The sequence below is a fragment of the Rhinolophus sinicus genome, chromosome 1, assembly GCF_057876585.1.
Source record: "Rhinolophus sinicus isolate RSI-liver-muscle chromosome 1, RSI-T2T, whole genome shotgun sequence".
NCBI classification, from domain to species: domain Eukaryota; kingdom Metazoa; phylum Chordata; class Mammalia; order Chiroptera; family Rhinolophidae; genus Rhinolophus; species Rhinolophus sinicus.
In genome coordinates, this window is record NC_142501.1 from 85611619 (window position 1) to 85899976 (window position 288358).

A 288358-nucleotide genomic window follows, 5' to 3' on the forward strand; every position below is an offset into this window, starting at 1 on the left:
AATATGGAGTCACAACCCTTTCTATGTAATATCCCACCTCTATCCTAGTAGAATTAGATCTGAGACTTTCCTGTTTAACCTCTTCATCCACAATATCATTTAAACATTTCCCCTCAAACTTAAGGTCCCCAAATCTATTTCCTATAATATTCTCTTTTACCACCCCCGATAAAACAAGAATATTTCCTCCCCAAAATTTTATTCAGTATGGCTTTTCTGTTAACTGGACAGTACTGCCAAACACTCAGAAATAGAAAATGATGGAACCAAGAGACACGTTCTTGGCAGAATGCTCTTTTAAGTTCTTTCACTTTCTCGCTAGAAGAGTTAACAAGACCTGCTCTCTTCCCTGTCTGCTCTGAGACAGGGGGTGTTGTCCCTGCTGTGTTCATATGTTCAAGTGTTACTGTCCATAGTGGCTGTGCTTTTCCCTGGTGTATCCCTTAGGGGTGGGTCAGGAGAATCAATCTGTGAAGGAGTAGAGACACATATTTTCTGTATATTTTGGTCTGGCCTTGAAGAAATGACTACAGATGGGGCTTCTTTCACTTTAAGCTCTATTATCACTCAAAATATCTTCTGTTCTTTAGTGAGGCCAGCTTTGCTTCCTCCTTTTAATTAGCCATATGTTTTTACTGGGTTTTGCTTTGTTTCCACCACAGACAGTCCCCCCTCCTTCCAAAAGACTGAAGAATTTTTCCCCTGACAGCTTTATTTAGCTTACTTCATCTCCCAATATGATCTCCCTTGTTCAATATTTCTTTTCTTTACTGCAGCGCTCAGAAGCAAAGAAAGAAAGTGAACTTTGAAGTCAGACTGATTTGGGTTCTAATCAGAGTTCTGTCACCTACTATCTGTCTGACTTTGAGCAGGTGTTTGTACTTCTGACCCTGAGTGTCTTTCCTTGTAAAAGATGTATAACACAGAACCACAGAATTTTTGTAAAGACTGCAGAATGTACAGGGTAAATGCTCAGAAAGTGACTGTCTTTATCTCTCTGTTAGTAGCTATATTTTAGTTTAACATGTAGTCAGTTATGCTTCAGACTACTTGTCCATTGTGGCTAAATCCACTTTTTTCAGCCAACTCTGCTCCCTTTCTCGGTTTCACACTCACTCTGCCTACCCCTTGATTAGTTTTCAATTAATGCCCTTGGCCTCTTATATAATGTCTTAGACATATTGTAAGAGTCCTTTATTGCTGATTAATGACAAACATTTAATACTTCATACAGCTTCTTAGGGTCAGGGAGCCAGGAGCACGTAAGTTGGGCAGTTCTGGCCCAGGGTCTCTCACAGGTTGCATTCAAACAGTTGGCTGGGGCTGCAGGATATCTCAAGGCCCTATAGAGGCTGGAGCACATGAAACACAGTATCTACCATAAAACCCATCTCAGCAATCAAGCAAACTCTGTAACCCCCAATCGTAGTCATCTTAACACATATTGGTTTACTCGTCGTGGGTTTACAATCTGTTCTTTCCACCTAGACAAGAAATCCCTAGGTTTGGGTCAAATTGTTCTTCCAATTTGGAGACTTCATGGTTTGAAGTTCACAAACCCTAACAGTATTTTTGCCTGGTGAAAGTTTACCCTGTATCTACACAGAAATGACCTGCAGGCAAACGAGGATTTCCCTCCTAGAGCCACTTCGCATGCGTTCCAACTGCTGACAATGTGCCTAGTGGGTCCAGAGGTCTCCACCAAGCAGTTGAGCAGAGATAGTCTAGGCTGGCAACACATTAGAAGTCAGTTTTCACAGTTCCCTCATCGGCTGTGGGAAATACCTCAACAGCTGCGATGCTGGCTGCCTTGTGTTTACACTTCCAAATCCACTCTTGGGTATCCTGTGTCTCAAGTACTGACCTGCATGGACTTCAGCAGCAGGCTCCCTTGACCTCAGGCTTCTCAGCCAGAGTCTGGTCAATTGGAAGCAGTAGGAGGGGTTGAAAGAGCAGTAAGAGAGTGAGGTTGGATAGTTATCCCCCAGCTCCTTCCTGGCCAGATCCCAGCCTGAACTGTGCCTCCATTCCACAGATCGAAGCCCCTGCCAGGAGGTCCTCTCTGCTATACCCTCTCCCCACCCCTTAGGGCTTACAAATGGTAACTGTTCTCCCACATTTCCTGACGTCAGCTGCTTCGTTATCATTTTTCCCCTCAACCATGCCCACAACTTTGTAAACAGTCCTTTATTAAACTCTTCTCTATACCCAGTTTGCCAATGTGTCACCTACTTCCTGCTAGGACCCTAACTGATAGTTACTGCCATGTGGCTGGTTTTAACAGCTTGGCCTCCCAGGCTTCCTGCAAATGTGTATTAACCATAAAGTATCGTCAGGACTCATTACAAATATCTGACTATTGAATTACCTAGTTATCTGAATGAAACTTAGTGGCTGGCAGCACTTTTCATTTCTAGAATATCTATGTGAACAATTATTCATCGCCAAAAACTGTAAGAGCTAAATATTAATGAATTAAAGGGCATCCATTTTAAACCCAGCAAAACGCTTTATGATTTAAAATCATAGGTAACTTGTATTAAGTGCTGTGTGGCAAGCATTGCATTAAATAATTTACATTTTTTTAATTCTTACAAATTTATTTTTACAATTTTAAATTCTTTAAGTCTTCTCAATTATTCTCTGTGGCATATTGTTTTTGCCATTTGACAGGCATGGAAATTAAGGCTTAGGGAGAAGTACTCTGCCCAACATTACTGCTGGAGCTGATATTCAAACCCTGCACATGCTAGTCAATTTCCTCCTTAGTTAATGGGGAAGTAACTAAGAAAAATGGTCAAGGTATGTCTTTGGTTAAATGGAAACACTTGCTAATTTCTGTATGGTATGAATAAACTCTTTAGAATTATAAATTTTACCACTACTTGCAAGACTTACTTATTCCAAGCTTGTTAGTTGATTTTGTGTAATAAACGGAGCCAAAGCTTTTGTGAATTTCAAGTGTGGCCCACAGCCACATATAATTCTGAGTTCACCAACACCCCCCCCCCCGCCCCCCCCCCACACACACACAAACACAAACACACACACTGGAGTCTAAGTCTCCTAACTCTAGTGCTTAGCAGTTCCTCAACTGGGAAGCAGTTAGTCCTGGGTCTTCTTATAAATCTCCTTATAAATAACGGTTGTGTGTACACAACCTGGAAATACTGGATTTTTTCCCTGAATGAGTCTTTGTTTTGGTATAATGTAAACAGAGCTAGTGTTAAGGAAGAGGGTTTCTTTTTCTAGCGAAGCTCTGAACATTTAAACAGCTGCTTAGTTTCACTCCAGAAGTGTTTGCATTTCATTGACAGATGGAGTAATTTCCAAATGGTTTTTAATCAATAGGTACCAGACAAGTGGTTGAGAATTTTCTCTTAAGAGGAGAGGAGCAAGAAAAAAAAAAAAAATGCAGTTCAACGATGGTGTTATTATTTTGTTTTTTTAGCATCTGTTATTAGATAACTACCACAAAAACCACATGTTGGGTTGTAAAATGCTATGCGCTCCATATTTAAAGCTGTTTATTTTCATGCCATTTGTTAGTTTTTGTTTGTATGGTTCTGCAATTGTATTCTCTTAAAGAAGCAGCACTGTGTCTAAAGCATAGTTCTGCCCAAATTTATACCAGGTTACTCTTGACTTTGGGTTTTCTAGGAGGTGTGAAATTTTTAAGTGTTATATATAATTCATATATTAGCAATATCTCTAGGGATTTTTAAATAAAATCCACACGACATTATTATTGCCTTTTTACATAGGCAATGTTCACTTAGATTTACACACATAGTAACCATATTCCTTGTTCTTCATTTCTTCTTGCATTCATCTCAGACCATTTTCTTTTTGCCTGAAATATATCCTTTAGAATTAATTTCCTTAGTGAGAGGTTGCTGGGGAGAAATTTTCTCTGTCTTCTTTTTTTTCCTGTTTGGTTTTTTTTTTGCCTGAAATTATTTTTATTTTGTACTCATTCATAAAGTGTATTGGTTGGATATAGAACAGTAGTTTGGCAATCACTTTCTCAGCACATTTCTGGTATTATCCCACTGTCTCTGGCATCCACTGTGGTTGTTGATGAGTTAACCATCAGCCTCACTGCTTTGAGTCACCAGGAATTCTGTTCTGTGCTGTCAGGATCCCTTTTGAGGACTGACGCGATTTTACCCGCAGATGCTGAGTGGTGCTACCAGCTACAGCTATGGCTGTCATCCTTACTGGAAATTGCTTTCAACTGAAAAGACCCATCTCAGTCAAATTCATGTCTCTTTTCTGCAGGCTGCCAGTATCTGAGTATTGTTCTAGCCCACAAACCAGGTGACAAAAGCAGCTGCTGGCTTTGCGTAAGGGCCAGAGGAGAAAATGGCCATGGTACAAGTGGTCTTGCCATTTGACTCAGCAGACCGTAAGTTATGAGATGTATCAAAGGGGGAAAATGGTGCAGTGTGCAGCTTAAGCCGAGCCGCAATACAAGAATCACCTTTAGAATTCTGAAACAATATCATGCCATCTGCAGCAGAAAATTGTATACCTGTTCAAAAACTGCTTAAGTGTCCTACTTGGCCCTGATAAAAACTAAATGCCTGACCCTGGAGCACAAAGTTCCCATGTGTATGAGTTCCAAAGAGCTGGGTTTTGCCAGATACGCCGAACTGTGCAGGCCCAGAAGCAATAGATCATGGCTGGAAGTGAAATGTTGGGATCAAAGCCAAGGCATCGCCAGAGGTACAAATGTGAGGCATAGGGAGGTGGACCCACGTCACCTTATCATGATCCTATGAGTGCCTCTTTCAATGGCAAGCTGATGAAGGAGAAAGAAAGGCAAGCTTGGTTCATGGATGTGTTATCTCATACCTTTTTGCATAATAGCTAAAAATAGACTTTGTCCACACTGCATCCCCATTCAGTGATGGCCTTGAAGGTGAGGTCTGTGACGTGAGATTTCCCCAGTGGATAGATCTTTAGACAACATATCCAATTATTTTTTAAATGTGGAAAGACATACAATCAATACATGGACTCAACAAATAACTTAGCTGGTTATTCAGAAGCCAGAAAGAAGAAATACAGAAAATCAGGGACAAGGTGTGGAATAGAGGCATGTGGACAGACCTATAGTTTTGCAGAAAGAAGATATTTTACATTGGCCTTGGATTGTTACTACCACCATAGAGTATCCCTCAGGGAAGAGGCATTAAAAACCAAGTAGGGAGAATGATTTGGTCAGCAGGCATCAGTCAGCCTCTGTCATCAGCTATCCCAGTGCTGGCACAACGGGTCTGTAAATGTAGAACCATAGTGGCAGGGAGAAGGGCTATGAATGGGCCCACAATCATGGGTTTCTACTCACCAAGTCTGATGGCAAATGTCCAGCCTGTCAAAATTGACTAAAACTGATCCCCTATACACAAACATCCCTCAAGTATACCAAGAGTCCGCTTAGTGGTATAAGCAGCCTCCACTGGATCCCTTCTGTCATGGAAGGAACAAAGATTCATTTTGACTTGCCAACACATATTCTATGTGTGACTTCTTATCCATAGGGCCTCAACTAGCATCACTACTTTAGGACTTACAAAGTTCAACCCACCCAAATGGGATTCCCACATGACATTGCATCAGATCAATGAACCCATTTAATAACAACTAATATGATATTATGGGCAAATCTACTGGATTCATAACACATCACCCACAGGCTGCAGACCCGAATGATATGCTGAGTGGTACATGGCATAGGAAGTGGCCTAAGGTCTGAGAAAAGAAGGTTCAAGGAGTCCATATCTTATTACTACAGGGCACAAGTAAAACTGCATATCAGTAGAAAATTCTGGCACATTCCCACAGGAATGGCTAGTGCAGTTCAGACTGATATAGCAAGGACAAGATTTATACGGAGACCAAGTAGAAATAGTGGGAACCTGAGAAGAGTGTGTGGACCAATCACACATCTCCCAGAGTCACGATGTTTGTAATTTCCTGGGATGGAGAAAAGCAGTGGGGACAGCCATATCCAGAACAGCCCAAATAGACAGTTTGACCCTTGAATTAATGAGTTTAAATCCTCAGTGGAATTAACAAATTTTAATTACTTGTTACTGTTTAAACCAGAAGAGACCATATTACTTTTCAGTAGCAGGAATAGGAGATTTTTAACATCAGTACAATGGGGACACCAGAGCAAAGGCAAGCTCAGTAACTGAAAAGGTAAAGTTACATTTCTGCACAGTTAAGCTATGAGTATTTCAAAACACTACACATGTAATCTTCTTACATATTGGTACCCTGACAAGCAGTTGTCAGAATTTCCTGGGATTTGACTCAAAATTAGCCATCCTGGTCCATTCTCATCGCTGGGGGATGGAGAATAAGGGGGAGAAGACAAGTTCATCTCTTTTTAAAAACATAAATCAATTTTCTTTTGCCAATATGCAAATATCTTTTAATGATTCATTATAGACACAGACACCTGTACAAACACTCTTAAAATTCTCCAAAACTCCAAACAGCCCCTATACAATACTGATGGAATTGTAAAATTGTTCAGCCACTGAAGAAGATGGTTTAGCATTTCTTTAAGAAGTTAAACTTCTAAAAATAGAATTCTAAGAATTTTTAGAATTCTAAAAATAGAATTACCATGTGACTCAGAATTACCATCATTTTACTCCTAGTTATATAACCAAAATAATTGAAAATAGGTGCACCAACAAAAATTTGCATACGATAGCAGCACTATTCACAATAGCCTAAAGATGGAAATAACCCAAATGTCCATCAAAAGAAGAATGCACAAATAAAATGTAGCATATAACCATATAAGGGAATATTGTTCAGTCATAACAAGGAATGTAGTACTCATAGGTACTACAACACAGATGAAGCTTGAAACCATGCTAAGTGAAAGAAGCCGGACACAAAAGGCCATATATCATGATTCCATTTATTTGAACTATCCAGAGTAGGCAAATCCATGAACACTAAAAGCTGATGTGTGGCTTCCAGGGACTGTGGGAATGGGGGAATGAAGAGTGACTCCTAATGCGTATAGCGTTTCATTTAGGGGGATGAAAATGTTCTGGAATTAGATAGTGGTGGTAGTCTCACAACATTGCGGATATACTTAATGTCACTAAATTGTCGAGTGAAACATGATTAGAATGGTAAATTTTATGCAATATGTACTTCAGCATAATAAAATGTTCTCCAAAACTCAAGTAACAGGGACCTTCCTTGTCCTCCTGAGCCATTTCAGTTCTCAAGGAAAGTTTCCTACAGTACCACCTAAAACGGGTCACCAATTTTTCCTTGTGGGAGGCAACACAAGACTGACTACACTGAGGAAAGTTGGTCAGCTGTTTCACAAGGAAAACACCTGGCACCTAAGTCCTGGGCTCTTTAAAGAACTGCTAGCTAAGCCTATTCCCCGGGGTAAATTCAGGGAGAAACGCCATGAGTCTGAGCTTGCCAGGTTTGTCTGGGCCACACCCCGCAGTTAATAAGTTGTTCCAAACTCTACATGCCCCATCTTAATAACTAGTTCGCTTCCCAGTTTGTAGGTTCCCATAATCATGTGGCTACTCAAATGAGAACAGCGAAAACCACTAACAATTTGGAGACGAGACAGAATCCAGAAAAGGAAGAAAAGTCATGAAAATATAAATTTAGCTCGAGGTGTTCCATGAACACAGGGCCGAGACCTAGAATTAGGACTTGTTCTAAATTTCAAAACTGACAAAACAGTGGCTTCTCTGAAAGCAGAGTCATTTGGGTAAGGAAATCTCTCAAGTTGGCATCTTCATGAGTGTGAGGGAATTGATCAAAGAATGCAAAATTGTCGGAATTCAAAACGAAATTTTGACTCTTTGGTCCATCCGGTAACAACTGGTCAGAACAATTAGCCGTAACATAAACCTGAGAAAACTGACCTGCACGTAGTAAAGAAAACTATAGCTTTGTCTGCCCCAAAGTGATAGTTATGAGTACTAACTTTTAAGTTAGAACCAGCCAGCAGTCCACAGAGAAAAAAAATAAACAAACAAAAAAATCCCTAGTATAGAGAGGTAGGCAGGAGCCGTATAATTTAACACCTCGAAGTCTGGAATTTCTTCTAAGTCTGATTAAAATACATTACAGAGTTCGAAGGAAGAAAGTTGACATCATCTAATTTACATTAATAAAAGATCTCTTTCTGGGTGCAGTATGGAGAATGGACAGATTGTAGGAACCTGAGAGCAGAAGCAAGAGTAGTTCCCAGGACAAAAGCTGCATGGTGGTGGCTTGGACCAAAGGAGTGACACTGGAGATCTAGAGAAGTAGAGGGATTCAGAATGTATTTAGAATGTGTGGAAGGGGAGCAGAAAGAGAAGAGTCAAGAATGACTTGTAGATCAAGAGGAAGGCTGTAGCACCCAGACTTTTCGTTGTAATAGACAAAGCCAGGGTCCACTCTGTAGAAAAATCTGGTATGCCTTTACCCCTTCATTTTTGTAAGTTTGTGCTATAGGAGATGAAAATGATATCTCATTATATATTTGCTTAAATTAATAGTGAGATAAAACACTGGTTCATGCATTTGTTGGCCATTTGTGTTTCCTATGTTTATTAATTGTATTCTTTTCTTACTGGTGTGTGAGATCTGACCACCAATCCTGCAGAAGCCCTTTATCTCCCTTAGTTTTCTTGGTACTGTCCTCCTCTTACCTCCCTGACAATTCCTGCTCAATCTCTTTTCTTGCCTCTGTTTCCTCAATACTCTGCCCAGCCCCATTCCCACCTTGTCAAGCCTCTACTCTCAGCCCTCTTTCCTTCTTTCTATAAGTGTCTCCAGATGATCTCATCTATTCACATAATTCAGCTATTTTCTCTACATTAATCATCCTATAATCTCTATATCCACCCATGACCTCTCTCCAGATGTTCAAACCAAAAGCTCCAACTGTCTACTTGGCGTTTTCACCTCTACATCCAGCTGACACTTTTGTTAAAACATGTCTAAAATAAAATCTTACCCACTTCTGCAGCCAACTTCTTATTTCCTATTTCCATCAATAGTACCAAACTTATCTTAATTTCTCAGACCATAACTTCCTTCATTTGTTTGCTCACTTTTTCAGCAAATATTTATAGAGTATCTGCTGTCTGCCAGGCACTGTGCTGGGCTGTAAAGTGTTACTCCCTCATCTCCTTTGCTATATTCACCCTATTACTAAATCTTCTGAATTTTTCCTTTGTGATAATCTCTCAAATGTATTACTTTCTTTTCATTCTGGTTTCTACCATCATAATTCCTACTCTCTCTAGCAGGTCTTTTATATCTCATCCATAACCTCATCACATTCCTTACTCCTCACACCTGAGCAAAGTGAATCACTCTGGAGCATAGCTCTGATCATTTACTTCATTTCTTAAAACCCATCTTTGACAGCACATTTACAAAGAAAGAAAAATCCAACTCTTCACTAACATCGATGGCCCTCAGACCATATTTCTCACTAATCTTTGCTCTCCATCCAAATCTCCGTGAACACACTTAAATATTTGGTTTTCCTCCTTCTTTTTGTATCTTATTATTTCATTTACTGTATCTTTTTTTATGAAGGCATATATTAAAATGAAGAGTTTAAGTATGCAGTTCAATGACTTTGACAAATGTATACACTGATGAAAGTCATACTCAAATCAGGATACAGAATCTTTGCAGTACCTAAAAAGTTACCTAGTGCTCCTTTCCAATCAGCCCCACCCCCAGCCACAGGCAAATGCTGTTCTGATTTCTATCAACATAGATTAGTTTTGCTTCTTCTTAAATACCATATAAACAGAATCATGTATAATGTACTCTTTCTTGTCTGGCTTTTGTCTTGTTTCTTTTGCTAAACATAATGTCTGTAGAATGTGTGAGTGTTTTTTTTATGTGTCACTGGTTTGTTCCTTTTGTATTGCTGAGTAGTATGCCATCGTGTGAACACATCATGATTTGTTTATTCAATTTCCTGTTGATGAACATTTGGAATGTTTCCAGTTTGAGGCTATTATAAATAAAGGTGTTTGAATATTCGCATGCAAGTCTTTTTGTGGTCACATGTTCTCATTTCTTTTGGATAAGTACTTAGGAACAGGATTTGGGGGATCTATGGCATGTATATGTTTAACTTTGTAAGAGGTTTTATACAGTGTTCCAAAATGATTTTCCATTTTACTCTTCCTCACTCAAAACATGAGAGTTCAACCCGTTCCACATTCTCACTAATATTTGCTGTTGTAAATCTTTTAGTTTTAGCCATTCTAATTGGTGTGAAGGAGTAAGTCAGTGTGGTTTAATGTGCATTTCACTGATGACTAATGATGTTGGCGACCTTTCATATGCTTATTGTCAATTTGTGTATCTTAATTTGTGAAATGACCCTTCAAATATTTTCTTCAATTTTGACTTGGTTTCTATCTTATTATCGATTTGTAGTGAGTCTTTATGTATCTGGGAATAAATCCTTTATCAGATACATGTATTATAAACATTATTTCTGCCTGAATCTTACTTTTCCACTTTTAACATGCCTTGTGATTAGCAGAAGTTTTTCATTTAGACAAAGTTTAATTTATCATATTTTTTTCCTTTAATGTTAGTGTTTTATGGAGTCTTTCGAGAAATCTTTGCCTACCTAAGTAGGTAAACCTTCTCATGTTTTTTCTAATAGAAAGCAACAGGCTGATTCTAAAAGTTATATGAAAATGGAAAGGATTTAGAATATCCAGAAATGATCTTATAAATGAAAAGCAAATTTGGAGAAAAGAAGATACCTAATTTAAAAAACAAAAGAGAGAGAGAGAGAGAGAGAGAGAGAGAGTATCAAATTTCAAGATTTTTTACCAAATAACAGTAATTAAGACAGTGGTGTGGCATTTGTGTAAGAATAGACCAGTACATCAATGGAACAGAATGGGGTCCTGAAATAGACCCGCACTTATATGGTCAGTTGATTTTTGACAAGAGAATCAAGATAATTCAATGGATACAGGAAAGGCTATTCAACAAGTTGTTCTAGAATGGTTAGATAAATGTATGGAAAAAATAAACATTAACTTTTAGTTTATACTATACACAAAGATTTATCTGTGATGGACCATACCAATAAAGACGAAAACTGAAACCATAAAGGTAGGGAAAAAAATGTATTATTTTCACTTAAATTTTTCTCTTCCTTATCTTTTCCTTTTAACAGATTATCTCTATTTGAAGGCTGAGCTCAGATATAATCTTCTTTATGAAGCCTTTCATGACCACTCCTATCAGAAATAAGTACTACTTTATCCTATCAGAAATAAGTAGTTTTATCTAACTCTTAAAGCAGTCTCTTTATCCCATGCTAAGCACTGTTGCGGTCAAGTGTGTACATGTGTGTATATGTGTGCACATCATAACCATCCTTCTAAATGATGTCTGCCTTGACGAGATCCTGTTCCTCACTGAATCCCCTGAACCATGAAGCAGAGTATGTATCCATAGTAAAACATCAATAAACAATTCATCTCAAAAATGTAATTCCATACCAAAGTATTAAAGGAAAAAAAGGAAAGGAGGGAACAAAAAGAAGGGTTTGCTGTTTGCTTATAGGATGGGGAGGGGGCGATAGGACAGAGTAGAGATAGATCAAATGCAAATGAATTTCAATAAATGTATCAATATATACTTACACAACTATTAATAACTCTCTAGCAAGAACATATCGGCAAAATTGGACAGGAGCTTTGCATGAACAACTACAAAGCCGCTACCAAAAAGTAATGTAAGCCTTAGAAATTTTTCTTTTGATACAAGCTAAGAATATTCATCAGTAACACTCTCTGGAGAAAGCAATTCAAAATAAATGTGCTCATCCCCTAAATAATTTCCTGTATACTTCTATTTACAGCAGACGCCTATGAGGTCAGGATTGTGAATAATTTTATTATCATTACCACTGTTCAATATTTTACTTGGAAGACTATAATATATATGTAACTTCCAGATTCACTAAAAACAATTTCATTATCTCAAAGTTCAGTCAAGAATGTATTCAGCTTCATGTATCACCCTAACTCAGATGGAAGAGTTCTAGTGAGCAATATGAAACGGGGAGAAAATAATGATAGGAGATTTAAAGAATGGTTGAGATTTTTAATTTCAGTTGAACAATATAATGAAGCCCATTAAAATCTCAACTTATTTGTGAGACACATTTTATACCTGTTTCAATAAAGCCCCATTTATTCTCCAAAATCATACCTTTGTTTCAAAGACTGAATCATTCCAGTTACTTAGAATTGTCTTTCTTTTCATATAAAACTATATTTGTGTTTTTAGGTAAGATATTTTTCAATAATAAGTAAAAATCTAAGAACAGTTGCTGCTATCTTGCCATGGAACATTTATTTTAAACTACGTATGGTCTATAAAATACTTAAAAGAATGAAGCGATTACTATCCTGTTATTATTGTTACCAACACTGCTGTTAATAGATTCTGTAGAAATACTGGAATAAAGGGAAGGCCATCATTACTACTCTACCTTGGCGTTACTAGCACGGTGCTCTAACCAACTGAGCTAACCAGCCACCCCTTCACCATTAATACTCTTGATGTGATTTCACAGCCTTGGAGCATCTGCCTGGTCCCTCAATCTTCCTCCCCGAAACCTGGTTTCTCCTTAGTTTGCAGCACATCCAGATGTCAGAAGGAAGAGGAAGGCGGAGTAACACCACCATTCAGGAGCTGGTCTGTGTAACCCAATCTATGCTTTGCCAGGGAAGCCTTTAAATATTTGAGACATTTCTCTCCTCTCTCCTCTCTCCTCTCTCCTCCCTCTCCTCTCTCCTCTCTCCTCTCTCCTCTGTCCTCTCTCCTCTCTCCTCTCTCTCTCATCCTCTCTTTCCCAGGACAAAATTCCCTCTTCCTTTAGTTCTCATCAGACAAATTTTTTAGAAATCTTGGCTTCTCATTTATATACAATGTAACTTAACTTTTAAATAAAAATTTACCTTGCCTTTTATTTACTTTCCATGTTGTACATTAATGTATATCCTTCCTATAAAAATTAATTTAATTTTCATAATTATTATTTCAAGAACCAAATAGGTTGAACATTTCTCCCCCCCAAAATCCTTTCTTTATTCTTCATATTTTTATATAGAGTTTTCATCTATGTTTTGTTCTATTCCTAGTAAATAATAAAGAATAATTATAAATAATAGAGACAATTCAAAAAATTAGGATAGAATACATTTCCAAGAATATCACTTTAAAATAAAGAACATTTACATAATGTTTACAATCGAATTCCTTTTTTATATAAATGTACCCCTGTTGTGTTATCTGAGATATTCCCATAATTTATACTTTTATTATAAAAAGCAAACCCTCCTCTGTGCTGCTGTTAATTGAAAAAAAAAACATTTTTTTTTTCTCAAACCAAAGTAATTCTGACTTTTGAGTGGAACAGCTCTGTAAATAAGCTGCTGTGCCTTTAGGTATTTATTTGTTCAAAGTAACTTTAAATGATTGAAGATGTATACTCTGAATATGTAGACATATTCCTTCAATGGAAATAAATATATTTCTTACATTGTTTCATATCTGTTGTGGCAAGTGAGTAGAGATGTTTGGAGGCTGGGTGGGTGAGGAAGGATGGAGGTGTACATGAAAATTGCATAAGTATTTCTTATTAACATGAATATGGAAAAGGGTTTAGAATCTTCATCTGTTAAAATTCATATGATTTTAAAGCACAAACCTGGATCTAATGTCAGTTTCAATGCTTATCAAATGTTTTATACATGTCATATCACGAGTTACAACAGAGTATGCTTTGAAAAAGTCATTTAGAGCATGAACTCACATGACTGAAATAGCTAATGATTTAATTATTAGTCTCATTGTTTTATATATAATATTCAATTATTATTTTCTCTGAACAGCAAAGGGGGAAATCTCCCAGGAGCAGAATGAATCAGGCCAAAATTGGGGACATAAGGATTTACTCACCTATCCCTAATACAATATTCAGTTCATTATTTCAATTCAGCTATAATGAGAATCTTAGTCCAGGCTGAATATTTCATATGACCAGATACTAGATATGCACTCAATTATAAGACATTGTTTTTTAGTCTATTTAATATATTTCCACCCTTGTTTAACGTTACAGTTCCCAAGACCTCAGTGTGTCCTATTTCTGAATGCTGAAAATATCTTTAGTTAAATCATGTATTTTTGCCTGAGTCAGATAATTTATTGCTAAGCATGACATGCTTCCTCAAGCTGCAAAGGAAAACATTTTCAAAAATAGGTATAGCAAAAAAGACCAAAAAACACCCCACACATCTACAATAAGTCAAGGCAATGAATCTACCAAATGATAAACGAGCTATCTGCTTGGGCATGCTAGGATCTAATTTTTATCACTCATCAGGTAATTAGCCATGTTCAACGACTTTCAGTACTATGTCAGACTACATGTCATGACAAGGATAGTTTAAAATGTATTAAAGTTTGCTTCTAGAGAACAGCATACGTTTTAAGCAAAAAAGAATGATTTTATACAATAATAATGAAAGCCAGAAATGGGAGGGGAACCCTTCTAGTCCCACAGTAACCAAAACATGGCCTTTTGTCCTAAGGAGGTTACAGTCCAGTGGTGGAATGGGAATGGATATAAATCATTATAATACAAAGCCTGGTCTACGTGTCAAAAGCAATGTGTAAATATTGATTAATGTTGATGGGGTGGGGGTTGAGAAAAGCCTCCCAGAAGAAAGTAACATTCAGTTTAGCCTCAGAGGATCAATTAAACAGAGAGACGAGAAAAACCCTGAAGGATTGGTCATTACAACAAAGATACAGAGTCAGGAAAAATGTAAGACATATTTAGGGAGTAAAATTATGGGTAAAATGCATGGTGATTTGGAGACCATAAGGCCAGACATTATAATAAAAAGGAGGCTAAAATGAGAGGTTGAAGAGCCTTGAGGAACAGACAGAAGAATGTCAGCTCTCTTCTATAATCAATGCTCTCGGCAGGGAAATAGCACAATCAGTTTGGCTTCGGCTAAGACAGTTCTAGTGGCAGTGTCTACGAGCAATTAGAAAGAAGATAGATCAGAAGCAGGCAACCCAGTGAGAAGTCAGTTTCAATTGCATGGGAAAGAGGAAACAAGGTAAAGTGGGCTTGAATTGAGGAAGTGGCAGTGAGAACAGCCAAGAGTAAATTATTCAAGAGACTAAAAGTATTACCAATAAAATTTGGAGACAGATGTCATAGGAGTAAGGGAGAGGAGTCAAAAACAATCTGCAAGGGTGCTTGCCCCACTAATTTGGTGGATGAAAATCAGACACTTTGACAGACACAACTGTGATTTTGTAAAGCCCTTCATTCATTCTGAACTATCCATTTCTTATTTACCTCCAGTCCTTCTTCAAAGCTTGGGTCACATTCCACTTCGTGCATAGCAGCTTCAGATTCCCTGACCTATACTTCACCCACACCCAGAATTCATCACTTCTATACTTGTGCAAAATATTATCTTTACTTCTGCTTTCTGTCGTAAATGATTACTTACATGTCTGTTTCCCCAGGAGTATGTAAGAAGCTTGAGAATCATATATCACTCATCTTTGTATTTTTCATAATATCCAGTATGGTGATGTTTAACAAATCAACCTCTATGCCTATTTCACTTGTGACATTTCTGGATACTGTCCATGATTAAGGTGGTCCAAAGGAGGCAACACTGAGCAATGACTTTCAAAGTGTGGTACATGTGTTACTGGGAAACTATGGAAAATAATTTAAAGTATGGAAAGATTTTAATAGTTTCTATTCTATGTTTGTGAAATGGAATAATACCCAGAAATAAAAAAATAGAATGGACTAGTGATATATGTAAACAATGTAGAAGAATCTGAAAAATAGCATGTTGAAGAAATAAGCCAAACATAAAAGAATACATATGATTTTATTTCTATGAAATTCACCAAGAGGAAAAGTTAATTTACGTTGATGAGAATCCGAACACTGGTTGCCTAGAAAAATGGGATTCATTACCTTGTATACCCTAAAGAAATGTATACAACATAAGTTTCTAGGGTGATGGAAATATTCTGTATTTTTGATAAGGGTATTGATTTTACAGGTATGTATACCATTTTTTTAAATAATTAGAGTGTTTCATTCCAAGTAAACTTTATCTCAATTAAGGAAAAAACCATTTAAATAAATTTGAATGTCATCTTGGTACTTGTTGATACTGAGGAATTATTTGTACTAATTTTATTAGCATTTGATGATAGCATTATGCAAGAACATGTCCATCAAATTTAGAGATACATACTGAAGTATACCTGGGTGAAATTTTATAATGTCTAGATGGCTTTAAAATAACTCATCACTTAAAAATGATTCAAAAGGAGATAATTAAAGCAAATGTGTCAAAATATTGATAGTGTGGAATCTAGGTAAGGGTTATGTAGGAGTTCATTTTACTATTCAGTTTGTATATATTTAAATTTTAAAAATAAAAATAAATTTTATTAAGAACTACTTTATGAATAAACTACCACATGGATAATATCAAATCCCCTATTCAATCCAACAGCAAATTGTGTTGCCTCTAGCTTGAAAATACGAGGTGTGATCAAACAATACAGTGAATATTTAAATTAAAAAAAATTATTACAGTAGAAGACACATTGCTATTAATCCCCCTCAAAATACTCCCCCTCGCTTCAAACACACTTATCTTTTCATTCTTGCCACTTTCTGAAGCAGTTCTGGAAGTTCTCTTTGGTGAACATCTTCAGTTGTGCTGTTGTGGCAGCCTTGATGCCCTGAATCATTTTGACTTTGGGGAAGAGCCAGACACAAAGTACCAGATCCGGTGAATAAAGTGGATGAGGACACACAGTAATATTTTTATTTGACAGAAATTACTATATACCAGAAGCAATGTGTGACATGGAGCATTGTCATGACACAGGGTAATTTATAGCACATTTTAAACATACCTTCTCTCAACCGTAGCTCACACCCGACTCACTGCACCCAAAGTTGAAAGTTGCCACACACTGTTAAGATTTGATGCACCACTTTCCATATTGAAGATCCATGTTTTTCCACTGGATGGCACTCGGCAGCAGCATTCACTGTATATTTTGATCACAATGGAAAGGCTCTGTGTCACACATGACTTCTGGTACAGCCATTTCTGTCAAATAAAAACATTACAGTCTGTCGTCATCCACCTTATTCAATGAATCTGGCACCATGCAATTTCTGGCTCTTCCCCACAGTCAAAATGACCATGAAAGGTAAACATTTTTAATCCATTCAGGACATCAAGGCAGCAACAACAGCGCAACCAAAGAGACTCATGAAAGAGGACTTCCAGAACTGCTACAGAAAGTGCCAAGAATGATGGGATAAGTGTGTTCGAAGCAAGGGGGAGTATTTTGAGGGGATTAATGGCAATGTATCTTTTACTGTAATAATTTTTTTTTAATTTAAACATTCAGTGTATTTTCTGGTCACACCTTGTACATCCAGGACACAGCAAGTCTTACCACCTCCACTGCTAACTCCCCGAATTAGGCTATATTCATCTCTCAACTGTACGATTACACTTGCCACTTTCCACCTAACCGCTTTCCCTATGTCCATAGTTTCTCCAGAGAGTCTCTATTTCATATGAAATTCAGAACCATCTTTTTAAAGCACAAGTCAGTTCATATTATTCTACTGCTCAAAATCCTCTGATTTCCCATCCGTCACAAAGGAAAATTCAAATTCTTTACCTTGGCTTTTGAGGATTGAAATGAACTATTTCCTACATCCTCTCTAAACTTATCGCCTATATTTTCCCATTTCCTTTACTCTGCTTAAGCCACACTGTTCTCCCTGTATTTCTTAAAAAAAAAAAAAAAAAAAAAATGTCAACAAGCATGCCTCAAAGCCTTTGAGCATGTTTTTCCCTCTACATAGAAAATACTTACATTGGGTAGCCACACATTTCATTTCCTCACTCTGCTGAAATGTCACATGATCACAGAGGTTTTCCTTGACCACTCCATATGAAATAGCAACATCCCCCTCACACTGTATACCCTCTCTTCTCCTTCACTGACTTTATTTTTTTCCTATCCTTCATCACTATCTGACATTTTATATTATTTTTTGTTTCTCTGTCTCCTCTGATTAGAACAGAAGTTTTTTGTCAGCAAGGTCACTGCCAGTTTTCTTCACTGTGGAATTCCCAGCACCTAGAGTATATATTATATGGCACATAGCAGGTACTCAATAAATATTCATCACTGAAAGAGGAGTCAAATGGGTCATAGTACCACCATTACTTTGGGGTTTAGAATTTCAGCTTAGAACCTTGAACAAAAGGAATTCTACATTCCTCTAACCCTAAAATAGTGTTACCCACCCAGAGACAGCATGTAGAAACCATGGCTAATAAATTCACCTTCTGAATAGCAACAAGATTAGGGCACAAAACAGACAAGATCTCAAACTAAAGAAGGGCAGGTCCCATGGGACTCTCCATTGAGTTCAGCCATCCTCGAGGCATATGATTCACCCCTCCCCAGGGAAGAAGGAGTGAAGCTGGGTGTAGGTGGTAGTGAAGGTAAATACCCATATTATCTTCCTAATACAATCAAGACAGCCAAGTACTTATTTGTGGACCAAGAGGGATACTAAAAAAGGGATAGAACACTTCCTATCACAATGAAGATAATGATGATGACTGTAATAAAGAAGATAATGATAGGCCTTTTTTCATCCCCAATTCCTTTCTAAGCCTATCAGAAACAAATTAGATTACAAGATGGGCAGAGATCATAATTTTTTTCTTCTCCACCCACCAGAAATTCCATCATTTGTACTCTTAAGCCCAGGATATCTGCCCATCCATCCAAAGATACACACAGAAAGAGATTTGGGTGTATTAGAATGAAAGGTATGATGATCCTTTTTAAGAAGGATATGACCATATGTTAGGATAGGACAGTAGTTAGAATTTGTGGCAATGAGTGTATACTTGAGAATTTTCTAGAAGCCAGTAAGCCTTACAACTTATAACTGTTTAACCCTATACAAGTTATTTGACCTGTCTGTGATTCAGAGTCTTATCTGTAAACCAGATAAATAATAATATTTCCTTCATAGAGTTGTTCTGAAGAAAAAATATATTAATTTATATACATATATGTTATATAATATATATATATATATATATATATATATATATATATATATATCACCTAGAAAAACAGCTGGCACATGTATGGATTCAGTTAATGTTAATTATTAATGGTTAGTTTTCTACAGTCAACTTTAAATCATGTATTATGAGATTCCAGAAGATGCGATTATATATTTCTTCACTACAAATAATGGAATACTTTTTCTTGGAGCAATGTCAAATAGAAATTTTGCTTTGTAATTATTAATGCAGGGGTTCTGGTGTAACCAATGGAAAGTAACAATGTTTTTATATTTCTCATTAAAAAATAAAATGTATTTAACCCACTTAACCTCTGAATTATTTGTTGGATGTTCAATGATGAAAGTATCAGACTAATAGTTAACAAAAGTTTCCATAAAAGATTACTTCACATTGCTTTCAATGAAGAAATTATGTAAAACATTTGTGAGGGAGAAGATGTAAGACAGTAGATGGAATCTTATACTTAAATTTTATCTGCAACTGAGCTATTTGGCGAACATGGCTTTATTTTGGTGTTTTATGAAAAAAAAAAAAAAAACAAAAAAAACCAGGATAAAGATGGTACTTCCCATCAAGATGGCAGAGTAGGTAAATGCTGTGCTCACCTCCTCCCATGACCACAACAACATCACAACAAACTTATAGAACAATCACCCTTGAGAACTACCTGAAGACTAGCTGAACAGTACTCCTATAAGTAAGAATATAAAGAGGAAGCCACATTGAGACTAGTAGGAGGGGTAGAGACCCAAAATGGGCTGTTCTCACACCCACGTGTAGCAGTTAAGAAACTGGAGGGATATCTCAGCTGCAGAGGTTCCCACTGAGAAGTGAGGAATCCCAGCCCCGCAGGGCTCCCTAGCCCAGAGCACCAGTGCCAGGAAGAGGAGTCCCCACAACAGCTAGCTGTGAAAATCAGTGGAGATTGCATGCAGTGAGACAGAGGACTGCTGGAACCCCAGGGGGATCTCTCAAAGGGACAACACACAGACTTACTCACCAACAAATTCAAGCACTCTGAGCTCCAGAGAAGGGAAAACAACACAAAAAGCACCAGAGACCTATGGGAAGGAACCGAATTGTCTGGCGTCAGTGTGAGGGCTGGGAGGGCAGTTCTCTCTGGTGCCAGGGGAACCATTGTTCCCTCGTTGAGTCCTTCATCCACACAGCCTGCAGGTACAGGCAGGCACCAAATCTGAGTGTCCCCATCCTGGTGATTCTCTGACATCCTGCCCCACCCAATTTGCACCCAGCTGAAACCTCTTTCAGAGGCTAATCCACACAAGCCATCCTGGGCCCACACTGCAGACTTGCAAAAAAACTATCAAAGATTCACAAACCCCAAACAAGCAGTGGCAGGCCTGACATGCCCTGTACGTCTTTCTAAGCAACCCCCAGCCCTAGTGATAGCTGACCTCGGTTCACAGCATAGCCTCTCCTAGGTACTTCCAACCTCAGCACAGGTAGCTACCAAAAATAGATCACCTTGCATCTCCTACCAGGTGGCCTTGGGCCAGATATCAGCAGTGGCTGACCTTGGCTTGCACCAGAGCCCCTCCCCATAGGCCCCCAAACCAACACACCTGGTGGCCAGCTTCAGACCACAACAGAACACTACCCAATTATCTCCACAAATGACACACCCAAAGGATGGACTCAGCAAGCATTAGAACCCTGCTAAAGCATATACTGCCCCATGCGATCAGCCCCCACGCAATAGCACGTCCACTATAGTCACAGCCAGACAGCATGAAGGTCAATCACACCCATTAATGTGCCAACAGCCATCAAGGCTCAACTACAACAAGAAAGCATAGACAACTCGTAAAACGAACAACTCCAGAGCACCCAGCAAAAAGGGAGACTCAGCCACTGGGCCCTATGAGATACCTACTACATAAGGCCACTCTGCCAAGACTGGAGATGTAGTACATCTACCTGATATATAGAAACAAACACAGGGAAGCAGTCAAAATGAAGAGACAAAGAAACATGTCCTAAATTAAAGGAGAAAACTCCAGAAAAAAACTAAACAAAATGGAGACAAGCAATCTGCCTGACAGAGACTTAAAAATACTGTATAAGGATGTTCAATGAACTTAGAGGAAGAATAGATGATCTCAGGGAGAACTTCAACAAAAATATGAAATGCATTAAAAAAAGGAGATAGAAAATATTAAAAAGAACCAGTCAGAAATTAAGAATACATTGTATGGAAGCAATAGCAGATTAGATGACATAAAGGCTTGAATCAGCAATTTGGAAGACAAAGAAGCCAAAAACACCCAATAAGGACAGGAAAAAAACTCAAAAAAAAAAAAAAAAATGAGGACAGTTTAAGGGACTTCTGGGACAATATCAAGTGTAACAACATTTGCATCATTTGGTATACTAAAAGGCAAAGAGAAAGAGCAAGTAATTGAAAAACTACTTGAAGAAATAATGACTGAAAACTTTCCTGACCTGGCAAAGGAAATGAATATACAAGTCCAGGAAGTGCAGAGAGTCCCAAACAAATTGAGCCCCAAAAGTCTCACACCATTACACAATATAATTAAAATGCCAAAGGTTAGAGAAAAAGAGAGAATCTCAAAAGCAGCAAATGAAAAACAGTTAGTTACTTACAAGGGAGCTCCCCGAAGATTATCAGCTGAATTCTCAACAGAAAATTTACAGGCCAGAAGTGATTGGCATGAAATATTCAAAGTGATGAAAAGCAAGACCTACAACCAAGATTACTCTACCCAGCAAAGCTATCATTTAGACTCAAAGGACAGATAAAGAGCTTCCCAGACAAGAAAAAGCTAAAGGAGTTTATCACTACCTAACCAGTGTTACAAGAAACGTTAAAGGAATTTCTTTAAGGATGAAAAGAAGAAAAAACTGAAAATATGAATAAAGAAACATAACAAAGAAAAAAAAATCTTACTAACAAAGGCAAACACATAATAAGAGCCATGGATCGAAGAACACTAAAGCTAGTACTAAGATTAGAAGACAAAAATAGGAAGACCATATGTAATTACAACAGTAAATTAAGGGATACACACAAATACATACACACAAAGGAAGTAAAACATGAAAAAGACATAAACATGGAAGGAGTAAGTAAAAACGGTAGTGATTTTAGAATGTGTTCAAACTTAAGCAACCATCAACTTAAATTAGACTGTTATAAACATAGTTTGGTATACATGAAGCCCATCGTAACCAAAAACCAAAAATCTGCAGGAGATATATATAAGAAATAAAGAAAAAGGAATCCAAACATAACACTACAGAAAGTCATCAATATACAAGAGAAGACAGCAAGACAATAAGAAAGGAACAGAGAACTACAAAAACAATCAGGAAAAAAAAACAAAGTGGAATAATTACATACCAATCAATAATTACTTTAAATATAAATGTATTAAATGCTCCAATCAGAAGATAAATGTATAAAGAAGTGGTATATATATATATATGACATAGAATATCACTTGGTCATGAAAAGAATGAATCTTACCATTTGCAACAATATGGATGGACCTAGAAGGTATTATGCTAAGTGAAATAGGTCAAACAGAGAAAGACAAACACCATATGATTTTACTTATATGTGGAGTCTAAAAAGCAAAATAAACAAATAATACACAAACAAACTCGTAAATACAGAGAATACACTAATGGTTTCCAGATGGGAGGGGGTTGGGGGTTTGGGGTCTGGGTGAAAAAGGTGAAAGAATTAACACGTTGCATACGGCGGGGTTTAAATCCCTCGTGAAGATTCTCGTGATCCGTATGCAACGTGTTAAGAAACACAAATTGGCAGTTACAAAATAGTCATGGAAATGTAAAGCACAGCTTAAAGAATATAGTCAATAATATTGTAATAACTATATGTGGGGTCAGGTGGGTACTAGATTTATTGGGAGATCACTTTGTAAGTTATCTAAATGTCTAACCACTATGCTGTACACCTGAAACTAATATAATATTGAATGTCAACTATAACTGAAAATTTTAAACGAGAATAACAAGACATTAGGTGCTAGGATACTACTGACCAGCTCTAGAATTCTAACATAGGATCCATCATATTCAACATTTTCTGTTAATTATTTGAATAGAGACTAAAGTGGCATGAATATTGAATCTCCCAGTACCATAAAGAATGGCAAGATAATGAATAGCATTGATGGTCAGATGGAGAATTCATAAGAGCAGGACAGCCTGGAATGTTGCACTAAACAAGCCAGCTATAATATAAGATAAATGTAGAATGATATTTATAAAAATGTAGAATGATGTAAATAGCAAATGTCCCATAATTATTCACCTAGATCTATTGCTAGGAGACACAAAAAACTAAAATATTTAGTTTTACAAGAAAACTAAAATATTTCATCCCAATTCTTCACAATATTCAGCCTAACTGAGGAGAACTAAAAAAATAAATAAATAAATAAGTGCTATGATAGGCGTAGTCATCCAAGTTCAGAGAAGTAACCAATGCTTTAGAGTTTGCCAATTATCTCATCTAATCCTTACCATAACTCTGTGGCAGAGACCTTATTATGCCAATTTTTCATGAGAGAAAGAAACGTAATAAAGAACTTTAACACCCAAGCTCTTACAGCTTTTAACCAGCAAAACTAAGGCAGGATTTTAGTTCTTATATTGCCAAACTCCATCTTTCCTCTTTACCCCTTAGCTGTCTGATGTACAGTCAATGACCTATATCTAGCAGAACCCAGTAAAAATAAACAGTTAATGGCATATTTGCTTAATAACAACACAGCTAACAAAAAAAAAAAAAAAAAAAAAAAGGTTGTTAATACTCTTTAAAGACAAAGGCTGTTATATTTTTACACTGTCAAGAGTGGGACTCAAAACTAAGTGCTTACTTGTTTTGTGAGCTTGTATATCAGAATGCAAATGCTACAAGCTTAAAGAGAGCAGTGGAACAGCTGCATTACTAGACTAATTAAATTTCTGGTCAAGATTGTCAAGTAGCAAAACTCTGTGCTTACCTCCTCTCAGGACCACATCAATTATAATACAATTAAACCACAGAATGACCATTATTGAGAATCTCCTGAAGTCTAGCTACTCCAAAGCCCTACAACTATAGACAAACAGAAGAATCCACCTTGAGACTAGTAGGAGCAGCTGAGATACAAAACAGGCTGGTCCCACACCCTCGTGTTACGATTAAAAATTGAGAGGGATATCTCAGCAGTGGAGGTTCCCCCCTGAGGAGCAAGGGGTCCCAGTCCCTCTCCAGGCCAGCGTTTCAGTGCTAGGAAAGAAGTCCCCATAATTTCTGACTATAAAAGCCAGCAGAGATTGTGACTGAGTGATAGGGACGGACAGTTGCACTTTCAGGTGCTCCTATTAAAGGGCCTGTGTATGGACTTACTCAGCACTCACTCTGAGCTCCAGCACTGGGGCAATAGCTCAAAAGGTGCCAGAGAGGAGCCATAGGGAGGAGCTGAATTGTCTAGCTTCAGAGTGAGGACTAGAGGGGCAGCTTCCCCTCAGACAGAGGAGCTGGTGAAGCCATTGTTTCTTTGTTGAGCCCTGTCCCTCCCTGCGTGCAGACACAGGCAGACCCATACCTGAGTCTCCATCAAACTGGCTATCAGCTTTCATCTGCCCTGCCCTAGTGATTTCAAGACCCCACCCCACCCAACTTTCAGGCATACCCAGGCTGCTTCCAATGGCTTTTCTGTATAAACAGTCTGCTTTGGCTCATGCTATAGACTTTCCTAAAATCTCTCAAAGGTTCACAAAACCCAAAAAGCAGCATTTGACTTTGGCATGTCCCCTACCTCTGGCTGAACAGCCCTAAGCCCAGCACTAGCTATAGTTGGCTATGGTTCACAGCTTGGCCTCTCAAGACACTTCCAAGCATGGGTGGTGGTCATCTGTGGATTGCTTTGTGGCTCATGCCAGGTAGCCCCGGTAAAGCACAGACTGTAGCTGATCTTGGACTGCAGGTCCCCTTCCAGGAAGTGCTGGGGCTTGCAGTCCTAGTGACCAGCTCTGGACTGAGCTGGAGCATCACCCAGCTACCTCTAAGAATAGCATCATCCCCAATGGGCAGACTGCGTAGCCACCAACACTCCACTAAAGCAAACTCTGCTATGGAGAGTCAGCCCCTACACCACAACTCTTCCACTGTAGTTACAGCCAGTCCTCATAAAAAATCAGCCTGAAGGTCAACCCCTCCCACTGATGTGCAGGTAGCAATCAAGTCTCAAATACAAATAGGAGGGCACGTGTAATCCACACAAGGGACATGCCTGGAGCACCTGCTCTGGTGATCAAGGAGACTGCATGACTGGGTCACACAGGAAATCTATTATATAAGGTCATTCTACTAAGACCGAAAGACATAGCAGCCTTACCTAATACATAGGGAGATGGCCAAAATGGGGAGACAAAGAAATAAGTCCCAATTAAAAGAACTGAGCAAAGCTCCAGAAAAAGAACTAAACAAAATGGGGACAAGCAATCTACCAGATGCAGAGTTCCAAACATTAGTTATAAGGATGCTCAAAGATCTCAGGGAGAACTTCAACAAAGAGATAGAAAACATTAAAATGGAGATAGAAAACATAAAAAAGAACCAATCAAAAATAAAGAATACAATAACTGAAATGAAAAATGATTAGAGGGAATCCACAGTAGATTAGAGGAAGTAGAGGATCAAATCAGAGATTTATAAGATAAGATAGCAGAAAACACCCAATGAGAACAGCAAAAATAATTTTTAAAAAAATGAGGATAGTTTAAGGGGCCTCTGGGACAACATCAAGTGTACCAACATTCACATCACAGAGGTGACAGAAGGAGAAAAGAAACAGCAAGGAATTGAAAACCTATTTGAAGAAATAATGATGGAAATCTTCCCTTACCTGATGAAAGAAATAGACATACAAACCCAGAAAGCACAAAGAGTCCCAAACAAGATGAACCCAAAGAGGCCTACACCAAGATATATCATAATTAAAATGTCAAAAGTTATAAGACAAAGATAGAATCTTAAAAGCAGCAAGAGTACACAGTTAGTAACCTACAAGGGAGCTCCCATAAGACTATAAGCTGATTTCTCAACATAAACTTTGCAGGCCAAAAGGGTTTGGCTGAAAATATTCAAAGGTATGAAAAGCAAGGACCTACAACCAAGATAACTCTACCCAGTAAAGCTATCATTTAGAATCAAAGGATAGATAAAGAGCTTCCCAGAGAAGAAAAAGCTTAAGAAATTCCTCACCATGAAACCACTATTACAAGTAATCTTAGAGGGACTTCTTTAAGAAAATAAATAAATAAATAAATAAATAAATAAATAAATAAATAAATAAATAAATAAAAAGGGCAATAACTACATATCTATCAACAATTACTTTAAATATACATAGATTAAATGTTCCAATCAAAAGACAGGGTCACCGAATGGATAGACAACAAGACCCTTACATATGCTACCTACAAGAAACTCACCTCACATCCAAAGACACACAGACTGAAAGTCAAGGGATGGGGAAAAGATATTTTATGAAAATGGAAACAAACAAGAGCTGTGGTAGAAATACTTATGCCAGACAAAATAGACTTTAAAACAAAGGCTATAACAAGTGACAAAGAAGGACCCAATAATCCCACTTCTGGGTAATTATCCAAAGAAACCCAAAACATTATTTTTAGGGGACGTATGCATCCATATGTTCATTACATCATTGTTTACAGTGGTCAAGATGTGAAGGCAGCCTGGGTGTCCATTGATGGATGAATGGATAAAGAGGAGGTGGTACACATACAAAATGGAATATTGCTTGGCCATGGAAGGGAATGGGTTGTTGCCATCTACAGCAGCACAACACCTGGAGGGTATTGTGCTGAGTGAAGTATGTCAGATAGTGAAAGACAGATGCAATGTGATTTTGCTTATATGTGGAATCTAAATAGCAAAATAAACAAAACAGAAAGAGTTCATAGATACCAAGAACACATTGATGGTTGCCAGACAGGAGGGGGATTGGGAATGGGTGAAAAGGGGGAAGGGATTAAGAAGTACAAATTCGTTGTTACAAAGTAGTCATGGGGATGTAGGGTATAGCATAAGGAATGTCATCAATAATATTGTAATAACTATGTGTGCTGTTAAATGGATACTAGATTTATTGGGGTGATAGATGGGAGGGGGTTGGGGAATAGGGTGGAAAAGATGAAAGCATTAAAAAGTACAAATTGTTAATTACAAAATAGTCATGGGATGTGAAGTAAAGCATAGGGAATATAGTCAATAATATTGTAATAACTATGTATAGTGCCAGGTGAGTACTAGACTAGTTAGGGGGATTACTTCCTAAATTATACAAATATCTAACCACAATGCTATATATTTAAAACTAATACAAAACAATATTGAATGTCAACTGTAATTGAGAATTTTAAAAAGGGGTGGAAAGGTGAAGGGGAATGAGGTTTATACTGTGTTTCCCCGAAAATAAGACCTAGCCAGACCATCAGCTCTAATGCGTCTTTTGGAGCAAAAACTAATATAAGACCAATCTTATTTTACTATAAGACCTGGTATAATATAGCACAATACAATGCAATGCAATGCAATGCAATGCAATGCAATGCAATGCAATGCAATGCAATGCAATGCAATGCAATACAATACAATACCCGGTCTTATATTAATTTTTGCTCCAAAAGACACATTAGAGCTGATGGTCTGGCTAGGTCTTATTTTTGGGGAAACATGGTATATCTATCCAGGTATAAAACAAACAAGTTGTGGGGATGTAATGTACAGCATAGGGAATATAGTTAATAATATTGTGATAGCATAGTACAGTGTCAGATGGTTGCTGAACTTATGGTAATCACTTCTTTAGGTATATAAATGTTGAATAACTATGGTATACACCTGAAACTAATATAATATTGTATGCTAGATACATTTTAATGAAAATCTTTAAAACAATAAACTAGTTAAATTTTCTGTAGTTATACTGGCTTTTTTCTTTTCAGCTACTTTTTACCTATGCCCTGTACTAGCAGCCATAATTATATTGAAACATTATCAAGGTTACCCTCAATAAAAATAAGTTTCTGTGTTTAATTTCCCTTTGCAAAACTATCTTGTTCCTTTATAAGTTTCAGCAGACGATTATTAAAAATGTTGAAGATGTTCAGGTTATTTTGCCAGACTATTTATTTTCAAACTTAAGATCAGGCTTGATTTTAAGTAATTTGTATAAAACAATGCTACACATTTGAATTATAGAAAACTTCATGGTTCTGAAAACTTGTAAATTGTTTTTAAAGGGATGGGAATGGGTAAGAAGAAGAGAACAGAAAGGTCTGTAAACTTTAATTTGTAGTGTCGTTTTCAGCTTCGATATTTTTTTAATTTGAAAATAATTTAATAAAAGATATAATTGTTATCAAGAAGCTTTTATATAAACAAACACAATTTTTTAAGGACACATAGAATGTAAGTAAACATAAGAAACAACTAAACCCAGTAAATTCTAAGGGGTTTTGGCCTATAAAAGTTATGTTGATGAAGCCTAATTCTGTAAACTTTCATTCAACAAGCATTTGTTTGGTACCTATTTTGTGCAAGGCACCATACAGCATTGATTCCAGTACACCATACCAATCAAGTTTCCTCAAGGCAAGCAGGAATAGGGTCCATCCAAGGCCATCAAGAAAAAGATAGTACACCAACCAACTCTGCATCCTTGAGCTTATATCACCCATAGGACCCGATTTCCTACATTACCAAAGAATATGGAAATTCCAAGCCCAGAACTTGAGCAAACACTGGTCTGAGTCTGTTGTCTTCCCTAGGGTTCCCAAAAGGCACTTATACATCACTCCTGCTGAAATTCAACACAACTTAGGGCACACATAGGATACCCATGTAGCATCATCCAAGCCAAAATGTGCTCACACACAAAACCTATCATGCCAAAAGGGAACCAAATGAAAGAAAATCCAAAGAAACACACAAGAGAAATTACACCAAAGGAATTTCAGAGTACAGTAAACAGAATATAGTCTTAAAATGAGTATGTTTAATTCTCCAAGGAGATAAAGAAAGGAATAGAAAATAAGATTTAAAAAAATAATAAAATATTATTTTTAAAAGGAAAATGGTAGGCAAATTAAAAAAGACAAGTAGAAATTCTAGAAAAAAAATTAAATTAGGTACAGCTAGCTTAAAAATACATCTGAAAAATATTACCCAGAATGCAGGTGAAATATTTAAATGAAAAATTAAGTGATGGAAACACATTGTTGAGAAGTTAAGAGAATGAAGTATAGAATAAGTTCTAACATTATACTTAATAGGAGTTCCAGAAGAAGATAATAAAAGAAATGGTGGGAAAGAATATTTTACGTGATATTAACTTCCATGTACAAGTATATATGAGTTTTTGACTCAAAGTGGTTGCCTAATATCAAACGTAAATGTAAGTCCCTACATCAGGGCATAATAATGAAAGTACAAAGCAGCAAGAATAAAGAAAGGATCTACCAGAGAGAAAAGACAGATGGCAGACTAAGAAATGACAATTAGTGGACATTGTCACTGGCAACAATCAGTCTCCCCTGCAGCTAAACCCTCATTTAGGAATGAAGGCAAAATTGTTTCTCAGATGCAAAAAAATATAAACAACTTTACTACTCAGAGGCCCTCATGAAATAACTACTGAAAGATGTACATTGTCAAGAAAGAAAATGAACCCTATGAATAACAAGGTAACAAGAAGTGATTATAAGCAAACAAATCAATCTAAAGAAAGCTTGCTGACTTTTAACATTATACAGGTGTTTACTATATATAGTATTATGGCAGTTTCAATACATTTCTGTAAAGTCTTTACTGTTTTTCTTTTCAAAAGCAATAATAATAGCAACAGCTAACATTTATAGATACTTGTCATGTTCTAAGCACTAGACAACTTTTTGTGGATTATCTCACTTATTCCTCACAACAATCTTTCTTTTTTTTTTTAATTAAAGTTTACTGGGGTGACAATTGTTAGCAAAGTTACATAGATTTCAGGTGTACAATTCTGCATTACATCATCTAAAAATCACATTTTGTGTTCACCACCCAGAGTCAGTTCTCCTTCCACCACCATATATTTGATCCCCTTTACCCTCATCTATCACCCACAACAATCTTTCAATACGTATCTACTTGCTATTCCCATTTGACAGGTATCAAAACTGAGTTATAGAGTAGTAATTTTTCCAAGGTCATATTGATAGTGAACAATGGAAATGAATTTGTGTGACCCAGGGAACGTCGTTTAATGTTAAAGTGTGAAAAAAAAACAAAAACAATTTCCTCATCTGTAAAATGAAGATACAGCTATTTGCTCTGATCAAATTACAAGATTATGTGAAGATGAAGTGATACTACTCTGTGTTGAAGTGCCTTAGAAACTGTAAAGTATTACACAATTTGAAATGATAATAAAATAGAATATTTTATAGATAATAAAATAGAATATAGAATTTAGAAATTTTAAAAAGGGAATTTGGCCACATAATTAATAGATAATAGCATTTTTAAATTATCCATTCAAAACATATTTTTAATATGGCTTCCGTAAGTAAATATAATTTAGAAATAATGAAGTATGAATGTTTCACTTATTTGTTTGCTTGCTTTTTTCTAATCCACTTTGTTCCAGAAAAGGTTCTCAGGTAGCTAACAAAGATATAATAAAAACAAATTAATTAATAATAATAATAAAGAATTCTTTTTTTTTTTTTTTTTAAATATACCTTAGATTTAATTTCTAAATATACACATACTTTGCAAAAGCACTTGTGGTTAATTTAAAATATAACTCCACTTCACATATCTTAGTGCCACCCCCACTCCAACACACATAAAACAAATTTAAGCAGCAGAAGAAGTTAATATTGTCTCTTTTAAAAAATGAAAATTGCTAATTTTCATACTGCTTTGGCATGGTTCATGTTAATGAGGAGCCAATGTGATATTAAAGTAGTAACTCCTGCAGTTATAACAGCCGAATCGGGCGGCTGACATCACAACAATATTACTAAAGTGTTGGATTTTACTTGATTTCCATAAGTAAATGGAATCTGAGACTCATTGCATGTTAATCACTGCAGTTTAGTAGGTCCCTTATTTATTTTGGATGAGCCTTTTATTTGCAAATATAGAATTAAGTTAGAAAATGAGCCAGAATTCGATAGAGACGTGGTTAGTAGCCATTTCTTTTGGCTCCCATAATAAGTAGAAAATTCTTAAACCTATAGAAAATGAGACCAGATGTGGATAATGACACAATTTGTTATTTATGAATGCAAGCTTTTTCTGAAGATTTAGGAATTAGCATGAGAACTATTCATTGAACTTCAAAAAAATCAATAAATATTAATACCAGAACACAAATGTTTGCACTATAATTTGAAACATGAGGAATATTTATCCATTATGCCTTTGAAAACTCCAGGATGCCCTGAATACTTATGAACTGTGTGTCATCAGATGACTCAGAGAGCTTCTCTGAATTACTTACAATTCTCAAGCAGAACAGTTAAGAACACACTCTCAATTAAAAAAAGAAGAAGAAAGAAAAAAAAAAAAAGATTGTGCATTGTTCTGCCTGAACTTTTACTGGCTTTTAAAATGGCTTAGTATAAAGAGGACTGGATACGAAATCAAGAAATCTGGGCTCAAATATTGGCCTTGCCACTTAGCCAATGTGACTTCAGATAAGTCCCTTAAAGATAAGTTATACTTTCCACAACTATAAAATGACAATAATGACCTGTCCCACAAAGAGATATTTAAAGATAAAATGAGAACAGAGTCTAGTATACAGTTAATTAAATCTGATTTAGAAATGAGGATATTCCACAAAACTTTAATTAACCTTATTCACTTTGGGAATTCTATTTTGACCTGTTGAAGTTGATGACACGTTTCTGATGGAAATGAAGTGCTGGAGTACATGTCAAACTGTTACGGTATATTGATTCCATCTTCAATATAAATGAGTTCTGTGCAATGGATTGGGTCACTAAATTTATTTAATCATTGAAATGGATTTGTCCATCTATTACTACTGCTACAAAGACTGCTGTTTGGGTTTATTCTGAGAGAGACAAAATAAACAATTGGTTTAATAGAAAATCATCTAGCTGATACACTGCACAAACATCAATAGAGCAGAAAGACTTGTCCCAAAGAATCTTGGCAATTATCTATCGCTATGCTCTGCTGAGTCCAAGACTTCCTAGGAGGTGCCTCCACCTGGGAGGCGGTGAGAGGGGAGTTTGAAGGGTTGGCTCCTGCTTCACTCCCTTAGTTCAACCCCACCAGCTCTGTTTTTATCACTTTTAAACACTAACCTTTTGTCTAAGATTTCATTTACACAAAGGGTTGGGTTGCTATAAAATTGTTTAAATAGCTGATCTAGTCCAACTTCCTCATTTTAGAGATAAAGGAAATTGAAGTCCAGAAAGGTGGCACAAATCACCTAAGATCCCTTAGAAGTCAGTCCTCCAATCAGAACCCGAAAAAAGTTGCCTAGACTGCCAATCCAAGTTATTTCCACCATATTGTTCTCTTGATAAGATTAACCCCCATCATGTACTGAATGTTGAGCATCATGCTAGTTGTTCTACCTGTAATTACTAACGATTCTAGCAAATTGTCTAAATATCTTCCTCATTTGAAGATGAGGTTCGAGAATGTTAAGCACCTTGCACAAGCCTACATTCAAATTCAGTCTAACTCCAAATCCTGTATATGTATTTGGCGAGGTTAGATAAAGTGGAATATTTCCTGTCAGCCATCAAAACAATAGACTATCAAACATGACCCAGAGGAACAAGTAAGTAAATGTTGGATATTTAGTTGCCAAATTTTGACTCTACTCTTTATGTGTATTTTATGAAAATTGAGGCACAATAAATATGTATGTATAAAAGCCAAATGAAAACCTTATTTGAGAATTGCTCTCATTTCTTTCTGGGCTGGAATTCTTAATAATCACTTCTTATTTTATGTTGGTTCTATATTTTATTACAATAAACATCTGGCTTTTCCATGGATGTATCACAGATCATGCGTTTGACTATATTAACCCTATATTAATTTCTTCCCTTGTTCTACAGGTCTGCTACTGCCTATATTGCAAAACAAATTGCACATGTGCTCATAGGAGGGAAATATTGCAAAAATATTTTCCCACTGGCATTGTCATTATCAAGTTTCATGTTTAAGATAGTTTCTTTGCCTCACATATCCTCTAACACAAATAAGTAATGTATTTTTTCAATATACTCGTGACATAGCTCTGTTTTTATCTTATTTTTCTTCAAATGTAAATCTGCATTTCATTTGTACAGAATGCCAAGGTAATGTCAAGGTACAAAGTCCTTAAAAATCTCTATAATATAAAACTATTGTGGACAGATCTTCAAAGAGAGTATAAAAGGAAAAGTGATCTAAAATGAAAATCAAATAAAAAAGCAGAATGACAAAAATTCTATACTGAATACAGTAAGGTGACCACAAAGAGAATATGTCTAACCTAATTGTTATTTAAGTTTTGATAAACTGTATTTGGAATTATTGTAGATTTACTGAGTGTTGAAAACATAGTACAGAGAGCTCCGTATAGTTTTCCATCAACTTCCTTTTATTTAACATCTTACATAACCATATAGTTATTTATCAAAACTAATAAATTAGCATTAGTATGATCATATTAACTAAACTACAGGCTTTATCAAGATGTCATCAGTTTTTTTCACTAATATTCCAGAAGCCCACATTGCATTAATTATCACATCTCTTCAGTCTCCTACTATCTACAACTGTTTCTCAGTATTCCATTCTTTTTTTTTTTTGTATTTCACATCTCCATGTCTAGTTTGTGACTACCAGTTTGTACTTTCTAATCCCTTCATCTTTCCCTCCATCCCCAAACCTCCTCCTTCCCTCTAGCAACCATCAGTTTTTTTCCCTGTATCTACACATCTATTTAGTCATCCAGTCTTTTCTTTTTCATGACTTTGACACTTTTGAAGAATATTAGTCAGAAATTTTGTAGTACATTACTGAATTTGGATGTCTTTTCATGATTAGATTAAAGTTATTATTATTTTATTATTATTATTATTATTATTTTTGGCATCAGGGGTATACGATGTCCACACATATTACTGGTGGGTTCTTTTATTAGAGTTGACATACAATATGAGTTTCAGGTGTACAACATAGTTATTCAACATTTACATGCCTTACAAAGTGATCACTGACATATCTTCTAACCATCTGTCACCATACAAAATTATTACAATACTATCGACTATACTCCCTATACTGTACATTATGTCCCCATGACTTACTTATTTTATAACTGGATATTTGTACCACTTACTCCCTTCATGTTTTTACCCATTCCCATACCTTCCTGCCATCTGACAACCATCAGTTTGTTCTTTTATTTCATTCATTCAATAGCATTTATTGAACACCTATTTACTGAATGCTCGATCACATATTAAGTACAATACAGCATTAAAACAAGGTATTTTATGCCAATATATAATTTATCAAAAGTTTTCCCTTCTAATATGTACATTTGTGTTGTGATTGGCTTAGGAAAGTGTCCAAATGAAAGACTTGATTAAATGGCTTAAGAATTATGATTAATCTCAAATTATCATAAGGTATTACCTTACTACTTTGAATGTTTTCCCCACTTTTTAAATTTTTTTCAGTTACAGTTGACATTCAATATTATTTTATATTAATTTCAGGTATGTAGCACAGTTATTAAACATTTATATAATTTATGCATCTGATTAGTCTAGTACCTACGTGGCACTATTGTAACTACCAATTTTTATTTCTTAATCCTTCACCTTTTTCACTCAGATCCTCAGCCCACCTTTCTTCTGGCAACCATCAGTTTGTTCTCTGTATCTGAGTCTGTTTCTGTAGAAAGACTGTAATTCCCCTTTGTTTTTGAAGGATATTTTGCTGGATAACGAATTCTGTATTGACTTGTTCTTTTCCCCAATGCTTAAAATGTATTACTTCACTGTCTTCTGACTTACATAGTTTCTGATGACACTGATGACCTGCTACACTTCTTACTCTTCAAGTTTTTGTTTCTTCCACATTTTCTCCCTTTCTCCTAGATTTCTATTGCACATGTGTTAGACAATCTGATATGGCACCAGAGCTTTTAGATGTTATATTTGTTTCTTTTTTAAATTTTATTTTTTACTTGCCTCTATTTGTATTTCACTTTGGGTAATATATACTGACCTATCTTCAAGCTCACTAATTCTTTCCTTGTCTATGTCTAGTCTTCTGATAACCCTGTCAATGGCAATCATCATCTCTGTTACCTATGACATTAATTTGATTATTTCTTATAGTTTTCACTTCTCTAGTGAAATTTCCCACTGGTATATGATTTTTATTTGCCTTTTTCACCAGAGCCTTTAACATAATAATCATAGTAATTCTAAATACCCCATCTGATATTTACAACATCTGGGTCATATTTGAGTTTTGTAGCTACTTTGCCTCTTGTCAATGTGTGCTTTTTTTTTTTTTTTTTTTTTAAATTTTTTTTTGTGTGTCATAATTCCTAGCTAAAAATGGGACATTGTGTATAGGACAGGAGTAATACAGGTAAATATTATTTATACCTGCAAATGGGCAAAGATTTTGTTTTGTACATGGATGTTCACAGAATCTTTATTCATAATTGCCAAAACTTGGAAGCAACCAAGAGGCCCTTCAGTAGATGAATGGATAAATATAAATATTCCAAGCAATGGAATACCATTCAACAATAAAAAGAAATCATCTATCAAGCTATGAAAAAATATGGAAGAAACTTAAAGGCTTATTACTAGTAAAAGTAAAAGAAGCCAGTCTTAAAAGGTTGCATACTGTGTGATTCCAACTATATGACATCCTGGAAAAGGCAAAACCATGGAGACAGTAAAAAGATCCAGGGTTGCAAGAGGTCATGGGAGAGGGAAGAATGAATAAACAGATCACAGAGGATTTTTAGGGTGGTGGAACTATCTGTATAATACTATAATGGTAGATACACATACCATTACATATATGTCCAAACCCACAAAATGTTCAACACCACGAGTGAACACTAATGTAAACTATGAACTTTGGGTAATAATGATATATCAGTGTAGGTTTATCAATTGTAACAAATGTACCACTCTGATTCAGGATGTTGTTACTAGGAAAGGCTGGGGGGGGGGGGGTGTGGAGTAAGGGCTATATGGGAGCTCTCTGTACTTTATACTCAATTTTGCTGTGAACCTAAAAGTGCCCTAAAAAAATAAAGTCTATTCAAAAGGGGAGAAAAATGCAACACCCAGGAACAAAAATGTAGATAAACTTTATGACAACTCCTATATCTTCTAAAATATATTATAAATATGTTATAATATATTCCTAAAATATATTATTGGAAAACCAAATTTGAGAAAACTGGTAATTATCCAAATAAAACCATGCAGCTAGAAAAATGTAAATATGCTTGGAAAGTGTTAAGTAGGTAGTAAGTGGGAATGTCTCACCATCCAGGAATGTTGCAAGCAATGCCACAAAGGCAGGCAAATTAGATCATGTGTATGGAGCCACTAATGAGATGTGGGAATATGTAATATCGGCTAAGGAGCTCAAATTTAGAGGCCATTAAAAACAATAAATAAATAAAAATGCTGTGCAGGAGAGTGATCTGAAGAAGGTGGTCTTTAAAAAAAAATGTCTGGTGACCTGTTTGAGACAGATTGAAGGTAAGAGAAGGAAACGAGAAATCATTATAATAGTCTAGGACTAAGGCAGTAAGGCCTAAATTAAGATGCTAGCAATGCAAATGGGAAAAAAAAAAAATGGGAATAATTTTAGAGACATTGTACAGAAAAAATTTATAAGACTGGTTGACTGAGTTGATAAGTGTGATAAAGGGAAAGGAGAAATCAAATATTCAAGGCTTCATGCTGGGATAATAGTGGCACAATTTTCTCACCAGTATCCTTCCCTTTCCAAGAGTTTCTCCTCTCTGCTTTTAAACTTGCTCATGCTTGAATTAGCATAAATGTTTGGAAAAGGTAAAAAGAATTTATCCTCAAAATGTTCTTGAGGTAAACCATTTCTGAAATACAAACCTGTTTGCCAGCCAAAACTCAATTTGTATTCAAACTGTGGTTTAAACACTCTGTCCAAACATGACAGATGTTGGAATCAATTGGTTTTCAAGTCTTGTTTCTTTTTGTCAGCTTCAATAAACAAAATCTTCTTAAATTATCTTCTCTCACATACATTTATCAAATTCTTGCAATGCATATAGTCCTTTATAAAGTTAATTGAAAATCAAAATCAGCCTTTAGGAGCCAAAAAAAAAAGAGGAAAAAAAGTTAAATTTTTAAAAACCCTGCACATGCAAGATTTTTTTCTCATTGCAACTTCTCTAAAATTTTTGCCCTATATTTTTGCCTAAGGTTCCAAATAAATTTTAAGGCTCTAATCCTAAAATTCTATAGGATTGTTTATTAGATTCTATAAATTACATAGAAAACTTGACATTTTTATGATATTTTATTATAATTCAATAATTTGAAATATCTTTATTTGTTTGTATTATCTCTAATACGCTAGAGTCTGCTAAAGATAATACTATATAAGTGAAATGAGTCTGAAACTGTTCCTATATACTATCATAAATAATAAATTTTTATTGACTGTCTCTTTGATAAAAATGAGAATAACAACAGGCCAAATTTGATGAATACAAAAGAATTGAGACATAAAACTTAGCCCCAGGGCCACTTGGCCTCTCTCTACCTATTTACTCATCTATAAACTAGGCCTCGTAATAGGACATGGTCTATAAGATTATGGGGATTAAATGAAATAATATATGCAAAGTACATAGCATGGTGTCTAGTGTATAGTAAACGTTCAATAAATAGTATCTAATAGTATTATACTATCATATCTTTTTAATTTATTATCTAGTTATATTTATTTTTTATACATATCTCTTTACTCCCTATTAGAATCTTAACATTTTAATTCAGGTTTAGTATGTTCTTTCTGTATTAGAATATTAATCCTTGTTATATTTACTGCAAATAAATTCCCTTTTATTTTTTTGGTTTTTCAACATGTTTTTGTTTTTTGGTTTTTTGTTTGTTTGTTTGTTCTTTTGCTGTTGATAGAATTATAATATTTTTCTTAATCTTTTCTTTTGATATTTACCACTGGTTTTAAAATGTAGAAAATGTTCCTTGTTCAAAAATACATAGTAACATATGTTTATTTCAGCTTTTATTTCCTTTCTTTTCTTTTGTGGTAACAGCTGGACATTTTACATTTAACTCTTTAGTAAGGCTGGAATTGAGGGAGGGAGTTGAAGTGGGGACTGAAATTTAACTTTTCATCAAACATTGCTAATAACACAAGCCCCACATGTTGAATAATCTTTTCCTTCATTATTGATTTCTATTGTATGTTTAGCACAGCTCACTGGCCTTAAAAGATCCAGCTGCTCAGACCTCAGCTACAAAAATGTAGGTTCTGCCTCCCACTCTCCATTCTGAACCTGTTCCCTTGGGTCTGAGCACTTGGTCTGGCCCACTGTTCACTGTTAGATTTCCTCTTCTATCCTCACAACAATCACTCTGATGCTGACAGGCTGCAGTCTAGGTCTCCGACTTCATTTGGCTCCTACTTACCCATCTGCCCAACATCATGTATAGTGGTGACCAGATCTGGTGCCTGAGGAGAAGGACCAAACACTACATGTACTATGGATTTGACAAGAGTAAACTCTGAACTCTTACTTCCTCTCCCCTTTGTACTGAGCCCTTCAAGCCCACAGCCATATTTGACAGCTTAATTTAAACTACATTGGCAAATGTCCTCAGGGCCAAAGCAGTGATCTGCTCATCTCTCCAAATCCTAGCTCTTAAATAATTCCTTACTATTTCAGGTTAGATCTTCAATGCTTTTATGAAAGTATTTTGTATTTTAGCTAGTAATTTTAGTAGTTCTTAGACTTCCCTTAAAATAGACTTGTTTTGCATTACAATTTATCTTTCCAATGACATGCATGTGTGTTGATTCCCTACCTAAATTATGTTTCTTCAATGCAAAGTCATTCTAGTTACCTAAAGCAGTACTTATTTAACCCATGGTAGACACTCAAGCAATATTTGATAATAATTATGAATACAATAATGACAATATCTGTCAGTCAGAAAGCTTCAGATTCCAAAAGTAGCCAAAAAACTATAAAAACTCTGAAACATGGAGAAAATGTCGTATGTATACACAATGGAATACTATCCCGCCATAAGAAAAGATGAAATGGTACCATTCGTGACAATGAAGGATCTTGAGATTATAATGCTCAGCGAAATGTCAGACAGAAAAAGTCAAGAACCATATGGTTTAACTGATATGTGGTATATAAAACTGAAAACAACTAAAGAACAGGACAAACAAATGAAGAAACAAAAACTCATAGACACAGACAATAGTTTAGTGGTTACCAGAGGGTAAGGAGGGAGGAGGGTAGTAGATGAGGGTAAAGGGGGTCAAATATATGGTGATGGAAGGAGAACTGACTCTGGGTGTTGAACACACAATGTGATATATAGATGATGTATTACAGAATTGTACAACTGAAGCCTATGTAACTTTACTAAAGATTGTCACCCCAATAAACTTTAATTAAAAAAAAAAAAGATATTTCTTACCATAGAATACTTTGAAACAATTATGATAGTAACATGGTTGGAAAAAAAGAGAAAATCTAGATCCTATCTATAATATGCCTCTGTTGTTCCAATTCCAAAATAGTTACGAAGTAAATGCAAAAGAAGTAAGTACAAATATGAAGGACAGGGAGTGAGAAGAGGCACCATCATAAATATGGTTTTTCTATTCTCCAGCAAGAGTTTAGGAATAAATTGCTTTACATCCTTGATTTTATTAAATGCATGGAGGACTCCTTGTTCCTCCATATGCTCCAAATGTTTGTGAAGATATGTAATTATATTTGTATTTACTACATGTCTATATTCTTTGCTAGATGGTAAGTCCACAAGGAAAGGGATGGTTGATTTGTTCATGACTCTATTCACAGTACTGTGCTCATTGCTTAGTACATAGGAGGAGCTAGATAACTTTTTATTAAATGAGTAAGTGGATTTGGTATGTCCAGAGGCATAAGACATGGCTCTGCCTCGGGGAATTTAAAATCTGCATAAGGTGAAAAGGATGAGGGACTACCATTTGTTTAGCATTTACCCCATGCTTATTTTCATACATTATATCATTTATTGCTTGCAAAAACCTCATATGGCAGCTACTATTACCAAAATTTGTGAGCACAACTACGTGCTTTTTAAAAATGAGGAAAGTGGAACCTACAGAGGATATGGAATTTGCCCATAGTCACATTGTTTTCAGTGGTAAAGCCAGTAGTTGTCTGAAGTAAGTGCTCATACTTTTTCTTGTATGCTACAATGCTTCTCTAAAAGTAAAACTCAAGTGATAAACTACAACATACAATTTATTTTTAAAATGTACAGGGGTGACTATAAATGATCTAAAAATTCAAAGAATAAGAAGAGTGAAAATAAAGTAGTCAGAATAGAGGCTCACGTGAGAGTGAGGATTTGAGTTAACTCCTCAAGTCTCTAGACAGAGTTAGAGCAGAGGTTTCTTCAAGAAAAGCAATTTCAGAACTCCCATCAGTAAGCTGGATTCTTTAAAGTCAGTAAATGTTTTTAATGGTATTGGTTGATTAGCACTGGCAATAATAGGGAGGTGAGAAATGGTTTACTCACAAGCCACATAACATAGCATAGATGTTACAAGGGCATATGAAGAGGGAGATTGATACAGTCTTGGCTTTTGCCCGATGAGACTATACTGAAAAATAATTGAATGGGAAATGCTTATGATATTCACACAATACTTCACTAAGATAAATGAGAGTGCTCAATATCTGAGTCCTTGTTATGCCTAATGATGACTGCACAGAAAGCATGAAGAGCCAGTAATATATTCTGATTCCCGCAAAGAGCTAACATGGTAATTTCATCACTTGATGAGAAGGAGGATGCTAACTGTCCAGTGCAAAATTGACAATGACCTCTATGATGCTTTGAAATGACTGGGTTCAGATGAAATGTAGACAAGATATCTTATTAGTTAAGCATTTTTTTCAAAACCATACTTATTGGCATTATGCTGATTCGAGAAACCCCATTCTGACTGGTAATGAAAACTTAATGGAGCTGCCGTAAGTAAGATTATCTTAAATCTGCCTCACTCTCTAAATTTATTTATTTATTTATTTATTTATTTATTATTATTATTATTATTATTATTATTATTATTTTGGTGGTGTTGCTGCCTTCTGGAAAGTTTCTGGGTCATTAAACACTGATGTGAAGCCAGGGTGTGAAAGAAAAACTGGTAAATAAAAAAAAAGTAAAAAAAAAGAAGATTGAGAACATGGAGGTCCGGAACACGGCCAGGCAGACTTCAGGGTTGCATAAAAGATGAAGATGTAGGAACCAAGAAACCAGAGTAAGAACTAGGAAATTGAGAATTTAGAAGTGATCAGGGCTACAGACACAAGTTTTCTTCTTAACTCTAATATTTAATAGCATGTTTACTTGGGGAAGTTACTTAATTTTCTGTTTCTTTGTCACAAAGACAGATTGTAAAAATAGTACTTACTGCAAATGTTTATTATGAGGATTAAATGAAAAAAAAATTCAGGTAAAACACTTACTGTTATGCCAGACACATAGTTTCTCAAAAAAAAAAAAAAAAGGTAGCTTTCTCTCGTTATCACCATCATCATCAACAACACTAATAGGAACAAGATAAATATATAGAAATTAAGATGTGCAAAAGAAAAAAGTGAATAACAAAGTCTAGCACCTCAAGACAGTCAGGGATCAGAATAACAACGTCTAGCACCTCAAGACAGTCAGGGATCAGAAGAGTCCCAAAATGTTGGAAGGGAGTTTAGAAATCATCTAGTCAAACAACTTTGTTTTGTAAATGAGCAACCCAACAGCAAGAAACGTCTGATGGTACAACCACTTTTGAAAACATTTTGGCAGTTGTATGTTAAGCTCAGCATAGATTTACCATGTTTACATGGACAACCTAATAATTCCATTCCTAAGTATTTATCAAAGAGAAATAAAAATTATGTCCACACAAAGACTTGCACATAGATGTTCACACAGTTTCATTTATAACAGCTGAGACTGGAAACAATTAAATACCCATCAACAGGAGAATCGACAAATAAATTTCATACAATTCAACAATAAAAATGAATTACTTGTACACACAACAACACGGATGAATCTCAAAAAACATTATGCTGAGAAGAAGAAACAGTACAAAATAGCACATACTGCCTGATTCTATTTACGTGAAGTTCTAGGGCATACAAACTAATCTATAGAGATCCAAAGCATATCAGTAGTTGTTGGGTGCTTGGGGATGGGAGTCGGGGGGGGGGGGGGTGAAGGTTTGACTATGGAAGGATACAAGGGAACTTCTCTGGGTGACAGAATATTTTATATCTTGATTGTGCTGGTGGTTACACAGTGTGTTAATTTGTCAAAACTCATTAAAACTGTACACTTAAAATGGGTATATTTTATTATATATTGACTATACCTAAGTAAAGGTAATTTTAAAAGAGAGAGAGAGAGAGATGCCTTGATGCCTTATTCTTTTCAGGGGCAGAACTAGAATTCAAAGCAGGTCTTTGTTAGCTAGTTAACTAAATTAGTGCTTAGTTAGTGATCATTAGGCTGAGCGCTCCTCAGTAATTTGTGTAACATCTTGCCACACTTGCTCTTATTCTGAGAGCTGGACTGGTGACATGGCATAGCCTTGGCCTTAGACTCACAAGGATGTAATTTGGTGTCATGGCTCCCCTCTTACTAGCTGTGTGGGCTTGGCCAGGCTGTTAGACCTCCCCGATCTACATTTTACTCATCTCTCTAATGGGGATAAAGCTCCTGTCATAAAATTCCTATAAAGATAAAATTATATGACATAAAATGTGACCAGAAAATGGCAGGCACTGAATGTGTTGTAGCTACGGCTACTACTAATTTCTTCCAAATTAGTAGTACCTCAAGTACACAGCTCCACGCCAGACCTGGAGCTGTGCCATAGATAATGCTCGTCTTGTGAGGTTGGGAGATAATGCCTCCAGGCTACATTTATTCATTCATTCAACAGACACTAGCTAGAGCCTATGATGTGCCAGGCAGTGTTCTAGACTCTTAGAATTCAGCAAAGAACAAAAGAGTTATACTCTAGTAGTGGGAGGCAGAAAATGGATAAGCCATTTCCTGTATAGTAAGTCAGGGGGCAATCCATGCCAAGAAGAAAAATAAACTGAGTAAGAGGGAAAGACATGGATTAAGGATGACAAGAAAATGCCATTTTATATAAGGTGCTTAGAAGCAGCTGATCTGCTGACATAATATTTGAACAGAAACCTGTAAACAGAGAAAGAGGAAGTTATACAGAAAAATGGCTGGATAGAAAGTATCCAGATAGAACGAAGAGCACAGAGTAGGTCCTGATGCAAAAACAATCTGCTTGGCACACTTTGAGATCAGCAAGAGACCTGGCAAAGCTGGTTATTTGTGCTGTGTGTGATGATGACATACGCAATTTACTGACCATTCAGGACGTTGAACTTTACCTCTCCTTTATTTGTACTTGGGTTACCCACATAGACATAAATCTTTGTATCAAATTTCTATTGCTACTGTCATGTTTAGCTAATGGCTTTGGTGCCAGAAGGAAGTAGTTACTTATCTATGTACTTTTTATAAATAGGAAACATTTGTTAAAATTAAACAAAAATCAGTAGCTACTGGTCCTCTTTGCCTGAGAGAGATGTAAGTCCACGCACTTAGTGTAAGGTGTAACAGCTGAACTCTAAGGTGCCATTTTTCACCAACATGAGAAATAATGTTTTCCATTCCCACCATGGACTTGGGAGCAGGAAAGAAGCTGAAAGGGGGGAGGGGTGTCTGTGGAAGAAGATCGCACAGCTCTACCCTTTCTCTCCTCATTCTGATATTCCCATGTCTAAAAAGCACAGTGAAAAGCACAACAGCCAAAAAACACTCTGAAATAGTGCTTAAGTTAGCTAAGGCCTTCTCTGTTAATCTAGGTTCACAGAGGGGGGTGCAGTGAAACAAGCCCAGTATTGGTACTGGAAGAGCAGGAGGTGAATTCAAGGTGAGCCGTGGACATTGACCTTCTTTAATAAGTGACATTGAGGCTTGAACACAGTGCCTTCTCTTACGCTGGCAGGTCATCCAGGGTTTCCTTCCAAGAGAAATGTGCAGGGAAAGACAAAGACTGGCACAGCTTCCTTATCTTCTGGTACCAGCACAATCCATCTGAACGCTGTGATACTCTCTGGCCACACACGGGGACACAGTGGAATGCCACCCCAAGAATGCTCAGGGGTAATTCCTGGGGAGCACCAGTCAAAAGCCAATCAAACAATCGTGGTTAAGACATACAGGCAGGGAGTCAGCAGGAAAACCATAAAAAACACAAGAAAAAAAATGTTGGCATCAGGACAGTAAATTCAGGACCCCTCAGCAAAATAATGTAGACACAGGTGAATTTTTCCAGAAAGCAGTCCTCCCCAGTGCTAAGGAAAAAGAGTTTTGTGAGGATCCTTTTAAAGGACCGAGGAAGGTCCTTCTCAGTTCTGTTGCTTTGCAACTAAGCTCTGTTTTCATTAGCACACTGAAAGCTAGTTGTGTTAAAAATACTTTAAAGAAAAAATAATTGAGAAAGAGTACAATGAGGGACTCAGTTTTCCTGTGGGAAGATCTTGAGTGTTTGTTTAGTCAATTCAGCCCACTAGCATAAAATAAACATTGAATAAACTGATTGCAATGCATTTGGCTATTGTTAAATCACAAAAGCACCAAGTTGAAATCCCAACTTAATTGGAGACACGCATGAGGACATGACACTGCTCAGTTTCCTGAAGTTCATTGACTGTCGCCTATAACTATCCCGCCCATCCCAACAAACGATGACCACAGTGTTTTACACATCTGGGGGTAAAGGTCCAATAGCAGCTGCTGCTGAATCTACATTGATTTATATGTAAAGTCATCAAAAGCCAGAAAATTCAGAAGAAATCGAAATACGATAAAGCATTACCTACGTTCAATGACACTGCTTCTATAAGAAACTCAATACATAGAACACTCTGTATTTTAGAACTTTAACTCAAAGTTGAAAATGAATGGTCATAATAATATTGATGTATAGCAATAGATATTGACCATGTGTTTTACATTTTTATAAGTACTCCACATACCATTTATCAAAATAGCCTACGTTTGTCAGTACATTACAGTTTAAAGTGTTGTGAGAGTTCACTCATTTAAACCTCATAAAAACCCTGAAAGATAAGTATTATTACCATGCAGCCATTTTCCTGAAGAAACCAAGACTTTGACATGGTAAATTATTTCCCCAAATTTCTACATGCAAGCACCAATGGCACACCAAGACTCACACAAAAGGCCTCTTTGATCCCAAAATCCTTTTCAGCTTTCCCATTCTGCCTTTTTCAGTAAAACCTCAAAACAATTTGACACAAATAAAGCTGATGAGTGAAGACTCTCCACATATGCAGGTTACAATTCATGGTCATAAGTACTAATATGATTGTTTTATTTATGTGTGTACTTGAGAGAGAAAAAGAAAAAGAGAGAGGGAGAAAAGCAGTGAGAGAGAAGGGGCCTACAGGGGAGGTAAGAAGTGTTTTATTTAGACCCTCATGCTTTTCTCTGTATTCCCTCCAACTCTTCCTGTTTTTAACCACTTTTGTGTCTTGGAGCTAACCGTTGCCCTTGCTCAACTCCAAAGCTGGTTAGTTTGCATTTTCTGAAATGTATTAAATAGTAGCTCTCAACATTAAAAAGTTTTTGCTGATAACTATTCTAATACATAGGTTTTTGGTGTGAACAAAATACTATATTTTAAGACTGGTTCACCCAAGCAGTCAATGGCAATTATTCAGTCTTATTTAATGAGGCAAACTTAGTGTTTTTATTAATTTTAAACATATTGTTTTCTAGGGTATATCATACACAAAGGACAATATGTAAGAATCTTCATATATATATATATACATATATATATATATACATATATATATCTATAGATAGATATAGATATAGATATAGATGATATAGATATAGATATAGATATAGATATAGATATAGATATAGATATAGATATAGATATAGATATAGATATAGATATAGATATAAAGGCAAAACATAATGTCATGTTTATGGTATGTTATTGTATGTTAAAATAAAACATAATGTCATGTAATCTCCATATATATTTTTACATATATATATATATGTCTATATATATGTATACATACACACACACACATAAAGGTGAAACATAACGTCATATATTGCAAAGATGGTGAGGAGGCTTCAATTACAATCCTACTCCAAAAAATTGGCAGTTGCCCCCTGGAGCACTGTTTTGTAAGTTATTCTGAAGTCCAGAGCAGAACCAAAGACAGGGAATACAGAAATTGATAAATAATGTCTGCCATGGCTTCTGGAATGAGAACTAACGCTTCTCATCCTGAAGGTATTATATCTTGCCAGACTAAGAAATAAAATATTAAAATGTCTTTCATTAAAAGGCAAATTCATAATTTACATGTCAGTCTATAAAGAGAACCACGTACTTATTTTGAACTCCCTGAGGTAGACTTCTGGATGGGCTCCGAGTGATGGTTTTAATCAATGGCACATTAGGTAATTTTAGAGCCTGAGATAGCCCTAGTCTGGCATCTGACTGGGTGTGTTTCAGCATGTGGGGCAGTAAAGCAGAGATGTTGAAAAAGAGAAAAAGGAAGGGAAAATATTGACTTCAAGACTCATCGAGATATTTAGAAGTATACTACCTAACTATTGCCAACATCTTACATGAATACTGCCACCCCAGAGTTCAATACATCTGGCCAGTCCAAGTGCTTTGCATGTCACTCCATTCCTACCTTCATCCCCTGCCTTGTGCCCCTCGACTCTCTCTCTCCAATTTGCTTGTGACCCTGTTAGAATCTACACAGTTTCAGCAGGAAGCGCGTACAAAATATGTAAATGCAAGAGTTTAATTAAATGAAAATTGCAAATAACTCTCTTATTTTTTTTTTCCGTGTGTCATTCCATTAGGTCTGTCCAAACACAGTTTACCTTCCTGAAACTGCCTACCTTCGCAGAGGTAGACTTTAGCTTTTTTATTAGTTTGGACAGACAGAGTTGCTTATTTGTTTGTAACATCTTAATACCTAGGAGACAAAGAATATAAGTGAAAAGCTCAATGAATGTCCAAGTCCTCCATTACCTTCTAATTACAAAGAATATGCAAGAGCCTCTGTTTCTCCCTTATTTGGCATTTGGGAATAAAAGAAAATTATTTTTAGGAGTTGGTGTGAGGTAATGAAATCATTAAGGTATACTTGACTTAAGTCTCAAATGTACTACCTTGACAAGTACAGTTTCGGAATACAATCCCCTTTTGATCACTTCAGCTTTCAAGACCTTTGGTGTTGTAGGTAATTACAGGAATATTCAGTAGACAGGTACAATTATTCCTGTCTGAAAGTTTCTGTGAGAAAAGAAACCGGACCAAGTCTCCCTACTGTGGCTTGAGAATTGAAATATATTTAGCCAATGAAAATGCATGCCACAGAAAATAGTGGGGAGAAGGGATAGCATGAATTTCTTGGTCAGAAAGTCATTGGGCCTTGAAATGCAAGGAGTTAAGAGAAACATTTGCTCATTGCAGTCTCCTCCAATTAAACCCCCAGGAAAATACTCTCATTAATCACTTGCTACTTCAGGCATGACTTTCTAGCTCGTTGTTTGGTGTTCACAATCATATTTCTCTTTTCATCACACAATCATCTTTTGGGTACTATAAATCTGGAAGCATGTTGGGGAGACATAAATAAACCAAGTCCTGTCTTTAAAAAAGAGATCACATGTTTCATGGTGCAGAAAATAATGTCATTTATTCAGGTTTCTGCCCATATATACCCTCCTCAGATCAGCCTTCCATTACTCTGCCACTTAAAATATCAACTCTATTCTCTTCTTTTTTGTATTATTTTTCTGCACTGTACTTACAACTTCCTGGAATTGCATTATATATTTATACATGCATTTACTGTCAGTCTCCCCTAACAGAATACAAACTCCATGAAGGTAGAGATTTCACCTGTTTTGTTCACTTTGTACTCTCGGGGCTAAGAGTTTCCTTGTGTATAGGAAGCTCTCAATGATTATTTGAAAGATGGATGAATGAATGCAGACAGCTTAAATACTGGTTAAAGTGGGTTCTACAGTCAGATGTCTGAGTTTGAACTTTGCTTATGCAGATTACCTTGGGAGAATGAAAACTTAGCTCAAGTCTCAGTTTTTAATCTGTTATACAAAGATAATAATACTTAACTCATAAATTGATTGTGCTTAATGTATAATTAGCATTCAATATTATTATTTCAATAGAGGCATACACACACACAAGGAAGCACAAAGTCAGAGCACAATGTTCCAGTGGTGTCTTAAAGAGAGGGAAGGGTAAAAGAGGTAGAGGGGACAGCATAGACAAAAGTACGTGGACATAAAACAATTCAACACTTTCTAAGGGTGGTTAATACAGAACCTGAGGCAACAGCACAGAGTGCCCAATCGTGCAGAGCTGCCCAAGAGCAATACAAAAACCCTGACAGTATCAGAGCCTAATTACATACTTTCATCAATCACAAAAAGAAAAGTCTCTCTTTTCTCTTTGACAATAGGACTCAGCAATATGTAACAGATTGGGAAGCCCTAGGAAAGTCTTTTCTAGACATAAACACCATACCTGCACTTAAGACTTAAAATGATGAGGTGATGGAGGGTGAAAAAAAGTAAAGAATCTGTGCCTGTCCCATGAGCCACGGGCCCTTTAAGTTTGCTTGAGCCTCCCACTGCATGCACCACACAGAACAATGATAATTGAGAGAGTCATCTAGAACTCCCTCTCACCCATTCTTGACCTGCATGCCCTCTGAACAGTCCTCAGCTAACTTTGAGTTCTCCCTATGTAATTCAGTCTCAATCCCTACCTCTTGCTTCTCTGATCCTATAAGCCACCACTGAGGTTTGAGCCTCCTCTGTTTTGAGAGGAACATGGCTTAGTCCTTTGCCTCCCAGGATCCTTTACTATGTTGAACAGAAGCATTAGGCCTCAGACTCCAGGTCCTACATCCATCCATGCAGTCTACTCCCAAACAACTGGCCCCAGCCATCATCTTTCAACCTCACCCACAATGAGAAATGTAGAGCGAGGAGACACAGGTTCAGTTCCAGTTATACCTTTAATAATTATATTCCAAGACTGAAATGGGCTTTCCCTAGTTAAGGACCACCCAAAAGGCAATACCAGGGAGACTGAGACCCATGGCCATGCCCTACCTTGTAATGTGGCAGGGGCAGGCACTGAGGCAGAAGAAGGGGCACCCTAGTTGCCTGTGTTTGAAGGAAGTCCATTCAGACAGGTAGTATATTATACTCTGGGGAACTGCAGCAGGGAGCAGGTAAAGGCTAGTGCAGCAGCTGCTATCAGGGGACTTCAACACTGAGCCAGAAGGGCCCTGGCAGGTTGGGTAGGCTGGGATGAAGAGGACGTGGGACACAGGACTGCTTAGATCATGGGAGAAGAAAGCTGAAGAAACAGAAACATGGATCAGTAAGTAACAGAGCTCCAGCTTCCTGGTGACATGAAAGATCTGTCTTTCCCTTGTGGGATTGGAAGAGCATTGCAGGGCACTCGTTTAAGGAACCATGACAGCAAGGAAAGGATTCTAGCGCAGGAGGCAGTGTTGGTTCACTTGCAGGACTGGAACACGCAGGTGATTCACAGAGATGATAATCTTGATTCCTGCAGGTCACCTGCTCCACCTCTTGGCTGTGGTTTCTAACCTCTCTGTCTCCATTTCCTTATCTATAAAATAGACTCAAAATATTTTCCATCCTACTGAGTTTTGAAAGGTTTACATGACATTTGTGTAAAAGGGTTATAACAGTGCCTGGATTATATAACTACTCAATAAATTTTCACTCTGATTATTAGTTTGTAAGCAATGTTTATAAGCTACGTGTCATTAGTTAAAATTAATTAGCCATTGCTTTTTGCGAGACATCCTTCCAAGTGGTTTATACGAATTACTTCACTAAATCCTTAAACAACCCTACGAAAGCTGTACTATTACCACCTCCATCATGTAGATAAATGTGTATCCAGTGAAAGCAACCAGTCCCAGACCACAATGTTAGCAAAATGCAAACTAGGATGCAGACCTAGGCAACCTAATTTCAGAGCCTTTGCTCTGAACACTTCGCTTACTCTGCTGCCTCTCTAAATAAGGAACATAGAATTACCCTCTGAGAGTTAAGCTATAAAATCAGCACAGAGACATGCAGAATCTCTCCAAGGAGTCAGAATGGCCATCTGGCTAGAGTGGCCTTCCCTGTAAAGTCATTAGTTATTAATGTGATGATCTAAAAAGGGGAGTTGGTCAACCATGGAACATAGGAAAATGAGAGTCCCAGAGACAAAGACGATAATTTGTGTACAGCCCTACCCAGGCTGAGGGGCCTTTGGTCTCCAGACAGAAACATTAAAGCAGGTAGGTGGTAGTCCTACAGAAAAGAAAAGGGCTCCCAGCAATAGTAGTTGAGGTATGTTTCTTAAGCTCACCCAACTCCCTTTGCTCTGATGTTATGCTCAACAAGCAAATACTTGATTAGTTTAGTTAGAGGGAGAAAATGTGTTACTCTGAGGTTTCTAGTATTTGGGGTAACTATAAAAAGTAGAATTCTAGTGATACATTAGTCGTTTCTGTGTTTATTAAGGGTATTCTTCCCCTGAAAGCCTTCTCTACTCATAAACAACACAAAATCAAGTCTTTGAAGTGGGAGGCCAGACACATCCAGTAACACAGAGAATCCACTAAGGTAAAGACCATCTCCCAAGGGTTCTTACATCCAGATGGGCACCCTTCCCTGATGAAATGCCTTCATCCCGTCAGCCATCTTTGCAGCCTCATCATGGCTCAAGGCAGGGCCAGGCCAGCCACAGAATCATTAATGGTGAATCCTGCCATTAGCCTAGGACATCGTGAGTCCCTAAAACAGTCTGTCCTAAGATTAGGGCTGGTGAGACTAAGCCTACACATGGGTGCTGTGGCATCAAAATTAGCTGTGGCTGCAAATAAGGAGCTGGAAATTGAAAATAAGGAGGGCCAGGTTCCTACTAACTGAGTGGCCCTGGGGAAGTAACATAATTGCTCTGAGCTTCATACTTCTCCTAGAGAACATTTTAGATGAACTATCGATTTCACTCACCTACAAGCCCTCTATGAGAATCAAAGTCCATGTGAAATGATTTTGTGAATTATATGTATCTACATAAAGTTAAACATTGCTAACTTATTAACTTATTTCATGCTCACGATTACTCTGTAGTAAAGTCTGTGATGTGTCACCTGCAAACTGCCCGAAGCATTGACAGGCAGCCAAGATACTCATTCTGCAGCTACCAAGAGAGTGTTGCAACTGTCTGCCCAGAGACAAGTTGCTCTCAACAAACTGCTTTCAGTCAAAGGAAGTGTCTCACCAAAGGTTATGATCCCTCACTGGGAGGTAGCGCACTTCCAATAACTAGTTTTGCAGTGAGAGGGAAAAAAGGCTCAGCCCCCTTGCTCTAATATGAGACTACTCTGGAAGGCCATCCAGCTCCACAGTCCCCATGAGAAGAGCTGAAGCACCGGTTGAGTCACAGGGCAACTTCTCTCTGCCCCATCCTGCCCCTCTCACTCCCTTACTGTGCTATTCCTGAGAGCCTTCCCAAGGCATCATCTGTATTCAAATGTCTGCCTCAAAGTCTGTTTGAGGTGGGCACCACACTTAAGACAAGCATAATGGAGTATTATTATTATTATTATTATTATTATTATTATCATTAAAGAACTAAAGTAACTCGTTTAAGTTCACACACCAAGTAAGTAGCAGAGCCAAGATTTGAAACCAGGCCATCTAGAAAATGTTCTTACTATGACATTTGGCACAAGAATTTCTCCAAGTGAATGGGCTGTTTGTGGGTGACATGTACCTTGATGAATGGTTGAGCTAGAAACTGAACCCCAGGACCGATGTTGGTTCTTGCCATAACTGCAGAGAAAGGGAAAAGCTACTCTGAAAAAAAACAAGTGAGACAAATTTGAAGCTATGTATTTAGAGATTAACCAGAATGGAAGAGATGAGAAGGAGAAAAAGTAAAGGGCAAGATGGAGCAAGTTAAGTGCGAGGATGCTGTGGGCTGTGTGTGGTGATCCATTCCTGTGATAGGCCTACCTCCAATATCTCCTGTAAAATGTAACCAATTCAGGAAATGTTTGGGGGTGTGTTCTTTCTCTAAGGCTGCTATAACAAAGTACCACAAACCAAATGGCTAAAAAATAGAAATGTATGGTCATAGCTTTGGAAGTTAGATATCCAAGATCAAGGTGTTAGCAGGATTGGTTTCTTCTGAGGGCAGTGAGGAAAGGATCTGTTCCATGCCTGTTCCCTAACTTCTGGAGGTTTGCTGACAATCATTGGTGTTCCTTGGTGTGTAGAAGCATCACCCTGATCTCTGCTTTCATCTTCACAAAGTGTTTTCTCTGTGTCTGTGTCCAAATTTCTTCTTTGTATAAGAACATCAATCATATTGGATTAGGAACCCACCCATTCCTGCATGACCTCATCTTAACTGAACTGCATTTACAACTCTACTTACAAATAAGCTCTCATTCTGAGGCATTGGGAGTTAGGATAGCACATATACATTTTTACAGTGCATAATTCAACCCATAACTGATATAGACTGGCTTCCTAGTGGAAACCTGTGAAAGCTTTGACTTCTAGATCTGGGCTGACATAGAAGTACATGGAAACTACGAGATATGGACAATAGGACTGTGAGAAGAAATTTGGGGCTTAGTGCTTCTCATTTTGAAGCACTGAGGTCAGAGGCAAACCTGCTGCCTATGTTTCAAGGACTAGCAGACCCAGTTAAAAGTTGGATGGCAGTGTCTTGAAATGAAGTAATTTCAAGAACTACTATCTATCGCCTTCCAACTATGGCCTTCAGACCTTATAGAACCAACTCTATCCTCCCAACCCACCAACAACATCACTTACTTCTATAAATCTTCATGTCCATTAAAAGGGAGTATTTCTTCTACTTATTTTACATCTTCAACATGTCCAGCACACAGGGAAACCTCCTACTAGAGACTGATTACTAGAAAATTTCTGCAAGGGAATTCATATTACCTAGACTGCTTGTAAACATATACAATTTTTGATGATGTAGCATTCTGTGGCTAGACTGATACATGTCATTTTTCTTGGTGTCTGACTTAAAGAAAAGTTTATAGTACAAGAAATATAATTTTGTATAGTATAGGAATTTTCTACTCAAATGGTTTGAGCTAAAAATCCAGCCCTGTCACTTACTGGCTGTTTGACTTTGGGCAATTTACTTAATCTTTCTGTGCTTCCGTTCCCTTGTCTGTAAAGTGGGGATAATAACAGATCTCATCTCAATGGGCTTTCGTGAAGATTAAATGAGTTAAACCAAGTAAAACACTTAAAATGTTGGCTCTCACATAGTAAGCTCTCAATAAATGGAAGCTGTTATAATGTCACAATAGCAACAGTCTTTCATACTATAAAAATGTGATAGAACTGGAACAGTTATAAGATATGGTCAAAATAAGTATAGCACTTAAAATTAAGTAGAACACGAAATTTTCTGCTTTGTAAGACTCATTGTAAGTGTTGGGTGAAGCTTTAATCATTGGTCAGGGGCCACGCAGTGTTCACTAGATACTTGGGCTATCATACACATTTCAGAGACAAACTTTCTGAGCCCAGTACCTACATTATCAGCCAAGGCAAGTAAATAGTCAAAAATAAGAATCCATGGCTCAACCTCTGATGATAATAATTTAATTATATGTTTAACCTCTTAACATCATTAAATAGACAATCTGATGGCTTAAAAATATAAATACTAGGTGAAAATGCAATTTCATTTTAACCATTCTCTTTTTCTCATTTCAAAAATGTCTTGGAGGCAAATAAGAATGACACCTCATAGAAAAGAGCTGCTATGAAAAAAATTGTAATTCTAGGTGAGGTTTCTATTAGATAATAAAAGACAAAGATCTGATTTATTTACCAGCTTGACTCTTTCAAACAAAAATCTCCAAGGCAGTGGCCACCCCAGCAGGCTGGACCACGGTACCTGTGCTGGGGGTTCAGTGATGGCCTCCAATGACTCGAGCATCTGTGGACTTCCCTAAAAGCTGTCTACCATTGGCTAGACTTTTTGAAAAATCAATTTAAGAACAATAAGGCAACTGAGGCTTAGAAAAATAACCCGTCAAAGGTAAGCTTCCAGCCAGGATCAAACACAAGTACCAAAACGAATAGAAAAACCAACTGTAGAAAAAGGAGAACAAATAATTAGGAAGGATTATGGGGTGATGGCAGCAGTGACATAATTTTTTAATCTTTCCAAATTCCCACATAAGATCAAATAGAAACATTAGTCAGCAAAACAAAACAAAACAAAATTTACAATAAAACTAAGTGACAAGGTATCTCCAGAACACCCAAAATACAAGTAAATGAGAACTAGCCACCAAAATACACAAGACCTGCTACTTGAGTGAGAAAAAGCAGAGCAAAGCAATAGAGCCTCTAATGAACATGAGAACAGAATAGAAAAAATAGCCAACAGGATCAGGAGATCCAAGACGGAGGATTAGATAAACCCTGTGCTTGCCTCATCCCATGAACACATTAAATTTAAAACTAAATTTTAGAAAAATCAACCTGGCGAACCATCTGAAGTCTAGTTGAACGGACGTTTTATAACTAAGAATATAAAGAAGCCATGTTGAGACTAGTAGGAGGGACAGATGCGAATAGGCCAGCCCTAAACGTCTATGTGGTGGATGAAAATTAAAAGGAATATCTTGGCTACAGAAGTTCCCCATGGAGGAGCAAGTGACCACAGCCTCCCCAGCCCAGAGTACTGGTGCCAGGAGGAGGAGCCCCACAACATCTGGCTGTGAAAAAATCGGGATTCTGATGGTCCAGGTGGGACAGAAGGCTGCAGGCAAACCAGACATCCTCTTAAACAACCCGCACACAGACTTACTCGCTCGCAGGCACTCACCTTGGGCCCCAGCAGAGGGACGGTGACTCTGGGAGCGTCGGAGACAAGTGGAAAGAGACTGAGTTATGTAACTTTGAGGCGCAGACTGAAGAGACAGTCCTCATTTTCCTGGTGTGAGACGGTTCTCAGTGCGGCCAGAAGATGGGCGCCATCTTTCCTGTGTTGAGCCCACCCCCACAGGCCAAATGTGAATCTTATTGATCTCACATGTTGGCCTGGTGAGCTCTGCTGCTCCATCCTGCGGACTCACTGAGTCCCTGCCTCACCAAACTTGTGTTACCACAGGAGGCTTAATCAGCGGCTGAAACTTATGGGAGCCAGTAGTGGCAGCAGGCCTCTGAGTGTCCAGACTTTTTGCGAAGGTACCTCAGGCCTGGTACTGGTGGTAGCCATCCTCAGTTCCCAGCGTGGCCTCTCCCACAGGCCTCCAAATATAGCATAGGTAGCAACCAACCATGGATTCCTTTGTATTAATACCATGTTTCCCCAAAAATAAGGCCTAGCTGGACCATTAGCTCTAATGCATCTTTTGGAGCAAAAAATTAATATAAGACCTGGTATATTATATTATATTATATTATATTATATTATATTATATTATATTATATTATATTATATTATAGACCCGGTCTTATATTATAGTAAAATAAGACCAGGTATTATATTATATTATATTATATTATATTATATTATATTATACTATACTATATTATACCCAGTCTTATATTATAGTAAAATAAGACCGGGTCTTATATTAATTTTTGCTCCAAAAGACACATTAGACTTGATGGTACGGCTAGGTCTTATATTTGGGGAAACACGGTAGCTTCTACCAGGTATACCCTAGCCAGTCACAGGCAGTGGATGAACTGAGCTTGCACCAGAGCCCCTCCCAAGAGACCCCAGAACCAAGAGACCCCCAACATACTTGGAGGTTAATTTCAGACTACAGCAGAGCACCACCCAATTATCCTCACAAGTGGCAACACAAAAGGCAGTCTCAGCAGGCATCAGAGCTCACAGGGGCACATCCTGCTCCAAAAGGTAAGCCCCCTGCACAGCAACCCATAAGCTTGAATGTGGCCAAACCACACAGCCACTTAGACTAAGAGTCAGTACCACCCACTGACAGGCTAACAGCAATCAAGACTCAACTATAACAGGAGGGAACACACAGCCCACATAAGGGACACTCCTGGATAACTCGGAGCAGGTGAACAGGGAGACTGTGCCTCTGGGCCCCACAGGAGCCCTATTACATATGGCCACCCATCAAGACTGGGAGACATAATAGCCCTACCTAATACATAAAAATAAACACAGAGAGGCAGCCAAAATGGCGGGACAAAGAAACATGTCCCAAACGAGCGAACAGGAGAAAACTGCAGAAAAAGAACTAAACAAAATGGAGGCAAACAACTTACCAGATACAGAGTTCAAAAAAATAGTTATAAGATTGCTCAAGTAACTTAGTGAGAACTTCAACAATGATATACTAAGCATAAAAAATCACATAGAAAAAATAAAAAAAAGAACTAGTCAGAAGTAAAGAATATAATAACTGAAATGAAGAATGCACTGGAAGGAATCATCAGCAGACTAGATGAAGCAGAATATTGAATCAGTGATTTGGATGACAAGGATGTAGAAAACACCCAATCAGAATAGCAAAAAGGATAGAGAATCAAAAAATAAATAAATAAAAATGAGGATATATTAAGGGACCTCTGGGAAACTTCAAGCGTAACAACATTCACATCATAGAGGTTGCAGAAGGAGGAGAGAAAGCAAGGGATTGAGAACATATTTGAAGAAATAATGACTGAAAATTTTCCTAACCTGGTGAAGGAAATAGACATACAAACCCAGAAAGAACAGAAAGTCCGAAACAAGATGAACCCAAACAGGCCCACACCAAGACTCATTATAATTAAAATGGCAGAAGTTAAGACAAAGAGAGAATCCTAAAAGCAGCAAAGGAAAGGCAGCTAGTAATTTATAAGGGGGCTCCCATAAGACTGTCAGCTGATTTCTCAACAGAAATTTTGCAGGCCACAGGGATTGGCATGAAATATTCAAAGTGATGAAAAAACAAGGACCTACAGCCAAGTATACTGTACACAGCAAGACTATCATTTAAAATCAAAGGACAGATAAGGAGCTTCCCAGACAAAAAAAAAATAAAAAAAGAAGCTAAGGGAGTTCATCACCACCAAAACAGTATTACAAGGAATGTTAGAGGGACTTCTTTAAGATGGAAAAAAAATAAAAAATATGAATAATAAAATGGCAATAACTACTATCAATAATTGCTTTCAATGTAAGTGGACTAAATTCTCCAATCAAAAACATAGGGTGGATGAATGGATAAGAAAACAAAACCCTTACATATGCTGCCTACAATAGACTCACTTCAGATTGAAAGACACAGAGAGACTGAAAGTAAAGGGATGGAAAAAGTTATTTCGCGAAAATAGAAACAAACAAACAAACAAACAAACAAACAAAAAAGCTGGGTAGCAATACTTATTCCAGACAAGATAGGTTTTGAAACAAAGGCTATAACAAGAGACAAAGAAAGACCCAGTAATCCCACTTCTTGGTATTTATATGAAGAAACCCAAAACGCTACTTCAAGAGGATGTGTGCATCGGTATGTTCATTGCAGCATTGTTTACAATGGCCAAGATGTTGGAGGCAGCCTGGATGTCCATCAACAGAATGGATAAAGAGTACGTGATACACACGAGGTGTGAAAAAAAAAATACAGTGAATGTTTAAGTTAAAAAAAAAAAAAACTATTACAGTAAAAGACACATTGCCATTAACCCCCCCCTAAAAATACTCCCCTCGCTTTGAACACACTTATCCCATCATTCTTGCCACTTTCTGAAGCAGTTCTGGAAGTCCTCTTTCATGAGTGTCTTTAGTTGCGCTGTGTGGCTGCCTCAATGTCCTGAATCATTTTGACTTTGGGGAAGAGCCAGAAGTGACATGCTGCCAGATCTGGTGAAAAAGGTGGATGAGAACACACCATAATGTTTTTATTTGACAGAAATTGCCATACTGGAAGCAATGTGTGACACGAAACATTGTCATGATACAGGATGAAGTAAAGACCCTCATGACAGGGGACTTCCAGAACTGCTTCAGAAAGTGGCAAGAGCGATGGAAGTGAGGGGGATTAATGGTTATGTGTCTTCTACTGTAATAATTTCTTTTAACTTAAACATTCACTGTATCTTTTGATCACACCTCTGTCTGTACAATGGAATACTGCTTGACCAGAAAAGGAAATGGGTTCTTGCCATCTGTGGTGGCATGGATGGATTGGAGGGTATTGTGCTGAATGGAGTATGTCAGACAGTGAAAGACAGATGCACTATGATTTTGCTTATATGTGAAATCTAAAGAACAAAATAAACAAACAGAACAGAAACAGACTCATAGATACAGGGAACATATTGATGATTGCTAGGAGGGAGAGGGTCGGGGTGGGTCATGGGTGAAAAATCGGAAAAAATTAAGTACAAATTTGTTGTTACAAAGTAGTCATGGGAATGCAAAATAAAACACAGGGAATATAATCAACAATATGGTAATGACTATATACAGTGCCAAGTGAGTACTAGACAGACAAGGTATCATTTCTTAAGTTATATAAATGTCTATCCACTATGTTGTACACCTGAAATTAATATAAAATAATACTGAATGTCAACTGCAAATGAAAAATTAAAAAGAGGGGGAAGGTGAAGGGTAATAAGTGGTCCAAATTTCCAGGTGTAAAACAAGTCATGGGGATGTAATGTCCAAGGTCTGACAATTAAGTTTGAGACCTTGTTGCAATGATATTGCTAACTTTTTCTGATATCAGAGGGATTATTTATTATGAATCTGTATCAACTGAACAAACAGTTAACCAAGTTTACTATTTGGAAGTGCTGAAAAGGCTGCGTGAAAAGTTAGATGAAAATGACCTGCACTTTTTGCCAAGAATCATGGCTCTTGCATCACAACAATGCACCAGCTCACATGGCACTGTCTGTGAGGGAGTTTTTAGTCAGTAAACAAATAACTGTATTGGAACACCCTCCCTAATCATCTTATCGGGCCCCCAATGACTTCTTCCTTTACCCAAAGATAAAGAAACTATTAAAAGGAAGACTTTTTGATGACATTCAGGACATCAAGGGTAATATAACAAAAGCTCTGATGATAAAAGAGTTCCAAAATTGCTCTGAAGGGTGGACTCGGCACTGGCTTCGGTACATAGCTTCCCAAGGGGAGTACTTGGAAGGTGACCATAGTGATATTCAGCAATGAGGTATGTAGAACGTTTTCTAGGATTAGTTCACAAACTTAAGTGTCAATAATATTGTGATAGCATGGTATGGTGTCAGATGGTTGCTGAATTTATCATGGTGATCACTTCTTTAAATATAAATGTTGAATAACTATTGTGTACACCTGAAACTAATATAATATTGTATGTCAACCATATTTTTAATGAAAATATTTAAAAATGAAAATAGCCAACAGATATTTACTCAAAAGTGCAAAAGCCCAATCTGAGAATAGCAATTGAAACTGACAGGCGTTTCTCCCACTCTAATAAAAAATGAATGCAAGAAGCCTACAGTGAGAACAGAAGGGACTAGAAATAGTTCGGTCCCAATACATTTATGAAACTGACCGTCCAGTTTTCCCTTCCAGAATAGAACTTGGCCCAGACTCCTGAGAGTGGATTCAGAATTGATTAGGATAAGGACAATAGAGACAAAGGAAAGAGAAATCCAGAGCCAGGAAAAGTCAGAAAGCAAACATTTAATTTTTTAACACTTCATGGAAACAAAAGAGGGAGCTCTGTCAAGGTATCAATGCTACCCTGAACCATGCCTCCTAAATATTCAGAAACTTGTTTCACATAAAAATGAGTAACAAATCAGTTACTGTATGACAAAAAAAACAGAAAAGAAAAAAGAGTAGAATGACATCACTTCAGACAATGAAAGCACATCAGAAACATGTTCACAGAATACACCAAGATTATAGTCTTTAATTTCAAAATAATTTAAAAGGTGTTAAGGGAAAGAATCTGAAAGATATTAAAACATTTTTAAAAATAAAATTTTATTTTAATTTTAGAAATGAGAAGACAGAATTCAGAGCATTAAAAATACAAGAAAAATATTTCAGAAATTAAGTCTTTATTAGAAAGAACACAAGATAATAAATGTACAAATAATATCTTAAGAGAAATAGATAGATGTTGCAAAGAATAAGAATTTTTAAAATGAAAAGGAAGTTAAAAGAGCTAGAAACAATTCAAGAAAACGAACAAATTGAAGGCAGAGGAGATCCAACACATAGATAACAGCAAGTCTTCATAATGAAATCAAAGTGAGGGAAGAAAACATACTAAAAATCATAATTGAAGGAAATTTTTCTGAAATTAAAAGAAAAAAAAGAATTTAAATTACATATTGAAACAGTACACCATGTATCTGAGAATATTCATCCAGAACAACCAACACCAAGACATAATTTAGTAAAATTAATGGAGTTTTAAAAATGTTGGGGGGGGGGGTAAAAATCCTTTAGGCATCTAGGCAAAAGTAATATGCAATTTATATAACAAACACAGTTAGGTTATCATCAGACTTTATAACACTTTATGCCAGACAAAATTGGAATAACATATATAAGGCATTCAAAGAAAATAAATGTGAACCAAGGATTTTATATTCAGCAAAACTGACCTTTAAGTATAAAAAGCACAGACAAATGACTACCAGCATTCAAGAATTCAGGAAATATTTATCTCGTTTTCTCTCTGAGGAGTCTACTAGAGAACAAGCTTTAGACAAACAAGATGACTACAGAGACATTGACATAACATCTGCTCATGAGCATTAAGCAAATAATTATGTGTCAACCTAAGACTGAATAATGACTAAAAGGGAGTGTATGGTATGTAATGGCTATCTGACAATGTAGATACAGTACAACTATTAAAACCAGGGAGAAAATGAGGAGACCCTACACACAGAAACATTTCAGCTGTTCTCAATTAACGTATTTGTATTTTTCTGAGCCTTGTATTAATCTGAGATAAAGTCAACAGTAATTATGGGATATTTGAATTTTATTCTACCCTCTGCCCTTGACAACTAGGATTTTCCAATGTGAGAGACTAAATACAAAAGGGGTTAAATTAAAGACCTATAGTCCTGAATTTGAATTGAAAATATCAATATTAACAAAGAGATATTTTATGTTTAAAATGTATGTTTTTTCCTTCCTTCCTTCCTTCCTTCCTTCCTTCCTTCCTTCCTTCCTTCCTTCCTTCCTTCCTTCCTTCATTCCTTCTTTCCATTTTAAAATATTAAGGCTATGAGAACCCTGTAAATTAAGTGAATCCAGTCCACTCATTATATAGATAGGAAAATTGAGGTTCAGAAACTAATCAATTAGCCTAAAAACACAGATACTTAATGTCTGACACTGGAGCTCAAGCCCATGGCTCCCAGCCCTAGCCCCTCTAGCACACTGCTACTCAAAGTATATCCCATGGACCAGCGGCATCAGTGTCCCCCGGGAGCTTGATAGGCCTGCAGAATCTCAAATCCTATCTCAGGTCTACTGGATCAAAATCTGGATTTTAACAAGATCCCCAGTTAATTCATATGTGTATTAAAATTGGAGAAGCTTTAGGCTTCCTAATAAATCATTAATAGATGAAAACCTAAAATTGTTTAGTGAGGAGACTGCTCCTTTGGATATCTTAGCACTGAAACCATTTTTTTTTTCTACATACCTCTTACTAATTCATTTAACAAATCTCCTCTGAGTATTTACTCTGTCTAAGGCATTGTAGAAACATCAAGAGCAGGTCCTTGCCCTCCCGGAGATCACACTCCAAAAGGGAGTCAAAGGCCCTTCCTCCCTTCCCACATCTTCCTTCCTTCCTTTGTGTCTTCTTTCTGGTTTTCGCTTACCCAACCTCCTCCCATTCCTCATCATAATGATTTCATGATTACAATATAATTTTGGAAGTTGTTGTTTTAAGAGCAAAGTATTTTATTCATTTGAAATTTGAATTTCAGAACAGTGATTTAAGATGTTGAAAAAAATTTATTTGGCTCACTTCCAAGCAGCTTACATTATAATATCGACATAACCCTAAAACTCTGTGTAAAGAAGCTAAAGCACTCTGAACACTTTAGGGAGGAATATAGTATAGGTTAGTCATATGCTTAATGAATTAGTTAATTAATTAATTAAGTTTGCTTGTGTGTTTTTTTCTTAATGCGTCTTTTCCCTAGGAAAAGCTGAGATACTGAAATAAAAATACAATAAGATTATATTTATCTTCCTCAAATATTTAGAGCCAGTACATCTACATCTAAAAGAAGACGTTTATTTTCTCAAAGGAAATTTTTCAATATCAACCGATTAATTTTATTCAAGAACTTTGTGTAAAACAGAGACAAACAGAAATCCAGGAAATTAACTATTTTCTGATAAGTATTATGTAAGATGGAGTTCTTACATTAAACAATTGGATGACAAGTGATGGTTATGCGATGCTACTCAATTCCTTTGTGGCTTGTATGGCTGGCATTTTAAAAGCCAATGATTGAAAGCATTATACCTTTCTCTCTCTCTTTTCCGTTTTTACACTCCCTCATAGTTCTATAAAGCTCTGAGCTCATTTCATTCTCCTTTCCTTCCCTCATCGTCTCTGTCTTCAAAGATATTCCATAATGATTCTGCTTTTCAAGATCAGGACTGCTTGAACTTTGGCTGAGTGTAATGAAATTTCAATCTTTCATCCAATGGCAACTACATCCTCTTTCTGCTCTCTTGGTGTAGTCAGAATAGCAACTGCCCAGCGTGAACAATAGGACTACTTTTCGGTTGTAAGGGATTGGCTGCTGCTGAACAGCAGTGCATAGAAACAATCCTTGGCAATCCCATGGGTGACATTTCTCATTCCTTATCACCCATGCTGCACACAGCCGGAACTTGATAAGACACCCAGAAAGAAGATAATGGCTGCTATCAAGCTGTCTAGGTAGAAATAATAATAATAATCTGTTTATGGGAAAGCAGCTGTCCTATTGTTTTGGATGTCATGAAATCCCAGAGTCAGATCCTCTCTCCCATGCCAGCTCCAAACCCATTCCCCATGCCAATCTAATCACGTTGGAGTTTTAATGATGGGCATTTTTTTTTCATGATCGTTTGATACAATAGACAAGGATGAATGTAAATATGCTATAATCATATTCAGTCACAGGATGTATTTAAAGACTGGAGCAGAGGCATTTTACAGGAAGATGTGGAGGTTGGGAGGACTTTGTAATGAATATAGGAACGTCCAGTATCCCTTTTAAAAATATGCACAAAACCCAGAATTGCTGCAAACGAAAAGTCCAGTGATTATTCCATTCTGAAATCTTAAATCCCAAAATTTCAAAACTAGATCTCAGTTCCTCAAAGTGAAACTTCAAAGGATTGTGATGTTGTGGTTGCCAACAATACCATCAGTCATGGCATCTCTATTCAGTGCTTGTCTTTTGTCCTAAACAGAATAACCCAAGGCTCAGAAACATCCTGACTTTTTTTTAAATTAAATTTATTAGGGTGACAATGGTTAGCAAAATTACATAGGTTTCAAGGGTACAATTCTATAATACAACATCTATAATCACATTGCGTGCTCACCACCAGAGTCAGTTCTCCTTCCATCACCATGTATTTGACCCCCTTTACCCTCTTCTGACTTTAAGGTCATTGTTTCCTTCCCTTTGTGCCAGATTGCTGGCTGGGACTGGATAGGTGCGGTGGTCACTTTATTTCCCAGTTTTCTGATAGAGCACTACCTCTATCACAGTCATCTTCATGTAGGGTTGTCTGTGAATGCTGCTTTCCTTTCTTTATCTGCCTCCCTATGTCTGGTGACAGAACTAGGCAGCTATGACCTTCACGATGAAACAGTACAATTGAAGAGAACCAATTATATCAGTTGTTTTCTCTCCATGTAATATTAAGACATAGCCAAAGCCTTCATTTTCACTTCTAGGGCTGGTAGATACCTTCATCCTACCATTACAGTGAGCAGAGGAACTGAGTTAACTTTGTCTCTCTTTTCTGTGGTTTCCATGACAATCATCATCACCTGTAATTCACCCAGGCTAAGACCATTTTCTCCCTGTGTCCCCTTTTAGTAAGGCATGGTAATGCCATGAAGAATAAAGGAGACACAGATATGGACAGGGCAAATAGAATTGAAGAATTACCCACTGCCAAGTTCCTTTATTGTGCATCATAGAATTACTCTGTAAGCCAAAGGTCTGTTTGCCTCTGAGTAAGTCCACGTCTCTTCCTATTCAACAAGCACACCCAACTGAATCTCTCTCTCTCTCTCTCTCTCTCTCTCTCTCTCTCTCTCTCTCTCTCTCTCTCTCTCTGTCTCTCTCTCTCTCTCTGTCTCTCTGTCTCTGTCTCTCTGTCTCTCTGTCTCTCTGTCTCTCTCTCTCTCTCTCATCCCATTCCACAGAGGCATGGCTTAAGTACCACTTTCTTTGTGGGGCCTTCCTCTATCCAATTTCTCCTGCCCTCCAACAGAATTAGTTAATTGTGGTATTTTGTATATAGCTGTATTACAGTCTTTCCATTCACATACTTTTCTTGCAACCAGAATGTGAATTCCAAGAAATTAAGTAAATGGCTTTTTTTATTTTTTATTCATCTTTAGGAAGGTAATTCATCATAATGAATAAGGTTTTGTATCAAACAGATCTGGATGTAAATCTTACTTCTGACATTAACCGTCCTTTGCCTTTGAGTTTCCTGGGACACAATTTACTAATATGTAATATGTAATATGGATACTGGAGTGCTCCAAAGAATTTCAGAAGAAAGTTATTAGTCTATGTTTTACAGACTACAGGAAAGCCTGTGACTGCATCAACCATGCAAAGCTACGGGCTGCCCTGAAAGGAATGGTGCGCCTCAGCCCTAGATTGTCCTGATGTGTATGTACTGTGCACCAGAAGCCACAGTCAGGACAGAGTCTGGAGAGTCAGAATGGTTTCCTGTAGGCAAAGGTGTCAGACAAGGGTGCTTTTTATTGCCCTAATTTGTATGAACATATCATGTGAAAAACTGGGCTAGACTCAGAGGTAAAAGGGGTGAAAATTGGTGGAAGAAATGGAATACTACTCTGCCATAAGAAAAGATGAAATAGTGCCATTTGTGACAACATGGATGGATCTTGAAATTATTATGCTAAGCAAAATAAGTCAGACAGAAAAAGTTGAGAACCATATGACTTCATTGATATGTGGGCTATAAAGCTGAAAACAACAAAGGACCAAGACATACAAAGAAACAAAAACTCATAGACACAGACAATAATTTAGTGGTTACCAGCGGGTAAGAGGGGAGGGGAATGGTAGATGAGGGTAAAAGGGATCAAATATATGGTGATGAGAGGATAACTGACTATGGGTGGTGAACACACAATGTGATACATAGATGATGTAATACAGAATTGTATACCTGAAACCTATGTAAATTTACTAACCATTGTCATCCCAATAAACTTTTAAAAAATAAAATAAGAAATATTAATAACAAGATATGCAGATGACACCATCTTATAGGCAGAAAGTAGCAATGATTTGAAATGATTTCTAATGAAAGTAAAAGAAGAAAGCACCAAAGCAGGGCTGTATTTGAACATCAAGAAGACAAAAATCTTAACTACAGAAGAAATACAGAACTTTACCATAGAAAATAAAGATATCAAAATTGTTAAAGATTTTGCTTACCCTGGTTCAGTCATCAATTTAAATGGAGACTGCAGCTAAGATATAAAGAGAAGGCTGATACTCAGGAGGGCAGCAATGGAAGAATTAGGAAAGATCATTAAGAGCAAAGATGTGCCATTAGAGACCAAAGCTAAGATCATCCACAACCTCATATTCCCAATTACTATGTACAGATACAAAAGCTTGACAGTAAAGAAGTCTGAGAGGAGAAAAAAAGGGATTCATGTGAAATATGGTGCTGGAGGAGCGCTCTGTGGATACCAGGGACCGCCAGAAAGACAAACAAGTGCGTCCCAGAGCAAATGAAGCCCGAAATATCACTAAAGGCAAAAATGACAAAACTGAAGCTGTCCTACTTCAGGCACATCACGAGAAGGCAGGTTCCTTTGGAAAAGACAATAATGCTGGAAAGAATAGCATTCAGCAGGAAAAGAGGAAGACCAAATATGAGATGGACTGACTCAGGTAAAAGAAGCCATAGGCTGAGTCTACAGGAGCTGAGCAGGGCTGTGAGGACAGGACAGTGTGGACACCACTCAATCATAAGGTTGCAAGGAGTCGGAGCCAACTCAATGGCACATAACACAAACAAAATGAGGATTTCATACAGGTTTTTAAAAAAAAATTAAGTGAATTAAAATTTGTGTAGGTAAAATGTTTAACATAATACTGACATGCAATAAGCTCTCAATAAATGGTACCTATTGTTGTGATTGTGATTAACTTGGTGTCCCCAGCCACCTGATAGTAGATGATCAATAATTATGTATTAAAGAGTAAAGTAAAAGAACACTACACACACACACACACACACACACACACACACACACACACACCATCATCCTCTCACTATAAATTGCATCGCTCTCTGATTATCTGAGCTCTCAAAATGGAACACAGTCTGCTGACCTACAGGGTATATAACAGGAGGAAAAACTGATCCTAGGAGCATTTGCAGGAATTCTCCTTTCTAGCAGCTTTACTGTAAAGGTGGTCTCAAGGAACCCACAGGTATTCATTCTTCTGTGCGTGCTGAATTTGCCCCTTTTCTTGTGACATCTAGCTGAAAACACAGGAGGGGAGATAGCAAGAGCACTGTACCTTTCACCCATGACCAGCAGCCTACAAAGGGAAAAGCAGAGGTAATCAAGTGTATGTTCGCTTGCCAGAATGAGTCACAGCAGAATTCAGGAAGCGAGGAGACGTGGCCTTGAACTTGCACTTCCGTCTCATAATAGCCCTTTTTTGCGTCAGTCATTATAAATCCCCTGGTCTTGCACACCATGAGTGACTTAAAATCCTGGAAGTGTCTAGATTCAGACTTGGTGTTTCCCCCATAAGACACGAAAGGGGTTAATGTCTGGCCAGTAATCAAAGTCTGGCAGCTCCTACTGCACACATAATGGGTATTGTTGTTCCTGAGAGTTTGTCTGTTTTTTCTGGCAGCCTTTGCGATTTGGAACCGATTCTACAACAGAAAAGGAAAAAGTCAGTCCGCTTTTTTTAAACACACATGCAACAAAACAAGGCTGGTCATAGAATTGTTGTTTTGCTAGATTTCCAGGAAAGTCATTGGCTTCCTATTCAGAGAAGATGAATTATCAACTTAAAATACCTTTATCTCAAAAGGAATTAATTAATATATGTACGTAAGACACACATAATACCCTGAGGCGGCTGCCTTCTCTCAGATATGAAGCAACACATTACAACTATATGAGCTGATACATGAACTGTAGCTGGCCCATCCATCTGCATAGAAAATCCATTTGCATGACGTTATTAATGGGCTCACTCGTCAACCTTCCCAGGTCACTTGCAATCTCAGGACCTGTCCGTTACTCCCATCTGATGGGCCCCCGCAAGGTGCTCTCATCTGAAACGACATGAATGTGTCTAAGTTACCAATCCAACAAAATCTTATTACAAAACACTAGATTGTATTCCAGTGGGAAGAGCCAGAGATTTTTTTATTTTAATTTCCAGTATATCATAAACGAACACTTTTGTATAAACCAAAATCACACAGTTGGACAGCAACAGAGCATCAAATTGTTATAGAAGGTTCTAAACACTTACTCTTATTTTCCGTACTTACCTTGTCATGGATCAGTAGTAAACAGGGTGTGGACCACACTGGTCCACGGAGCACACTTTGCTGAACTTAGATTTAGTTGTAGTGTTGATTGACCACATTCTAGATCAAGGTTCACAAACTTTTTCTGTAAAGAGCCAGAGAGTAAATATTTCAGGCTTTGGAAACCATATAGTCTCTTGTAACTACTCAGTTCTGTTGTTGTAGTGACAAAGAGTCTTAGACAATAAAAAAAATAAATAAAAATGAATGAGCATGGCTACATTCCAATAAAATTGTTTGTACAGAAGCAGGTTGAAGGCTGGATTTGGCTGTAGTTTCCCAAACCCTGGATGATGATAATGATGATGATGATATCTAACATTTATTGACCACCTATCACATGTCAGGCCCTTTCTATCCTTCCACTATAGCCATCAAAACACCGTTTTGATTTTACAGATAATAAAAATGTGACATCAAGAAATTCTTTCAGTTTATTCTGAAAATAAGTGTACAGTCCTGGACCAAAACCACCGTCCCTGGGCTCACACTATACTACATATGTAATGAGTGGGGTGTCTTTTTCACTATGAGTGGGAAACTTAGTGTCAGCTTGGTCATTTTTTTTCCTTTCTCATCTCCCCACCCATCGTTTACCTCCGCAGTACCAAGAGCTTGGTGTTCAGTCATGCTCTAGCTGATGGAATCAGGGCCAGGCAGGGAGAGCTTATGACAACCATGCTCATCCAAGCAGTCACTTAGTCAACATGTGTGTGCTGAGTGATCATTCTGTGTCATACAGTGTTCTAAGCAGGGAGCTGTAGCAGTGAACAAAATACATAAGATCCTGCTCTTAAAAAGCTTACATTCTAGTAAGGGGTGGTAGATGATGAGCAAAGAAATGTGTATCCTATTGAGGGGCAGGTGAGTCAAGCTTTAAAGAAAAAAAAACAAAGAAAGAGGATAGAGAGTGACGAGGAGAGGTCTCTCTTTTATCTAGCTGTACTCTTCCTCACCAACTAAGATATGTAAACTCCAAACATATCTACTAGGTATAAACATATTATGTTTATAGGATTCTGTCTCATATTTTTACCAGTTCTTTTCCCCATGGCCATATGGGAAAGGACACTGAGGAAGAAACTAGTCCATTCATTTATGCTGCAAATATTTATTGAGTGGCTACTTTGTGCCAGGTGCTGGTTTAAGAACAAAGAATTCCACAGTGAGAGAAACAGAAAAAGATCCTTACTGTCATGGGCATCTGTTATGGCCAAGGGAGTTAGGGAATAAACACAAAAAAAAAACATAGTAAACACATGTTAGAAGGTGATAAGTAAATAGAGTGAAGAAAGGCATAGTGAGATAAGAAGGCCTGGAGTGTGCAGGGGAAGGGGCCAGGTTGAAATTTTAATAGTCAAACGACTTTCCCTCAGTAGGGCAATATGTGACTAAAACAATGCCTATCTGAACAGCAAGACTTGGTTTTCAGTTCACCCATTACTATAGTCAGAGTGTCATCAATTAAAAGAAAACACAGGATGTTTTGCGTTGAGTGTTCTATTTAAGTCCATAGAAAGAAATGTTATTCTTTCAAAGTCATTTTTGCCCTTCCCTTTTCCTTGCTTCAGAGAAAATATTAAGGGGCTGGTAGCTGAAACAATGTCGGGATGGGAGAGGGGAAAGGAAGGAAAAACTAAGGGCCAGCATTCACGCAGGGTAACTGTTTTAACAAGGATGTAGCTGCGACCCAGCCCTCCTGGGTCCCAAGACAGCCTTGGGAAGGAACCCACAAAAACAGAGCTGGCAGACACTGAGCATTTTCCGTTAAGTGTCGCGTTCACTTTTTTGAAAAATAATGAGATGTTAACATAGATTTGAAATTTAATCAGATCCAACTTGGGAACACAGTGTTTTCCTGCAAATGTGAAATACTTCTAAGCTTTTAGGAAAATATCATCCATATAAAGGCTAACTACTGTTTTATATATACAACTGCCATTTTTCATTGGTTTTCAGAAAAGAGAAAAATATGATAATAAAAGGAAACATTGCCTCAAAGACTTCTATTTTCTTGTGAATGTTAATTGTTTTTGAGGGTATTTGTTTTATAACTCTAACAAACTAGGAAGAGTGCTTGCAAGCTTAAGGCAAGGATTAGAGGATTTCAGTTCATAAATCATAAAAAACAGACATAAGTGAAATCTATTTCATGATAATAACAGTATTAATTTAAGAGAGCTCAACAAAGTATTTAAAATACTATGTACTTAGTGCTGGGAATGCCAATTATCAGTAATTCTGCCTAAAATCAAAAGGGATTCAAAATCAAGTCTGCTTGCCTGAAAAACATGTGCTAGTAACCACCACGCTGTGTTACCTGCAATACAGTACTGTGAGCTCAGATGTATTGTGTTAGGAACTTCTATTGTTAGCATTTTGCTAAGTCTTCTATGGAACGGATTTTAGTAAATTCTTACCATGCCCATGGGAGAGAAACATTATTCCCATTTCACAGATGAGAAGACTGGCTCAGAATGTGAAGTACTGTACTAAAGGGAATACAACTAATAAGGCTGGATTCTAATCCATATCTCTCTGATTCTAAAATTAGCACTCTAGCCAAAACTTTCTCCCTCTTATTTTTTTTCTACACTTCTCTTTTCCTCCCATAGTCTCTTCCATGGGTATGTACTTCTTTTACAATTGAAAAAAAAAATTATTTGGAAAATATTTGTTATATATTCACGACATTTAGTTTATCACCAATTAGTTTATTGGGAAAACCTCAGAAAAAGAAAAAAGTCCTCTGGGGTGGCACAGAGGCAAATTCCATTGAGCGTCCGTGTTTGGAGGCTGGGCCTTTCCTGCAAGCTTGATATTTTCCCTGTGTGCATATATTTAAATGTCTAAACATGTGTTTAGACACACAATTCTATTATTAAACATCCAGAATAATAAAACAAATGCATTGGAGGGAGACATATTTATTTACTCTATTAAAAGATTTTTTACATTAAAATATAAATCTCTGTTGCATGTGTTTGGAAAGTAAATTGCCTGAAACTGTGAAATAACTCCGCCCCCCCCCCCCCCCCAGAATAAAGTCTTCTGGGGTGTTAGAGACAGGCTGGGTCCTGGGAATCACTATTCCCTTCTTTGGACAAATCAAGCTCTTTTTCACATGACAAGTCATCCCACAATTTATTGGTCAAACGAGGGATAGAAAATCCCTCCTCACCAATCCATTCCCTACCCCCACCCTGAGAATTCTCTTAAGGCCACTAATTTTTTTCTAACCCAGACAGGACAGACAGACTGAGGAACTAATTAAACATGGGTAATTATGGCAAAGGGGAAATGTCACAAATGGGGAGGAGGTCTAACAGATATTCTGATAATCCCCTCAAATAACTACTGGCCCAAACATCTTAAATGGATTTCCATTTATACAAATTAAATATATGCATTTTTTAAAATCACACATATCAACCATAGACAGATCCACCTAAGCAGTAATCTTGAACATTTGTATCAGTGAAAGAGAACATTGGACTATGGGTGTCAAGTTCAGTGTGTATTAGAAGCACTCAGACTGATTTTTCAACTTATACAATTTGAGCACCACAGCTGAAAATTCTGATTCAGTGGATCTGGGGGGATCCAGGCATCAACATCTTAACAAGTACTCCCCTTACACCTGCCCACCATCATACACACATACATAAACATGAATCTGAAGCCTGCCTAATTCTGAAAAGTACTGGGATACTTAATGAAAAATGGTACATAATCCCCCCAGATTAGGGAAAGTGAAGAAGACATTCCATAGGAGAACCTCCAGGCAAGTAATCGCACCAGACTTTTCCAAGATGCTGACTGGAAAAGCCTTTATAAAGAGAATCAAGGCTGGGCAGCTCTTTAACATAATGTATTTGGTTTAAAAGTAAAAGGGTCACTAGTATTCATCTCTTGAACCCCTTTTGTCACTCACAAACCTTGGCCCTATTTTTGTACAACATTACCCATTGTAATTTCTGACACAGAATTTTAGGTAAAGATCAATAGGTGCTTCTAAGAAAAGCAAAAAAATGAAAAGATTATCCCTTACCAGAGCTCATTAAACCAATGAACTCCTATGCACTGCCAGCTCAGTCCACCATAACAAAATACCACAGTCTGGGTGGCTTAAACAACAATAATTTATTTCTCACAGTTTTAGAGGCTGGGAAGTCCAAAATCAAGGTGCCAGTCCATTCGGTTCCTGGTAAGGGCTCTCTTTCTGGATTGCAGATGGCTGCCTCTCACTGTGTCCTTACATGGGAGGAAGGGAGGGAGGAATAGAGGGAGGGAGGGAGGGAGGGAGGGAGAGAGAGAGAGAGAGAGAGAGAGAGAGAGAGAGAGAGAGAGAGAGGTCCGGTATCTCTTTCTCTTCTTATAAGGACACTAATCCCATCATGGGGACCCCATGAACCCCTTTAAACCTAATTATCTCCCAAAGGCTTCACCTCCAAATATCATAACTTTGGGGGATATAAAATTTTAGAGGAATACAAACATTCAGTCCCCAATATGCACAAGGATAAATTTTATATCCTTCAGAGGAGAGGCTATGAACAACAGCCCACATATGGAGATGTCAGGTCGTCGTTTCCTTCAAATGAGTCATTCAGGAATGTCAACTGATTTGAGAGACAGTAAATCAATCTTATTTCTAAAGTAAAGATGATGATGTCAGCTTCCACCATATCAATAATCAAGTATTTGCACAAACGTAGCAATAGCAAAGAATGAAATTCAAGAATCTAGCACTCAAGTTGTTTACTTAGTAATAATTGTTTGGTTAGTGATATAGACCATTCAAAGCGAAGCAGTAAAGAATGCATGAAGTTATCCAACCACCTTTTAATTCTCTAATCCTACCCATGAATTATCCACTGTACTTCATATAATTTTCTCTGGGAAGATATGTAATGTTTCCTATTTCATTTCTTTCTCTTACTTCAGATACCCTATATGGCATATTTTACAAAAGTGTTGTACAGCCTGGTAAACTTGGAAGACATTTCTATTTTGACTTGCCAGAGATAGGACAGTTTTCTTCTCCTCCTGTATTTCCATTGGTTGGTACTTAAAGAGGCTGATAAAATAGTGCATATTCTGTCATTTTATCATCTGCTTGCTCCCCTCCAGCCATCACTGGGAAGATTTTGAGCACAGACGTACTATCAGATCTGTACTCCTGGAAATGAAGAGTTTGTGCAGTGAATAGCAGTTACATTCTAATTATATTAATTCAAACTGCAATTTCTTTGAAATATAAAGAACTTGCTGTCAGGGTGGTGTGGACAATGGAGGCTGAGCATGTCAACGACGTGACAAATGCCTGAACAGAGTGCCAGATGTATTGTTGCCCAGGATTCTTTTCTGAGAGCAAATTCAGCAAGCACCATCAGTGTCAACTCTGGAGTAAGGAATTGGTTCATTTGTTATCTTTCCAAGTTGCAGGTACATCTGCCAGAAAAGTCTGCCAACAAATGAACTGATAATTAAAATCATTTCCATGGTCGGAGGAGTGATACGAAAATTATTTCTCTTTTTCTTTCTTCCTTCCTTCCTTTCTTCTTTTCTTTCCCTTCCTTCCTTCCTTCCTTCCTTCCTTCCTTCCTTCCTTCCTTCCTTCCTTCCTTCCTTCCTTCCTTCCTTTCTTTCCTTCTTTCTTTCTTTCTTTTCCTATGTTAGGAAAAAACTATGGTGAATATTGATATTGATTTGTTTGGGCAATACTAGAATTGTGGGACTCACTAATACCTCACAGCTCACTTCAGTGCTTAAACATCTTTACTGGGATTTGTCCACTAAGTTTTTCCCACTGGATGCTAAAGTTCTGAGTGCTGTATCCTCCTTTGTCTTATTAAAGTTCTTTGCAAATGTTAGTAAAACCTAACATGGGTCAAATACACCTAATAATATTGCTCAATTCACATTCAAAAAAAGGTATATTGTGTCTTCCCTATGCCAGTTACTGTGCTAGAATAAGTAATAAATAATGGTGATAGATTTTTTAAATGGTAAAATTTATATATATATATATATATATACACACACACACACACACACACACACACACACACACACACATACACACACACACACTGGGGTGCCAAAAAAGGTATACAAGTGGACACTTTGGTCAACATTGCTCAAGCAGTAGTTCTCTGTAATCAGAACTTTAATCACCTCTTGAAATTGCAGAAGTCAAATGTGACTTGTATCCATCTTTTGTTATCTGTATATATTGAGTATTACAATTTTACTAGTTTTTTTCCTTTCTTAAATTGTGTATACATTTTTTGGCATCATGTACATGTATATGTATATGTATATGTATATGTGTATATCGGATGCCCCTAGTAGTTACTCAACAAATTATCATTATCACTACCACAAAATCAGTTAGTATTTACTATGAGCAATCGAAGCACTTCATATATAGTCACTTATTTTATCCCTATAAGCCAATGCTGTTTTATTTCTATTGCACTGATGGAGAACCTAAGGCACAGAGAAGGGACTTGGGCAATCAGACACAACTGGAAAGTCCCAGAACTGGAGCTTTGACCCAAGCAGTCTGAACCTCAAGCCCTCAAGCTTAACCACTTCATAATAATGCCACATCATACCATAGAAGTAAATTAACTGCAATTATTTCCCCAGACTATGCAGTAGCCTATCAATTAATCAACTTAGTTTTTATTACTCATTTGCTTACTCTGTTTTTCTTTTCTTCCTGCCTCCTTCCTTCTTTTTTCCTGCTCTTATGTCTATATAAATAGCAGCTTCTGTTTTTGTAGCAATAAAGCAAGGTTTTCTACTATCCTCGGAGACTAAGGAGAATCTTTATAGGAGTTAGTAAATGAAAGAGTGTTTTAAGACAAAATTTTAAATCACCTTAAGGATTACTTTCTTCCAATTAAGACACCAAATTAATGTAGATTCATAGACATTGGTGACCTAGAAGTTTATCATCAAGTTTATATATATATATATATATATATATATATATATATATATATATATATATGTATGTATATATAGATATACATATGTATGTATATATAGATATACATATATATGTATATCTATATATACATGCATATATACGACAGTGCATTGAAACACATCAATTATGTTTAAATACATGAATTCTTAGTGATATTACAATAAAATAAAAATGACTTACGTTCACTTTAGAGGATACCAGAGAGAAGCAACTCACTATTCTGCATACTGGTAGATAAAGGGAAATAATTTATCCTGGGTTTTTTATATGAACTTTTCTTCACCTCCCCAGAGACAATGAGGGGGGGATTTCTCCTCATAGAAGTATACCGGGAAATAAATGAAAAAGAAATCATTGACCAATATATACCATTATATATTTTTCAAAAGCTATGGGATATACAACACTAAGAGTGAACCCTAATGTAAACTATGGACTCTGACGGATAATGACCAGTCAGTGTAGGTTCATTCATTGTGACAATGTACTGCTCTGTCTGTGCGGGGTGTTGAAAGTGGAAGAGGTTGGGATGCCAAGACGGGGTGGGCAGAGACATACGGGAACTCTTGTGCTTTCCACTCAATTTTGCTGTGAATATAAAGTGGCTCTAAAAACAAATAAGACCTATTCTTTTTAAATGATAAAATAAGGATATCACAACTTTGCAATAGCTGAAATACGCATGGATCCAAGCAAAAAGTCCTCAATCTACATTACACACACACATGCATTTCCACTTATGGAACCATATACCATAACTTAGGGCTTAGTCTTGCCCAAAACATGGAACTAGAGTCTGATAAAATCTCTAGCTCTAACTGTATATGCATAGGAAGTACAAGGAACAAGAGGACACATACACTGGAAAACACCTCAGGAAATGCAATCAAGAAAATTCAGACTGTTAGAAAATCTTCAGGGAAAATAATCCCATATCTTCACCAAAAATTAAAAGAAAAGAAAAAATTAGAGAGGAAGAGGGGACCTACAGATTGAAAGAGATCTTAAAGGCACATCAGACAATCACAATGTATGGACTTGTTTGGATCTGGATTCAAACAGACTGTTTAGAAAAGATTGTAAGACAATTGGGGATAGGTAAACACTGACTGCCTATTTGATATTAGGAGTTAGTGTTAATGTTTTCAGGTGTAGTAAATGTATTGCGGTTATTTTGGATTAAAGAACCTTATCTCTTAGAGACACATTGCAAGATATGCAGATGAAATGACATGATGTCTGGGATTTGCTTCAAAATAATGGGGTGCAGCAGATGTTCATGAAGAAGGCTGACCCAGTACGGGGATGTAAAATAAACACAGAGAGAATTTCATTACACTATTTTATCTTCTTTCACATATGTTTGAAATGTTGTATAAGAAAAGTTTGTATAACTTACAAATTTACTTACCTTGCCTTAACCTCAGTGTTCTCATTTGTAAAATAGAAATAACATCTACAGAAGAGATAATACCTCCTTACAGGCTTTTCTGAAAAATTGCATAGGGTATTTAAAGCACCTGGCACACAGTAGATATTAGATATTTTTAGGGACTCATTTTGATCCACTTATTACTGAATCGACTGGTCTAAGCTCAGTGCAGTTTTCACGCTGTCCCCAGAGTATAATAAGGCTGGGGGAGGTGAGGAAGGGACAGGAAGGGCCTATGTCCTCAGCTGCCACCTTTTTGGGCACCGCAGATATGCTGGTTGGAGTTGTTGGCATTTTTTTATTTCAATCTTGTACCAAATTACTATTTTTAGCTTTGCTGATCCTGGAACACGTGTAGATAACTTGGTTTTGCTAAGTATTTATTCAATTCTCAGCAACTCCAGGTGCAGGAAGAGAGGGTACAAATATATCAGATCTCTTTAAGCCATTTACTCTGGCTCCGCCCTGACTTCCACAGGCAGTTTTCTTTTATAAAATACCAAAAGTATCAAATTATATACAAAACTAAGTAATTCTAAACCCACCAATTTCGCCGACTCATTCCGAGTCTCCATGATCATTCTCCTTTTGCTGTGCATCCCTGTCGTACTTATCCTCACAACCCCTGTGAGACCGAAGTTTAAAGGGAAAAAAAAAATTACAGAAGTAAAGCACAGGGGCCCCGTGGCCGGAAAAGATTAGATTTCACAGAGGCACGGTCTGCTCTCAGAGATGATAAGCCCCAAGTAGGAATCCTTCTGGTTGGTTTTTCAATGGCTGAGTTTTGTTTTTTTTACTTTCTGGGTCCTGCTGGAGACTTGAGTTTGTCAAGAGCTGAATCTGGACTTTCTCCAGCTCATGGCTGCATGTCAATTCATCTGATTTCTAATAAAGCCAATTTTTATTTTTCTAACTTGCTTCCAATTTTCAAATGTAGCTCCAAAGAAAACAGAAAGTAATTAAAATGTCAACACTTCCCTGAAAAGGAACATAAACTCTCTTCGGATTTTTTTCAAATGTTGGTTTTCTCTGGAAACGTTGCTTTTCTCCAAGGCACAGGCCCCTGCATGGCAACCAGCAGCCCCTAGAGCACAGCTGGTCAACGGGCAGCACACACCAATCCCCCTCTGTCCATTACCTTGTTTGCATTTCTCCTTCTCCCTGGCCATTTCCCAAATGGAGAGATCCTATAAATGAAGTACTTAAGTCTGTCTCTTATAATGGACTAATATCTACTCCATTGTAATATATCCAAATTTTATGCCATATGAAATAAGCTCCAGCAGTAATAAGCTATCTGATCTAATGTGAAAAAAGTAATGTGGAAACTAACAGCTTATTATTCAGTGTGATGCAATAAATTAACTGAGCACCACTTTGCATAATGGGAGCCTGATTATTCCCTTTATTTCCATCTGGGTTGGATTGGATGGATTATTTCTTCAGAGTTAATCGGGTTTATGCGAAACTACTTCTTTTTTAAATGTATTACATTAAAGGATGAAATAGGGAGAGAAAAATATGCTCCATTATTTTGAGATTTTGTGTTTCGTAGGGTTAGTTCTTCAAAAGAGATCCCACGCAAGAGGAAAATGTTGTGACCACCGGCCCAAAAACTGCCTTGCTGAAGATGTTCTATCTGAGAGAGACAAATATGCGTCTCCCACCCCAGACCCTCTCCTATACTTTTTCCCCATAGATTCCTGCCATTTCCTTGACTGGATATTGCAAAGTACTTGTAGTGAAACGCTTGATTCCTTCTTTCTAGTATCTCCTCAGCCCTGGCATCTCTCCTCCCCACGCCCAATTACTTAGCACTCTGGTGCATATATCAGGCTGACCAGCACCGCTGGTCAGTGAGTGCAGAGGCTTCACCCAGGACCACAGCCCCATCCCCACCAAAAACCTCCAAGATCTATCAAAATGTATCAAAACGCATGCCAATAATAATGGCTGCCACAAATGGTCAAAAACATCATTTTTGAGAATTAAGCATGAACCAAACGTCTCCTTAATCCTCATAGAAACCTTGTAAGATCAGTATTAGCTTATTAGCAAAATAATAACTGTGTTTCTGCACTAGTTAGTGCCAAGAGCAAAACAACTCAAAGCAAGTGTTCTATTAGCAGTGAGGCTGGACCTTTGCATTAATAATCATGTAGATGGAGATATTTTTACAATACTTAAGATAAATATGTAGTCTACCAATTCTGCTTTTTACAGACACATTTGCATTTTTTTTTTCTGGATTCTAAACTGCTTGAGGCCAGGACATTTATTTTCTACATAAGAGGACATCTGTGTGGTATGGTGTTTGAGTCAGAGAATTTTAGGTTTTAATTTTGGCTCTACTCATAAGTAACTGTATAGCCAGCTCGTTTGTTTAACTCAAAAGTAAGTAAATATACTACACTGAGTTGCTGGAAGGGTTAAATGAAATAAACTATATAAACACATAGCACAGAAAATGTAATCAATAAATTCTAGTTTTCTCTCTTCATACCCATCTCACCTGAAGTATCTAAACGCCAGATTTTCATGCATGGAGATATTCTATCGACGTGTCATACTACACAAAAGTGTTGTGACTGAGAGATATCCTGATTGAAATCCTCTTGCATTGCTTTCTCCTACAATTATTCACTGACACCCGTTTACACATCTTACCAAAATGATTTTTTAAAATAATTTTAATTCCAAAACGTGGAGCAATAACGTAAATAAAGTAACTGGCATTCATTTCTACATCACTTTTCTTCTAAAGCCTCCTTGTTTTCTTCACTTCTTTATCCCAGGTTGTGACAGTAAATGTTGTAATAATATAAGAAAGCTTCAGATCATGATCAAGGACATATAATTTTAAACTTTTACCTCCTCACTTCTCTGACATGAAACTCATTTCATATGATGGGGGAAAGAACTAAATAAAATAGCAAGAGGAGAATTGTTAATCTTTCAAAAATTTAAGGACAAATTAGAGAAAAAGATGAATGATGATCTTGTGCACAAGAAAAAATCTTACATGGCAAAGTTTTGTTATATTATAAATGGCTTCAAATTTTAGACATGTATAAGGAGGGGACATTTTCTTTGGATATAGTTTTACTTTGTTGGTGTCTGAATGCAATGTTTGATAACAAAAAATATATAATCTTTAATGAATGACAATTTATTGCATCTCTAATTTTGCTCTGGAGAACTCAAAGAATTTGATACATTTCTTTGATACATTCTCTATAGTTAGAATATTACTTGATAGAATTTGAGTTGATAAAATGACAACTCAGAGAAGTTAAATAAACTATACAGAATTACACAGCAAATTCGTGACAGAAATTCAATAATTTGGAATTGAGAGGGTGGGGAAGCTTTACGATGAGGTAACAATAGACAATTTGCTGGTTAGAACAGCTTGCTCAAGGACGGAAACTTTGCTTTTGAGTCTTTTTCTCCCTACGCTAAAGGAATGTACAATTTAATTGCAAGGAGGAACAGTGGAGCGTATATGATATAGTACTTACCCTAGAAATATGGGAAGGGGAACAAAAGTGATGCTTAAGGTGAGTGAGCCTTGCAGAATGAGTAGGACTTCCCAAGGTCAACACTGTGAAGTGGGAGTGAGGAGGGAGGGCATTCCAGGCAGACTGGAGAGCTGAGCAGTAGCATGAAAACATGAGTGTAGGTGAGTTATGTTATGAAAGAAGAAGGGGTGCTGTAGACTAAATGTTATGTCCCCTAAATTTCATGTTGAAACCTCATCTCCAATATGATGGCATTTGGAGATAGGGCCTTGGGAGGTGATTGGGTCATGAGGGTGGAGCTCTCGTGAATGGGATTAGAGTCCTTATAAAAGAGACTCACCTCTTCAGTCATGTGAGCACACAGAGAGAAAATAAATGGTCACCTATAAATCAGAAAGCTGGCCCTCACCAGACACTGAATCTGCCAGCACTGATCTTGGACTTCCCAGCCTCCAATTTCTGTTGCTTATAAGCCACCCAGTTTATGGTATTTGTTATAGCAGCTGGAACAGACTGACACAAGGAGGTAGAAGCTAGATCCTAATTAGGTTTGCTTTTGGGGAAAATGAATATGCAAAAATAAATAGTGGAGCTAAACACGGGAGTAGAGAGCTCTTATAATCATCAAGAGGATTTAGGTAGGGGGTGGGGTGTCTGTGCTACAACACACATTCACTTGACTTTATATTCTCGGTTGCTGGCTGGCACCACTCTTCAGAGATGATCATTGCTCTTGCATATCACACTCTTATCACATTAAAATCACATTCACATCTCAGCAAATTACAGAGTAGGTTACATACCATTGGGATTCTTCTAAATGACATATTTATAGAAGCCAAGGTTGAAAAGAAAAGAAAACTGAGGACATCAAACAAATGAAAACCAAGCAAGAGTAGGAATTTTTCCTATTTGTTCACTGCTATATCCTCAGCACTGCAATGCCTGGCACATAGTAGGTGTTCAATAAATAAGTATTTAATGAATAAATAAACAAATGATTAGGATGCTATAGAGCAGTTTCTCAATTTTGCACTATTGACATTTGGGGTCAGATAATTGATTTGCCTGGGGCAGGAGGCGCTGTCTCCTGCTTTGTAGGCTGTTTAGCAGCATTTCTGGTCTGTCTACTAGATGCCAATAGCACCCTACCCACGCTGTGACAAGAGCAAGAATATGTTCAAATATAACTAAATAGCCCCTGAGGGGCAAAATACCCCTGATTTGAGAACTTCTGCTTTGGGAGTTAATGCTAAAAATTGTAGTTTTTAATATCATTATAATGGAGGAAGGAGAGAAAAATGAAAGTAATACTTGGTCATCAAATTCTCCCACAAGCTGCTTAATTTAAGATCGAGAAAAATACTGCTTCTAAGATGGCGTTGGCTTCACGGCATCCTGACATTTTACTTATTATTTTATAAAAAAAAACCTGTTTAGAAGAAAACAATTCATAAATCAAGAAAGTGCCTCCTTGCTCTCTCACCTGTGAGTTTCATGTAAGATACGTTCTTCCTTGTTACCTATCTGGACAGAGAATAATAGCATTCATAATTATCCCTACCCATAGGGTCTGGTATAATCAAAGCCAATAATATATAATACGCAATTTATGGGCCAATACTTCAAAGCAAATAATGTCTTTACCTCCACATTAAAGTTAATGAAGGACTATAAGAGGCAAAAGATACAGCTCAAGTTTTCCTCTTCAGGATTATCTTTCTTTTCCATTTTTACCACTCCACTCCTTGTTTGGATTAGAAATCAACTGTCTTGTATTAGAATGGCTAATAATGACCTCTCAGACACATGAGGATTTCACAAAAGGGGGAATGTTCCAAAAACTGCTTTTGGGAGCATGAAAAAAATGCCAGAATAAAACCCAGAAATGATATGGCCCTATGTTCTCACCCCTAAGTACAGACACCAGGAATTTAGGAGCAGTCATCAGACCAACAGAGAGTTCCTGGTGAGCACAGCCCCATTACAGCACAGAAATTAGCAGCAGCCTCTTCCACTCTTCAAATGTCCAGGTCTGGACAGTGAAGGATATGGTCTCCTTACTCAGAGTTAATTAGCATTTGACTGCTCACACAAAGGAAAGGAGGGATGTTTGCTCTCCTAGCTCTGGGCCTCAAGCACGTCTCAGACTTTTCTTAGCACTCAGACAGGCCTCGCTACAGGGATAGTATTTTCTGTAGCACAAGCTCAAAGATAAACTGTGAGTCAATAAGTGAATCAGGCCTCCACCCAGCTTATTGATCTATATATCATTTATCTCCCCACTCCCAGGACAAGTGAAATGGTAATTAGGTTATCATGGAACAGAGTCTGGCTTGCTCAGGTTTTCCAGAAGTCATTTGTATTCAGAGCAGCCCAGTGGTGTGAGAGTTGATGTTCAGTCAGCACAGCCTGGGATTCCTGGGCCTGCTAAAAGGGCCCCCAGGCTGCAAAGTGCTGATCAGAAGAGACCCTTCCCTTGATAAGAATCTCCTTGCCCCATAGCCCAATACCCCTCAGATTAGGGGAGGGGTGATATTTAGAGATAGTCAACTGACTAAGAATGCCGTACCTTGTGACTAGTAAGATAAGCCTTTCTTTTTCAGGACCAAGAACACAGCTTAAAAGATTACTTGAGGATCAGGGGTAAGCCCATAACTGTATGCTCACTCAGATCAGGAGTCCGGGAGGTCAGCAGGACAGCAGGCCCTTCTTCCAAAGAAAGCTGAGGGAAAGAAGAACCAAGGACTCAGTAATAGGTAAAAGGTAGCCTGAGATTAGACAACCTCTGCTAGATGGGCGCCAAGTCTTTCCATGACCTAGCAGCCCTGCTCAGCCCCCAGCCTGAACTCCTACCAGCAATCCCTTCAAATTCCAGCATGAACTGCCTTCGATTTCTCGAACATCACAGTCCATCCCATCTTAGTACCTTTGCACATAGTTCCTTACAACACACTCCAACCTCTAACCCCAATTTTATTTATACCTTAGGTCTCAGCATAGATGTGATTTCCCCTAAGAAACCCTCCCTGAACCCCTTGAGATGGAATTAGGGGGTCCCTCCTATAACATCCACTCTGTATTACTTGCTGTCAATAGACTCATCAATTGGTTATAATTGTCCATTTATTGATTTACAACCTCTACTAAATTATAACCCTTTTGAAGTTAGAAACTGTATCTTATTTTTTTGTTCCCTATTTCCCCCCACAACACACACACAATACCTGGTACATGGCAGGTACTCAAAGGACATATTTTGAATGAATGAATGAATGATGAGTTTCACTTTGGTGGCAGGGAGTATGGCAGCTAATGGCATGAATAATGACACCTGACAGTTAAATAACTAAATGTACAAAAGACATGTTATAGAGCACATCCAACATTTTCATTATCGTGTTATTTATATATCACTCACCATGTACCATTTTACTCACAAAGTTGTGGTGAAGATTAAATTAGAGAATCCACATATTTGATGTTTAATAAACTATAACTAATGTTATTATATTACTTAATCTTCACTATAGCCCTGTGATGTAAATATTATCTGCCTTTTTACACATGAGGACACTGAGCCTCAGAAAAGTTAAAATGAGTTGATAGAAAATGGTAGAGTCAAGATTAAATAACAACTACCTGACTCGAAAATCTAAGCCTTTTCACTATAGCATACCACCTCTCTGTGAAAATGAAGGGATGGAGGGAGAAAGGGAAGAAAGGAGAAAGGGAAGGAGGAAGAGAGGAAGGAAAGGAAGAAGGGAGAGAGGGAAGGAGGAAAGGAGAGAAGAAATAAAGAAGGAAAAAAGAAAGGAAGATTGAGATGATTTTTCTTTTAATGCTACCTAAGCTTAATATTTGCAAAATTCTTAAAAGTATAATTGCATTGCTTTCCATTGAGCATCCAAGCTCCAATAGTTACAGGTATGACTGATGAAGGAAAATTGTAGAACCAATCAACATCACTGATCTAACCGAGCTGCGACGTCACTTGTGCACAATAACCAGCATGTAAGGACTGAAGCTCAGTCCACATTTACTCTTCTTGCCAGGGTGTCCTCAGTAGGCCCATTCAGCATCTGTTGGTTTTGCCCTGACTCTGGTCTTGCCCAGGCTTGCTGGAGTCACACTATCTTTGTGGAGAACAGTGAGTCATATGCTTAGGTGAGTACTTTGCCAAATTAAAGTTACGGATCTATATGAAGAGTCATAAAAATTTGCATGGAGGTAGGGGAGGGGCATCATCACTGGCTGCTTAAACCTGGTTTACTAACAGCCTTTCTCCAGAGATAACAAATAGCAGAAGTCGATAACATCTGAATACTCTCTAACACCTCATGGCTGTGGAAAATTTGTCATGCCAGATCACCACCATCTCTATTCTCCTCCTAAAGAAAACACCAGTAACTAAGAAAATGCTTCCTCATCAACAACACAATCCAGAGAACTCAGAAAGACTATATGTGAGTCATGTAATTTCTTTTTGGAAAATTTTTTGGATGCTTGCAAGATGATCTATGGCATCTGATTTAGAACCATCCTGGTCAGCCTATTGAACCAACCTCCATTGGACACTTAGGCGTCACGCACTACACTAAATTCTAGGATTAAATTGTGAACCAAACAGAAATGATCTCTGCTTTCATGGACCTTACAGTCTGGTGTGAAAACAGATAATTAAATAATCAAAGAAATGTATAGGTGAGCATTAACTATAATATTCCTCTCAGAGAAAATAATTAATTTAAAATTTTTATTATATAATGAGAATATTTTAGGGAAAAAAAGGTCTGACTGACATTGTGGCTATAAGTTGCCAATAAATCCCAAAGAAGATAAAGCTGCTACGCTGATAAAGAAAAACTTATTTCTACATTTCTAAAATTATCTCTGGGCATATCAAGTAAGAAAGGCTACTTTCTCTTGTGTTCCTTTCCAAGAAGAGAGTGATGTAACAAATCTTTCTGACACTTATGGGTATTAAATATTACTATTTCTTGGTGAAGATGAGTGAAGTATGAACACTCATTTTATTTCAGAGAATTATCAAACTTTAGAGTTAGGAAGGTGTTTTGAAATTAAATCGTCTTCTTCCTCATTTCACAGATGAGAAAACTAAGACCCAGAGAAAGCAAGAGACTTGTTCAACCTCACACAAGTATAACTACAGAAGTTGGAAGTAAATTCAGGTTTCTTCATTCCATGTTTTTTCTTTAAATCAAACTTCAGTAAGCCCTTTACTTTTTTGTAAGTGTGCTAATTACCAGAGAGGTCATGGTTTGCTTTTAAAAACTCTCTCTCTCTCTCTCTCTCTCTCTCTCTCTCTCTCTCTCTCTGTCTCTCACACACACACCAATAAAATAATAGGCTTAAGGCAAAAACTATCAACTAAATAATAATCTAACTTTCCACTACTTGTGTTATATGGATAACAGAAAAAATATGTGTTTGTTAATTCAACCCCTAAAAGAGGCTTTTACACAAAGCCCAGTCGAATACTCCAGATTCTTTGCAGTCTACTTGTGGGTTTGTTTGATTTTATACAGAATATGGTTTAGTGTTTAAACATAAAAGCCTAACTTGAACAGACCAGAACTCTTTCAAGAACTCAAAATAAATATTATATTATTATACTTAGTCTTTGGCAAGAAACATTTTTTTCCAAGGTGTCATTCATGTACATTCCACATTGAGGGTATTCAGCGTTTACCTTAGCAACTTTATATTTCGTATGCTCAAATATTACAAGTTCAGATGATTAAGAAAAAAAGGCAATGCAAAAACACAAAACTTAACTGTAAATTTCTTCAAAATCAAGGTAAAAATTTGATATGTGTTATCCACGTTCTAGAGCTAAGAACATTTTAGAGCTCCTAAAATTTGGCATCATCTTAACTTGACTCATCTGGCCCAAAGCAGCGAGAGGAGTGAGAGATGCCAAAAACCTACCCCTCCTCCTAAAGATGCACATTCCTGCTTAGTGCTAGCCAGCTGTGGGAATTTAACCAGGCATTTCTTTTTCTACACCTGTTTTCTCATGTAAACAATGACAAATTTGGAATAGATGACCTTGTTAGTCTTTTGTAGCAGCACAATACCCTGTTCCTTCTGGTTCCCACTTTCATGACTTGCTCCAAAATCTAAAAAAAGACTCAATGTGTATTGCAGGGACAGAGAGATCTGGAATAAAGATAATACACATAGCAAAGGAGGCACCAGGTAAAATCTATAAGTACATGTGAATCACATGGGTATTAGTACATGAATCATATGTATTAAGAGAAAAATGATCTAAAAGAGATCCCAGAAATCAGATATATCTTTAGAGGTTGGTACAACCATACTCCCAAAAATACAGACTTCAAATTTTTAAAAACATTAAACATGTACAGATCTTTTTCTTTTTTAATAAACTACTGTTGTTTATATACTGATCATGTTTCCTGAATTTCCATGAGCGATAATATTGAAATTGTGAGTATTTTCGAGATGAGTTTGAAAGAAGAGTCATCATTCTTTCAACCTAACAGCATTCCATTAATGTAGGTAAACCACAGTTTATGACGTGCATATATTACACACAATACAATAGCAGTAACTTTACCTCCAATGATAAAAATACCTAAAATGAAATTTTATAAATTAACTTATATTCTAAGGTTTTACATTGTAATTTCAGAGATGGAATTCCATGGTGAAAGTTGTAATTGGCATCAATAAACAAGAACAATTTACCTTAAAGAGCACAGAAATATTTTTTTTTAAATTATGCATTTTATAGAAAATAGTAACTTTCTAAAAAACACTATTCTTTACATTGATTTAAGTTTCAAACAAGAATATTTAATAACGCAGTTCTAGAAAATGGGGTGATTGACAAGATAAAACGTGGGAAGAGAATGTGTCCGTTTCCCTGAAGGGACACACAGAGTCCTTTTAGGATATATGTACATTTAAAGAAAACTGTTTTGGACAACACTGCTTCCATTGTAGTTTTTTGGCTCTCTTTCATATTACTGTGTCTTTACAGATGCCCTAAAACCAGTGAGGAATCTATATAGAAATCTATTATTTGCCACTCGGGAGAGTATACATAGTAGATAAATATCAGAGTTAAGGTTTTATTGCGTTTTGTTTATTTTTAATCTGTGGCTGGCTAAAAAGACAGACTTTTACCTTCAGGTTGAACTATGCTAACAAAACAAAGGAAAACCAGATTTTAAAAAAAAGAAAGAAAGAAAGAAAGAAAGAAAGAAAGAAAGAAAGAAAGAAAGAAAGAAAGAAAGAAAGAAAGAAAGAAAGAAAGAAAGAAAGAAAGGAAAGAAAGAAAGAAAGAAAGAAAGAAAGAAAGAAAGAAAGAAAGAAAGAAAGAAAGAAAAAGACAAGACTAAAGGAAAGAACACCAAATCAAATTTTCTTCTTGAAACAACATAGCAATAGTAGACAAGCTGCTTAGCAGGGTCCTTATGTTAAATAAATACATAAATAAACAAACAAACAAATAAATAAGCGTATATAAGACAGCCCTGGGAAACAAGACTCATGTCAACACCAAAGATGTGAGATAATCTTTAAAGATATATAACAAATAGGATTCAAGTCTAGGTGAGATGAGACCAGAGAACACCAGAGAGGAGAGATGTATTGTGGAGATGAGACTGATTAAGAGGAACAAGGAACTTCAGGTAGAAGGTGGTGAGGGAGCAATTGCCACAGTGATTAATTGGGGCAGTGCATTTAGAGGAACTGGGTTTGTCAGCCAGCCCCAACTCCTAAATATGCTGAGCAAGAGAGAGCATCAATTGCCCAAAGGCTAAAACAGACGAGTGTGGGCTCTGAGACCAGAGATGGGGTGGTTCATTGTCCCAGGTAGCTGGTGATGCCCCAGAAGCCAGCTGGAGGCTCACACCTCATCCTAGCAGAATGTCTTCTTCTGCCCCCAGGATCACTGGAGACAAGCTCTTCCACTCTGGACCAACTTCTACTGAAATGTGAACAAGTTATTCAAACATGTACATGAGCAAAACTAAGATCCCGAAATAAGGAAAGATCTGGGATATAAGAAAGTATGGTGACAAGAAAAAATAAAGATAAAATACACTGTTAAGTTTAAATTCTTTTTATTCATCAGATTAAAAAATTATTATTTGTATTATAATTTAGAATTAAAATTTCAGATAACCCCAAATTGGGAGTTGAAGTACAAGGAAAGGAAAAATCATTAACATTCTCATTTTGTTTTCAGAGCGCATATAAAAGCTGATGAACTCTAGTTACTGTCAAAAATTAATTATGTTTAAAGATACATCTGAAGAATTTCAATGTAAAACTTCTGGTTAAACACAGTGGGTTAAATGTACATATTTATTTGATCTCCTTTTGAAATGTTACTATAATCTTAAAAGGAAATTAAGCACACACATACGCACACACACTTTAAACAAATAATAGCAAAGAGAATTGGAGGGGAAATGATAGCAAATAAGGTATGTAAAAAAGACAGAGAGAGAAAAAAAAACAGTTGGGTAAGTTGTAACTGATTTAATAGATCAGAGAAAGCTAAACATTAAGCCTAAAGAGAGGGATGCTAATAGGAAACAAGATGATTTGTGCAGAAGAAACCCAAAATGCTTTAGGAATCTCTGAAGGTAAGGGTGAAGGGTGATATTGAATAAAGGAATCTTAGAAAAAAGTCTGAATAAGAAGCAGTTAGACCCTCTCCTCCCTCACCATCAAATGTCCTCCTCTCTACTGACAGCCAGGTAAGTAGTGCCTCTAACCCACCAGAAGAAGATAGGATACTAACAGATTTGGAAGAATCTGAATCGGAGAAATTGTGTTTCAGGGACACAGAGCACAGCTGAGAGGTTAAATGGCGGTCTACAGAAAGGACTCTGGGACCCCTCCAACCCTGGCAGGAGGATTACTATCCCTGTCTCACTCCAGACAACACACTGGAGAAGTCCTCTCTGAGGAAACCATCCAAGAGAAAGACCCACTGATGTGGTTGAATCCAGCTTGTACACACAGTGTTCTTCAATGAGTCATTTATTACAGTGTATTCTGAATGAGCACCTTCTCTGATTGAATGATGCCCACGTCTTACCAATTGTTAAATGTTTTTAATATTACTCTTGGGCTCTCCCAGTACATCACTGGTTTTACTCTTAGTTACTTGGAAGCCCAGCAGTAAATAAGACCCAGCCTCGTGCACACAACATTCAATCAGCTATTTAGAGCCTCTTTCTTAAATGTGACTAGCCAGCCAAGGGTCACGGGATATTTGAAAAAAGACTCTAATGTGAAAAACAAATACAAAAAATAAATAAATAAAAAACAAGTAAGCAGAACTTGGAGGAAACAGAGTTAATTCAGGGAGCAGAAGACATTTCAAAGAAGTTACAGTTTCAGAGAAATATAAAAAGATTTTGTATCCAATGACACAAATGAAAGAAGACAAAGATGCTGTTTTTTTCAAGAAACCATCAGAAAGATAAAGATCCTTTCTGCATAAACAGAAATTTTTTAAGTAAATAGAAGGATTAGGAACATAAAGTAGAAATTGCCCAGAAATTAGATCAAAATTATAGAGCTAGAAAATAGGACAGAAGGAAAACAAAAGTCAATTATAAAATCAATCCAGAAGTACAGAGATCTGAATTACCGTATCAAAAAAAAAAAAAAAAACTAATAATAATAAACTGAGAAGAAAAAACATCAATGAATTAATATAAGAAAATGTATCAGAATTGAAAACTTATACAGATTAAAACCTTCAGAATGAAAACAAATATCCCAGAGTGACAATCCAACGTATTGAAACATTGGGTTTCGCTGGGAAAAACTACAGATACCTACTAAACAGAGATAGTCATGAGCTCAGCTCCTTTATGGTAAAATAATTAATGATGAGTCTCCTTGCACTTGAGGATATAATCAGTCATGAGACTACATCATGTCAATTTTTCACGAGCAATTTAGTTGGAAAACTGTTTTCTTGTGATTCAAGGAAATACCGCTCCAATATAAGAAGGCCAGTATCCTCACTTTAAGACCGGAATCTCTTTTAGAACTCCAAACATCAGATGTCTAAGTTTGAAAACTTATGACTGCCCCAAAAGAGTTACCAAATAACTGACCTGAATCAATGCCTAGAATTCATTTCTCTATCTGTCCAACTTTCATCCAGAATAAGACCCTTAAACAATGCTACAGGGACACCTTCACCACCAGGAGCATGACTGCAGCAAACAGTCACTGAGTACTTGCCACGCGAGCATAAAAATACACTGGGAAGCAGCATTACCAGGTTACAGGAAAAGAGAGACGAACAAAGAAATTGATTTTTCAAAACTTGTTATATGGAGATTTTCAAATACATACAAAAGAAAAAAGAATAAGATAAAGCCCCATTTACTCAGCTTTAACAATTTTCAACTCATGGTCAATCTTATTTTATTTATACCCTTATCCTTCCCCTCACATCCATTGGATTATTGCAAAGCAAAACTAAGATGTCACAACATTTCATCTGTAAACATATATGCATATATTATATATATCATATATAACTACATACGATATATATTAAATATGTATGCACATATATTTCAGAGATAACTTTTTAAAAGGTAATGACAATTCATTATCATAACTAAATATAACTAAGAGTTAAGCCCATAATATTACTAACTATCCAATCAATGCTCACATTTCCCCAATTGTCTAATAACTTCATCTTCATTTTGCTGATTGAATCAGGAGCTATTTTCTATTTGATTACCCAGGGGCATAGTGTGCATAGGAATACAGGGAAAATGTTTGATTCTTTCCCTTCACTTATTAGCTTTCAAATTTATGAGTTAGTTACCTAGAATCCTCTAAAGAAGACCAATGCTTTGGGGGACTTAAGGGGAATTGCTTGGCTGTGCCCTCACATGTGTGTGTTTTAGAACCACTACAGGTTTAAACATAATGAATGTGCTTCAATCCATTACTGTTATTGTTTTATTGACTCTCAAATTGTCCCATCTTTGGCTACAGAAAGCCATTTCTAGTTGGCTTCAGAGTATTTTAGTCATAACCCCAAAGTCATTGATAGCATCCCTGCTCCTTTGGTTTGATAAATTATTCCACATTGGTTGTTACACATTTCCTGTCCCAGATCTCAAATCAGTTCTCTTTCAAGGAGGCCTGGTTCTTTTTATGGGGAACAGTATTGAGAGAGCACAATATGGGTTCTGAACCTAGTTAATGAACATGAGGAGTGTTCATTTTTATTGAGTGGTCATTGTTTCCAGGTCTTTTTCAGTGAGTAGAGCTATGGACTCTAGATAGATAGATAGATAGATAGATAGATAGATAGATAGATAGATAGATAGATAGATAGATAGATAGATAGATAGATAGTAAGTATTAAAATGCATTGCAACTTCAATTGACAAATACAATATCAATTCAAGACTACAGGGTTTTTACTTAATCTCTTTGATCTTACATTTAAATTACCTTCTTCCATGCTGAAAATCTTAATTCCCAACACTAACATAATTGCTCATTTGTTGTTAACACGACAGTTACCACCAACCCCCCCCCAAAAAAAAAAAAAAAAAGAGAGAGAGGAAGGAAGGAAGGAAGGAAGGAAGGAAAGGAGGAAGGGAGGGAGGGAGGGAGGGAGGGAGGGAGGGAGGGAGGGAGGGAGGGAGGAGAAAAGAAGCAGCCAAAATAATAACAATACTATCTTCAACAACAAAAAATTAAGAAAAACAGTTTAATTTTTTTTTTGACAATTCTTTTTTGTTTTTTAGGGTTCATTTATAGATAAATTACTTTGTCACTTGAATTAATTCCTTTGTGATTATACCATTAATTTGAGACTCAGGTTCATTTGTGTTATTTTGCTTTCAATTTTTAGAGATTGTTTTGTCTCATGATTAGTTTTGTTTTATAATCATGTTAAATATTTACATGTTTTTGAATCCAAAACAAAAACAAAATATATTCAGAGACATCTAACTCCTAATCTTGTCCCCTCCACCTTATTTCCTCACTTGCCCATAAATATCTTTTTCCTGAGATTTTTTTTTAATGAAAGCAAATTTACATTCAGATTACCTACTTCTTAGATAAATAGCAGGATACCATAAGCACTTCTTTCCACCATGTTTTTTTTTTTTTTAACTTAGCCATAAATCTTAGAGATCATTCCATAAATGCATTAATTTTTTTAACTGTATTATTTTGTAGCCCAGATAAGATATTTGGCTATAAAATGGGAGCATAAGTCGGCAGCTGCTGGGAAAAGAAAGATTTAATCCAAATGTATTATTTAAAAAAACATGCAGATTGGAGCTTCATAGTAAACCTTCATAAAATGACTCACCAAATTCACAGCATCATGCTGGGAAAAATCAGAGTAGGTGGCTTTGCTTCTGAGAAGCATACACAGTGTACAATTTCACCGTGCAAAATGCTTTTGCTACTACAATTTTCCTTTGCTTTGCCTTTTTGAAAAGCAATGTTCCATCCTCTTTTAGCAGCACCATTTGCATTCCCATTATTCACACTGAACTGGGATTCCATTTTTATCTTCCTCTTGTTACTGGCTTTCATTCCAGCACTTCTCTTTTAAGCTTTGCCTTTCATTTATCTTGCCCTTACAAGGGGGCCTCATGCTATGGGAACAGTGCCATGAATTTTCTCGCCATCTTGCCAAGCCTCTTCCCAATTTAATGATATAAGTTCCCTTGAGCCATTGCCAACAAACCTAGGACATCCCACACACATTTGCTATGGAAACACCTCCATGACTAATGGTCTCTCAAATTAAGGCAATTAAAAATTAAAGCTAGAAACAATTTTCATGTTTTTTAAAACATATTCTGCAGCTAAGGAAAAAAATATAGCAGTTCTCTAAAAGTTGTGAGTTGCACATTAATATGTACCCAGTTTACCTGAGAGGTAGATTCCTACAACCCTAATCCCAAGGAATGTACATAATGAAAGCAAGAGTTTATGTGTACCCATCCATGTCTTTGAGCAGCCTCTGTTCTCTTTTGCTGTGTGTTTATAGGTTCAGATATTTGTGTTGTGCCAAGTTCTTTTCCTTAGAACAAAACCAGAGACATTCAAGACCTTGCATGATTTGAATGCTGCCAAATCACCAGATTATGTCCCACCATGTCCTCCTCTCACAGCATAACAGCAAATTTCATAGACTTCTACAGACCCACCGGGCCCTTTTGCGTTCATTCAAGGTATTGTATCAAGAATCTGGATTTATTACTAAGAAGACTGGGTCCATTTTGCAGGTGAATCTCCCTTTCATTCTTAAACACGTTGGCCAAGCATCTCCTTCTCTAAGATTTCCCTGACACACTATTTCTCCTGCTGAAAGACACCTGATCATTTCCTCTTCTACATAATTTCTTATGTGCGCATGGAACCATGATCACCTAGAGGGCAGAGACCATGTTTTATTTATTTATTCCCCACCATCTGGCACCATGCCTGATAAGTATTGGTTTTACTCAGTACTCGATGGTTAATTAAATGACTGAGTGAGTAAATAGGCAAGTGATATGCTTTCCCAGGTGGAAAAGGGAAACTAAACTACCACCTCCATGCACGTTGCATTGAAGTGTCTGTATTTAGATTTCCTCTCTTTCATATATTTCTTTGAAAGGAATGGGGTTTGAATACATCTCTCTGATTTCCTACTTTGAACAATAGCATAAAAATAGTGGGTGCTACAGCCAGACAGAAACAAGGTTTTTGTTTTCATTTCAGAGAGGCCAAGTGGACTTTGCCACTCTGTTCTTTTAACAAACCAATCTTCAAAACCCATTCAGACAACCATTGTAAGAATCCTCTTCGCCCCACATTGGGCCTTCTTGTGTGATGCCTCCATGCTGCCCATATCAACCCAGTCTTGCTTCTGCCATGTCCCTCCAATCTTTCCCTTCCATTCTGCCCCTAATTGAAAGCTGGTCTCTCCTATAGGACATATCAGCAGATCCCCTTTGACAAGTTGATAATGTGATTAATTTATCTACCCCAGTGAGGGAAGACTACAACGGTGGCTCCTGTTTAATTATAAGCATCACCTATAAAAAACTACAGATGGGCAGGCCCTGACCTCAGGTCTGGGTTTCACAGACAATCTCTATCCTTTTTAAAGCGTCTTCGTGATTCCAGTGATGCAGCAAGTTTTGGAGCTGCCTGATGAGAAGCACAATCACAGGATCCACGTTACGCTCTCTAACTAAAGCCACCCGGAAAACACACCTGACTAGTGCTCAGTTTGGCACCACATATACTACAAAACATTTCACTGTTGTTGCTTATCCCCTGAATAACAAAACAGTGACTTTGTAACTCAGTGGAGAAGACAGAAGGGAAGCACCTTCCTTTGTAGCTGACCAGAAGCCATTCCTATTCTAGTTATGGCTTCAGAATGTCTAAATGCAACGAACTAATTTTCATGAGCTCCCTGGCCACAGAAGTGAGATTTTATTCCTTATTCCACTTATGTCTTTGTAACAGATATGATTTTTAAACATAAGTTCATTTAGAAGCTAATAAATATATTATACGAAAAGTCACCTTCTACCCTGCCAGCCCCCTCCTGAAGGGGTGAACCAGAAACCAGAAATCTCACTCCCTGGGAAGGCAGAGGACTTCACTTATATTGTTTTTTCTCAGTATCAGGTTTCATCACACCTTTCCACAAAAGCCACTCTTCCTTTCCTGACTCTAGCTACAGAGTTCAACAGAGCAGATTTCCCCTAAACAAATGACTTTTTTTGAGACATTTCCCACTCACTAATACTCTGTGGGCTTCCAGTAAAATTTAAGTTTGTCAAATATCCCAAAGGAATTAAAGACCTAATTTTAGAGAAGACAGAAAGCAAATTCTCAAAGAAATGGGGAGCACCCATCCTTAACCAAAATAGTGACAAAGGGGGAGGGCAACAGCGGCCCATTTCCTCCTTCTCACAGAGCAGCATCTTTGTGAAAAATGAGCTCAGCTGTTAACAGTCTGGGGCGGGACCGCTATCTACCACATCACAGTCAGCAGAGAAGAACAGGATGTTATGAGTACAGCGTGAACCGCAGAGCGAGAGTCAAAACCATATTCGGTGCTTCCCATGCCTGTGTTTACCTTGTTTTCTTCAAATTTTTCTGTTAGCTAAAGTGTAAGTAAATCTTACCTGAGAAAGAAGTGATGCAGAACTGATAAACTCCTGATTTTCATTTTATTAACGAAAAGAAAGCCCACTCTGGTTTATATATCACCAAAGTAGCCCATAGCTCCTCCTTGATTCTTAAAGGACGCGTGCTTTATCTTCAGGTCTGCTCGCTTGTCTCCGAAGAGGGCCCCCGAGGACTTGTAGGCTGTGCATCAGGTCAGCTGCCCCCAGACTCTTAAACTATAAATGAAGACAGATGTGATTCTTCTGTTAAACACTGCCTAGCACTCAGAAAGTAAAATAAAATAATAATGGGCGGAGGGGGGGACGTGGAGCACACTGACAAGAAAACTGAAGGTAAAGAGAGTTTAACCCCTAAAATTGGCCATGCTTAATAAATATTCATTTGTTATCCTCAGTGCATCCCTTTGTAAATTGCAATTAAAAATGAATGCTCAGGATGAACAACCTACCAGCTATCAGGCTCAATTTTCATCAGGTATCACTGCTCAATCGAGAGTATTCTGCTGAGAACACAGGGTTTTAGACATATCTGGGTTTGAATCTGGATGTATTCCTAATTGCTTAGGGACCTTACGCAAGTTACTTAACCTTCGTGAACCTCAGTTTCCTTTCTTAAAATAAATTATTGTAAGAATTAAATAAGAGAAGGCATATCAAGGATTTACTCAAGGTCTGTTACTTGAGAAGCGCTAAATAAGTGTTGTTATTATTATTAAACCAGTTATATTAATCAGGATCCATTTGTTTGGAAGTGAAACAAACCCAACATAAACTGGGTTAAACGACAGCAACAACAAAAGGATGGGGGCAGGGGAGTTACTGCCACAAATAATTGAAAACTCGAGTGGTAAGTTTGGTTCAGTCACATAGGGATCTAAGGGGTCAGATGAAGCTCCAAGACTTGATGTCCAACCCCAACCCCCTTCCACCTTCTTTCATCTTGTGGTTCTGCTGCGCTGTTTGCCTTCATTCTTCTGCAGGCTCGTTCACAGTAATTCCAGGCTGACACGTTTCCAGCTGAGAAACCTTGGCTGGAGAATCTCTATCAAACGCCCCTTCTTTGTATCTCATTGACAGGATCCATATGCCCATCCCTGAACCAATTTCTGGGGCCTGTGCGGGAAGATGCTCTAATTAACCAGGCCTGAGTCATGGGTTCATTCTGGAGCTGGAGGGTAATGTCGACCTCACTGAAGTCACAGCAAATGAGAGTGGGAGAGAGAAACTCCCCAAAGGAAGAGGAGGGTGCCCAGCTACCCAAGAAAGGGGTAAATATTCCCACAGGCCCAAAATTAATTTCTCTTTTCTTTTTTTATTTTTATTAAATTTATTGAAGTGACATTGGTTAGTAAAGTTAAATAGGTTTCAAGTGTACATTTCTATAATACATCATCTATATATATATATGGCGTCGTGTTCACCGCCCGGAGTCAGTTCTCCTTCCGTCACCATATATTTGGTCCCCTTTTCCCTCTTCTACCACCTTGCCTCCCTCCCTTACCCTCTGGTAACCACTATACTGTTGTCTGTGTCTATGAGTTTTTATTTCTCTGTTTGTTTGTCTTGTTCCTTTGGAGAATATGCAAACCTCACTTTCAAATTGAGAGAGCAAGGTCTGCAAAGCTGGAGCAAGTTCTCCAAGATGCTTCCTAGGGTGAAATAAAAAGGCATTACAGGCCCATAATCTCTTAAATCATTGAGATACTATAGGGACTCCAGAGGCCATTCCAGGAGCGGAAATGCTGTTGATGACAAGCTAAGAGTTACCTAAAGGCTGGCTTTTCTAGGTCTCTATGTGTGGTCCTAGCACTTTTAAATTGGTTCTGATTCATTTAAACCTTTTAAATATTTTTTATCTTTGTATTTCATGTTGAAAAGAAGTTCATCAATCTGATACCATTTCATTTGGCCCTAATTAAATCTCACTCAGAAATAGAGTCCCTTCATTCTAATGTCCATTCATTCTAGCACTTCATCATTTGGTGAATAAAGAAGAGTGCTGAAAGTGTCCCCAGGTTTCTAATGTACTTGCTGAAACTGATTATACCTTTTTTTTTTTTTAATTTCAACAAACATATTTCTTCTTGTAAAAGCAATTTGTATCCCCTTATAGAAAAGTTAGAAGATGCAAATAAGCGCACCGAGAGACCATAATACCATCCTTCAGAGCAGCTGTTGTTAGCATCTACACGTTCAGCCTTTCAAAATCTTTTCTTTACACATGATGGGATTCAGGACACACCACCCCAAAATATGACTCCTTGGCATATTGAATATTTTAAGCTGAAGAGGTTTGAGAAAACAGTAGAAGCAGGAAAGTCATTCTGACCTTCTCTCTTTCACTATTCTCCCCTGAGACAGGTCATAAAACCCTCTCTATACCTGGAGGATAGGCGAGTCTTTATCTCCGAAGACAAAGGGAACCCAAGAAGAATCTGAACAAACAGACTTTGCTCAGTTTCCCCCAGTTTATTGCAATCACCTCATTCTCCTTCACCTGTATATTCTTCCACACTGTGTACAAATCAAATCTAGCATAAAACACTCAAGTCTAATTGTTTCTTTGGGTCTTCATTTCCTTAGGAAGGCTCCCGTGTCATGTAAAACTTATACTAAATAAATGTGTCTGCCTTTCTCCTGTTTATCTGTCCTTGTCAGTTTAATTTTCAGAACCATCCAGGTGATGTAGGTGATGTTGGATCTGCCGGCAGTTTCTGAGTGCGGGCTGGGATGGTGTCTCGTGAAGCCGAAGAAGGGACACATGGAATAGGGAGAGGCAAAAAGTTTTAAAAAGAGGATAGTTTGTTAGAGGCAGGAGAAGAGGTTGCAGCTCCCGAGTGGGAGGGGGTCCCCGAATGGGGGGTGCCCGTGACTGATGCAAAAGTTCCTACTTTTATGCCTTTCCTTTGCCTGTTTGGGGAAGGGGAGCTCTGTGGAGAGGGAACTGTTTGAAGAAGGGAACTGGCGCCTTCTAATGAAATTCATCTACCAGGTTTGTTCTGCTTGCCCATCCTGGAGAAACTAGCAAAGTAACCCACTCTTATCTATCAGATCTGCTCCATTTGTTGGGCCAAAATGAATTTTATGATTAACCTCAAGGCCTTGTAACATTATGTCCTGGAGCAAAGGAGTCATTTCAAAACCTGAAGTTTTGGGCTGGCCCGGTGGTTCAGGCAGTTAGAGCTCCAAGCTCCTAACTCTGAAGGCTGCCAGTTCAATTCCCACATGGGCCAGTGGGCTCTCAACCACAAGGTTGCCAATTCAACTCCTTGAGTCCCACAAGGAATGGTGGGCTCTGCCCCCTGCAACTAAGGTTGAACATGGCACCTTGAGCTGAGCTGCCTCCCAGATGGCTCAGTTGATTGGAGCGTGGGCTCTCAACCGCAAGGTTGCCAGTTCAATTCCTCGACTCCCGCAAGGGATGGTGGGCTGTGCCCCCTGCAACTAGCAACGGCAACTGGACCTGGAGCTGAGCTGTGCCCTCCACAACTAAGACTGAAAGAACAACAACTTGAAGCTGAACAGCACCCTCCACAACTGAGATTGAAAGGACAACAACTTGACTTGAAAAAAAGGCCTGGAAGTACACACTGTTCCCCAATAAAGTCCTGTTTAAAAAACAAACAAACAAAAAAAAACCTGAAGTTTTAGGATATGGCTGTCTTTTCTTTATTTTACCAGGGACCTACCTATCTACCTAGCAATCATACTAACTAACCTGTCTCACAGGGACCCTAAAAGAGCCGAAAGAAACATTTTCCCTCTCGACACATTATAGTTGTTTTTTTAAAAAACAAAATGCGATTTTATTCTTTTACAATCTGTTTGTTACACTACTTCATATACCAGAATTATTAATTATGATTTCTACTAAATTCTTTATACTGTGTTCTTAAACTTTGAGTGACAGACAAGTTTATGTTGAAATCCCTTGATATTACATGAAAATGTTGAGTATAGAAGCATTTTTCTGGGATGATAGCTGATAGCTTTCATTAAGCTCTCCAAGGAAATCTACAATCTAAAATTTAAAACCCACAGTTTTACACCCTCGTTTTTAATAGTAGAAATAGGTGTATGTGGCAGAGACATATACAGATAGACACTGTGATTTATTTAACCAAATTCTTCTTGTTGGACATTTAAGTCCATTCCAGGTTTTGGTTGTTATAAACAATACACAATGAATGTAACTGTTGCTTTAAAGTTTAACCACATAACCATTTCCCCTTGATACTGGCAGATATGACATTGCTGGGAAATTTTGAAGTGTGGAGTAACACAGATTGATGAGTTGTCACAGCTCCTTGAAAGTGGCTTTTTAACCATAAGAACCTTCATTGTTCAGACACCACAACTTAACACCCTCGATCTGTATAGTGAGGAAGCCCATCCTCCATGGCAAGAACCAGCTCTACGGGGAAGAGAGCTACATTTCCTGCCTTTGTCTGGATTTGTTACAGCATGAAGTCCCACCCATCACCCCTGGGCAGAGTGGCAGCACCTCTATTTACATTTTTGTGAGGAGGACACTTGGACAAGCCCAGGCAAGACCCACCAGCACACTGCACATGGATCACAGACTGAGCATCTGGTGCTTCCCTTTGGGGAAATAGAATGATTTTGAGAGTTGGGTCACTGCCAATGGGAAATTCACACAGATGAAAGCAACAGGTCTCATCTGAGTAGTTCCAAAGGGTGGAGGAGGGAGAAGGAGAGGGGTAGGTAAGCAAGAAGGTGACGGGAAATAGGGTTTCCACTCAGTTTGACTCACATGTATGAAAAGGGTCCCCCAAAGCGACAGAACAAAACTGCCAAGGTGTTATTGGTGATTTCTAATTCAAAGCTAGGCACATAAGAATCTGCCTTTTTTAATTGTGGGTGAGTTTAATTTGAACTCTCAAATGGTATTCTCACGATTTCGCTTTTCCCCCTGGAGGAACTACAGCGCTGACAAGCAAGCCCATGTCAGAGGTCACTCCCAAATGCATGAAATACCAGGAATGACCCTGTCTACCCTCAGATGTGGTATTTCCTTGGCAAGAACTTGAGCTCACACTGTCTTGCCATGAAGTTTACGATCTAAAGATTACAATCTCTCTAGCAAAAAGTGAGGCAAAGTTCTCTCTCAAAACTTCTCAAGTAACATACCTTCTATATCCTTCCAAATAACACTTTCCTTAGAAGTCCAGTGTGTGTTATCATGCTTTCACAGATGGAGCAACAAAACCAAAAAAGATTAAACAGCCTATCTAAGATGACTTAGCAAGTGCTCTACCAAACACATGACTCCTGATGACTTGTGACACACAAATGCTTCCATTGACAACTCGACCTCAGCCTTGTCTCTGTGCAGAAAAACAAGGAAAATCATTTAGTGGCCCAAAAGACTCACAATGTTATGAAGACAGCAGATTTGATCAGACCTTCATTAACTAGATCCAAATCAAGCCTGACGGAGTCTTCATTAGATCTAAAAATCCTGCGTGATTTAGCTCTGAGTCTTCTGACTTACTTGTGTCACCATAAATTGCCTCTTCTAGGGTCAGGGAGGCCTCCCAACAAAGTACTTACAGATCATGGTCATCCTGTATGAAATAAAGTTCTATTAGGAAAAAAAAAAAATGACAGTACAGCAGTGGCAAGGCCTGACCAGAGAAAACAGCCTCTCTAATGGCGTACAAATGGGCAAAAGGAAAACACAGTTATTAAGACAAATTAACAACAAAAAAATTATAAAAATATCCCAATCACATTATGAAAACTAATGTAAAGTTCTCTTTTGAAGCTGAACTTCATGATGTCATGTCAGCTCAGTTCCATTTCATATCTTTTATGTTTCAGGTCAGAAAAATGGCACCTTCTACGTCTGAAAAAGTTCATCTGCCCCCAAACAAGCTCTTTCTTTTTTTTTTCCACAATGGAATAAAACTCCATCACTTTTTTCAAACATGGTGCCAATGAGACCAGCCCTTTAGATAAGCAGAGTCAACGTCCATTGAGTTAACGTGACTTGAGAGGAGCCAAAAAGCATGCCTGCCAACATGCCCAAGACTTCCTCCATTTAAGTCACTCCAATGAACTGGACACTGCATTTCCCAAATACTCCTGTCACAAGTACTAATGTAGGCCTAACACAGTGCCCGGCCATCACAGCCACTCAATGTTTAGTGAACGAATAAAAAATGACTGCTGCCTGTGAAGGATGACAGGTTGTGATTATACTGGTTCGATTCTATGCCAAAAAATATGGAAGTATCTGGAACATATTAACTCATTTGCACCCACTATATATGGTTGTGAAGTAGGTTCTCAGACTGGCCATCTGCTAACAAGCCTGAGCTAGCTAGCTCTTAAAGAAAGGGAATATTGGAAAAGAAAGTGTGCAGCTGAGGCAAGGGACATGAGAATGAAGGACTGGAAAGATTGCAAGGTTTGGTAGAGGGAGCAGAAACCCAACAAGTGAGTTCACTGTCCTTGCCGCCTGCCCTGCAGGAGACCCACACCATTCTCCCTGACACCTGACCAAAGAGTTTTTCCATCTAGAGGCACTACTGATCAGTGGTTTTCACACAAGTTCAGGAGTTTAAATCCCTGCTCTGCTGCTTCCTAGATTTGGGAAAAAGCATTTAACTTTTGTTGCTCTGAAATAAGCATAATAACTCTCTCCTTGGGCTGTTGTGAGGAATGAATGAGATAATACACATGCAGCCCTTAACAGAGTGCCTGGCCTGGCCTAGAAAACACTCAGTGTTATTATCATTAACATCTCTACCATCTACCATCTATATAGTAAGATACTGGGGGTGGACAATTTATTTCATTTCTTACCATTACAACTTCTACACATATATAATAGATCAACCGGTTAACTGCCCCAGCAGTATTGCCTCCTGTTAGTATGTCTATGTCTGTATGAAAGAGATAGAGGTGTATATTTCACATTTATACTCCTGCCATGGGCACCGTACTAGACCTCTCCCTGCCTCACTTGCTCAACAGAAAAAAATGGACAATAGTAGCATATGTCTCATTGGATTGCTGTGGAAAGGAGTTAGGTGACTTAATTCCCAGATAGAATCTGGATGAGTGTCAAGCCTATAAAAGATATAAATACTGTTATTTCATGTGTTTGTGTGTGTATATGTGTGTTCCTTGCATTTTTCTAGGGAAGAGCACACTATTGATAACCAATTTCGATTAAAAAAAAAGAAATCTAATACATGGATATTTACCATACTTGATTTTTTTCACAGTATGGAGCACAACTACAACTAGTATGACACAGTGTCGGAGAGTGTATCCTCGGCTCTGCAGTGCCAGTGAACTGGTCTGAGGAACAAATCCATGCCCAAATGAATTGTGGCTCTGTAGTCAAACTGCTGTTTAATGCTTCAGCAGCCATTAAGGTCACCTAAAGAGATTATTAAAAGCATTACACTAGGGCTTGTCAGAGTAGAGACAATCACTGAGTAAACAGTCCTCACTTCCTGTGAAGCCCTAGGCGTCAGTCAGTCGACAATCACAAAATTCTGTGTCCAACCACTTTGCCCTCAATAGCCCTTGGGCAATAGACTCACACGCATATTTATTTCCAAATCAGTAAAATGAAAGGTCTCTTTCTAACTCTGGGAAAACAGATAGGTGAGAATGGGGTAATAAGCAGAGAAAACAAGTATTGGGTTCTTTCCTCTGAGTTTTAAAGTCAAAGAGTTTCCTGAGTAAGTAATGTTATTTTTTCATTATTAGTTAAGACTACCTCGCCTAATGCATCCAAAAATGATTAATCATAGCATACTTCTGTAGGAGAAAGATACACATATACAAGTTCTGACAATTAGGTTCGCAAACTTGTTGCAACAATGTTGTTAACCTTTTCTGATATCAGAGGGATTATTCATTATGAATTTTTACCAACTGGACAAACAGTTAACCAAGTTTACTATTTGGAAGTGCTGGAAAAGCTGCGTGAAAAAGTTAGACGACCTGAACTTTTCACCAACAATTCATGGCTCTTGCATCACGACAATGCACCAGCTCACACGGCACTGTCTGTGAGGGAGTTTTTAGCCAGTAAACAAATAACTGTATTGGAACACCCTCCCTATTCACCTGATCTGGCCCCCAGTGACTTCTTTCTTTACCTGAAGATAAAGGAAATATTGAAAGGAAGACATTTTGATGACATTCAGGACATGAAGGGTAACACGACGACAGCTCTGATGACTATTCCAGAAAAAGAGTTCCAAAATTGCTTTGAAGAGGGAACTAGGTGCTGGCGTCGGTGCATAGCTTCCCAAGGGGAGTACTTCGAAGGTGACCATAGTGATACTCAGCAATGAGGTATGTAGCACTTTTTCTAGAATGAGTTCGCAAACTTAATTGTCTGACCTGACATGTCCATAAGATATTGGTAGTGGACGATCTATTTCTAAGCCTTCTAACTTCTACGAATATATAATTGGTAACTTGTGTGATTGCATCAGCAGCTGCTACATGGTTAGGATATGTGTGTCTGTATTAAGGAGACAGATGTGTGCATTTCACATTTCGACTCCTTAGTACAATTCCCAAATTAGGGAAGTGGCAGTGCTGTGTAATAGCAACAGCAGAGAGATGTCTCGTCACTGATACGCAAATGACAATAGCAGGCATTCTGCTGTGTTTAAGGAATCCCATGACTGGTTTGACCACAAGCAGGTTATTAAAGTAAAACAAGGCTATTTTGTCCATTATGAAAAGCACTAGCCTGCCCTAGTGAGTGGCACACTCAGGGCTATTTACATTTCAACAGACAACCAACAGTAAATCAATATAAGTACTCCTTCAAATCCATTATCTTTTCTGAGAAAAATCCCTGTTCAAAATCATGGGGTGAAACAAGAATCTGAAACAAGCAGAAATATTTTTTTTTTTTTTTTAAATCCAGCATTAGGTCAATCCTATGTATGCTAAATCATTCATAAGTAAAGCCCCTCTAAACCCTGTAGTAAAGTTAAAAGAAACCTTATTTTGCAGCCTTAGAAATTGAGGTCCAACTCTAAATTCTAACAATAGTAGCAAGTAGTTATATGTATCACATAATATGTTTATAAGTATTTACTGTGTGGCAGGAAATACTATATACAAGTACTTATTATTGAGATTGGTACATTATATGCATTATATCATTTAATTCTCACAATGACCCTATGAGGCAGACACTATTATAATCCTCATTTTAAAGATAAATTGAGGCTTAAAAGAAGCTGAGTAACTTTCCCAAGACCGGAAACCCAGCATATGAAAGATCCAGGTTTCTAAGCCAGGAGTCCTACCTGCATTGAAATGGGGCTCTGAACTGTCACCCACCTATCTTCTCCACAGAGAGTCAGTGATGGAAATCATAGCCAGTAAAAGTTCCTGGGGACTCAGGATACATTGCCCAAGTTTGTCCAAAGATTCCAAAAACTCCAGTTTGAGCTATGGGAATACTACTAACTTTAATTTAAAAATCACTGTGAATGATCAAGTTCTTCACAATCAATTCTACCATTCATTCCCTTTTTATCCAACAAATATTTAGTGAGCATTTACTAAGTGTGAGATACATGCCAGGGACCTGGGGCTGGAGCAGTGAAGCAGCCAGACATAGCCCCAACTTCATTGAATTTATGGTCCTCTGAGAGAGGGACATAAATAAATAAACAAACAAACAAACAAATAAATAAATAAATTGTAGTTCACTACGATTGTGACAAGAATACTGAAGGAAAACAGATTAAAGGAAGACCCAATCTAGTCTGGGAAAGTCAGAAAAAGCCTCTCTGAGGAGGTAACATTTATGAGGCTTTGAGACTGGGCAAGAGTTTGCCAGCTATAACAAGGTCAGTGTATTCAGATGTTTTCAGTTGTCCATAAGTCAAATAAATCCCAATGCAAATTTGCTCAAGGCACTATAAAGTATTTATTGGTAGAGCTTCCGCACAATTTGATCAAGGCTCTGGCTTTGTGTCTCTAAGATTCTAACAGTTCTGCCAAATTGTGTATATTGGTATCAGTCTCCTGGTTTCTATCCTGATGTGCTCCAACAAGAACCAGTTTTTGTTCACATTCGCAGAGAGACCGAGAGAGTGGCCTCTGCGTGCTGATCAGGCTGCTCCTAACCAGTCCTTCTAACCAGTGGAAGCCTCTTGGTTGACTTAGGTCTTGGTTACCTGGACCAATCTTTCGGTAAGGAGGACGGGATTTGTGTCACCTTCAACTCTAGAATGGGACTGTTCCATCTAAGTTATATGGCTGCTGAACATAGATGAGATATATGCGGAAAAGTCAACCACAATGTCCATTCCAGGCAGAAAGTTATTCTAGTCAAAGATAGAAACATGTACAAAGAACCCGATGTGAGAGATTAGATGTTCGCAGACCTGATGTAAGTCTTGTGTAAAAAACAGAAAATGAAGAGGCATAAGAAAAGGATGTACAGTGAAGGACACGCCAGACCGTGCAGGGGCTTGAAGGTCATGTTAAAATTTTTGGATATTTTCCTAGGGTTAATGGAGAGTGTCTGTTGTATGTCATGATCAAATTTATATATTAAAAACATTTGTGTATAGAAGAAAAAATTCATCAAATATATGTGCATACATCTTATATACAGAGACTATCTCTGAAAAATGTATAATAAACTGGTAAATGTGGTTGCTTACAGGAAGAGGTCCTTGGGGACATGGGTCTGACTTAGTAGAGAGAATTTCATTACATGTACTTTGAATTTAACTCCTTTTTTTAACCTATATTCACACATTGTTTTTAAACTTAAAAAATAGTAAATTAATTATTTTGAGTGAATACTCTGTCCACTGCATGTAGAGAAAAATTAAAGGTAGGAAAGAGTACAAGGAGACAAGTTAGGAGGCTACCACTGCTGGCCGGTCAGGAGACATCAATCACTTGGCTTCTGAAGATCCAGAAACAGGATTCAAGCCCAGTCACCCAAGATTGAGACTCCCGCCTTTCTCCACCATGATTGCTAAGCCTTGTATTCCTGTGGAATCACAGGGAGGTAGGGCAGAGTGAAACGGCTACAGAGCCAAAGTTATTTCTGAGCATGAGATGCAAGAGGGGGAGGAGGTCTGAGAAAAAGCCAGAACCTAAGGAATGGTTATAAAATGATGATGAGGGCCTAGGGAAAGGGAACACATTTTTATTTGTGCAGAGGTGCAAAGTTATTTGATTTACCTGAGCTACTGATATCCCCAGCTGTAAAATTATGCAAATGCAACACCTCTGAAAATGAGTCTCTGCATCTGAGTTGAACTCTTGGGATCCCAGATGGTAGAATGGGAGCCTTGAAACCTCTTCAGCAGGGAGTCCACACCCAGCAAGAAAACGGGCAGCTACAGCTTACTCTCACCCTGCAGGCTGACTTCATGTCTGTGCTGGGCAAAGTGGAACTGAATGATATGCGATGTGTTCACACTGCTGGCACAAATAAATAAAGAAATGATTACCAAAAGAATGAACGAATGTTAGCGGCAATTTTAGCAACAGTCATATACACTTAGTAAAATATAAAATGAATTTGGGGAGAACATAAACATTCAGTCCATTGCAACAGGGAACTCTGTTCATATATCATGCTTCTATGTCACTGTGTTTAATCCCTCCCATCTCATGATTCACCTCCTCCATTAAATCCTATTGTTATCCCCCAACTTGGATGCAATCACGCTTTCTGAGCCCCTTATGTTTGCATGATACTCCCGTTATGTCATTTATGGGTACACTACAGCTTAGTGCTAACAAGGAGGCCATCTGGAAATTGGGTTTAAGCTTTTGGCCTACTGTTTCCTGCCTTAACTAGCTGTGTGACCTTGGGCAATTTACTTAACTTTTCTGTGAATCCATGTCTTCATCAGCAAAATGAGCATAGTTATGTCACGTACTTCAGAGTGTTGTTGTATATATTTAAGTGGGTTAATATATATTTATATATGATATATATTCATGTACATATATATTTTTATATGTGTATATATATTTATATGTGTGTACATATGTTTGTACACACATCGTGTGACAATTAAGTTTGTGAACTTGTTGCAACGATGTTGCTAAGCTTTTTTGATAACAGAGGGATTATTAATTATGAATTTGTACCAACTGGACAAACACTTAACCAAGTTTACTATTTGGAAGTGCTGAAAAAGCTGCGTGAAAAAGTTAGACGACCTGAACTTTTCACCACCAATTCATGGCTCTTGCATCACGACAATGCACCAGCTCACACAGCACTATCTGTGAGGGAGTTTTTAGCCAGTAAACACATAACTGTATTGGAACACACACCCTACTCACCTGACCTGGCCCTCAGTGACTTCTTTCTTTACCAGAAGATAAAGAAACTATTGAAAGGAAGACATTTTGATGACATTCAAGACATCAAAGGTCAAATACAATGACAGCTCTGATGGCCATTCCAGAAAGTTCCAAAATTGCTCTCAAGGGTGGACTTCGCACTGGCGTCGGTGCATAGCTTCCCAAGGGGAGTACTTCGAAGGTGACTGTATTGATACTCAGCAATGAGGCTGAACTTCTAGGATGAGTTCATGAACTTAATTGTCAGACGTCATATGTGCATATATCAGTTTGGGGCCAATTGTAAGCTCTGTATGGGAATTGGTTATTATTACTATTACAATTGTGCATGATAATTATTGGTATATTTGTCATATCTCTATTTAGATTATATGCACCTTAAATTGTCTGACTTAGGTTCTTTCTGCCACGTATCATATTAGTCAACCATTGCTGTGTAACAAACTACGTCAAAACTTATCAGTTTAAAATAACAAACATTTACCATCTCTCAGTTTCTGTGGGTCAGAAATCTGGGCATGGCTCAGAGTCTGTTGCGAGGCTGCAATCATCTTAAGGCTTGATTAGGGAAGGATCCCCCTCCAAGCTTACTCATGTGACTAATGGCAGTCTCAAGTCTGCTGGATGGTGTGTGGATGTATCAGTTCTCTGCCATGTGGGCCTCTCACAGGGCCGCTCACAACACTGGCAGCCAGCTTCCTCAGAGAGAGAGAGAGAGAGAGAGAGAGAGAGATCACCGTTTTTTGGTAGCCTGATCTCAGAAGTGACAACCCATCATTTCTGCTATATTCTACTTATTAGAAGTGAGTTGATTGTACACTCAAGAGGAAAGGACTGCACAGGGACATGAAGACTAGGAGGTGGCAGTCGCTGGAGCCCATCTCAGAGGCCGCCTTCCACACATAGTAAGAAATCAGAAAATATGCCTTTATTAAATGTGTTCTCCTTACTGATGACCCTAGTAATTCTGAAATCCATCTATTTAATGGACTGAACAAGGGACCTATAGAGGTAAATTACGTCTAAGAGAAACACTCATTCATTTCTTTATTCATTTAGTAAACACAGGCTGATCCCCAGTTTATGTCAAACACTGTATGAAGAGTTAGAGATACTAAGATTTTTTTAAAAATGAATTTTAAAGCTGGATAGGATCTGGCCCAACTTTTTCATTTAATAAATAAGGAATTTGAGGCCCAACCAGACTAGTTGTCCCAAACCACACAGTAGCATTGATACCAGGGCACAATCTCCTGATTTGGGGCTTTCTCCTTCTCTGATGTAAATATGGGGGTTCCTACCACATTGTCCTGTGCAACTAATCCCCCCACCTCTAGTTCTGAGTTAAACCTAAAGAACGGAACCAATGGGCTATCCATTCTCTTTTAAGTGCTTGTAGTTTTATTAAATTCATTTATATTAGGACATTCTTTAAATAAAGGCAAACTATATAATCCTTGAAGTTTCTACCTTCCTAACATATACTTTCAGACTCCATTTTTCCCATCTCCCCTCTTGCTCTTTGTACAGATATTTCATTGAAGTTTCAACATGTCACCTGACAGATATCATGAGTTAAGACAACCTCAGAGAGAGGAATAAGTGCCCTTGTGCTGGAGACACACACACACCTTGCCCCCAAACCATCCAAGCTACAGTTCTCTCCTTGTGTTTCCCTATTAAGGCTGAGGTTTCTTTGTTGCCTTTTGTTTTGTTTTGTTTTTTTTCTTCCCTTCAAACAGAGAGCAATGCTTACATGTGTCAAATTCAACAATGCCACGTTCCCCTCCTGGAAAAATAAAATAACACCTGCCCTAGTCATGCCTGGGAAAAGAATGCACTTCAAGAGGCAAATATAAGAATTTCATGCGGTATAAATAAAATTCATCAATTCAAGTAGTGGGTGTTGCTACTAAAACAATGACAGGTAATTATCAAAAGTACCTTAGAAAAGCAAGTTTCTGTGGACAATAGCTGCAATTTATTATTACTGTTGCGAGCCTCCGTGATGTTCTCCATTTATGATTCATGTAATCTTGTCTCCTTTGATGAATCTACCTTTTGTGTTTCATTAAGGTGTCAATGCATTAGACAAAAAGCCTGCTGAGTATGACAAAACCCATGGTCACCTGACAGAGGAAAACAGAACTTTATACCTGTAAGCCAAAACGCAATTGTCCCTGCAGGATAAAAATATATATGTACAGAACCACCTACATGTGTGCGCGTACACACACACACAAATTGTTTTTGACAGTTCTGGAGATGATGTTAGAAATCTTTTAGCCAAGTTAAAGTGGAATATGTCAGGTTTGACAGTTCTAGACCACGCATAACTGAAACCAGCCACCTTCCTTGCCGACTGACATCTTTATGTTTATTTTTTTTATGATCTTGCTGAATACACTAGACTGATCTGGAAGAGAAAGAATCTTTCTCCTTTAAAAACTCTCATGCCCCTTCCCCCAACTGAAGCTCTTGAGCTACGCATGGTGTGGCTCAAAGCATTATTTATTACTAGACTGTCTGCTCCAGTGATTGAGTAGCTACTTTTCAAAGCCTTCCCAGCAACTATAGGGTGGGGAGCAGCGGGAGGAGCAACAAGGGTACAAGACGGATGTGCTATAGGAACAAACCAGATCTACTATACTGGGTGTTTACATGAGCATTTCAATAGGCTCTTAAGAAGTCAATTCAATTACAAACTCACAGATACAAAGAACAAACTGATGCTTGCCAGGTGGGAGAGTGGTTAGGGGGCTGGGGAGAAAAGAGGAAGGGATTAAGAAGTACAAATAGGCAGTTACAAAATAGTCACAGGGATGTAAAGTACAGCATAGGGAATATAGTCAATAATATTGTAATAACGATGTAGGGTGTCAGGGGTACTAGACCAATGGGGGGATTACTTCGTAAATTATATAAATGTCTAACCACTATGCTGTACACCTAAAACTAATATAATATTGAACGTCAACTGTAACTGAAAAAAAAGAATTAAAACAAAAAAGTAGTCAATTTACTGAGATCTGAGTTTTTTTGTTTTTTTTTTTTGTTTGTTTGTTTGTTTTTATCAATCTAGTATTCTAGGCCAGTGACACAATCTTGGAGAGTTGTTAAGACTAATAATCTTTCACAATAATATCCTCAATGAGGAAGGGGAAACGGGATTTTCCCAGGGCTCAGGGCTGAATGACTATAAAAAATTTTAAAAAGACAATTCAAAAAATACTTAAAATTGGAAGACAAGAAAAATGTAAGTCAAACACATCCTTCTCCCAACATAGGAAAAATGTGTTTATGTGTCCCAGAAGGAAAACAGACTTTTAAAAGAAAAGCTCAGATTTTAAAATATACGCAGAGCATTCATTTTAAGATAATTTGGAAAAGCTATTTTCTATTTGTCAGAAATCAAAGGTACGTGCATTCTGGATAAATTTTGTTACCACACCATAAATAGCCATGGAGTATGAACTATACTGTACATATTATGTAGCTCTCTGAAACCTAGTTGGTCCTAAGAGAAAAATAAAAGTGGAAAATAGATTTTTAAAGAAGCTATTTTTCACCCATTTCCATCCCTATGTACTCACTCAAGAAAATATTTTAAAACAAAAAAACAAAACAAGAAATTTATTCATTTTAATGTTCCAGCTTTGTTCCTGTTCATTCATTCATTCACTCACTCAACAAGCATTCCTAAAGCTTCCCTTTTGGCAAGGCACTGCAAGAGGAAATAAAAGATGAGTGATTTGCACATAGCCCCTATCCAGAGGATCTCCCTTTTTAGTGAGAGGGACACACACAGAAACAAACAACTATGCTCTAAGTGTTACAAAAAGACACAGCATTATCAGAGCCCCAAATACTGAGTATCTAACATTGGGAAGCTTGAAGCATTCTCTACAGAGCAAGTGACATTTAAGCTGAGTCTTAAAATATGAGTTAGCTGGGCAGCAAGATGGGAGCTTCACACATTTCACAGAGGATGAGGTATTTGCTTTGACTGAAGCGAAATATGTATGGGACGAATGAAGGCAGTGTTAGGAGATGAGGAAAGTAGGGGCCAGTCTTTAATTGACTCCTATATCATGCTGAGGTATTTGAACATTACCGTACATGCAGTAGAAAGCCACCAGGGATTTCTAATGAGGAAAGATTTCATTTTTATTCAAATAACTCACATGGTATCACAGAGCATAGATGAGAAGGATCAGTTAGAATCAGTATTTTACATGGCTATGCAGAATGCCCCAACCATGGCCAAGCTTAGTTTCTGCACAAACTGGATCTCGTATGTCACATCTCCCTTTTTTGTAACCTTTATCCCATTCACATTTATTTGTCTCTTGCCAATCATTCATTCAATCAATCATTCCATCACTCAACAGATATTTATTGAGTCATTCCTAAAATGGCAGGCGCTGTGTAGGGCCCAGTGATCAGGGACACGTAAGGACAGTGTCTGCATGTTGGCAAAGCACAGCAGACGGATTTGGCTAAATACAAGTAATTGCAATGATGTATAAGGAGAAAGCTGATGGAAAGCTATGGGGGTTTCCCTGAGGAAGTGATGGTGAGGCTTGTGACCTGAGGATGAGTAAGACTTAGCCAAAAAAAAATGTGTTGGAGGTGGGAAGGGGAAGAGGCAAACACTGCCCAGCAATGGGAAAAAAACAGAGGCAGAAGAAAGCATCATACCTTGGAGGAAGTGAAAGTCTGCCCGCTTGCCTGCGGAGTTGAACAAGCTGGAGACAAGGGCTGGAGTTAGAGTCTGCAGGGCTTTGCTAGCCATGTGCATTACTCCAGTGGCTAGGCTGTGCTGCAGAAATAGAACCCTAAAGCTCAGTGGCTTAACCAACAAAGATTTATTTCCCTGTCAAGTAAATTCTAATGCAGGTCATATGCCGTTTCAGGGAAGTTCTTCTCCTTGGGCTAACTCAGACACCCAGGATCTTGCCATCTTTTGATGTTGCCATTCCAACATGTGGCTTTCAGAGTCACAACAACAAGGGAAGAGAGTGTGTGGTACTGGCACACCAGCTCTTAAATGCTTTGACCCAAAAGAGACACACTCATCTCCTGCTGTCCAGAACTAGTCACAAAGACTCAACTAACTGCAAGAGAGTCTAGATAATGTAGGAAGCACATGGACCATTGGTGATTCCCAATATCTCTGCCAAGGGTCCGCAAGTTTTATCCAATAAAATCATAAGCAGGGGACTGCTAGGATCCAGTTTACTTTGCAGAAATTACCCTAGCTATATTGGGGAGAATGAATTGGCTAGACAAAGAAAGACCAGTTAGGAGACTTTTTCAGCAGTTTAAGTAAGAGAAGATGGTGACTTACGATATGGGTGTATCCACGTACCAGTTTAATAAAAACCTAAATCCAGACATTTTTATAAGAACCCTAACCGGAAATGGGTTTAAACTGGTAATTGTAACAAAGGGGAATTTTCTTAAGAATAGCAATAACAAAATGTATAAGATATTAACTGAATTTATCTAGTAGTTTAACAGATTATATATAAATGGCTGAAATCTCCTGCCATACATGGGAGACATCAGGAGATTCTGGATAGCAAGTTCCGTTTAGTCTGGTTCTGTGAAATGGCAAACCAGGTTAAGGAACACGTGATGACATCTGGAGTAGCTTGAAGCTGAGACTAATGCTGAGACCAAGGAAGTATGCACGGCAGAAATTCAGATGGGGCGCTGAGTAATAAATCAGAAGAAAGATACATGATTTTCCAGAACCAGACAGGTGAGTCAGAAGCCATAACATGGAACCAAAAAGCAGAAAGATGGACAAATGACCACAGTAAATAGTGGGTGAAACCAAAAAATTAATACTTCAAAATGTTGTGTTTTGTTTTTTAATGCTTTCAGTAACCTGGAGCCTTGGAAGTACAACTGCAATTATGGGGCTAGTGATAAGAGAGGCAATGAAAGTTCCTCCAAGTCACTTCTCCATCAATCATCCCCTTATCATGTCCAGGACAAAACTCAAAAATAAATAAATAAATAAATAAAATAAAATTCAGCTTTATTGAAGCATAATAATCTTAATTTACACATAGCCCCCACTTTCTTCCATCTCAATAAAATAAGCCACTATCCACTCAAGTCCTCCAGCAATGAGCCCTTCTTGATTCCTCGTTTCCTCACACACCACCTGTCCATATCTAATCCACCAGCATGGCCTTTGACTGTTCTGAAATATGGTCTTATCCATCAATGTCTTGTCATCACCGAGGTAGTCCGAGCTACCCCATCTCCTGTTTAGACTACAGCAATAACGTCTTGACTGGCTTCCATTTTCTGCCCTGCCCCCTAAATTATATTCTCACAGCAACCAGAATGATCCTTTTGAAACAAATAGAATCGCATCATTCCCGTCCAGTGGCTTCTAGTCCCTCTTAGAATAAAACCACGGCCTGTAATGTTCTTCAATATTTGGCCAGTCCCTTCTTTTCTGATCACATCTCAGCTCTGTTCCTGATCCATTACTCAGGCCTTCTTGTTGTTCCTCAGATATGTCAAGCTCTTCTGAAAACCATCGCGCTATCTCTTTCCTCTACTTGGAATCTCTTATTACTGATCTTTGCACAACTGTCTGTTTCACGTCACATAGGCCGCAGATTATGCGGCACCTCCTGAGCCCACCTCTGAATATGCAATCTAAAGCAACCACTCATCACTAAAGAGTGAGTTCACTTTGAGGCTCTGAGTACAATTTTTCTCAAATTTTTTCTTCCTGAGTTACTTTCGTGGTGGCGTCATTGTGCTGTTGTCATGGTGTATTGTCTTTTTTCTCCTAGTAGAGTACACTCCCAATGAAAGCAGTGACTTAAACTGTCTTGATTGTTACTGTATCCACAGTGCATAGAACAGATCTGAGTGCATAGTTGAAACTTTATTCTAACTTGGTAAGTAAATAAATGTGCAGATGACTGAATTCCTTTTTCTTACTGTGCCTATACTCTCTCCCTCTTGACTGTCTTCTTTCCATCAGCCTAAAGCCTTATTTAAGTCTCTTACATATTTAAAAAGAAAAATTCTTCCATTGATCTCCTCTAGCTTTTCTCCAACCTTCGTCATTCCTTGTTTAGACTGACGTTTTGAAAGTACCCTCTATAACTATTGTATATCCTTCTCTAGCTTCTGACCCTCCACTCCATGAAAACAGTGCCAGCCAAGGATACAAAAGACCTCCTAGTTGCCAAATCCAACGGCCATTTTCAGACCTTATCTGAGTGCCTGCACTACTACATCTGACAGGGCCTCCCTTGCCTCCTCCATTCTTGACCCCACTTGTTTCTTCTTTCTATGGTTACTCTCTGATTATTCCCTCTGTTCTCTTCTTAGAACAAGTCCTTTCACGTCCACACTGTTTTCATGCTCCTTCTTTCACCCTGCTACCATCTGTTCCTTATCAGATGGCTTTTGCACTTCCCTTCCCTCTCCCACTCAATAGTCCTGTGCCCAGGTCAGGTTGAATCCTTGGCTCCCTGCCTTTCCCTCTCTACCATCTCCTCTTGGCTGATTTCAACTCCTCCTAGGGCTTCAAATGTCCCCTAAGAATAGGTTTTTTCTAAAAAAAAAAAAAATCTATACCTCTAGTCTACAACTCTCCCCCCACCCCCATATTCTTGGATATCCCACAATCACTTCAAACTCAGCATGTCCAAATCTGTAAGGTACTTACTAGAATTTCTCCCACTTTATAATAAGGAAAGCTGAGACTCAGAAGTTAGTTTACCTACGAGCACTTAACTAGGGAATGGTAGAGCCGGAATTTCAATACAATTCTCCAGAACTCCAAAGCCCTGGAGTCATTGTGTTACAACAGCTGAAAATAGTCAAAATGTCTTCCTGGAGAGTAGGTGGAATGGCCAAAAGATGAAATTGTATGCTGCAATCAGAAAAATGCTTAATGGGGAAATGCTCATGACATATATTAATTTTTTTAAAAGAGAGACAAAATTATATATAGTAAGATCCTAGTCTGGGTCTTATCATTATGATTAAAATAGTGTCTGGAAAGAAAACGAAAAACACCAACTGCTATCTGTATGTGGTGGCATGATAATAGTTTAAACAATTATCTTTTTTTTTTTTTTTTTTTTTTTTAATCTACCAGCATGCATTCCTGCTCTCCACTGCTACCTCAATTTCCTTTTGGAAAATCGTCTCTTCCTCATGTGTGTATCTTGATGGGATCACAATTAAGTTTCCTTGCTCGTCATTAGGGAAGCGGAAAAAGGTCTCTCATGGTTCCTTGGCCAGATCTTTTCACTCACCAGCCCAGTGTAAGCCAAGGACCTATCATGCATCGTAAGATGAGCGAATAAGACATTTTAGCTGAGTTACGTTGGGACAGAAAAATGTCAGATTCCATTCAATCCCACAGCGGAACCTGAACTAAGCAATCAAATTCCTCCTTCATTAATGCCTAGAGCTGCCCTTCTTGTTGTCCTATTTCTAAACTGGTTCTTTTGCCTCCTGTCAATTCTGGACGCTTCCTTATAGCCTTTCAATAAACTTTATTTTCTTGGCTAAATGAGGTCATGTTTGTTTCTACCACTGAAAACCAAAGAACCCTAACCGAGGCATGTCTATATTTTCTATTTTCTGCAAAAATACATTTTGTCTTTGTGTTCAAAAATAGAGATAAAGGAAAATTAAAGACCTAGTAACAATAAAAACAGCAAAAGGTACTGGTGTGAAATATGTTTGACTCTAAGAAACTTGGGCTAAAGGTGGGGCTTGACCTCTGCTATTTCATCATTACTCCTAGTAAATCACCCACTCCATGTTGTCATTTCATAGTGACAGCAGATCAATAGTATTACCTTCCTATACAAACAGAAAATATTTTCATTTACATTTCTAAGTTTATGGTCAATGAGGGCCTACCAAAGCAAAACTTGGCTTATATTGGAAAAACAATACATTCATTTTTTTTTCATTTGATAACATTTATTAAATGCTTCCTCTGTGCCATCCAATGGGTATACAAAAATGAATAATATCCCGTTTCTGTTTCTTAGGCGCTTCTCATTGTATAATGTGGCAAATGAATAGTATTAGGTTGGTGCAAAAGTAATTTCAGTTTAAGAGGTTAAAAATTGCAAAAACCGCAATTACATTTGCACCAACCTAAAAGATAAAGTACAATGCAACATGGTAAGTGCTACTACAGAGATATGAACAAAGGGCCCTGGGAACCTAGAAAATGAAAGAGATGAGCTGTCAGTTAAAAGAATCTAAATACTGGAAAGAAAATAACAAAGATCCATCACTGACAGTTTTAGCTAAAAAGCATGCTCTACCCAAGTATAAACATAGTTGCAAAGAGATCACTCCAGTAAGAAAGCGGGTAAAACATACTATTATCCTTTTAGTGGCAAAACCACATTAAAGGCTGTGATTTCCATTTCTTTTTTAAATGCATCTAATAGACTATCAATATAGTTATTATGTTAGTGTAAAATCCCTTTAAAACACATTGTAATATCCTTACCATCAACGTATTTTAATAAAATAAAACAATTCGCCTTTGGCAACTCCTCCTTCTAATCAACACTTCTAACCAAACCTTATTATAAAATTCATTCCCTATTTGCCCAGTATCAACGGTACTAAAAGACCACCTGGAACTCGCCACTGAAGAGTCCATCCGGATTCTGTTGCTATACCGCATTTTGGGCAGGATGGATAGATTTCTCCCAAATATATCTCCACATCAATTCTTACCTACTGTAGGTTTCTTGCTCTCAAGATATAACCTGATACCTGCCCCTGCCAGCGTGTTGACAGAGATAATGACTCACCATGTCACTTCTTCCATGTAACATGTTTTCATTTGAAATGAAGCCTTCTGGAGACAATATATTAACCCAAAGAAAGAACGGTGATCACTAGTGAAAATGTTGACACTTACAGACCAAATAAACATCCCTATACCCTACTCCCAGAGATGCTAATTCAGTAGTTCTGATGTGAGGCCTTAGAAAAATGAGTGCATCTAGAGAAAAACATATATATTTAAAAAAAAAAAAAAAAATCCTCCTACTTCAGAAGACACTGATCTTGGGAGAGAAGTTTGGATACCGAAGGAATGAGGACATAAATAGGCACTTCATTTTATGCCAATATAACCACATTAAGTTCCAAGCAAAAAAAGAACATACAAATGTAGGAGTTTGGGGACAGCCGCCATGTGGAGGTGCTTGTGTCTGGCGGCCTCCTACGTCCCCTGCCTCTGCCCTTCTGGAGTCACCTCTAGTCCTCACAGGAGGAATCATGACAGAGGATGAGCTTTGGAATCAAAAGCCCTGGATTGATAAGTGAACTCTGCCACTTACTACCATTGCTCGTGAGCAAGTTACTAAATGTCTCTAAACCTCAGTCTCCTCATCTAAACAATGACAATAGGAATTTCTTCCGAGCAGTGCTCTAGAACACATAGAAGTTGTTCAATAATTGGCAGCCACGAGTACATTTGGAGTCATGCTTTCACCAATAGGAGCAATACACCCAACCTTGCCCTTCCCCTAAAATAACATATGCGGAGTCGATGCTTGAATTGAAAGAGGTGTGTGTGGTCTCCCGCTCTCTGTCACCTCAGCTGTTCCAGAACTGGCACTACCACATGTCTACAGAATTATAGAAAAGGTGGAAAGGTGCTGACCTCAAGTCTCATCACATTCACACCTCACCATTCTGTGCGGCCCATGGACATGAAGGGATATGTATGTGTGAGGAGATTTTAAGGAGAATGTTCATTTTTGTTTCCAAGTTTGTCCTGGACTCACTCTGGCAAGAACTCTAAGTACATCTGTTAGTTGTCTGCATTTTTAGAATTGGAAAACAGGGGGGCCCAGAGGATCTCAGAAACCACCCAGTGGGGCATTTCTCAAGGTTTGCTCTGTGGAGCACTGTAAAATCCCTAAAGATGTGGCCAGAAAGCTGCCTTTCTTAACAAGCCTAGGGGATTCCTAAACACTCTCAAGATTGAAAACCATTGGGGCGGCTGGTTCGCTCAGTGGTTAGAGTGTGATGCTCATAACACCAGGGTCACTGGTTCGATTCCCACATGGGCCAGTGAGCTGCGCCCTCCAAAACTAGATTGAAAACAATGACTTGACTTGGAGCTGTGCTGCGCCCCCCATAACTAGACTGAAAAACGACTTGACATGGAGCTGATGGGTCCTGGAAAAACACACTGTTCCCAGTATTCCCCAATTTGGAAAAAAAAAAAAGATTGAAAACCACTGAGCTAGCCCCAGTGCCCCCATTTCAAAGTGAGGATATTAAGGCCTGAAGAAAGTGATATATCTAACTCATTCACCATTCACCCTGTGTCTTATCCTCAGCGCTATGGACATTTGGGACTGAGTAATGCTTCGTTTGTCATAGGATGTTTAGGAGCAGCCCTGGGCTCTACCAACTAGATGCCACTAGCAGCCCTGCAGCTGTGACAACCAAAAATGTCTCCAGACATAGTCAAACATCCCCTGGGGGGCAAAGTCACCCCTGATTGAGAACCTGTTTAAAGTCTCACTGATAATTAGAAGTGGAGGCAGGATAGCTCCCAAGTGTCATCATTCACAGCCCAGCAAGCTACCGGTATCTACTGGTTCCTCTTTCCCTGTAGGAAGCAGCAGGAGGGCAAGGGACACCCAGGCCACAAAGGTCATGGGGGAACAAAGCACAGGTCACAGCACTGCTCTTTCCCAGGAATGTGGGGCGTTACTCGGGCTTTGCCCATGACTTACTAGTATGTAGTTAGTCATCTCTATTTCTATTTCTCCACCTACTTAAACAGTAATCTTCCAGGAGAACTGGCAGAATTCAGACTAGCAACATCTTGGAAACCCACACAGAAAGGTGCCATCCCAAAAGCTTTTTTAACAGACTGATTGAAAGGTAACCCTGTGTAGAAACCAAGAGTGGCGTGTTCTAAATTTAGCACTATGCCAGGAAGGGGAGTGGGTGAGGAGCAATGCAAAAGGAATCAGGAAATGTGGCTTCTGGTCCCAGCTCTTCCCAATTAGCTTCTGTGGCCTTTTGCAAATCACTTCAGCTTTCTGGTCTAGGAGTAGGTTCTTGTGAAATGATGGGATTAAAATAGGCCGCTACATCTGGGCTTAGACTCACGCTGTGCCCTCTGCCTAAGAGGCCCTGTCGCTGGTGGTCAAAAATCCAAATGCTACCTTTCCTCCAAAACCCAGAGCTCAGTTATGACTCATTCTCTTTGGTGATAATGATGTGGTTATGTAGGAGAAAGCCCTTGTTCTTAAGAGATGCATGCCTAAGTATTTAGGAGTGATGTGCCATCATATCTGTAAGTTACTCTCAAATGGTTCTGAAAAATATGTTATATGTATACTATATGTACATGTCTACGTATGCATATTTTTTTATACATTGAGGGAAAACAAATACCAAGATATTATTAAATGTTGAATACCACTGAAAAGCATATAGGTGTTCATTTAGTGATTCTTTCTATTTTTCTGTCCATTTTAAATTTTCAAAATCAAATGTTGGAGAGAAAACCGGTTCCCGTCCCATCTCCTCCACAAAGCCTTTCCTGAATTAGCTGCAATAATCCCTCTGAATTCCCACAGCACTTGTGTACTCTGTGTTTATCACTTTCTACCTTGTATTATAGTTATTCAAGCACTCTCATAGTGGGTTGTAAAATTGCTAACGCAATGCTCAGCTATGCAGGGAACATTTCTTCTAAAACTGCTCTTTATTTTGTCTACAATGTCTCTGTTCTTCCTCATAAGACTCCATGCTGCTGAAAGCAGGGGAAAAACTCAAAGTAAATTTTGGTCCAATCTTGTACTCTTCGATTGATCACAGAATTTAAACAGTTGGTTTAGGTAGCTCAGTCATGTTTGGATAGGGCCAGGCCCCAGACCTGCCTACTCCCTTTGTCCCCAGAATGTGCATTTGGGTGCAGGAGAACTGCCTGGGTTCAGGAGATGGCATGGGAAAGGGTCCCCGGGATCAATTTAGAAAACTGGCTAGTGATATCATACCTGTCATGCAGACGTTTATTCTACACCTGGTAATCGGGTCCTGAGGAGTTTCTCAGTGTTAGGAGAATCAGTAACAGGAAGTTTCATCTCTGTGTCCTCTGAAGGGCCTGGATGGTGCTTAATACAGGTTTTTCACAAATATCAACATCCAAGTCTCTCTGGTCTGTGGCTTCTATATCCATGACGTGACTTCTGCTAGCATTACTCACAGAAATGTCACAAAGTGATAAATAATAATTTGATGTTAATAACAGCTAATGTACTGGGTGCCCAGTATGTGCCAGGCACTGTGCCAAGCTTTTTGTATGTAATGTTTTATGTAATCTTCACAATAACCAGATGAGTTAGTACTGTAATTATCTTATAATAAGGACGACCATTGGTCTCTTCATCGCCTAATTACTGAATGAGCCTTTTTTCTAACTTTCGACAGCGTCCAGTACTACTACTGAGTGCCATGCTGTGTTTGAAACTCTCATTTTGTGACCTCCCGATGTACTCACCCAACTGCGACTCTTCTCTAACCCTGTCATTGAACTTTCTGTCTCCCGTAAATACTGTAAATGCTCTGACCTGCGTGTCTTTTTAAATCACCTTTTTCATTTCCTCCCATCTCCTCTAGGTCCCTTCAGAATGTATGTTTTAAGGACCAACTTTCATTCAATCATTCAACACACTTTTATTGAGCACTTACTTTGTGCTCAAATCCATTGTTCTTGGTTCTAGAAAGACAATGCCAAGAAAAAGAAAAGCAAGTCCAATCCCTACCATCATGAAATTTGCAATCTAGTGACTGTCTATGCTTCGATCTTGCCTCAGTTATTCAATCAAGAACCCATCTCCCTTGTACCCCCTTTCAAATATGCACAGTCTCTGTACTGCTCCTTTGACATGTCTCAAGTACAGCTCTGTCTGATTAAGTACCCTAGCCAGGGATTTGTTTACTGAGGATAACGGTAATGATAGGTAGCATCAGTAGCTCTCACTGATTGAACATCTCCTCTACACCAGACTCTCACGCTACTTACACTGTCCCTAGTTCTCACACTGACATTGCCTGAAAAGGGGTAATGTTTTTTATTTTTGCTAATGAAGTCCTTGAAGCCCAGAGACAATAAGGAACATGCCCAAGGCCACCAAATTAATAAATGACACTATCAGCTTGCGATCCCAGGTCCCCTGGCTCTCAAGGCTTTCCCCACAACACACCAAGCTGCCAGACATCTTTGTCGCATTCATGCACTGAGGTGATGAACAGTCAGTAAGCAGTGAGGCAGGGTAATGTGAGACAAAGAACATGGTTTTGGAAGTGGACATTCAATTTCCAGCTTGACCACTTACTGGTTATGTGACTTTGGACAAATTCATGAACCTCTTTGTACCTTAGTATTCTCATTTTTTAAATCACCATTGTAAAATAAATAAGTAAGTAAATAAATGAAGCAAGCCACTCATCTCACAGGGTTGCTTCAAGAAGTAAATGAATGGTAAATACCTGGAAAAGCAGCAGGTGTGTAATAAACATTCAGTCCTTTGCCCTTTGTCAATGCAGATCACTTAAAAGTTTGTCATCTGCCTTATTGTTGCAGATATAAGTTCCTAAGTTTGATACTAAGGAACACCTGAGAAGGTCCTTTCAAAGACCTGCAAGTATATTAAAGAGGCAGCTACCTGCCAGAGACAAAGACAGTACAGTTGAGAGGAAACAGAAAACCAATCTAGAAACCAGGCAATGGGAGGTCGTGTGGTTCCTTTTGTTAAGAAAGCTTTTCCAAGGCAGAGCCCTTGAAGCTTTTGTGTGTCAAAAGCATTTAAAATGCTTTCCTCAGATGCACTCACGGTATTGCTTCTGTGGCAAAGAAAGCGTGGTCTCATCAAAATGCTATTGATTTTTACAGAAGAAATCTAGAGACCTCATTAATGGAAACTTACAAGCAAGCACAAAAGCCCACTCTTTTTTCTATAAGCTGGCCACCCTCTCCAGGACCTAACATAGTTAATAAACTAAGTTTTCACACTTATTAAATTCTTACTAAGCACTCTGAGAGACCTCATACACCTATCACTTCATTAATCCTTTAAAGAAAAAGCTCTGTGAGGTAGAGATTATTATTTTGTTGTGTCACAAGCAGGAACACAGAAGCTCAGAGAGGTCAAGTATCTTGCACAAGATCACACAGCTAAAAATTTTTTGGTGACATTTGAGCTGATTCATTTATTACTTCAATAAATACTTATTGAATGAGTACTATGTGCCAGGTCTATATTATTCTACATCTAATATTCTTTTCACTATCTAACTCTTCTTAGTAAAATAAATGATATATTCCCTACCATTTATAATGTTCTCTCAAGAAGTGAAAGAAGTTTGGCCAGAGCATGAGATCTTCGTAGTTCAGAAAAGATAATCAGGCTGATTGACTTGCCCAGGCAAGTGTCCACATGCCTCAGCATTGCTTCCTGTGTGTTGTTCTCAAAGCTGAATTCTTAAAATGAATGGCCCTCTACAGCCAGAAGTACCATTATCTGACAAGTATATATAAGTATCTGTGCTTGACTACTTAGAAAACTTTATGAGGATGATACACTTCAGAACTTTCATTTGAAAGTGAAAAGAGGTAAAGATCATTGCATACAACTCACTAAAGTGGGAAAATACAATTGTAATAGTGCCTGGCATTTATATAGGGCATGATCCTTTTCTGTGTACTGTAACATAAATGATGCTATGTTAACCCCATACCAATCCTGTGAGCTTCAAAAGGTGACAATTCTTGTACCCATTCCTGAGGAAACTAAGGTTCAAGTTGTAAAAGTCCCTGACACTTTATAAATGATACTTCATATCACTATTTAATGGCAGAACCAGGATTTGAACTTAGGCTCTTTCTGCTCTTTCTAGTAGGCATTCTGCATTGGTCAGGGTGAGCTAGGTAATACCGCAGTAACAAACGGCTTTCAGATCTCAGGAACTCACAATAACAGAGCTTGATTTCTGGCTCATGTCCCATGGCAGCTGTGACTTTGATCAACTTTGTGTTTACAGCAGGACCCAGCTGACAAGGCAGCCTCTATCTGGAACATAGCCAGCCAGGTGACAGAGTGAAAGTCAGAATGATGGACCCCACATCGGCTCTAAACGCGTCTGATAGAAAGTGACTGTCATTCTCAGTTCACTGGCCAAAGCAAGTCATGTGGCCTTCCTTGTCCACATACAACATAGCAGAGACGTATCATCCTTCCACAGGGAGGGGCCCCAAATAGGAGAAAAACGTTTCCGTTTACAGTAGGGTAGGAATGTATAAAGTAACTCTATGACTCCTTTCCTTGTACCATGAAGTCATTCTCTAATGAACGTGGTACCAATGAAGAATGATTTCAGATATAATCAGCCAAGCAATCAACTTAAACGATGTAAAAATTGAATAATTAAATGAATTTAATATTTAAAAAAGCAACAATTATAAAATAGGCCTATTGAGCATGAAACCTCCTGCATTTGCAAAGAAAGCAACTTTTGCTCTAGGAATAACTTTCCATTTCTGGCAAAAGAATTGGATAACAACACTGACTGAAGTTATCCTGTGAATGGGTGTCAGGATGAGTGAACGTTGGCAGAAACCCCCTTTGCCACGTGACTTCAAAACACATACCAGTCAGTTGCTACCAGCTGTGCTGAGTAGGAAAAAAAGAAAAAACACACTCATACACTGTCTCTCCCTGAAGCAAAAATCCCCTGCTGAAATCACCTCCTCCTAGAATGTAAGGCACAAGTGAATTCTTACACATGTTCAAGCCCAAAGCCCCACCCCTGGAAAGTCCTCTTGGCAAAGCCTTTTAAACGAAGTTCAGAGGAAGACAGAAGCAGGACATGAAACAGAGATGAGCCATTCACAGAATCTTGCCGTCCCTTAAACCAGCTGGCAGCTTTAAACAAAAAAAAAAAGGAGTATTTAGCAAGAGTTTAAAGTAGCTGATTTCTAATGTTGGCTGACTTATAATGTCCCTTACAATTATGATTCTATAAATATCTGTGATGAGAAGGAGCAAATCTATTTTCTTATTTAAGTACAGAAAAGGAAAAAAGGGTATGCTTAATAGAATAAAATTTCACGTGGAATGACACACACACACACACACACACACACACACACACACACAATCCTATAAAGTTGTCTTAGGTTAGGCAATCTGCATATAGAACTATGTTCCTTAAAACTTTTTGGCGTTGAGTCAAGATTTGATTTGTAGAAATGACACTTCTCCAATACTTCTTTAAGAGCAGTGAGGGGGAAGAGGAATGAAATGAATTAGAGCTCTACCTTGGACTTTTTATAAAGGTCATCAAAGGGAAACCCCCCCAAAAATATCACTGACCTTTAGTCACTTATGAGTATGAGACATGTTGTCATAGGATAAAGGAGAACCATTATGACATGTCACATTTTAGATTAACTAACTAAATTATTATGTCTTGCTTTTTATCTCCCATGACTTTAAATAGAATTCAAGTTGAAATGAACCTAGATTATTAGTGTATGTTTCTAAGTACCTCTAATTGTGCTTTTCTGAAATGCTCTGTAATTTTACTGGCATAATTGTTGCTAGCAATTATTCAAAACTGATATTCAAATTTGAATGTAGCTATAGGTAAAGTTGGGTCTCAGATACCAAGATGCCAAATAGCATACTTGAGTAAAAGAAATTAAGAAAAAAAAGGGATATATTAACTCTTTCTTATCTTCTCTAACAACCAGCTTGGTCGCCTGCTGCTTCTCTAGCCACTTTTTACAGAATGGGTAAGTGGGAGGAGATGTGTGAAACCTTTCGAGTGTAACTGAACATGAAGAAACTTCTCTAATGGTGAATGAGGTAGACAGTACAAGAGAAACGTCCATGAGAAAAGATTGCAGTTCCTTTTGAGAAGAGAATGTGAATTACAATGTCACCGGATTAAAATGTTTGATAGGAAGGGTTTTGGATTGATGGGGGCTTGAACATAGCTTTCTCCACAACTAATTCAAATTTATCTTTGACTCCTCAATTAAATGGTTGATGGGGCCTGCAGGTAGTAATAGAAGTCAGTAAAACTATATAAAGACTCAATAATTATATATACATATGTAAGAACATATGGTTATATACACATATACATATATATGGATATATATCCATACACACACATATATGGAGGTAAATAAACACATTTTATACACACACACATACCATACATACCCATTATATATGTATATATACTGTGTTTCCCCAAAAATAAAACTTAGCAGGACAATCAACTCTAATGCATCTTTTGGAGCAAAAATTAATATAAGACCCGGTCTTATTTTACTATAATATAAGAATGGGTCATAATATAATATAATATAATATAATATAATATAATATAATACACCGGGTCTTATATTAATTTTTGCTCCAAAAGATGCATTAGAGCTGACTGTCCGGCTAGGTCTTATTTTGGGGGAAACACAGTATATATACACACATACATACATACACACATACGTATATGGATATATACTCATGTGCATCTGAATACATATGTGCACACATTCGTATATGTATTTAATTGTTTATGACAGTTATTCAACAGTAGTGTTTTAAAAATTGAACCCCAATCTTATGCCATCCACAAAAATAAATACTTCTTGGATTAAAGACAACTGTAAAAAAAGTAGTTTCAAAAAAATCTAGCATATTATATATATATATATATATATATATATATATATATATATATATATATAGAAGCTGCAGGTGGAAGGAGCCTTTCTTGACCAATGAATTTCTTGACAAAATGCAGAAGATATTAAAAAAAAAGATAGACATATTTGATCATATAAGAATTTAAAATCTTTTGGCAAAAGAAAATTCCATAACAAGGTCAGTAGATAAATAGGTTCAGAAATACATATGCCATAAATGATAATATTTTGTTTTGCTTTGTTTTTACAAATCAACAAAAACAGACAAACTCATGGAAAAATCAATAAAGAATCAGAATAGATAATTCACAGAAGAACAAATCCAAATGACAAACAAGCAAATGAAAATATGCTCACAATAAATCATGGTCAGGGAAATGCAAAGTAAAGTAACAATGATGTATCTTTTTATATCCATCAGACTGGCAAAAGTTGAAATAATCCATAACTTCTATTGGTGATAGGTATGTGGAGAAATGGGTACTCGTACATTGCTGAGAAAAACTTAAGTCTTAAAACCATTTTGGCAAGCCATTTAGCAGCACATATAAAAAATTAAACATATATGTGCTATTCAACATTGCAATCTCTCTGCTTGACACCTCCCAGATCCCCAGTGCACAAGGGCCTTTGTGAAAGGACACTTAATGTTGGAGTGTTTCTAGTGGCAAGAAATGGAGAGGAGGCTAGAGATCAAAGTAAATGCTAATCAGTGAGAACGTCTAAATAGGTTAGAGCTCATCCACAACACGGATTATTATGCAGCCATTCCAAAAAATGAGTTACAGCTGAATAGCTGCTTTTGAGGGATTTTTTTAATACAGTTACACTTCAAGTTTAAAAAAGTAACAATAATAATGAGAAGAAAATGTGCATTATTCAATACTCATAAAATGAACAATAACCAAACCTCCCCCATACATAGGTATAAGTGAAAAATGTGTATATATAATCATACGAGCAAGGGGAGAAATGTGGAATTATATGTCAGGTCACTACCAGTAGTTCAATGGCAGGGAGGGGTACAGAGGGGACGCAAAGGAGAAAAGAAAGGGAAGATGAATATAAAGAAAAAAAACAAGATTTCTCTAAATAGCAGACAAATAGGTATATGAAATAATGTGTGTGCGTTTATGCAGAATTATACATATATGTATACAAAAAGAATGAAAATCTATTCCAAAAGCAAGCTCAAAACAATATTAATAATAACAAAATATCTAATTATTTATTGAGCACTTACTATTGATGGACTCTGTCCTAAGCATGTATTGACTCATTAATCTTCACAACAATCCTGCAATGGGGATACGAATATCTTTATTTTCAACAAGAGTCCAACTTATTCCTCCATAACTTTTGAAAAATTTAAATGAAACCAATCATCTCATTTGCTTCTTTGGCGATCTTGGTTTGTTTTGTTTAGTGCCTGGATTTGGAGGATGGTCTTTAACAGGATACCGTAAATAAACCTGTGTCTGCCCAACAAGTCAAGGTTGGTGTAAGTCATTTAAATCAAGGGCAACTGTCTTCAGAATTAGCTTCTTCTGTCATTCATTTGTTTAACAAGGGCCCACTGAACCACTGCCACACAGTTCACACCCTCAGAATGTGTTGGTGGCCACGGTAGCCTGAGTGTTTGAATGCACATTGCCCTTGCGCATTTTGACCTCTCATTCTGAAACTGGGTGGGAAAAATTATCCGCCCTTACTCTGACAACATCATGGGGCAGGATTCCCATCCTTCTTGAGAAAAGGGCAGCTTCCAAGGACATAGCAACTCTAACTGATCCAAACTGATGAGTGGAACTGAATAATGAAAATGACCAGACCACAGAAGCAGCCTGTACTTAGCAGCCCTCCACTGGCTCGTAGCACATCGTTTCTTCACCAGTGTTTTAAAGAGAAGTTAGAGGTTGCTAGGTTTTTCTTCTATTTTCATATCTAACATAAGCATTCGTTAATCTCCAGTCTTCATGAAAAGATGGCAAGCACCAGAACACCAAAAACAAAGTTCTTTATGCTCAAACACCACCCTTCCCTATTCCATGTGTCTACACTGTCTTCCCAAACCCACAGTGTCACTCCTTAGTAAGGTCAAGGTGTTAAAATAGAGATTGTGATTCAGAGAAGGCTGCAGAAAAGTCACTAGTGAATTTATTGAGTCAGTAAATATGGCTGGAAAGACCCAGAGCACTGGTCTACTTTTCTAAATTTGGATCCTCAATGAAATCTTGAATCTGTGAATAATACACTTATGAGGAAAGCACTTTGGTGTCTCACAGCTCTGTCTGTCCAAAAGCCAAGATGTACAATCACACATGTGGATTTTTTGCAGGCCCCTGGCTTTCCCTTCTCATCCTTGCTTTGGCTGCCTCTCACAATATTTTTGGCAAGGAACACTCTGGAGAGGTCTGGAAAAGTTTCCATCCAGTCACTGCCTGTGGTTCATTATTAGCAGCTCTGGTAATAGCTGTTGGTGACTCCTTTGGAAAGAACTATCTGAAAAGAGGTTTTGAGTTTAACCATAGTGTTCATTTGTTTGGGGATTTCAGGAACCCTGTCCTCCAAATGCTAAGATTATATGGACAAACGTGAAGCACCAAACTAGGAAACGATGTCTAGTCCCTTCTCTGGGACTAATTAGCAGAGTGATCCTGGTCAAAGGAGGGAAGGTAACTGACAATGTGACACATTAGAAACTCAAACACTGCTCTCTCACTTAATCCCCATAATAGCTGATAACCTACATATTAATATCTCTTTTTCACAAAATGAGAGACTTGAACCCCAAGTCCCTTAACTTTGCATTAAACCATACAGCCTAATGCCATTTAATTTACCCGTTTCAGGGTCCTTACCCAAGAAAGCAAGAAGGTTGAATTGGTTGCTCTTAAAAAGGTCTTCTTAACTCTATAACCCCTTGAATCAGTTGACCTAGCAGGCAATAAACAATTTCTTTCTTATAATTTCCACATAGCTTTTCCATTGCCAGCCTTGATTTCCCCGTAAACTTTGGGGGGAAATAAACAGAATTGCATTCTGCACTTATAGAAGCTAAAATAGCAGTGCAGTCATTAGTTGTCAATATAAGATGGCCTATTTTCTGCTGAAGCTATTGCTTCACCCTTGTTTATGTTACTCAGTTCTGTCAGTTTAGAGCACATTAAAAAGCAGAACTGGGTTGGCTGTTTTACGTTGGTGGTGAACTTTGTGCCTCAACGGTATTGCAACTCCAAAGTTTACTCAACTCCACCTGGCAGTTCAGCTCCTTGAGATAAAGTGGTTTTCTCTGGGGGAAACCAGTAGCAGTTTATCTCTTTGCTCTGCTGCTGACATACAGTTGGTTGGACATCTAATATAGACACTCATCTGCTAGTGGACGGTAATTAAAAAATAAAAATAAAAAACAAGTGGAACATGAAAGAAGTACTACCATGTAAGAGAAATTAAAATCAATACCTTCTTTAAGTAGCCTGGTTTAGGACCCAGGTAAGGACTTCTGGAAACTACTCTGTGTGTGTGTGTGTGTGTGTGTGTGTCTGCATGTGCATGCATGTGTGTGCTTTAGGGTTCTGTAGATGTGTTCATGAAAGGGGGATGGCAAACAGAGTGAAAAGATTTTGGAAAAATAGCTAGAGAGGACCCCCCGCCCAAAGCAATTCCTATTTTCTACACTCCTAAGTACTATAAGCTTTGGGTCAATTTCTCATGCTTGAAATGGAAAGTTTCATTTTGTTAATCTTTTCCAAAATTGTCCGTAGTCATACTCTTGGAGAAAATTATACTGAGGGGAAAAAAGTAATAAAAAAATGTTTATATAAGAAAACAACACAATGTCAGACATGTGGCAGAGAGCAGCCTATATGCATTGGTGGTTTGATGGAAACGCTAAGCAACCAAAAACATTCACGTTGCGGTCTATACAACTAACCATCCTGAAACCTCCATGTTCAAGTTTGCTACAGAAGAAGACAAGGGGCTGTTCCGGCTCCAGCTAATCCCAGAGCTGTGCGCTGAGTTGTTTCCCCTCAGAATAAGTTGAAGCCCATCATCTGTGAGTGTGACATTATTTGGAAATAGGGTCTTTGCAGATGACCAAGATGAGGTCATTGGGACGGGCCCCAATCCAATATGCCCGTGTCCTTATAAAAGGGGGGGAAATTGGACACAGAGGCAGACATGCACACCGAGAGAATGGGGACACGAAGGCAAAAATCAGGGTGGTGCATCTACAAGCCAAGGGATGCCGAAGACTGCCAACAAATCCTCAGACACCAGGAGCCCAGAATGGAACAAATTCTTCCTCACGGCCCTTAGAAGGAACCGACCCCGTTGACACTTTCACCTTGGACTTCTGTCTTCAGATCTGTGGCACAATAAATGTATATTGTTTAAGCCACCCACTTTGCCATACTTTGTTATGGCAGCCCTAGCAAATGAATACACTTAGGTTTTCTCAAGTTCACCTCCTACAACCATACGTCTTAACTCTCGCCACTTTATTTACACAGCATCTCCAAAGGAGAGAGAAGAAACATTTGAGAGTTAGGTTTCCCCCCTATTTTCCTCTCCTCCTTGAATTCTATTTTTTCTAATTTGCAGACAGGTTTCCTTGAGAAGTTGGATAATATTATTATTATCCAACATAATAATAAGTGGCTAATTCTATCCAAGGGCCAAATAGAAAGAAAAACAAGAAAAAAAACTGACCTGGGAAATTTTCTCCCCAAAAGGCTTGTTCCTGGATAATCCAACAGCTGTTGAAGAAAGTGAGAGCAGATTAAGGAGTTTCCTCTAAAGGGTCCTTCAGTTCAAAATTAATATCAAATAAACTAATTCGATTCAGATATTCTGTTTTGGATACGCACTTGCAGCACTGTTTTCAGCAGCTGACTTGGGGCACGCATTGGTTTCCCTGTTTTGTTGCTGAAAGTATCCTAGAGAATAGTAAGGGGATCCTGATATACTTGGAATTAGGTTGGAGTTAGCTGCTGCTTAAAGGACCAGCCAGAGGACCGGCATTTGGAAGATACATTTTAGCATTAATTTAGGAAGGTGGGTGGGTTCCAGCAGCCAAGAGGTGAACAGATTGCAGTGCATGTTGGGAGTTCCTGGCAAGGAGTCAGTCACTAGAAGGGGTGGTTGAATAAAACGCTTTTGTGTCCAGGTTGTAGGAGGAACCAGAAGCTGCAACTATATTTAACATCTTCTAACACAAAATTTATTAAAGAGGCACAAATTTGATTATAAACAAATGAGATTATTTTTTATATCTCTGCTCAGTTTCCTCAGACAAATTTCCTGTAAGAGTTGAGCCTCTTAAATCACTACTATTAGTGACTAGGAGGTTTAAATAGAACAGTTTGGCTTTGATTTACCCATATCAATAAGCTTTGAAAAGATGGCAGAAATCTAAGAAAATATCCAAAGACAGAGATTTGTTCCTTTCTAGTCCTGACACAAGTCACAGGAAAAAAGAAAAAAATGTGGTGGAGAATTTTAATCAAAGGTTAGGATCTTGGTCTGTCAGAAAGAACACCAGAGGATCTCAATTGTTCTGGAAAGAAGAAACTGTTACTCTTTGTGATGAAGGTTTCTTCTGCCAGGTAACACGTGCAACTGAAAGACAAGGTTTACCAGTGGGTGGTGACATGTTAAAGGTAGCCACGACTCCTGAGTTAAGCCAGTTTCAAACACTATTCCTTGACCGACCAGTGATGGGCCACACTTCCTTATTCACTGTGATTGTTAATATATTTGTCAACTTGGCTGGGCAAGGATGCCCAGATATGTGGACAAAAATTATTCTAGCTGTTTCTGTAAGGTGTGTTTGGATGGGATGAACATTTAAATTGGTGGATTTCAAGTCAAACAGATTGCTCTTCATAAGAGTGGTGGGCCTCATCCAATCAGTTGAAGGCCTGAATAGAACAAAAGCCAGGCCTACCCCCCAAGCACAGGGGCCCTCTGCCAATGGATGACCCTTGGACTTCCCCTAGGAGATCCTCTCTCCCTGGGTCTCCAGCCTGCTAGCCTATCCTCTGCAGATTTCAGACTTTCTAACCTCCATAAACACATGAGCCAATTCCTTAAAATAAATCTCTTTCTATATATATACCCACATCCTGTTGGTTCTGTTTTCTCTGGAGAAACCTATCTAATACACTCGCTTAGTGATTTATCACTTAGAGAAGCTGTCTAATAAATCTTCTACCAGCTACCAAAGATAATTCAAAATCAGTTTAAAATAATGCTTCAGGGTCAGCTGCAGTGGACAGTGGTGGAATGACACATGCACATTTCAAATAGCCAAACTATTTTCAAGTGAAAGACAAATATGTCTGATGATTTTCTCTGGGGTCATCTTGTTGCTGCACCCAGGAGAAAACTTCCACAATGTTATCCGCTCTGTGTTTGTCATCCATCTCCACATCCCCAGCAGAATGCCTGGCATGCAGCAGCTAATCTATAGAGGGTGGAAATGAATTTGTGGGACAGGGTACGTTGATGCAAGTGACCTCCATCCTACTCCTCTGTTATTTGCCCATCCCATTCCCAGAAACCAGGCCACTGCAGCAGAAAACAACAATATTTAACATTTATTGAGTAATCCCTATAGGCCAGACCCTGTTTATAATCAAATGTGCCACGTCACTTTTTTTTCCTCAAAATAACTTTATGAGTTAGGAACTTGTATTATCTCCATTTTATAGGTCAGGAAACAGAGATACAAAGTGTTCAGTAATTTTCCCAAGTTCTCAAACACACATTTAGTCACACATCTAATAAGATGCAGAGCTGGTCTTTGAACCCCAGTAAAATGGACCTAGAAGATTAACAATTCTCCAGAAACTCCCAACCTACTCTGCACCTTCACAACACTGGAGACTGCTGTGGAGGATTAGATTCATGTTAGTAGGAAGAACTCCAGGAGCCTTGATTCAGCATTTAATACAGGATGGGATAATCCTTGTTGTGGGGACTGACCTGTGTACTGCCAAACGTCTAGTGGAATCTCTGGCCTCTACTCACTCACTACTCACTAGCCCCATTGCCCAAGTAACAACCAGAATCGCCTCCAGACATTGCCAAATGTCCCCTTGGGGGTAAGGGGGGATCACCCCAGTTGAGAATCACTGGCTTAATGTACTAAACTCATCATCGCAGAGTGCGACATTTTTACTTAAACCCAGTGCACTTATGGTATCATTTCTCACAGTTATTTACAGAAGTTCCTCAAACACTTTATTCGGCATTTCCCTGGGGACTGAGTATGCAGCTGTCCCTAAAGACAGGATTTTTTTCTAAAAGCAGATAGAGGCTGAGAGGAGAGATGAAATGGTAAAAGAGGCCAGGCTATGCTGTTGAGAAGGCTTGTATTTCCCTAGATTTGAAACACTTATACTTCCCTAGATTCTAATAGCACCCTGGTGATAGCACAAGTTCCCTAGATTTGAAATATCAATTGTGTTTCAAATTGAGACAATAAATCTTCTATTTCAAATCCTGGATTTCAAATCTTGGATTTCCCTTGATTTGAAACACCAGTTGTGTTTCAAATTGAAACAGCAAACATCACCCCCTGGTGATGTCAGAACCTCTGCCATAATTCCCAGAAACCCTTTGAGGCTGATGGAGAAAGGATGGAAGCCACACCGTCTGCCACTGTGTTTTCGCATTTTCTGTTCCCTATGCCTGGCATGCCCCCCTCACCTCATCTTCCTCACTCTCAATCATAACTCCCAGGTCTATTTCCCTGGTAAAATATTACCATTGGAAATCGTCAGTTGTTGTTTTTTTTTATTGGTTTTGCTGCTGATCTGTTTTCACCGCTCTCACCCACCACTAGAATATAAGCTTCATGAAGCAGGGACCCATACATCTATCACTAATTCCTAGGGGGAAAAAAAAAATCTCAAAACCAGTGCTTAACAGGTGTTCCACACATCGATGTTGAATTAATTAACTAACTCTGGAAGCTACTTGGTACTATTCGGATCTTTAACATGTCCCATTCTGGACCACAAGCACTTCATGAAATGACCTTTACAGGGCAGTGAGATACGTGAGCTGAAAGGAAGACTCTTCAAAGTTGAGTTGCTGGGTGTCATATCATTATTGTGTGACTGGAAGGAGTAGTTTAAAACATCCCCGTGACCTCAGAGAAGAATTGCAGTTTCTCGCCAGACTGCGGTGGCCTTCTGATCCCAGCATGGAACCCTAGTCTCTGGGTGACTCAGCCACCATTTGCTTCGGCTGTACCTGTGCCCCACCCTTGTTGCTCCTTCATGTGTGAAGAGCCTTGGAACTTGGCCCAACTGACTTTGAGCCCAACACTTTATGACTTTGTCCTCTCTTCTTTCTCATTCATGGATTCCCTTAGGGAATAGAAGATTTTATGTGGGATGAAGAGAAACACATATGTAATAGCAAAACAAAACAGTGGAAAAAAAATGTTTTTAATGAAACTATGAAATGACTGTACGTTGATTCATCAGATGAAACACATGGAAACTATTATCCACAAATTCAACAGTTATGAAACCCGAAACCCACTTCTATATTTCGTTCAGAATTACGTATTTGGCCTTCAGGAATTCATGTTAATTGTCTGCTCAGATACCAAGGAAAACATCTAATTGGTTGGTTCAAAGACTCATAAATAGATCTTCTGGTTTTGTTTTGTTTTTGTTTTTTTTTTCTGAATTAATATTGGAGAAACAAGAAACAGACCACCTAAAAGGAATCTTGAGTTGATGCCTCTGCAGCTGGGAAAATTCTAAATCAAGCTTGTTTTTTAGCCAAGGGCTGGAATGAGCTTAACAGGGAAGTAGTAGCAGGGAACAGTTTGCTATTCTGACCTTCTCAGCCTATTGTAGGTATGGCAACCACTGAGCAGAAGCTCAGGTTACATCAGGCACTCAGAGACTAATGTTATCTGGTAGTTTTATTACTAGTTTTGATTTCTAGTATGCTGTTTCTCTTCTGGCATGATGACCACAATGATATAATATGGGTAGAGTTAACATGGTTAACCAGTGATGCAAACTATCTCCAAAAGTGACACAGTAACCATAACCAAAATCATTTCACATTAGTAGTATATCACCAGAGCAACAAAATTTCACATTTCTTTGAAACTTCCATGCAGGAAGGGTAAAGGAATATTCACATTCTGCAGTTTCCTGGTCAGGCAACTAATAAATACATTATATTCTCTCTCTCTCTCTCTCTCTCTCTCTCTCTCTCTCTGTCTCTCTCTCTCTCTCTCGGTCTCTCTCTCTCTCTCTCTCTCTTTCTTGTCTTTGAATTACTCTTTCCTCTAAGGTCTTTGGATTCCTTTGCAATCCTGAGCTCTTTGCAAACAAGCCTTGGGTTCTCTGCTTCAGTTATTCCACTAGGATGTGAAAGGACAAGCAAAGTACCAATTGTCCATTCACATCTATAAAGTAAACTAGACTATCTAAGAAAATAATAGAAGCTCTGAACTTCGACAAAACATGATATGTTTGGTAGCTCTGCCTTGCCAAATATTTTTGATAGTACCCTTTTAGGTTTAAACATTTTTAGTCAATCAAAAGCAACAGGTCTTACTAGGTAAGTAAAAATAAGAAAGGGCATTGTTAAATTTTGGTGTAACAAACATCATGACATAGGAAGAACTTCAGGGGACTGACTAGGCAAGGAGCTCTAGAAAGAAGTTTCTCCAGGAAAGAAAATGGAAAGGAGAATGTGCAGGTGATGGATGGAAACAAACACCAAGATCGTCTCTTCCCGTAAAGCTAGAGAAAGTTCTATTGTGATATGTAGACTTTAGGAGATAAAGAGCACCTTAATGGAAGGGGCCTGCCCACCACATGGCCTGGTGGCTCTCCGAGTTTGTGGAATAGAATGTGACATATGAAGGGCATCAGGATGCCTCCAGTGAGAGTACCTGAGTGACAGCCCCTCTGATACATGAGACAGCAGTCATGAGAGCAAAAATATGTGGATATATCACCATTCATTCATCAAGAATTTACTGAGAGCCCACTATGTTAAAAGCAGTATTCTAAGTTTTTGAGACATAGCAGTGAACAAAAAACAAGGGGCGGGGGGAAAACTTGCCTTAATGGAGCATATATTCTAGTAGGAGGAAATAGATGATAAAAACCAATAAATATATAAATCAATAAAAGGTAGTAACTTCGATAGGCAACATGGAGAAAAATAGATGCCAGGAAGGAAATCGGGAAGGTAAAGTGTGGTATAATGCTAACTAGAGTGATCAGGAAAGGCCTCGGTGAGAAGGTGACATCTGAATGAAGACCTAAGGTTAGAGGCTCTGGTTTGTTGACTAATCGCATGCGTTCCTATCCTCTTCACCTGGCCATCTTCTACTCATCTCCCAATGTGTTGGCTTACCACTAATTTCCCTGGGGAAGGATTCCTTATTTTTCCCATCAAGGTGAGAAACACTTTCCCATGTCCCCACAACCCTCTACTTCCCCAGTCAAAATAGTTAACATGTTTCATGGTATAACCTGCTGAATTGTTTTCTCTCCATGTTATTCCGAAAGAAGTGAAAAGACCTCCTGTCCCATTCAACATTAAATCCCCAGTACTCAGCACAGTGCTGAGAAGACAGCGTCATATAGGTAATCAGAACACTTGGGTCCCTATCCGGGCTCCACCACTTACTTAATATGTGTCTTTAGGCAAGTTGCTTAAACTATCTGCCTCAGTTTCCTCATTTTTAAAATGGGAAAATAGTCCTAGCAAGTACCTGTCACATAGTAGGCACTTGAAAAATTAATGTAACAATCACTCCATCCTCCAGGAATACTTTAAATCCACAAGGAGAAATCCTTCTGTGATTGCACATCCAAGACAGTGTGTCAAGTTGAAATGAGCATGAATTTTAGACTCAGATAAATCAGTTGGAGTACTGAGTTCAATATTCTGTAGTTACATAAATGGGGATAAAACTATCTGTCTTCCAAACGTTTGTTGAGTATTAAAAAAGATAACATACACAAAGGGCTTGTGTAACTGGTACTCAGCAGATGCTCATTTTGCCATCACCATTACCCACACTTATCTATTATTATCCTTCATTTGCTCTTCACTGTGTGATGTCTTATAAACATCTCTTGTGTAGTCATGTCACCTTTCCCTAAGGCCCAAACTCTGCCATCCTCAGACTGTGAGTTCTTTGGGGTAAGACTCTGCACTTTATTTCTCAGAGATCCTCATGACGATTCCCAGAGTTGACATTCAGTATGAATTGAATGAATAATAAGTAGCGGGAGGAGAGCAAGAAAGAGAGCGATCTCGTTAAGTCAAGGGTTATATGAGGAATAGAGACCTAGGAATGGTTCATGGAAATCAATGTAAATGACTCATGCAAATGAACTGACTGAAATACATTTAGAGCTCCCTTAGAGGGGAAAAATTCCATTTCCATCCCTAGGATAGATATTAATCTGCTCAGAATCCCTTAGATGCAGTCTGCCTGAAGAAAAAGATGACCTCTCTAGATCCTTCCTTCACCTCGTATTCCCTTCTCTCTCTCTCTCTCTCTCTCTCTCTCTCTCTCTCTCTCTCTCTCTCTCTCTCTCTCTTCCTTCCTCCTGTATTTTAACAAGTTTACAAATAAATTTAGACAGAATGGACAACAACACTGTCTGAGTGAGGTATATTTTCCACATGGTACAAATAAAATATTCCAAGTGATAACACAATTACAGCTCAAGGTATTACTAAGAAAAAATAGCTATATTTTTATTAAATAAAAAGAATCTCACTACAGAAAACCAATCTGCTATTTTAATCCTAAACAGAACAACTTTGAATTACGCAAAAAGTAATACACAGCTTCTGGAGATTGGAAAACGCATTACTATAATCTTATTACTAAAATAGTTATTAGTTATTACTAAAGAATGACAAGATGCCATGATACAGCATTTATAGGCTACTGTTAGTAACCTGATTGCTGAGAGATGAGAAATTTAACAATATAAGGGAAAGTGGCTTGGCACATGGGGGAAGATATCAAGTTCACAAAATAGCCCCACCAAATTCGAAGCAATGAATTAAGGAACTTATGAAGCCATCCAAGAAAAGCACAAATGAAAATAATCTATAGATCCCCTCATCTACTTCTTCTTAAATATTGAAATACAGCAGGGTTTCTCATTCTGGGACCCAAGGACTCTTGGAGGATCCACAGATATCTTTTTAGGGGTTATGAATTATATGAAATGTTTAAATTTTTGCATATTAATGACATGTTTCTAGATTCTTTTACTGTTTAACAACAGAACTGTATTAGTTTTCTATTGCTGCTTTTACAAATTACCACAAACTTAGTGGGTTAAAACAACACAAATGTATTATCTTATAGTTCTGGAGGTTAGAAGTCTGACATGGGTTTTACTGAGCTAAAATCAAAGTATCAGCCAGGCTGGGCTTCTTTCTGGAGGGTGAACAGGGGAAATCTAGTTTCTTACCTTTTCCAGCTTCAACAGCTCACCCCCATTCTTTGGCTTGGGGCCTCCTTCTTCAGTCATCAGAGCCAGCGCTGTAGCATCTCTCTGACCCTGCCTCCATTATCATATCTCTTTGTCTGACCACAATCTGGAAAGTTTCTCCAAGGATAATGATTCAGTAATTGGATTGGGCCCAGCTGGATACTCTCTGTTTCAAGGTGTATAACGAAAGTCCCTTTGGTCACATAAGGTAACATATTCTCGGGGGCGGGAGATTAACAGGTGGATGCCGTTGGTGGGGGTGGGGTGGGGTGGGGTGGACGGAGGCAATATTCTGCCTAACACAAGATATTTTTTTCATTTATAATTGGCAACTGAAAAAGTGTCTTAAAATATGACTGCATTTTCATCAATCAGCATTTTTCAAATTGGAGTAGGTGGGCACACGATCCTGAATATCTACAATATTTTGAAGATACTTCTTAGTTTGAGAAACCCAGACATTTAGCTTTTCCCATCAGTTCTAGACCTGTCGTCTAATCAGAGATAGGATTCCTGTGGAAACCAGTCAACTCTGTGCAGCTCTACCACCTCGTCTAATCAGAGATAGGATTCCTGTGGAAACCAGTCAACTCTGTGCAGCTCTACCACCAAAAAGTCAATCTGATGGGGATGCTACCTTGCAAATATATACTATAAGTTCAAGAGGACCCATGTTAAGGAGTGTTATAATATTATACAAAATCTTTTGCCATTCCTGGAAAAACAACTCCATAATCATTTTCTACTATTGTGTGTGAGTATCATCATCACCAAGTGGAAACAAGAGTGTATTAGGAATTTCTTCCAGAATAGCCTGGAAGAAAGACTCTTACAAAGGGATTGTAGGACTGGAGGAACTCACCCTGCCCACTCTTGTCTGTCTGACACTTTATGATACAAAAGAAACAGCCCATCTTTGATCAATCCACATCAGACGCAGAGCAGTCAGCCAAGTTGCAAGTGAAAGGTGTTATAAGAGGACAGGACAGGAAGCAGTGGGATAGCATTAGAGATAAATGGGAACAGGAGATCATAGAGAATGGGGCTCCTTAACCAGGAGTCCAAGGATGACTTTTTGGAAATCTCTGAACCCCTAACATTCCCTGAGTATTTGTGAATTTTTCTTAGGAGAAATATCTTACTATCCATAGAACTCTCAGAGATATATAACTCCAAAAAGACTAAAGCCCACTGTTCTCCCATGGAAGAAAAAGTAACCTGAGAATTTTGAGAGATAAGACAACCAATCAATCCAATGGAAAACTGGAATGAATGACTGGGAAGAGGAGAGGGCAGGAGGCATTTATACGCATATATTCATATGAGTAAATGATTATTAAAGAATTGTTTCAAAAATAAATATGAGAGGAAATGGAAAGCTCACAGAGCTTTGTCAATCATGAGCTGCATTTTCCTCTTCCTGCTACCACACTATACAGCCCAACCCAGTCAACCGGACCTCCTGGCAGCCTGGCATTTGGCCTTGGCATTGAGTTCTTGACACTGTTCAGCATAGTGGCCTCAAATGTAAAGGTACTGTGTTTATAAAGCCCTAGGAGCTGAGGTATTCTAAGACACATTTACATACACACACACACACACACACACACACACACACAGCCTTTTGTAAAAGGGGCTATTACTATTCAAAAAAAATAATGTGAGGCTTATTCACAGCTCCCTGTCTCTTTCTTATCAAATTAACCCAGAATAGAAAGAAACAAAGACAATAACACTCTGAGATGTACTTTTATTTTCTTTTTTAATAGCACATTTTTAATGGTGCAGTTTACCACCACCACCCCAAAAAAGAAGAAAATATATTACCAATAAAATGCAATGGGACTCTACCCCAGGAATAGAAGGGGTGTGGGACCAGTCTTCTGGAAATATTTATTCACATTTACCTATGTTTACTGTGTTAAATACCAAATTCTACAACTGAGTCAACACACTCTGATCTCTTATTGTGTCTTTTTAATCACTTTCTCTCATAAATAGTTTGGGTTTCCAAATCTCTGCCATGCCATCATAAATACAGCTCATTCACACACATTTTGTTAAAACACTCCATGTTACTTCTTGGATTCCAATTACCCAACAGAAGGTGCATTGAGTTTGCCTGGGAAACAAGGACAATGTCTGTTTGTAAAAATGTATGCATTCCTTTCACCCCTCAGAGTGTTTTAGACATCTGAGAAAGTCTAACCCTAGGGGAAAATATTAACAAGCTGCTTGGAATATATACACAATTACATATCCTATTTGTAAAAAATACTGCCACCATCTTGCCAGGCAGTATGCTAAAAAGAAGCATTTATCCCCATGTAACACAGACAAACATATTTTTTTTTTTTTCCTTCATCCCCACCATTGCCTGAATGGTTTAAATGACAAATACATTGTTTGGCTGAAACATAACGTGATTGCAAGTGTTAAGTTTCCAAGTGTAAAATGATGACATTACATCCTGCTTTTATTGATACATGAGGCAGTAAATATTAGATGGATCAATAAGCCTCATTGAACATATCAACACCAAAATTCTAAGAATAGCAGAGCAAGGGAATATATTTAAATTATCCTTCTAGTGGTTGGAAAATGCATTTAATTCCCTAGAAAATAAGACACTTCATCATTTATACATAGGCATATGCAAACATACATATGTATATATTAGTATATGTGGGAACTTGTGCCTATAAGCACTTCATAAGTTAAATAAAATTGATTACAGTGTGGCCAGAGAAAAGAATTCAGGATTTGGGAATCAAACAAATGTGGGTTAGAGTTCTGCATTTGCTACTCATTAGTTGTTCAATTTGGGACAAAAGATGTTAACTCTTTGATCCTCGGTTGCTTTCCTCAAATATAAATGAAGGCAGTGCCGTTCTTGTAAGATTGTTGAGAAGACAGGCTTGCACCTAGCACTTGCCGGCACTGGGAGAATGGAAGCTGCTAGCATTGAGCATATAATTACCTGCCGCATTCACCACACACTGAGTTCCCACTCTCTCCTCCGCACTCAGCCTTCATGGGACCCTAGACATAACCTGGATCTTAGTGCACTACGTACACATTTCAACTCACATAATTTTTTCTTCTCTTGCTCAATTTCATTTACATGTTGACTCCTCATCCTGCCTCTTAGATAACTTAAGCTCAGGCAAATCAGGGTCCTTCCTCCATCTTTCCTCCAGGATTATGCCATGATTTGGAAGGTAATCTAAAGGAAACGTACAAGCTCACAGACCAGTGAAGGATGAAAATACATTATTTATTTGTAAATAATGTGATTACAGTGGGATGATCACATTTTGAAATATGAAAACCATCTCTTCTTTAGAATTCCTTGCTCTTGCGCCATTTTAGCAATATGGATTTCACTGCCAAAAGGCTATTATGGCAAAAGCAGAGCACAAGTGTTTGAGTTTCAAAAGCCCAGGGTCAAGGGAAGTCAGGCCATAGGACAGGATAAGTTTAGAACTAGACTTCCCACACACCTCCTCCTGTGCTCCACCCATCTCACCAACTACTGAATGGCATTTCCTCAGACTGGGGAGGACAAGTCAGAACAAACAGAGCAACTTACACGCAGCCAGACCTGAAAGAAGGGCCTATATGCAGAGGAGGAGAGAATGATAAGACCTCCAAATGCAATTCAGAGCTCCAAGAATTCAGGAATCTGTGCTTCAGTCTCTCATAGAGCCCTGTAGGAGCATTCAGACCCCAGAGAAGAAATAGAGGCACACTGCATCAAGAAGGACTGAGCCTCAGACACCCTCACTGAGTTCACAGAATGGTCTACCGTTTCTGAGAGTAACTGAGAAAGAGGCAGCCCTTGGTACCCGAAACATTCCCATTGCCAAACACAGCCTGAGAACATATATTTCTGGGTGCCCAAGAAGGGCGCAAAGACAGGGAATTTTGCTAAATAGGTGGAGCTTTCGAAGATGGGAATGAGAGTGATGTTATCGCCACCTTTCTGGACTGACAGCCAAAAGAACAGTGAGGACAACGGACATCAAGTGGAGGCCAGCAAAAACAGGTGACAGCCAATGACACATTCCCTAACCCAAATGTTTTTGGTCTGTATGAGTGATTTAAGTCACATGAGGTTAGCCATAGCCCCAGAGAAGAGATGAGGAAAGCTCTCTGCTTTTCCTGAGCGTAGGTATGTATGCAGCAAGGGGCACAATGAGGATTCCAACTGTAAATGACATTGGTCAATAGAAAAAAATTACGTGAGCTGAAGTGTGTACCTATTGCACTGAGATCAAGGTATGTCCAGGGTCCCATGATCCCAAAGGAAAGAGGCTGCAGGAACCAGAGGTAGTTTGACTGACTGGAATGAAAAGCAGTTCCGTGTGGGACCAGCAGTGCTCTGGAAAGAGGGAAAATCTGTGCAGTGGTACAAAAGTGGGACTGGCGAGTTTAGGGAACAGCAAGGAATTTTGTATGGCTGGTCTTAGGGGGCAGGCTGGGGAGTGGTCAGAGGCCCGCCTGGAAAAGAAAACCTGGGTCAGACTGTGAAGACTATTATCCCAAATACTCTACTACTTCAGAAAGAACTTTCTGGTAATTGTGTATAGAGGGATTTTGGAGGGAGGGGTGAGAGGCCAAAATTAGAGGCCACAAGTCCGAACTAGCTCAGACAGAAAATGAAAAGAGAACTGACTCAAGGAGAAAGCAAAAAGTGAAGCGAGGGAAGGTACCCAGAACACCTCGGAGGAACGAATCAGGACGAATAGGCAGATTTAAATGGTGTTTCATTCACTGAGGGAATCCTAGTTATGTATTTAATTTAGGTTTTGTTTTTCAAAGAAGAATAAAGTCCCAGAATCAGAAATCTTATTAGATTTTCTTTCATAAAACGTATCAAATTCCAGAAATGGAAGAACCTGTCCCCCCAGGACTGCCCTTTCAGCCCAGCTTTAGGGGCTCAGGGGAGGGAAGTCCCAGCACCTTCTCTAAGTGAGTGGGAGCTGGGCCTAAGCCTCGGTGAGCAGCTGCGTGATGTAGCACGCAGTAGCAGGATTAGCTACACCTGTGTTCGTAGATCGACAGCACTCCCTCTTCCTGGCCTGATGAGCGCTGGGAGATCAGCCTTGGATGACGAGCCCTTACCTCTCACACTAACATCCCTTCTCCACTGTGTCCACGCTGATGGGGATTCTGATTTTTGGCAGAGCATTTGGCTACGCATTTTCCAGAGTCCCTTGCAGGAGGATGTAACCATGAGATTAAATTCTGGACCATATGATATAAGCACAAGTGTCATATGGCAGTTTCCAGGAGCCTGCTTCAAGAGGAGCATGTGTGCGTGCTCTTTGCTATTTTTCTAACTCGTTCTCCTGCCTCCTTCTGAAACACAACTCTATTATCTTGGACAGTTAGGTCGAGGCTATGCGGGGTGAAGTAACAAGATATAAAGGGAACGTGGATTTCTGACACATTGGAACATTATGCCAGCCTTGGGCCTAACATCAATCCAGACTTTTACATGACTTAGAAATAAACATCTATCTTGGTTTGAACTTTTTTGTCATTCACATCCAATAATTCACATGGGCAAGTTCTGTCCAGAGCAGAGAGCACACTGGCCATTTTTTTTTAACTTGAGCCCAAGCTAGCTGCTCCTCAGGGGAGATTTCTCCTTGCAATGGACTTGAACGCATCCAGCTCTCAGAACCTTGAAATACTTGTGTCATAGAAAACATTCCCTTAGTCAGATCTCATACTCAGCTAACAACTTAATTATAATTTAATTTTCTATAGAGTATGTCTATAAGGAGAGCATATTCTTACCCAAAGACGAGAGGCCCTGGTGCCCCTGATGGTTATAATTTTCATCGCATATTTGGTAAATTAGTGTTCTGGTGTTTACTGTAGTCTCCAGGAACCAATCCCAGAGAGGCTAAGCCTCCCAGGGGAGTGACCAAATCAAGTTTATGCAGACTCAGAGGCTAGTTCCTAGTTTCTAGATGATATAAACTCACCAAGATTATGATAATCTGTAAAGTGTCTTTGGATATGACTATCTACTTTGGATGACTCCTATCTCTCCTGCCATCTCTCCAAACTTGCCTCATGCTTTTCTAAACTTTAACAATCATAATCACAGTGGGACACATCACTTAAACTGATTAAGAGTGTGTGGTATACTCCGTATGCCAGTTCTCATTAGCCAAGAATATGGTGCGCTAGGAACATGGGGGAAAAAAACATGTATTCACAGTGTCTGATAATACATTTTTATATACACTTTATTTTTAGAACATATTTTGAGATAAAATTATGATGGAGCAACTCTACACAACACTGATTAAAAGACTGTTCTGGAGTCATGCTGTGCTGGCGTTTAATTACTGGCTATACCACCTAGCATCTAGGTGATACTGGGCAAGTGATTCAGTTTCTCTAAGCCTTAGTTTCCTCATCTGTAAAACAGGAGAGATAATGGCACCATCTCATTAAGTTCTCATCACGATTAAATCAGTATTTTTATATATATATAATATATATATATATATATATATATATATATATATATATATATTATATATATATAAAATATATATGTTATATATTATGTATTATATATATAATATATATAGGAATAGTGCCTAGGATGTACTAAGTGCTGCTACCTAGTATTCTTTTGAGGATGGAGACAATCCATTTAAACGCTTAGCATTCTGCCTGGCACCATGTGTGTAACTACACACCGGCTTCTTTCAAGTAATATATATGCATTTAAGATTCCTCCATGTCTTTTTATGGCTTCATAGCTCATTTCTTTTTAGTGCTGAATAATATTTCATTGTGTGGATATACCGCTGTTTACTTATTCTTTCACCTACTGAAGATGTTTGTTTGGCTGTTTCCAACTTGATGGTAATTATGAATAAGTCTTCTATATACAACCATCTGCAGGCTTTTGTGTGGAGATAAGTTTTTAGCTCATTTGGTACATACCAAGGAGCAATTGCTGGATCTTGTGTTAATTTAGTGGTTTCCAAAGGGTAAGGGGAGAGGGGAGTTGTGGAAGGGGATCAAATAATGGTGATGGAAGGAGAACTGACTCTGTGTGGTGAACACAGTGCAATATAGAGATGATGTATTATAGAAATGTACGTTTGAAACCTATATAATTTTACTAACCAATATCACCCCAATAAGTTTAATTAAAACATTTTTAAAAGCATATTTAGTTTTGCAAGAAACCTCCAAACTGTCTTCCAAAGTGCCTGCACCACTTTGCATTTACACCAGCCATGAATGACAGTTCCTGTTGTTCCACATCCTCCTCAGCATGTGCTGTTGGCCGTGTTCCTGATCTTGGCTGTTCTAATAGGTATGTAGTGATATCCCAGTGTTGTTTTAATTTGCAATTCCCTAATGACATATACTGTTGAGCATCTTTTCATATGCTTATTTATCATCTGTATATCATCTGTGTATCATCTTTTGTGTAGTGTCTATTTGGCTTTTTTGCCCATTTCTTCATCAGTTTTTTTATTGTCCTACTATTGAGTTTTAAGAGTTCTTTGCATGTTTTAAATAACAATCCTTTATCAGATGTGTCTTTTGCAAATATTTTTTCCCAGTCTGTGGCTTCTCTTCTCATTCTCTTGATAAAACTTATATTTTAATATCTGTTATAAATATCTACCTTTCCTTGCAGGAAGTCTATTGCTATTGCTTTTGTTGTTGTTGTTGTTGTTGTTGTTGGCCATGAACACACACACACACACACACACACACACACAATGGCAGAAAGAGAGACCACAGTGAAAGAAACAACACATTGCAGACACACTCAGCTCAGGAAGTACAGAATAGTTGTCACTGATCAAACACGTATAGTATAGTTTGCTGGGTCAGCTCTTATTGGATGAGAGCATACGATAACACTCAGAGTATGGAAACAATATGTGATCGCAGTATACTATAATATTTTACTGCATATATTTTATTTTAGGAATATATTCTGAAACAAATATCATTCTGATGAGTCAACTATGTAAAATCCACAACAAGGAAAATATCTGAGTTGATGAGGAGGGAGTTTCAGGGACCCCACTTTGTCCGGAAGTTTTGTCCTTCCAACTTGAAACAAAGGATGTCTAGAGAAAAGCAAATGGTCTTCATGGGGCCCTGAAGACCTCTGAGACTGGGTAGGGATTTATCTTGATTTGATTAAGGAATCCAAAAGTACATAAATCCCTGAATCTGTCATAGAAGAAGAAAGATATTCTGAATCTGATTTGGTCTTTGTACACTGCGCTGAAAAGCCTGGAACTTTTCAAGAGAATATTCACAGAGGCAAGTCGTCGGTCACCTAATTCCATTTTTTCAGACATGTGGAAATTGTACATAAAGGTATTTTAGGTGTTGCCCAAATCATGCAGGAAGCTTGAAGGAGATACCTGTCTCTCTTATGCAGGACCAAGTGTCAGACACACATATTCACAAATTTAATATAAAGTTTAATATAAAATGCTGAGCTCTGATGTTAAATATAGTCAAAACACTTATGGAGGTCCCTTCTTGTTTTTAGAAATACCAGGTGTTAGGAGAATCTGAGGCTCAAGATGCTGCATTTGGGAGGGGCCATTTTCTTCAGCCATTCTCCCTCCAACCAACCCAGCACTAAGGAAGGGTGGGGCAATCCTGAAATAGGAAATAAATCTAGGAAATAAATACCAAGGGTCTTCTCTCTTTAGTAGATCCTATGCTCACATTATCATAAGGTCAGAGGCCAACATAAAAGGGTACATAGACTCTCCCCTCTCGGTCTCAAATACAGAAAGCTGTGATAAATATGCTTGATGAGCTGGTCTTTCAACTGAGTCTTCCAACTCCAGGCTGGAAATTGGCCCATCAGAGAATCTTGATACACACACTTTCTTTGTCTGTCTCTTCCTATAGCTCATCAAGTAGAGAAAATAGTAAATTAGAATGCAAAGGCATCTGGGATTGATCATGCCAGCTTTTTAAAAACTTGCGTTTTAGGCCTATACTCAAGAATTCATGCTAGCCCTTATGCCAAATACCAACATCCATAAGAAAGGTGAATATACTTGTTTACGTTCCTTCAATGGATTATATTTGTAATATGGTAATATAATACTACTTTTTTAAGACTTTTGTAAAAATACTCTTAGTCATAGATTGTAAATTAGAACTCATAAAGTTCATGAGTTCAACTTCTTCATTTTAGAGAAAAAGAAATTGGATTGTGATAGATAAAGCTCTATCAAAGATCTTATTTGGGCCGGCCCAGTGGCTCAGGCGGTTGGAGCTCCATGCTCCTAACTCCAAAGGCTGCTGGTTCAAGTCCCACATGGGCCAGTGGGCTCTCAACCACAAGGTTGCCGGTTCGACTCCCGCAGGAGATGGTGGGCTGTGCCCCCTGCAACTAGCAACAGCAACTGGACCTGGAGCTGAGCTGCGCCCTCCACAACTAAGACTGAAAGGACAACAACTTGAAGCTGAGCAGCACCCTCCACAACTAAGATTGAAAAGAACAACTTGAATTGGAAAAAAAGTCCTGGAAGTACACACTGTTCCCCAATGAAATCCTGTTCCCTTTCCCCAATAAAATCTTTTTAAAATAATCTTATTTAAGTTAAAAGACATGGTATAGTGGGCTCTCACTGTTTTTACTATCCAACAGCCATTTGCCCTTCCCATGGTTCCCCAATTTTCCTTAGGAGAATGCCCCCAACCAAAAAAAAAAAAAAAAAAAAGACATATACAGAGAATGCCAAAAAACTGTATGCACATTTTAAGAAAGGAAAAGTGTATTAAAATTCTAATACTCAATATATACCTAAAACAAAAGATGAATATATGTCACGTTTGACTTCTGCAATTGCAAGAGGTGCTCAAAGTGGTTACTATCAGCATCCAGACACTTCTGATTACGGTGAATTGCTGCTTGAGTAATGTTGACCAAAGTGTCCACTTGTATACATTTTTTTGGCACCCCTGGTATACTTTCTCTGTCTATGCCATTTCAGTAGAGCAAGTAACATGAGCATAAAACACTCAGAGCACAGCATTTGCTCTGATCACAATATTGGTTTACATATAGGCAATGACCCAATCAGAGCAAAAGAGACAAAACGAGATTTTGCTGGTAATGCTGAGACAAAAACCTTTACCCTTCCCATAGAGTTGAAGTACAAGGATGTAAGAACCAGAGACACTGTAGCTATCCTGCAGCCACAAAAGGCCAATCTATATAAGAATTAAACCAAAGGAGAACAGAAAAGAGAGTATGTTTTCCTTTTTCAAACCATGCTTGAAGCCAGCCTGAGCCCTTGAGTGTTCATATACATTGAGCCAATAAGTTCCTTTTCTAACCTAATTTCGGATGTCACTTTGGATGCACTTTGTATTCCTCTGCCCAGGACACCCTTCCCCCAGATAACCACAAGGTTAGCTCTATCCCTTCCTTCAAATATTTACTTAAATGTCACCTCAATGAAACATTTCTTGACTTCCGTATTCAAAATTGTAACCGTCACCTTCATCATCTTCTTCCCCCTTTTGATCCTCTGTAGCTCTTATCAGTATCTAATATTCTCTAGAGTGTATTTACTTCCTTCATTGTCTGACTTTCCACTAGCATGTCAGCTCAATGAAGGCGCAGATCTTTGCTATGTTCACTGTTGTATTCCCAAGCTCTGGAAGGACCCATGGCATAGCATAGGCACACAATAAAAATTGGTTGAAATCATTCATTCACCATATCTGACACATTGCCCATAAATTATTTTCATTTTAAGCATTTTGCTGGTAGTCATGATGGGGACAGTGAACGACCACACTGGCAAACATGCACAAGTTACAAAAGTCTCAGAACCTGATTACGATCTCATTGTCTTTCTTTCTGATTTATTAGATCCTGACTCCCCACTGAGCAAGTTACCTGAAATCCCAAAGACCTCTACTTTTTCTTCTAGAGCATTGAAATTTGACTTCTCCCTCTTCTGCCCCTTATCTTTCAGGAGAGTCCTCTCTTTATCAAAGAAAACAATTAAGAAACACACTATGTGCTATGTAGTCCAAACTGAGTAATTTGTGTCTTTGAGCCACCCACAAAGGTTAGAGTAATACGTTTTCTGACTCTTAGATGAATATCGCTTAGTAATTCTCTCACAATCTTCAAGAGCAAGAAAGATACATGTATTCTGTTATTAAAACCTATACCCTACCCACCCCCCTCCTTTATAATGGCTAAGATGAGAAAATACCCAGAATGCACCCCTGCAAGATGCCATTTATATTTACCTCCTGTGTAGCTCTGAGTGTAACCACAGCTTTTCCTGTTCCTTCCCATGTTCTTTCCTGTGACTTCAAATTAACACATAGGCCCCAGGAAATTCTCAAAACCCTCTGTGGCAGTCCAAAGCTAATTGTGCTATATCACTTTTTGAACACTTTTTGATGGTTTTTTGAAATATACCATCTATTAGTCCAAATGGAATACTTGGCAAAACCAAGCTGAAGAAAAACTCATTTTGTTGTGAGTATAATTAAGAGCAATAAACCTACAGCCTTGGTAAAACTCAGGCACTGCCTTTCCTTTGTGAGAGCAGGTTTAAACAGACAAAGGCCAAATTTTTCCACGAGCATTTATGTCCTTGGCTAAGGTACAGCTGACAGCATAAACAGACTAGTTAATCATTGTTTCCTAATTGTCATTATCCACCAGAATTTATTAACTAGGTTATCAAGTTAGCTGTGCAAAAGAAAACCAAATAAAAATGAAGGAAGTTATCATTAACCAGGCAGCACTAGGGCATCGATTTTTACTCAGTGGATTTCCACTGAACTCATCACATATTCCACCTTCATCTCCCTAATTAACATCCTCACACATTTGTGAATACTGGCTAAGATTAAGGTATCATCAGAGGACACTGGTTCAGATGGGCTTCCGACTCAAACTTTGGTGTCATTAGAAGCACAATACAATACTCCAAACATTTCAAATTTTATGAACATTTCAACTTTTGCAACCCTTTCTTACTCACTCTGATAAGCAAACTCTTGTGTTAGTGGTCATCCTTGAACAAAAACCTGACTATTCTCCTGGCTTCCTAGGGGGTACCTATGGTGTGGATAAGACAGATAACTATTCTCTAGGAGCTACCACCTACTGGAGAAGCGGTAAGTGTGTTGGGATTAGAGGAAAGAGAGAGATGAATTCAAAATGGCGAGGGGTAGGGGGTCCTGGACAGTTTCTGAGAGGAGATGGGGAAGGATCATGGCCAGACTTTTATAGATATCGGTGTATTCATTCACTAAGTATTTAGTGTATGCCCCTGTGCTGGGTACAGGGGAGAAAACGGTGAGCAAAGTGGCCCAGATGTCTTCACTCACAGAGTTTAGAGTAAGATGGGCAGACAGTCCTTAATCAAATGATCCCACAAATCTGTGTATAATTATAAACTGTGTGTCTGTTAGTACCAGAGCTATGACAGTGTTTCATCTAACTAGCGGAAGAGTGGGAACTGGGGAAGGCTGCCTGGGAAGGGATCATGGAAGGCTTCCTTGAAAAGTGATTTTGGAGGGAGATCTGGAGAATGAGTGACAGTTATACTCCCAAGTGCAGCTGGCAGATAAGCTGGGGAGGGCACTGCTGGCAAAGACTGCAGTGGGAGAGGGCAATCAACTGAAAAGAGCCTGTGTGACAAGAGCACAGGGAGACGGAACAGAGATCAGCAGCAAAGAGATTGTGAGATTTGTCCAGGGAATGACAGTACACAACCCTGGCTAAAGAAAAACATGGATGGCAGGATGTAATGATTAGGGCCCTTCACATTCTGTAAGAATGTGCGGAGCAGGTTAGAGGGTTTGAACTACATTCTATAGGCAACAAGAAATCATTATAGGAACATAATGACAGGGGTCAAACTTATTTAAGGATGATTGTTTTAAAAGCAGAATTAAAATGGATTTTGGTGACATGAGAGAGTGGAGATACTAATTAGGTGAAAATTGTAACAGCCAACTAAGAGGGAACAAGATCTTGAACTACTGCAGTGCAAACTGAAAGAACTAAACGGTGTGGAGACACTATAAAGTAGAATCAACAAATTTGGCGGCTAATTGCAGGTGGATGTGAAGGGAGATGTGGGGGACAAAGAGAGAGAAAAAAGCTCAAAATGACTGAAAAGTGTTGAGCATAAGCATTATAGGGAGGGCACCAAATATCAGAGTTTGGGAATAAGAAGAGTCAGAGACTTTGAGGATGACAGATTTTCTTCTGATATGTTATGATGACATCCGGGGCAGACGAGTAGCTAATTCTGATAACCTGGAATTCTTTGGAAGCTGTGTTTGGAAATAAAGGTATACAGGTCAGTCAACCAACAATGTTTACTGGTTACCTACTATGTATCAGACATTATTTTATCCATCGAAGATGGAATTAGAAATTAGACCTAATTTCTGTCTCCATGGAATAGGACTTGTATACGAAAGGTAGTTTGCAAAAACCCCACTGGAACCCAAAGCCACATGATTAACCCCAAAATAAACCATAAACAAATGATACATAAATAAGATAACAGTTCAAAGAAACATCCATTATATGGTATGAAATTTGCAAAGTATAGCATTGTGTCTCTTAGGAGAGACATTACGATGTAAATTCAAGTCACCGACTAATAGCAGAGGAGAGGTAGATTTTTAAAAGCTCCTTGTGAGTTTCATCCAAGAATATAGAGAACACAGCAAAGAAGAGGATAAATAATAGATTGTTGTTCTTTGGAAAAGAGAAAAAATAAGACATAGGGAAATCCCGCTAGCAAGGACATTTACACATCTTGGCTATTCATCAACATTCAGAGTATATATTGAATTTCAGGAAAAAAACAAAAGTGCTATTTTTACTTCCAAGTAGGTACCAAAATTATCCCATATTGGAGCAGCAAGAGTGCTAGGATTTTCAGGCCTTATCATTTTGGGGCATAAATAGATAATAAACCAAATATAATATACCAACTAAAATTATCTTCAAAAGAAATGAACAACAAAGGATCATTAAGTGTTCAAAATAAGAAAGGAAGTTTGAAACCAAAAATTAAATAAATTTGATTAATTTAAAAGCTAAAAACCAAACACAGATACATACACACATATACTTAAATATACAGTATATACCTACATATACAGATATATAGCTATATAAAGATTACATAGATAGATAAATAGATGATAGATAGATAGATAGATAGATAGATAGATAGATAGATAGATAGATGACAGAGGAGTAAGCCAAAATATTAAAAGAAAAATGTTAAGCAGGAGATTAAAATTAAAATGTCTATGTCATGCAACTTGTCAACAAGTTATTAAATAAATATCTCGTCTATTTAACTAGCTGATATTAAATGTCCTTGGAAGATTAAATGTTAGAAAATGTTGAAAAATAATTCTAATGGGGGCAGAGGGGACTTACTCAACTATTAACTACTTTAAATCCACAATAATTAAAATAGGGCACATTAGGCATGCAAATCAATGAAATAAAACAGAGTCCAGACATAGACCCAAATATGGGAATTCAGGAAATCAAAAACGTTCATTTCAAACCAGTTGTAAGGATTGAGCAATGCCTATATAAATGACATCAGAATAATAAGAAACTCATTTAGAAAGATTAAGTATGATCTCCACAGAAAAAGGTTTATCTTGATTCCACTTATTTGGTCCTTAGAACCTTTTGCTCTGGTGTTATCAACACAAACAATTTTAATAATCATAATTTTACCAATTCTGATTACTTTTCCTTGGGATTTTTTTCTGAAATTAAACTATTTTTTCTTTTTTGCTTAACACAGACTAAACATAATTAAAACATTTCTCTAATTATCATTTTTCCATGTTTATCTTATCAAAAATTATTTTCACTGAGACTAAGATTTTTTTTCATGTAAATCTTATGGCTTATAGCAAAATGTTTTACCCTTACCAAATCTCATTAATTAAAGCTTCTGCCACTGTTAGTTTTCTTCTATGACTATCACTTTTATCAAGTCAAATTTTTCCAAAGTCAAATACTGCAAATACAAATTTGCCAAGGACACTTATTCTTCTGGAAGCAACTAGTTAATAACTTATTTTACCATGTGCACTTGTAACTGTCAGCTTTAATTTGTGCCAATTACAAAATGGTGGTGTCAAAACGTCCTACATCAAATTCTTATGTCACAATTTATACACAAATAAATTCCAAGTGGGTAAGAAACTGTATAATAAGCACAAATAATAAAATATTAGAAAGAAACCATAGCACAATATATATAAATATTAGAAAGAAAACATAGCGGGCTCTATATACCAGGGGTGCCAAAAATATATATACAAGTGGACACTTTGGTCAACATTGCTCAAGCAATAGTTCACTATAATCAGAAGTGTCTGGACGCTGATGGTAACCACTTTGAGCACCTATTGTAATTGCAGAAGTCACACATGACTTGTATTCGTCTTTTGTTATTGGTATATATTGAGTATTAGAATTTTAATACAGTTTTCCTTTCTTAAAATCTGTATATATTTTTGGCACCCTCTGTATATTTATACACACACACACACACACACACACACACACATATATATACATATATACATACATATATATATATATAAAACCTTAGAGGAAAAAGAAAAAAAAAAGCCTTTCTAAGCATAACCCAAAAAGCTAAAGCCATAAAGGAAGTTTGACTCCCTTTACCCATCCCAGATGAGCCATAATACTACTAGCATTTTTCAAATGTTGCATGAAGGGTGATCTAGGAGTCCGAGAGTCAGGATTTCTTGCTGTGGGAGAGGATGGGAGTAATGGGTTAATTAATAACAGATGTAGGTGGGGACAATGGATAGTCAAAGGTCTGTGGAAAATATATGTAGGATTGGAGCTCTTAAATTAGTTTCAACTTTTTTTTGTCATTACAAATGTAATACAGCATCACAATTAAATATTTTAAATAATCCAACAATTTTAGCATACAGTAAAAGTACCCATTATCTCTAAATCTACTTGCAGAAAAAAATAACTACTGTTGATGATTTGATGAGTATCATTTCAGGTCTTTGTTTTAGTTTGTTCATCTTTTTACTTATTGCCCTTAGATGCTGGTCCCAGAAATTGGAAGTCTGGGTTATGTTTGTTTTATTTCAATGCAAACACAACACACCCTCAGATGGAGCCTATCTCTCTCACATATAATTTTTAAATGACATAATAATATACAGAGTTGATGTATCTAGTTTCATGGATTTAAATATTATCTGTACATATCTGGGCATAGTTCAAGAAGAGATAGAAGGAAGGAATTGAGACATTCATCAGTAAGTAAAGATTACTACCATACTGGTATTTTTAGGACTTTCCTTTACCTTTTTTTTTTCTCTTTAATATAAAATAAATGCAATATAAAAGTACAAAGAAAAGAACAGTCACCCACAATCCACCATACAGAGTCAACCGCTCAAACTTTTGATGAAGGAAGATTCCATGTTTAATAGACCCGGAACAGCTGTGGCCAACAATCTTGTGAAAGCCAATAAGATGTCCCCAGCACCATAAGATAAAGTGGAGTAGGTAGGAAGCTACAGACCACACACCCAATATCCCCTGACAAACAGGATGAGGAGGAAACAAAACCATGGTCAAAGACTTTTTTTTTTTTTTAAACACACTGTTCAAATGAACAAAGTCAGAACTCTGAGCAGAAATACAAGACACCAGTTACGAGATGGACAGATCCATTGATAAGCATACAACCTTGAGCTACAAACCTGCACAACACTGTGGATTGGCAGAAGGACCCTGGAAAGTGAAAATGCCACACTAAGAAGCTTTATCGTCAGATTCCTTCCACCTTAACTTTTCCCCTTGGAGTTCCATTCAAGTTGAACAGATACCCTTGGGACATTTCAAACCTGAAGTTACTTGTTTCAAGACCAGCACAGGAGTCAACTGTTGTAGAGCAGACTGCAGAAAGGAAGCTTTAGCAAGAACTTCAGAAACTAGTTCCATTTTAAGCTAGAAAAAAAGGAAAGCGTCTCAAATGGTAGCACTAACAACTTCAGATAAAGGTGATGGAAATACTGGGATTGTGGAGAACTTCTTTCTCATCCACCTAAACACTCTCAGACTTTAGAAATGGTCAGAAAAGTGCATTAAGCACCCACTCTGTGGTTCTGCAAAAAGCTTGAGGCAAGGATCAAACTTATTCTGTAAAAGATCAGATAGCAAATATTTTAGGCTTCACAGGCTATCTAAAGTCTCTGCAGCAACTACTCAATTCCTCAGCCATAGACAATACATAAATGCATGGCAGTGTACCGATAAAACATGACTTTGGGACATTAACACTTGAATTTCAAAGAATTATTGTGTATCGCAAAATATTCTTCTTCTGTATTGTTTTGTTTTGTTTTTCCCCAATCATTTAAAAATATAAAAATTCTTCTTACTTTGGTGGCAGTACAAAACTAGGTGACAGCCTGGATATGGTCCATGTGCTGGCCAGTACCTTCCTGACCTTTGATCTAAAAGTAGAGTCTCTCTGCTTCAAGTTTATATTCTAACAACATAAATAAGAGCAAACTGGAGAATCAGGAGGCTTTTTTTTTTCAGGAGGCATTTTAAATGGAGAGGATTTCTGCTTAGGTTGGGTAAAGGAGTCTAGGTGGTGGGAGAAATTTTGGTGGTCAGCAATTCAGTTGGGATTGGGGTAGGATTGTGGAGCAGAAGGTGCAAAAGCATAGGAAGACTTCCCAAAGGGGCTGGAACCCAGGGTGTACCTCCATGGAGTTGGCAGTAGCATCAAGGGAGAGAGGGGTAAGAAAATGTCTCCTTATCCAATTATGCATGCTCTATTTTCCCAGCGAATGAGGCCAGTGAAAAGATTAGCAGCAGCAAAGTCAAATTTAATTCATAAGACCTTTCTTTTCCTTTTTTTTTTTTTTTTTTTTTTTGCATAAAGATGAGGTTGGTTTTTGTACACAAAAGCCAACAGTCCTCAGATCACCTCTACATCGGTAGTCAGTCTTTGCTTACCTGTGTGCACAGTTCTTATGCAAATTCCAGCAGCCAGTTCAAAATCAGCCTGAGCTTGGCCTTGATGGATTTATTTCTCATTTGCTACAGGCACAGACCACTTTTATTGAAGAGAGAAAAATACCAGCCCCTGTCCTGTCGCTTGCCCAGGAGTCCTGGGCCTGCCTGGCAACTAGCCTCTTTGCCCCCTCTCCAGCTTGGGCCTGACATTACCTTGCCATTGAATAGTCTGGTGGAAGAGTTCAGTGCAGGGTTTGCACTTTCCCAGCCGTTAGCCAGCTGCCAAAGCATTTCATTATCTTAGGAGTGTTTTGTACATCAAAGAGAGCCCCAAACAGTGTGATCAAGTGGAAGTAACAGCGCCTAGTCAACATTATAACTTGCAGCATTTTTTTTTTTTTTTCATGAATATAATGCCATCTGGCACCCAGGAACAGCAAAGGCCAGTGATGGAAAAACCCTGCTGCCCTGTTTTGCTTTTTGGTGTAACAGTTAATCGTGATAAAGGCCAAGGCCTGAGAGCAACTGCCCTGTTATCTTGCATATCTATTGTCTTATGCAGGCCAAGCTGCCCTGAGCATGCAAAAAGAAAGGCTGCACATGAAATTGCCAGAGGGGAAAAATATCCAGGAGAGCTGGGAAATGGGGCATTATTTGTCTTTCTGTTTAAATTACTTAGCAAACACACACACACACACACACACACACACACACACACACACACACACACACGAAGGGGACAAGGATTTAAAGGCTTTGTCTCCTTTTCAAGCTTTAAGACTCTTCTGGGGGAAACATCAAGCAACTGGCTCTGAAATCCTTGAACTAGGCTCTCTTGTAACAGCTTAATGTCTACTCCTGTATTGACACTCGCTTTTGATAATTTTGAAAAATCTCTCCGGCCTTAGATTTCCGACCATGGACCATCAACCCTCCTCCAAATCAGAGACTCCGAAACTCCTTTCTGGTAACAAATTTTTCACTGAGTCTTTTATGGCTCTCTTTCAATTAAGGAGAACAAACTTTTCTGACATGGCAGCTAATAGGAAGGTTCTGAATAAATTCATCTGTAGTATTCAAAATCCTGCTTTCGGGGTAGCTGATTTTCAATTGGCAAATTAGGACAGAAAATACCGTGAGTATATCATTGTTTTTATTTTGACATCAATCTTTGAAACACAGAAGACCGAGACACAAAATAGACAATCTCCTTTTCTGCTGAAATGAGGACAAATGATCAGGTTTATAGTATTTTTTCTTTTTTCCACAGCCTCAAATGTGATCACCTCAATGCACTGCAACTGTTTATAAACTCTTCAATGATTTTTTTCCACTCATTACACAAACTCCTCCTCCCCCTTCCTATCTTCAACTAACATCCCTTCCCCCTTCCATCTCTGCAGGAGGGAAAGCCTGCAGAAGGACATTTCTTCCTCTGGGTTAAGTTCACATCAAGGGATAATTTTGCAATGGCTACATAAGTGATTACATAAGCTTTTCAAAAGCATGGAAAATTTCTGGGGTAATTGTCACCTATACACAGTTGTAAGAATCTAGATGATTTTAAAAATAGATATCACCTAATAATCAACCTGTGGTTTGAAATTTTCTAAGAAAATCCAACTTCATCTATCTTCTCCCACTGTTTTTTTTTTTCTCTTCACTATCATAAATTGTAGTAGAATTATAATACACATAAGGGGCTAGATTGTTATTTTAGGCTGGTGTAGAAAATGAGCTCAGAGAACTGAAGCCCCCAGAAACCAGCATTAAGAACAAAGTTCTCTGACTTTCAATATCCTCAATACAAAGACTTTTCCTCACTTTTCTTCCTCTAAGATCAGTGGAAAAGAAACAAAATGTGCCAGAAAGAAAAGCAGTTAAAATATTTAGCAAAGTGAGAAAAAAAGGGGAGTTGGAGGGTGCATGATAGCCAGGTTTCCAAAACATAGTAGTTAGATTCCAAAATGTGTATTATTCGTTCACAATATGTGCATCACACTTAACATTTTATAAAATGCTGTGAATCACTTGTTACAGAAATAAAAGTTTGCTGGAAGAAATTTTCCAGATCATCTTTTGAAGGAAAAGAAACATGAAATCAACAAAGTAACTTAATTAATGGCAGAGCTTAAATAGAATTCAGGACGTCTAATTACAATGTATTGTTTTTGCCCTGGTGTGCATGCATTCATTCATTCACACATTCAACAAGCACTGGTTGATTACCTACTATATACTAGATACTGTGGCAAACACTTTTGAGAATACCTTTTACAAACATGAGTAAGAAAAGATTCCTACTGTCGAGGAACTCCCTCGTAATCTAATAGTAGAGACAGGTATATAAATTAAGAATTGCAATAGAGAGTGACAAACACTAAAATAGAGGGAGCAATACAATGGCAGCAAAAAAAAAATTGATCCATTATACCAGAAAAGGTCTTCACTATTCTGACGTCACCCTAATGTTAAAATCGTGGTCTGCTCTTGCATTTAAAAAGTCAAATAAGCCTTTGTCCTTAACTTATCCTAGAAAGAGAATCAATTACTTGTGGCATGTCTTAAATTCCACTTTAGGTAAAACTTAATCTGTCTTATGTTTCCTCTGATTATTCTGGATTTGTAGGTGCATAATTTTAAAGAAGTGGGGCTCTGTGGTTTCCCATTGAGATTGTTCTAAAGTGACGTTTGCGGCAGGATTTGGCCGACATGCTAAGTAGCTGAAATTTGGAAAGCAGTGGGCAAAAGGAGACTAGTTCAGATGAGAAAATTACACATAATTTCTTTCCTCTCATTTTGTGAAAATCTTAGACCCACAGTTGCTAAGGATTAAAAATAACTTTAAGCAAATACCTACCTCTGCAAGGGTTTGGACTTGTTTTGTTTTTGTTTTTTTAATTTTGAATCTAAGTCCAAGATTTAAATTTCTAAATTGACTATTCCATCACAATTTCCCTGTAGAATTCATTCTAATCTTAAGGGCTGTTCATTGACATCTTCCTATAGTACTTTGGGAGTCTCAAATGTTCATTCTATTTTTCCCCAAACAGGTAAATATTCCTAAGTGGAAAGTTAGCGACTACCTTGACTTGGTACCTGATTCTGTGCAAAGACGGTGAGTCAGAAGGGGAATGATATTATATTAAAGAGTTTGCTTTGAGTCTAGCTTGATTGACAGATGCAGAATACAAACAAACTCTCAGTCTGCTTTAAATCTTCCCGGATCTCTAATTCGGCACCTACTAGTCTCAACCTAGGCAAAAGCAAGTTAGGATAATACACTTATATGACAGAATTATCTTTTTTTTCTCTCAAGGTAAGTTTTAAAAAAATACTCAAACTGTAATCAGTTAGGAATAGTAATTTCCTAAAGATCTTCCCCTTCCCTGGTTCTTTCTCTTTTCTCTTATCTCTCCCTCTGCCTTTCCCTCCTCTGTTTCTGTTTGTCTCTATCCTACATCATAAAACTAGAGAACAGATGGGCATTCAAGGAAAATAAAAGGCAGATGAGACTTAGTGCACACATTATAAACTAAAATTAATTTTATACTGTAATAAAGAATAAATATTTATTTGAGCAAAAGGAGCTGCAGCCGGAGTGATACGAGTACACATGCAGTTAGTAACCTAAATTGTGCTCCAGCAAGACAAAGGGAAAGTCATCTTTTAAAGTGAAAGTTCCTACCCAGGTTCCCAATTAGGTCCATTTTATGTAAATGAGGTATCCAAATTTGTACACTTCTGATTGGTTCAAATCTTGCAGCCTTGATTGGTCAGCATTCTACATCCTGATTGAACATTATGGAGCAGTTCTGATTGGATGTGACAGGTCTTAGTTCATTGGTCAAAAGATAAAACCGGGAACTCCCTTATAATAATTGACTCCAGCTGGACATAGAGCAAGAAGCCAGGACTTCAGTCTGAAGTTCTTACCTGTATACAGACTATGTGAGGAACCCCAGGCAGCAAATGGCTGCTAGACTCTTGTTATTCACAAAATTTGGGCCCTTGGTTGACCATGGGGATTCCATTGCAGCAGATAAATTCCTTCTCGGGGTTCATATCAAATGAATCTTTCTTCTAAGGGTCTACAACATAACTTACCATACCATTGGTATAGTGTTTTTACTGGCTTATAAAAATGTTTTCAGATATAAATAATAATAGTATCTGCCTCGAAGACGTGTTGTGAGGATTAAATATGCTAATGGAATTAAAAGATTCTATAATCTTTCTTTGCACATAAAACACTGTTAATAAATGTTAGATGGTATTATTATTATTACTCATGCTATTATTTTTATCACTGTTATTATTGTCATAGTTTGCATAACCATATACTGAACAAAAGGTTCACGTACAAGTTGACATTTAGTTGATCATAATATAACTTAATTTAAGAAAGACTGATTCTCTTTCTAAGCCCTCTATTAATGTTTGACTACTTAAAGAACAGTCACACTCAATTTATTCCATAAACTAAAAAGTACAACTAATTATACCTTGAGTGTGACATTATTTGGAGGTTTGCAATAAAAGATTTGCCTTTAAAATAATTCTGAATAATTCTAAATCCCATGGAAAACCAATCACAACCCAACTCTGGCTTACCTCTCCAGCTTCCACAAATGCCACTTTCCATTCTGTGCATCTGATGTGCCCGACATAATGGGCAATTAGCCATTCCCCAAGCGTGCCTTGTAGTTTTATGCCCTTCCACTTCTGTATGCATGCTGTTCCTTATGCCTAGAATAGCCTACCCTGCTTTTCCTTCCAAATCTATTGTAAAGCCTTCCACTTCTTACCCAGCCAGAAAATACAGTAATCCCCCTTATCCATAGTTTTACTTTCCACAGTTTCAGTTACCCGTGGTCAATTGCAGTCCAAAAATATTAAATAGAAAGTTCCAGGAGTAAACAATTCATAAGTTTTAAATTGTGCCCCATTCTGTGTTAGCACGATGAAATCTCGCACCGTCCCACCCTGTACCACCCAGGATGTGAATCATCCCTTTGTCCAGAACCTTTATGCAACCCTCTCCCATTAGTCACTTAGCAGCTGTCTGGGTTATCAGGTTAACTGCCATGATACTGCAGTGCTTGTGTTCAAGTAACCCTTATTTTACTTAATAATAGCAAAGTGCAAAAGTAGTGATGCTGACAATTCAGATATGCCACAGAGAAGCCATAAGTGCTTCCTTTAAGTGAAAGGTAAGTATGAATAGGAAAAAACACAGTATATATGCTTTGATACTAGCCTCAGTTTCAGGCATCCACTGAGGGTCTTGGTACGTATCCCCTGAAGGGATAAGTGGGGACTACCGTATCCCTCTTCTCTGCTTGCAAAGTGTATTCTTCATTCTACATGCTGGGATACGGCCTTCCCTTTAATAGCCATATCCCACAATGTGGAAATTCTTTATTCACAGAAATGCTTTATTCACAGGCCTGTGATCTCCTTCAGGGTTACAGCCTGTGTCTTATTGGAAAATATCCCCAGTACCAAGCAGAAGGCTCTCACATAGGAAGAATTTATTTACTGTTTGCCAGATTTCAGCAAATATATTTCAAGCAGGAAAGACCAGACCCATGACATATTACCGAGCTCCTGGTTCAGAGTTGAGAACAGAGCTAAGCCAGAAAAAAAGGCTGTTCACTTGATTTCCTTAGAGTTGCTACATCAGTATTTAATGGAGATACCACAACAATTTCTTATGTAAAATTATAGTAACAATAAGAATAATAGCCATTTGTTGAGCACTTACTATACTCCAGCCACTATTCTCAGATGTTACAAATATTAACTCATTTAATTCTCAGAAGGAACCTATTAGTTATGTTCTCCTATTATTCCCATTTTATAGATTAAAAAAAAAAAAAAAGAGGCACAGAATGGTCTTTGCCCAAGGTCATTCAGCTAGGGAAATCTTGACATAGAATGTGACAGCAGAATTTGGACCCAGGGAATTTCTGCAGTGGCAGATTCTCTAACCACCACCACCTTTTTTGAGGTTGGTTAAGGAGACTTAGACACTAATAGTAGATAATAAATAGACTTATTCCAATAATCTAAAAGCTGTTAAATGGGTTGATAATGACAAGTTTCAAATTCTTATTTTTCACTACCACTAACTACAAATATACCAGCTTTCAATGACCAAATCTATGACATATAATGTCCACTGAAAGTACTTTTCAGGCTTTCCCTAATCTGGTCTCATGTTCCAATCCTGTTTTCCCCCACTAGTTTCACATAATCTCCCATTTGGGAGATGTTCCACAATTAGTAACATTGATTGGTAAATGTTGCACAATTACCAACCCATTCCCCTCCTTCTGCCTGCTGTCCTCAGTACAGAGGCAGGCTACTTCAAAAAGATTGCATACAGGAGATCCAAGATGGTGGAGTAGATAAACACTGTGCCTGCTGCCTTCCATGAGCCAATTAAAATTACAACTAAATTATAGAACAATCAACCTGGAGAACCATCTGAAGTCTGGCTGAACAGAAGTTTTATAACTAAGAATATAAAGAGGAAGCCATGCCAAGAATGGTAGGAGGGGCAGAGACACAAAATGGTCTGGCCCCAAATCTCTGTCTGGTGGTTGAGAATTAGAATGGATATCTTGGCCACTGAGGTTCCCCCCTGAGGAGAGAGAGACCCCAGTCCCACACCGGCATCCCCAGCCCAAAGTACTGTTGCCAGAAGAGGAACCCCCACAACATCTGGCTGCAAAAAACTGCCCAGGTGAGATGGAAAGCTGCAAAACCAAGACATCCTCTTAAACAGCCCACACACAGACTCTCTCAATCCCAGGCACTCACCTTAGGCTTCGGTGGAGGGACAGTGACTTGGGGGGGAATCAAAGGCATATGGGGGACAGACTGAGGTTTGTAGCTTTGAAAGAAGGGCTGGAGGACAACCTCCATTTTCCCTGTGTGGGATCCTTCTCTCCTACAGCTGGCAGGCAGGAACCATCTTTCCTGTGTTGAGCCCACCCTCACAGGCCAAATCTGAATCTGATTGGTCTGGTGAGCTTCACTGGGACCCAGCCCCACCCAACTTGCCCAACACCAGAGGCACTTTCTCTAAGAGCAGATGGCCCTACACACATTGCACTCTTTCTTGGAAAATTATTGGAGGCGACAGGCCCCAGGTGGATGGCAGCTGGCTTCAGTGTGCTCTGAGACTTTTGCTGAGTAGCTCCAGGCCCAGCACTGGCACCAAACTAGAGTCTATATTAACCTGTTGACCATTACTCTTCCCACTTCATTGACTACCTGAGATCCTGCCTCACCCAGCTAGCGTATCTCATCCGGCTTTATGAGTGGCTGAATGTCAAGGAAGCCGGCAAGTGGCAATAGGCCTCAGGATGTCTTGGCATTTTGTGGAGCTATCCCAGGCCTCATACTGATGGCATTTGTCCTTCATTTTACAACATGCTCTCTCCCACGTGCCTCCAGTGTTAGCACAGACACAAAAAGAAAAAAAATGCGGATCACTTTGTAGCTCCTACCAGGTACTCTCCGCCGATCACCGACAGTGGGTGACCTGGATCTGCACTGGAGCCCCTCCCGAGAGACCCCAGAACCAACATATTTGGAGGGTGGCTTCAGATCATAGCAGAGCACTGCCCAATTAGCCCCACAAGCGGCAGACCTAAAGGGTGTCTAAGACCTAACAGGCACCAGAGCCCACTGGAGCAAACCCCACTAAGTGGGATAAGCCCCACCTCCCACCCCACCCCCCACAGCATCCTATAAGCTGTGGACATGGGGAAACCCCACAGCCAATTAGCCTGAGGTCCAATCCCAACCACTAACATGCCAATAGCAATCAAGGGTCAACTATAACAAGAAGGCACATACACCCACACAAGGGACACTCTGGAGCACCTGGAACAGGTGATCAGGGAGACTGTACCAGGCACCTACTACATAAGTCTACCTGGCCAAGACTGGGAGATACAACAGATCTACCTAAAACATAGAAAGAAACAGGCAGCCTAAATGAGGAAACAAAGAAATACATCCCAAATGAAAGAACAGGAAAAAAACTCCAGAAAAAGAACTAAACGAAATGGAAGCAAACAACCTACCAGATACAGAGTTTGAAACAATGGGTATAAAGACACTCAAGGAACTTAGTGAGAATTTTCACAAAATGATAACAAGCATAAAAAATAACATAGAAACTATTAAAAATAACCAGTCAGAAAAGAAGAATACAGTAACTGAAATGAAGACTGCCCTAGAAGGAGTCACAAGCAGACTAGATGAAGCAGATGATCGAATCAGTGATTTGGAAGACAATGTAGCAGAAAACAACCAATAGGAACAGCAAAAAGAAAAAAGAATGAAGAAAATCAAGATAGTTTAAGGGACGTCTGGAACAACATCAAGCATAACAACATTCGCCTCATAGGGTAACCACAAGTAGAAGAGAGAAAGCAAAGGATCGAGAACGTATTTGAAGAAATAATGACTGAAAACTTCCCTAACCTGGTGAAGGAAATAGACATACAAGTCCATGAAGTGCAGAGAGTTCCAAACAAGATTAATCCAAACAGGCCCACACAAAGACTCATTATAATTAGAATGGCAAAGGTTAAAGACCAAGAGAAAATCCTAAAAGTAGCAAGAGAAAGATAACTAGTAACTTATAAGGGAGCTCCCATAAGACAGTCAGCTGATTTTTCAATAGAAACTTTGCAGGCAAGAAGGGGTTAACACAAAATATGTAATGTGATGAACAGCAAGGAACTACAATCAAGATTACTCTATCCAACAAGGCTATCATTTAGAATTGATGGACAGATAAAGAGATTTCCAGATAAAAAAAAAGCTAAAGGAGTTTATCACCACCAAATCAGTATTACAAGGAATGTTAGAGGGACTTCCTTAAGATGTAGGGGAAAAAAGATAAAAATTATGAATAATAAAATGGCAATAGCTACATATCTATCAACAATTACTTTCAATGTAAATGGATTAAAAGCTCTATTCAAAAGACAGAGGGCTGAATGGATGTGACGGGCCAGCCGCATGGCTCCCCACAAATGGATAAGAAAACAAAACCCTCACATAAGCTGCCTACAAGAGAATCACTTCAGATTGAAAGATGCACAGAGATGGAAAGTAAAGAGATGGAAAAAGATATTTCATGAACTTCGATAGGAATGGCGGCAGTGAGGTGGAATTCTTGAGTTCTCCTCCGGAGCTTATCACAAATTGAACATCTATAACCCATCAAAGGACTCTCTGCTCATCACACAGAACAGCTAAGAGACTTGTATGAGGATTACTTGAAGGTGATTTGCTTTGTTCTGAAATTGCCCTAAACCAGGGCCCAGCTCAAGAGGCACAAGATTCAACACACCCAGAGGCCAACTCCAGACAAACCCAGAGTACTACCAGGTTTCACCTACAAGTGACACACCCAGAGGAAATTCTCTACAGGCACAAGAGCCAATAGAGCCAAGCCTCATTTAAGTGGTCAACCCCTATGCAGCAGATCATCCACTGTGGGTAGAGCCAAGTCTCACAAATACTCGGCCTAGAAGTCAATCCCACATACTCACAAGCTAAAAAAAATTAAAGTTTGACTTTAACAGGACAATATACACAACCCAAGAGTCACCTTCGGAGCATACGCAGAAGAGAAGAAGGAAGTGGTGCAAGTCAAATATAAAGGACACATACTACATAAGATAACCCAGCAAGAACTAAGTACTCTAGGGGATCTACCTAATACATCGAAGCAAACACAGAGAGTCAGCCAGAATGGGGAAACAAAGAAACATGTCCCAAATAAAAGAACAGAAGAAACCTCCAGAAGTGGAACCAAATGAAACAGAGGTTACTAACCTATCAGAGACAGAGTTCAGAACACTGATGATAAGAATGTTTAAGGAGCTTAGTGACAACATAAAGAAGGCTAGAGAAATCATAATGAACAACCAGTTAGAACTAAAGAATACAATAACTGAAATAAAGAACATACTTGAAGGAATTACCAGCAGGTTGGATGAAGTAGAGGATCGAATCAGCGACTTACAAGACAAGTTAGCAGAGATCACCCAAACAGAACAACAGAAAGAAAAAAGAATAAAAAACAATGACGATGCTTTAAGAGACCTATGGGATAACATCAAGCGCAACAACATGTGCATCATAGGAATACCAGAAGGTGAAGAGAGGAAGCAAGAGATTGAGAACATATTTGAATAATCTTAGAAAACTTCCCTAACCTGATGAAGGAAACCAACATACAAGTCCAGGAGGTGCAGAGAGTTCCTACCAGGAAGAACCCAAACAGGTCCACACCAAAACACATTATAGTTAAAATGGCAAAGTTTAAAGACAAAGAGAGAATCCTAAAAGCAGCAAGAGAAAGACAGCGGGTTACATACAAGAGAACTCCTATAAGACTATCAAATGACTTTTCTACAGAAACATTGCAGGCTAGGAGGGAGTGGCAGGAGATACTCAAAGTGATGGAAAACAAAGGCCTACAACCTAGATTGCTTTATCCAACAAGGCTATCATTTAAAATTGAAGGAGAGATAAAGAGCTTTCCAGAAAAGAATAAGCTCAAGGAATTTATTACCACCAAGTCAGCGTTGCAGAAATATTAAAAGGGCTTCTGTAAACAGAATAAAGATGAAAACAATCTAACTACAAATTTTAAAAATAGCAATAACTATGTACCTATCAATAATCACTTTAAATGTAAATGGATTAAATGCTCCAATCAAAAGACATAGGGTGGCTGAGTGGATAAAAATGCAAGACCCTTGTACATGTTGTATACAAGAGACTCACCTCAGATCAAAAGACACACACAGGCTGAAAGTGAAGGGTTGGAGTAAGATATTTCATGCAAATGGAAATGAGAAAAACGCTGGAGTTGCAATACTTATATCTGATAAAATAGACTTTAAAATGAAGAACATATTAAAAGACAAAGATGGGCACTATATAATAATAAAGGGATCAATCCGGCAAGAGGACATAACCCTAGTAAACATCTATGCACCCAACATAGGAGCACCTAAATATATAAAACAGTTATTGACTGACATAAAGACAGAGCTCAACAGTAACACTATCATTGTAGGGGACTTTAACACACCTCTGACAACAAGGGACAGATCTTCCAGACAGAAAATCAATATGGAAACAACGGCCTTAAATGACACATTGGACCAGTTGGATTTAATTGATATTTTCAAAGCATTTCGCCCCAAAGTTGCAGAATACATGTTCTTCTCAAGTGCACATGGAACATTTCCCAAGATAGACCATATGTTAGGCCACAAAACAAGTATTGATAAATTTAAGAAAACTGACATCATACCAGTTGTCTTCTCTGACCACAGTGCTATGAAATTAGAAATGAACTACAGGAAAACAAAACAAAACTGGAAGACACACCAATTCATGGAGGCTAAATAACATGTTACTAAATAGTGAGTGGGTCAACCATGAGATCAAGGAAGAAATCAAAGGATATCTCGAGACAAACGAAAATGAAAACACGAGGACCCAAAATCTATTAGGATGCAGGGAAAGCAGTCATAAGAGGGAAATTCATAGCATTGCAAACCTACCTAAAGAAACAAGAAACATCACTAATCAACAGTTTATCTTCACTTTTAAGGGATCTGGAAAAAGAACAGCATAGTAAGCCCAAAGGGAGTACAAAGAAGTAAATAATAAAGATCAGAGCGGAAATAAATGAAATAGAATCCAGAAAAACAGTACAAAAGACCAATGAATCCAAGAGTTGGTTTTTAGAGAAGATAAACAAAATCAACAAACCTTTGGACAGACTCATCAGAAAAAAAAGAGAGAGAGGCCCAATTAATAAAATCAGAAATAAAAGAGGAGAAGTGAAAACAGACACCACAGAAATACAAAAAAAATTAAATTACTGTGAGCAACTCTATGCCAACAAATTTGACAATCTGGAAGAAATGGACAATTTTCTAGAAGCATACAACCTTCCAAGTGAACTAAAGAAGAAACAGAAAATCTGAATAGACTGAGTACCACCAGGGAAATTGAATCAGTAATCAAAAATCTCCCAACAAATGAAAGCCCTATTAGAACTGATAAATGAATTTAGTAAAGCAGCAGGATACAAAATTAATATTCAGAAATCAGTTGCACTTGTATATACCAATAATAAAATATCAGAAGGAGAAATTAAGAAAACAATCCCATTTACAATTTCTTCAAAGACTATAAAATACCTGGGAATAAATTTAACCAAAGAAGTAAAACATCTGTACTCGGAAAATTATAAGGCACTGAAGAGAGAAATTAAAGAAGATACAAATAGATGGAAACACATACCATGTTCATGGATAGGAAGAATTAATATAGTTCAAACATCCATACTGCCTAAGGCAATATACATATTCAATGCAATTCCCATCAAACTACCAAGAACATTTTTCACATAAATAGAACATATAATCCTAAAATTTATATGGAACCATAAAAGGCCCTGGATAGCCTCAGCAATCTTGAGAAATAAGAACAAAGTGGGAGGTATAATGATACCTGACACCAAATTATACTACATGGCTACAGTAATCAAAACAGCATGGTACTGGCATGAAAACAGACACATTGATCAGTGGAACAGAATAGAGAGCCCAGAAATAAATCCATGCCTATGTGATGATTTAATCTACAACAATGGAAGCAAGAATTTACAGTGGGGTAAAGACAGTCTATTCAATAAATGGTGCTGGGAAACCTGGACAGACACATGCAAAAAAATGAAGCTGGACCACCTGCTTACACCATATACAAAAATAAATTCAAAATGTAAGATCTGAAACCATAAAATTCCCAGGAGAAAATATAGGAAGAAACTTCACAGACATTACCCGGAGTAAGATTTTTACTGATATATCCCCTCAAGCAAGGGAAGCAAGAGGAAAAATAAACATGTGGGAATACATCAGACTGAAAAGTTTTTTCACAGCAAAGGAAACTTTCAATAAAACAAAAAGGGATCCTACTGAATGGGAGAAGATATTTGCCAATGATATATCCGATAAGGGATTAATATCCAAAATTTGTAAAAAACTCACTCAACTCCAAAAAAACAAACAACCTAATTAAAAAATGGGCAGAGGACATGAAGAGACATTTTTCTTAAAAGGACATACAGAAAGCAAACAGACATATGAAAAATGCTCAACCTCACTAACCATCAGAGAAATGCAAATAAAAACCACATGAGATACCACCTCACCCCAGTCAAAATGGTTATCATCAATAAATAAAAAAAACAAGTGCTGGCGAGGATGTGGGAAAAGGGACCCCTTGTGCACTGTTGGCGGGACTGCAGATTGGTACAGCCACTATGGAAAACAGTATGGAGGTACCTCAAAAATCTGAAAATGGAACTACCTTATGATCCAGCAATTCCACTCCTAGGTATCTATCCGGAGAAATCCAAAACTCCAATTCAAACATCTTTATGCACTCCTATGTTTATTGCAGCACTATACACAATAGCCAAGACATGAAAACAACCAAAATGCCCATTGGTAGATGACTGGATTAAGAAACCATGGTACATTTATACAATGGAGTATTACACAGCCATAAAGAAGAAAAAAATCTTACCATTTGCAACAACATGGATGGACCTAGAGAACGTTATGTTAGGTGAAATAAGTCAGACAGAGAAAGACAAATACCATATGATCTCACTTATATATGGAATCTAAAGAAAAGAATAAATGAATGAACTAATCAGAAATAGTCTCAGAGACACAGAGGAAAAACTGAGGGTTGTTAGATGGAGGGAGTTGGGGATAAAGGGGAAGGTGAGGGGATTAGAAAGCACAGTCAGTAACCACAAGATTGTCACGGAGTTTCGAAAGTCAATTTGGGGAATGTAATCAATAATGTTGTAAAGATTCTGCAGGTTATCTGATGGACTCTTGTCTCGTTAGGGAAACCACCTCAGGAAAGCTGTAGATGCCTGATCACTGCACTGTACACCTGAAGCTGAAGCTGAACAATAATGAATGTCAATTATAATTTTATATATATATATATATTTACAAGAAGCGGAGTAAAGACTTAGGAATAAAGACAGTGGAAATGTAATGGCTGTGTGTGATGTCAGAGAGATAGTGGATAGGGGGAGGTGGGTTGACACATGTGAGGGATATAAATAATAAATGTCTAACTATTACATTGTTTTGTGCACCTGAAACTAGCAACAACAAAAAAACAAAAACATATTTCATGAAAATGGAAAAAAAAATAACTAGAGTAGCAATACTTATAACACACAAAACAGACTTTAAAACAAAGTCTATAATAAGAGACAAAAAAGGATCCAGTAATCCCTCTTCAGCGTAATTACCTGAAGAAACCCAAACGCTATTTGAGGGGATGTGTGCATCCATATGTTTATTGCAGCATTGTTTACAATGGCCAAGATATGGAGGCAACCTGGGTGTCCGTCCAGGGATAAATGGATAAAGAGGAGGTGGTACATGTATACAATGGAATATTGCTTGGCCATGGAAGGGAATGGATTCTTGCCATGTGCAGCGGCATGGATGGATTTGGAGAGTACTGTGCTGAGGGGAGTGTAAGACAGAGAAAGACGAATGTAATGAGATTTTGCTTACATGTGAACTCTAAAGAACAAAACAAACAAACAAAAGAAACTCATAGATATAGAGACTATATTGATGGTTGCCAGAAGGGAGGATGGTTGAGGGTTAATGAAAAAGGGAAAGGGATTAAGAAGCACAAAACCGTTACACAGTAGTTATGGGGATACAGGGTGTAGCACAAGGAATATAGTCAATAATATTGTAATAACTATGTATGATGTCAGATAGGTCCTAGATTTGTTGGGGTGATAGATGGGAGTAGATTAGGAGGGCAAGGTGAAAAAGGTGAAGGGATTAAGATGTAGAAACTGGTAGCTACAAGTAGTCATGGGGAGGTAAAGTATAGAGAATACAGTCAATAATATGGTAATAACTATGTATAGTGCCAGGTGAGTACTAGACTAGTCAGGGGAATCATTTCTTAAATTATACAAATGTGTAACCACTATGTTGTATACCTTAAATTGAATGTCAATTGTAATTGAAAAAAAAAAAAAGGGTAAAAAAGTGAATAAGAGTTTCAAATTTCCAAGTGTAAACAAATAAGTCATGGGATGTAAGGTACAGTATAGGGAATATAGTCAATAATATTGTGATAATATGGTACAATGTCACATGGTTGCTGGATTTACATAGTGATTACTTCTTTAGGTATATAAATATTGAATAACTCACTCAAATTTACCATTTATCATAATACCAATCTCCTCACCAGAGCAATTGGTTCAAGGATGAGTAACACAAGCCCAGACTCAATGGTCATAGAGATTTCTTTTTGGGGTTTTGCACGTGACTCAAGAATTTTAAACATTTTCAGAAGAGGAGCGCTCTTTTTATGTACTGTGAAGTATAAACTCATGGGTGGCCTGGGACCTTTGAGGCCATTTTGCCCTCATGAGAGAAGCAGCGCAACAACACAAGGGAACACAGAACTGAAAGAACCGAGAGAAATCAAACAGCAACACTGAAACAAGCCATGCTTGAAAAAAACCTATTTAACAACTTTATAAGAGCAAATATATCCTCCTTTATTTTTTGAAACTACTGCATAATATTTGCAACCCAAATTATTCTAACAGATATATCAGCCCGATGCTGCATTCAAGAAACACACCTAAAACAGAATGACAAAGAAGGTTTGAAAATAAAAGCATGTGGCAAAATTACATCAGCCAAATGTTTGTAAACAGAAAGTAGGAATGGCAGAAGCATAATCAGATAACAATTCAAGATCATCACCATGAAACACGGAAAAGACTTTAAGCATTTGATGTCTAAAAGTACAATTAATAAATTTCTGTGCACCAAAAGCTACAGCAGCAAAACATGTAAGCCAGAACTCGGACAAAAACAGATATCACCATCATAAAAATCACAGTCATTGTGTAAAATTTGCATCAGAATTTGATGGATCAAGCAGATACAAATAAATAAAGATATAGAGATATAGATAATGTAAAAAAAGACAATGTAAAAAATTAATACTCTCTGTCTATTCTTCACCAAAAAAGAAATTAGAATATTACATAGGACCTACCACTAGAAAGCGTGTAGGCCCACTTAGTTTTACTGAAAAGTTTAAACTTCAAAATAACAAACGAAAGTTTCAGATGGTATTCCTCACTACATCAACTCTTACAATACAACTTAGGACCTGAATATATTCTGAAAAATTTAATAGATGCTTTGGTTTCTGAAGTATTGCTACTCACCCTCCAAACCTTAAAAACCAAACATGATCGTATTTTGGTATCTCTATCTGAACTTTTGCTTTCTGAACTCAGGCTCAAAAAGATTTGAATGTTGAGGGAATATTTGTAATTCCTACTTTATCTATTTTATTCAAAATATTTTAGACCCCCAAAGATGATTGAAAACTACCAAGATGGTTTATTAAACTAACACAAGTATACCCAAACTTAATAATTTAAAAAAGAAAAAAAAAATAATGTACTTATAAAAGTAAATGTTCTCAATAAAATATTAGCCTATTAAACATAGCATGATCATGTAGATACATTTCAAAAACTATAATTGTTATAGTGACAATTCAAAGGAAACATTGTATCTATAATGGTAGAAATATAGATTTTATATAAATGTATCCCAAAAAAATTCTTAACAAAAACTTTAAATAAAATACAAATACATTATCATCTTTCATTTATCTAAATATTCTCATTCTTAATTTTGTTTCTTATTCTTATATTTCTTTTAAGAAATCTACCTAAATATATTAAAGAACTTTTAATAAAAACAGCAAAAATTTTTTTAGATGGTAATATTTTTAAGCTACTGCCATTAACATCAGAATCAAATTAGGTATTCTTTTTATCACCATTATTTTTCAATATCATTTCAGATGATCTGAATAATGCAATAAGGCAAGAAAAATAATTTAATAGTATATATATTATATATGTTATACATTATATCTAGTATACATATTATATATTATATCTAATATATATATATATATATATATATATATATATATAAAACTATCTATTAAGACTAATAGGGAAACTTAGCAAGGCATCAAAATACAAGAGAAGTGTTGACAAACTAATAGCTTTTTTTATATTAGTATCACAGTTAGAAATGGACATATGTAATTATCCCATACACAGTATAGATAGAGTATAAAATATCTAGAAATATATTTAACAAGAAAAGGACACATGGGAAAAATATGTAAAGAAGATGTGAATGGATGTAAAATACAATTTTTCTAGATAGAAAGTTTTAACATTACAAAATGTTAATCTTTCCAGGTAAGAACATAAATTTAATATAATTACAATTAGTTATTTCCAAAGGTTTTCTTTAAACCTTGTATATATTAAATATTTTATAATATAAAATTTTAGGATGCAATAGAAAAAAAATTTCCTGAATATGAATTTAAAAAATGCCCACTAAAATGTCTAATTACTATGTTGTACATCTGAAACTAATATAATATTGTACCTCAACTGTAACTGAAAAATAAAAATGAAAGTTTTAAATGCCCCCTAAGCACCATAAATAATTTAATAGAACTCACACTCCCATCTATAAGATACAAGAAGGCCTGGTCTACCACGTCCTCACCAGCATAAAATGAACAGCTATAAATAATAATACAGTGAACACCCATCCCTCACCTAAAAAAAATAAATCAATCAAACATAACCAACACAGCTAAAAACTGTGTATACATTTTAGATTCCATTCCCCAATCCCTTGATCTAGCCACTCTCTTGAATTAGGAGTTTATCATTCTCATCCATTGCTTTGTATTTTCACAATGTTATACATATAGAAATGTTTATGTTTTTAAGCTTTATATAAATAATATAAACCTACATGCATTCCTCTGCTCTTGCGTTGTTTTGGAAAACAGTATGTTTAGATGTTGATGCTTTATTTAGCTCCAGCTCGTTCTAGTTTTTCATCTTGCAGTACACAATTCATCCCTGTGTTGGGTTTCCATTTATCTACAAGCTCCCAGTTAATTTCTTTCATTGCTTTGTATTTTTTCACTTCATTGTGTGTGGTTTTTTTCTCATGCCTATCCTCCATATCTCTGATTTTTTTTTTCAGTATTGATTCTGCTCCTCTCAACTTCTCAAGCAGTTTGCATTACAAAACTGATCATATTTTCCCCTTTAATGTCATTCTTAAGCACGCCAGCTCTCCTTTGCATTCACCATGTTAATTCCTTTGAGACGACAGAGGAAATACAGTCTATTGGTTTTATTTCCTGAAGTAATTATTATTCTAATATGTTTTATGTAGCACTTTTCTTTTATATGTCACATGTCTTATTCGTTCTTTTTTTAATGATTTATAAGGAAGTCCATTTTTCCTGCTTCTTACTCCACTTTTACTCCACAATTGCATGTGGTGCTAATATTTGCCCACTAGCATTGGTGAATTATCATGATAGTGTTTCGATGTTTACCTGGTCCCCTTGAATTGTCCCTTCGGACTCCGCCTGGAAATCTGAACATTTGAAAGACTATAATATGGTTCCTGTCAGAACACTGAGGAGGAGAGAGGAGGTAAAGAAAGAAGACATAGGTGGTAAGTAATTAAAAGAATGTTTGTGTTGCCTATAGGCATTTTTCCAACAAATGCCTTCATCCTTACCCCAACCAACTCCATTGCTTTTCTCAGTAGACATTTGACTCTCAGGTGCTCCTCTCTCCCCACTTCTGATTTTCTTCCATCTTGTCCTTTTTTAAGATGAAGAATACTGCCCTTGGTTAGAAGGTCCCTCCCTCTTCCCTTCCAGCTCCCCTGCAGGGTGGAAGTATGCTCAGAGTAGGAATCCATGTCTCCAATCTTCATCTCTGTGAGAATTGTTAGATAGGCCTGGAAAACCCTAGAATTTATTTCCCAATAACTGCACCATTTGAAATGGGGCTAGATCTCTGTTAACTCTGTGTCTCTGCTGAAATTGTCATTATTTAACTAGCAGATCTTCAAAGTCTGTAGAACAAGGCAGTGGCTATTCCCTAGTTGATGGAGCATTGATATAAACATGAAGTTTTCATGAGGAATAAGGGAATTGTGTCTCTAATGTGAATTTGAATTACTCTGGGATCTTGTTAAAATTGCAGAGGTGGGGCCTGAGAATCTGTATTCCTAATAAGCTCCCAGATGACGAAGGTGCTGCTGGCTGCAAACCACACTTTGATTAAAAAGGCTGTGCCTTGGTCAGAGTTCTCCAGAAGAAAAGAACCAGAACCAGTAGGATATATATCTACAGAGAGATTTATTATGAGGAATTGAGTCATGCGAGTATGGAGGCTGAGAAGTCCCATGATCTGTGGCCTGCAAGCTGGAGAACAGGAAAGCCAGGGGTACAGTTCAAAGGCCTGAGAGCCAGAGAGCTGACGGTGGAGATTCCAGTCTCAGTCTCAAGGTCTGAGAACCAGGAACACAGAGAGCAGAAGACTGACATCTTAGCTCAAACAATTAGCAGGATGAGAGCCCAACCCTCCTCAGCATTTTTGTTCTACTTCAGGTCCTCCATGGCTTGGATGAGGCCCACCCACAGTGGAGAGGGCCATCTGCTTTATTCAGTCCATCTATTCAAATGCTAATCTCTTCCAGAATCACCCTCATGGGCACACCCAGAAATAAAGTCTAACCAGCTATCTGGGCGTCCCATGGTCCAAATTGACACATAAAATTAACCATCACAGGTTGTAATCATGCAGCATACAAAGCAAGAAGGCACTGCATGGCTGGCTGAAAAATTAAAAATAATAGCTAATATTTATTAAAATGTGACAACATCCTAACCACACCACTAGATGCTCAGCAGGGATTATCTCATTTAATTCTCACTATGACCTTGTGAGGTAGGTACTATATATTATTTCCATTTAATAGAGGAGGAAATTGGGACACTGAGGGCTTGGGTAACTTGAGATTAAATATCTAGCAAGTGACAGAATTGAGCTACCCAACTCCACAACCTCAACTTGAAACATCATCTGATATAAACCTGGGGCCATCTGTTACTCTGCTATATACAGAAAGCCAGGGTCTCACCATGCTTTCACAGCAAGTAGGTTTTTGCTTAATGAAACAGGTGGGATGCTGAGGAAGGTGGCCTGGGTGTTTCCTCTGAAGTGTAAAACAGTACTGGTGCTTCCTACAAGGTCCAAGTTTAGAGAGAAGTGAATGTAGCTTTACCGAGGAAAGGAAAGTGATAAACACCAGGAAGAATACTGAGCGGAGAAACTAAGGGAAATGGGTGAAAAAAGAAAAAACAGAACTTGGAATCTTTACACATCAATGTAGAGAAGGGAGAACTAACGCCTAGCAGAATCTTGTAATCCTTAGAAAGCCCCACAAAAGTTGTGTGTTTGTTATTAAGTCAAAAGGATAAAGGGAACTTAGAAATGCTTTCCTCATATTTCCATGGGCCAAGTACTAATCCTTGAAGATTCAGGCCCCAATGAAGCTTTCCAACCAACCCCCAACCATCACCACAGTTAAGGTTTCGTCTATGTTCCAAAGTCCTTTGTGCATAACTCAGAGTGCAAAACGTACTCTCATTTGTTTGTTTATTTAGTTGTCTCCCTTGCTAGATTGTTGGGGCTTTTTTTGTTGTTGTTGTTGTTGTTGTTGTTGTTTTTACTACAAGGTCTTGGTTTATAGACATACCTTGAATACACTGGAATCCTCTATTCACTGAACTTCAGCTTTACAATTTTGACAGGGTTCCTTTTTCATTACTGGCATCCCTAAACCCATCACCGTTCGTATATATGCCACTTTTCTTCTGAAGCTTTTCCTAAATTACACATATCACTCTACACCTTTATCACGACACAAAATATTCTGGTTTATTGTTAAGATTTTGTAAAGCTCTTTTCTGCATTACCTTATAGACTCCTGGTGGTTATGAAGACTCATATGTCTTCATGACCTTTGAATTCTCACTAGAGCGGCTGACGCTCATAAAATCAGATACTGAATACAGATTTTAAAGGAAAAGAAAGGAAGAAAGTTTTCGGCACAGTGTGCCTGGATTGGCTAAAATGGACTCCACAACAGCTTAAAATAAAGTTTAAACACCTCAAAACCCCTCCGAAGAGATCTTTCAGATCCTTTCATATATAGGATCTTCCCAGAGCCCAACTTCTTTTTTCTAACTGAACATATCACTCAAGAACGAGCAGTTTTCTCCTTGTTCTTTGGAAAGTTATCAAGCACGTGTTTTTAATATAGAAGAGGGAGGATACCAGGAGATAGATTTACCTTTGAACTAAAATCAAAATAAAAACAATCACTGAATGAAAAAAGTCACTGAAATGAAAAACAATCACTGAAAAAAAAACAATCACTGAATGAAAAAAAAAATTAAGAAACAAAGGATTCAGAAATTCAGAAAGAAATTTAAGAAACAAAAACAGATTAAATTCTGTTTGTCTATTTTGTTTTAGAAGATCAGACTTCACCTGCTGTGGTACCATACCTGGAGACTGAGTAAAAGGAGAGCTGGTGAGGGGGGATCACTGATTTATTCTCAAGTGAATTCCATGGGCCATGCACGTGCCCTTTGAGAAGACCAAGAAAAGTGTGGTTACTTGCACTCTTCTGTTACGGGATAAGGAAAAAGCTTTTGTGGTTTCCTTCTTTTCTCCAGTACCAATTGTATTTTAATTTTCTACAAATTCTCTACAAGTTTCTGTCTTAAAACAATAAGATGGTAAGGGAGGGTGGAGGAGGTGGGTGGGACCTTTGCGCTATACAGAACCCAGAAAGCCATGACAATTAAAGAGGAAAAATGTGGATTCTATAAAAAATTCATAGCAATTGTGCTCAAGATAAATTTATTTCTTTAGCCTCTAAAATAATAACTGTCAGCAAGAAATAACTTGTAGCTGAATTTACAAAGTAAACATAAAGCATTATTGAAACTTTAGGTTCTCAATGCTCTGTTGGCATCTCCTTTTCACTTAGATGATTTATTTTGTTCATTGTTATGGTTTGTTTGTTTTTTAATCAAGACAACACAGAAATTCAGTTCTTAGACTAGGTTCTGAGAATCCAAAATCTTAACAGCAAAACAAACACAACAAAAACAGAACAAAAAATACTTCTAACAACTCAAAATATTTCATGAGTGCATACTCAGAAAATAGTCTCCATTCAACCAGAGTTTGGGAAACTGACACAGACAGGCAAAATGAATTCACAACTTGCTGCCAGTTTTTTGAGTTGTTTGTTTAACCGAATTCTTACAATAGAAAGATGTTTTGATTATCTTATCACCATAGGACAAAGGATTTTAATATGTTTTATTTCAATCAATCAAAGTTATTCCAACTTAGACTCATGTATTCTTCCTCACTCATCCTCCTAGATGCAGGAAAAAGAATTTTACCCATCTCAGGTAAAGGCCTTACAACAGAGAAAACACCAAACAAAATACCACTCTCCCCCCAAAATCACCTTGTATTTATCGCCTTATATTTACATGCTGTGTATTCATTTTCCATTCCCCCCACTAAGTTGTCCCCATGGAGAATTTCTCAGCACCAGGTTCCCAAGAAAAATATCCTGAGAGCTTTGCTGAATTATTTTCACATTTAGCATCTTTTGGCCATTAAGCATCACTCTCAGAGAAAGGTGCAGCAGCTTCACCAGTAATCAGCTTTCTGGTGCAGGGAGAAAGGACATTTAAGTGCTTGGGGGGAAGGGAGGGCCAGGCGGGAAGGAGGGAGGGCGGGAGGTGGAGAGAGGGGGGCGGAGAGGGAAAGACAGAAAATGCTGTTTATCCTCAGATAAAAAACAGAGAGGACATTGAGAAGGCATCTAAAAAGAAAATCGTAAGCAAGTCAACACTCAAGAGAGATAAACAACAGATATGAAACAAGCTGATGTGTAAATGGCAGAGTCTTACGTACTTCCTAAACACAAAGTTTTGTAGCTGTTCCTGGAGTAGGAATACAGTGGTTCCTCCTTATCTACCCCTAGTGGAAGCCTGAAATCGCGCTTAGTATTGAACTCTATACATACGTTTTTCTCCTATAATGAAATTTAATTTATAAGTTAGGCACATTAAGAGATCAACAATAACAAATAATAAAATAGAACAATATAATATATTGTAGTAAAAGTTATGTAAATGTGGTCTCTCTCTCTTTCTCTCTCTCTCTCTCTCTCAAAATATCTTATTGTACTATACTCACCTTTTCACTTAAACGAAGCATTTTACGGCTCCTCTTTGGCATACCCAAATTGCCAGCATCACTGCTCTTGCGCTTTGGGGTGATTATTAAATAAAATAAGGGTGACCTGAACACTGTAATATGGCAACAGTCGATCTGTTAACCTGACGACCGTGCGTGACAAAGAGCAGGAGCTTCTACAACATGGAGACTCTGGACAAAGGGGATGATTCTCATGGGGTGGGGGAGACTCTGGAGGTTTCATCACTCCTGAGAACAGCAAGCAACTTGAAGCTTGTGAATTGTGTATTTCTGGAATTTTCCATTTAATATTTTCAGATTCCGGTTGACTGGGGATAACTGGAACCGCAGAAAGCAAAACTGCGGACAAGGGGGTACCACTGCACACACATGCTCTCCTCAAAGAGCACAGTACAATTGTAAAATCAGCCAACGTTTACTGAGTGGTTATTCCTGTACTGGGTCCTATAAAATCCCTCACAGCTATCTCATTTAGCATCCCCAATACCCTCTGACATGGAAAACCTCATCCCAAACCCACAGGGCCTTCTGTACTTCTGCAATTCAACATTTTTCAGATTTTAGAAAGTCAACATGGAGCATATGCCACACCATAGGACTCCCTTCCATGGGGGCTGGAACTCAACCATGTTATCTTTCCCACAGCAAAATGTGTGGACAGATACACAGTAGGAAGAAGACTACTTCTCTTCAGGTCAGGTCAGGTTTTACTGCCAAAAAGTGTTTTGGTCAAACCAAGATTTACAAAAACAAAAACAGAGACAAAAACAAAACACTTGTTTTCAGAGGTTGAATTTTCGAAATCAAAATTGGAAGTATTATCAACTCCATTTTACAGGTAAAGAAACAGGGACTAGAAGAAGCTCAAGCTCCTTGCTTCTTGGGCCCAGCAGCAGTGCTTGGGCCGGATTCAACCAGGAAATCTCAGTTCTAGAGCCTGTGCCTAAAACCCCACTATCCTGCTCCTCAGGCTTTCTTTGGGTGTCTAAGTAAATACAGATGTGTCTGAAGTCTTTTTGCCTCTCCTGAAGACTTAAGCTGTCCTTTCTGTTCATTGCTTGTCTTTCTCTGCAACCTCACCTAGAAAATGAGTGTAGAAAGAAAAGGGAAAACATTCTCCTCCTTTGGTGATAGTAAAGAAAGCATCAACCTTCACTCTTTATTCTCTTAGGAATTGGAGTTTTGCTCCCAAGAGACAAAGTTGAGAAGGGAAGGGAGGGGAGAGTGGAGGAGAGAGGAGAGTGGAGGGAGGAAGAGAGAAGAAGGGGAGAGGAGGGAGGGAAGGGGAGGAGCAGGGATGGTGGGGGGCAGGAAGGGGAAAGGAGAAAGGACCTGGGTCCTGGGATCCAGAAATGACCAAAGCATTTTTAAAATCCTAATAATTCAAGATGTCTATGTTGTTGCACTGTGAGTCTCTTTATCTTCTCACACCTTTAGTAAAGGAACTGCACAAACAGGTGCCTCCTGTTTGCTTGGAGTGAACGCTTGCCACACTGAGGAGGCCATTTTGATTAGCTTTATCAGAATTTTAATTATTGCCTAACACCAAGTGTTATATCAAATGACTCAGTTTAAAAATAAGTTTGTCTGACCACACATTTAGATGTTTTTATTTTATTCTACACAACTAGGGTGTTTTCCTGTCTAAATTGACAAGTTCAGCATGAGTAGGTGGAAGGAAGAAAAACAAAGGGATACTTATTCAGAAATGAAGACAGGACTTCTCTCTTGAAAACAGGGCAAAAACTCACCTTGTACAGCCAGAGAATGAGAGCCAGCATTTTGCTAGCAGAATGAACTTTAATCCGCACAGATGAATCTGAGAAATCTTCTGGGAGAGATGCCATTGGTTCTTGCAATCAATATCATTAGCAGTCGCAAGGCTGCAATTATTATCTGTATCCATGATACTGAGTTTCAGATTAACATGGGTATTTTACTAGTGTTCCCAAATTTAACACTAGGAATTTGGGGCTGTGGTCCTGTCATTAGGCAAACACACACACACACACACACACACACACACCTGAGATAATTAGACAGTGTAGATTGGTCAGCATTTACAAGAATAAGTTTGGGGGTTGAAGCAGCTACTTAAATGACCCATACAAAGGTCCCATGATACCTTTGGTAAATGTTTGCTTTGGGTAAAAGGCCTAGTTCTGCATAAAATTCTACATAATATCACTATTGCTTTTCAAAGTGTATTTTCCCTTTTTTTCATCTTTCCCCTTTCCCCACCATCCCATCCCACCATTTTTTAGTCAAATGACCAGAATTATCTGGTTAATATTTGGAAGCTTTGAAAGGGATCCTTTTGTCAAACCAGAAGAAACCTGGATTTCTGCTTCCTTTTTAGCTTTGCTTGGACTTCTCAGATGAGGGAGACTTATATCTGATTTGGACTCAACCTTGAAATGCCAAAAGTACTCATCCAATTTTTATACAATAAAACAAAGACAACCTAGACTGGATGGATAGAGCACGTTTCGGACTGTTTGGGAGGAGGTCTTCTTATTTGTTGGGCTGGGAGCATGGCTGGGGCAGAATTCATGGTGAAATGTGTTTGAGGAAGTATGTATTCATTCATCCTTAATAAGGCAAATGGAACCAGGGAAATATCCATTTTTATATCCTAACATCAGGGACTTCCTGTAACTCAAGACTAGGGTCAGACACCTGCCAGCATGTTCAAAAGAGTCAGTATTCCGTGATTTTTGAGTGACTGTATGATGAAGGTGGCGTACCTGTGCTTTGATCTCGTCTCCTACATGCATGGCAGGGGCTCTAAATGATAACAAGTCCCTGTACTTTAATCTCAGGTTCTGCAAGCAACACGCATTTTGGATAACTAAATTTTCCGGTTATCTAAATGTTAGCAAGAAAACCCTTTATGTTTCCCACGTCTGCCGCGTAGCTTGCCTAGCTATGTAAGATACTGAGCACCTTTCTGTGCCTGTATGATTGCGCTGAACAGCAATCCTCATCTCATATGTATCATAGATATAAAGTTTACAGAAAATCAGACCTTTTTTAATTATAAAAAATGGAGGTCTTCTTGTCAGCCTGTTTATTAGGATCTGTAATTCTCTCTAAAATGGAAAGGATAAAAAAAAAAATGCAACTGGGTATTTTAGTAATCAAAGTTATGCTGAATCCTGAGGCATGCAATACCCAGAAAAGTAAGTAAAAAGTGGTCGGAAAACTGCCATAAACCACGTTAGTTGACATTATAATAGTGTCTAAGAATGCCAAATTACAATTATGTATTTGGGGAGAAATGAGCCTGGCAGGATTTTGGAAATCACTCAATTATTTGAATGGAATGTTCTTTTCCCTGATATCTCCTTGGCTGTTTTCTCTGGTCTCCTTCAAGTTTCTGCTCAAATATCACCTTATCAGTGAGGCCTTCCCAGATTGTTTTACTTAAAATAGCAACAGGCCCTTGCACCCCCAGCACTCTCTATCACCCTTTTGTGCTAGGCCCTCAGGGTCGTACAACCGCTGCAATGTTCACAGCACCCACCCCTCTGACATGTCATCCATTTCACTGACTTGTTTACCTCCTCCTCAAAGGGTAGGGATTTTGTCTGGTTCACTACTGTATCTCCAGTGCCCCGAACAATGCTGGGCACATAATAGGTGCTCAGTAAATATTTATGAATGAACACATTGACTAATTTTAGCATATTCTAAATCTCTGGTCTAAGAGGTCCTGACTTCAAGGTCTTCCTATCTAGCGGGAAAATCAGACATGAATGCAAACATTACAGCACAATGGGATCAGAAGGAAGTGCACCGAGATATGCTATTGGTTAGGAGCTGGTGCTTGACCTCAGATAAACCTGCATTCTAGCCTTCAGTCTCTGACCTTGACCTTGGGGAAGTCACAGTATGACATCACGGTTCCACCAGACCTTCACATCAGAGATTATAGGAACAAATGTCTACTCTTACTGACTTATAATGAGGAGTCAGTGAAGGGGTGCACATAAGCACTTAACAATCAGGAGGTCTACAGAAGTGCCTGCAGCAGCAGGTCAGATTTTTACAGAGGCAAAGAGCAGAGCACGGGGTCTAAATCAGTGTGGTGCTCCTGAAAAGGCTTGCCAGTAAGAGGACTGAAGTAAGAATAGAGGAAAAATCATCCTTCACAAGCATACAATAAAATGGCATATTGAATTTTCCTGTGCTTAATGCATGAAACTTCTTTTCAAAACTGAGAAATGAATTTACTAGTAATATGATTATGTCATCAGAGTAGGGGCTTCTCCAATTCAAAACGGGTTACTGATAAGTCTCTCCTCTAACCGAATCTGGCTTTAACCTTTCAGACATCTTCACTGAATTGCCATTCTTTCTAAAATAAAGCATATTGGGGGGGGGGGGGGGAGTCCAACTGGTACTGAAGGAGGACGTATATCTAAGCCACTCACCATTGTCACCATTACAACCCACCACTACTTTGGCAGCAGATGCTTTGCTAAGCAGAACACACTGTCCTTTTCAGGAAAAACACCGTTAATTCAAGATCTGATTCCAGAGCAGGTTCCAAATCAAAACACTAAATCTCCAGGAAAAAGGAGCCAGCCCCCTTTTCACACACTGGTGAATTATCTCCTTTCCCTATCTCACAACAGACCCCAAACTCATTAGCAATCTCTTTAGGACATGTCTTCCCATCCCTGCACTCAAAACTCTTTAAAGACAGTGACACACAGCTCTTGAGTGTAATCAATTTCACAACTAATTGTGCTGTAACTTACGTCAATAGTCTAACTGCTCTTTGGCAATTGGAGTTGAGAATTTTGAGATAGAAGGAATTGCTCAAGGCTAGGACTCGCTCTATATAGGTTTAAAAAAATCTACTCTTATCTGCAAAATCTACTGTACAGTGACAGAATCAGACTAAAACAAAAGGGGGGCATTATGTAAATTTGGCGTTATCACACTCTTATTCAGCTGATCAAGATTCTGAAGTCCTGACCTAATAATAAACACCAGGCAATCCTTAGTAAGCTTGTGACTCAGTGACAGGGATGTGACTCAAGTTTTACTCCTCACTTTGAAAGATTAAAAAGCCAGACCAAACTGGCAGGGATATTCTATATTAGTAACCACTAAAGCATAACTAGTCGAAAGGCAACAGTTTCTTCTGGCGACAATTTGTTTCATGTTTAAAGTAATCACTACCGCATGTTTAGGAAGCAAAAATAAAGTCAGAAAAGGAGAGAGAAAACAGCTCATTTTTAATTTGAGGCCTGGCTCCATAACCATACTACTTAACCAAATTGTAACTGCCCCAAAAGGGACTTTTCTGGGGTGGCAGAAATGTTCTCCTTCTTGATTAACTGAAAAATTAATTGAACTCTATGCATTTAACTGTATAAAATTTTTACATCAATTTAAAGAAAAAAAAATGTAAGTGTCCCACACCTTGTAAGTTATGTCCAGGTGGTACTTACATGCAAAATGTAAACTTAGAATGAAACCATTTTTTAAAAATTCTATTTAGATAAACACTTATTGCAAAAATGACAAGTGCTATAACAACAAAATGTGGAAAATACTCAAGATGTGGTTGAACTGTGCTGTTTCCTACACCATGAAAGTGCCTCTAATCTAGAAGCTCACACTAAAACCCCAACTTTCCATGCTAAACCTTTAAAACATGAAAGTAATTAATGTCTGTACCGAAACAAATCATAACAACAAAGCTGTTCAAAGAAAAACAAAACTCTGAGTGACTATTTGGGTTCTTTTTGGACGAGATAAGACACGCGCTCTAGGATGGAGACACACTGCTGGTTGCCAAGCCCTTTATATTCAAAGATAATACTCTTAACGTGGCTGGTAAAAGTGAGATGACCATGTTCTGGCTGACGTGTAGTCTGGGTTTAATTATTAACAGCACCCTGTTTTATTCTCAAGAGTCACACAGTTTGGATGATAAACTTAGTGAACAAATTATACGGTCATTCTGCCAGTAAAGCCCCATATGATGTGGCCTCACTTCCCTAATTCCTCTCACTCCGGTCACCCTGGTCTTCCTTCAGTCTCTCCCATGCACTGTACACTCGTGAGCTGGACTTGTACACACTCGTCCCTCTTCCCGCCTTCTTCACTTACATCCCTACTCACCCTTCGGGTCTCAGCTCGTGTCCCTGCCTCTGGGAAGCTTCCGTAGGTAGTCCATCTGTTACAGATCTCAGGACACCACTTCATCCCTTTCCTTAGTATGTCTCAGGTCCAGAATTTACATTGGTTGGTAACTTTCTCTCTGCCACTCGGCTCTAAGCCCCTCGAAGGCAGAAAGTGACTGTTTTTGTAATCTCAGTGCTTAGCACAGTACTTGGCACACAGAAAGACTCAATATGCATTTGTTAGGTGACTGCTAGAAACAGGACTAAACATCCATCGTATTTTAACCATTAGAAAAGATCCCAGAAGACTTTTCAAGGACAGGGTAATGGAGGGAAAGCAAGAATCCGGGACTTAGGGGAAGAGAGCTGGTATTTAATGTTGCAGTATTACGTACATAAGCGCTCCGTCTCTAATTCTACAACCAAAAGTACTATCTCAAGGGACAACTGTTCTGACAACACTGGCCACCTAAACCTTGTTTTAATTAGTTCCAAACTCTTATTCTTACATCACAGTCTTAAAACATCATAGGAACACACCGACTAATTTGTAAGGGCACTCACACCACCAAGCAGGGAGGTAACCACACAAGGCTTTAAGATGCAAGACCTCTGGAAGGGTCAAAGGAATCTTGCCTCTGAGTCTCTTGAGGTTCTTTTTAAGAACGAGGCCCTTTGTTTCCTGTACTGTGCTAGCTGAGTACCTACTTCATGGAGGTATGCAGTAACGCTATACAACGCAGCAGCAGGCTATTCGGTGAAGAGATCGTCACATTAGAGAAAGGAACTTGGGTTTAAACTAAAAAGAACCTGTGGTCACTGATTCATTTCTGACTGCCTAGAAGAAATCAATTACATTATTAGTGATTCAAGCATAGGTTGCATCAGGTTACATCACAAGAAGAAACTCAAACCCAAACTGATAACTAATGAAAAGGCTGCTTTTCTTTGCAGTGAAGGAAGTACTCACACCACTCTAGATTAAGAGATTGAGAACCACTGAGTTCTGTTCGAAAACCACTGTTTGAAGATCTCTTGCAGAAGTATGGCCAAATACACACAGCTCCAAGGGCCACAAACCCTGGGAAAAGTCAACTTACTTTACATAGCAGAGTTGTTGTGAGGATTAAACGAGATAATGGATGCAAATGTGCATTGTAGGGGCTGCACTGCTGCACACAACTGGTAGCGTCCCTCCATCTCTCAACTTAAGGTGTCTACAATATAGACAAAAGATCTGAAGGATTCCTTCTTTTTCTCCTTTACTGAGAAAATAGCTCTGAAAACCACAACGTTAAGGTCGCAGTTCAGGAAAGTGTAAAATAATTATGCAAGGCCTGGGTTATCTATTTCCACCCTCAAAAGGGGGGTGGGGAAGCAGTTCGTTCTCCTTCCTCTGTTATTTCAAAAACACAAGTACAGTTCTTGTAGCTATTAGCAAAAGCTGACTTTCAAAAAAATTCCAAATACAATCACAGTAATATCATCCATCAAATTAAAATCAAGAAACCAAGAACACAATCTGCTATATTTAATTTGCCTCCATGATACTGAATTTGCAATTTCCAAGAATCCAACCATTCATTGATACATCTTTTCATGTTTGATCTTGACAACAGACTTGTTTTTATCCCGTTTAACATATAGGGTGATGGGTTCAGAGAGGCTAAGCAACTTGTCCGAGCTCACAAGCGGGTAGCTGGTACAGGCCTGGCTTCCAACTCATTCTTCTGAGTCCAAGGCTAGTATTTCTTTATATTAAATCCCAACTGCCTCCTAAATAAAGCCTCATTTTAAGACAGTTCTGTGCCTAAGTGGACATGGGAAGTGAAAGGGTTTCAAGGATGAAAGTGACCAAAGATGGCCAACTAGCAATGAGAAGTTAAAACATGCATGGTCCAACAATGTGAAATGGATAGACCTTGGCTCCTGGGTCAGAAAGGCCTGAATTCAAGTTATGTTATTAGCTATTTACTACCTATTTGGCTGTGGAGCGAATTAAACTCCCTAAGCCTCAATTTTCTATCCATAAAATAAAGATTAAAAAATACTGACCTACCTACCTGCCAACCTCACCCAGTTGTTGCAAGGTCAAATAAGAATATATATGGGTAACTTGAAGACTCACCGTGCAATTTATAGGAAATACAACTCCATTTACTCTACTGACGTGAGGGGACAAAGCTACCATAAACCAAGACTGGAAAATGCATTCAATCCTGTTGATCGTGCAACTGTCAAATCTTATCATTTTAGGTTTATGCCCAGTTAGAGAATCTGCTCAAATAAAGTTCAATTTGTTAGTCATCTTTCCTTCCTAAAAATTTAGAGATTCCTCTGAACAAGAGGAAAAAGATACTGGGGACTTCTGGTTAAACCATAGTTGCTAAAACAAATTTAATCACTGATGTACAACTACGCTAACTTAGCTTTTACAACCACGCAAATAAATGAAATTACAAAAGCCCTAACATTTAAAAATAAAATTTCTAAAAAAATAAAATATGAATTTCAACACACAGCAATACATAATTTAATATATATAAGAGCATGTGGACTTTGAATTGACATAACACTTAATTTGGGGTACCTGTTGGCTGTAAAGATGTCTTATTTTACAAATAATGACTTAAGCAGATAAGCTAAAATTAGACAAGACAACCCTCTTTAGATTGCTACAGCAGCTTCTCATTTTAAGACTTATCACGTTAAGGATATAATAACCATGAGTTATCTTTGGGAGAGTAAACACTCATCTACTTTAGTGATAATCTAGAGAAATAGTCTGTAAACATTTTTTGTCACGCTCCCCTATCAATACAAATTTTAGCGTACCCCCAATATATGTATATTTGTTTATAAAACATACCATACACACATGAAAACACATGCAAAAATAGTTTAAAAGAATAACATAAAATAGCTTCGGATAGCTTATCTAGAGAATTTAAAACAAATATACCCACATGGGAGAGCTTGTCTTCTATCAAGGTTACAATTTGAAATAATTAGTGTTTGATGTAACATTCTGCAAACATAAGAACGCAGTTAACTCTACTGTTTTTTCCTGCCTGGTGCGCTCTATTGTAATGTCAGGTGTCTGGCCTAGGGTTAATCATCTTTCTATCATCAGAACTGGGGTCACAAATGGCCTTCACAAACTTAAAAGTTCAAGGAACGAGGCTATAATCACCATGTGGTTTATAACAGCTTAAAAAATATTCTCCCTTTATAAAATACAGAGACAAAGGCAACAGCACAGTACGTTAGTTTAAAAACACCTTTAGGAGTATTCTGTGTTCATGTTCCCATCCACTCCTCCCCCAAAGCCATTTCCACCGAGTGTGGGCCATAAACCTTACTAGCACTTTGACCCTAAGCATGTTCACAAACCAACTCAGTGCCCACTTTGTCCCAGATTCATGAATTACAGAATCCCTACAGTAGTATTATTCAAACTCTCTGCCAAGACTATGCTGCACAAACCTCTCTTCATAAACATCTATGACCACAGCAAATGCATTTTTATTACCAAGCCTTTAAATTCCTGCATCTCAGCTGTGTTGCCCACTTTTCATTTCTCCCCATCCCTTTCCTTTTTATCTGACCCTAGACTCGAATCACTTCTTCCTTCACTATTACTCTTTAAAATTATACAGAAGTCACAAAAGATAACTGCATCATCAACACTAGAATGGAAAATATTATGAAAAGACTCATGGAAGTCAGGTATTGAAGCACAGAGTATTCCTTGTTATTCAATCAACTATAAGATGACAAAAAGCATTCAAAAAAAATGTGAGAATCCTATGATTGCAAGCTTTATCATTTTTCCATTCCTGTTGGACACACTGAATGATGCCAAAAGAAACTGGTAAACCAAGTTAAAACTGCAGTCAAAAAAGCGGGTGTCAATTATACTCCACAAATTGTGGAGGAAATGGTGCCAATCCTTACAATATAATCTCAGGCTTACTTGTTTGGAAACAGCTCAAAAATTCGTAACATCTTGCTTAACTTTATGCTATTCTCAGAAAAAACGAAGACCTATAGAAATAACCAGAAGTTGTAACTCATAACATATAAATCCAACTGTCCCATTTGTATTCACGTAAATGACCTAAGGACTCAGGTAAGCTCAGTTTGGTTAGTAGTTCAGACTATTTCACTACAAAAGACTTTTTCATACTGTTATGTTCCAAACATGAAAAATAAACCTTTGTTTTATTTTGGCAGCAGCCATATACAAAAGTTCAACTGCAGAGACTGAGAGAGATGAGACTGAACTATCTGCAGTCCATATACCTTCAGATAAATAAGAAATCTATTGTTTCAGACAACCCAAAATATACTTGTTGAAGTCTCTTGTGTATAGATAAAACTATTGACAAATTCACCCCACATAGTTTATCAATAACATCTTATCACATGTGAAAGAGAGGTGCCAAGGGGAGAGGAAGTATCTTTAAACTTCAATATGCAAAATACTGTTTCAATTATATTTCTCTTCTGCAAAAAGGAGAGTATCACAAATGTTAAAACATTCAGAGGGAAAAGTCTAATAGTAGGTGTTTTTGTTCCTAAGATTGGAGGAAGCCTGAAAACCTTTAAACACAAGAATAGTCAGGAAGACTGCCTCCTTTTAACTTGAAGGCCAATTCCATGATCTGTAACACCGATACAAAACAAAATTACTTGCAATTTGTGAATCATAGTGACCTAAGGAAATCATTTGTGCAATAGTAACAGGAAGTAGTTTTATGGTGGCCTTTCCAGTCTATTATTACAGAAGTGTTGCAAATTAAGGGTAGACATGTGATTCCGTTCCAGGTTGCTGGGGAAACACACACTATTCCTGCATAAACTAGGGTAACACCTGCCATACAATCAATTCACTTTAGGACTTGCTTCAGCATTAGAGCAAGATCTAATACTTACATATGAAGAAAAGAAAATCATTTTACAACTATTGAAACTCAGAAAGTAACATTCCTAAACTTATTGCCAATAGCTAAATTCCTGGCATCAGTGGCAACTAGATTTTGAAAGCAGTCCTTTTTAAAAAATGGTTTCTAAGAAACTCTTTTTAACTCAGGCAGCGTTAACAGCCTTTTGCATTTTGTTGCATAAATGACTACATGTACATCCCTGGCACAAACCTGCATGACCATAGGCACTCACATGTTTTTATCACAATAGCTAGGCAAAATATTCTCCAGAAGCGATGAAGAAATACCAAACAGCTACTGGACTGTAGACAATTGTCTGGGGAATTGTAAGATTGAAGTCACAGGAAACAGCTGGATGCTAGGTCTCAGTCTCAGACATGTTTGCAAGCCTTTGAAGAGGAACTGAACAGCTCCTTACATGAGACATCACCTGAATTCTAAAATGTTTTTAAGTTCTCTCCCCACCAAATTTAAAGTACTAAGAGTCTGATGTGAAGACCTTCAAAAACAATTCTCCATCCGAGAAAAGGTTTTATGACCAAAAAAGTCTGGACATCATCCTTATCTCGCCTTAGGTCCCTAAGATTTAGTGTGCAAAGCTTTATCAGTTACCTAGCTTCAAAGGAGTTACCAGATGAAATGCAGTTGGTATACAACAGTAGTCAGCCCTCGTGTGAGACCAGTGGAAAAACTATAGTACCAGTTGTTTCATTTAAGTTCAAGCTTGAAAAACTGAGGGCCTTTTCAGTGTGCTGTGGTTATTATTTCAAACTTCTAAGGATGAAGTACAGACACCATTTGTATTCTAAATGCCTGCATGTTTAGCTGTGTATTCCTGTGTAGCCTACAAAATCAGGATTTCTTACAGATAGATATAAATTTCCATTTATTTGGGATTACTAATTTCAAGTAACCTAGATTGTATTATTTCCAGTGTGAACATGTTTACATTTACACCAAAAAAAAAAAAAAAAGCCACTATATGGTAAATTACTTAACTGTATAAAGAAAAAGCATGTTATCCTCCACAACCAAAGAATTATCGAGTCTTTATCGTAAGGGGTAGTGGAATAATCTACACTCCAGCAATGCTCATTTATTTTTCATTTAAGTTCTTAGAATGTATTCTGAAACAAGTTTGAAAATGAGGAATTCAAAACTCAGCATTTCAACTTTTGAGAATAAAAATTTATAAACATACCTTTTGTTGAATTCCAGCTTAAGTGATTTTTTTAATGTAAATCTTGCAGCTGATGAAAAGCAAGAAGCAACCAATCTCTCTGCAGATTAGCCTGTTCTTTAAAGACTATGGGTCACCTGCCCCAGGACGTTGTAATTGAACAAGGAATCCATGGGGCAAAATAATTGTTTTTCAAAGATGGGCCAGAAGGGAACAAACATTTATATCTTCACTTCAACTGGGAAGCAATGAAATGTAATCCTTTGAGTTATCACTTGGTAGTTGTTACCTTTGTCTCTTATCCTCATTTCATGCTTTAGCCTGGCAGTATGTCCATGTTTTAACTTTAGATTTTAATAAAAACTTGTTACCCCTGTGTTGCTTGTAACACGTAAGCATGTATATAGGTCATCTCCACTCCTTATCAGTAAATGTTCTTCAGCATGACCAGTGTGCAACTAACATTCACATAGCTTATAGGCCCTAAGTCTTCTGAGAAATATATTTCTTTAGCTGAACCTCTACAATCAGGACAAGAGATTGATTAAAATGCCAAGATAAGAAACAATTTATTATAGAGAGAAGAAAAATTTCTCATCCAAAATATAGAAATCTGTACAACTTTGCCACAATCAATATACATGAACTGTACAAATTTACAGCAGTTCATAATTTACCAAATAAAAGATGACTAACAAAGTTCACAAAATAGATGGTGGTTTGTGGAAAAGACTTTTACCCAATTAAGTACAAGGAAAGTTACAAACCAGACCTCCACTTTCTAAAAATAAGAAGTTTACTCAGTCTTAGAAAACTACAAGCTAGCAAATGTACAGAGCGCTGGCTGGTGCTAACACCACAGTTGAGACAGTGTCTTTTTAACGGTCTTCATTTTTAAAGCCTGTTGCCATGGCAAATTCTGGTCACTTGCTACTTTCAAGGCCAAAAACACAATACAAGGTCTGACCATTCCCCCAGGTCATGCTTACTAGGTTTGTCTTATGTACATTTATACATATTTAAGTGCTAGGTAAAAGTCTTGTCATAAAATTTCCAGTACTACCTTGTTTAAAATGTTTAGCTTTCCTATCGAGCTGCCAAAAAGTTATCAATTTTCAAGTGTAATAGTGCAAATTTCCTCTGCAAGATCTACTGCAGAGAAAGGTTCTTTGAAATACAGATTTGCATTAAAGGGATTGATGTAACAATTTAGGTATAATGTCTGGGAGAAACTGAAACCACCCTAGGACTTCACTCCCTAGCAAATAGTGATCATTTACTTGGACTCACAGGCTATTAAATCATTGAAAGGTACTGTCCAAACTATGGCACTGTCACTTAAAATTTTTTTTTACCACTATCTTGTGCCAGATCTTCACAGCTGTCACATGGTTTAAATTCCGTAATCCATCCCCAAGAGGAGCCCACCCAAAGCAAAAATCAAATTTATCCATCTATTATAAGATGATCCATCCATAGACTATATCTTAACCTGATACAGTCATCATATTGTAGTTTTTGGAAGGGCTTGTTCTGCCCAAGAGAAGTTCCTCCTTACAGCTGATTCTGCTGTCTACCATTTGCATGTTGGTGCTGTTTTGAGTGCTACCTCCTGCTGGTGAGGCTTCGTACAGCACACAGATGGAGCCATCCTCCCCAATTCTGTAGGACACTTCGTAGGGGTCAACCCAGAGTGTGAGTTCACTTGGGAGAAGCCTGAACAGCTCCTGACTGCTCAGTCCAATCCGCTGTGCTGCCTGTCCAATCAGAGGATCCATTTTATGGTTGATGCGAATACAACGGTAACCTGATCCTTTGCACGGCTTTTCTGGGAACCAGTGATGTTTATAATGTTCTATAAAAGAAAAGAACAGAGAAACAATGCTTAGATGGTTAGTGGTACCTCCTGCTGGACTTCCCTTTTTCCGCTAGCTCCTCCGAGGGGTGAAAATGAAACCTATCAACTTTTTAAAATGCCCAGTATTACACGCGGTGTTTGTGCTCGGGGATGGATCAAGATCCGGCAGGGTTTTTGAAACAACACCGTAGTAGGGGACAAAATAATCTCCAGGAACCAACCGGTTGAGCCGCCAAAAACAGTAATCACGCGCGCTACCTCGGCCAGCCAGATGGCACCGGCGGCCAGGCGGGAACCTGTTTACTTTCTCCACCCCACCCCACCCTAGAGGCACACAATGGGGTTTATGGCTTTGGAGTAGAGACGCACCACCGCACTATTACCCCGAAGGGAAGAAAAACAAGCAACCCTAAACCACGCTCTGGACAGGGCTGTATTTGTACCGGTGACAAATCCGATGATTAATTGGCTGAGGTAGGAGGCGCACAGAGACTGCACGTCCGTCCCAGGCTGGCTCCCGAGCAGCGGCTCGGCTTCCCATTCCCGGCCGGGTCGTCGAGCAACGGCTGGAGGGAGTTAGGGGGAGGGGGCATCGAACCAACCACCCCAGCCCCGCGGCTCCTTTGTCCCCAGATTCGCGGACGGTCCAAGGACCGCAACTCCCGCCTCGGTTGGCTTTAGTTTCTTTGTTGTGCGTCTGTTTTCTTCTCCCCTCCGTTTGCCAGTCGTGGGGGGAAGGGGGCGCCCTCCGCCTCGCCCCCAAACCCTTGCCGGGGCCCGCCGTTAGCGGCCGCCCAGCGCACCAGCCCGGGTCCCGTGGCGGCACTAGAGTGCGGCCGGCCCGAGGCGCTGCCGAGAACCCCGCGACCCCGACGGCTCGGTCGGCGGATACGGGCCCGCTTACCACAGGCGCCCCTCGCCCTCCCTCCGGGGCCCACTCACCTGCCAGTAGCTCCTGCAGGCTCTGGCTAAAGGTCTGCAGCTGTCGCTCGCTCGTGAGCCCCTTAGTGCGGAGGAACTTGGAGATGAAAGACACGGCGGCGGCGATCTCGCCTATCATGGTGGCGGCCCGGGTGTAGAAGGGATGCATGGGGGCGGCGGGCGGGGGCGGCCCGGGGCTGCCCGGGCTCGGCGGTGCGGCCCCGACGGCGGAGCGGCCACCCGGGCTCTCTCACAGCTCAGAGAGCTGAGAGGAAGAGAAGGCGTGAGGGGCGGACGGCTACTTTTTTTCTCCTTTCTTTATAGTAAAAAAGTTCTTTTCGAGACAGGAGGCGGCAAGAGAGAGAAAGAGACGAGCGATGGCGGCCTGGTCACATCGCTCGGACCTCCCCAGCCGCCTCCGCCTCCAGTTCCGCAGGTTCTGAAGCTTCCAACGGTTGCATTTCCAGCTCCGAGGGGCAAAGAGATGCAGGAACCGTGCAGCACTTTTTATAGCGCCACGGAAAGGAAGTGCGTAGCTGGAGCGTGACGGCCGACTCCAACCAATCCAGAGATCGCACCATTGTGACGCAAGCAGATTCGGAGCCGGAGGGGGCGGGAAAAGGGCTAGGGGGCGGGTCCAGAGACCGGGAAGAGAGGGAGGAGCTGACGTAATCCGCTTGTAAACAAATAAACACCCGAGTGGCGGCCGGAGACTAGGACGAAGGAAACCGAGGGTGCGCGTGTGAAAGCCCCGCCCCCGCCCTAGCTCCTCCTTCCGTCTTCTGCTACTCGAGGCCCTGCGCCTGTGCATCTTCTGCAAGCATCTGCGGCCGGGGCTCTCTTGCAAGGAGGCTTAGTGCTGTGCAGATGAAAACCGATCTGTTCTGGCTGTCTATACGCGCGTCGGCTGCTCCGGTCGAGCTGCACCTCCGCAGTGTCGGCCCCCTCGCGTACTCGGTGTTTACATACCGTCCCAGTTCCAGGTCTACGTGGCTGGCTCCCCCAGCGGGAGACGTGGGCGAGCGGGTGCCCGTACCGAAGGTGTTGGGGGCGCGCGCATCAAAGATACAGAGAAAAGTGGAGGGAACGGGCTCTCGGAGGGCATTCTGCAGCCTCAGGAAGCCCAGGTCTCCTCGCAGAAGTGTAACCAATACCACGGGGCAGTTTCTGCTCCACCCTTGGGGAAGAGTGGGGAGGGTGTCTTTGTAAAAGTTTAATTGCAAATTAAGTAAATAAAAAGTTAGGTAGCCTATTTTGGTGGTTGTTTCAGTAACTTAAGGAGTCAAGAAGAGTGGACACCTTCCTGAATCCAGCTTAATCCTGATAGAAAAGCCTATTACTGAAGATAAGTATATTAATAGTAACCTGGATCCTTTGAACTGTAGTCTATATTAAAAAAAAAAAATGTGTAATGTACTTGACACCGTTTATACACAAAAACCAAAGATTGCTGTTGTCTACTCCAAATAACTGTCCGAACCTTAGAGTTCTGCTGCTCTTTAATAAAAAGAAGAAAATAAAGATAAAGTCTGAAGCTTGTGAAAGTATTAGGCATAGACATTTAAGTTTACTGGAAACCCTACTTTCAAAACGAGAAAAAAAAAGACTAGTAGGGAGGCGTGAGCCTGCTAAAACAATTAGACCTAAAAAAGGGTTAACCAGAACTCCATTAAATGAGGAGGGAAAAGAAAAAAAAAAAAAAGATGGTGAGGCAGGCAGATGGAGAAAGCAAACAGGAGGCAGAAAGTTGAACTCTACCAGATGGAAATAAATATCCTGAGCTTAGTTGGTCATCAATATTGCAAAACACACCACTTTGAGTTTTTTCTCTTTTTTTAATACTGAGCCAAAGGGCATTAGAAATGAAGCAAAAGTGGGACTTCTTATAAAGTGGAAGGAGAAAGAAAATGTTTGGCTCTTTACATGAACTGTGTAAAACTGGGTTTGAAAGAATAACTTCTAGATTACTGTTTCATTCATACGCAATAGGTAAGCAGTTACATGTGAAATAACTTAAGTACTTTAAAAATACTAATGTTAAAAACATTGTCTTGGGAAAGTATTAATTTTATTTAAATAAATTCAAGAATAATGGTAAATAAAGTACATTTGTTCCCTTCTAGGACTTTTCAGATAGAATCGTGCTTTAAAAATAAGCATCATGATAATTACTTAACTGGGGACTTGAAAGCTCTTTTACTACTCAGAAAGGAGGTAGGGAAACAAGTAAATCCTTAAAATCACCATAGCCCTAGAACAAGATCTTCTGATATCTCTCCTAACACTACCCACCCTTAATCATCTGCTCTGTTCATTTTCCTCACATTATCAGTCTTTTGAGCATTACCGTGTTCCCCCGAAAATAAGACCTAGCCAGAAAATCACCTCTAATGCATCTTGTGGAGCAAAAATTAATATAAGACCCGGTCTTATGTTAGAGCTGATTGTCTGGCTAGGTCTTATTTTCAGGGAAACAGGGTAGATTAGAAATCCGGTGAAAGTTTTTCTCCTTTAAGCTGTTCTCCACTTGGATTCTCAATAATTCTGAGCTTAAACTGACTCATCTACAAAACAAATAATGAAGCTAACAAAATGCTAGGATTTGAACTCAGACTTGTCTTTCAAGGCCATGTTCTCTCCACCACTTTTAACCACCTTCCCAGGAAGCAGCTGAACCCTTCTTGAAAGTTTTTTAAAATCAGTTGAATAGGGTTAACAAAAAGTTTAACTCACATATCCCTGAAGTGTTTCTCCCCACTGTTTCTTTTATTGTATATGTGTGTTTCCCACCTTAATTCATTCCTTTAAGAGACAAATGGATTGAAGAAATTACTGTTTTACCTGGGGGATCTAGGGAGAGCTTAGGGAAAAAAAGTAAATAAATAAATATTGGCCCTAAATGCAAGCTTTCGATAGTGCACGACGTTAATTGCTAATAGTTTTCAGTTCTGGACATACGTATGTTTAGTAGTATTTTTCCAGAAGTTTAGTCAGGTTCTTCCCTTCCAAGAAACAAACTGGTATTTATTGATAGCTTTAGGATTATAATGACACTTTTCTCATGTTGTAGTTACGCTGAACTACAGGGCAGTCCCAACTATTTACAGATTCAACTCTTGGCTTTGTGTCGTTAAGCAAGTTACTTAACCTCTCTGCACAGTAATCTAAGAAAAAGGCTGTTGTGGAGGACTCAGTGGAATAACTACAGAAACTATGTAGCACTGTCTCCAGAACTAAATAAGCACCCAAATACATATATATATTAGCTGTTTATATTATCAGGCAATTTGACAATATTATTATGAAATTAATTTCTAAAACCTAGGAAGTTTTCAATCAAAGCACTAAAAACAAATCTTAGGAATTCTGTCCAAACATCCAGAAATGAACCTGGGTTTCAAAGTAAGTTTACAAGTAAAAGCACACATGTCAGGTCTTTGGAAACAATGCTGAAGAGTTCAGAAAGTACTTCTGTAGAGGTAAGTAGTGGACAACTAACTAGAATTTCAAAGGGCTGGGGATTTATATTCCTCTCCCTCAGCTCCAATATTACTGAACAGTTTGCTCTGGACTAACAAATTAGAGTTCCCTGTAGACCTTTTGAACCAAAAAGAGAAAAAGAAAAATAAGCAATAAGGTAAGGAAATGAACTTCTTTTTCTGCTTCATAAACCAGTAAAATTTAGGGATCAACACAAGGTTGAAAATCTTTTGTTTTTCCAAACTTTTTGTTTTTTAAATCATATCACCATCTGCTATCGCTATCATTTTGGGAAAAAGAATGCATTTTAACATCCCCAAAATAGGAAAAGTATCCATATCAAAATAAAGCATGATCTTCATAATTATAGTAATTAATTTAAAATCACTGAATGTCTTGTTTTGCACTTCATCGTGACCTTGCATTTGGGAACTTACCTAAACTATTAGCCTATGAATATAATAGCACTGCATTAAGCTATTATACCATTCATTTTATATGCCATTCCCACTGTCTGGGATACCTGGTCTCTTTCCCCTTTACCTAGCTAAGTTCTGCTCATCCTCCAAGCTGCCTTCTCTGGCCCTCTGGACTCAAGTACATGTCTACAGTGTTCTGCTTTCCCTTCCCCTGGCTCTGGTTCTTATCAGATATACTGGACTTACTATGTTTTCTAGTCTGTCTTCCTTTCTAGTCTGTAAGTTCTTTGAGGGCAGGCATCTTAGGTCATTCACTCTTGTACTCCCAACCAACAACCCGGTGCATAGTAAATACTGTGTAATGATGTTAAATACACATATCTAAATACAAATGAGTCAAAACAAAACCATTACTTACAATTTCTCAGGTGAAAAAGAATACAGAGAAAGTTTTTACTGCTTAAAATCTGACAGTCAATATTTGAGAGGAGAAGAAAAGCTAACTCTGTAGCACTTTTTCTTTTTCCTCGCTGCCGTGTTAGATTATTGCATTAATTGCTTCTAGAATAGACTGCATTTCCAAAGTAAATGAAATGGAGACCAAGTTCACTTAGACGAGTTGCTCAGGAATATTATGGTAATGTCCACATTGCCTCCATTTAAGGTTTTTTGCTTTGTTTCCCCTAATGCTATATGGACACATTTTAGTATTTTTACCCCAGGTTCTGCCTGTGTGTCGTTTGCTTGTTTGCTACTCACTCATATCGCCATTCTATCCAGAAGTTGTTCATGAGGTGACCTTCCTATGTTATAGTCTCTCGCTTCAATCATGTGATCCAGGATTCCCGGATTATTGTTAGGAAAGTCCCAGAATTTTTTAAATGCTGTATTACAGTTCACAAGTTTGTCCAGAAGACCTCCCCCAACCTTCCGGTGTAATACCACCTAGCTGAAGTCTTGCTCTCTATCTGGATCCTCCCCTCCCCTGAAGGCACATTTAGGCCCTTTGACTTCCAGACTTGGATGGAGGCAGCTGATTGTTGCTTGCCAGCTAGCTGCATTCACTAAAGTTATATTTATTGTGAATTTACTTCCAAATAGGGTCCTACGTGTCTGTGGTGCTTCCTTTGGAAAACTTACAGCTTAACCAAAAAGTACAGAGTAGAGCGGGAGACATATTTACAGAGTATTCATAGTAAATAGAGACTAGGCATTTGTTTTTGCATGTGTTTGGGAGCAGAAGGAGATAAGGAAGCCCTTAAAGTGAAGGATCTTTCTTAAACTAGAGAAGTTGGCCTATGATTAATTCTCTTTGGAAGGAGGAAAAGGAAGAGCCTGACCTTGGAATATCTTAAAGGCTTAAACCAATAGAAAGAAGGTAAATGTTGAAAAAACTGGTGGGTAGAGGGGGGGCATAGGGTGCTGAGGGGTATTTTTATCAGGGAAGTGATATGATCAGATTTAATTTTAGAAAGTCCTGAGGATGATGAGTTGGAGGGAAGTGATGTTGAAGGGACTTCTGTATTTGTCTCCAGTTTTTATTTAAACCTTTAAATAATTTAGCTTTTCATGTGGGCTTATCTCTTCAACTAGAAGCCTATGCTTTTTATTTATTCTTTTTTTTGGTTCCCCACCGGGAGGGAGACCACTTCTAGCAGACTCCCTTCTGGCACCCTGCCTGACTTTGCTTAGGCATGAGGCACAAATTGAGGCATTAGTGCCAGGTTTACATCCACTGGAGTTCAGAAAACACAAGAGTACTAGAACTCAGAGGGTGATACATACAGATTGGGGACTGAACTGTTTTTTCTTGTTAAAGCAGTTCAGATTTTTTGGAGAGAATGGGAGGACAAAGGATTAAAGAGCTGCCTAACAACAATGATCACAGAGATTAGCACCATTGAATGTGCCTCAGACAGTGTGCTAAGTGTTTTAGAGGCATTCCCATTTAAGTCTCCAAGAAATACCACCAGGTAACTATCATTGACAGCATTTAATATGTGAGGTTTCAATTCTAAAGAAAAGAAATAATTTACCCACGGTCGTGACAACCAGATTTGAACTCTCAAGTCAAGGATGGCAAAACCGGGAGGTGTGCTCCTCTGGATAGCAGCTTTTCTAAAAGGGGCTTTGAGAAATAAAACCCTATAAAGTTTGAAGACCATTTGGAGATGAGTAGAGACAGTAAAGGAAAAAAGAAAAACTCAAGGCAGCTGAGGAGATGCCTCATGGCTGACACACCCTGGAAGACACAGCTACATTTATTCAAAGGCTCACTGAAAAATGAATCAAAGGACATATTAAAACATTAAGCTGCCAAATAAAATAACTTCTCTGAAATGAAAATTACCCCTAGGGATAGAGAAAAGAGCAGAAATCCTATTTTAGACTATTTAAGCATCTCACTTCTCCTTTGACCTAAATTGGCAGAAGGAACCAAGGAGCACATCAGCCCAACAGCCGCTCTTTCCCAGCAACACAGTGGAGCCTAGTGACTTCTGAGAGCTCAGGTGGAGGAGACTGGAGGAGAGCAAGAAGGGCTGGTTTTGGAAGAAATGTCTCTTTAGGTCCTCTGCCCATTTAGTCACTGGATTGTTTGGTTTTTGTTGTTGTTGTTGAGTTGTATGAGCTCCTTATATATTTGGATATTAGCCCTTTATCAGAGGCGTTGTTTGCAAATATCACTCCCATTCAGTTGGTTGTCTCTTTATTTTGTCGATGGTTTCTTTTGCTGTGCAGAAGCTTTTTAGTTTGATATAGTCCCATTCATTTATGTTAGCTTTTACTTCCCTTGCCTTTGGAGTCAAATTCATAAAATCCTCTTTGAACCCAAGGTCCATAAGTTTAGTACCTATGTTTTCTTCTATGCAGTTTATTTATTCAGGTCTTATGCTTAAGTCTTTGATCCATTTTGAATTAACTTTGGTACATGGTGACAGATAGCAGCCCAGTTTCATTCTTTTGCACGTGGCTTTCCAATTCTCCCAGCACCATTTATTGAAGAGGCTGTCTTTGCTCCATTGTATGTTTTTTGCTTCTTTGTCAAAAATTATCTGTCCATATTTATGTGGGTTTATTTCTGGGTTCTCAATTCTATTCCATTGGTCTGTGTGTCTGTTTTTCTGCCAATACCATGCTGTTTTGATTATTGTATCCCTGTAGTACAAGCTAAACTCAGGTAGTGTGATGCCTCCAGCATTGTTCTTTTTTCTTAGGATTGCTTTGGCTATTCGGGGTCTTTCATGGTTCCATACAAATCTGATGATTTTTTGTTCTTTTTCTTTAAAAAATGTCAGTGGGATTTTGATGGGGATTGCATTAAATCTGTATATCGCTTTGGGTAAAATGGCCATTTTAACTATGTTGATTCTTCCAATCCATGACCACGGAATGTCTTTCCATTTCTTTGTGTCTTCTTCAATTTCTTTAATAATGTCTTATAGTTTTCAGTGTATAGGTCCTTCACATCCTTAGTTAAGTTTATTCCTAGGGTGGTCAATAGACATGTGAAAAGATGCTCAACATCACTAATCATCAGAGAAATGCAAATAAAAACCACAATGAGATATCACCTCACCCCAGTTAGAATGGCTATCATCAACAAGACAAATAGTAACAAGTGTTGGAGAGGCTGTAGAGAAAAAGGAACCCTCATACACTGTTGGTGGGAATGCAGATTGGTGCAACCTCTATGGAAGGCAACGTGGAGGTTCCTCAAAAAATTAAGAATAGAATTACCATATGACCCAGCAATCCTGCTCCTGGATATCTACCCAAAAAATATGAAAACATTTATCTGTAAAGATATATGTGCTCCAATGGTCATTGTAGCTTTATGGTGGCCAAGATATGGAAACAACCAAAGTGTCCTTTGACAGATGATTGGATAAAGAAGATGTGGTATATATACACTACTCTGCCATAAGAAAAGATGAAATACTGCCATTTTCGACAACATGGATGGATCTTGAGATTATTATGGTAAGTGGAATAAGTCAGACAGAAAAAGTCAAGAACCATATGATATGTGGGATATAAAACTGAAAGCAACAAAGGAACAAGACAAACAAAGAAACAAAAACTCACAGACAACAGTTTAGTGGTTACCAGAGGGTAAGGAGAAAAGATGATGGTAGATGAGGGTAAATGGGGTCAAATATATGGTGATGGAAGGAGAACTAACTCTGGGTGGTAAACACACAATGTGATATACAGATGATGTATTATAGAATTGTACACTTGAAACCTATGTAATTTTACTAACCACTGTCATAATGAAACTGTATGTTAAAATACAAAAACAGAAGGGCTAGTTTATCTCAGCAGGGCACTTTTGAACCTCATAGCTTGCCCTCTAGGTATTCTCACCAGCCTTTCTATTATTAAGCCTCAAGGCCATTTCTCAAAGACAGGCCTCCTTCCAAGACCTTTTATTCTTCTTTTTAGCAGAACCCTATGATTCCATTTACTTTCCTCTTTTTAAAGCTGCCACCATCTACACTGTCTTGAGGGGCAACCCCCAGTATTCAGGCTTTTGGGATGTTTATCTGCATCTCCCTAGATGCTAAGAACTTACTTCAGTTTTACGGCTTAACAGTAACCTGGGAAAAAAGACACATGACAGACTTTGGAAAATTGTGAACTTTAAGGAACTATACAAAATTCTTACAAGTTAGGATCCTGGCCGATAGTATTTATAACTTTGAATCTAGGGCACATGGACCTCCCCTTCCTTTCAAACTAATAGGGCAGGGGATCAGGATTTCTAATTTTTTTTCATTGTTTGTTTTTCCTGTAAAAATGTTTTTCTGTCTAGAGAGAGGGAAGGGATCCAGAGCAGGTCCGCCTGGATAGGGGGCCTGCAGGAGTTGGTGATGGACCAGAGCTGAGGGAAGGGGAGAGAGGCAGAGCAGGCCTCTCATTCTGGGAGTTTCAGGGTGTTGGGGGCAAGGGGCAGGAGGGACTGACTGGACAGAGACAAGTCAGAGACCAATAGCAACAGAGAGACAGAGACACGAAGAGCCGGAGCTGGACGCAGACACCAAGCCCCCAGACACACAGTGACAGAGACACAGGCAGCCCAGAGACAAAGGGAGAGCTCTGGAGAGACAGAGACCGCTGAGGGACTTGGAAAGAGGGGAGGGGAGAAACAGGGGGTCAGCCAGACAGAGGGAGGAATTGGCAGCTGTGTCCCTAGGGAGGACAAGGCCAGGTGGGGAGGGGTTAGGGCAGAGGAGTCTCTCAGTGGTTTTTAAGGTGTGGTCCCAGAGACCAGCAGCCTCAGCATCACCCCAGGATATTGATAGAAATGCAAACTTTTGTGTCTAGACATACTAAACGGAAACTCTAGGGCTGGGGCCCAGCTATCTAGGCACTAATGTTTCAGGGAACAACTGTTTTTTTAGGAAAGTAATGGCAAAACGCTATAATTTAAAACCAACCAACAAACTTTTTATCCAGGCATATACTATCTCAAATAGAAATCTTGTCCCTTAAAACAAAAAGAAAAAAAATTAGCACACTAATTTAATATGTAAAAGCTGCTGTTAAGTGTCAACTAAGTTTTCAGTGAGTTGTTATTTGCTTCCCTGAGGTTCTATACAGTGTGGGTGAAATACATTCGTCCCAGCTTCTGTGACATTAAGCAAGCTAGAGTATAATGATAGCCACATGTTACTCTAAAGAGAGAAGATAAAATTCAGGAAGCTTGGTAAAATAATCATCTAATCAAATGTTGGCATAGTTCATGCTTTGATTTTTACTTCTAAGAAAAGCAGCAACTTGCTTTTTTTAAGAACTTGAATTTAAAATCTCAAAGTAGATTAGCATATACATGCATCAAGTGATGTTATTATTCTTTTAAAACTAGATGGTCAACTAAAATAAAAGAACATCAAGTTGCAAAAGTAAGTGTAATAAACAAATAAATGTAGAGGTCTTGCATTTAGATGCCCGATGTGACTGTGAAAATTATTATGCATTTGGATGTACTTCAGCAGGAATTCAGAGGCCGAAATCCCTTTGGAAAATGCAATTTAGGATGTATTCATTTATGGGGTATGACAATTTAGAATAATCTAAATTCCTGATAAGACTTATTCTAGACATGGAGGAGAAATTCCCTAAAGGAAAAAAAAGAAAGTTATGATTAACATGTGAAATTGCATTTGTTTTCTGAAGGACATAAATAAGAGACTTCCCATTATCTTGTGTTCTTACTCATTTGTTTTGTAAATACTTGTTTCTCTAAATGAAGCAGAAGCAACCTTCATCACCCTTTACTAGCATTAGTGAATGTGTTGAAAACATTCCATATTTACATGTCTTTTGGTAAAGTCCTTTTTTTTTTTAAATCTTCATTGGACAAAATGTAGGAAACAGTCTCATCTTCTGAAAACCAATTAGAATTTTGACAGTGATGCTGACCTTCAAACTCAAGGAATGGCCTCTATGTTTTTTTGTTGTTGTGTTTTAATTTTTATTGGGGAATATTGGGGAACAGTGTGTTTTTCCAGGATCCATCAGCTCCAAGTCCTTGGGTTTTGTTGTTGTTGTTTTTGTTTTGTTTTGTTTTTTCAATCTAGTTGTAGATGGTGCAGCTCAGCTCCAAGTCAAGTCGTTGTTTTCAACCTAGTTGTGGAGGACGCAGTTCACTGGCCCATGTGGGAATCGAACCAGCGACGTTGGTGTTATGAGCACTGCGCTCTAACCAACTGAGCCAACTGCCCGCCCCATCTCCTCCATGTTGTTTTTATCTCTGACCTTACTGGTTATTGCACAAGCAGATTTCAAACAGTTAAACAGTAGTAAGGATACGGCATTAAAGCACTCAAGGAGTGGCTCTTTTCATGGTTTTCCTGCTTGTAGAAACAAATCTGTCTGTCCAATATTTAGATGGTAGTGACTATCCTAGCACTTCTGTCTTTATCCTTGAAAGTGCTATCCTTACTCCCTTTGAACAGATGATTGTCTTGCCTTTTTTTAAAGGAGCTTTATTGAGATATAGTTTACATATCATAAAATTTAACCATTTCAAGTGTATGATTCAATGATTTTGAATTAAGTTATGGAGCTGTGCAGCCATCACCACAATCAGTTTCAGAAGATTTTCATTACCCTCAATAAAATCCCAGTCTCACCGCCGGTCCTCCCAGCCCCAGGAAACCACTGCTCTACTTTCTGCCTTTATAGATCTGCCTATTCTGGACATTTTATATAAATGAAATTATATAACAGGTGGTCTCTTGTGTCTGACTTCTTCCACATTTTTGAGGTTTTTGAGGCCCATACATGTTCGGCATGTATTAAGAAATCCCTATTTATTTTTCCTATTGTATCTTCCCAGAATTTCCTCCTAAGAAAAGCTCCACATAAGAAACCTTAATTTTATAGTCGCATGCCAGGCTGATGGGTCAGCTTTGGGGGTTACCTCTAATGCCTCTTTCCATGGCCCTTTTTCTTAAGACATTTTTCTACCATGTCTAAAGCCTTCAAGATAACCTAGCCATTGTCCTCCATGGTGGTTGCCTGCTACAGAATTATTTACTTACTCATTTTTGGTGCCTAACATATTCCACACACCCACACCCCAACATTAAACTGCACAAGGAATAAGGCAATTGAATTGAGAGGAAAAGCTCCTTCATCAAAACATTCACTTCAAAGGAGTTCTCAGGGGAAGCAAAAATTTCAGGTTGAAAAGAGGGTACTAAGAGCACCCTAGTGACATAATCTAACTATGGATGAAATCTGTCAGATTATTTAGTGGAGAGGATTTAGCTAAAGAGTTAAACCCTTAACAGGAGCTTTATTTAGTCTCAGTCTAACAAACAAGATCAGCAGACAAGTCCTTTTTAAAGAAAGTTCTCTTTCATCTGACTTAAAAAAAGAAGCACATTTGAACCAAAACAGGAACTACTCTGCTACTCTGGCAATATATGTGTAAAGAAATAAGCACCCTATTGGCCTCTTTCTACATTAACCAAAGAACACAGAGAACACAGAGAAGTCTTTGAAAAGAAAACTCGGAGGGGGGGGGGGGAAATATTTTTCTTGATTCCATAAACACTCATTGTTTAATCATGTGAAGAAAGTGCAAACTTATGATTAAGCCCCCCCAAATGCTAAATGGATGAGCTCTTTAAGTCATCTCTGCTCCCCTACCTGGCTATACTTAGGGAGGCGGGAGAAGTAACTTAAAAACCAACCCACCAGAGAAATGAGAGGCTTCCTAGGAGGTCTTAGTTTTCAAACTGTATATGTACAGGTAAGGTCGTGCCTGCATTTATGGCACAGGAAGCCAAATTTTGCCTAGTTGCTGCCTCAGTGTATTACGCTGTTCAAATTTCATGAGCAGTGGGTAACCTACTCCATTTTATTTTGCTGCTTTTCTAAAAACAATTGACCTCAAGGTCACTTGCTCCTCCCCAGTTCCTCTTCCCCATGCCCGAGGCAATCACATAGTTTCAGTAGGGACATTTGGAACCTCCTGAGGCTGGGTGTAGCTTCTATTCTTCCCAAGTATTCAGACATGACCCAAGAGGTGCTATTTATATATCTTTTCTGGTCTTACTCCAATGACAAAAGTTATAACTCTTAAAAGGGCTCAAGATATAATTATGCAAAATTGAGGCAACTTGACATGAAGCAAATACATAACAGATTTTAAAATAAATAAATAAAAGGACTCATAAGTTGTGTAAAGAAAGTTAGAAAGAATTTGTACTAGGAATCTGGGTTTGGAGAACATTGCTGTAAATAAGCAGTAAATGTACCTTTGAGCTTCTTGACTTCCAGCAAAAAAAAACACACGCAAAAAAACCACAACAATGTATATTGTTTTTGCTAACAAAAAAAAAAACAAGAAAGGGCACCATGAAAAGAAAAAAAATCCACTTATTAGCATTAAACTCTGATAAATGTATCAATTTATAAAATAAAACAATTTTACATAATTTCATAAAACTTGCAGGGACACATGCTTTAGATAACGTAGTCTTCATTTGTCTGTTCCAATGAGAGCTGAGACCAAGTTCACAGCTAAATGTCTGATGTATAAGTGTCCTTTGGTTTCATAAATTCATTCCACAGATTTGATTGTCTAATAAGGTACTGGCTAAGCACTGGAGATACGTCCACAAACAGAATGGGACTGTCCCACACCTTATGGAATCTGGTAGGGAGACCGAAATGAAGTAAATAGCGTCAAGAAGTACAGATTTACCATTTTGAAAAATGCTACGCAAGAAAAATGCAGGAGCTATGAAAGTCTAACCTAGATGATAAGGAAAAGGGATGTTCAGAGAAATCTTTCCTACAGCAGTGATCTTTAGCCAGAAATCTGAATCAGAGTTCAGGAGTTAACCTGAGTGGGGTCTGAGGGATAGGAGTTGGTCTCCAGACTGAAAATACCATTTACAAAGGGGGCAACTTTGGATGGGCTTTGGACAGACTTTGGATAGGCTTGCCCAAAACAGAACCTTGTAGTCCTCGGAGAATAAAAGGAGAGAGACCAAAGATAAGGCTGGGAAAGCAAGTGAGGCCAGAGCCTGAGGCACCTTGTAAACTGCATTCAAGATGTTAATTGTCCCTAAAGAATATGGGGGAAGTCACTCAGCAGTTTTAAGCCTAGGAGTGACAGTTGACAGATTTGCATACAGATAGTTACACCCATTAAGCACTAGGGCAAGGGGTATTCTGACATTATTATGAAAATTAAAAAACAAAGATCCAGTCCTACGGAGTTCTAGCCCTCATTAGCTTTGTAGGACGACTGTAAGAGTGTCTGTAGCCAAGGCCAGAAGCTCCTTTCTATCTGCTCAAATGTTCAATTATATTACTTGTTCAATAGTATTATACTTGGAGCCCTAGAAATCTAGATCAGGATTGGGCAAATATTTTTTATAAAATGCCACATAGTACATAGTTTTGACTTGTGGGATCTTTGTCACAATTATTCAACTCTACTATTGTAGTGCAGAAGCAGTCATAGACAATATGAGCATGGCTGTGTTCCAATAAAATGTTATTTACAAAAATGGGAGGTAAATACTTTGACTATCACTGAGCTAGATCAAACAGCATCAAAGAGATGATCATGATAAAAGATTTTGGAGGATATGGTAACCATGTAAGCAAACAAACCTTTAATGGGCTACTCCCTTGAGACTTTGATTCTGAGAACTGTGTCGTGATGGGACTATAAATCAGGGACAAAGTTCACCTCTGTGAGCTGACCCAATTGACCCTGTGAGCAGAATTACCCATGTAGACTGAAGAATATAAGCTCCTTAGAGGCAGAGATTTGTGTCTGCTTTTGTTTGTTTTTAGTCCTCGCTAAATCCATGGAGCCTCAAGTTTTGTCTCTAGAATAATATGCTCCTAACAGACGTACCTCACAAAATGAATGTTCAATAAATGACTTTTCAGCAATATAATTTTTAAAAAGTCACATCACTCTTCGGAAAGCTTTTTATTCCCAGTCAAAAGAAAACTTACTCCCCAAATACACTAAACTCATATACCATGAGAAAAATGTGTCACTATTATGATTTCAGGCAAAGACACACAAGTTCACCCAATAGAGTTTTGTAGTCAAAGTATCATTGGGAATAAATTTCAATCGGATGCCCCATTTAAATGAACCCAAACACATGTGCTGTGCCTGTGGACCCCAAGCAAGAAACGAAGACAGAGCACCTTCATTTCTTACATGCCTTCGGTCTGTTGTGTGCATGAGTCATCTCCATGGAGGTTAAATTGTTTGTGTTGTGCTTTCCTATTGCCCCAAAGATAAAATTTTAAGCAAAATTTGACCTCAATAATAATGACCTCTCCAAAAGCCTGAAAAATCTGTGAGGAAAGTAGTATAGAAAAAATAATGAGCCTTCCAATGCCGAACTCCCTCACTCCTTCTCTGTGCACATCACCACTAGCAAGTCATCTTTTCCTCCTTTGGTGGCTATAACACACCTTCATTAGATTACTATGTTTGCTCACTTTCTGATTCTTTATTATTGTTCATACAAACTTACTTTAATTATATATGCGTGTGAATATTTATATATATATATTCACACACACACACACACACACACACACACACACACACACACCACACTGTAGACCCCTTTAAGAAAGATTCATTTGATGTGAACCATGAGAAGGAATTTATCTGCTGAGATGGACTCCCCATGGTCAACTGAGGACCCAAAGTTTGTACATAATAAGAACCCAGTGGCCATTTACTGACAGTGGCTCTTCCTGTACTCTGTACACCAGAAAGAACCTGAGACTGAACTCTCATCTTCCTGCACTATGCCTTTCTTATTTAAGCTGTCTGAATCACCCACTGCAGGGAAACCCTCGTTTCTCTTTCTCCCAATGGCCTGAGACCTGCCCTGTCCAATCAAAAGTACACAAATACTATCCTCATTTACATCTATAATATAATTTGGATATCATTTACATAAAATGGACCTAATTGGGAACCTGGGTGGGAGCTTTCACTCTAAGAGATAGCCTCCCCTGTGTCTCTCAGTGGAACACAATTTAGGTTGCTGTCTGAATCTCTATCTCCCAGGCTACAGCACTTTTTGTTTAAATAAATGCTTTTTATTCTTTATGACAGTCTAAAATTAATTTTAGTTTACAACACATGCACACACATATGTATTATTTTAAATGTTTGAATATTGTGTGTCCTAGGTTAAGATGAGATACATCATAAATTTTCCCATTAAAATTAATGGAGATTGTTTTTTAATTTAAAGATTTCACTGAACAGCAGAGCTTGTAGAAATGAATTAATATTATTAATCAAAGTACAGGCCAATTGTTTATTTATTTTCTTGTAATCCAATGTACTTTAATTTGTGCATTTGTAGAAATATTGTTCTGAGGAGGAATTCATAGAATTTAGGCTGCTAAAAGGGGTCTATGGCACAAAGAGAAATAACATCTGGCTCTAGATCCTAGATAAGTGTGTCTAACATATCGGGGGTGCCAAAAAAATGTATATAAGTAGACACTTTGGTCAGCGTTGCTCAAGCAGTAGTTCTCCATAATCAGAAGTGTATGGACGCCGATGGTAACCACTTTGAGCACCTCTTGTAATTGCAGAAGTCCAATATAACTTGTATTCATCTTTTATTATTGGCATATATTATTACAATTTTAATACAGTTTTCCTTCCTTAAAATGTGTATATAGTTTTTGGCACCCTCTGTGAATAGGAACTCAATAAATATTTCTTGAACACCAAATGATCTTTAACCCATAGCAACAATATTTGTCTTGTTAAACAGACAAAAATTGTTTGGAAAGTGTTATGGTGGTGCGTTTGGCATAAAATACCTTTTTTCCTAGATAGAGAAGACATTTCCAGATAGAGCTAGATATTAGATAGAAAATACATTCTCTTCTAGATAGGAAAGATGCTGAGTTTGTTTCACAGGAAAGGAGGACATAAGGAATCGTAAATCTGCATCAAATATTTGGATAAATACTTCAAAGGAGAACTGAGGACAAAGAATGCTTTTAATCACATCTCAGACTAAAATTTGCTTAAAGAAGTCCAAAACTGCCCAGCATGGTGACTATTTTGCTCACCAGTATAACCACAGCACTTAACACAGTGCTTTGTAAATAGTGGCATCAATTCATATTTGAGGAGTGAATAACCCTGATTGAGATTCTGTGGCAGTAAGAGATCTGAGGGAAGATTAAAAACCTCAAATCAATATCAAAATGATATGATTTGGCTCAGTGGCACTTGTCTATGGAATCAAAGATTGATGAGAAATCAATAAATATTGCAGGAGTCTTCAGTTATTTTTAACTATATGCATCCCCAAACACACCATAGATTACAAAGTACCAAAAGGGTCAGCAGTAGAATAATGGTGCTTTAAATGTTCCTTTTTTCATGCAGAATATTACATGGAGAAGTCAGTCCTGCAAGTCATTCAGAAGAAAGCTAACTGAGAATGTTGAGAGACTACTGAGCTGACTAACTGAAGGGCTGCTCTTTCTGAAGATAGAGGCAGATGCTGCGACACTCTCCTAGGGGGGTAAGGAACTTTGTGAGATTTGGGCTCACCATTCAGAGCAGGACTTGGAGAGCTGGGAATGCTGAAGATTTTACCCTAGGGACTTCCTCAGCTGGGAGCAGTTAATTGGCTATGCCTTATGAGTCAGGTTTATCACTTCTTCAGATAGCATGCTATTACAACTTTGTAAAGAATGAGGTAGAGCCGTCTACCACTGGTTTGGATTTTCTTCCTAGCATTTTAAGCAAAAAAAGCAAACTGAAAAAGAATAAAATAAAAACAGATCATACTATACAAGTACATTCACAGTGTTTACTTATTTGTGTATGTATATATGTATGTATGTATGTACATATAAACACACACAAGTACTAAAGGATAATATATGCGTGGGAAAAAGTCTAGGCTAACAAAACATCAAATGTGTTCTCTTCTGAGGGTTATGTTTGAAGAGTTGGGGATTTATTTATTTCATATAGTCCTGAATACTGGCTTTCCAGCTGAAAGACAGACTGCTACATCATATAAAAAAATAAAATATATGTAGACTACATTGATAAAATAAAAAACAATAGAAGAAAAGTTTGTCATAGATCCACAAGAGTAGGGATGGGTGAAAAAATTTTCTTAAATAATTCATGAAGCAATCAGAAAGGAAAAGGTTACCACATCTGACAAAAAAAAAAATGTTTCTGTATAAAAAGCATCATAAACAAAGCTGATACAAATGACAGGTTAAAAAAATGATGACGTGGCAAACAAGAGATCAACATAAATATTAAATATATAGTAAATAAAAATTAAAATGTAATCAATTAAATCAATATCTTCATACAAAGAAACTCCTAACAGTTGAAAAAAAATGAACAAAAGAAAAATAGGCAAAATATAGGAACAGGCAATTTATTAGAGAAGAAAGGAAAATGAATAATAAATAAAGTAGAAGATATACGACCTTATTAGTAGTCAGGAAAATGCAAACCAAAACAACTTGGCATTTTTTACTTATCAGATTGATGAATATTAAAAAGATTAATGATGTCCAATGTTCATGTGGTTATAGGGAAATAACAATGCTTATACTTTGCTATGAAAGTATAATTAGCTACATTCTTTTTGGACAGTAACTGATAGAATTTACTCATTAAAAATATCCTGACACTTTGAAATCCCACGTTTGACAGTCTGTCATAGACTCCATGTGACACAGAAGGCAACATACTAATCGTGAACTTCTCATTTCTTATAAATGTTGTTCTTTTCCTGAGTTCACCATCAGAATTGAGTGTAGAGTCATTTGCAGAGAACAGGGCTAAGTCAGAATAAGTTTAAAGCAGAACTGATCATGTATACCCCTGTGGATGAAGATAAGTAGGAAGGTCTACAGACTAGATACTTAGGGGTTATCTACACAGCATCTCCATTCTGGGAAAGCTCTCAAAGACTTCCTCGTTTTCTCATTCGCCCACTTTCATCCATGGCTGCAGGAGAAGCCATGACTGGGTACCTAAGCTTGGCCAGTGAGTCCATTCACTGGGAGTTTGGGACCTGGAAACAGTAGAAATCAAGGTGGTCTCACTCTTGTATTTATTGCATTTGTTATGTGTATGTGTTGTATGTATATATGTATACGTATGTGTATGTACGCATTGCAAGTAAAATCTTGAAATCGTTGACAGCCATTGTTTCTCCAACTATGTAAAGAAAACCATTCTAGAGAGAGAGAGAGCACCAAGAGAAACAGAGATGAGAGGCATAGGGAACATACTGGTGACATTTAAGCTCCTTATCTGAGTTGTACTTGAGGGCTCTACTACATTCTTGCTCTTCTCATGACTTGGTTATTTACTAGGTTCTATGGGAGACCCCAAACGCTTTCCAGTGAGTAAGTTCCTTTTTTTTGCTTAAGCTAATTTAACTTATTATCTCTTGCAACTAATAAAATCCTAAATAATGAAGACTTATTAAATAATTAACTTATTGATAAGAATATGAAATATTATCCCCTACATGTGGACCTTGAGCTAATAATTTCAAGTACTAAGCAAAGGTATACATATATATATATATATATCCTCCTGGCTCCACTCAAGCTTGGATACCCTCTGGGGTAGTCCAGAACCCCCATCCTCCACAACCCTATCCGGAAATGCATGCCTGCCTCGCTCAACTCTACTTAATGGCTTTAAGAGTGACTTTTTCAGGAAACAAAGGGGAAGAGAAAAGGACCATTCTTCGAGTTTCCTACAGTGTCACGTGTGCATAGCTGGCGTGTGGTAGAGATCAGACAAGCATGTCCCTGACTCTGTTACTTCATTATCATACTGCTAAATACCACTTCATTGGTTTGAGCTATTAGAGCTATTTAAGCTCTTTTCATTTTTACTACTATATTTTTACGTTTATATTCATAATAGATTTTTTTTAAGGCCAAAAGCTCAAGAAACTTTCATGTAGAAATACATACTAAAAAAAAAACATAACTTTGACTGCATGAAAACTTAAAACTTCTCATCACCAAAAACCGTAATGAACAAAATGAAAAAAAAAAAAAGATTATTAGTGACAACTAGGCAAAAATATTTTTTAAAGTATAACAGAGTTGATATTCTTAATGGGTTGGCCCAGACAGAATGAACAAAGAGCTGATATCTTTTGAGTTTCCCATTCACTAAAAGAGCCGGTGTGAGGGGAAACATATCCTGCGTTGACATTACACTGACATTACAAAGTGGCAAGAAGAGGTGACTAATAATAGATGATCACACTTAAATAGATCCCTTTCAGAGTCTGTCCTCTGCCTGAAGGGGGCAAATAGAGAACTAGTGTTATATCCCAACATGATAAACAACATGGAAAAACCAATTTAACATATATACAACACACATGCCCATCCAGGTACAGCCAAATAGAAAAATAGCCAAAGGATACGAAGAGATAATTCCTAAGTGAAATTGAATTGTGAGGGAGGGAGAGAGAGGCAGAATGGGAAGAAAAGTAGGGGCAATAGCACTTGATGGAGACCTTGCCTTTGGTCTATGAATAGCCTCTGGGGCTCTCTGTTCTGGCAATTTCCAAAGGCTTTCAGGCTATTTGCATTTTTTCCCCAGAAGAGTAATTTAGCTTATGATTCTTCCTAAATTACCTGGAAGAGTATTTTTAACCTGCATCTTTGGGGTTCTCTGGCAGGCCAGGTGAGAGGTTATAATTTGAAGCACAGGAAGGAAGGATGCTGAGCTACCTTCCGGGCAAACACTATTCTCTAGAGGTGCCACTTCTTCTTCCCCACAGATAAAAGTGAACCATTAGAAGGAGATTAAAATAAGCTAAAAATGTAATTAACAAAGTAATGAGCTCATCAGAACCAGCAGATAGAATAAGAACAGTAGAGATCCACCCCAGCCAGGCCTAAATCAGAAATAATTAAAGGCAATCTGACTTGTCCTGAGTAGCAGATACTATGCAGAGGCAAGCATTCTTAACCAGGTTACTTGGCAGGGTCTGTAAGGCCTCAAGTCTCAGGCCTGAGAACTCTCTCTTTGACGACCCTGAAGCCTGGATGCTCTGATTTCCTCAAGGCTCTGAACAAACTCATAAGTTATTTGTAAGTTCTCTGTGCTCTCCCTTGACCCTTAAGAAGTCAAATGCAGATTTCAGAGATACAGAGATCTTGTGTGTGCCCCTAAAAAGTGGGGTTTACATTCCAATGGTACAAACAGCCTTCCTAGTTTGGATTCTGCTCTTGGGGAATAATCATCTCATCTGTCCCATTTCTCTGTGCATCCAAATGCCAGGTCTATGATGATTTCTTTATGGTGTTAAATGATAACTTGAGGTATATGAAACAATTTAAGAGTTTTACTTGAGGAAAAATCGATTTGAATTGGGCAGCTGCAAACCAGAGGTGGTGAGAAGTGTTCACCCAGCTAGGGGAAAGACTTACGGAGAAAAGGAAGAAACAAAGCAAGAAAATTATTTGATTGGCTATAAGTTACACATTGTTTGGGAAAAGACTGGATGGCTGTTTGTGACTGATTGTCCTTAGATTTTGAACTTTTAACCCTGAGGCATGTACTGGCTTAGGTTTTGGTTTGCTTACTAGGCTGCTAACTTATTAGAACCACCTCAGTCTAATGGCCTCTTTGTTTAACTAATTTAGCAATGAACACAGAAGACAGGTATGGAATTTTCAGGCTCTGTTCCATATCTCAGCGACGGCCAACCTGACTGGTAACATTACAGCATTTTCTGTGGATAACTTCTCTTTTGAACATTGTAGAAAACTAGTTTACTACAGTGGGCGGTAATTGTATTAAAGTTATGAAAAATAATAAATACTGTCCCAGAAGACAGCTTTCTTTGAAAGTAGGCTCTGACATTTTGTTCACCTGCAATCACATTTTAAAGTAGCTGCATGTTAAACTATTTTAGAAATTGCTGATTTCAGATATCAGTGATAACATATTTCAATTACAGTTATGTTTAGATTAGAAAATGGTGTCAGTTGACATGATAGAATGCTTATAAAAGTAATGCACTAAATAAATTACACATTTGGTGTTCATCTCTCTTCATGATAACTATGGTATCTGAGGAGCTCAGAAAAGCCAACTCTCAGAGAAGAGCTAATCTGAAATCCGTTTCTCCAAGCTTCACTTTATACATTCTAAATCTTGCCAGATTGTAAGCAGATGAGACAATGGAAATGACATTCAAATCAGTTAGTTATTCCATCTTTGGTTTTCTTCTTTGCTTTTTGGAGGAGAAGGTTAAAATTCAGGTGTAAGTTATTTGTAGACTTTAGTTTTTCCTGCACTGTTGTCACAGAGCCTAGGGAATCCCTGCTGGACAATTATCAAGGTCATCCTAATATAGTTCTGTCATAGAATAAAAGACAAATCTAGACCCAGGCAGGTGATAGACAAACTAGACCCATAGTATTTGCTTTACTGAAAGACAAAATAAAAAAGTCAATCAATTAGAAAAGGGGAAGAAAACATTCATCAGACACGACAAGTACTACTTGGGGCTAGCAATGGCTGCTGTGTCCCATTCAGGTGAAAGGGCCAGTGTCAGGGAAGCAAGTAAGTGCTGTCTGGCCAGGAGTGGTTTCTCAGTGAGTCTTTGGCATTGACCTCTGTGACCAGGATTATAGAACAAAGAAGATGCTCTTTAAATCTGTGGATGTCACTCAACTTGAAGTGACATCATATCTATAAAATACATATTTTATAGATATGGGTTGGGAGATGGTGTAGGGTTGCTAGATAAAATACAGGAAGCCCAGTTAAACTAGAATCAGATCAACAACATTTTTTTTTCTTTGTATAAGTATATTCCATGCAACATTTGGGACACACTCATACTAAACAAAATACCTTTTGTTTACCTGAAATTCAGATATCCCCCTTCCCAGTGCTCTTACCAGGTTTCTAAAAAATATTGGCATTGTTCTGTAAGAAATTCATGATCCTTATCTATTTCTTAGGGAAAAGATCAAGGAATCTGGGTAGTGAGAAAATAGCCAAGTTTGGGTGGGACCAGAGGCATTAAACATAGTTACCTAGTCCACAGGGGCTCAGGGATACAAATCACCTACTTGAGATAAAGCTACTCCCAGCATAACTTTAAACATACTCTAAGTTTTCCTAGAAATGAGAAAGAATTGAATTGACAAGTTAATCAGAAGGGATCCACCTTGAAAGACAAAATTCAGAGAGGAGCCATTGAAGGACAACATCCCTATAATGATCTGGCAAGGAAGTGAGGGCCTTTTAAGAGTTAAGCTTTGTTCTTCTTTATTTTAATAAAAATCTTAAAAAAAAAATTGTTAAGCTTTGTAACTGCCCCGTTATTGTTTTGGGAATACTCCTGCTATTGTTTCCCCATAGTGATTGACAGACAAATCCCTAAAATAAGAAGGATCCGTGAGTCTGTCTGAGGAGTACAGCAGGGATGAAGACATTCAGAAGCTAGGCTGGCATGGAAGGGGAGAAGTGTAACTGCCACTCCAGTCCCTACCCCATTTTGGCACAAGACAGGGTGAGTCTGAGTCTAAAGATGGTAGGAGAATAGGCTTGGTTCCTAGGAACGGGACGTAAGAATCTCCTAACAATCCACTGAAAATATTTAGAAATTGTATTTATGTATTCTTTTTATGAGGAGATCCACAGCTCTTGTATTTAAAAGGGATCTTAAAGATAGCTATGACTGAAGTTTGGATGGGTAATACTGGGCTTTGAAGGACAGATGTGAAAAACTCTTTTTGCTCTTAGAAGCAATAAGATGTCATAGTTGCATTTTTTAAAACTTTTTATTGCAGCCATATTGGTTCCTTATCATTTCCTAATTCTTAAAGTAATAAAACATTAACTTAAGTTTTAAATATATTCATGCTCATTGAACCACTTCAAAAATCTTTGCATTCTAATTGCCTATTCAGACATTGAGTGTATAGAAAAGGGAAGTAAAAAAAAAAAAAAAGAAGAAGAAAAAGAAAAGGGAAGTAAGAGGAAAAAGTTTACCTACTTCACAATTTCATTCAAAGTCAGCCCTCTCTGTTTAATGACCTCAGATGAATAATTGCTCTTCAGTAGATACCAGGGCTTTCTGAAAGCAAGGGCATCTTCAATATAGCTTCAGAGCTTGGTTCTGGGGTGATGTATCTTAAGCCAGCACCTGCCAGCAGAAGTAGTTGTAGAAACATAATAGAAGCCTTGTGATACAAGGCTTTCTATCTGAGGACAAAACATCTATCATAGAAAACATAGCACCTACACTTACCAAGAATCTAGGTGGGATTGGAGGATGACGGCAAACTTCACAAAGTCTGGAGATAACACATTTGTCACATACCAAGTGCTGAAAATAAGTGTTCTTGCACCTCTGAAGTTATTCTCACAAAACGAGGTGCAATGACAAGTTAACATCTAAGTTTCAGTTACCACTTAGCTGTAGGGGAGTATTTTAAACTCTTATATTTATATAAAATTTGATTTAGTTTTTAAAATTCCTTTAAAGTAAACATAACCATAAAGAGAACTTAAATATCACCATTCATCATGGTAATCTGTAATCAATTAAATAAATAATTTAGAAACCAGTGACATTTTGATCCAGTGAATTAATAGGCAGAAATATATACATTTTCAAGACACTTTTCCCATTTTTAAATAAACATGTTTTTCTCATAGACAAAGATGCAACGTAAACACTTTATTTTAAATTAACTGTTATAATCTAGGGTTCTAATGTGTTACACATTGATATCTATTTGCCTGGAATATTGGATGCAATCCTATCTGAAGCAAGTTGGTTGGGCACCCGAGAAAGTTGCCTAATTCTGTTTAACCCAAAGGGCAAGAATAGTCTGTCTGGCCATTTCTCCCTTCCTCCCATATACCTTCTTTGGCACATGTACTTTGAGTAGATGAGTAAAGAACTAGTGACAGCTATAGCTTTTATTTCCTTCAGGGGGCCCTCTCCAAACAGTTGGGGATAAAAAACCATTTTTCTCTTTGTGTTACTATAGTTCCAGAGAACCTCTTTAGTATGCATCTGTCTCAAAATATTGTGAATTCTTTCCACAAACCACCTTTGCGTCCCAGGATCTGACACACAGTAAATACTCCCAAAATGTGGGTTGAGTGAATGAGTAGAAATAAAAATAAGATAAATGGCAAGAAGGAGTTGGAGACATTTGAAAACAACACCCTGTAATGGGGTGACTAGTGTCCTCCCCAAATTCATGCCCACCCAGAACCTCAGAATGTGACTTTATTTGAAAACAGGGTCTATACAGAGGTAACTGGTTTAGGATCTCCAGATGATATTATCCTGGATTTAGGGTGGACCCTAACTCTAATGAGGGTGTCTTTATAAGAGAAAGGAGAGAGAGATAGAGACAGACATACATAGAAAAGATGGCCATGTGAACACAGCAGCAGAGATTCGAGTTATGTTGCCATAGAACTAGGGACACCAGGAGCCATCAGAAGCAGGAAGAGCCAAGAAATGATTCTCCCCTACTGCCTTCAGAGGGAACATGGTCCTGCTGACACCTTCACTTTGGACCTCTGGTCTTCAAAACTGAGAGAGAATAAATTTCTGTAGTTTCAAACCATCTACTTGTTGGTAATTTGATACGTCAGCCCTAATAAACTAGTATACCACCATTTTGACTGCAGCGTGATCCTTAGATGATTGTGTAAGGACTACCAACTCATTTTCCCTCCTCATTCCCAAAGAAATAAGAAAAACATGTATTAGATTGAATGTGTAATGTCATACGTTGGGTCATACATCTAACTTTATATGTATCATTTTCCTATTTGACAAATGAGGACACTGAGGTTGAGTAAGTTTAACAAATTGGTGTCAAAAAATATGTAATAATAATAGCTAACATTTGAATGCTTATTATGTGAGGCACTGCACCAGACTCTTCATAGGAATTATCTTATCTCATCCTCACTGTAAAGGTAGGTACTCAAAGTTTTTCTTATTTCAGAAATGAAGAGACTGAGGCACAGAGTATAAATTAGGTGCCCAAAGTATCTAGTACTTGGCAAAAACAGGATTTGAACCCAAGTGCTATGATTCTAAAGCCTAGACGCTTAAGAAATTTGCTATGCTGTATGTGGATATTGTGTGCTCGTCATCCCATCGCTGTCTCTGATTCAAAGGCAAACCCTGCACCTACTAACTACCCATTAGCATCTGAACACATGCTTATATGATCTTGGCTTTTTTTTTTTTTTTTTTAACCATCCCATTTCCAGCAGGATATTTTCTTTAACTTTCTCACTTATACTCCTACTACACCAAAATAGCATCAAAGTATGTTCATTTTCTCTGATTTCAGAACAAATTTTTACAAAACACTTTGATATACACAGCAAGTCTGACAGTCAAAATATGACATGATCTTCCACCATTTGTTCTATTTGGATCTGGGTGAGAAATCAGCAAAACCACCCTATTTTTGTCTACTTTGTTTGATCACAGTCAGTGTTCTGTTCTGACACATAATAGGCAGTTCTGAAGGGACCTTTTTGTTTGTCACAATTACACAACTGTAGCTTGATAAATACTATAGCTTGATAAATGCTCATTATCCTGGTACAAATTATCTTAGTTTTTGTTGTTGTCATTGTTTTCACCCTTTGCCAGAATTGTATTGGTGTTTCCATGCATGTGACACATAGGCAGAGAGTGGAGGCCCAAACGAGCCTGTGACATGACAGGGGTGAGAGACTTCTGTTGGCCTTAAATGTCAAACCATATCCTTCCTGAATAATCAAAAATGTCAGGGTCTATTACTCTCTACTTCTTTACATATAGCTTGTGCAAATCTCAAGTTTCATATGATGCATTTTCTAGACGGAAATTTTTTTCAGAGACCTTAACTTTCTCTATATTTACTTATTAGAATGATGGTATATATTAGTTTAGCAATTTGAATATATTACTAATATATATTAGTAATTCAAATCACATAAATGGTAGGCCAAAGTGAACAAAATATTGAAACAAAGCACAAGTTTAATTGTCTTCTCCAGTCCTCATAATTACTACAACACTGCTAGGTCAGTCCACTGATCCAAGCAGGGGCAATCACGGTCTCTTCCATGCATGTTTCCCTCTTGGGTATAGACGACTTGTTCAGAGGTGTGCCTCTGAACAAAGGTCAGCCAATCTGTTAGTTTTGGAAATGTACCTAAAAAGACATTAATTTCCCTCTGTATGACAGAAACTGAAAGTGGGTATATACAAGATGTCCTGGTGTACTTGTTACTGAGGAGCAGACAGAGTGGCTTGGTAATGCAAGAGATGAATGACACAGACACTCAGAGAGAAAGAGAACGCAAGGAGCAGAAAACACAATTTTATGCATTCCCCCAGTGCTCCTCCAGTCTATTGCCGACTATATTAGCTATTGATTGTTGTGTAACAAATTAACTCAAAGCTAAATGCCTTTAAACAACAGCATTTATCATCCCACAATTTCCATGGGTTAGGAATCCAGAAATACCTTAACTGGATGCTCTATCTTGGGGTCTCACAGATTACAGTTGAGGTGCCAACCAAGGCTGTGGTTTCATCTGAAGTCTCAACTCAAAAAGGATGTTCTTCATGCTCTCACATGGCTGTTGGAGAATTCAATTCCTTGTGGACTGTTACAGTAACAGCCTCAATTCTTCTTTAGCTGTTTGCCCCTAGGCTTCTTTACAGAGCAGCTTACAACATGGCATCTGCTTTCATCAGAGTGGAAAGAGAAAGAACAAGATGGAAGCCACAGTCTTTTATAACTTCATCTTGGAAGAGACATCCTATCATTTTTTTCTGTATTCTGTTTGTTAGAAGCCACTATATCTGGTTTACAGTCATGGGGAGGTGATTATACATGGTATAAATACCAGGAATCAGGGATCATTGAGAGACGTTTTTTAAAAAGCCCAATAATACACTGACATCTCAGCCCTGAAATACTGTGGAATAACCTTAACACCCCTACAATGAATCATAATTTTTGCTTAAGCTAGTTGAAATTGGTTTTTATTATTTACAGCTAAACTTTTTTTACATGCATCCTATAGTTTAATAAAATCCACATTTAGAATCAAGAAATAACTGTATCAAGAGAAACTTTATTACCACATTTATAAATTCCCTACACACACACACACGCACAACACACACACACATCTAACAGACTATGTAATAGTGATGAAGGTTGAAACATGAGAAAACAAAGTAGTAAGGACTCTTACCAATTGGATAATCAATACAAGAAAATAAAAATCTCTGAAATCTTCAGATAGCCAGTGAATATATGATGATTAGTGGCCTTTCTTAGTCTTTTTTTTTTTTTTTTTTTAACCCTTAAATGTTACCATGGACGAAATTTATTTTTCTCTACTTTTGGTTTTTCAACCATCTTAGTTTTTTCTTACCATATTGTAAAGTGGAAAGGCAAACAAACAAACAAAAAAATTGTATGACATTATAACTAGCTGAATATTTCTCTCTGCTTCAGATTATGAGATATACTTATATGGTCATTATAAAAACTGAAAAAAAACATAGTGAAAACCCCTTATCTTGGGTTACTATTTCAATCTGTAGGAAGTGGAGTAGCTTTTCAAAAAAAACCTTTAGTAAAAAGTCCCCTCCCTGGTTTTTCCTGCAAACATTAACCTCAAACATTTACTTCCTTCCATATTATTTATATATTTAACCTCAAATTTTCGTCTAAGAAGTCACAAGCAGATATAAGAGAGAGCAGAAATATCAGCCATCTGTAGACCAGACCTGACAAGCTTCATGGTGGAGATGAAAACCTTTCATTTCACAGAACTGAAAAAGGGCTTTGTGTACACCAGAAGCTGGACTGCCGCTGCTCTGGGTCTCACTGCCCAATCAGGAATTCTATAAATATGCACCCCAGCCACATAAACAATGTCCTTTCCGTTTCTGGATTGCAGTTTATCTTTGCTGTACAGAATCAATTTAGCTTCGGACAGAAAAATTTGCAAGAAATAAAAAAAGTAGGTTTAAAAAGCAAACAAAGAGACATAATGGGCGTAATTTCCCAAACGTGCCAGGACAGGACAATGTGTTGGATTTTATTTAAGAAAACAAAGAAATCCCCACAGGATTACCTCAAGTTGGTTTCTCATTTGGGTAAAGATTTCTCGTGTGTTGATTGGTTCTGTCAATTAAAATAGACCCTGCAGGATACAATGATGTCATAAACCATGTCCAAAAGACCTCCGAATTAGAAAAGGAAATTTGGTGCCACCCAAAGGGGGTGAGGCGGGGCAGGAGAATATGGCAAATATAGATCACCTTTCTCAGGTGCCTCCTCTGGATTTTTACAATTAAAAAATGGGGAAAAAAAGAAAAAGAGACTCGAAGAGGTTTTTTTCCATTGAAAATGACACATTCTTTTCCATTTTTTCCTCAGTTCACAAGCCCCCCAAATGATATACGTTAGTAAAAAAATCCTTCTTACCACGAGCCATTTTCTACACTGCTGGTTTCACATATGTTGTAAGTGTTGGTTGGGGCCCAGCTGTCCAATCCTGCTGATTTTTTTTCCAATAGTGCACCCACCACCTGATACTGATCGGCACATCTCATCTTTACATGTGATGCCCTGCCTCACTGGTAACACCAGATGGGCCAGTAAATCTCAGTCTTGACTATATATTAGAATCATCTGGGAAAGCATTAGAAAAAAAAAAAAAAAAAAAAAGGCCTCATTTCCAGGCTGCCCCCTGGACCAATTGCATCAGAATCCCTAGTGGTGGGATTCAGTCACTGACATACTTTTTAAAGTTCCCCAGTGACTATAACATGTAACCAAAGCTGAAAACCACTGCCAGATGCCATTTTGGTATATTAACTATGATCTTAACTGATGAGAGCTGCTGAGCTGCTCGGGCACTTGATTAAGAAATAATGTGATATCAATTATACCTCACTAAAAGAAATTTAAAGTTAAAAAATGAATAAAAAGATTAATAACAAAGAAATTAATTTTTCTTTGGGAATACAGTGACCACTTACTAATTTAAGATGGTAACACAGATTTACTGGGTCCTTATTATTCTCCTTAAGGAAGCACATTCCACAAAATTCCACAAATTATGGAAGACACGCTCTTCCCTCTTATGGAATAACATCCCATCAGTTTCATTGGCTAAAAAAAGAATGGGGCTGCTTTTGATCAACTACCAAAGAGAACATCATAAGAAAAGTATCAATTCATAACCAGGGTAAAAATGCTTATAATATACCACAAATCTGAGAAGCCCTCTTGTCACTATTGAGTTGGCGTTGACAAAGTAATATGGAATTGAAGTCTGGAAGGAATCCTTTGAGATGTGCAGTCATATCATGCTATGCCTGGAGAAACTCAGGGTCAGAGACAAGTGGTCAACTAATGTTATATGGTTCTTGAGGGGCATTATGAAAAGGACCTTTCTCGTTCCTACTGCATGGATCGCGTTTTTAATGTATGCAAAAGTGTTTCATTTCATGTCTTGCCAATAGTAAATGCTGAGTAAATAGTAATGATTGGTAGAAGTAATGGTGGTGGTAATGATCATATTGGTAATAACAATGTCTACAAAGCTTTATTGAGTGTTATGATCGCTGCTGTAAAATACCTCATAAATAAAAACAACTGTTGCTTTTGTTGATGAAAGCAACTTATTTGAAACCTGAAAATTTCAGAGTAAAATAATAAAAAAGGAATTAAAAAAGGCTCTCATTAGAGCTTCAACGAAAACTTAAAATAGCCTTTTACTATTTAATCAACATCAGTTGAACATTTTATGCAATTAATTATAAAATATATATAATTTGATCTGATTTTATCCTTTTTTATCTAGAAAATCCTAGAGTATCATTTGTCTGATGAAAGTACTTTATATATCTAATATACACATAAGCATATATATATGAGTTAAAAATACTCTTATATGTTACTTAATTTAATTCTCACACATAGTCAAGAAATATATGTATTATTACCCCTTCTTTACAGTTAAAATACATAAGCTTAGAAAATGAGAGGGACCTAGTTAAGGTGGCTCAGCTAATAAGTGGCAGGGCTAGTATTTCACTGCAAGTTTTCTACCTTTACGTCCTCTGTTAGGTTACATACTTGGACCCTGTCACTGTAGCCTTTTAAATAATTGACTTTACAGAGCAACAGTGCAATGCTATGTATTTGGCTTTCATTGCGCAAAATTTGAAACATTTCTATTTGAAAACTTGTTTTTGAAAGTATAGTACCTTATTATGTTGCTCAGTATTTTAAAGGCTCTGGATACAAATTATTCTTAGAATTCAGAGCCAGGAAAGTATCTATATCACCTGACAAGCTGGGAGCTTCTTTTCCTTGGATTAGGAGAGTTACATGATCCATTGAGTATCTCACTTTGCCTTGGTTTCTAGGAAACTCAAAGCAAAGTTTTATACTTGATCATTTTACCTTTTCTCAGTCCAGGTTTCAATGACATACATTCCCCCTTCCCCACCCCACCAACCTGACTTCCAAGACCACCACCTCCCATGCATGTGACTTTTACTTTTCAATATTTGTCAATGATTCAATTTTATTATACTTTGATTCTGGTAGACATCTGCAGTGTTCAACTACCTAAAGGATATTTCCCTCTTTTTGTGGTAATAGAACCTCAATACTTCTTGGTTACTTTCTTTTCCCCATTCTTAGTCCACACGGTTTAGAGGAAACTAATCCTAATCTCTTGGAGCCAAGGATTGAAATATAACCCAGGCCAGGACAATCAGTGTGCTCTGTTGCTCTGGCTACAGTAATTCGATAAAGGGTGAGCCCATGACATGATACAAGTCAGTCCTATCAAAGCACATTCAAATGCTTTTACTAGCCAGACTGTGAAGGTGTTAATTTTTCACTAATGGCCAAAAAGATGGGATGATAGAGCAAGAGAGCTTCTGGCTGCCATCTTGCTCCACAGGAAAGAGTGCATGAGAAGGGAGCCAACCAAAAGAAAAGCAGACCTGAGATTAGACGATAGGGAGACTGAGGCCTATTGACCTCATTGAATCCTTGGATCTAGTGCTAGATGCAGGTTTTACCTTGGGACTTCAATAGCATGGGCTTAAATTCCCTTTTGTACATAAACCATTGTAGTTGGGGTTTTCTGGACCGTGCAATCCAATGTGGGTTGACAAATATAGTGATTTATTTCTGTCACCACAAATTCTATTTGAAAGTAGGCAGGACACAAATCAAAATAAATATACACCATATGCAGGTTTTTATCCTTAATATCACAATTAATCAAGATTTTGATTATCTGGCGGTTATTTTGCTCATCCATCCTTCTTTCACAGGACTGAAATATAACAGCATTACAATGCATCTTTTCTTTGTTCTGTTTTTGCTGATTAGGTAGAACATAGCAAAATTTAAAATGAGCTCATTTTCTTCCACTTTGGTATTAATCTGAAACCATTGTCAATAATATTAAATTTCAAATAAATGAATTCAATGGACATTGTACCCTTTCAAAATGAGGATGTTTCAGCTCGTATAGCTCCATGATGTGTAAGTTAGATTCAAAGGCTTTTCTGGGCAGGTTACATAAGTATTTCACCTTCCCACTAACTTGATTTTTATTAAAATATAGCTAACATACAATATTATATTAGTTTTAGGTGTGCACCATAGTTATTCAACATTTATATACCTAAAGAAGTGATCACTGTAAGTCCAGCAACCATCTGACACTGTACCACGCTATCACAATGTTATTGACTATATTCCCTATGCTGTACATTACATCCCCATGACTTATTTGTTTTATACCTGGAAACATGAACCTCTTATTCCCCTTCACATTTTCCCCTCATTTTTATTTTTTCAATTAGAGTTGACATTAAATATTATTTTATATTAATTTCAGGTGTTCAACATAGTGGTTCAAAATTTCTACAATTTAAGAAGTGATCCCCCTGACTAGTCACCTAACACTGTACATAGTTATTACCATATTATTGACTATATTCCCTTTGTTTTACTTTTCATCCCCATGACAATTTTGTAACTACCAATTTGTACTCTTAATTCCTTCACCTTTTTCATCCTGACCCTCAACCCCCTCCCATCTATCATTACAACAAATCAGTACCCATCTGTCACCATACAAAGTTATTACAATATTATTGATTATATTCCTTATGCTATGCCCTGCACCTCCATAACTACTTCTTAATCCCTTCCCCTTTGTTCACCCAACACCCAACTCCCATCCCATCTGGCAACCATTGAAATATTCTCTGTATCTATGAGTTTGTTTCTGTTTTGTTTGTTTATTTTCTTCTTTAGATTCCACATATAAGCAAAATCATGTCGCATCTGTCTTTCTCTGTCTGATACTCCACTCAGCCCATCCATGCCACCCCTTCCCTGGCCAAGCAATATTCCATTGTGTATACAAAAGTCAGACAATTAAGTTCACGAACTTTCCACTGTGCACTTACATGGTGGAAAGATTGCGAACTTAATTGTCCAACCTTACATGTACCATCTCCTCTTTATCCATTCTTCCATCAATAGACACCCAGGCTGCCTCCACGTGGACCATTGTAAACAATGTTGCAATGAACATATGGATGCACAAATCCCCTCGAAGTAGCATTTGGGTTTCTTCAGCTAAATACCCAGAAGTGGGATTACCAGGCCCTTCTTTGTCCCTTGATATACCCTTTGTTTTAAAATCTATTTTGCCTGGTTGTTGTTGTTGTTATTTCCATTTTCATAAAATATCTTTTCCATCCCTTTACTTTCCATCTGTGTGTGTCTTTCAATCTGCAGTGATTCTCTTGTAGACAGCATATGTAAGGTTTTGTTTTCTTACCCGTTCAGCCCTTGTATGTCTTTTGAGTGGAGCATTTAATCCGTTTACATTTAAAGTAATTGTTGATATGTGGCTACCATGTTTCCCCAAAAATACGACCTAGCTAGACAATTAGCTCTAATGCGTCTTTTGGAGCAAAAGTTAATATAAGACCTAGTCTTATTTTATGATAATATAAGACTGGGTCTTTATAATATAATAATATAATATAATATAATATAATATAATATAATATAATATAATATAATATAAATAACATAACATAGCATAATATAATATAATAAATGCGGGGTCTTCTGTTAACGTGTGCTCCAAAAGACGCATTAGAGCTGATTGTCTAGCTAGGTCTTATTTTCAGGGAAAAAGGGTATTGCCATATTATATTAATAATTTTTATCTTTTTTTTGTTTTTCCATCTTAAAGAAGTCTCTAATATTCCTTGTAATACTAATTTACTGGTGATGAACTCCTTTAGCTTTTTCTTGTCTGGAAAACTCTTAAATTCTAAATGATAATATTGCTGGGTAGAGTAATCTTGGTTGTAGATTCATACTTTTCATTATGTTAAATATTTCCTGCCAATCCTTTCTGGCCTGCAAAGTTCCTATTGAAAAATCAGCTGACAGTCTTATGGAAGCTCCCTTATAAGTTACTACTTGCCTTTTTCTTGATGCTTTTAGAATTCTCTCTTTGTCTTTAATCTTTGCCATTCTAATTATAGTTTGTCTTGGTGTGGGCCTGTTTGGGTTCATCTTGTTTGGGACTCTCTGCACTTCCTGGACTTGCGTGTCTATTTCCTTCGCCAGGTTAGGAAAGTTTTCAGTCATTCTTTCTTCAAATAGGTTCTCAATTCCTTGCTTTCTCTCTTCTACTTCTGGTACCCCTATGATGCGAATGTTGTTATGCTTAGACTATCCTCATTTTTTTGCATTCTTTTTTCTCTTCCTATTGGATGTTTTCTGCTACCTTGTCATCCAAATCACTGATTCGATCCTCTGTTTCATCTAGTCTGCTGGTGATTCCTTTTGGTGCATTCTTCATTTCAGTTACTGTATTCTTCATTTTTGACTGGTTCCTTTTTATGGTTTCTGGATCCTTTTTAATACTTGCTATCTCTCTGTTGAAGTTCTCACTGAGTTTCTTGACCACCTTACAACTATTATTTTGAACTTTGTATCTGGTGGGTTGTTTGCCTCCATTTTGTTTAGTTCGTTTTCTGGAGTTTTCTCTTGTTCTCTCATTTGGGATGTGTTTCCTTATTTTGGCTGCCTCTTTGTTTGTTTCTATGTATTAGATAGATCTTTTACATCCTCGAGTCTTGGCCAGGTGGCCTTATGTAGTATGTGCCCTGTTGGGCCCTGGCACAGTCTCCCTGGTCACCTACTCTAGGTTCTCCAGGAGTGTGTCCCTTGTATGGATTGTGTGTGCCCTCCTGTTATAGTTGAGCCTTGGTTGCTACTGGCACATCAGTGGGTGGGATTGACCCTCAGGCTGATTGGCTGTGGGGTTTGGTCACATCCACAGCTTATAGGCTGCTGTGCAGGGGGCTTAACCCATTGAGTGGTATTTGCCCCAGGGGCCCTGGGGCCTGTTGAGACTGCCCTTTGTGTGTGTGCCATTTATGGGGATAATTAGGCAGTGCTGTGCTATGGTCTAAAGCCAACCTCCAAGTATGTTGGTTCTCAGGCCTCTTCGGAGGTGCTCTGGTGCAGGCCCAGCTCACTCACTACCTGTGACTGGCTGGGAGCTACCTGGTAAGAGCTACAAAGTGATCTGCAGTTGTTCATTGCCTCTGCTAACCTGGGAGGCATGTACGAGAGGCCATTCTGTGAACCAAGGACATTGGCCACCAGTACCAGGCCTAGGGTAGCTCTGCAAAATGCCAGGGTACCCCAAGACTTGCTGTCACTTGGTGGCTTCCTTAAGGTTCAGCTACTGATAAAGCCTCATGTGGTACACAAGTTGGGTGAGGTAGGGTCTCAGGAAGTCACTAGAGTGGGAAGAGTTGTGGTCACTAGGTTAATGGAAATTCTTTGTTAACATAAATGCCAGTGCTGACCCTGAAGCTACTCAGCAAAAGTGTCAGAGCACACTGAGGCCAGTCACCACCAGCCTGGGGTCTGTTGGACTCTTGATAGTTTTCCATGAAGGAGTACAATTTGAGCAGGGTTGGCTGCTCTTGGAGAAAGTGCCTCTGGTGTTGGGACAGTTGGGTGGGGTGGGGGTCTGAGTCAGCAGGATGGAGCTGTGGAGCTCAACAGACCAATCAGGTTCAGATTTCACCGTGTGGGCGCCCACCCAGGAAAGATGGCGCCTTCCTGCCAGCTACACAGGATGAAGATCTCCTTAGAGGGAAATGGCTACTGTCCTCCAGCTCTCAACCTGAAGCAACACAACTCAGTATGCCCCCCATATGTCTCCAATAACCCCCTGAAGTTACTGTCCCTCTGCTGGAGCCCAAGATGAGAGCCTGGGAGTGAGAATCTGTGCATAAGCCCTTGTAGAAGATGTCTAGCTTTCCTAAAGCCTTCCATCCCACCAAGATGGTCAGAATCCCCACTGTTTTTCACAGCCAGATGTTGTGGGGGCTCCTCTTCCCAACACGAGTACTCTGGGCTGAGGAGGCTGGTGTGGGGTTGGAGACCTTCCTCCTCTGGGGGGAACCTCCATGGCCAAGATATCCCTCACAGGTCTCAGTCCCCACATGGAGGTTTGGGGTTAGACTGTTCCACATCTCTGCCCCTCCTACCAGTTTGGACATGGCTTCTTCTTTATATAAAACTTCTGTTCAGTCAGACTTCAGATGGCTCTTCAGCTTGATTGTTCTATAATTTAGTTGTAATTTAAATTGGTTCATGGAAGGAAGCAAGCACAGTGTTCATTAATATCTTCTCCACCATTTTGGATTACCTCAGTTTCTGATTTCTTTACAAATAATGTAAAATGCAGGAACCATTTCTGTTTAGTTTTATTTGTTCTTCTGTTGTGGAATGTTACTCTAAATTCTATTATTCAGATTTATTGCCTCAAGATTGGGCATAATCTCACCCATGATCCTCTTGTCAAATATTCGAAGTGTGGTTTAAAGCACTGTGTGTGTGTGTGTGTGTGTGTGTGTGTGTGTGTGTGTGTGTTTGCGTGATGCAATCAGTTTTATTTCATTTAGTTATACCTCCTGTTATGAACTGAAAGTGTGTGTGCTCCCCAAATTCATATGTTAAAATCCTAACCCCAGTGTGATAATATTCGAATATCTAACCTTTGGAAGGTAACTGGGATTAGAGTAGATTATGAGGGTAAAACACTTATGATGGGATTAGTGGCTTTATAAGAAAAGGAAGAAAGAGAGAGACAGCTTACGCTCTGCTACGTAAGGACATAGCAAGAAGGTGGCTGGCTGTTTGCAAACCAGGAAGAGAACTCTCAGCAGCTGTATCTCAGTCTTGGACTTCCCAATCTCTAGAACTATGAGAAATAAATTCCTGTTGTTTAAGCCACCAGACTATGGCACTTGGTCATGGGAAGCCCAAGCTGATTCACACACCCCCTATGGATGCTTCCAGTCTTGATGGCTTAAAAATATATTGCAAAGTATATATATATATATATATATATATGTATTAATTATAGTAGTTTAGGGGGGAAAATCTGCTGAAATTGAGAGTAAATAACCAAATTTGTGAAATTGTATTTTATTTCCATGACAGAATGAAGATTTCTCATTAAAAGGCAAATCTTGCCTTTCAAAAGTTTGAATAGAGAGCCCTTTAAAAAAAAATACATCAGCTTAAATATAGGTTGCTGGAGATCCACAAAGCTAAGAAAAGTTTTTGGCTGTTATCTCATAGCATGTTCATTTGAGAGTGAATTGGATTCCTTTTAATTTATGCACAACTCTGAAGCTTCCTCCTTGTTTGTTTCTTCCCCCCTTTACTGACTGGCAAAATAGCACATACAGTCTGTTACTTTCATTAGTATTATTTTCCTCCTTTATGTTACCTATTTTTCTCTGTTTAGTGAAAAAACACTGGTTTCAGAGTTCAGAGACCTGTTTTAGGCCTCTCTTATTAGCTGAGTTTGAGCAAACCATTTAATTTTAATTTTTCCCTGTTTTTCTATCAGTAAAATGAGAACATTAATACCTGACAAATTTAGCTCATGTGATTTTTTTTTTTTTTTGTAAGGATATCATGAGTAATTCTGGTAACTGTAATTTTATGCAACAAATATAACTAACAAAGATTATTAAGTGTCTACCATGTGCCATGCACTGGGCAGGCCTCTGGGAATAGAGTGAAAAAATAGAAGTTTAAAAAAATTATTTTAAATAACATTGCTTTGGTCAAGAATAGACTGATAAAGAAAGGAGACAAACACATAAATGTGAGGCATATAATGTGCTCTGTTAGAGTACTTTGTCCTTCCAGCTTTATCAAGGCTTGTAACTTTTATTATCTATGTCCTTCTACCTCGTTTTTTAATATCTCTTTTTTTTATAAGGTTATGGACTCCATGAGGGCATTTTCTGTTTTGCTAACCACTCTGTCTACGGTGCTCTCAGCATAATTATTTAGGACCTGGGAGAAAAAAAAAGTCTGGGAAAGCTGCTTAAGTTATTCAGTGTGATATTATTTCTAAAGCCATTGAATGGTAAATGACATTTGCAGTTTAATCCTAAAAGGAGAGGAATCCCCCAGCCTTCCATTTTTTGCACAAAGAGAGATTTTTCCTTCTTATAATTCTTTGTACATCAGTTAACTACATATAATACCTATCACTGGACCCAGTTTTTTTCTGGGCTCTGATTTTACGTGAGTAAAAAATAAAGTGAGGTACCAGTTTTCATCCTCTCAGACTAAATTATATTAAACCACCAAGAACAATGAAAAAGAAAAGCAAAACTGATTGGCTTCATTTCCCAGGTACACGAGGATGCTCTGTTGAAGTTAATAGCCTTAAGTATTTCATGGTTAGACTCTCCACACATTCTGGTTTCAAGCTGCAGCTGTGCCCGGGTTGTCCTTGCAGTAAATACATCACCAGGGTGTGTAATCTTGTTCTGTAACCTCCTGCAAATCCCAGGGATGTGCAGAATTCATCAGCTCCAAGGTATGTCAGGCAAGAGTCTGAAGAGAAAAATCCTCTCCCTCTTACAATTTCAAACATATTAAAGAAATGCCTTTACCAGGGATTTTTACTGATAGGTCCCCTTCACCTTAATGATTTGGTGTATGTTTAATTCTTTCACCAAGACAAGTTTATGGAAACTGGGATCCTGAAGGAATGCTGCATTTTGACTAGTATCTGCCATTAATTTATTCTGTTTTCTAAAGCCTGATCCCCAGAAAAGAAATGCATTGGAGATTATAATTGAAAACAGTTAATTCTGGTTACGTTGTGATTATATTTTTAAAAGATATGCCTTTATGATTTATGTTGTGTCCTACAAATTAGAAAACAAAATCAGAAAGATGTTCATAATTTGGAAAAATTTCAGAGATTCTCCAAGTTTATTTTTTTTTCCTACTTTCTAGACAAAAAGGAGTGTGTTAATATAAACAGCAGACCCCCAGGCTCTGAAAATCAGCTCAGTGGTAAATAGCTGAGATTTTCTAGCCATTCTGACCTTATTTGAGAAGATTGTATTGCTTTGTGAGGTCGGAGCTTGTGTCAGAGAGCTAAGTGTCAACTTTCCACTTAAAGATTGGGCAGGCAAGAGTCAGTACGTCTGCTTCCACAGCACACAATCTCGACCTATAGCATTACACTTGCTCAGTTTCTAAGAGATCTCAGAATGGCACTGATATGTAGGAAAGAATCCTTCATCTCATTATTTCTCCCCAAGCAGCAGATGCCTCTATGATAATAGGAAAATAAGAATATTATTGAATTTTCCTAATGGTGTCAACTTACCACCCTCAAGCCTGGTATTTTTCAAAGCCCATTAAAGGTCAGAATTCATGGCTTTCTTAGAAGCCCTTTCCCTTTCTCCAAAAACACAAAGGAAAAGATTCTACTATTGTGCATAAGGAATAATATGTCGCCAAAAGGTTTGAATAATCATTTATTATTGAAGAATAACCTCGTTTCATCATATTATAACTTTCCTTAAGAGCAATTTATCCTGCCTGTGAAAGAAAGCGAAAGAGAGAGAGAGACAGAGACAGAGAGAAGAATGGGGAAATTACTAAAATCTCTCAAATGTCAAAGTTTGTTGAGGTAATTTGATCTTTTCCTCTGGGGCACACAGGGAATAGTATTCACTGAGACTAATGCTATCAAGATGGTGAAAATTCACCCTTGATATATATATATATATATATATATATATAGGCTTTTAAATGCTGAAGAAGTAAATGCAAAGAGTTAATACTTAACTTTGTTACTCAGTTACTCAGGAAACATACTACTTGTGTACAGTCCCTGCCTCCTTCCTTACTAACCCTCCTTTGTCAGTACATACCCTCTGCCACATATAAGTATATTCCAAATTTATAGTCGAATTACAGATAGTTGGAGAACACCGCCACCGAAGCAAACTGTTTTCCACAAGTCATGTTTGTGATTTGCAAAGAAATGCTCTAAAAGCCATGCTAAAACTATACCTTTTAATGATAAATCACCATTGAAAGCATTCGATTCAGGTGCAACGCATCTAACCCCAAACCTTATACCTGGCATATTTGACTTGACTGTTTTGCGATGATCCATTTTCTTTTATACTCAACTTAATTCACATGACAAGAATTGGGATAATTAAAACCTAATTTCAAATGGAAGAATTCTGAAAATGCCTACAAATTGATGTCATCCTTTTGTTCACTTAAAAAAGAAATTGAATAGGCTCAGAAATGTTGGTAAAAATTCAATTCACTGTACTCATATGTCCACTTAATGATAATTTGAAAACAACATGGAATAGACCTCCCACAGACAATTCTCTTTACTACTAGATTTCTTCAAAGCATGGGCTCAGAATACAATGTGTTTTGAACTTGAGAACGGGTAAGAAGCTGGCCCTAAGTAGACTATTAAATAAATTTAAATGGTCCCTTAGATGGTTATCCAGAAAGACCTTTATACAATATATATATAATGAATTTTAATCTTTTATTCCTTTATATTTAAAGGTATCATCAGTCAATATTAGAAAATGTAGAATGAAAGAATTATAATGGAGAGTAGAAGTGGGGGAAATGTATCACACAAAAGCTGTGCTGTACCAAAGAATCCTGACTCTGGAGAGAAAGGATATGGGTTCAAGTCTGGCGAATTATTCTTTAAGTTTTAGTATCCTTATTTCTAATATAGTGATATAATTACTATTTCTCTTGGTTGTTGTGAGAATTACAATAGATAATACGTTAAAAAGGTGATTTATGAAACAAAACAAGTATTATTTGACTCACATGACAGAAAAGGTCTGGGGCATCATTATGTATGGTAAAATAGGTATCGTTGATGTAAGGATTATTTTATTGATGAGCCAGAACTTACTTATGCTGATTTGCACTGCCTCTTGAGAACTGCTTGTTAAATGTTCTGGAATTATGTGAGCCAGTTAACATCATGTTGGTAGCTTGAAGTCATCCATGGTGAGGCTATTTACCCCATGGGAAATGCGAAAGTTAGTATACTCGGGGTTTGTTCCCTTCCCCCTTTTTCTCTCTCCCGAGACCTACTTAACCAGTATCTCACTGTAAACTCATTCTGTAGGAATAGGTTTTGTTCTAGCAATATACTGCTATGTAACAAAACCACTCCTATCTGTAGCAGTTTAACACAACAGCTACCATTTGTTATATTGTGCAGTGACTGGTGTCAGCTGGGTGGCTCTTCTACTCCCATGTGGTGTCAGCTAGGGCTGCAGTCATCCAGAGACTTGACTCAGGAATATCCAAGATAGCTTATTCTCAGGGTCAGGAAGTGGGTACAGACTATTGACTAGGAGCTCATCTGGTGCTCTGGAGGAGCACCTAGGGTCTCCCCCATGTGGTCCTTCAGATAACTTAGCCTTCTTACTGTGTTAAAGCTGGGTTTCCAAGTAGGAGCATTCCAAATGTGAAGATAAAAGCTATAGATCTCTTATAGCCAGTCTTGGAAGTTACACAGTCTTACTTCCATCACATTCTATTGATCAAAACAAATCACTGGCAAAGAATTTGCCACCATGTTTAATTCATCACAGATATTATGATATTTGAAGCCATATAAACCAAGAGTACCCATTAAGTCCTGAGGACAGGACATTGTGGACATGACTCATTCATAAGGTCACCAGGACTCAATAGCATGTAATACACACACATTTTATTAAGTTAGAGGCCCATATTTTTGATGATTCCTTCCCCTAACTTCTTCTTTAACTGGAGTTACATTTTGCTGCTTTGTGCTACATATTTTGCCAAGCTTAAAGTCTCCTTTAGTCTTGATGTGTTACCCATGCAACTGGCCAAATATATCAGACTATTGAAGATGTACTGAAAATGGAATTTTTAAAAATCTTCTATCCCCTCAAACACAATAGATTCTTAAAAGAGTATGTCACGTGTTTTAAAGAAGAAAAGGAAGCTAATTAGAAACCTAATCAGGAATTATTTGAGTGGCTGGGGGATTCAAGTTTGTAGGATCCAAAAGGCAGTCTCACAGGCCTCTTGATATTGTAAAGAAAATAGCTGGGTTAGATATAGAGTGGAATGCTATACCACCATCAAATCTAGGGAGGCCCTGTGGGTCAGAGAGCTTCACGGGAAGAGCACAGGACACAGGTTGTGTGTCAGTGATAATACTCTCAGCTTAAGGAGAAACAGAAGACCTAATTAAATGAGATTACCTCACAAAATAAGAATTCTTGAGTTTGGATGTTGTAGCATTGCTTAATTTAGTAGCTCAATCACGTCAAGGGTCATGGGCCTGCTTCTTTGTTTTTTCCTCTGGGAATTACCCTCACAGTAGTTGGCAATATATTGTGTTGCCCAGACCCAAGCGCCAAATACTCACATAGTGAAGTCTAAGAGCAGAAGATCAGGCGAGGGGAGGAGGATTGGTGGCCCTGTTTCCCTGACCTCTCTTTTTATCCAGGAAGAAAGTATTTCCCAGACACTGCTTGTAAGATTTCTTCTTCTTCGGTCTCATTGATCAGAACTGGGTTCCATGACCATCCTTCAACTATTCACCAGCAAAAGTGAATGGATTAACCATAGCCCAGCTGAGCCAATCCCTGGAATTTTAGGGAAGACTCTGTCTTTCTTGAACATGTCCTTATTTGAAATCTGAACAAAATTGGAGTAATGCTGGCAAGAAAGAAGGGGGATGTGGTTGTTGGGGAGGCAACCTGGTTGATTCTTAAAATGGTGTCATGGTTCTGTGTAATTGGTCCATCTAACTTAATACTTCTTCAGGAGCTGGAAGGGCAAGAACATGGTGTTCTTGCCCTTCCAGCTCAGCGTAGGGCCTTAGACAAATAAGCTGGGGTTCAGGACAGTGTCAGCAGAGAACCCAACTGAGTAGCTGAGAGTAACTTGGATTTATTGAGTACTTACGATGTGCCATGCACCCACTATCATGTTGGCACCCCCTTTTTCAACATTCCATTTCACATTCAGAAAGGAAGAGAGTATTTCTGTGTTGCAGGAATGAGACTCAGAGAGAAAACTGCTAACAGTAAGTGAAGCTAGAAAATAAAACTCACGTCTTTTTAGTTCTGAGGATGGTCTGGCTCAATGCCATGTTGATGAGAGCTATTTCATGTTCCACCTAATGCTAGATACCCGTTTTTTCCCATTTATCTCTCCAATCTCCTCACCCTGTCAACCGCCCTCACACCACTGTTGAAAGGGAGAAAGGCGGTGAGCAGTAAGAGCCAAACCTTTCCAACTGTTCTAATATACTCTATAATAATCCACTGTCTCAAAGTTCGGTACTGAGGGAATAATGAAAAAAGCAAAGAACAGTCATACAAATGATGGTGACAGTACATTGGGGTCTTTGATTTAATGTCACTGACCCCATCAATTTGACCAATTTAAGGAGAGCTGATGGTTGAATGCATCAATATCAAGGGTGAATACCCTGAATACTCAGATTAAAACTCAAAATTGGTTTTGAAATTCAGAATTATTTTGATATTGGATATTTTCACGGTTAATGGCACTGAAAGACCTCACTGCATAAATGCTTTGACCTCAGAAATTTCGGGAGAGATAGAAGGAGATTACCTGTATGTCCTTATTCTTTTGAGCTGTCTGATGGAGAAACTGGATGGATGATTGACCTCTACCAGAGAGGACATTTCAGCAAGAAAATAGTCATCAGACTCTTCATATAGCTTTCTCAACTAGGCAGCCAAGTTTATCAAAGATTATTATGCTTTCCTCTGAATCTTTAGGAGGCTGCTGTATAAAGACTTCTCTTTGGGAAACATTTCAAGAGGAGCTTATTTTAGGAGGCTTTATTGGAGAGCAAAGGTAGCCAGGGGTCAATTTTGGCAGGATATTTTCAGCCCATAGATGAGGTTTTTTATGGGCCCACAAACACATTCCCTTCTGTTAAATAGAGTGAAACAAACTTACATCACTCCTCATAACATTTTCTAACATATAATGTTTCTTTCTTTGACATACAAGCTATGTTGTAGCATGGCAAACACCCAGAAGGAATTGCAAAACTCACGCAATTACTCAGATCCTCGAATCCAAAGATGTTTTAATATTTGTTTTATTAAAATATTTGGCAAATGACCAGATAATTATCTAGGTTTTGTAGCTTTCATCATGAAAACAACGCCATTTAGATGGTGCTTCAACTAAGTGGTATTATATTTATAACTCCTTTTTTCTTTTTTTCTTTTTTATTTGCTGCAATGCCTTGTTTTCAGTAAAAGAGATCAGGAACTTGGTGATAATGGATCCTGAAACAAAGAAACAGCAACAAGAGAAACTACCCAATGGTGCCTTTATCCTAGTTTCTCTCAGCTCAAAACATCTTAAAAGGGGCAAGCATTTCCCCGGGGAGATCATCCAACCAACAGCTTGAAAAAATCGTGCTTTTAGGAGCTGCTGGTTGTGAGAATGAATTGAGGTGATTACTAGGGTGCTTGTTTGGTCACAGTCTTTGTTCCATTAGTGAAATGGCAGCAGTGAAATATGGAAGAAAATTTTAATAAAAGAAAAGCAACTCAAACAAAACCACGCTGCACTGGCTATAGTGGTCCTTAGGTTCTGGTAAATTAGAGCAATTGTCCTCAGTCCCCGTATGTGGGGGTGCTGTGTGTGTGGCACAGGCATGTGTTGAAGAGGGGGAGGGGTGATTCTGCAGCTGGGCATCTGGAGGAGAAAAATCCCTCCAGCTGTTGCTGAACAAGAGTGAGGTCCAATTCATACATAATGCAGGCAGTCAATTATGCATGCCCATGCATATTATCTGACATATATGTCTCAGAGGGAACAAATAGCCATTTTCAACCTCAAGTCCTTCTAGGGAGGGTAGAATGAAAGGGCCTTTTGTCCTTTTGTGTACTTTGAAGGTGGGTCTGCAACTAGGTCTGCAAGTTGGGCCTGGAAAGAAACCCTGGCTCCATTGGGGAGCCCCTCTTTGACCAGTCTGCAGGGGGAAACCTTTTGAAGCATATGTTAGTAAAGTATATATCTGATTATTAACTCACTTCCATGGGAAACACAAATTCTCTGCTTAATTTCTCTTAGGATTTCATGCACAATGCCATCAGAAAAAATGTATCTTAAGCTTTTTCATCACCTACCGTTTCTGTTCAATCTCCTTCAGCCATCATGATCAGGAAGAAATTAATTTCCTGATTTGATGAGGAAATTTTCAGCTTCTAAAATGAACCAGACTTTACTTCCTGCTCTATCTTTTCAACCCTTTTTCTTTTGAACCTCACCAAAAAAATTTCTGTAATGATAAAAGTATAATTTTAGAGCTGCTTTCCAAGCTAAACCTCCCTGTTGTCTTTCCCTGAATAGCCAAATTGTATGGCAGTGTGTTCAAAGATAGCTAAAGAAAATAAGAACGCTGCTCAGTGTACAAATTTACCGAGTAAGTTGTGAGTACATATGATGCATCTGTATGGTGATATTTATTAGCATCCCTGCTCCTTTTTCCTCTTTGTAGAATCTTCACTCTCTCCTTGCTGCTTCTATCCACAGGGTATAGTAAAGACAAACATATTACATTGTAATTCTGATCCCAGGTCAGGGGTGATTGGTTCAGGGTTGGCTAATGAAGTGGGAAATTTTTTTCTTGGGACAAAGAAAATAGGCTGATCTTTTCTATTCAGAGCTGTAAAGTTCCAGAGATGTTGGCTGTAATGTTTTCCACATGTGGCAAAGAGAAAGTGAATCCTAACAGTTTTGTTGTCCTTGGTTGCAATTCTTTTCTGAGATCAAGTAAAATTCTTAGGTTCCATGAAATATCTCAGTACCCTCATTTATAATAAATTCTGTTCTATGTTTGAACTAGCTTGAATTGAGTCTCTGTGCCTTGCTGTGAAAAGAGTCCCAAGTAATACAAGCGCTGTCTTTCCAAAGAAAGTCAACCTTTGCTCCTTAGTGGGTCTGCGCTTCTCACTGTGAAGAGAGGCAGCATCCTACGTTGAGAAAAGACAGCAGGATTTAGTGTCAAAGGTTGTTTTAAATTCCTGTTTTGTCTTTTACTAGCTCTCTGCCCTTGGGTAAGTCACTCTGATAATATTTTCTCCCCTACAGTATTGTTTTTAGGTTTAGAAATAGCACATGTAAAATAGCAAGAGTATGACAGGTATTCCTCCCCCCGCCCCAAACACAAAACAACAACAACAAAAAAACACTAACAGTACTCTAAAAATAACTATTGCCCTCAGCCATAAAAAAAGAATGAAATCTTGCCATTTGTGCCAACATGGATGGACCTAGAGAGTATTATGCTAAGTGAAATAAGTCACACTGAGAAAGACAAATGCCATATGATTTCACTTATATGTGGAATCTAAAGAACAAAATAAACGAACAAACAAAACAGAAATAGAGTCATAGCTACAGAGAATAAACTGATGGTTGCCAGAGGGAAGGGGGGTTGGGGAACTGGGTGGAAAGGGTGAAGGGATTAAGAAATACAAATTGGTAATTACAAAATAGTAATGGGGATGTAAAGTACAACATAGAGAATTTATAGTTAATAATGTTGCAACAACTATGTACAGTGCCAGGGGTGTACTAGACTAATGGGGGGAGGGAGAATCACTGTATAAATTATATAAATGTCTAACCACTATACTGTACACCTGAAACTAATATAAAATAATGTTGAATGCCAATTGTAACTGAAAAAAAAACCAAATAAATAAAAAAAACTATTGCCATTACTTAAAAGAACTCTCAAAAGTGCAAAACTGCAAAGCCACTCAATTTATACGGCTCACTTTTTTCTTCTTTGTTCTTCCTCTTCCCCACTTTCCTCCTTCTCTCCTTTTCCTCTGTCCTTTCAGTTTAGTTCCCTCTTAGAGAACCAGAGATTGTGCAGGAATTCAAGTATTTACTCATTTGGTTGCTAGGAAGTAGCTAGAGGATTAATGCAGAATGCCTTTTGAACAAACACTCGCCAGAACAATTTTCTCAAGTGTTTTGGATCCACTGCTTCTCGGTTCCATATTTCCAATATGACCCTCTGTCTTAGGTTGGGGTCCTCCAGGATTCAGAGGCAGAGATATATATATATACCAGTGGTCAACTGGGGAATGCTTGTGGGACCAACACCTGTGTGGGTGAGTGAGCAACAGGATGGGGCAGAAGGAAAGCCTGCCCGTGACGCTGGTCTTACGGGGGCTACAGTCCGTTCCCTACACAGGGAGCGGGAGGGCTGGGATGGCCATTCCGAGTCACTTCAGAGGCAAAGCAGTTGGTCCTTTGTGCCCTACATCCGAAATGAATGAAGAATCCCGGTTGCTGGCTACTCCCGGGAGAGGATGTAACCTGCGGCGAGGCAGTTCCCTTTAAAGGGCAGTCTTGGAGTGGAACTCAACTGTGACCGGTCAGGAGCCAGCTCTCCTAGCAACCGGAGGACTGAGTCCCTGGGTCCTGCATATCTGGCCGGTGCATCATAGCGTTTGCCACTTTCCAATTCAGGAGTATGTCATTCTATCTATCCTTGTACCGGTAGTGACTGAATATTGAGCAAAGGGCTCTATGCAGTAGAGGAGTCCGTTGTGAAAACATCTTAAGAATCTATTTTTAAAACATCACTCTTTGCTCACTTCAATCTCAGAGTATCTGCCAACTTCTATGACTTGGGAAGACTGTTCTTCAATCACAATCTCCTACGAGAAAAATATTCCTTGTGGCAGAATGTGATAGTAAGATGTTACCAATTATAGCCTCAGTTCTACTGTCTAAAGAAGATGCTAAATTCCATGTGTGGAGGCCCACCTCTATTTTAGGATGGTGCATTTTAAATCTGGAGATGGACTGATTCTAGGAAATGTATTCCGTAATCTCTGTAATCCAATAGGGCACTGAGACAAAAGACCTGCATTGTCAGTACAGGCTGAGAAAGAGCCTGGTGCACTAAAACTGATGAGGCATGAAATCCAGGGCTGGATGTGATGGGTTAGTGAAAATTAGAGAATTAAATAGAGGAGGATTTAAAATTTTGCCTTACCTTATTTTATATCTCCTTCAAGAGAGGATGACAATATGTTGGATCATTTAAATCAAGTTGGAAATAGTTCTTTTTTGAGGATATGTGAATGATTCATTACAGGCTTTGTTTGGTTCCCAAAGCCAGGCATTTACCCATAAACAGCTCTGTTGTGGGATTTGCACACTCAGGACTTTGTTGAAGACTTAATCATTCTTTCATTTACTGGGCACTAAAAGTCATTGGGTATTCTATTTATATTTTCCAATATTCTTTCTTGCTATCCCTGTGCCTAACTAAACATCTAGTCAAATAACTAAGTTCAGGGTGGGAGAAAATATTAAGTTATTTGGCATTATGCTTTCCAAAAAATGTATTGATAGGAAAATTATGCTTTTAAGCTAATCATGTTGATTTATGTGCCATGGTAGATATTTGTTGGTTTGAATGACCAGAATGTTTTCTTTCTCCTGGAAACTATTGGCCTTCTAATCCCACCCATATGGCTATATTAAGGAACACAAAGTTTGTACACTACCATTCCCTGCTCCTGCCAGAGTTGATTATTCTAGGAGAGAGCATCTGAGCAATGCAGGGTCAATGTTTTCTCTTACCAGAATTTAAAAATTGGATTGAGGGCAGAGAAGTCAGATTCTCATTGCCAGTGGGACTCCCCAAGTGTAAACCTCAGGGACTATGGTTGGCCTTGGTCCCTGCCATGGAGAGCATGCCATTATGCACAGAGAAGCCGAGAACACAGAAAATAATGGATGGAGAAGAAAGAGGGTGGGCAATGTGTAAGTATCTATTTCCATTTCTTTCCTAAAGCTTAAATGAATCCCTAACTGTTGCAAAGTTTGACTGGTCAGCTCTTATTTGATTGTTTCAAATAACTCAGTTTTGTTCCCGAGGATACCCTTTGCTGCTAGCGCAAATTGTATTTCTATCATCTGTAATTAAATAACAGCTACAACTAAATAGACATGCATATAATAGAAATTAAAGGCTCTCTTTCTCTTAGACCAATGATGTATTAGTTTCTTAGGGCTGCAACAACAAATAACCACAAATTTGGTGGTTTAAAACCAGAAATTTATTCTCCAACAGTTCTGGAGGCCAGAAGTCCAAAATCAAGTCAGTGGCAGAGCCACACTCTCTCCTAAAAGTTGAAAAGAGAATCCTTTCTTGCCTCTTACTGCTTACTGCTGGCTGAAGGTTTTCCTTGGCTTATGGCCGCATACACCAATTTCTGCCTCTGTCTCCACCATCTGTCTGAATCTCTTTTGCATCTCTTTTATAAAGACACCAGTTATTGGATTTAGGGTCCATATAAATCCAGGCTTATCTCATCTTGAGATCCTTAATACATCTGTAAAGACCCTTTTTCCAAAAAAGGTCACATTTACAGGTCAGTTCCTGTTGAAATTATCTTTTGAGGGTTACTATTCAACCAACTACAATTGGTTCTCAATCAAGGGTGATTTTACCCTCCTGGGTCATTCTGCCTGGAAATATTTTTGATTGTCACTAATTGGGTAGGTGTGCTGACATGTCGGGGATCAAGGCCAGGGATGCTGCTTAACATCCTAAAGTGCACAGAACAGTCCCCTACAGCAAAGAATTATTGGGTCCCTAATGTCCCAGTGGTTGAGAAACATTGCTTTAGACAATGACTGTTGTGGTAATATACCAATCTGGTTAATGCTAACTATACAGCTAATGCTAACTATATTCAAATGCTAACTAAACACTGACAGTGACCTCATAAAACTGGCTGTCTATCACTGAGGGAGGTCATTACATAATTTAATAAATAACCAGTTGCAATTAATAGAAGTGATATGAAGCAGAATATTTACCTAATTATTTCATACATGTAAAGTCAGATAGTTTCCAAAGATTTTATGTTCTTATTTCCACAAGCTTAAAATGAACAGTTTTCATATTTTGATCTTTCTGAAATGTGACATGTATACATTTAGCACGTATATTCAATGTGGCATTGGTTCTTTCTTTGCCTTAAAACTATTATTAAATTGACAGTGCTTCTTAAAATATGTTGTCTTAGAATCAAAGACATAATATCATAATATGTATTTTCCTTCTATAAAGCACTGACATAAGTAGATAGAAAGTGCTCTTTAAGTTGTTGTTGTTTGTTTCTTTTTTTCCAGTACAACCTGCAAGGCCTTATTCAGGACGTGTCAGTGACAGTCTCTGGAGACGAGACCTGGAAGCAGCATTTTAACACGTCTCCCAGGCGATTCACCTTTAGATGATCCCGTAAGTGTTCACTTTCCAGATTTGGAGATCACCAACGTGAAGAAAATGCTAGGTTTGGAGAGAGGATTTTAGTCGTCCACTAATCCTCTGACCTTGGGTAAGCTAAATAATCTCTTTGGACCTCAATTTCTTCATTCAAATGTTGGTTCTCAAAGTTCAGTGTACATTAAGATCACTTTGACTGATGCAAATATTATCTCAGAGAATCCACAAGTCCCTAATGACATAAGATAATAGATGAACAAATAAATGGAAAAGAAAGGACAGCCTCTTCCTCGCGGTAGAATGCCAACCATACAGAAGCAATGATAGAGTTAGAAAATCATCAGTAAATGCTAAAACTAGTGGTAAACAATAGGATGTTTATATACTTTCAAAGTATCTCCCCATAGATTACTTATTAATTGCCAGGTGAAGATTAGTAACTCTACAGTAGGTAAACCTGGCAGACATTACCTTAACTAAGTGACCAAAGCTAATATCACCAACATCGGGACAAAGTGACATCATGTGCCTCCTAATATGATACACCAAGAACACAATCCCACTTTAGTGATATTCCTGCCAAAAATGCATAACCTATGTTTAACTATGAGGAAACATCAGACAAACCAAATTGAAGGGCATTCTAGAAAATAACTGGCATGCACTCTTTAAAAATATCAAGGTCAAAAAACAGAAAGGCTGAGGAATGCTTCCAGTTTAAAGGAGATTAAAGAGACATGACAACTAAGTACAATAAATGACCCTAGATAAATAAATTTATATATTTGAATATATACTGCGGATTAGATAATAGTAGTATATTAACATTAAATTTCCTGATTTTGATAACTGGACTGTAGTGATGTAAAAAAATTATCTTATTCTTAAGAAATACATAATGAAGTATTTAGGGGTAAAGGGACATGATTTCTCAAATGGTTTTGAGAAAGAAAAAAATAACTTTCTATCTTTCTATCTATACAGAGATATAATAATGAAGCAAATGATACCAAAATGTAAAAGCTGATTAATCTGGGAATAGGGGAGTACTTTATGCGACCCATGCAACTTTTCTCTAAGTTTATACCAAATATAAAGTTAAATAATTATCCTATTTCCACTTTTTCCTCACTTTTTGGAGATGAATACTGACTATGTGATGGAAAAAATAAAGACAATGAAAGAACTGGTAAGAGTAATTGATTAGAATTTAGTTGAAAGATTTTTTTTTTTCCTGGTTAAATATTTGTATTATTGATTTTAAAACTTTTTTGGGAGGCACCCAGGACATTCATTCTCAGAAGCTGAGTTCATACACTTGAAAGGAGGTACAACCAATGCAATTAAAGCCATTTTTCATGAAAGTTCTTTGAAAATGTCTTCCAGTAGGGGGGTCTCATACTTTAATGTGCATAAAAATCACCTGGGACATTGTTAAATGCCGATTCTGATTCAGCAATCTGGCACAGGCCAAGCTACTGCATTTCTAACAAGCTCTCAGGATGCTGCTGTTCTGAATACTACAGTTTGAAAATCCATCCTGAGTCAAGAGCAGGTATCCTCAGATCGGAGGCTCTTTATTTGTAAAGTTCTTGTGGAACACCCAGCCACACCCATTTCTTTACATATTGTCTATGGCAGAGCTGAGTAGTTGCAACAGACCATATAGCCAACAATACCTTACATGATTATGATGTGGCCATTTTACAGAAAAAGTCTAAGGATGACACAATGATTAAGAATCACAGGATCTGGAATCAGAACGTCTGAGTTTGCATTCTGTGTTTGCCACATATATACTTTCTGCTGTGGGTTAGTCAGCTTCCCTGAATCTTTCCTGTTTAGGGAGGGGATGATAATAATAATAATAATAATAATAATAATAACAGTAATAATAATAATGATAATAATAATAATATAGACTTCATAGAGCTGTTGGAGGTTTAAGCAAAACAATACAGGTAGAAAAACTTAGCGTACAAATGTAAGTGTGCCTAAGATACCTGGGAAGCATATTAAAAGTCTAAATCCCTAGGCTCCACTTCCAGCGATTTGATTCAGGAGGGGCCTGGGAATCTGTGTTTGAAACATACTTCCAGAAGATTCTGGTACAAGTAACCCATAAGGCCATACTTGGAGGCAAACATTTAGTAAGTTCTTGTGTTCACCACATGTTCATGCCCACTCCCCCCAGTTCCTCCCTTCCTCCCTTCCCCTCCTTCCTCTCCTCATTATCTTTATTATCCCCAGGCAAGGGAAGCTCTGTCTTGCTACCCTGCATCCTTTCTGACTCCAAAAGCTCCAAATAAACCCTACCCAAGTTTGCTTTCCAACTTGTCCCCACCACTCCAGCTTTAGACTTTTGTCCCTAATTTATCAATAACTCTCTGGAATGGATCTTTTATGCACTTCATGCTTAGAATTCCTTTTACATGATTATGACTCCCACCCCCCAACCTTGCATATCTGTTATTACCCTCCCGTGGCTCCATCTTAAGGTGGTACTCTGCAGTTTCAACTTGGCTTGACCATCATTTAGTTGGAGGAACTGGAGAAGACATTGAGTGTGGGTAAGGTAGTTCCCATTGCCATTGCCTGAGGACAGTTGATGGAGCAGCTGAATGTCTGGTCCACAGGGGATCTAAGAAGGTTATTGTGGTTTCTCAACATATGACCTCTTCTTTTGAAAGTACTATGGCCTAGAAGTAGCAGCTTCAAAGTGTTTTGAAAAGCATTGTTATTCATATCTTACTTTATAATATATATTCACAATATAACAGCAGACTTTGCAAAAGGTTTCTCAACTACCCTTTACCCCTACCCACCCACCTACAAATACACAAATAAAAAACCTCACCAATTTGAACAGGTTTGGGTATTTCTGAACAAAAAAAAGCCGTAAGATGAATATTAAAACGCTTAATGTCACAATTTCTTAAGAATGTTTTTTACCTGTCAAAAGTTCAGTGGTATCTAGTAATTTTTCATTAAGTACCAATAATTAGTTTAGCAGTTAAAAAAATCAGACACTGAATCTTTCGGAGTAGCCTCAAATTACCCTTTGATGTCCCAATTACTGGAGGAATAAAAAGTGTCACTTCTGAAGACATAGTCAGAGAGTGTTAGAGCTCATGTTTGAGCTAGCTGAAAGTCACATTTTAGGGTATTTTTTACAGTTTAGAATTTCTCTTGCCGAATTACCTTTGGCCCCTGATTAGACTATTCTCAGGGTTGTGATTTTCTTCCCCTTATACAAAGTCTTTTGGATAGAACATAGTACTTAATGAAAGTCTGAGATATCTTGCAAATGCTTTGAGATTTTTTTCCTGTATAATATAAAAGAAAATGAAGAGTCAAATGAAGAGTAAAAGAAAAGAGAATGAGGAGTATTTATCTCATCTTATCTGCAGTCATAGAGATTGCTATTACTTTAAGAAATTGAGGCTCTAACTATACATACAATTTTGACTGAAATTCATTTAACCAAACAAAAATGGTTACATTTGGTTATGATTTTTTTAAAATACCGTACTAGTTCTTTTTAGCACAGGATGTGGTTGTATGCATCCCTTTTTCACTTTTAGCACGATGTTGAATTATAAATTATTCTCATTTTTTCTCTGTCTATAGTCTCCCCTCCACCTCATTCTATGGGTATAGGGCATAATAGTGTATTGAAGCAAAGGTGTAAAGATCAAAAGTTGGAAAAATAGAGACAGTCGTGTTAAGGATGATGAGAGCATGGGAAATAAATTAATCTTGTATTTGCACATTTAAAAAAAATCCTAAAAACTCAAACATGAATAAATAGAAACAAATCAGTATTCTTTTAAATCTAACAAAAAAACTTGCTGTCACAGCAATGCTACTATTTATTGATTACTTTTCACCAGGCTGTGTGCTTAACAATTCATTCACTTGCTCATTCATTCACTTTTTCAGTAATAATAATAGTAATAATAATAATAAATATTTTTTGAGGTCCTGCTTCATCCATTCTCTTAGTACAAAAAGCTGGGGGGAGAAAAACGAAGTTCCTTCTCCCGTGAGAGAAGACATCCTATCTTGGAAGAGAGACACTAAAGCATAGAAACAAATATGTAATATGTTATGTGCAATATAAAAGGGAATGGAGAAAGAAGGGGGTGAGAGTGTCATCTTAGGTAGGCAATTCAACAAAGGCTATTTAAGAAGTTGGAGTTTGTAGGCACTACAAGAGTAAGCTTTGAGAATATCTAAGGGAAAGAGTATTTTAGGCGGAAGGAGGAGGAAATACAGATATTCCAGGGAAAGTATGGCAGACAATGTGGCTCTGGTGGAGCAAGCAAGTGGGGAGAATGCTAAGAAATTAATCAAGGAGGTGGGTGGGAAGTAGATCACATAAAGCCTCAACATCATGATAAGGACTTTGGAATAAATGAGAGAGATGGCAAGCCATTTGGAGGCTTTGAACAACGGAGGGACATGAACTGAATTCAGTTTGAAAAGGACCGTCACGTTGATATGTTGCGAAAAAAAATGTGAGAGCATGAAAGAGAAAATGGGAAAACCAATTAGGAAATATTTGCAATTATTGTCTAGGTTGAGAGTGATGGAGATTGCATAACTATTTATCAAACCCGTTTCCTATTCTTCCAAGGCACACAGCTAGACTATATTTCCCAGCCTCCTTTGTTGTTGGGTATGACCATCTAACTGACTTCTGACTAATGTTTTGTGAGTAATGTGACAAATGCCACTTCCAGGCCTGGTCCACAAAATCTCCCATGTGCAACCCTCCATGTTCTTTCACTTCTGCAGCTTTGATGCCAAGGGTGACTGTACAGAGCCACAAGGATGAAAGAGGCTAGATCCCAGAATCGCTGCTTAGATGACAGCTGCCTATTGACCAGAGTGTAAAACAAACTTTTTTGGTGTTGAAATACTGAGGTATTCTGATGCAACATCTGCTATTACCTGAACTGAGAAGTGATTATTGTTTTTCCTTGGACCAAGGTGCTGGAGGTGAAGAAGAGGAGGAGTGGTCAAATTCTACATATAGTTAGCAGAGGAACGTGATTTTCTGAGGATTTGGATATGGTATGAAAGGGACATTGGAGCGAAGGATGATTTGAAAGTTTTTGCCTTGAACATTTGAAATAAGGAATTGCCATTCATTGAGATGGAGAGGTTAGAGGAGGCATAGTTCTATAGGGTAGAAAATTGAGACTATAATTTTGGACATGTTAAGATTGAGATGCCTGATGTATCTTCATAACTGTCTTACCATATAAACATTGTTATCTTTATTTTTAAGATGAGTAAGTAAAGGCTTGCTGAGGCAAATGATTTGCACAAGGGGATGTGTTAAGACAGGAATTTGAATCCAGTTCTCTGTGACTCAGCACTTGAAGTAAGCACTTAACCACTCACTGTCCTTTCCCAGAATGCAACAGGAGAGCAAATCTACCCAAATACTTTAAATATATTTAGCAAATAAAAAACATCACCATGAGGTGGTACTCCTGGATCTGGCTAATTTAAAGAAGAAAAGGGAAGAGGAGAGAAAGGAGAGGAGGGAGGAAAGTATTCATAAAAATGATATAAAAAATATTATGTTTTAGAAAAGCAGAATTGCCGTGCATTTCTCTTTTGCCTTCTCTGATATGAAAACTTCCTCTTATCTGAAAGGGGATCTATTTGCCTTGAGGAAAATTAGGATTGTTATAGCAGGAATGCAAAGAACAGGTTGGAGTAAATATGATGTCCTTAAGATGTAGAATAGAGTATTTCAGTGTGCTTAGCAAGACAGAGTTTTAAAAGAAGGACTTTGCAATGAGCAAAGGATTTATTTCTAAACTCTCTTATCTACCATTAATATTAAAAGGCAGGCCTAGCCTACTAGATCATGGAATTTCTTCTGGAGCATAGTGAGAATGCCTCTTCTACCATTTAGAGTGTGAGGTTTAGCATCCATAGGCAGAAAAGTACTGTGACTTAGGGAAAGTCAATGCCAGAGAAGAATGAGGAGAAAGTCCGCTCCTTCTACTATGTATAATGGTATATGGGAGGAGAGTAAAAATCAAAAGAGGGTAAAGAAACCGGATAACTACACCTAAATCCTAGCCTCAATTTCTTCTCTTGGGCTAGAATCTTGACCAAGGGAGAGCATGGTAAATTCATTTTGATGTAAATTCATTTTGATGTGTAAGGCTGTCTTTAAAGCATCTATCTTTGTGGACTACTTCACTAGGATAACCTGAGGGAAATTGGTTATAGATTTTTAGATAGAGCCCAGCTTGAGGCATGGGGCTGTGTTCAGCATGCTGTAATGATAGAGGGAGGTGACTCAATAGATGAGCCTGAAACAGTTCCCCTGTTTGCTGGTAGCCTAAGCAGCTGTGCAGGGACTTTAAATTTCCCCACATGCCCTGATGAGGTGAATAGAAGTCCCAAGAGCACAGGTAATCAGCTGAGTCCCGTAGTTGGAACAATGAGACTGCAGAATGCAGAATTCCTCCTGGATTCTGCAAACTCAGAATTTAGATATATTCTAAATGATAGGCCAGGAGGAACCAGTCTTATCTCAGCTGATAGTAATCCAGAAGCCAGACCAGGTTAGCAACTTTATGGTAGGAACCTGTGAAGACCTTCGGACAACTGCAGATTAGATCGAATTGTACTGTCACCACCCTCCCCCATCATACACAGATGACATCTTGAGGATGAGCAAGGAGAAGCAAAGAAAAATCTGAAAGACTGAGAAATTACCTGAAATACAGTGACTCATTCAAAAGAGATTATTTAAATGGAAACATATTGGGACACCATTATTTAAAATCTGTCTCATCTCCCAGTGGGGTTAAGGTTCAGGAGAAAGAGTTGAGCAGTTATAGAAAAGCAAAAAAGTTTTTTGTTTTTTTCTTTGCCCACTTAATTTTCTATGCAAGGTAAATTTATGGCCCATTCCACCTTTGAGTTTTTATTCAAATGGTACTTTTTCTCAGTCTATAAAGACAAGTGTGTAAATAGAGATAATTCTCTACACCATTGTCCAAGGAAATTTTAATTAATTTATTTAATTGAAGTTTTAGTTTTTGTTGTTATTTTGTTTTATTTTAACTTGAATGCATCAGGGAATTAACGAATCCTTAGTTAAACCTCAGAAAGTGTTTCCAGCTAACTGTGGTAGCGAGCTAGTGAAATAAAGAAATCCATTCTTGTGAGAAAAATGTACAAAGGAAAGGCCGTAAATCACCGTGCATTTGGTACCTTCTGCCCCTCTCCACTCACTCTTCCCTGATTATTGTTGCTCAGACTCTTCTCTTTCTGGATTTTCTTGTTTTTGCTCCTGGAGCCCTACCAGAGAGTCTAAATTTGCTGTTTGCTACGGGGCCTTGTTTTTTGGATCTGCCATCAACCACTTGATAAGGCTTCAAATTTCACCACTTCCTGTTCTTAGGGGAGAGAGAACTTGAGACTGTGTTTTAGGTACTTTGGAAGAACAGAGTGAGAAGTAACCTGTCTCACACCACTAATATCAAAACCTCTAAAACTGGTCTGCAACAGTGGTGAGGCCTTTCCAGAACCAGCTCCCATGGGGAAGAGCTCCAAAATTTCATGACAGTAGTGGTTAGACATTGGGGGTGCCACTTTCCCAAGACTATAGCAGAAACAACAATAATAAAATTGTCACAAGAGACAAGCAACGAGTAGACAAAGGAAAACTGACCAGAGTCCAAGGGCTAGCTTTCAAAGTAAAATAAAAATGAAAAGACCTCTCACCTAAGCAAAAGAACAAAAAGGTAGATTTTACATAAGAAAAGTCAAATTCCAGCTATTCCATCTGACTTCATGCGAACTTCAGAAGTAGAAACATTTTTGTAATTGAAAACAAAAAATCTGTTGTGGTGCTATTTATATTTTACCCTGACTTAAAAAATATTGTAAAAATTGTCAAACATATGCAAAAGTAGAGAGAAAAGTACAGTAAATCCGCAAGTGTCTGTTATATAAAAAACACACAAAATAATACGCAAAAAAACTCCCACCTTAGAATTGGAAATATGCCCAAGACCCCTGAATTTTCTCATATTTGGGAAGAATCCCAGTTACATGATATCTGAAATGCACAAATGTTTTGTGGTTGTTACTGTTAATGTTCTTAGAAATCTAACTTTCTTTCTAGTTCTTATCTTCCAATTTTTAAAATTGAAATGTAACTGGCATATAGCCTTATACTATAAGTGTCAGGTATATAATATAATGATTTGATATTTCTACATATTGAGAAATGATTACCACAATAAGTCTAGTGTTAACAGCTGTCACCACACATAGCTACATTTTTTTTTTTTTTTCTGGTGATGAGAACTTTTAAGGTTCTCTTAGGAACTTTCAAATCCGTAAGACAGTATTATTACCTATAGTCACCATGCTGCACATTACATCCCCAGGAATTATTTATTTTATTACTGGAAGTTTGTACCTTTTGACCACCTTTACCCATTTTTGCCTACCCTCTACTTCTGCCGCTTTTTACCCCTCTTTCTATATAGCAGAAGGAAAGCACCCGAGTAGGACCCACTAAACTTGGAGACAATGCAGGGTCAGGTTGCCGTCCTGCGTTTATTACACACGTGTTCATTGTGGTTCCTCCTGTACTTTTATGAGGGCAATTAGCTAGGTCATCCTGGAATTCTAGAAGGATTCGATTCTGTTCCTCCCAACCCTTTTTTAAGGACTAAAATTTTAACCAGGTTCTGAGAATCCATGGTTTACATGTGCTGACTCTATTGCATTATAATACATTTTAGGGTATTGAGCCATTCCGTATCTTCCTTTGCTTAAGTAAACTGATCCTTTTTTTTTTCTGTACTAGGCAAATGATAATTACAGCTGATATTTATTGAAAATTGACCGCTTGCTAAGTTCTTTAGGTAGCTTTTGCAATTTAGTTCTCACATTAACCCTATGAAGTAGGTACTATTTTTAGCTCCATTTTACTGATGAGGAAATTGAGACATGGATAGTTAATTACTTTATCCAAGATTTAAAACCTATAGAAAGTGACACCGCTGCATTTTGGACACAGGCAGGCTGACTCTATAGTGGAAACTCACAGACACAATGTTGCAATGCCTCCTATACAGGTAAGCACTTGGCTCCACACTTAACAAAAAGTCAAAAATAACTAGTAAACAACTGGTCTACCTACCTTTAAAAAATGTGTTTCTGATTTTTTATTATTTCTTGTTGTAGGCCGATTTTAAGCTTTCTCAAGTGGAACATGTTAGTTTTTGTTTCTAAAGTTTCTAGCACATTCTCATATAGTGCATGGTATACTGATAGGCTTCTAATGGATTATGATTTTGTTCTTGAAGTCTTTATTTTTTTAACAACTTTATTGAGACATCTTTGACATACAGTGTTCTTGAAGTCTTAAATATTAAATATTAAAATTAATATTAATAAAATTTAAATGTTCAAATTAATTGGAATCTAGAGAAAACTGAGTTCTTGTTTTCAAACGTTCATAAAACTTGAATATAATCCCTAGTGAAAACGAATAATTGACAACCCTCCTTCAATAGTTGAAGAAGTTGGTTGTCCTTGGAGCATTCATTTTTGTTCATTTGCTATTGTATATGTCAGGTTGCTCCAGCTCCAATTTTGTAAAAATGTTCCTAATTTTCTAGCCTTGATGGTAAAACTATAGACCATTAATTCATCAAATAGTTTTAGAGTGACTACTCAGCGCTGGCTGGTCTCTCACTTGGAAGACAATGATGAATGAGCACAGCCTTTGACTCAAGTTTATAAGACAAGTTAAGGAGTGGGGCCAACTATTAATTAAAGTGCAATGTGTAAAGTGCTATAATAGAGGTACATACAAAGCTCTAATGCACTGGAGTAGCATGAAGGAGAGAGGAAAGGGAAGGACATCATTTACTCAAGGACTGAAAAATTAGGAAAGGATTCAGAGAAAAGGTGCCTTCTCTCTCTCTCTTTTTAGACAACATACTGATTAGACATTTACAGTCTTCACAAAGTGATAACCCTAACAAGTCTACTACCTATCTGACAAGACGGGCCTTCTCTTAAAGGTAGAAGCTGTTTTTTAATTGAAGGATAGTTGAGTACTGATCAGAAGGAGGTGGGTGGTGGAGGGTGTATGATCAAGAGGGGAGACATTCCAGGACCATGATGAAAAGGCATGGGAACCAAAAGACTTTGTGTGTTCAGGAAATCATAAATAGTTGGGTTGGGCTGGGACATCACACTGAAAGCAGAAGTGTGGTAGGAGAGAAAAATGGAAAGGTAAAGATAGGTCAGTGGGTGTGTGGGAAGGGTGGCATGCTGACAGATATATGCTCTACACTGTTGATGCTAATAAAGGATTTTAAGTGACATACTGACATGATCTTTGATTTTTAAAGACAGCTCTGGGAGCAGAATGAGTGGCGATCCTTGAGTTGAGAGAGACCAGTTATGCCAGATGCCAAGTCTAGGCTTGACATAATTTTCAGCATTTACAGTGCTAAAGATCGTCTTAGCATGCCAGCATTTACAATGTAGGGATTGTCATGCATTAAACGTGTCTGCTCCAGACCCAAAACACTTTCAGTATATATTAACTAACAAGACAGATTTCTCTACATGTGAGAAAAAAGAATTGAGCAGTTTCCTTCATGAGAAACGTTGAAACAAAAGAATAAGACATGCATGAAGAGCTTTGTATCAAACCAAACCTTATTGTTAGTAACTCTAAGAAGGCAAAATCTCAGGCTATCAGAGATTATAATTTCAGTTTTGTGGAACATCAAAATAACATATCAGATTAATACATTATTCATCATTTAATTCTGTCTTGACACTCACATTCCATCTGATGATATTAAACTGTACACTTTGAAGATTACCTTTTCATTTTTCTCTAAAGTTATTTACTTAGCTAAAGGAATCCACTATTTCCAAAGCTAAAATAATAAAATAAATTGGCTTTCATCTGAGAAAAAGTCCATTCTTATTCTAAATCCTAGCCAAGGATCCCCATAAATAACACCAAAGACTGCTTGATACTTCATCTTTCACCTGCATACTCAATTTTCATGGATTTAACTATAAACCTTTAGCTATTACTTACCACTAGCTTTTTAACAGAAAACTTATAGTTAGAAGCATTATATAATGATTTCAAAGTACAGTTCCATAGGTAAGAAAAAAAATAAGTTTTTCACCTTTGGAACAGCTAAAATGTGTTTGTGGAAAAGTACATAGATACAGTCATATATCATACAACACAGTATGAGATATAGTTATGTGCCAAGACTGGGAATTATAAGATCAAGAATTGAAGAGAATAAAAAAGGCGGAGACTACTGCAGTAGACAGCAGCTGTGCATTTTACTTTGACATTTCCCATGGGGCCTAGATAATGGACTTTATTTACAATAGAACATGCTTATCCTACCGGGGCAAAGTAAGCAAGGAACAATTAGATGGCCCGTGAGGGGTGGAGGCAGGATGAGGATGGGTAGAGGTCCTGGCTGAACATACAGATGTGCAAAACTAAAAGAAACTGTAAACTGAGAAGAAAGGAGGTAGATAGAAGAGAAGGAGTAGGAGTGGGTAGGTCTCTTCGGAAAAGGGATTAAACAGGATGAAAATGTAAATACATATCCAAATCCACCATGGTAGATGTGGGCGTGTTTGTAGGCAACGTTCCTCTTCTAGAGGTGCTGCCAAAAGGCAAAGGAAGAATTTTCTGGAAGCTGGCTATCAAAGGGTTTAGATTCAATTCAAATTTAGCTATGTTTATTGAAAGTCCGACATCTTGCAATGAGCTTTCAACTAGCTTAATTAACTAATCAAAATTTTACAATAATTCCATCAAGTACAAATTAAATCAAATGGTTTTATAGATCAGGAAACCAAATCTCAGAGAAGTTAAGGGACTCACCTAAGATTAAAGAGATGATAATGAGAGGAGTGCGGATTCCAATCCAGGACACTCTACTGGTTGAGATGGACCCCTCTCATGTCCTCCCTCTGAAGGTGCTACCTCTCCCTGTTTTATTCCTTTCCTGTGACTCAATGGAAACAGAAGCTGCAAAATACACATGGTCAGGGTGATTGGCATGGACAGCTCTTTGTTTACCAAGTCTCAGGAAGCAAGTCAGAGCCAACCTGGTAGCACGCGGGTGGATTAAGAGATGAGTTAGAATCCAGAGAGGGTTCAATTCAGTTTGGTACAAATGTGCTTGGTTGGCTCTGCTCTTCTCCCACCTCTGCTACTCTTGGAACTTAGGTGAGCAACACACATGTAGCTCTGAAAGCTCTCCTGGTGCTCTGGAGTCAAGGAAATGAATATTCAGAATGATAGTTTGACAAATATTGCTCATTTAAGAATATTTCTCATTTAAGAGTTAGGTCTGGCCCAGACCAAGCTGAATCAAAATGCGTTTTGAGAACAGTTGAAAGATTCACTTTAACAACACTAATAGTAATAGCAGTTGTACTAATAGTAGTGATAGTGGTACTAGTAGTACTAGTTGTGGTAGTAGTGGTGGTAGTGTGAATGGTGGCAGTAGTGATAGTAGTGGTAGTAGCAGTAGTAGTGGTGGTGGTAGCAGTGATAATAGCAGTAATAGCAGTCAGTCATGTCAGTTTAGTAGTAGCAGTACTAGCTCACACATATATAGTGCCTACCATAGGGAGGCACTGTTCTAAGAGTATTGATGTAACCCTCATAACTCTATAGTACCTACCTCGTAACTCCAGGAGGTAGGTGCTATTATTTTGCGCATTTTTCAGATAGGAATAATAAGGAAAAGAATAATTGAGTAACTGCTAAAGTCACAAAGCTAGTACCAAGCAGAACCAGGATTTCTACCTAGGCAGTCTGGTTCTCCAATCTGCACTCTCCACCATTAAGCTATACTGATAATAACAACAATTTAATTATTGATAAATAATGATCATTTAAATAATAACATTTTAAACATTTTACTAATAAGTTAAAATTCTTTATCATAATAATTTTTAAAATAATAACAATAGTAATCATTAAATAATAAAACTATAGCATTGATTAAATTTCAGGAGCATATTTTGTTTAATCTTCATGATAGTCCTTGAAGCTAGATATCATGATGTTCATTTTACAGATGAGGAAATTAAATAAATAAGTCACTTAACTTGGTATAGAGGTGTAGAGCTCTAAGGAGGAGGGGTGGGATTTGAACCGCGTAGAATAAATCTAGAACCAAGGCCCTTAAATATATCCCTTTTAACAATGAGACTTTGAGATATTAATATTATGCTATGCTATCTGAATAATAATCAACAAGATGTATTGTCTCTCTATGGTATGATTAGCATTACTTCTGTGGAAGACAAGTATAAAACACTATTTTAATGTGATTGGAAACATACGTGAAATAACAGCAAGGGGCGACAATGGGCAATTAGAAGCCACACTGAGGGACTAAGAGTAAATCCTATAGGAACTGGGATGAAGAGGTTATGAATGAGGGCTAGTTGCATCTATGAAGACATGATGGATTCTCTCTCTACTGGTTCATTCACCTCAGCTGGATTTCCCCCCAAACTGTGTGAATGTCAAAAAGGTAGTGGGACAATCCATGATGGATTCCAATTGCCTTGGCTGACATCTTCAGCCATTGTTAAACTTCAGTGTATGGGCAGCCAGTCCAGTGACAGCGGCTCACCACCTCCTCCCTGCAGCTAAATTGGCTCAAACTTCAATGTGCATGGAAACACCTGGGGAACTCATTAAAAATTTACATTCCTGGCCTGAGTGAGTTTCTCTCAGTCAGTTTGGGATGGCTCAAAAAACCTTCTATTTAAGAAATATGAGCATGTTTCTGAATCAGATCATGCTCAGGACACTTTTGAGAAAAAATTCAAATGCTTATTTTCACACACACACACACACACACACACACACACACACACACACACAGAGTTATGAAGAAAACTCTTTTGTTAAAGGTTTAGATGTGCAGAAGATGGTGAGTTCCATAGCCAGGAGCTAAAACCCTGCAGGCATGATTTGGGACCTCTGGTGACTTTGTGTAGGAACATTCTCTAACTGTATCTTTCCATGCTCTCCGGCTTCCATTTAGTTATCCAGAGCTCCAGCTTCTGAACCTTAAAAGTCTGTTACGAAGACACACTATGTTCACCCTCACATTGATAGAGTCAAAGGAACAAGGCATTTCCAGTAGAAGATGGAGGGTCAAATCTTGGTTCTGTCCATTATTTCCTGTGGGACTTGGGAAAATGTTATTCATGCATTCATTCAATCGTGAAATATTTTTTGAGCATCACTTCTGTTCCAGGCATTGTTCTAGGAGCTCAAAAAAAATTTTTTTTTTTTTGGGGAGCTCAAAATTTAATGATAAACAAGGGGACAAGGTCCGTGCTCTTAGGAAGTTCACAGTCCAGGCACAGAGACTAATGTTTTTAATTAATTATGACTGTGGTAAATGCTATAAGGACTTTGAATGTTTTTAGGTACTTTGAATATTTGTAAAAGGGAGTATCACCTAGTCTGGAGAACAGCATAACTCGGCATCTCAATTTCTTTATTTAAAATATGGGAATGATATTTCTTGCTTCACATAACTGTTGTGGGGATAAAATGAGTGAATATAGCAGAAACTGCTATGTAAAAGCAAAAGTACATACTTTTTAAAAATTAGCCTGGTGATTTCTAGGACATGCAAATGTTCCTGATAATCAGCTTCAAATCTGCCTTTACCGCACACCAGAAATCTATACAGGTTCAGTTACTTTCTAGATACTAAAAATCTTAGTAGATGGCTGGTAATGGCTGTCAGACTGTCTGGTCAGAGGGGAGGCCCTGTATAGGAAGGGAGTTAGGATGAAAAGGCAAAAATGATAGCCTTTTCCTCTCCTACCTGTGTGCATATTGCCTGATAAAAAAACAAACTAATGTTTTATAAACTTCATTATCTTCATGTCATTTAACTATATTTCACAAGTCATGCAACAGTATACTTACAAGTACATGTCATCCAATAATCTTTTAAATCTTTCAACACCTGATTTGACTTTTAAATTTCATATATTAGAAAAAACAACATTTTCTGATGAAACGTTTTTGACTATGTATTTTGAATCCAGGATTTTAACATGTCTGGAAGATAGAAATGTCGCAAAAGGCAAAAAGATTCATGTCCCTCTATTTTATAGCTTCATGTTCAAATCCTGAAGCCAACTTAAGTATTTTTTTTTCTTGATAGTAATTAAATATTACAGTGGCTACTTCTGCCTGAAATAATTTCTTCAACTTGGAATTCATTACTATGTCCTCAGATAGAGAAACACAGTGTTCAAATTCCCGAAAGTCCAGATTTCCACACGTGTACTTTATTCTTCTAATGATGAAAGAAATAAAATCCTTTGTTCTTTTAAACAGAAGGAGTTCAGCTTTTCAAATTGCAGGGTCCTTTTTATTACTACATTAAGTAAGTCATTCTGCCGAAATCTACCTTAGTTATAGGACCTGGTTTACAGCTGGGAATAATAGCCAGCATAGTAGGAGGGAGAGAGAGAGAGAGAGAGAGAGAGAGAGAGAGAGAGAGAGAGAGAGACAGAGAGAGAGAGAGAGAGAGAGAGAGAGAGAGAGAGAGAGAGAGAGACAGAGACAGAGACAGAGAGAGAGAGACAGAGACAGAGAGACAGAGACAGAGAGAGACAGAGAGATTATACTCACATCTAAATGGTTTATTGCAGCAATCTTCCACTTTGAGTTTATGAAACAAAGTTTTGTACTTAAGCCCCATTGCTTATTTCTATCAATATATATCTGTACCTACAACTAGCTGTAGCTATAGCTCAATCAAGGAGATCTTTCTTGGGTTTCTATTGAGGTTTTGTTTTGTTTTTAACCTGTATATACCTAAAACCACATTTCTGGGTGTGATTTCCCAAAGAAAAAGTCTGAGCTTTCAGAGTTTCTCTTTGAGAAAACCCAGTGCCTACATCAGTTCATCTCTTCTTTGGATCCCAAATAGCTACTGGGATCCTTGGATACCAAGAAAGAAAGAGAAGCATTAAAAAACGCCAAGGGTTCTCCCTCGGTTGGTTTATTTACTTCTTTTCCTTATTTTCCTACTGGCCCACTGTGATCTTGGTGATGGCTGATTCAGGGAGAGGATGATGCGAGCTGCTGTCAAGCCAATTGCGCGGAAAAAGAAGAATTAACACGTTCTTCCTTCAAAACGATTCATTCCATGGCTCCACATTCATCATCTGTCTTGTCGTAACCAACTCTTCTTAGCCCATTGCAGGGCGACCTTGTTAGCACTGCCTGTGCACTTCCTGCCGCAGCTGCTGCCTGCAGGCCCCCGTGTGATGCGGGTTAATGAGGGTCTGAGTCATCCTTAGGCTCTCACCTTTCTGCCATCAGGCTCGGAGGTGCTAGAGAAAGGCAAAGGGCCCACCGTCAGACATGTATCCATTGACTAAAGGGGCATATCCTCATCTTCTCGATGAGATCATCCACCTGACCTGTGCTGAGTGATTGTCAGACAGTCAAAAGGCCCCAAGCCTGTGATAAATTCACTTACTATCTGGGGGTAAATTTATCATCCAAGACAGCCTGTGTTGCAGACTGCAATGTGCATATCCTTAGCAGAAGAGGTAGCCCTAGGATAACACAGCATGTCCCTGGAGCCTCTGTTTTATTATTCTGGGAGATGTAAAACCTTTTATAGGAAAACGAATGGGCTTGCTTGGTGTCTATTGCCAAAGTTGGGTAAGTCTTCATGGTGAAATAAAGAAACTTCAAAGAAATGTTGCATTTGGGCAAGGCCATCATGTTCCTTCTCTCAACCTCTTCCCCCAACCCCCCAAAAACTTTCCCTTTCCCCTGCTGCTCCGGATACATCAGTGGGAAAGTATGAATAGAACATCCTAAGACAGTGTTTTCCAAATAGTGGGTCATGACCCATTAGTAGATTATGAAAATAAGCTTACTGGCTCACAACTAACATTTAAAAAATGAAATAAAGAAAACGTGGGTTGCAATGAAATATACTGCTTATGGAGGATCATGGAAAAAAATGTTTCAAAGCTGCTACCCTAAGTGACAAATTTCTATAACTTCTTCCTATATATAAAACTATCATTTTAAAAATCCTGAAGATGATTAAAACAAATATTTTATAATGACTGACATTGGCCATATCTGATGAACAGGGGCAATAATAATAATATGCTTACCCTAAATTCAGCCTTGCTATCACACTGCTTTTTCTTAAAGCAACCTCTAAAGTCTCATGGTGGAATTGGTTTGGCGTGTATGTGTGTGTGTGTGACAGAGACTGTATGTGTGTGTGTGTGTGTGTGTGTGTGTGTGTGTGACAGAGACTGTGTGTGTGTGTGTGTGTGTGTGTGTGTGTGTGTGTGTGTGCATGGGAGTATTTAATATGTTTCCTATGGAGAGGAAAATATATAGCTAGAAAATGAAATATTTGGACATTTTTTTTTATTTCAAGGCTTTTCAGTTACATGACTTCTTTAAAAACTTTGACGTATAACTTGTTTGAATATTGGTATCTAAATCATGTAATTTCTCTTTCAGATGTCTCATTTATTTGCGTATTTCTTTTAAAACCTGTGTGTATAACCCCAACGTACAAGAACATGCTATATGTTAGAATCATCTGTTTCTATGACCTTTGCCTTTATTGATTTGTTTTCTTTTCCCTATATTTAATGTTGCCTTTGAGATTAAAGTCATTTTTCTTCTACAGTAGTAGGTGAATGGTGACTATGCTGCTGAGAAAGAGAAATTTTAATAAGAGAAGAAAGATGAGTATCTCCATTGGGTGTTCTTATTTTTTTTTCTTTTTTAAACCTATTCAGAGAGCAATGAGACATAAACACTGTGCTGTCTACCTTGCTACCTTGCTCATAAAAACAAAGGTTATCTATCATGAACAAAAAATGATCTGAATAATACTAACATGTACTGAGCACTTACTATGTACCTAGCACTATTCTAAGCACTTTAGAGGTATTATCTCATTTAATTCTCTCATCAAACTTAAGCGAGATGCATTAATATTATTCCAATTTCTGTGAAGTTGAAACTGAGCTTTAGAGGGGTGAAGTAGTTTTCCCAAAGTACCATAAGTAGTGAGCAAAGAATCCTGAGAGGTATAATGACTCCACTGGCCTCTTCCCAACTGACTCCTTGCTAAGACTTAATACCTATACCTCCTCCCATGAAAAAATAAACAATGCAAATCATAGATAATACTTATCATGTTCAATTCAACAAATATTTATTGACTGCCTACTATGAGCCAGGGTCTATGCCAGGTGCTAGGAATATACTGATTAGTTGAGTCAGAGGTAATAAATCTCTAGTGTGTAGTAAAATACGCAAAGATATATGTTTCCCAGGCCCAGTTTCAAGCACAGTTCTCTAGGAACTATAGAAGTGATTGGGAGGGAGGAACGGGAAGAAGAGAAGCATTCTGTGAAGTCAATTTTAAGAACTTTAATATAGCAGCAACTTAAAAGTGCACCACAAATTAATTCTGTAGCCAGCATCCAATTATTCCTAAAACATTATCCCTAAGAATTATGATTGTGATGGAATTTTACAGCTTACTTGCTTAGCTTCATTACAATATTAAAGTGGGTAATAAACTAGCTTTTTTTCTTTTTGAAAAATATATATAACATCTTGTTCCCTTTTCTAGGGGAGTTTGAATGTAGCAAAGAAAGGGATGCGTGTGATTTTCTTTTATCATCTTGTGCGTGAAATGGGTTTCTTCACTACAAAACACAGGCCCACTTCTACTCCACCACTGGTCACTGGTGTGTGTGGTCATAGGGAGATTCCCGATCAACCCGTCCATTCCTACATAAACTGTTTCCCTCCGAAGGCATTGTCCAGCGGATGCAATGTGTAAAGCAGAGCAGACAGTACGCAGCCTCCAGGGTCAGTAGACTCGGGGTTGACTCTAGCTCTGCCTCCTCTTTAATAGCTGTGTGATTTTCAGCAAGTTGCTGAACCTCTCTTTTACTTTTTAAATCTTTACAAAATATTCCAGCCAAACAAAAATGCATAAGAAATGATACAATGATTACTCATATGCTTACTTCTTAGCTTAAAAATAAAACAGAAATGGAGTAGAAGACCCCCTGTGCACTCTGACCCCATTTTCTTCCACCAGAAAAAGGACCATTTTGAATTTGGTGTTTATCATTCCCACCCATATCCTTAAACATTTACTATGTATGTATTTATGCCTAAGCAATATGTATTATTGTTTGGCATGTTTTGAAAAAAACGTACAGAAATTTATTATCCTGTGGATATCCTCTGTACCTTGGTTTTTTCATTCAAATTTCTCTTTGGAAGATTTATTTGTAATATAACCTCTTTGAGTGTTAATTTTTTCATCTGTAAAATGAGCACAGTAGCTATGTTACTTAAGGTTGGTGTGAAGAATTCTCATAAAATAACAGGGAGACCACGAGTGGCAGAGTATTTGGCACATCATAGATACTTAAGAGAATGCCATGCCCTCTCTGTTCCTCATGGAACAGTGTTCAACATCTGACGACTCAGAAGAAGTAGCCACTTGGCTTGCTCAACTGCAATGTGAACGTCACAGTTGGCCACTACTAACCATTCCCATTGGTATCAAAATGGCACCATGCAGGGCAGGCAGGCTGATGGTAAGCATTAGCCTCTGATGTTTCCTGAAAGGACCCAGTCTAAGTACGCTGCTTTACATAGACATAGTCATAATTTCGTTCTGGTTCTTCAAAATCACAGTTAGTTTTCTAATAACGGACTATCATATTAATACAAGTACGTTTTATAGATGGAACACTGAAAATTCTCTGTTAATCAGCCCTGATGAAAATATTATAGAAACATAAACAGTGTAATTTAACGTACTCCACTTCTATTTTTCTCAGCCAATTCTTTCCACACTCTTGTGTACAATTCTCTATTTTTGTTATTTTATATTCAATTGTTTCTGTTAAAACAAATGTACCGCAGAGTTGCCAATTACATAATAAATATTCAAATCATGCATTGCTTTCATTGAGATGGTTTTAGTTTTTCTGGAATCCCAACAAATTTCAATCAATCATTCACACTATACAAACGTGTTAGTTTAGAGATCTTTGAATAATTTATTGGAGTTTTAGGTTTCTTATAACATTTTGCTTAATGTTGGCTGGAGGGATGTCTACACAATGTCAAAACACATGGTAATTCAATCATTTCAGTAAAAATTGCTGTAATTTTGTGAGAGGGAAAAAGGAGAAAAATCAAGCTGATTTTTTAGTTTTGTACAGAATAAACAACTGATTTATTAATGAAATATTTTGTTTTTCTCTGGATTATTTATTTGTTGTGTAAATGTAGGCACAATCACAGAGAATACAAACATTTACTTGCAGTAAACAACAGTAAAAAAGAGAAATTTCTAAATCTCAATGTAGTAAAATGTGTTGAATCGCATACTAACAGTCAATGTTTGGTGGGACAAGTAGAGCTTGTACTCCAAAGGTTTATTATTTTCCAATTGAACTTGACTTCCAAGTAAAAGTCAGCATTGAGCCTTCAATGTGAAATACAGAGGATGGCAGTTGTGTGTAAATCTAATTAATAACCTGTCTGAAAATCCTGCTTACACACTGATTAAAGGGAACTACTAGATCTCTAAATTATGCATATAGGCAGAGGAGGTAATTATTACAAAGATAATGCTTAAATCCCCAATTGGTAGCACTTTTCTTGAAACTAGCTCAGCCCAAGGTAGATTAATGGTGATTTGCAAAACATCCATAAAGAATTATTGCAAAGCTATTAGTTTTGCTTAATTTTTTTTTTTCCTTTTTGTAGTCATGCTATAATGTCCTATTGCTAAGGAGATGATACAAATGTTTATCTAATTTACGTCAGACATTATTCTTCACAGGTGGTAAAAACTATCTTGAAATCATTCAACATACTATCAAAATATCGATTTTAGCTAAATATTTTTAACTGAAAAATTCAGTGAATATTGGTTGACTTGGCTTCAAGACTTCGCAGAGCCGATGAGACAGAATTATTTTCGATAACTGGACAGCTTTCCTCACACCCTTGCTCTCCCCTGCTCTGTTCCACCAAAATAACTGATTGCCTTAGAGGAGTTCAAATGGGGTTCAAATTAATGTGCAACGTGAATCTCAGATATTGTTTAAATAGGTAATTACATGAAAATGAGACCAGTGACTTTGGATGGATTTTTGGCAATAGGCAACACAAAATTATCCTAGTTTTCTAAAAAAGTAACATCTTCTTATCAAATTTATCATTACTGTTGACAGTATAGAAATAACTGTAAATTCACATTTTCTATGGGTTATGCAGACACTCTTTCCTATGCATAGTACAGGATGGTAAAAATAACCATGCAAGCTGAAATGTGACCTTTAAAATCTTTTGTCAAACATTAAAATTACTATTAATGTCATTGCTAATGTAATATTATTTACTGTTGGTTATACATGTATAAGGAAATTTAAAAAGCAGTAAAACTAACATTTAGTTAGTACACTGTAATTTAAAGCATTAGAAATATTGAGAAGTAAGGTGTTTTCTTTCATTGTAAAAACAACTTATCAAGAGTAGTCTGAACAGTACTTGTCTTATTCTTGTTGTATACCTTATAATATGAAGCAAGCATCATCACACACCTTTCAACATTTTATCTTTTCTACTTTCATTGTCATGAAATGTCTCTGATATTGTTTTTATAATGTGAAGATTTTTGCTGCTATTTCATCCCCTGGGACATCTTCATCCTTTTGTCACAATTACTTTCCTCATTTATGTTGACAAATTGCCTTCACTAAGTTCTTCTAGCTACATTTTTAGAGTCTTTCAACTGCAGCAGTGTCGACCTTCCCATGGTCAACTAATTTCTGCTATAACTTCATTTACATTAAGGTTAAAATTCACTCCCAGGGTTACCACTTTGTTTTTCTTTGCTGTATTTTCACCTTTCTGGGCCAATTCCCTCTCTCAATTATTTGTTTTTTAAACATGCCTACATGGATTTATCGCTGGGGAACAAAGAGGCAACACAACCCTATGCTTTGCTATCTAGACATAAACTGAATAGCGGAAGCATGCTGACCAATAAAGTGATACATTTTGGAAAAAGTGGTGTGAAGCGATTTTGTTATTTATTTTGGGGACTGAATAGTTGGCAGTGAAGTTTTGACTTTTTTGTATTCCTCATAGCTAATAGACCGTGGTAACTAAAATTTGAACCATGTTGTTGGGAGATTGGTATTTTAACTAAACTATGGTAACTGAAATTTGTGCATGTTAGAACCATGAAAAGCAAGGACTGCCTGTATTGGATTCCTAAAACAATTGTTGGGGCAAAGATTATAACTGCCATGAACTGTGTCACACCATAAGAACCTAGAAACATTTATTTTTGTGTCTCAATTTTAAATCATAAATAAAAATAATTGTTTCCAGTGTGGAAAATTAAGAAAAATGCTAATCTAATTGCCAGTCACTCCTTAGAATTAATAAATACAGATGTTGATCAAATTTGCAATTGAAATGTTTGGATTGACATACAAACTAATTTTCTTAGGATCATATTTGAGTAATGCACTATTACGTGTAATAGGATTTATCATTTATTAACATAAATAGATACACACAATCTCTTATTCATCCATTTTACTTAATGTTGTACATAAAACAATGACATTGAACTCACAGGATTAGCTTTCAGATGTAGGAATGAACACATATATGTGTTTATATATGAAACTATAACATTAGAGATACACACACAGAGTCAGCTATGCTGAAATGCTTGTCTGAGGGTATGAATTTGTTCCAGTAAGGAACGATTTGAGCATAATGCAAATTTTGCATTTGATTATGGATGATTTCATGTGAGAGAAACACTACCTAAATGCAGAAAATGGCACCAGATGAACCAAGCTGCATATGAATACACAAAAGGCACACAGGCACACACCTCAAACATCTACCAGCTGTTATTTTATCATGTATGTCATAAACTACAATCATCCACACCTAGTGTTACAACTTTCTGTCTCGTCTCAGATAATTCTCTACCATTTCACAATAACTCACAAGCTGCAGTCCTTCTGATGCTCACTTTCACAAGAGACCTTTAAGTTCCTTTCAAGATAAAATGCCATAATACTCGAAGTATTTGCATTTATTAACCATTTAAGATGGAGAAAACTGGGTTGCTGGTTTTATTAGATTCCTATCTCTCTCTCTCTCTGTCTCTCTTTTTTTTTTTTTTTTGGTGAGAACTAAAATTGTAGTTGGCATTTTCATTGTAGGCTGCAATAACAAAAACAAACAACAAGAAATTTGAAATAGGCTTGGCAAAAGATGACAATTCATCCTTTCCAGGGAAGCAGGAGGTCGGCCAGCAGCTTCCCTGCTGCTAGCACTCTGCTGGGTTTTGATCCTTCTTTGGGTTACAGTCTGGATCATTTACCTTATCTTCTTCTTCCCCTTCCTCGTCTGCTTCTCCACCTTCTCCATCATCATCATCATCATCATCATCATCATCATCATCATCATCAATCTTCAATAGCTTCTCCAGTAAAGTATAACATTGATCTTGGGATTATACCAGTTTCAAAGTCGGTAACAAGGATGGCTTCAGCATCGTCACCCAGATCTCCACCCTCAGGAACTTCAGAAGGGGCAAAAACATTAAAGAGTCATTGGCAACTGTATTAATCACACTACGGACCGTCCCACGTCCCTTGTGTTTCTGCTTCTTTTCAATGGTTTTCAAAGTCGCATTCTTCCCTTTTTTCCAATCTATCTGGCACCCTGTACAACCCATAATTTCTGGTCCATCAAAAGAATGGGGATCAGAATCATCTGGTTCTGACCTCGTTCTACATGTCTTTGTCAACACTTCATTTGCGAAATATTTATTGGGTTCAAAGTGAACTTCTAAGACAAAACTCATAGGCTGGCCAGCATCTGATAACTTCACTGTAATATCTTTCAAGTGCTTCAGAATAGGTCCATCATGTTCCTGAACTGTGTTACTGAACAAGTCAACATTCTTAAAAGCCGTCAACCAAAATTCAGGACTTCCGCTGGGGTCTTGCTTTTCTTCCTCTTTTTTCTCATCTTCAGTCTTGGCCTTTTCTTTCAGCAGCTCTGAAATTTCATCTTCCTCATCTGGTTTCCATTGACATTCTTCTTCTGTAGGTTCATAAATTGCATTAATGATCTCAAATCTCTTCTCAAATAAAGGCTGATAGAGAACAGCGTACTTTCTTTCAAGATCATGAACTTACTCATAGAACTTGGCTTCTATCTGTGCACACTTTACTAAGATTTTTGAAAGCATTCACTCATCTTTTAATCGCCTTAGGCAAGTTGTCAACGTCTGTCATGTTGTAAGAATGCCAAATACAGGTGGGGTGGCTACACAGGGACCAGGAGCCAGGCAGCCAAATGGCACAGGCAGTGACTCAGGGAAAGGTGGGAGGACCAGGAGCGAGCAGATGGTGCTAAAAAAGTGGTGCCTAGCTCTCTCTCTCGCTCTCTCTCTTTTTTAAAATGCATCAATGACATTGATGTGCCCTAACTTCATAAGGCCTGTGGTTTTTATTGTGTGACGTTGCAGTGATTTTTAAAACACACATATCATTTTATATAGATGTGTGTAGACTGTAACTAGAGTGTATGTAACTTTTTCTCTCTCAAGATAAATTCGCTGGTCTATAACAACTTAAAATCTGAGTGGTTGAATCCATTGCATGATGTTGTTTTTCAAGACTTTAAACATCTATGTGATAAAGCCAAATGTGACAAATAGTCAAAAGAATGACTACTCATCCTGACCTCTGAAAACAGACCTGAAACAGTGGACGTCATTTGCCTACTCTGTTAGTAAAACCTGAAATTGATCAGGAGAGTTTTTAGCTTTTACAGAGTAAGGTTCTACTTACCTAGCTTTGAATTCTCTGTGCCAGTCATTAGCAGACTGGAATGTGGTTCAGCATCACCTCGACGGCTTGTCTAAACACACGGTGCTGAGTTTCTGGTTAAGTCCAGGGTAGGGCTCAAGGTTTTGCATTTCCAAGTTCTCAGGTGATTCTAGGACCAACTTATTTGTTTGGCATTCTAGGCATAGTGCCTATAGCTCACTGTATTTTTAGTGGCCCATGAAAAGCATTTGATTTTAATCTCTCTTAAAATCCGAAGAAAATATGAGGTCAGATAATAAAGTTCGTGAACTTGTTGCAATGATGTTGCTAAAGTTTTTTGATATCAGAAGGATTATTCATTATGAATTTGTACCAACTGGACAAACAGTTAACCAAGTTTACTATTTGGAAATGCTGAAAGGCTTCATGAAAAAGTTAGATGACCTGAACTTTTCACCAGTAATTCATGGCTCTTGCATCACGACAATGCACCAGCTCACATAGCACTGTCTGTGAGGGAGTTTTTAGCCAGTAAACAAATAACTGTATTGAAATACCCTCCCCACTCACCTGATCTGGCCCCCAATGACTTCTTTCTTTACCCAAAGATAAAGGAAATATTGAAAGGAAGACATTTTGATGACATTCAGGACATCAAGGGTAATATGACGACATCTCTGATGGCCATTCCAAAAAAAAGAGTTCCAAAATTGCTTTGAAGAGTGGACTAGGTGCTGGTGTCAGTGCATAGCTTTCCACCGGAGTACTTCAAAGGTGACCGTAGTGATATTCAGGAATGAGGGATGTAGCACTTTTTCTAGGATGAGTTCGCGAACTTTATTGTCAGACCTCATCATTAACATAACAACAGTGAATATATAATAATGACTCCAAGCTGGACTATATTCATCTTTACATCAGCGTAGACTAGAAATATTAATTTTATTTATTTATTTATTTTTAATGAAGGAAGGGGCCCATGAAGACAAGTGACTTTGGTCGACGAAAGTCACTCTGTGTCCCTGAGTTTTGCTGCTGCTGCAGGCAGGAAGTGTACATTGAAAACCACTGCTCTCAACTTACCTATTTTTTAAGATTTTTCAGTGTTCTGGGTTTTATTCTGAATTGTTTTGATTTGTGCTGTTTCTACTCAGAAGAAACAGTTTTTAGTTCCTCCCGACAACACAAAGGAAAGTCAATGGAACAAAATGCCAATTTAAGTTCAGGAGGCGACGTGGGGCACGAGCAATGGTCAGAAACGTGGATCTGACGTGGTTATTCTATTCTTTATTCAGATGTACATTGTGCTTCCATGACTACAAAAGGACCAGTTTAAAAATTCAACCAGTGAGGAACCTGAAGGAGCTGAACTATACGACAATACCTCAGTAACACTGTGTGTTTGTATAGAACTGGTGTCCAAAAAGTAGTCTCTCACTCGTCTTTATTTGTTCCTCACAAGCACCCGTTCAGTAAGTATTGCAATATTGTTTTATTTGGTAGCAGTAAGAACAAACAAAAACATCCCCATCCCATTAATAAATCACAGAATAAACAAAGTTGAAACAAATAGCCCTTTATTGACCAGGGGCAGCTCTAGTTAACTTCAGTATTCCTCATCCTTCCCAAATCATTGTGGTAAGAACTACAAAAACTCAAAAGATAAAATCAATGCATTAATATTACACTATGACACCTTAAGCGTTCTCAGTACTCTTCCCCACTTACTAAATCACCAATGAAAAGGAGGTGCTCATTAAAATGAACAACACTTTTATTGTATTTTGAAGGAGACAGGCATTTTTAAGGCCCCTGATGTATATTTTCAAATTGTGCTTCAGCTCTAAGACTTCTCCAATTCACACCAAAAAGAGGTACTACTGTGTTTCCCCAAAATAAGACTGGGTCTTATATTAATTTTTGCTCTAAAAGACGCATTAGGGCTTATGTTCAGGGGATGTCCTCTTGAAAAATCATGCTAGCACTTATTTGCAGGTTAGGGCTTATTTTCGGGAAACCACAGTATGTAGAGAGACTGGTTCCATTACCCCATATGAAAAGACTGAGTCACTCTAGAGTTACATTAAACAGTAATTGGGGTCTGAGGCAATGCACAGAAAATGCAGTCTTGAGTTAATACGCGTGTGCTAAGGCAGGCTGTGGGATGGGAGAGAAGAAGCAGAAGAGGAGACAGGAACCTGGGCCGTGGGCTACCTCTTCTTGCCGTCTGCTCCCTGCCTGCTTCCATACAGTATATCAGCTACTGAAGGGTCTGTGTCTGGCCAGAGAACCCTCTCTCCTATAGCCAGAGAGGCAGTGATACTGGAGAAAAAACTACAAAACCTTTAAAAATTATGAAAACTTTGCCATTGCATTTGGTGCCTTGGAGCAAAGCCCTAATCAGCTCACCCAAGTAATAGCTCTGAGGGACTTCTCCAAGACTAAGGAGACTTACTGTTTCTGTCTTTACCTTGTGGTTCTGGAGACGTGGTACAGCCCAGTCTCAACATCAGATGACTCTACAAGAGCTACTTCCAAAGCAGGATGGTAAGTGTCACCCTTAATGCCAACAAATGGGGTGGCAACCTGGGGCTGTGTTGAGAAGGATCCTGAAGCTGCAACCAGAATAGGGGAGCAGGGGGGCTGTGATTTGTTGGCAATGTCTGTTAAGGGCACAGGAATAGAGATTGGCACCCCAGATGCCCATATTTATCATGCTTTTTCCAAAAGTTCTCTTTTAATTAATGTCTTCCTGTTGGTCACCAGAACAACACTTGACTGAGTTACCTGCAGGCCAGTCCTTGCACAGCGCACACCTTGCCCTCAATTATAGTGATAGGAATCCACCTGAGCAAGCCTTTGTATTTCTTTCTTTTGTTTTTTAAAAAACAAGTGAAAAGCATTTTAATTTATTTGCGTGTCTATGGTCTTTTCCCAATTTTTGTTTCTTTTCTTTGTAAATAAAGAAGATGAAAGAGTAAAACGTCTATTAAAACATATTTCAACTTCATGTTATGAACATTTGATATAAATTAGAAAAAGAGACAGAGTCGTCACTGCCTTATCTAGTTTCACTTTCCACACTTTCAGTTACCCATGGTCAACTATAGTCCAAAAATATTAAATTGGAAAATTCCAAAAATAAACAATTCATAAGTTTTACATTGCACACCATTCTGGGTAGCATGATGAAATCTCCTGTTGTCCCACTGGGTCCCACCCAGTATATGAATCCCGTTTTGTCCAGTATCTCCACACGGTATACACTGCCTACCCATTAGTCACTTAGTAGCCGACCCATTAGTCACTTAGTAGCCATCTCTGTTATCAGATTGACTGTCCAGGTATCACACTGCTGTGTTCAGTAACCCTTATTTTACTTAATAATGGCCCCAAAGTTCAAGAGCAGTGATGCTGACAATTCAGATACGCCAAAGAGAAGCTGTAAAGTGTTTCCTTTAAGTGCAAAGATGAGTACAGTACAATAAGATATTTTGAGAGAGAGAAAGACCACATTCACATAACTTTCATTACAGTATATTGTTATATTTCTATTTTATTATTAGTTATTTTTATTACTCTCTTACTGTGCCTAATTTATAATTAAACTATATCATAATTATACATGTATAGGAAAAAAGCATAGTATATACAGTTGACCCTTGAACAATGAGGGGGTGATGGGCTCCAACACCCATGTAGTTGAAAATCCATGTGTGACTTTTGACTCTTTTGAGTTGGTCCTTCACACCCATGGATTCGACCAACTGCAGATCGAAACAGTATTTATATTTATTGAAAAAAAAATCCACATGTAAGTGGATCTGTGTAGTTCAAACTTGCATTGCTCAAGGGTCAACTGTACAGAGTTTGGTACTATCCATGGTTTCATACATCCCCTGTGGATAAGGGGCACTACTATATATGGGAATAAGGAAAACAGAGGGAGCCAGAAGAGAAACCAAAGGTGAGAGCTGGGAAGGAAAGAGAAAAAAAAAATTGAGGGGGGAAGGAAGAGAGAGGTCCCATAGTTTTTGCGAAGAATAACTATTCTAGCAAAAGTGAGCAAAGAATGAGACAGAATGAAATCCCAACTTAATCTTATGGAGGTCAGTGGAAGTAAGCTTTGAGATGTCTCAGTGACATCCCAGTAGGACTTTTGTTCAATGTGCAATTACGTGTTGACTGAAGAATCTAACGCATCGTATTAGCCAATTTCTTCTAACAATTGCTTCAGGGCATGCTTATCTTCTATTAAGGCTGACAGCTTGCTTAATGAATCACAATGGTGCCATCTCATAATACTCTCATATACAAATTCCCTAAATTCAATAGAAGTAAAGGCAAATCCACTGTCAGAGGCTGTATTATCTAGCAGGATGTGTGATGTAAATTATTGGTGTGGCGCTATCATTGTTATAGCAGGCATTTAACATGAAACTCATAGCACCAAGGTCATTTTTATTAATTTTAACACTCAGAATCATCCTGTAATATCAATTCACAATTTTGACCAGAAATTTCTTGAGTGACTTTCTGTGAAAATATTGGTGCTTTGGAGAGTTATTTTTAATGTCTTGGCATGGACTAGACTTCTATGTGGTCTTTTGTTTTGTGATTCTTCTCTGAAAAAACAAACTAGTTTAAAATGTTAAAAGCCATACCTATCTATTGTAATATTCTAATAATATATCAGTGTATAAAATTAAAACTGAGTAGCTCTTCAAAAAGGATTATTCCTCACTCCACAGGAGCAACTACTGTTTAGAATTTGGTGGGTATTTTTCTAGACCTTTTAAAACCCACATACAAACAAGCATAATTAAATACCTTTTTAAGCTCTTCTCCTACGACTCTACCCCTCACTCACTCTGCTCCAGCCACACTGCTCCCATCACCCCTTTCTACAACACATAAGTCGCATTGCAGCCTCAGGGCCTTTGCACTTCCTACTCCCTCTGCCTGAAATGTGTTTTCCCAGTTACACACATGGCTTACCCTGTAAGCTCCTCCAGGTCTTTACTCAAATGTCACTTTCTCAGTGAGGCTTTCCCTGACTATCTTATCCAACATTGTGCCCCACGTCCAACACTCTCTACCCTCCTCTCTGCATATTTAACTTGCTAACATACTGTACATTTCCTCCAGTGGAATGCAAGCTCCATGAGGGCAGAGATTTTTTGTCTGCTTTGATTCCTGCTAAATCTCTAGGAGGCAAACAGAAAATATCTAGCCGCAATAATTTCTCTATTAGTTTTGCTTCCTACCCCCACATCAGGTTAGCTTGATGGACATAAAGGAAGTTCTAATACAACAGTGCTCATAGTAGGAAGCACTGTCTGTAGAATTTTCAGTGGCAGACGGCTCAGGGTGCCAGCATATAAGCACCCACGGAAAAGCTCTAATGTTGCAAACATGACAACATCCTTTACGGCACCCCAACTCGCACTAGCTTTTAAAGCACAGCTTTGGAACCAGATGATCTCAGGATTGAACTCCTACTTTTGGTATTCATTAGCCATGTAAACTTGGACTTAGACCTATGCTGGCCAGTATGGTAGCCAACTAGCCACATGTGACCCTTTAACTTTATCTTTACATCAACTTAAAGAAAATTTAAATAAATAAAATGTCAAATTCAGTTCTTTATTTGCCCTTGCCACATTTTAAGAACTCAATACCTAATGTGGCTAGTGGTTACTGAATTGGAGAGCACGGGACATTTGCTTAAGCATGCAGCCCAGTGTTATCAATAGAAACTTCTACAGTGATGGAAGTTCTATCTTGTCTATTAGACAGATTTTCACTCATCATGCAATGCATACATGACACGTATACAATACATCCAGAGAGTAGTACTTAACTCATGGGCTTGTCTGAGGATTAAATAAGATAATATACATAAAATTGCCGGTAAGCGGCAGGGCTCAGAGTAGGCACTCAATAAATGGTAGCTATAGTAATGACAAGAGCAACGACAACAGAAGCAGCAACATAATTGTGTTGTATCACATCCCTGGTAGATTCTTCTGGGGATATTGTTAGGCAAGGCTCTTTGCCAAAGCTGTTGAGGCTGCCAGGCCTTCACAAGGATCACACAGCTGCTGCTGCTGAGAGCCATGTGTCATTGAACTGAGAGCTCCTTGTTATGAGAGATGAGAGATCCTCAACGTTGCTAGGAACTGGCTAGCAGGGGAGGATGCTTTCATCTGGCAAGTGTGGTCATGCACGTCTTGTGTGGAAAACACAATTCCAAGACATTTGGTTCTTCGAGTCTTCTGGATATGGTATGATTCCTAATTTTTACTGGTTAGTTGGAATGGCATACTTTGTCAACATACTGTTTTCACAGAATCTGATTTTGTTTTCCTTGTATTTGCAGACAAGATATAGGTCAGTCTTCTGTAGGACTTCTACCTATCAGCCTAAGCTTATATCCAGCCATACCATTGCCTCTCTGTATCATGTCAAATAACTAGTTTGATTCATGTTTTAATGGAACTGTTCAGGTATTATGTTGTCTAACCTACAGATTCGTTTTATAATCTCACGAATGGATGTTCTATTCCTTAAGTGGAATGAGGAAACTATTGATCAGCAACCAAGCATAACTCATTTCCTTCTACTTTTCTCCATTTTCACTTCTCCGTGTCCATATTCCAAACCACCATTACCCCTTGTTCTTCTGCAATTAATTTGCCGCCCTGCTTAAGACCCCTATGGCTTCTTGATGCACTTAGAAAAGAAGACAAATGCCTGTCCATGGTCTTTTATTTTCTTCATAGAATTTAATTGTATTTGTAATTATTTATTTGACCCCCTACTCCCATTTATTTTCTATCTGGCCCCTCCCCCCACCTCTCTAGATGTAATTGCAGCTCAGTGAAATACTCATTGCCTGCTCATTGAACATCGTCTTCTCAGCACTTGGGGAAGTGCCTGCTACAGATTAGAGGTTTCCGAGGCTTCAAGGCCATCTTCCGGCAGTGTGTAGAGAGTAAGCAGCAAACCTCTAAACGGCAACCCGGCACCATGTTGCCCAATGTACTCTCTCCAAGATCCCAGTACACTTAACAGGGATTCTTACCTTGCTATATTTATACTATGACCCCTCTGGGTGGTCTGGTAAATTCTGTGGATTCCTTTTCCAGATAATGTCTAAATACACAAAATTATATATATAAAAAAAGATTTACAAAGGAAGCCAATGATTCTAAGATACAGTTATCAAAATACTTAAAAACTTAAAATTTGTAATAGAGAAATCGATGTGTTTATTACTATGTTGAAGAACAAGATCTAGTGGAGGGTCTAAAATGACGTATTTTAAAGGCAGAGAAGTTCATGGCAATATTTTTGAGATGTCTATAATAATTGTAAAGAGATATGAAAACATCTGTCATTTCTATTGGTGACAAAGTTGCAGATACTGCTAACACTTCTGGAGTGTGTTGTCTATGGTGTTTTTCTTAATTTTAGAAACTGCTCAATTTCAATGAGAGGTTAATAAAAGTGCAGATGCACATTTTTTTCGCTTTCAAATTCACAGACCCACTGAATTCTATACACTGATCTTTGTGGATCTCTGGGCCCCATGTGAAGGGGCCTGAGCTAGACTATGAGAGGGAGCATGTGTCTGGGTGTGCACGCATGTCACTCCTGGTTCCGTGTGCACTGGCAGCCCCAGCGCTCACCTTGGATGGCGTCTGCAGTCTCAGACAAGATCCTAGGCCTTGCTTCCATCACTGGTGTTATTTCCTCCTCCTCCTCCTCCTTCTCCTCTTCCCCCTCTTCCCCCTCTTCCACCTCCTCCCTCTCCTCCTTCTTCTTCTTTTCTGCATTTGAAAATACTGAAAAACACACAGAAAATAAGTTTAACCATTTAATATATATATATATATATATATATATATATATATATATATATATATATATATATCAATCAAGAAGTGAGAATAATTCCCTTTCCTTACCAATTCTACTTCCCAAAGATAATTACTATTAAGAATTTGGGGAATATCACGCCTGATTTTTAATGTGTCTCCGTGTACGTGTGCACATGCCAAACATATATATTCACAGAAATGAAATGATATTGAACAAATTTGTTTGCTCCTGGCTTTTTTCACATAGTATTGTATTTTAGACATTTTTTTCAGATCACATTTCATTTTAGACATTTTTTCAGATCACATTTCACTGTTTTAATGATTTTCCACCGTATGAATGAACCACATTTATTGAAATTTTCTAGTAAGCTCTTTGTATTGCCACTACAAATAATGCTACAATGAACATCCTGTGTACATATTTTTATGTTTCCTTGTTAATACAAAATAGGCCCTAGGTGTCAAGTCAAAGAGTATGTTTATTTTAGATTTTAATAAATATATATTTACATTTAACTTTTGCCAACTTGATGGGTGAAACTATTAGCTTACTGCTTTAACTTGCTTTACTTTTCCTTGAATACTAGTGAAGTTAGGCATCTCTTCATAGCTTTATTGGCTATTTATATTTTTTCTTCTGAATTCATAATCTGTTTTCATAATCTTATCTCTAAATTCATAATCTTCATTGGCATTTTATACTGGGTATTTATCTTTTACATGTTAATTTGTAGATTTTTTTTATAGTAAAGATATAAAGATACTTTTTATCTGTAGTAGATGCAGCAAATACTTTTTCCCAGTCTTTGCTTATCTATCTATATCTAGATTTATCTATCTATCTATCTATCTATCTATCTATCTATCTATCTATCATCTATCATCTATCTACTATTTATGGACAGGTGGTCTCAATTATCCAAAGAGTTGATTCAAGAAGTCTACTTTAAGTGATTCCATTTTTAAGGACCAAAATGTTATAGTAAATATGTTTAAATTAATTTAGTTTTTGTCTTTAAGATACAATGAAATCAAGGAATTAAGTTGACTTTATCTTATATTAAGTTTAATTCCAAAGATTAGCTAATGCTTAAAACATGCGACCACAATTATTTTATTTTGATAGTGGGTAAGGTGCAAGTCAAATTTGTATTCTAGCACTTTAATCAGCCCTTCACAATATTGGTACTTTCCCAGGATGATCATAAAGAGGACCTATTTTGCAAAAATGGTAGAGGATATTCTTTTTTTTTTGCCTAAGGACCTCGATAGTAGCTGTTAACTGGCCCAACTGTTCTGGATCCTCATTTGTTAGTGACTGTGCTTATGCATGAAACAATTACTAACCAACTTCACAAAATCCTGAAACATTTATAAGATTTGCAACTTCACTTAGCAATAAATTTATATTGAATTTGAATTGTTTATTTATTGACACAATGAGTGGAAATATATATATAGTATAAATCATGGAAGCAGTAGAGATATTAGTATTTATTAGTGGGTATTTTTTATATTACGATAACTTAGATTTCTGCTGAAACTGAACGCACTTGGAAAATGACTACTTTGGGAACTGAGGCCCTAAATCTGTTATTTTATAACTTTTACCCATACAGCTTCTGGGCTTTCTGTCCTGCTCAGTTTTTCCCAGCCTGATAGTAATATTTTCCTATTTATTTTTTCCAGTGGTTTTTGTTGTTCTGCCTTTTACAATTAGAGTTGTACTTAATCAGCAATTTATCTGTGTAATGTCTGTGAAACTTTGTTAGATGATGTTTGTCTTTTCATTCAAAGAATAACTAATTTTCTCAAAACATTTTTGAATAAAATTTTTGATACTAAATTTTAGATTTTATAGACCAGCAAAGTCTAGATAACTGTGGGACTGACATGTAGTTGTCAACCCTCACTTTATTCAAGTATGGACTCAAAAACCAATATATTACCACTAGCTACACCCATCATTTCATAAGAATGACACCAACAGGTAATTTCAAAATTAAAACAAAATAGCTTTATCAAAACCTTGCTACCGTAATCTTTCACAATGAATGGATAAGAACTTACTCACAGAGTAGAATCAATGTGGGGCCAGTATTTGGGATCAACTGCTTTAAATAATAACCCGACTCCCTGATGTAATTTAAATGCACACACACTAATTCTTGGTGAGGGAGGCCATTTGAACCCTTGCATCTCAGACCAGATAGATCTTCATCCAGAACTGAGGCACATTTTTATATATGATAATGGCAGCCCTCCATTTTTCACATTGTAAAGATTTTGTAGCTCTGAACATGACCCTATTCCTGGAAGAATTGAAAAGCTGATATGGAAGGGACTCGCGGGGAATCACGTAGAAGACACTTTCAATAGAAAATACCCAATACTCAGCACAGTTCACAAAACCCAATTATGAACAATTGGTTGTGCTGAATGTGGTTAGTCCCACCATGGTCTGATGCAATGAGGAGGTCATTACAGATCTCTAACGGCTCAAATAAAGGGAACAGGTGAAATGGTGCAAGAAGAATCAGGTATTTGTTAGCATTTTTGTCGAGGATTATGTTGGATGATAAATTGTTGAAAATTTGTATATGGTGATTTATTTTTCTATACTTCTATACACAGTTATATAAATTATTTTACCTCATACTCAGGAAGATAACATTAATGCAGTAATGATATTTGAATGGCAGTTAACATGTTCCTTTGTTTATCCATATGTCTGGTTGTGTAAGCTACTTATTCACATAGTAGTTCTGAATAGCACTTGTAAAGCTGTCATTTTATTCATCTCAAGTTCTCTGTTTTCCAAATAAAAACAAATCTCCTCAGGCATCAGTTTGGAATTGTTGCCTTCGAAATCTAATAGTAAACTAGCTGCCTCAGCATCTGTGGAGCTCAGCTCATTCCATCACCTTCCAGAATTGTAATTCTCCATTTGGAGTCTTAGAAATGTAGTAATGGGGAAAAATGGCTATAAGAAAAGAGACAACTAATGAAAAAATTCGTGGTGGTACAAAATGAATTTTAATATCTTTGTTTCTTTTCTTCTCTCAGTCTGAATAGGTGTTACGTTTTGCAGAATAGCTATGCTTTTTAAAAAGTTGCCTATACGGTGAATTTCTATATAGCAAAGCATAATAATCTATTGACGTCTACAAAATTAAAAGTATGTTTTTCAAGGGAAAATATTGATCCCCTCATATTAAAACTTATACATGCATCACAAATGCATTATGAAAGCAAACCTAAAAAAAATTAAATAAAACATGAGGAATAACTCCAAGAATAAATTACAGAATGAAAACATAAAGGAGCTTGGGTCATTTTTGCATTTAGAATGAGAAGCCTGAAGATTTAAAAGAAAAATAGCAACAACACTGTACTGAACTGAACATGCCAGGGGCAGAGCTGAACAACTATCTTATGAAAGACATTTTTCATTTTTAACCAGAGTATGCTTGTGTGTATAAGATAGCAAAATAATCAAGTAAAGAGTAAATAATTCTGCTCATCAACAGGTTGTTTCGGGTTAAACTGATGCAATGCCAAACAGTTAGTTTGGATGTTTTTGCGCTTGAAGTATTTGTCTAAACAAATACTCTTAAAGGAAGAAAGTAGCCAAACTCCAATAAAATAAGCCCTGAGCTTAGATTCAAAAAACCAAGATTCTGTGCCTTATTTTGCTTCTCTGGGCAAATTGCTTGAGGTATCTGAACCCTATTTCCTGCTCTGGAAATGGAGGTCATGATGGTCTCAAAGGGTTGTGAAGGGGAAATTAGAAAATGGACATAAATTTAGCTGGCTAATACTATACTCAATATGGGGCCCAAGGATGGCCCATGCGTTTGTCTTCTATGGTACGCTGTGTAGTTTATAAAATTTTCCATAGTTTGGCTCTACATTAAGCCAGTAGTTTACATATGATCTACAAGGAGAACCATGATATATATGGAAACTTAGCCTTTCCAGGGAGAGCCAAGGTGTGTTCTGAGACCAAAAGGAAAGCTTGGATAGCACTAGCAGAGATTCAACTACCAAATGATTTTTAATCATTTACTGATTCACCCAATAAAGCATTTATTTGTTGTCTACCATGTGTCACATGTATGCTAGAGCTGACTGGGTAGGCCCCTGTCCTCTATGCCCTTATCATATAGTTGAGAAGACAAATGATATGCAACAAACTGTAATAAAATGTCACAAATGCTATAGCAGAGGTTGGAACAAAGTATGGGAGGAAGAAATTTGTATAATATTGAAAAAATGTCACATAGAGACTGATTTTTAATAAATGCTTTTGGTAAAGATAAAAAAAATAGATTTGGCTATCACAAATAATCCTGTTATCCCTTTATGTATATCTACATGCATGTATGTATAGATATACGTATGTGTGTATATATTTTTCCATTTTTCTAATTTGTTTTTACATTGTGTAATTTAAAAGGCCTCTCTTGAAGGTTGGTGTGCACTGACAACTCCCTTATGAACACTGATGAGAGGTTTTGTATCAAACACAAAAGACAGTAAAGCAGCTAAAGGAATCCTTTCTTTCAAATACTATTTTGATGTGACTAATCTTACTATTTGGTCAAATAATGCAGTTCTGTGCTGATTGCAATAGTTAATTTATACAGTTTACATGACTGCTTTTCAATGTAAAGGAAAACTATAAAAAGAAAATCAGCCATGGTGTATAATCTATGTATGATCTCTCTTTCTGTGTTTTTTCATTGCTTGACATTCAGAATAAACTACAACCATCAATTCCCCAGATCCTCAGATTATAATTACCTGGAATTTGATTCTCTGAAGGATGTGAGAATTTTTAAGCTTATCTGGTTTTGTACAAATTTACTTGCTAAGGAGATTTCATAAAAAACAATTTAACTCTGGGTCTCTTAAGGATATACAACATGAAAGAAAGGCATTAGATTTTCAGTTTTGTTTTCTCCACCAACTTCATTCACCTGGTTTTCCTGTTATTCCATAGAGATTGTAAAGGCAGTGTTCTATAGAAATGATTTGATTGTACCATTGTATTGTTTGCATCTGGGCTAGCCCTGCACCACAGGTGTGAGGTCATGTGTGGTGTGAGGAGGCAGAGGGTAAACAGAAAGGTCAGGGGTGAGTATCAGAATCCTCAGGAAGCTTTCCAAAGTGTCTGTCCTGTTTACCTTCCTCCTCACCTCCATTTGTGGTAGATGCAGTGGTCAGATGAGCTCAAATGGCCAGTGAGTATGCTCTAAAGGGAACCTAGGGCTTAAACCATTCAGATGTAAACGTTACACATCTTGTCAAGGCTAGTGTTTACAGAGGGCAAAAAGAAAGTTCAGAAATATGGAAGAAGAGATGTGAATTTGTTAGTATAGATTTTTAGCATCAAACAAAGGTTTTAGTTACCATTTACATAAGAACCATTCACAGCCACTCAGGAAACTTCTGAATCAACTTGAAACGTCTTACTTAGCAGTGAATGCAAGTTCCCTAGGAGTGCAAAAAAATAAAATAAATAAGCTTCATGCAAATATGTTGATAATACACTCCAGAGGGGTGTCTGCCTGCATTGTTATAAAATCACTATCTTAGCCAAATCAACTGATTGAAAAATCAAATAAACTTGATTAATCTTTGTTCACAATAGTGCAGACATGCAAGATGTACAACTATGAGTCACAGATTTAAAAAAAATACAGAGTCACTAATTCAAACTCACAGATAGGAAGTTAGCCTGGGTTTCTTCAGAAGCAAAGCCCAAATTAATCTTGTGTGGAGATAGTTACTTTAGAAACGCGATCCTAGGGAGCAGGAGTGAGGGGCATGGAAAGTGAAACTAGGACGGACGGAACCTGAAACAAACATGGCTTTTCCAGTTGACCATTGCTATGATTAACTGGTGCTTGTTGCTACAGGAACTTCGGAGGAGGTTTAGCAGATTGGTTTGGTAGCTGTCTGCTGGGTGATGTAAGGAGGAACTGGCTCATTGGCTCCCACCCCACATTTGTCAAGGGTGACCTAATGGGCATTAGCTCCCGAGAACTTCTGGCTTGTGCAAGCGTGAATGACATGGTTTCCACAATTGTCCTAAACTGACTAACAGAGGGTTGAGATGAGGTACTGCCAGCTTGCACCTGCTAAAGCTGGTCAAAGCTTCATGGAACTAGTTATTGCAGCTGTGGTTTGATAATAGGCAAGACTGAAAGAACTTAAATCTGCACAAGAACTGTCTAGTATATTGAAAAATAGAACATCTCTTAAAACTAAATAAAGGTTTTTCACAAAGTATATATTCAGTACCTAGACCAACACTGGGGTGTCCTATGCAGAATCTTTAATAAATAGGAAGCATGGGAAATAGATTTGGAGGAAAAATAACAGGTCCTAAAACCTGATGTGAATTTAAGCAAATTACATTCAATGTCGCTAAGCCTCAGTTTCCTGCTCTCCAAAGACTGGGGATAAATGATATCCTCCTCCCGGGATTCTCGAATGCTAAATAAGGTGATGAATGTAGTAGCATGATTAGCATTTCAGAAAATGGGCACTCATAATAATCATTATTAGCATTCAATCAAAGTCAGCACACAAGGCAACTTGGTGGGGACAAACCATTGTTAGGGGCTGTAGATTTCAGGACCCCAAGAGAGAGAGAACAAAGGTGGCAACAGCTGGTGGGAACAAATGGAAGAGCTCTTCTGGACCCTGGGGGACTACAGATTGTGCAGAACAATCAAACCAGTTGGGGGGTGGGAGTTGTGAGTCAGAGATCACACTGAGGCCAGAGGTCAAGTGTGGTGACCTCTGATCCAAAGCTAGGAAATAGAATGCAGGTCAAGTTCTGTCAAGGGTCAAAGGCAGGGAAATGGTTATTCAGCACACATGTTGATCCATTAGAGGCCTTTCTTGTCAGAAAGCTTGCCGTTGCATTTCCTGCCATGCTGAAAACGAATAGTTGATTTTCTAGATGTGGTCAGCCTGTGAGATCAAAGACATGCAGTCCTGCAAATGACCAGATCATACAGCAGGTAAGAGGGAAAAGTCTAAATAAAACATCTTCTGTACTTATTCCAAGAATTTATGCACTATTTCCAAAGATGCCTACTACTTCAGGAGTTCTTGCTTACAAATTATAAAGTATGACTCATGTTTCTGATTTTATTTGAGCTTCCTGCATCTTTCTATCCTGGTCCTGTGTCTTTAAAATGGTATTGTGACCAGAATTCACTTAAAATAAACTCTTTAACCTCATGCTTGTAAATGTCTTGTGTCTTACATGTTTTACAATGTTCCACACTTCACTGATTTCAAACATCTATCCGTCCATCTGTCCGCCTTACTCCATTTGGGCCATGATAATAGAATATATAATAGAGCACCATAGACTGGGAGGCTTACACAACAGACATTTATTTCTCACAGTTCTTGAGGCTAGGAAGTCTGACAGATTGCATATCTGGTGAGGGCCTATTATGTGGTTCAGACAACCTTTCTCACATGGTGGAAGCCTTGAGGGAGCTCCCTGGGGTCTCTTTCATATGGGCACAAATCCCATTCATGCGGACTCCACCCTCATGACCTAAGCATCTCCCAAATGCTTACCTCCAAATACATTGAGGATTAGTTTTCAACATATGAATATGCGGGTGTGGGACACAAGCATTCAATCTACAGCACCATCCATACATTCATGCTTTCATTTCTTCATTCAACCATTCAATAACCCAATAATTTAATCATTTAACCAGAAAAGATTATGTGTTTCTAAATTACTGCTACAAAGGGTTATGAGAGTAAAATAAGATAATGTACATAAAAGAATCTGGCAAATAGTACAGTGCTCAGAGATGGCCCATGAACTTGTCTTTTATAGTAGGCTGTTTATTTTATAAATTTCCCATGCTTTTGGTTCTATATTAAGCTAATAATTTATTAAGACATGTAAGGAGATAAGTTTGTAGTGTTATCTCATTGAAGCTTTAATTTTATTTAGAGGCTAATAATGTAGAACATCTTTTCGTGTGCTGAATTGCTATCTGTATACTTTCTCTGTGAAATGTCTCTTCATGTTGTTTGCTTATTTTCTAACTGGGTTGTTTATTTTTTACTATTGAGTTTTGAAAGTTCTTCACATATTCTAGATACTAGTCCTTTGGGTAGGTGGTTTATAGTAAATATTTTTTGTCAGTCTATAGCTTGTGTTTCCATCCTCTTAGCACATTTTTCACAGAGCAAAAGGTATGATTCTGATTAAGGCTAATTAAGTTTAGTTTACAATTTTTTCTTTTATAGATTTTGCTTTTGATCAAATCTAAGAATTATTTGCTTAGCTTTAGATCCTGAACATTCTCTTATGTGTTTTTCTAAGTTTTTATGCTTTACATTGAAGTCTACGATCTATTTTGAGTTCATTTTTGTATAAGACAGTTCAAGGTTCAACTTTTGCCTAGGGATGTCCAATTGCTCCAACACCATTTATTATTTTTTTATTATTATTATTATTTTTTAAATTTTATTTTATTAAATTTATTGGGGTGACAATTGTTAGTAAAATTACATAGATTTCAGGTGTATAATTCTGTATTACATCATCTATAAATCCCATTGTGTGTTCACCACCCAGAGTCAGTTCCCTTTCCATCACCATATATTCGATCCCCCTTACCCTCATCTCCCACCCCCCACCTCCCACCCCCCTTACCCTCTGGCAACCAGTAAACTATTGTCTGTGTCTATGAGTTTCTGTTTCTCATTTGTTTGTCTTGTTCTTTTGTTGTTTTTGGTTTATATACCACATATCAGTGAAATCACATGGTTCTCTGCTTTTTCTGTCTGAGTTATTTCGCTCAGCATTACTCTCTCAAGATCCATCCATGTTGTCACAAATGTTCCTATATCATCTTTTCTTACCGCCGAATAGTATTCCATTGCTCCAACACTATTTATTGAAAATGTTGTCTTCTGTTCATTTAATTGCTCTTGCACTTTGCTCAAAAATCAGTTGGGCATGTTTGTGAGGGTTTACTTCTGGGTTTGTTCTCTATTGTGTTCGATTGTTGTATGTGTCTATCTATCTACCAATAC

At 38.0% G+C, this 288358-nt stretch overlaps 1 protein-coding gene, 2 long non-coding RNA genes and 1 pseudogene across 8 annotated transcripts; all 4 read right to left on the bottom strand.

Annotated features, from left to right (window-relative positions):
• Nucleotides 1-16622: 16622 nt before the first annotated feature.
• Nucleotides 16623-109207, bottom strand: LOC109452868 (uncharacterized). Of its 6 annotated transcripts, none has more exons than XR_016022467.1 (7): nt 108746-109198; nt 107122-107364; nt 95899-96117; nt 83256-83408; nt 68689-68812; nt 67692-68466; nt 16623-17240 (listed from the first exon to the last, which is right to left on the bottom strand). It is a non-coding gene; the product is annotated as an uncharacterized LOC109452868 (long non-coding RNA). The 6 variants fall into 6 exon arrangements; XR_016022469.1 differs by lacking the exon at nt 16623-17240 and adding an exon at nt 82170-82210 and having other exon boundaries at nt 62104-68466; nt 83354-83408; nt 108746-109207; XR_016022466.1 differs by lacking the exon at nt 16623-17240 and adding an exon at nt 82170-82210 and having other exon boundaries at nt 62104-68466; nt 108746-109207.
• A 21359-nt stretch (nt 109208-130566) lies between these two features.
• Nucleotides 130567-132287, bottom strand: LOC148759104 (uncharacterized). The gene is made up of 3 exons (XR_016022474.1): nt 131917-132287; nt 131759-131805; nt 130567-131414 (listed from the first exon to the last, which is right to left on the bottom strand). It is a non-coding gene; the product is annotated as an uncharacterized LOC148759104 (long non-coding RNA).
• A 61569-nt stretch (nt 132288-193856) lies between these two features.
• On the bottom strand, nt 193857-196581 carry BTG1 (BTG anti-proliferation factor 1). Its single transcript, XM_019716600.3, has 2 exons — nt 196113-196581; nt 193857-195167 (listed from the first exon to the last, which is right to left on the bottom strand). The coding sequence occupies exons 1-2, from the start codon at nt 196258-196260 to the stop codon at nt 194800-194802; spliced, it is 516 nt and encodes a 171-aa protein (XP_019572159.1). The 5' UTR covers nt 196261-196581; the 3' UTR covers nt 193857-194799.
• A 73166-nt stretch (nt 196582-269747) lies between these two features.
• LOC109437397 (nucleosome assembly protein 1-like 1 pseudogene) lies at nt 269748-270839 on the bottom strand (annotated as a pseudogene).
• Between the last annotated feature and the right edge of the window lie 17519 nt (nt 270840-288358).

Bases quoted from the DNA above. Each gene is read 5' to 3' on its own strand.
- BTG1 (XM_019716600.3), bottom strand. From the start codon at position 196,260: ATGCATCCCTTCTACACCCGGGCCGCCACCATGATAGGCGAGATCGCC. The intron at 195,168-196,112 runs GTGAGTGGGCCC...TTTCTTTTATAG, and splicing joins CCTGCAGGAGCTACTGGCAG to AACATTATAAACATCACTGG.